At 38.3% G+C, this 288,358-nt stretch overlaps 3 protein-coding genes across 7 annotated transcripts; 1 reads left to right on the forward strand and 2 right to left on the reverse strand.

Moving 5' to 3' along the window:
* Positions 1-19,507: 19,507 nt before the first annotated feature.
* Positions 19,508-72,631, reverse strand: RBM41 (RNA binding motif protein 41). 5 transcript variants are annotated; one of them, XM_023553921.2, is made up of 8 exons: positions 72,553-72,631; positions 69,418-69,534; positions 68,261-68,453; positions 67,817-68,021; positions 65,524-65,595; positions 34,522-34,925; positions 28,034-28,109; positions 19,508-26,422 (listed from the first exon to the last, which is right to left on the reverse strand). In XM_023553921.2, the coding sequence occupies exons 1-8, from the start codon at positions 72,558-72,560 to the stop codon at positions 26,256-26,258; spliced, it is 1,242 nt and encodes a 413-aa protein (XP_023409689.1). In that variant the 5' UTR covers positions 72,561-72,631; the 3' UTR covers positions 19,508-26,255. The 5 variants fall into 5 exon arrangements, with proteins under 5 accessions (XP_023409689.1, XP_023409688.1, XP_064134729.1 ...); XM_023553920.2 differs by having other exon boundaries at positions 28,034-28,181; XM_064278659.1 differs by lacking the exon at positions 65,524-65,595.
* Positions 72,632-79,641: 7,010 nt separating this feature from the next.
* NUP62CL (nucleoporin 62 C-terminal like) lies at positions 79,642-188,177 on the reverse strand. The gene is made up of 12 exons (XM_010594735.3): positions 188,102-188,177; positions 187,282-187,426; positions 186,074-186,111; positions 152,379-152,483; positions 150,549-150,647; positions 142,838-142,988; positions 133,756-133,906; positions 133,458-133,507; positions 132,961-133,095; positions 127,673-127,784; positions 115,263-115,329; positions 79,642-81,183 (listed from the first exon to the last, which is right to left on the reverse strand). The coding sequence occupies exons 1-12, from the start codon at positions 188,175-188,177 to the stop codon at positions 81,089-81,091; spliced, it is 1,224 nt and encodes a 407-aa protein (XP_010593037.1). The 3' UTR covers positions 79,642-81,088.
* A 6,621-nt stretch (positions 188,178-194,798) lies between these two features.
* DNAAF6 (dynein axonemal assembly factor 6) lies at positions 194,799-237,511 on the forward strand. Its single transcript, XM_003414813.3, has 6 exons — positions 194,799-194,951; positions 199,020-199,092; positions 210,561-210,666; positions 213,489-213,585; positions 231,570-231,655; positions 237,379-237,511. Exons 1-6 carry the CDS (start codon positions 194,799-194,801, stop codon positions 237,506-237,508), a joined length of 645 nt encoding a protein of 214 aa, XP_003414861.1. The 3' UTR covers positions 237,509-237,511.
* The last annotated feature ends 50,847 nt before the right edge of the window (positions 237,512-288,358 follow it).

A 288,358-nucleotide genomic window follows, 5' to 3' on the forward strand; every position in this document is an offset into this window, starting at 1 on the left:
TTAAATGAAAAGCAAAGGAAGGATTAACTTCTATTATTTAGGATTTTCTTTCTAAAGGGTGAATCATCCCCTGTCCTAGTCCTTGTAACACTCCTGTCCTTCAAGTTAAAAAGCCACACAATCGAGGTTGGAGCTTTGAGTACTTATGTGGAGTTAACTGCATTGTCATTCCTAGATCCTCAATTGTCCCTAACCCACATTTGTTACTTTCCAATATTCCCCCTGAAATGACATGTTTCACTGCTTTGGATCTTTGTAGTGCTTTTTTCAGTATTCCTGTGGTCCTTGAAAGCCATTATTTGTTTGCTTTCACTTGAGGCAACCATCAGTTTACCTGGACTGTCATGCTGTAGGGATTCACAGGATCTCCCAAGTACTTTTGTCAGACTTTGCATGTGGACTGGCAACTTTTGCAATTTCCAGATGAATCTACCGTTACTATATATCGATGACTTACTCATCTGCTCCCCATCCCTGCAGGCTTGCTTGGAGGAAAACATAGTTTTGCTAAAACATTTAGCTAACGGAGGACATAAAATTTCTAGAGAAAATTTGCAATTAGCTCAGCCTTCTGTTAAATATTTAGGTCACTTGATTTCTGCAGAAGGCATGTCTATTGACTCCAAGAGAAAAGAAGGTATTGCACCTTTTCCTTTACCTAAAACAATTAAAGGGATTTTGGGGACTTTGTGGCTATTGTTGAGTATGGATTCATAACTTTTCTCTCATGGCTCAATCCTTATACAAATATTTGAAAACGTCTGAGCCTGATCTATTCTATCTTACCCCAGAAGATCAGGGGGGCAATAACTAAATCGAAAGACTTTGACTAACATACCCACTTTAGGGTTCCCTATCCTTTGAACTATTTTCTTTTTGTACATGAAGTTTCTGGTAATGCATTAGGCATTCTTACACAGAAACATGGAGGACGAAATAGGCCTGTAGGTTATTAGAACCTACAGCTGAACCCTATGGCCAGAGCCTAACCCCTTGCTTCAGGGCTGTAGCTGCTACTGCAAAGTTAGTAGAAACCACTGCAGATATAGTTTTGGGAGATCTTTTAGACATATATTTAGTGCATGCTGTGTCTGCATTACTTAATTCTGCTTTAACCCAGCATTTATCTACCAACAGACTCACTTCTTATGAAGTTCTTCTTCTGGCAGCTTGGAATATTAGACTACATATGGTGGCTTCTTTACGCCCAGCCATGCTTCTTCCTCTAACTGATGATTAGATTAGGATGATTGTTCCCCCCGTGATTGCCTAGATCTAACCGAGCAGCTTTTGACTCCCTGTAGTGATTTGAAGGAAACTCCTTTAACAAATCCTGGTATGATATTATTTGTAGATGGCTCTTATTTGAAACCATCTCCTGACTCTCATTATGAGGCTGGTGTCATGGATTGAATTGTGTCCCCCAAAATATGTGTCAACTTGGTTAGGCCGTGTTTCCCAGTATTGTGTGGCTGTCCTCCATTTTGTGATTGTAATTTTATGTTAAAGAGGATTAGGGTGAGATTGTAACACCACCCTTACCCAGGTCACATCCCTGATCCAATGTAAAGGGAATTTCCCTGGGGTGTGGCCTGTACCATGTTTTATCTCTCAAGAGATTAAAAGAAAGGAAAGTGAGCGGGGGGTCGGGGGGGAGGGTCATAACACCAAGAAAGCAGCAGTGGGAGAAGAGCACATCTTTTGGACCTAGGGTCCCTGCACCTGAGAAACTCCTTCACCAGGGGAAGATTGATGACAAAGACCTTCCTTCAGAAGCAACAGACAGAAAGCCTTACCCTGGAGCTGACACCCCAAATTTGGAATTTTAGCCTACTTTAGTGTGAAGAAATAAATTTCTCTTTGTTAAAGCCATCCACTTGTGGTATTTCTTTTATAGCAGCACTAAATAACTAAGACAGAATTTGGTACAAAGAGAGTAGGGTGCTGCTCTTACAGAGACCTAAAATGTGGAAGCAGTTTTGAAACTGCGAATGGATAGAAGACTCAGAAGGAAGTGCGAACTGTTAACACTGGAGAAGGTGCAGATGGTAAAAAACAGCAGGAGAGGATCAACAGCAGCAGTGAATTGGCAGCAGCAGAACCAGGAGACCAGCACCAGACAGTGCTGGAGCCAACCCTCGGAGAGAGAGAGCTGAGTACCTGTGTGCAGGAGGCTTCCTGGTAGAGTGGGGTGCCTTCAAACACTTATCGGTGAAACTGCAGAGCTTTGGAACACTTGCCTCAGCAGGGCAGATGTGTGTGTGAGGCCCGAGAGGCTGAGAGGCCAAGACACCAGGAAGCAAAAGCTGAAGAGACAAAAAACACAAGGAGCTGAGCTGCCTCAGGCTCAAAAGGTATGGCCATGGCCTCTGGTGTTTCTAAGGGTCGAGTCACCACTCAGATGGACTAGGAGAATGGTGCGCCTAAAGCCGAGGGAGCAGAGTTGTTGTCCCAGTGGGCCTGGAAGGTGGAGCTGAAGCCTGGGGCCAAGAAGCCTTCACTCAGAATCCAGAGAGTGTGGACAATACCTAGAGTTTGTAGGGCAGAGCCATTGTGTAAATTGTCTCAGAGAACAGAATATTATTTTCAAAGCCTTGAGAGCTAATGTAATGTGTTCTGCTGACTTACTTGGTGCCTGTTAACCCTTCTTTTCCTCCAGTTTCTTCCATTTGTAATGGAAATGTCTAGCTTTTGCCTGTTCTGCCACTGTACCTTTGGAAGCAGATAACTTGTATTCGAGATTTCACACATGAAGACGAATTTTTGGATTTGGACTTGGAGTTAAGATTTTTGCTATGATAGATTGGTGTGAATATATTTCGCATGTTTCAAGGATGTGATTTTGGGGGGGCCCAAGTGTTGAATGTCATGGATTGAATTGTGTCCCCCAAAATATGTGTCAACTTGGTTAGGCCATGATTCCCAGTACTGTGTGGCTGTCCTCCATTTTGTGATTGTAATTTTATGTTAAAGAGGATTAGGGTGAGATTGTAACACCACCCTTACCCAGGTCACATCCCTCATCCAAATGTAAAGGGGGTTTCCCTGGAGTGTGGCCTGCACAACCTTTTATCTCTCAAGAGATAAAAAGGAAAGGGAAGTGAGTAGAGGGGAGACCTCACACCACCAAGAAAGCAGTGCCAGGAGCAGAGTGCATTCTTTGCAGCCGGGGTCCCTGCACAGAGAAGCTCCTAGTCCGGGGAAGATCGATGAGAAGGCCAACAGAGAGAGAAAGCCTTCCCCTGGAGTTGATGCCCCTAATTTGGATTTTAGCCTACTTCACTGTGTAGAAATAAATTTCCTTTGTTAAAGTAATCCACTTGTGGTATTTCTGTTATAAAAAAAAACCCAACCGAACCCAGTGCCATCGAGTTGATTGTGACTTATAGCGACCCCATAGGACAGAGTAGAACTCCCCCATAGAGTTTGCAAGGAGCGCCTGGCAGATTTGAACTGCTGACCTTTTGGTTAGCAGCCATAGCACTTAACCATTATGCCACCAGGGTTTCCATTTCTGTTATGACAGCACAAAATAACTAAGACAGCCAGCTATGCTGTTACAACTTCTACCAAAGTCCTTGAAAGTCAGGCTCTCCCTAAAGCTACTTCAACATAACAGGCTGAACTTATTGCTCTTAGAAGAGCTTGCAAACTTCCTAGAGGGGAAGTCTGTGACTGTTCTTATGGATTCTAAATATGCTTTTGGAATAACTCATGTATTTGGTATATTATGGAAAAAAGGAGGGTTTTTAACCTCTCCTGGTATCACTATTAAAATATAGCTTTAGAAGCAGACCTCTCCCCAACGTGTCTGTCAGTTTGTTGTACTGTGGGGGCTTGCATGTTGCTGTGATGCTGGAAGCTATTCCACTGGTATTCAGATACCAGCAGGGTCACCCATGGAGGACAGGTTTCAGCTGAGCTTCTAGACTAAGACAGACTAGGAAGAAGGACCCAGCAGTCTACTACAGAAAAGAATTAGCCAGTGAAAACCTTATGAATAGCAGCAGAACACTGTCTGATATAGTGCCAGAAGACGAGCCCCCCAGGTTGGAAGGTGCTCAGAAGACAACTGGGAAAGAGCTGCTGCTTCAAAGTAGAGTCAACCTTAATGACGTGGATGGAGTAAAGATTTCGGGACCTTCATTTGCTAATGTGGCACGACTGAAAATAAGAAGAAATAGCTGCAAACATCCATTAATAATCTGAAAAAGGGATGCATGAAGTATGAATCTAGGAAAACTGGAAATTGTCAAAAATGAAATGGAACTCATAAACATTAATATCCTGGGCATTAGTGAGCTGGAATGGGCTGATATTGGCCATTTTGAATTGGACAATCATATAGTCTACTATGCCAGGAGTGACAACATGAAGAGGAATGGTGTTGCATTCATTGTCAAAAAGAATATTTCAAGATCTATTCTGAAGTACGATGCTGTCAGTGATAGGATAATATCCATATGCCTACAAGGAAGACCAGTGAATATGACTATTATTCAAATTTACGCACCAACCACTAAGACCAAAGATGAAGAAACTGAAGGTTTTTATCAGCTTCTGCACTCTGAAATTGATCGAACATGCAATCAGGATGCATTGATAATTACTGGTGATTGGAATGTGAGAGTTGGAAACAAAGAAGGATTGGTAGTTGGAAAATATAGCCTTGGTGATAGAAACAATGCCGGAGATCCCATGATAGAATTTTGCTAGACCAATGACTTCTTCATTGCAAATACCTTTTTTCACCAACATAAACGGCAACTATACACATGCACCTTGTCAGACGGAATACACAGGAATCAGATTGACTACATCTGTGGAAAGAGACGATGGAAAAGCTCAATATCATCAGTCAGAACAAGGCCGGGGCCGACTGTGGAACAAACCATCAATTGCTCATATGCAAGTTCAAGTTGAAACTGAAGAAAGTCAGAGGAAGTCCACGAGAGCCAAAACATGACCTTGAGTGTACCCCACCTAAATTTAGAGAGCATCTGAAGAATAGATTTGACGCATTGAACACTAATGACTGAAGACCAGACGAGTTGTGGAATGACATCAAGGACATCATAAATGAAGAAAGCAAGAGGTTATTGAAAAGACAAGAAAGAAAGAAAGGACCAAAATAGATGTTAGGAGACTGAAAATTGCTCTCTAACGTCGAGCCGCTAAAGCAAAAGGAAGAAATGATGAAGTAAAAGAACTGAACAGATTTCAAAGGGCAGCTTCAGAAGACAAAGTAAAGTATTATAATGATATGTGCAAAGAGCTGGAGATAGAAAACCAAAAGGGAAGAACACGCTCGGCGTTTCTCAAGCTGAAAAAACTGAAGAAAAATTCAAGCCTCGAGTTGGAACAGTGAAGGATTCTATGGGGAAAATATTAAATGATGCAGGAAGCATCAAAAGAAGATGGAAGGAATACATGGAGTCATTATACCAAAAAGAATTAGTTGACATTCAACCATTTCAAGAGGTTGCATATGATCAGGAACCGATGGTACTGAAGGAAGAAGTCCAAGCTGCACTGAAGGCACTGGCCAAAAACAAGGCTCCAGGAATTGACGGAATATCAATTGAGATGTTTCAAGAAATGGATGCAGTGCTGGAAGTGCTCACTTGTTTATGCCAAGAAATATGGAAGACAGCTTCCTGGCCAACTGATTGGAAGAGATCCATATTTATGCCTATTCCCAAGAAACGTGATCCAACTGAATGTGGAAATTATCAAACAATATCATTAATATCACATACAAGCCAAATTTTGCTGAAGATCATTCAAAAGAGGCTGCAGCAGTATATTGACAGGGAACTGCCAGAAATTCAGGCTGGATTCCTAAGAGGACATGGAACCAGGGATATCATTGCTGATGTCAGATGGATCCTGGCTGAAAGCAGAGAATACCAGAAGGATGTTTACCTGTATTTTATTGACTATGCAAAGGCATTCGACTGTGTGGATCATAACAAATTATGGATAACATTGCAAAGAATGGGAATTCCAGAACAGTTAATTGTGCTCATGAGGAACCTTTACATAGATCAAGAGGCAGTTGTTCGGACAGAACAAGGGGATACTGAATGGTTTAAAGTTAGGAAAGGTGTGCGTCGGCGTTGTATTGTTTCACCATACCTATTCAATCTGTATGCTGAGCAGATAATCCGAGAAGCTGGACTATATGAAGACTCATTAACTGAAAGAAGACTCATTAACAACCTGTGTTATGCAGATGACACAACCTTGCTTGCTGAAAGTGAAGAGGACTTGAAGCACTTACTGATGAAGATCAAAGACCACAGCCTTCAGTATGGATTACACCTCAACATAAAGAAAACAAAAATCCTCACCACTGAACCAATAAGCCACATCATGATAAATGGAGAAAAGATTGAAGTTGTCAAGGATTTCATTTTACTTGGATCCATAATCAACAGCCATGGAAGGAAGCAGCAGTCAAGAAATCAAGAGAAGCATTGCATTGGGCAAATCTGCTGCAAAGGACCTCTTTAAAGTGTTGAAAAGCAAAGATGTCACCTTGAAGACTAAGGTGTCCCTGGCCCAGGCCATGGTATTTTCAGTTGCATCATATGCATGTGAAAGCTGGGCAATGAATAAGGAAGATCGAAGAAGAATTGACAACTTTAAATTTTGGTGTTGGCAAAGAATATTGAATATACCATGGACTGCCAAAAGAACGAACAAATCTGTCTTAGAAGAAGTACAACCAGAATGCTCCTTAGACGCAAGGATAGCGAGACTGCATCTTACATACTTTGAACATGTTGTCAGGAGGGGTCAGTCCCTGGAGAAGGACATCATGCTCCGTAAAGTACGGGGTCAGCAGAAAAGAGGAAGACCCTCAACAAGATGGATTGACACAGTGGCTGCAACAATGGGCTCAAGCATAATGATTGTAGGGATGGCTCAGGACCGGGCAGTGTTTCGTTCTGTTGTGCATAGGGTCGCTATGAGTTGGAGCCAACTCGACAGCACCTAACAATAGCAGACCTCTTAGATGTTTTATTGCTCCTTTCTGAAATCGCTGTAATTAAAATACAGGTGCACCAGTTGAAAAGAGTTCCTCAAACTGAAAAAATTAGAGGAAAAAACCTCACCGATGCAGTTTATAAACAGACTGCTTTACAAATTATTGTTGTTCCTATTATAACAAAGTAGTGTCTAGAAGGGCCTCTGGAAGAACCTACAGAGAACTATTCTCATGAAATAACTAGTATTTTTGCACCCACCAAAGAGAAGCTTTTGAAACATCCTCAATTGGCTCAATCAGATGAAATTGATATATGGGAATAATCAAACTGTTGCCAAGACCCTAACGCTTAATTATGGTTAGGGCCTGATGCGAAAATTGTTCTCCCTATACTTTCGTATGTCCCTGTGACGAGGGCTCTACATGAGAACACTCATCTACAAAGAGATAAGATGATTGAAATTAAAAAAAAAACTGATGCAGAAAATCTTCCGAAGCAAATGAGCATGTGGCTGCTCATTGTTCTCTTGGCCCTTACTGTAACCCTGGGAAACATATTAAGACTTTACCTGAGGAAAACCCTTTGCCTTCTGGATCTATGCTTGAATGGCAATTAGATTTTATCCAGCTTCCACCTTCGAATAGTTATAAATATATCTTAGCGATGATTTGTAGATTTTCACATTGGGTGGAGGCTTTCCGCTGCTGATGTTCCACTGTCCCTGTTGTAGCAAAAAACTCCTCAAAGACATAATAGCCACCGGGAGAGCACCGAAAATTCTTTGTAGTGATCGGGGAACTCGTTTTACTGGACAAGTAATTCAAGAATTATCCCAAATCTTCCCCATATATCAGAGATTGCAGTGTCCTTATCATCCTCATCCTCTGGACTTGTAGAAAGAAATAATGGTGTAATGGAAACTCAGCTTGCTAAACTTTCTTGAATCCTTAGGCTTGTCTTGGACTGAAGTTCTCTCTTTGGTCCTTTTCTTAGTCATTGAGGGCTGCTATAACAGAAATACCACAAGTGGGTGGCTTTAACAAACAGAAATTTATTCTCTGGCAGTCTGGGAGGCTAAAAGTCCAAATTCAGGGCACCAGCTCCAGGGGAAGGCTTTCTCTGTCTGTCAGCTCTGGGAGAAGGTCCTTGCCATCAATCTTCCCCTGGTCTAGGAGTTTCTTCACACAGGAACTCCAGGTCCAAAGGACATGCTATGCTTCTGCTGCTTCTTTCTTGGTGGTATGAGGTCCCCATGTCTTTTTGCTCACTTCTCTCTTTTATATATCAAAAGAGGTTGATTTAAGACATAATCTAATCTCGTAGATTGAATTCTTCCTCATTAACATAACTGCCTGCCTCATTACTATCATAGAGGCAGGATTTACAACACATAGGAAAATCACATCAAATGACAAAATGGTGGACAATTACACAATATTGGGAATCACAGCCTTGCAAAGTTGACACACATTTTCGGGGGACACGATTTGATCCATAACAGTCCTTTTAAATTTAAGAACACTCCTCCCCAAAGCCAACTCTTCAGACAGGGATTAGACTGGACAATGGGTTGGAGAGGGATGCTGGTGAGGAGTGAGCTTCTTGGATCAGGTGGACACTTGAGACTATGTTGGCATCTCCTGCCTGGAGTGGAGATGAGAGGGTAGAGGGGGTTAGAAGCTGCCGAAATGGACACAAAAAGAGAGAGTGGAGGGAGGGAGTGGGCTGTCTCATTAGGGGGAGAGTACTTGGGAGTATGTAGCGAGGTGTATATAAGTTTTTGTGTGAGGGACTGACTGGATTTGTGAACTTTCACTTAAAGCACAATAAAAATTAAAAAAAAAAGAAGCACTCCTCTTGGATCTCATAGACTTACTCCCTATGAAATAGTTACTGGAAGGCCTATGACCCTTCCTTACATTGCCTCTACCGACCCTAACTTAGTGCAATCTGAATTACTAACTATTGTCAATCTCTAATGCAATATTCTAAGAAACACTTTTCACAGATTAAAGAAACATTTGAGGAGCAAAAACCTGATTCTCCTCCTTTACTTAATATTACCCCCAGGGGATTATGTTTATTGGAAAAGACACTGTCTTAGTTATCTAGTGCTGCTATAATAGAAATACCACAAGTGGATGGCTTTAACAAACAGAAATGTATTCTCTCACAGCCTAGGAGAGTAGAAGTCCAAATTAAGGGTGCCAGCTCCTGCGGAAGACTTTCTCTCTCTGTCGGCTCTGTCATCATCTTCCACCGTCGAGGAGCTTCTCAGCACAGGGATCCCAGATCCAAAGGATGCTCTATTCTCCTGGCTCTTGTTTCTTGGTGGTATGAGGTTCCCATGTCTCTCTGCTCGCTTCTCTCTTTTATATCTCAAAACGGTTTAAGACACAACTTAATCTTGTAGATTGAGTCCTGCCTCATTAACATAACTGTTTCTAATCCTTCCTCATTAACATCATAGAGATAGGATTTACAACACATAGGTAAATCACATCAGATGATAAAATGATGGACAATCACACAATGCTGGGAATCATGGCCTAACCAAATTGACACATATTTTTAGGAGACACAATTCAATCCATGTCAGAAACCAACTAAAGGATTCTTTAGAACCTCAGTGGAAGGGGCCTTATCTAGTTCTTTTAACTAACCTTTGTGTGGCAAAATTGGAAGGAATTAATCCTTGGATTAATTTATCACAGTTAAAGAAATCTAAAGCACCTATCTGGACTTGTCATCCAGCTAGAGATTTGAAGCTCAGACTGTAACGCCCCAGTGACCAGAAGCAAGCGACTTCAAAAGCAGGCAGCTAACTCCAAGATCATGGAAAGAGATTACATGCAAGCTGCTCAAATCTTTGGAATCTGTTTCTTAACTGTTTGTATTTTAATAGGTTTCACTATTTTTGCATTCTTGTGGAATTATTTCTTCGTGGCTTTGTTAATCATCGAGTATCTTTAACCCTAACCTAGTGAGTTAATTGAAATTGTTGCACGCTGTTTAATACTTATAGCCTTTGAAACATGTTTTATCAATTTAGGTTCATTTAGTATATTGCTTGAAAAGGAGCTTTTTTTGTCTTTACTAACCTCTTCTGTTATGCAGCTTTTAATAAGCATTCTGTATTTATTATAACCAGCAATGACACTTGGAACAAAAATGCTTTCATCAAATTAACTCAATCAGTAGCCAGCGCCAGTAATTTGACTGAATGTTGGGTATGTCACTCTCCCTCTCAGTGTATACAAGACCATACTGATCCTCTTGCTGTACCAGTCTTGGACTACAGGTTCACACCTAATTTTACTATTGATTTTTTTTTTTATTAACTTTTATTGAGCTTCAAGTGAACGTTTACAAATCAAGTCAGTCTGTCACATATAAGTTTATATACATCTTACTCCATACTCCCACTTGCTCTCCCCCTAATGAGTCAGCCCTTCTAGTCTCTCCTTTCGTGACAATTTTGCCAGCTTCCAACTCTATCCTCCCATCCCCCCTCCAGACAGGAGATGCCAACACAGTCTCAAGTGTCCACCTGATATAATTAGCTCACTCTTCATCAGCATCTCTCTCCTACCCACTCTCCAGTCCCTTTCATGTCTGATGAGTTGTCTTCGAGGATGGTTCCTGTCCTGTGCCAACAGAAGGTTTGGGGACCATGACCGCCGGGATTCCTCTAGTCAGAGTCAGACCATTAAGTATGGTCTTTTTATGAGAATTTGGGGTCTGCATCCCACTGATCTCCTGCTCCCTCAGGGGTTTATTGTGCTCCCTGTGAGGGCAGTCATCGATTGTGGCCGGGCACCAACTAGTTCTTCTGGTCTCAGGATGATGTAGGTCTCTGGTTCATGTGGCCCTTTCTGTCTCTTGGGCTCCTAGTTGTCGTGTGACCTTGGTGTTCTTCATTTTCCTTTGCTCCAGGTGGGTTGAGACCAATTGATGCATCTTAGATGGCCGCTTGTTTGCATTTAAGACCCCAGACGCCACATTTCAAAGTGGGATGCAGAATGTTTTCATAATAGAATTATTTTGCCAATTGACTTAGAAGTCCCCTTAAACCATGGTCCCCAAACCCCCGCCCTTGCTCCGCTGACCTTTGAAGCATTCATTTTATCCCGGAAACTTCTTTGCTTTTGGTCCAGTCCAATTGAGCTGACCTTCCATGTATTGAGTGTTGTCCTTCCCTTCACCTAAAGCAGTTCTTATCTACTAATTAATCAGTAAAAAACCCTCTTCCTCCCTCCCTCCCTCCCCCCCTCGAAACCACAAAAGTATGTGTTCTCCTCAGTTTATACTATTTCTCAAGATCTTATAATAGTGGTCTTATACAATATTTGTCCTTTTGCCTCTGACTGATTTCGCTCGGCATAATGCCTTCCAGGTTCCTCCATGTTATGAAATGTTTCACAGATTCGTCACTGTTCTTTATCGATGCGTAGTATTCCATTGTGTGAATATACAACAATTTATTTACCCATTCATCCGTTGATGGACACTTTGGTTGCTTCCAGCTTTTTGCTATTGTAAACAGAGCTGCAATAAACATGGGTGTGCATATATCTGTTTGTGTGAAGGCTCTTATCTCTCTAGGGTATATTCCGAGGAGTGGGATTTCTGGGTTGTATGGTAGTTCTATTTCTAACTGTTTAAGATAACGCCAGATAGATTTCCAAAGTGGTTGTACCATTTTACATTCCCACCAGCAGTGTATAAGAGTTCCAATCTCTCCGCAGCCTCTCCAATATTTATTATTTTGTGTTTTTTGGATTAATGCCAGCCTTGTTGGAGTGAGATGGAATCTCATTGTAGTTTTAATTTGCATTTCTCTAATGGCTAATGATCGAGAGCATTTTCTCATGTATCTGTTACCTGCCTGAATATCTTCTTTAGTGAAGTGTGTGTTCATATCCTTTGCCCACTTCTTGATTGGGTTGTTTGTCTTTTTGTGGTTGAGTTTTGACAGAATCATATAGATTTTAGAGATCAGGCGCTGGTCGGAGATGTCATAGCTGAAAATTCTTTCCCAGTCTGTAGGTGGTCTTTTTACGCTTTTGGTGGTCTTTAGATGACCATAGGTGTTTGATTTTTAGGAGCTCCCAGTTATCGGGTTTCTCTTTGTCATTTTTGGTAATGTTTTCTATTCTGTTTATGCCTTGTATTAGGGCTCCTAGGGTTGTCCCTATTTTTTCTTCCATGATCTTTATCGTTTTAGTCTTTATGTTTAGGTCTTTGATCCACTTGGAGTTAGTTTTTGTGCTTGGTGTGAGGTATGGGTCCTGTTTCATTTTTTTGCAAATGGATATCCAGTTATGCCAGCACCATTTGTTAAAAAGACTATCTTTTCCCCAATTAACTGACACTGGTCCTTTGTCAAATATCAGCTGCTCATATGTGGATGGATTCTCAGTTCTGTTCCACTGGTCTATGAGCCTGTTGTTGTACCAATACCAGGCTGTTTTGACTACTGTGGCTGTATAATAGGTTCTGAAATCAGGTAGAGTGAGGCCTCCCACTTTCTCCTTCTTTTTCAGTAATGCTTTGCTTATCCGAGGCTTCTTTCCCTTCCACATGAACTTGGTGATTTGTTTCTCTATCACCTTAAAAATTGACATTGGAATTTGGATCGGAAGTGCATTGTATGTATAGATGGCTTTTGGTAGAATAGACATTTTTACTATGTTAAGTCTTCCTATCCATGAGCAAGGTATGTTTTTCCACTTAAGTATGTCCTTTTGAATTTCTTGTAGTAGAGCTTTGTGGTTGTCTTTGTATAGGTCTTTTACATCCTTGGTAAGATATATTCCTAAGTATTTTATCTTCTTGGGGGCTACTGTGAATGGTATTGATTTGGTTATTTCCTCTTCGATGTTCTTTTTGTTGATGTAGAGGAATCCAAGTGATTTTTGAATGTTTATCTTATAACCTGAGACTCTGCCAAACTCTTCTATTAGTTTTAGTAGTTTTCTGGAGGATTCCTTAGGGTTTTCTGTGTATAAGATCATGTCATCTGCAAATAGAGATAATTTTACTTCCTCCTTGCCAATCCAGATGCCCTTTATTTCTTTGTCTAGCCTAATTGCCCTGGCTAGGACTTCTAGCACGATGTTGAATAAGAGTGGTGATAAAGGGCATCCTTGTCTGGTTCCTGTTCTCAAGGGAAATGCTTTCAGGTTCTCTCCATTTAGAGTGATGTTGGCTGTTGGCTTTGCATAGATGCCCTTTATTATGTTGAGGAATTTTCCTTCAATTCCTATTTTGGTGAGAGTTTTTATCATAAATGGGTGTTGGACTTTGTCAAATGCCTTTTCTGCATCAATTGATAAGATCATGTGGTTTTTGTCTTTTGTTTTATTTATGTGGTGGATTACATTAATGGTTTTTCTGATATTAAACCAGTCTTGCACACCTGGTATAAATCCCACTTGATCGTAATGAATTATTTTTTTGATATGTTGTTGAATTCTATTGGCTAGAATTTTGTTAAGGATTTTTGCATCTATGTTCATGAGGGATATAGGTCTGTAATTTTCTTTTTTTGTAATGTCTTTACCTGGTTTTGGTATCAGGGAGATGGTGGCTTCATAGAATGAGTTGGGGAGTATTCCGTCATTTTCTATGCTTTGAAATACCTTTAGTAGTAGTGGTGTTAACTCTTCTCTGAAAGTTTGGTAGAGCTCTGCAGTGAAGCCGTCCGGGCCAGGGCTTTTTTTTTGTTGGGAGTTTTTTGATTACCGTTTCAATCTCTTTTTTTGTTATGGGTCTATTTAGTTGTTCTACTTCTGAATGTGTTAGTTTAGGTAGGTAGTGTTTTTCCAGGAATTCATCCATTTCTTCTAGGTTTGCAAATTTGTTAGAGTACAATTTTTCGTAATAATCTGAAATGATTCTTTTAATTTCAGTTGGGTCTGTTGTGATGTGGCCCTTCTCGTTTCTTATTCGGGTTATTTGTTTCCTTTCCTGTATTTCCTTAGTCAGTCTAGCCAATGGTTTATCAATTTTGTTAATTTTTTCAAAGAACCAGCTGTTGGCTTTGTTAATTCTTTCAATTGTTTTTCTGTTCTCTAATTCATTTAGTTCAGCTCTAATTTTTATTATTTGTTTTCTTCTGGTGCCTGATGGATTCTTTTGTTGCTCACTTTCTATTTGTTCAAGTTGTAGGGACAGTTCTCTGATTTTGGCTCTTTCTTCTTTTTGTATGTGTGCATTTATCGATATAAATTGGTCTCTGAGCACTGCTTTTGCTGTGTCCCAGAGGTTTTGATAGGAAGTATTTTCATTCTCGTTGCATTCTATGAATTTCCTTATTCCCTCCTTGATGTCTTCTATAACCCAGTCTTTTTTCAGGAGGGTATTGTTCAGGTTCCAAGTATTTGATTTCTTTTCCCTAGTTTTTCTGTTATTGATTTCTACTTTTATTGCCTTGTGGTCTGAGAAGATGCTTTGAAATATTTCGATGTTTTGGATTCTGCAAAGGTTTGTTTTATGACCTAATATGTGGTCTATTCTAGCGAAAGTTCCATGTGCGCTAGAAAAAAAAGTATACTTTGCAGCAGTTGGGTGGAGAGTTCTGTATAAGTCAATGAGGTCAAGTTGGTTGATTGTTGTAGTTAGGTCTTCCGTGTCTCTATTGAGCTTCTTACTGGATGTCCTGTCCTTCTCCGACAGTGGTGTGTTGAAGTCTCTTACTATAATTGTGGAGGTGTCTATCTCACTTTTCAGTTCTGTTAAAATTTGATTTATGTATTTTGCAGCCCTGTCATTGGGTGCATAAATATTTAATATGGTTATGTCTTCCTGATCAATTGTCCCTTTTATCATTATGTAGTGTCCTTCTTTATCCTTTGTGGTGGATTTAAGTCTAAAGTCTATTTTGTCAGAAATTAATATTGCTACTCCTCTTCTTTTTTGCTTATTGTTTGCTTGATATACTTTTTTCCATCCTTTGAGTTTTAGTTTGTTTGTGTCTCTAAATCTAAGGTGTGTCTCTTGTAGGCAGCATATGGACGGATCGTGTTTCTTTATCCAGTCCGAGACTCTCTGTCTCTTTATGGGTGCATTTAGTCCATTTACATTCAGGGTAATTATAGATAAATAAGTGTTTAGTGTTGTCCTTTTGATGCCTTTTTATGTGTATTGTTGACAATTTCATTTTTCCACACACTTTTTTGTGCTGAGACGTTTTTCTTAGTAAATTGTGAGATCCTCATTTTAGTAGTGTTTGACTTTACGTTTGTTGAGTCGTTACGTTTTTCTTGGCTTTTATCTTGAGTTATGGAGTTGTTATACCTCTTTGTGGTTACCTTAATATTTACCCCTATTTTTCTAAGTAAAAACCTAACTTGTATTGTTCTATATTGCCTTGTATCACTCTCCATATGGCAGTTCTATGCCACCTGTATTTAGTCCCTCTTTTTGATTATTGTGGTCTTTTACATATTGACTTCAGTGATTCCCTGTTATGAGCATTTTTTTAAAATTAATCTTAATTTGTTTTTGTGATTTCCCTATTTGAGTTGATATCAGGATATTCTGTTTTGTGACCTTGTGTTGTGCTGGTATCTGATATTATTGGTTTTCTGACCAAACAATATCCTTTAGTATTTCTTGTAGCTTTGGTTTGGTTTTTGCAAATTCTCTAAACTTGTGTTTATCTGTAAATATCTTAATTTCGCCTTCATATTTGAGAGAGAGTTTTGCTGGATATATGATCCTTGGTTGGCAGTTTTTCTCCTTTAGTGCTCTGTATATGTCGTCCCATTCTCTTCTTGCCTGCATGGTTTCTGCTGAGTAGTCTGAACTTATTCTTATTGATTCTCCCTTGAAGTAGACCTTTCTTTTCTCCCTGGCTGCTTTTAAAATTTTCTCTTTATCTTTGGTTTTGGCAAGTTTGATGATAATATGTCTTGGTGTTTTTCTTTTTGGATCAATCTTAAATGGGGTTCGATGAGCATCTTGGATAGATATCCTTTCGTCTTTCATGATGTCAGGGAAGTTTTCTGTCAGGAGATCTTCAACTATTTTCTCTGTGTTTTCTGTCCTCCCTCCCTGTTCTGGGACTCCAATCATACACAAGTTATCCTTCTTGATAGCGTCCCACATGATTCTTAGGGTTTCTTCATTTTTTTTCATTCTTTTATCTGATTTTTTTTCAGCTATGTTGGTGTTGATTCCCTGGTACTCCAGATGTCCCAGTCTGCATTCTAATTGCTCGAGTCTGCTCCTCTGACTTCCTATTGCATTGTCTAATTCTGTAATTTTATTGTTAATCTTTTGGATTTCTACATGCTGTCTCTCTATGGATTCTTGCAACTTATTAATTTTTCCACTATGTTCTTGAATAATCTTTTTGAGTTCTTCAACTGTTTTATCAGTGTGTTCCTTGGCTTCTTCTGCAGTTTGCCTTATTTCGTTTCTGATGTCTTGAAGCATTCTGTAAATTAGTTTTTTATATTCTGTATCTGATAATTCCAGGATTGTATCTTCATTTGGGAAAGATTTTGATTCTTCTGTTTGGGGGGTTGTAGAAGCTGTCATGGTCTGCTTCTTTATGTGGTTTGATATGGACTGCTGTCTCCGAGCCATCACTGGGAAACTTGTTTTTCCAGAAAATCCACTGACTGGGACGCTGGCTCCAGGCTCCGAAAACAGCCGCTGCTTCCCCGTATTTGTTCGTTTTCCATCTCTAAATCTGTGTTTGTTGTTCAGGGTTCGTAGTGTTATGTATGTGATCGATTCACTTGTTTTTCCGAGTCTTTGTTGCAAGAGGGATCCGGGGTAGCGTCTACCTAGTCCGCCATCTTGGCCCTGCCTAATTTTACTATTGATTTTGAGAGACCATTTAAACGGGCTATTCGTGTCAAATTATGGCTACCTCTAGAATTATCCACTTATCCATTAGCTCCCTGCTTCAATCTTACTTGTGCCTGGTTAAGATGTTTTATTCTTTCCACACCATGCAATCTTCTTATTAATGACACTAGATATTATTTCACAGTAGCAGATAGCTGTTTTAAAAATGATCAAAATCTCCCAGTTTGTGCCCAACTCTGAGAGATATCCAGTTTATAAGGATTCATTAACTGCAGACTGGCTCAAAAGGGCCAATCAGTCCATTCATTTCCTAATATTCACACTGGGACAGGTATGTTATGTGCCCCATCTGGACATGTCTTTTTATGTGGAGGATTGGCTTATTTAAGAAAAAAGTCAGATGATTCACCCTATATTTATGCCTTGCCATGTTTAGATGGTTGGAATATATTGGGCCAACTCACCTTAGTACCCTTGGGGTTCCCATAAGTATCCATTCATACAATGCCAGCTTACAATGGAATAGTGACTTAAAATTAATATCCCTACAGAAGAGAGAACTTGTTCCCTCAGATAATCTCATCGCTGATAGGCCTGGATGGAGCTGATCATTTCTTCGAACACTTGTTCACACTTTTGGTATATTACAGTATGAAAAATCTATTCACAATCTCTCTGCCACTATGTCTCAAATTGCTGACAATGCTGTTGATGGAATGACAGCTCAGCAAGTCTTTAGTATCTCTTGCTAAAACTGCTAGAAAATAGTTCTTGATTTTCCCCTAGTTCAACAAGGAGAAGTTTGCGCTATTGCCAATACCTCTTGCTGTTCATAAATACCTCTGGAGAAGCAGAACAAGATGTTTCTAAAATATGCCAGTAGGCCTCCTGGTTACATACTATTCCTCCCATGACCATATCTTTCTTCTTTGATATTTATAACTAACTCCAAGTATTGGACCTGGGATATGCTCTTTTCTAGTAGCCTGGCTACTCCATTTAATCCTTGTAATTGTCATTATAGTGCTTGTTAAAAGGAATATGCACTATGTTTCTCATTGCCACAGTCAACCTTTGAGACATCTAGCCATGTGACAAATTATGTATTCAGATGAAACTAATTTTGCTAAGAATGACATTTAGTTTTGGGATCAGACACTTTTTAGGAATGCCAAGATGTTCCTTTAATGTGGCCTTGTTTGCAACACTTACCTTGACCGAAGACAAACTCACCCTGAAGTTGAGGCCCAAAGCAACAGTAAGGTAACATTGGATGGTGCCTGGCCACCTCAAACAACAGGGCTGGCGTCTGGGGTCTTGAAAGCTTAAACAGAGCAGCCATCCTTGAGATATTAAATCCTTGCAGAAGACAGGTAACTCCTTTGTGGGTGATCTGTGCTCCTAGTAGTGGTTTGATCAAAAGGGGGAATGTAAGAAAATCCAAGACTAAGATGGCTGCCCCAGAATTAAATTAAAACTCCATTTTGAATCAAAACTGCAGCTGGGTCTGAAATCTTTACTCCTGCTGCCCTGAAGAGACAATTCAGCTTCTTGTAAAAGTTTAACTGCTTGTAGCACAGTAAGAACAAGGGTCAAGACTTTAGCTTGTATGAGGAATTGTCAAAAAAGATGTTTGTCAAGGATATTTATGCAGTTTGATCCAAGAAGAATGCCTTGGTCAACATGTTCTAGGAGGCGAGAGAATAGAATTGATAATGTTTAGAAAGCTTGTACCTTAATGACACCCCTTGTAACTTTTGCCCTATACCCTCTTCATGCCTGTGAGCATGGAGCCCTTTGTTTACTCCATCCAGTAAAAGCCTCACTGTCCCCCTGCAATGTGAAACACTATGATACTTTGTATAGGTGTTATGGTATGTCCTGGTTTGCAAATCTCTCTCTCTCTACAATAAAACTTTTTGCTTTTGCTGCTAACAGAGTATAACACTGGTGCTTCTCTACAAAAGTACTATGATTACATAAGATGTTAACATTAGGGGAAAGGTATACTGGAATTCTTTGTGCTATTTTTTTTGTGACTTTTCTGTTAAATTAAAAAATTTTTTTTTGAAAGACAGCTGATTGTCCTAATTTGCATTACTTTTTTTTAGTAAGTCTGAACATTTTTCTTAGTTTATTGGCCACTTACATTCCCTTTTCTAGAATCCTTTTTTTTTACCCACTTTTTTATTGGATTGTTAACCTTTGTATATTACAAAAATTATATATGTTGTATGTTAAGGAAATTATCTCCTTCTGTATAAAAATATATTTTTCGGTCTTATTTTTGACCTTTTTAATGGTGGGTTTTTTGTGTGTATGGGAAGCCCTGGTGTAGTGGTTAAGTGCTACGGCTGCTAACCAAAGGGTCAGCAGTTCGAATCCATCAAGTGCTCCTTGGAAACTCTATGGGGCAGTTCTACTCTGTCCTCTAGGGTCGCTATGAGTTGGAATTGACTCGACGGCACTGGGTTTGGTATTTGGTTTTGTGTGTATGTGCATACAGATGTTTTTAACTGACATTTTTTCCTGATTTGTGGGCAAAAAAATTATAGTTGCAAAGTGGCTTTAAGTATTCAACAGTAATCGAAAGAATAGGAACGCAGCTTAATGGAAATGACTGTCTCTCCCAGTTTTTCTCTCCCTCCATTAAAACACTTAAATTTATTTAAAAATTTACACACAGAAAAATTTATCCTTTTTATTGTACAGTCCTACGAGTTTTGACAAATGCATAGTCATGTGAATACAATCAACATAAAGTTCCATGATTAAAAAAATTCCTTGAACTTCCACTTTGTAGATACGATCAAGATACAGAAAAGTTCCATGATTTAAAATCAATTCCTCATGCTACCCACTTTGTAATCAAACCTTCCACCACCTTTAACCCCTGGCATCCACTGATCTGCTTTCCGTCACTATAGTTTTGCCTTTTTCCAAAATATCATGTAAAGGGAGTCATACAGTAAGTAGCATTTTGAGTCTAGCTTCTTTTGCTTAGCATAATACATTCGAGATTCCTCTAAGTTGCTGAATGTAGTTCATCGTTTTTATTGCTGAGTAGGATTCCACTGTGTGGATATACCACAGTTTGTTTTTCTATGCACCAGTTGAGAGACATCTCCATTTTTATTTTCCTCTATTGTTAGTGGTCTGTATGTCTAGTAAAGGGCACAGGTGAGATTTCCCACCTAACAGGAAGGAGTTTCTTCTGAAAAGTCCAGCTTAGAGGTATGTCCCAGGGTAACACATTCAAGGTGCTGTTCCAGGATAATTTACATCTTGACTCTTAAACTGTATTTAAAATTGGAGAAATAACCCTAAATAAGCAGTATATCAAAGGAATAAGACTATGTCCTGAGTATTGTCAGATGATATCCTCACAGCAGGCCTGGCAAACATTCAGGAAGCCAAGTCACTGGCAAAGTATTTTGTTAATCTTTTTCTTTAAAAAATACTGAAGAAAGTAAAAACCAGTCAAGATCACACCACTTGAAAAATGTCATAAAGTAAAAGTCCCCTTTTAGCCTATCCAGTCGTATCTCCCAAATGTTTACAATTCAGTATATGTATTTCCTAGCTTTTTCCTAAATTTATTCAGATATACCTATATACACATATACCTTATGGATATACAAATAGTTCTGTTTAAAAAAAAGTATTCATGCTATACATATTTCTAGATCTTGATTTTCAACTTAATACAAAATTGTGGACACCAGTTCAGGTCAGAATATATGGACATATTCTACTTCTTTAGTGGTTGCATAATATTCCATTTTAAAGGATGTGCCATAATTTATTTACCCACTCTCCTACTGATGGACATTTGCATTGTATCCAAATTCTTTTTTGTGACAGCTTATTGATATATAATTCACATACTATTCAATTCATGCATTTGAAGTGTACAATTCAATGGTTTTTAGTATATTCACGTAGTGGTGCAACCATCACAATAAATTTTAGAACCTTTTCATCAACCCCTAAAGAAACCTTGTGCACTTCAGCTATCACTCCCAGCTCCCCTATCCCTCCCCATCCCTAAAAAAAAAAAAAAAAAATTTTTTTTTTCATCCCTAAGCAACCACTAAATAACTTTCAGGTCTACAGATTTGCCAATTCTTAACATTTCACATGAATGGGATCACATTATGTATGCTTTTGTGACTGGCTTCTTTCACTTAGCATATTGTTTTCAAGGTCTGTTCATCTTGTAGTATGCATCAGTACTTCACACCTTGTTATGACTGAAGAATATTCCATTATATGAATATACCACAATTGTTGATCGATTCAAGTTGATGGACATCTGGGTTGTTTCCAGGGCTTTAAACTGGTTCAAAATGGTTCAGCAAATGTCATAAGGGCTGCGTACATGTTGCATAGCAACCAAATCTGTTGCCCCTGGTATTTTGACCCGAGTAGGAAACAAACAGCTGCACCCCACTCTAAGATGGCAGCTGACCATACTGCTCTGAATGTGTTGCTCTCCACAGTCCTGCTAATAACCCAGTCTCCCGCATCAGGCTCCTGAAACTTTCAAGAGGAAGGACTGTGGCAAGACTTTTGGAGAGCAACATTATTGGCAGGGCTGTGGAGAGCAACACACATTCAAAGTAGCACGGTCAGCCACCACCTCTGAGCAGGGCACAGGTGTTTGTTTCCTACTCGGGTCAAAATACGACAGGCAACAAATTTGGTTGCTTTGCAATACTTAAAAAGCTCTTGTTTACAACGGCAATTATGGAACCATTTTGAAGTAGTTTGAAGCCGTTTGTTTCCAACTTTTGGCTCTTGTGAATAATGATGCCATAAACATTCATGTGCAAGTTTTTGTGTGGACATATGTTTTCATTTCTCTTGGGAATATGCGTAGGAATGGAATTTCTGGGTCAAATTGTAACTGTTGAACTTTCTAACTTTCAGACTGTTTCCCAAAGTGGCTGCACCCTTTTACATTCCCACTAGCAATATATGAGGGTTTCAATTTCTCAACATCCTTGTCAACGCTTTTGTCTTTTTTATTATACCCATTCTAGATGCCAAGTGGTATCTCATTGTGGTTTTGATTTGCACTTCCTTGATTTGACTAATGATGGTGATCATCTTTCCATGTGCTTAATAGGGATTAGTATATCTTCTTCAGAGAAGATATTCCTTTGCCCATTTTAAAATGGAATTATTTGTCTTTTTATTATCGAGCATAAGTTTATTTTTTTATATATATTCAGGATACAAGTCCCTCATCAGATATACAGTTTGCAAACATTTTCTTCCATTCTGTGTTTTCTTTCCACTTTCTTGATAGTGTCCTTTGAAGTACAATGGCTTTTTTTTTTTATGAAGTTCAATTTATCTGTTTTATTTTGGTTATGCTTTTGGTGTCATATGCAAGAATCCACTGCCAAATTCAAGGTAAAACAGATTTACTCCTGTTTTTTTCTAAGGGTTTTATGGCTTTAGTGCTTATATTTAGGACTTTGATCCATTTTGAGTTAATTTTTGTATATGTTATGAGGTAAGGGTCCAACTTCATTCTTTTGCCTATGGCTATACAATTATTACAGTACCATTTGTTGAAAAGACTATTCTTCTCACATTGAGTGGTCTTGGCACCCTTGTCAAAAATCAATTGATCATTGCTAACAGTTTATTTCTGAAATTTCAATTCTATTCCATTGATTTATATGTCTATCCTTATGCCAGTACCACATAGTTTTGATTACTGTAGCTTGTAATAAATTTTGAAATCAGGAAGCATGAGTCCTCCAACTTTTTTTTTTTTTCTTCCCAAGACTGTTTTGGCTTTTCTGGGTCCCTTTTGAGTTTCTATATGAATTCTAGAATCAGCTTGCCAATTTCTATAGAGTCCAGCTGGGATTCTGCCAGGGACTGCATTGAATTTGTAGATAAATTTTGGGGAATATTGTTACCTTAACAATATTAAGTTTTCCAATCAATGGACACAGGATGTCTTTTCATTTATTTCCATCTTCTTTAATTTCTTTCAACAATGCTTTGTAGTTTTGAGTATGCATCTTGAACATCTTTTGTTAAATTTATTCCTAAATATTTTATTATTTTAGATGCCATTGTAAATGAAATTGTTTTCCTAATTTAATTTTGGTTTGTGTTTTGCAAGTGTATAGAGATGCAACTGAGTTTTGTGTATTGATTTTGTATCCTAAAACGCTGATGAACTTGTTTCTTAGTTTAGTGGATTCCTTAGGATTTTCTACTCACAGGATCATGTCATCTGCAAATAGAAACAGTTTTACTTCTTCCTTTCAATCTGCTTTTTATTTCCTTTTTGTGGTTTAACTGACCTGGTTAGAAACTCCAGTACAAAGTTGAATAGCAATGGTGAAAGCAGAACTCCTTGTCTTGTCCCTTTTAGGGGGAAAGCATCCAGTCTTTCATTATTAAGTATGATATTAGCTGTGGATTTTTCATAGATGCCCTTTATTGGGTGAGGATGTTCCCTTCTGTTTCTAGTTTTTTTTTTTTTTTTTTAATGATGGAATACATTGAGGTTTTTCATATGGCCTAGCATATAGCTTATCCTGGAGAATGTCTTACGTAGACTTGAGAAGAATGTATATTCTGCTGTTGTTGGATGGAGTGTTCTATAGCTGTCTGTTCTGTTTAGCTGGCTTACGGTGTTTTCCAAGTCTTGTGTTTTCTTGTTGATCTTCTGCCCAGTTGTTCCATCCATTACTGAAACTGCTGTACTGAAGTCTCCAACTATTATCATTGACTTGCCTATTTCCTCCTTTATGTCCTTCAGTTTTTGCTTCTTGTATTTTGGTGCTCTGCTATTAAGTGCATGTATGTATATAAGTGTTATATTTTCCTGATGGATTGACCCTTTTATCATTATAAAAATCACTCTTTATCACTAGTAACTTTAAAAAAAAGTATATTTTGTCTGATATTAGTATTGCCACTCCAGCTTTCTTAATGTTATTTGCATGATATATTTTTGTCCATCCTTTTATATTCAATCTATCTGTATCTCTGACTCTAAAGTATGTTTCCAGTAGACAGCATAGAATTTAATCTTTCTTTTTTTCCCAGTGTGACAATCTCTCCCTTTTGATTGGAATGTCTGAGCTGTTCATATTTAGTGTAATTATTGATATCGGTGGCTTTATGCCTGCCATTTTACTGTTTGTTTTCTATACGTCTTGCATCTTTGTTGTTCCCTTATTCCTCCTTTACTCTTTCTTTTAAACTGAGTATTTTCTGATGTAACATTTTAATTTCTTGAACAATTTTTTGCTATACTTTTAAAGTTATTTTCTTAGTGGTTGCTTTAGGGCTTACCATATACATCTTGTCAGAATTTAATTCAGATTTACACTAACTTAATTCCAATGAGATAAAGAAATGTTCCTATATATTCTATTTTCCCTTTTTGTGGTATTACTGTTATACATATCATTTCTATATATGTTACAAATCTAGCAATACATTGTCATAATTATTACTGTATATAAAATTATGTCTTCTAAAGAATCTGAGAGAAGAAATAGAAAGTGTATACTCATATCTTTTGTTATATTAATCTTATTTCCTATATCTGGTTCTCTTAATTTGTTCCTGTAGATTACCATCTAGAATCATCACTTTAGTCCAATGCATCTTTGCTTCCACCCACCTCCTTCCTACTGTTATGTGCAAATATATTACATTTTTATATGTTATAAACCCAACATTACAATAATAAACATTTTGTTTGATGCAGTTGCTTTCAAATCAGTTAAGGAAAAGAAATACACATTTATACTATCTTTTATAGTCACATAATTACCTTTGCTTTTTCCTTTCCAATTACTGTCTGGTGTCATTTGCTTTCAGCCTGAAGAACTTCCTTTAGTCGTTCTTTTAAGTTGGGTGTTAGCAATGAATCCTCTCAGTTTTTGATTATCTAGGAATGTCCTTATTTCACCTTCATTAATGAAAAATAGCTTTGCTGGATATAGGAGTCTTGATGGACATTTTTTTTTCCTTTGAGCACTCTGAAAATGTTATTTTACTGCTGCCTCCATTGTCTCTGCTGAGAAGTCAGCTCTTAATCTCACTGGGATTCCCTTTTCTCGTGTTGCTCTCAAGATTTTGTCTTTGTCTTTCAGTATTTTTATAAGGCTGTGTCTGTAATGGATTTCTTTGTGTTATCCCACTTGGGGTTCACTGAGCTTCGTGGATGTGTAGATTGTTTTCCCATCAAATTGGGGAAGTTATTAGCCATCATGTATTTGAATGTTTTCTGCTTTTCTTTCCTGTCCTCTCTTCCTGGCACTTGCGTTACACTTATGTTGGTGTGCTTAATGGTGTCCCACAGGATTCTAGACTGTTGATTTTTCTTCATTCTTTTTTCTTTCTCTTCTTCAGCTTGCATAATACCATCTCATTTAATCCTCACAACCCAATGAGGTAAGTAGTATTATTATCCTCATTTAATAGATGAGAAAACTGAGGCTCAGATTAGGTGACCTGCCAATGTCACAGTGTGGTAAGTGTGGCTATGAGGTTCAAACACAGGTCTGACTCCAAAGTTTGTACTACTTCCTATATACTATATTGTCTTTCTAGTCTCCAGCAGCCATAAACAACCAATTGGGGGATTTGGGATAGGCTACCTCTCCTGTAGAGAATTCTTTCTTCTCACTCTCCTTTAGTATTCTTCACTAGTATGTTCCCCTTCTAAAATTCATATATCTAATACCTAACGTATTAGAGAATTAGTCAATGTTTATTGCTTTGAATTGAATGATTACTCAATGGTAGCTAGCTTAAATGGCCATAAGAACATCAATATTTTGATCTAAAAGATTCCTTTAGAAAAATATATAGCTTTTTGAAGACACTGATCACTTAGCGGGGAAGTATGGATTAAATATGTCAACTGACTTATGAAACTACTACTGCTACTGCTGACTGTTCTGACTTAATGGCATTTGTTGATCTTTAGGCCTGGGGTCCTGGTCTTTTGTTTACTAGGTGGATGAAATTAAGGACAGATGGGTTCTAGTAAATAAATATTTCAAAATTAAACTAGTTTTTTTGTTCCGTAAATAGGCAGTCTTGTAAAGAATGTAATCTCTAGTGACAAACATTGAAGATCCCAGAAAAAGTATAAGGATTAAACAAAAAGTCTTGGAAATAATACTTTCTAATTTATCCTGAGAAAAGGACATTTTTTTGTACCCCACCCTTCATTCTCAGTATATCATCTGTCCTATATAATCTTTGATTATCGAAAATGTTTTCTACCACCTCTCTCCATATACTGAAAGGATCGTCTTAATGACTTGTTCCCTAAGTTAGTTCTCTTTAACTCCAAACAAAGTGCTATGTATACACGAATCCTAGATCCAAGTTTCTGTTGCAAGAAAGACCACCCAGGACCCACAATCTTTTTATCTTCTAGCTGCCACTGATTTCTGTAGTGTTATTTGTAGCACAAGATATGGGAGAACCAGCCTGGAGATCTGACAGTTGTGTTTTGTTCTTTCCAAATTCTATCACCAATATTTTTCCATGTAGTTTATATCCATTTACTAGATGTAATGCTTGCCATGCTATCTCCTTATCTAAAAGAGAAAAAAAAAGTCATGAATTTAAATAAGTTAGTAACTCAATTCTATTCCAAGTCTAGTTTAGGCTCTTTGGCCTTGGAGTTAAATGTCATGTTATAAGGCCATATAGTCACTGGCAGTTCTCTTTTCCATAATCTCCAATTTATTTAACTCAGCAAGATTAAACTAACGGCTAAGAATAATGACAATAAATGCTTAAAATGGGTGTTTGAGGGTTTCTCCTAATTGAAATATACATGTAAAGAAACAAGGATATAGACAGTATGTTAAAGAATCTAATCTATAACTAACAATACATCTGGCTCTATCTTAGACTGTAGGTAATATGAGAACCTAATAATTTCCAAAATCAGTAACACAAATAAAGGAAGTTATCATGGTATTGAGGACATTTTGCTACTCTCTTTTGATGGGTGAATGGTTGTGGGAGCCCTCATACGGAATAAATAAGTTTAAGAACCCTTGTAGGCATGTAGGAACTTGAGGTGTGATCGTATATAGTGTATAGCAGGAGTATTCAACACGTGGATCTCCAAGTCTGGATGTGAGAAATAAGGAGTAGAATTACTGCCAGGAGTCTGTGAAATCATAAGCAGACAAACAGTATTTTTCAACTGAACCAATAATTTATGATATAAATTTTCAAATATGTATAGCTGCTGTTATGATTAATAAAACAGCTATCCATTTAAAATTAACACTGAATTTATAAAGCCTTTTTTCATTACACATTCTTCAATTAATAGATCATATTATGTGGGGGGGGGTCCACGAAACAATTTTTATGTTAAAGGGGTCTTCACACTTGAAAAGACTGAAAACCACTGATATAGAGTATACATAAACCTTTAATAAGAAAGGTGGTACAAGACTAGTTGAAAACAGTGGAGGGGAGTTTGGCAGTACTAATGTGCTTTTATGTATAGCACTTACCTATACATAAGTGAGTAGGCTGTTTATAAATGATGACAGTTTAGGAACAACGAAAAGTACAACTCCTACCTAACCTCCCCCCAAAAAGACATATTGGCTGGTCTATCATAGAAACTAAAATTCCTATATAATTCTTTCCTTTGAATTAAGACACTGAAGCCATGTATTAACATGCAAACAATATTTAGAAGAATATTTCATCATCCATTAATTAATCATAAATTATTAATGAATTAACATATTATAGTCACTGAGTCCTGAAGGAAAGTACATGTGTTCTGATCAGAATGAAAATCTATTAATTAATAAGAGATATAATTACTACTTGAACCAGAAATACTATTGTCAGCAAAGGGAAAGCAAAGTTTGGTACAGTTGGAAAGAAGTGCCGAGGTTGTGGAATTGAGATTGACCTTACCACAATAGGACACTGGGGTAAGGTGGTCCTGCACTGTCAATGAAGGAATGGAAGCACAAAAAAGGGGACAGAAGAACACTGAAAACATATTTTCCTTACTTCCTTTCCCTTCTTCCCATGTGCTTGTTCAAAAGACTGTTGATTCCTGGTCTATGGAAAAGTCAGAGGGCTATATCTAAATCAGAGAGGTTAGAGGTAGTCTCTATGGTGAACTGATGCTGCAACTGAGTAGTTATCTAGATGCATCCACTTACTGGGGAAGGTGACGAAAGCCTGACCCCTCATGCGTCCAGTCATCATTCGAAATTGAATCGGAGGTCCTTTTTTCTCCTGGAACCGGGCGAACAATGAGACAAGATCCTTTTCAGTCACCTGAGGGCTAAGGTTCTTCAGATATAACACCTAATACAAACCAGTGACAATAGAGATATCACATGAGGGAGGTAAGGCAACTCTTTCATTACAGTTAAATTAGTTTCAGATAAAGATGGTAGATTAAACACATGCATCTGATTTCACTGCTTCCAGAAACACCTCTAAAACTACTGGGATTTTTTTTTAAAAAAACACAAACCCACGAGGTCAGGAAGAAAAATGGAGGCAAGAACAAAAATATTTTGGAAACTAGAAAATAATTGGTTAAGTAGGAACTGACTCAGCACACTCAAGAAAGTTCAATCTTAAAAGGAGCAGTACAGAAGCCAAAACTAATCTAACCTACACTTGAGAAATCTCAAATAGTTCAGAAATGTATAACTTCAGGTACATCTGGAAATGAATGTGAACAGATGGGGTTAAAATAAGGTAAGTAGGTTGAAAGGTGTTTAAAACCCAATTAGATTTTTAAATCCCCTCTCCCACCATATGTTACTGGGTGAAGTCCCCTCCCCATTCCTGGGAGAATATTGGAGGTTCATTCTCTGAAGATGGGGAATGCCAGACATAGTTAAGAGTGTGAATACTGTTTCTGAAAGCAAGGAGATTAAGACAAAGAATGCTTACTGAATGGGGAAGACCCCCTAGACCTTTCCTCCTATTTGGCTCCTAGAATCCTGGTAGTACCCTCAATCAAGAGTTTGGAACAGTATTCTCCGATAAACTTCAAGAGTAAAGATCTATAGATACTGACTCGGGCTGGGGAATTCCTTCAACAAGTGGTCTAGCCAGAACACCTTAAAATGAAGCTCAAAGTCAACCAATGCCGCTTATGTACTCAGAGCTTCCAAAAATCTTTTTAGCCCCCTGCTATAAATATGAACATCTATTATCAGACACCTGAAGAAAACTTTTAATGTGAAAGAGAGGCAATGGAATAAACAAACAGAAAAGAAAGTAAATGGGAGAAAAGAGAGACCATGAAGGGAGAAAAAAACTTCATAAAAACATCATTAATACCCTCAGAAAAATAAGAGAAGATATTGTGTCTATTAGAAATGGGATGCTATAAAAAAAAGAACATTCAAGAGAACAAGAAAAAGCTCTAATTTATTAGCTACCATGAGTTACATACTTTATAGCTTTAAGAAACTTGGAACAATTCAGATGGAGCAGCAAAAGCAAAGAGCTAAAAAACAGAGCTGACTTGAATGACTTAATTATTGAAGTGTATGAATAAGTATAATAAACTTTGTAACAAACAGTAGAATCTTTATGTTTTAAAGTCTTAAAAAACTGGATGTTCTCACGTTTAGGATTTAAGTATAGTTGTATCTTAAAGGCAAGGGCATAGAATAACAGACTTGTGATTCATTCAAGTAATTTTCAGGTGATCTAGAGTCTTGGCTCTCAAATGCTCATCATGAAAGCATCGACACATTCAATAACCACAGAAAGGAGTATATGAAAGCAGATTCCAAGTTTCTCACCAGTTACTTATGGTCCATACTATTTCTTTTGATATAAGCATTTTTAAAAAATCAAGAGGACTTCTGGTTGAGGTGGCTCTCTCAGTTCTTGCTTAGATATGTCTTCTCTACTCCAAAAACATACATACACACAGATATACACATATATATATAATACATACACATATCTGTATATACATATACACAACTGTATATATGTATGTGTATGTATATATAAAATCTAACCCCACAAAAAACTACAGCATATATATTAATATATACATACATATATACACACAAAAAGTTAAAGATACAGTTAAGCTGAAAAACAAGATAAACATTTCTGTAAAAAAGAAAAACAGAAACTTTAAGAGATAAGAGAGGATGAAGCTCCTCCTGGTATCCCTGTGAAATACACAGTATTATTTTGCATGCTTTGAACTTTATATAAATGGCATTATACTGTATGCATTCTTATGCAGCTAACTTTTTACCCCTTTTTAAATAGACTTTAATTTTTAGAACAGTTTTAAATTTACAAAAATATTGAGAGATAGTACAGAGTTGCCATATACTCTGCACTCAGGTTCTCTATTATTAATATATTAGTATGATATACGTGTTACAATTAATAAACAAACACTGGAACATAATTATTACTCAATCCATAGTTTATTTAGATTTCCTTAGTTTTTCCCTAAAGTCCTTTTTCTGTTCCAGGATCCCATCCAGGATACATTACATTTAGTTGTCATGTGTGCTTAGGATTGTCTTGACTGGTAACTTCCGACTTTTTCGGCTTTTGATGACCTTGACAGTTTTTGAGGAGTACTGGTCATGTATTTTGTAGGATTCTCTACTACTGAAATTTGGTGAGTTTCTCATGGTTAGAACAAGGTTATGGGATATTAGGATGAAGACCACAGAGGTAAACTGCCATTTTCATTACATCATATCAAGTGTACATAATACTGACATGATTTATGACTGTTGAAGTTGGTCTTGATCACTTAAATGAGGTAGTAATTGTAAGGTTTCTCTACTGTAAAGTTACTATCCTCTCTCCCCCTTTCTGTGCTGTAATCTTTGAAAGGAAGTCAATATGAGCAGCCTACACCTAAAGAATGGGGAGTTATTCCTCCCGTTCCTTGAGGGTGGAATACCTACATGAATTCTTCCGCAAGGGACAGTTGTCTTTTTTCTCTCATTTATTTATTTATCCAATCATTTTTCTATATCCATATGGACTCATGGATATTTATTTTATATTTTGGGTTACAATCCTATACTAATTTAGTTTTTGCACAAGTCATTCCACCTGTGAACATTTAAAGCTCTTTCATTTGGCTCCTGTGCTCCTTTGACATACACCCATCAATTTGTTTGTGTTGAGCACTTCCTTACCCTCTGGTACTACCAAGATGCTCCAGGCTAATCTTGCATATTTTCTGCCCCAGTCCTCGAAACATCCATTTTTCCAAGAAGCCCTGGTTCCTTTTATTGGAGAATGGTGTTAGAAACTAAGATCTGGACGTTAGGATTATTAATACTACTGGACTGTCATTTCTTCTAGATTCTCTCAGCTGACAGATCAAAAAATATATATGCAACCTGTATATACACATACCTATAAATATTTCTATAAGTAACCATCTGTATCTATATTAAGTTAGACATGAGTTCATTCTGATGTCTCCAACTTTAATCCATTACCACACGGATCATACTAGGCTCCTCCCCTTGCTTGTATGTAAGTTCTCACTCTAACAGGGAGACCATTATCTGCCACCCATTCACCTAACTGTTCCATTCCAGTATACATGTATGGTAGTATCAGAATTGTTAACCCATACCACCATGGGAAAAAATTTTATCAACTAGAGTGTAGTGCTTATGTGCAGTTCATTTTGCTTTCAGTCTTCCAGATGCCATACATTTCCAAAGATTCTTAGGTCAACAATTTTTCTCCACATTCCCTTCAGTGAGGTTGTTTTATATAACTGTAATGCAGTTAGATTTTCTTGTAACAGTCTACCATCTTTCTTGGGATCCTCTAACTTCCTAAATGATTTTTAAATATTTATATGCACAGCATACAAGAAATGTGTTTTATCAACTCTGCAAAGGCATTCAGCCATGCAGATCATAACAAATTATGGATAACATTTGAAGAATGATAATTTCAGAACATTTAATTGTGCATGTGCATAACCTGTACATGGATCAAAGGTAGTAGTTTGAACAGAACATGGGGATACTGCACGGTTCAAAATTGGAAAAGGCATGTGGCAGGGTTGTGTTCTTTCAACTTACTTATTCAATCTGGATGCTGAACAAACAATCCAGGAAACTATATAAAAAAGAATGTGACATCACGATTGGAGGAAGGCTCTAACAACCTGCGTTATGCAGATGACACAACCTTGCTTGCTGAAAGTGAAAGACAACTGGAAGCACTTACTGATGAAGGTAAAAGACTACAGCCTTCAGTATGGATTACACCTGAACATGAAGAAAATGAAAATCCTCAGAACTGGACTGATAAACAATATCATAATAAATGGAGAAGAAATACAAGTTGTCAACAATTTCATTCTACTTGGATGAACAATCAATGTCCATGGAAGCAGTAGTCAAGAAATCAAATGACGTATTGTATTGGGCAAATCTGCTGCAAAAGAACTCTTCAAAGTTTTAAAACAGCAAAGATGTTACTTTGATGACTAAGGTGCATCTGACCCAAGCCATGGTCTTTTCAATTGCTTCATATGCATGTGAAATTTGGATAATGAAAAAGGATGACAGATGAAGAATTGATGCATTCGAACTGTTGTGATGGTGAAGAATACTGAATATACCATGGACTGCCAAAAGAATGAAAAAAATCAGGCTTAGAAGAAATACAACTAGAATGTTCCTTAGAAGCAAGGATGGCAAGACTTCAACTCGCTTACTTTAGACATGTCATCAGGAAAGACCAATCACTAGAAAAGTACGTCATGTTTGGTAGAGGGCCAATGAAAATAAGGGAAACCATCAATGATACTGACATGATAGCAGGCCACAACAATGGACTCAGACATACCAACAATCATGAAGATGATGCAGCACCAAGCAATGCTTCATTCTGTTTGTTATACAGAAGGTCACCATGAGTCGTAGGTGACTCAACAGCAACTAACAACAACAAGATTCATTCTATTTCCTCTAGTGTCCTTGTTGTTATCTCCCCTGTTGTTTCTGAGTTTCCATAAAAAATCCTTAAATAGAGTTTGAGTCTTGGAGCTTTTTCAGCTATAATCCACTGTTACTTACTATACTAGAACCCTGTTGATATGGTTATAAGGTTTGGGCAGGGGAAGCATTCAATCTTATGATTGAAACTCAGTTTTTCATTGGCCCTGCATACCTGGGCTATGGCCTTCAGAAGCACTTCTTAGCTTTTTTATCCTTTCTCTTACCTGAGACACCAAGGCTAGAGGGGGCTAGAGCTGGCCAATTACATCTACCCTAGGTCAGGTAAGGTTTTGGTAATGTATTTTCCCTTGCAGGACAAACCTGTGTTATGGAAAGTGCTCTGGGCCTATTTCAAAATATTTAACAGGAAAATGGATAAATGAATTATAGTACTTTTCTATAATGAAATACTACATAGCTCATTGTACACTGGAAATAAACTTCAAAAACATAAATATTGAGCCAAAAAATCAAGTTGTAGAAGAATATTCAGAGTATGTTATAGCTTATGTAGTTTTAAAATGTGTAAAACTATATATTGTTTAAGCACTCGACTGCTAGCTGAGGGGTTGGTGGTTCAAATCCACTCAGAGGCGTTTCGGAAGACAGGTCCGGCGATCTGTTTCCAAAAGGTCGCAGCCTTGAAAACCCTATGCAGCAGTTCTACTCTGAAACATGGAGTATAATATATAATGCTTTATCTTTTTTTAATTAAGCAAATATGGAAAATGCTAAGACTTGATAAAGATGGCTGGCTGAGTACAAAGTTGCTTGTTATATTATTCTCTATAACTTTTAATATACTAGTTATATTTCATAATAAAAAAATTATGAAGCTACTCTTGAACTAACAGCAACAGTATATTAGAAATGCAAACATGAAGGGAAACTGTTTTAATGGCCCTAATCTACAACGCCTTTTTTAAAAAAAACTCTGGGACAGTAAGAAACTAAGCTTATTTTTTGTTTTTGTTTTTTAAATTAGACATAACAAAGTAAGTATATGTTCCAGGAATTTGTGTTGCCTCTTTGGGTGGCATGATTAATGAAGAGTTTTCCATTCCACATGTAATGTATACCATGAATGTGAAATAATGATCTGATCAATAAAACAAGAATTAATTACAACTTTACGTAGTTACATGTTTGCCAATTTCTCAAGAATTTAGAAGACCTGTGCTTGTCATTGCTGCTTAGCTACCAGTAACATAAGTCATATTTCATACGAAAGCCATGTAGAGCATTCTGAAGAGAAAGCTCATGTGGTAAACTCTACTCACAACCAGGCAGTCAATTATCTATTGATTAATTCCAGAGGCACAACAGGTACTGGATATGGTGGTCCTATGAATATTACTTTATTATTAGAGGTTACTGTTCCTTCAATTCAGGGCTTCTTAGTGGGTATGAACTTGAGTCTCATAAAGATTTCTTTACAATTCCAAGGGTAGCTCAGGACATTAGAAAAGCAAAAAGTGCATTATAAGGATATGCTACTTCTGTGCTATGCAGAGAATGAACAGTCAAGGTCAAGGACAAATATAATCACTGTGCCTATCTTGTGATTCTTTGGTATAATCAAAGCTATTTCAAAAGTATTGCTTTAAGTAGAGGGAAATAAAAATGAAAATAACCCATTTTTTTTTTTATGTGGCCTATACCTTGTTTGGCTCCCCTGGATTATATGAAGAAAACATAGGAATTTTTCGGATCTCTTCCTCTGACAAACGATTTCTCTGGATCTCATCTTCTGGGACAAATTCTATTGGCTGCGTCAGCTTCTTAGGCCCAGTCCAACACTGCTGAGGTGAAAAATCAATGACTTTTGCCACATGGAGACTGGGACCTTTACCCTGTGCTGCCTGTTTTCCCTTGTCCTGGAGTAATGACGGGTTCTCAGCTGTGCCACTATCTCCCACTGATGTAGCTGACACCAGTGAGTGGGAAGCAAAGGGTTCACCTCTCATAAGTTGGAACTCTTCAAGACGTTTTTTCATTATCATCTCTTGGTAAAAATTTTCCAGGTTGTTCATGGGATCACCTTTGTTCTTCTTTTGGGGATCATCTGGATCAAGACAAAGAGATAGGGAAGTTCTACAAAGCCTACCAATACAACCTTTGATAAATTCATAAATTAAATCTTGGATCTCAGATATAGAAACTCTGCTGGGGCAGGTCTTTATAACCTGTGATAAATGACAACTGTATATAGCTATCTTATTACATTGTATCCCAAGCAAAGCTGGGACTATGGCGAGGCAAGTGAGGCATTCAGGGTGCAGAATGTAAGGAGGCACTCACTCTCAGGATCATGTAAGTGCATGCACCTCTAACTGATAAGGGCATTAAAAATATATAATCAGTATGGCATTATCACACTTAACAAAATTAATAATAAATAATTTCTTAGTATCATATAATAAAAAAAAAATTTTTTTATAATACCAAGTTCAAATTTAAACTGAAAGATATCTTTTTACAGTTGATTGTTCAATTCAGGATCTAAAAAAGCATTTGACTGTTACGTCTCTTAAAAATCTCTTTTATTCTAAAATAGTGCCCTTTCCTTACAATCCCCCAACCCATTTTTTCTCCATACCATTGATTTATTAGAGAAACCAGGTCGTTTACAGAACAAATGGATTTGGCTAATTGTTTCCTTGTGGTGTTGTTCAACTTATTCCTCTAACCACTGTATTTCCTGTGAATTGGTAGTTAAATATAGAGCTGTGCTATCTAATACAGTAGCCACTACTAGCCGCACGTAGCTATTTAAGTTCATTTTTAAAGTATCAGTTCCTCAGTCCCACTAGTCACATTTCAAGTGCTCAAAAGCCACATGCGGTGAGAGGATACCATATTGGACAGAGCAGATAAAGATCATTTACATCATTACAGAAAGTCAAATTCGACAGTGCTGATCTAGAGATTTGATTAGATTCAGGTTTAATTTCTCTCTCTCTTTTTTTTTTAGGCAAAAAATGGTGCTGTGTACTTCCAACCGCATTATATCATAAGGTATATAATGTTTGGTGGTTCCATTTTTAGTGACACTAAAATTGATCAGTGGATTCAGGTAGTGTTAGTCTAATCTCTCCATTACAAAATTCTCCTATTTACCCTTCACCTAATGGCTTTTGCACCCACTAATTTAATGACCCTGGCCTAGATCTATTAATTTAGCACCCACTAATTTAATGACCATGGCCTAGATCTATTAATTTATTAAGAGTTACAAAATTAGGACCTCCTAATTCTATTATGTCTCTTTCATTTACTAGCTGGGAATTGTATAATGAACTTACCATCATCAACTATTTCATTTCCCTAAATACAGTTCATAGAGGAAAGGCAGGATAAATGCTTGATTCTTTTCCATTATTTACCAATTATTAGAGTAATGAGTTGATAACCTAGAAATGTCCAATGGTAACCAACGATTATTGTTAGTGTCATTAGGAGATGACTTATTTTACACATATTTGATGTGTTTCAATTAAATGTAGTCATGATTTTTTTGAATGATCAAATTATCCCACCCAAACCTGGAATATTTCTCCAAGGATTCCTGGTTCCTTTTAGTGGGAAATGGTACTTAGAAACCACAGCGTGTTGCTAGGGGTGTTCACTGCTGTTGGATTATTGTTGCTGCTAAGCCTTTTTCAGTGGACAAAGCTAGGAAACATACTTTTAAGAAAAAATAAATCATGAGTTTTATTGGTATTTCCAGTTCAAATTTAAGATTACAAAGCTGTTACTTCTTGATTTTAGACTTGTATCTCTTTTCTCATATGCATCAAATCTTGGCTCCTCATAATATTAACAAAAGTATTTACTAGCTTTTTCCTACAATTTCCTTATAATATAGAATTACATATATATATATATATATACATATACTATAAAAAAACTATAGAATTTTAAAGTCAATAATAATACTAGTATATTACTAACTGATATGGATTGAATTTTGTCCCCCCAAAACAGTGTTGGAATCCTAACCCCGTAACTGTGGATGTCATCCCACTGAGAATAGGGTTTTCTTTGTTATGGTAATGAGGCTCTATCAGTATAGGGTGTGTCTTAAACCTAATTACTTCTGAGTTATAAAAAAAGCAGATTAGACATAGGAGCAAGCACAAATGGGGGCAGGGAAATGGATGTCACCTGAAGATGGCCAAAAATGCCGGGGCTACAGAAGCTGAGACAAGGATCTTCCCTCAGAGTCTACAGAGAGCCTTCCCCTGTAGCCAGTGCCCAGAATTAAGACTTCTAGACTCCTAAACTGTGAGAAACTGAATTTCTGTTCTTTAAAAGCCACTCACTGGTGGTATTTTGGTTACAGCAGCACTAGCAGACTAAGACACGAATAATAATAAAACCACTGAGTACAGTTTTATATTTCTTTGCAGTTACTTTTATCCTTGGAATATATCCCATTAGGAGTAGAAATATTATGTTTTAAAGTCACTATTTTTTTTTTTTATAGTAATTGTTTTCTTTGTGTGGTTATGCTACTAACTTTATTTATAGTTAGGTTCATTTGCTTCAATTTGTTTTTGAACTTTAGGGATTAATTTTTTTTTTCATTTTTGATTTATATTTGTTTTTAAATTATGCAACACATTTAAATGGGCCTAATGTAAAAACCGAGCCCTGGTGGTGCAGTGGTTAAGAACTCGGCTGCTAACCAAAAGGCCAGCAGTTTGAATCCACTGGCCTCTCCTTGGAACCCTATGGGGCAGTTCTACTCTGTCCTGTAGGGTCACTGTGAATCGGAATTGACAGCAATGCTTAATATAAAAACTGTGTAACACAGTGCCTTCACAGAAGTCTCATTTCCATCTCTATCCCCTTCATCCTGTTCCCTTCTTTCCCTATAAGTAATAGTTTTTATTAGGTTTCGGACTATGGTTCCATTGTTTCTTTTTTGAAAATAAAAGCAAATTAAAAAATCCGTTGCTGTAGAGTCAATTCCGACTCATAGCAACCCTATAAGACAGAGTAGAACGGCTCCACAGAGTTTCCAAGGAGCACCTGGTGGATTCGAACTGCTGACCCTTTGGTTAGCAGCCATAGCACTTAACCATTACACTACCAGGGTTTACCCAAAAAACCCAGTGCCATCGAGTCGATTCTGACTCATTGCGACCCTATACGACAGAGTAGAACTGCCCTATAGAGTTTCCAGGGAGTGCCTGGCGGACTGGTTTAGGCATATATATATTTAATTAATTGCTTACCCCCTTCTCCCATGTAAAAGAAAACTTACTATTAACACTTTCTGTAACTTTTTTTTTGTACTTAACAATATATCCTTGAGGTAGCTCCATATTAATGTGTAGAGCTCTTCCCCTTCCTTCTTATAGCTACACAGCACTCCACTGTATGAATAAGCCACAGTTTATTTGACTACACCCCTACTGATGCACACTGGTATTCTACCTACTCTTTGGCTATTACAAATGTGCTCATGAACAACCCTGTGCATACAGGATTTTGTATTTTTAAAGTATATTTCTCTAATAGATTCCAAGAAGTAGTATTGTTCAGACAAAGGGCAAGTGTATATGAAATTTTCTATATATTGATAAATTCCACTCTGTGGGAGTTACACTATTTTGCACTTCCATCAGCAAGGTATAAGTGTATTTATGGAAGGATTTATTAAGACAGAAAAAGCACTAACCATCAAGGAGAAGACTGATAAATTCAACTACATTAAAAATACCATAAATACCACAAAAAGATAGGGGGAAAAAGCCACAGAATGGGGAAAGATATTTGCTACACAAATAAAAGATAAAGAACTTGAATGCAGAATACATAAATAACTCCTACAAATCAATAAGAAAAAGGTGAACTACTATTAAGAACAGAGATAAATGACTGAAAAGGTTCTTCACAAAAGAGAAGATACACATAGATAATAAATAAAAAAGTGCTCAGTTGTCAATGACCTAAATATAAGAACTGAAACCATTGAACTCTTGGGAGAAAAATAGGGATATGGCATCAAGACTTAGTTTTTGACAATGGAATCTTAGATATGATAACCAAAAGCATGAGCAAAAAAAGAAAAAATAAATAAATTGGACTTAATCAAAATTAAAAACTTTTCACCAACAAATTACATAGCCTAGATGAAATGGAAACCCTGGTGGCGTAGTGGTTTGGTTGGGTACATGAAATGGACATATTTGTAGAAAGACAAAATCATCTAAATTAATTCAAGAAGAAATAGAAAAATTTAAAAGACCTGTAACAAGTAAAGAGATTGAATCAGTAATAAAAAAAAAAAGTCCAAGATAAGGTGGCTTCAATGGGGAACACTACCAAACATCTAAAAAAAAAAAAAGTTGAAATCAACCTTTCTCAAACTCTTTGTAAAATAGAAGAGGAAAAAATACTTCCTAACTCATTCAAAGAAGCCAGCATTACCCAGATACCAAAGGCAGATAAATATACCACCTGAAAAGAAAAATACAGACCAGTATCCCTTATAAATATAGCTGCAAAAATTAACAAAATAGTAGAAAACCAAATCTAATACTGTACTAACAGGATTATACACTATGACCAAGTGGGATTTGTCCCAGGAATGCAAGGATGGTTCAACATTAGAAAATCATCCAATGTAATACTTAATAGGACAAAGGAAAAAAAAAACCATAAGACCATCCCAACTGATGCAGAAACATCACCTTTTCATGATTAAAAACATTCAGCAAACTAGGAACAGAAGGGAAATTCCTCAACATGATAAAGGGCATTAATGAAAAACCTACAGCTAACATCGTACTCAATGGAGAAAGATTGAAAGCTTTCCCACTAAGATCAGAAACAAGAAAATGATTCATGCTTTCACCACTGCTATTGAACATTACACTGGAAGCTCTGGACAGAGCAATTAGGCAAGGAAAAGAAAGAGAAGGCATCCAAATCAGAAAGGAAAAAGTAAAATTATATTGGTAGATGACATTATCCTATATATAGAAAATCCCAAGGAGTCTACAAGAAAGCTACTAGAGCTAATAAATTAATTTGGCAAAATTGCAGGGTAAAAGATTGTTATGGATTGAACTGTGTACACCTAAAATATGTGTTGGGATACTAACTCCTATACCTTCAGATATAATCCTATTTAGAAATGGTTTTCTTCGTTATGTTAATGAGGCCATATCAACGTAGGGTGTGTCCTAAACCAAATCACTTTTGAGATATAAAAAGAGCAGATTAGGCACAGAAGCAAAGAAGCACAGATGGGGAAGACAGATGCCATGCCATATGAAGATCATCAAGGAGCCAAGGAACAGAAGCTGAAAAGAGACAAGCACCTTCCTCCAGAGCCGACAGAAAGAAAGCCTTCTGCTAGAGCCAGCGACCTGAATTTGGAATTTCAGCCTCCTAAGCCTTGAGAATATAATTTCTGTTCACTAAAGTCACTCACTTGTGGTATTTTGTTATAGCAGCACTAGATAACTAAGATAAAGATCAACACACAAAAATGAGTTGTTTTTATACATTCCAGCAATGAACAAGCTGAAAAGGAAATTTAAGAAGACAATTTCACTTACAATGGTATCTAAAAGAATAAATGCCTAGGAAAAACTCAATTACAGACCTGAAAGGATAGCACCTTAAAAACTATAAAACATTGCAGAAAGAAATTAAAGAAGACCTAAATAAATGGAATGACATCTGCATTCATAGACTGGAAGACTTAATGTTGTTAAGCTGTCAAAACTACTCAAAACGATCTACAGATTCAACACAATACCTGTTAAAACTTCAACAGCCTTTTTTTGTAGAAATAGAGATGTTGATCCTCAAATTTATACGGAATTGCAAGGGGACCTGAACAGCCAAAACAATCTTGAAAGAGTAGAACAAAGTAGGAGCACATACTTGAAAACATACTATAAATCTCCAGTAATCAAAACAGTCTGGTACTGGTATAAGGATAGAGACCAAACAAATAGAATTGAGTCCAAAAAACAAAGAAACATTTATGGCCAATTTGTTTTTGGCAAAGGTGCTTAGTCCATCGGGACAACTGGATCTTCACATGCAAAAGAATACAGTTGAATCCATACCTCATATCCTATACAAAAATTAACCCAAAATGGAGAAAACTCTTAGAAGAAAACTTAGGTGTAAAGCTTTTGGACTTTGTTTTTGGCAATGGATTCGTAGATATGACACACAAAATACAAGCAACAAAATAAAAAATAGAGAAACCGGACTTCATCAAAATTAAAAACTTTTATGCATCAAGGGACATTACCAAGAAAGTGAAAAGACAATCTATATAATGGGAGAAAATATTTGGAAACCATTTATCAGGTAAGGGTTTAATATTCTGAATATATAAAGAACTCCAACACAATAGCAAAAAGACAAACAGCCCAATAAAAAATGGGCAAAGGACTTAAATACATGTTTCTCCCTTGAAGATACAAAGGGCTATTACGCATTGAAAAGACATACTTAACATCATTAGTAATTATGGAAACCTCACTGCTAGTTATGGAAATTCAAATCAAAACCACAATGGGATACCACTTCACACCCACTATGACAGCTACAATTAAAAAAAAAGGAAAATAACAAGTGTTCGTGGGGATGTGAAGAAACTGCAACACATGTGCATTGCTGGTAGGAATGTAAAGTGGTGTAGCCATCATGGAAAATGATTCGGAGGTTCCTTGAAGTTAAACACAGAATTGCCATATGATTCAACGATTCCACTCCTAGGTATATACACCAAAGAACTGAAAGCAGGGACTCAAACATATACTTGTACACCTATGTTCACTGCAGCATTATTCACAATAGCCTAAAGGTGGAAGCAAACCAAGTATACATCAAGAGATGAATAAATAAAATGCTATATATCCACACAAGGGATATTATTCAGGGATTATTATTCAGCCATAAAGAGAAATGAAATTCTGATACCTACTACAACATGATGAACCTTGAATACATTATGCTGAGTGAAATAAGCCAGATAGAATAGGCAAATGCCTAAAGACCAAAGTAGATTAGTGGTTCCCATGGGCTGGGGGAACAGGGAATGGGGAGTCAATGCTAAAAATAAATAAAACAAAACATTTGTGCATCAAAGGACTTTATCAAGGAAGTGAAGAGACGACCTACAGAATGGGAGAAAATATTTGGTAACCATATATCAGAAAATGGTTTAGTAACCAGAATATATTTAAAAGAAAAAAAAAAAAACTCCAACAACTCAAAAAACAGGGGAACACCCCAATTAAAAAATGGGCAAAGGACTTGAATAGACATTTCTTCAAAGAACACATACAAATGGCCAAAAAACACATGAAAAGATGTTTAGCATGTTAAGTAGAAGACCTAAGGTGATATATACAGTATGATTCATTAATATAATGTTTAAAAAGAGGCAAAATTAAACAGTGCCTAGTGCTGCATATATGAGTGGTAGAAACATAAAGAAGTCAGGACAGTGGTTACATCTGCTAAGGAGGGGACTGCCATTTGTGAAGGGTATATGGGGCTTTTGTAGTACTGGCAATGTTCTATTTAATAATGTGACTGGACATATGTTTTAAGTGATCTTTAGCATAATCCTTCTCACTCTAAAAAATATGGCTTAAAAACAGTGAATGAGAGTGATGTCAGTAAGATGGTGGCATAAACAGCTCCACATTCCTGAACCCCCACAGAAACCACAAAAAACAAGCAGAAACTAAAAGGACCAACTTTGTCAGAATTCTGGAAACCAGTCAAAGGTTTATATCAACTATGTAAACGCTGAATCAAGAAGAAGGCAACTTCATTGATTCTTTGAAAGGATCAACAAACCACTGGCCAAACTGACAAAAGGAAAATAGCAGAGGACGCGAATAACCCAAATAAGAAATGAAATGGGGGATATTACAACAGACCCAACTGAAATAAAAAGGATCATAACAGAGTACTATGAAAAACTACTCCAACAAATTTGAAAACCTAGAGGAAAAGAATAAATTTCTAGAAAGACACTATCTACCCAAACTAACACAAACTAAAGTTGAAAATCTGAACAGACCCATAACAAGTGAAGAGACTGAAAAGGTAATAAAAAAACAAAAACAAAAAAAGTCCTGGCTGGCTCAGATGGCTTCACTGGAGAATTCTATCAGACGTTTTCAGAGAAGGGCTTATACCAGTACTACCCCAACTATCTCAATACACAGAAAAGGAAGGGATACTTCTGAATTCATTCTATGAAGCCAGCATATCTGATACGAAAACCAGGCAAAGACACCACAAAAATTGAAAATTACAGACCAGTATCTCTCATGAATATAGATGTAAAAATTATCAACAAAATTCTAGCCAAGAGAATTCAGCATCATATCAAAAAAATAATACACCACGACCAAGTGGGATTCATACCAGGTATGCACAGATGGTTCAACATTAGAAAATAAATCAACATAATCCACCACATAAATAAAATAATCACATGATCATCTCAAACAATGCAGACGAGGCATTGAACAAAATCCAACACCTATTCCTGACAAAAACTCTCAACAAAATAGGAACAGAAGGGAAATTCCTCAACATAATAAGGGCATCTATACAAAACCAGGAAACCCTGGTGGTGTAGTGAGTGGTTAAGAGCTGTGGCTGCTAACCAAAAGGTCAGCAGTTTGAATCCACCAGGCGCTCCTTGGAAACTCTATAGGGCAGTTATACTCTGTCCTATAAGGTCGCTAGGAGTCAGAATAGACTCAACAGCAATGGGCTTAGCTTGGTTTTTGGTATACAAAACCAAGGAAATCCTGGTGGTGTAGTGGTTAAGAGCTATGGCTGCTAACCAAAAGGTCGGCAGTTTGAATCCACCAAGCACTCCTTGGAAACCCTATGGGGCAGTTCTACTCTGTCTTACGGGGTCACTATGAGTCAGAATTGACTCGACAGCAGTGGATTTGGTTTGGTTTTCTGATATATAAAACCAACGGCCAACATCATTCTTAATGCAGAGAGGCTGAAAACATTTCCCTGGAGAACAGGAAAAAGACATTCCTATTTAACACTGTGCTGGAAGTCCTAGCTAGAGCACTAAGGCAGGAAAAAGGAATAAAAAGAAATAAAGGGCATCCAAACTGGTAAGGAAGAAGTAAAACTGTTGCTATTTGTGGATTATATGATACCATACATAGAAAACTCAGAAGACTCCACAAGAAAAATACTGAAACTAACAGAAAGATTCAGCAGAAACTAGCACGATGTAAGATAAACATACAAAAATCAGTTGGATTCCTATACATCAATAAAGTGAACAATGAAAAAGAAATCAGGAAAACAATTCCATTTATAATAGCCCCTAAAAAAAATAAGATACTTAGAAATAAATTTAACCAGGGATGTAAAAGACCTATACAAAGAAAACTATAAAACACTACTGCAAGAAACCAAAAGAGACCTACATGAATGGAAAAATATACCGTGCTCATGGATAGGTAGACTCAACATTGTGAAAATGCCAAATGTACCCAAAGCAATCTACAAATACAATGCAATCCTGATCCAAATACCAACAGCATCCTTCAAAGAGATGGAAAAATCATTAACTTTATATGGAAAGGGAAGAGGCCCTGGATAAGTAAAGCACTATTGAAGAAGAAGATTAAAGTAGGAGGACTCACACTACCTGACCTCAGAACCTACTATACAGCTCTGGTAGTCAAAACAGCCTGGTACTGGTACAATGACAGATACATAGACCAATGGAACAGAATTGAGAGCCCAGACATAAATCCATCCACAGATGGTCACCTGATCTTCAACAAGAGCCCTAAGGCCAGCAAATGGGGGAAAAGACAGTCTTTTTAACAAATGGTACTGGCAAAACTGGATGTCCATTTGCAAAAAAATGAAACAGGGCCCATACCTCACACCATACACAAAGACTGTTTCAAAATGCATCAAAGACCTAAATATAAATCCCAAAACTATAAAGATCATAGAAGAGAAAACAGGGTCAATGCTAGAGTCTCTAATACACGGCATTAACAGGATATAAACCATAACTAACAATACACAAACACCAGAAGATAAGCCAGATAACTGGGATCTTCTAAAAATTAGACACTTAATGCTCACCAAAAGAGTAAAAAGAGAACCTACTGACTGGGGAAAAAAAATTTGGCTATGACAAATTTGACAAAGGTGTAATCTCTAAAATCTACAAGAAAATCTAACACCTCTACAATAAAAAGACAAATAATCCAATTAAAAAATGGGCAAAGGTTATGAACAGACACTTCACCAAAGAAAACATTCAAGTGGCTAACAGGCACATGAGGAAATGCTTGTGATCACTAGCCATTAGAGAAATGCAAATCAAAACCAAAATGAGATACCATCTCACCCCAACGTTACTGGCATGAATGAAAAAAAAAAACCAGAAAATAACAAATGTTGCAGAGGCTGCAGGGAGATTGGAACTCTTATGCACTGCTGGCGGGAATGCAAATGGTACAACCATTTTGGAAAACAATATGGTGCTTCCTTAAAAAGCTAGAAATAGAAATACCATATGATCCAGCAATCCCAATCCTAGGAATATATACTAGAGAAATAAAAGCCACCACACAAATAGACATTGGCACACCCACGCTCACTGCAGCATTGTTCACAATAGCAAAAAGATAGAAACAACCCAGATGCCTATCAACAGATGAATGGATAAACAAACTATATCATATACACACAATGGAATACTACACAACAATAAAGAACAATGAATCTGTAAAGCATCTCACAACATGGATGAATCTGGAGGGCATTATGCTGAGTGAAATCAGTCAATCATGAAATGACAAATATTATATGAGACCACTACTATAAAAACTCATGAAAAGATATATACATAAAAAGAAACAATCTTTGAGGTTACGAGGGAGGGGAGTGGTGAGGAGGAAAAAACACTAAATAGACAATAGGTAAGTGGTAACTTTGGTGAAGGGTAAGACAGTATATAAAACTGGGGAAGCCAGCACAACCTGTCCAAGGCAAGGTCATGGAAGCTCCATAGACACATCCAAACTCTCCAAAGGACCAAATGACTGGGCTGAAGGCTGTGGGGACCATGGTCTTGGGGAGCATCTAGCTCAGCTGGCATAACATAGTTTTTATACTTTGGCAAGTAGATTCTGGGGTCTTAAAAGCTTATGAGTGGCCATCTAAGATACTCCACTGGTCTCACTTCATCTGGAGGAGCAGGGAATGAAGAAAACCAAAGACACAGGGAAAGATTAGTCCAAAGGACTAACAGACCACAAGTACCACAGTCTCCACCAGAGTGAGTTCAGCACAACTAGATGGTGCCTGGCTATCACCATCGACTGCTCTGATAGGGATCACAATAGAAGGTCCCAGACAGGCTGGGGAAAAATATAGACCAAAATTCTAACTCTCACACACAAACACACAGACCAGACTTACTAGTCTGACAGAAACTGGAGAAACCCCAAGAGCATGGCCCCCCAGACACCCTTTTAGCTCAGTAATGAAGTCAATCCTGAGGATCACCCTTCAGCCAAAGATTAGACAGGCCCATAAAACAAACAAGACTAAATGGCCACACCAGCCCAGGGGCAAGGATGAAAAAGCAGGTGGGGACAGGAAAGTTGGTAATGGGGACGAGAAAGGGAGAGTGTTGACATGTGGGGCTGGCAAGTAATGTCATAAAACAATATGTGTATTAATTGTTTAATGAGAAGCGAATTTGCTCTGTAAACCTTCATCTAAAGTACAATAAAAAAAAGAAGAAAAAAATCTGTATGGGATCAAATCGACAACAGCAACTCAAAAGATTAGATAGGAAACATAGGGGGCAGCGAGATTATGCTAATGCGGATGGAACAACTCAGAAAAGGAAGGTGAGAATGGTTGCACAATTCAAAGAATGTAATCAATGCCACTGAATTGTACATGTAGAAATTGTTCAACTGGTGTATGTTCTGCTGTGAACATTCTCAACAATAACACCAAAAGTAAAATAAATTATTTTTTAAAAAAAGAAGGCTGGGTCAAGATGATGGAGTAGCCAGACACTTCCGGTGAACCCTCTTACAACAAAGACCCCAAAAAACAAGTGAAATGATTATATTAACGACAAGCTAGGAGCCCTGAGGAAACCCTGGAGGTGTAGTGGTTCAGCGCTACAGCTGCTAACCAAAAGTTCAGCGGTTCAAATCAACCAGGCGCTCCTTAGAAACTCTATGGGGCAATTCTACTCTGTCCTATAGGGTTGTTATGAATCGGAATTGACTCGACGGCAATGGGTTTTTTTTTTTTTTATTAAGGAGCCCTGAACTTCAAAGGCAAAGTTAGAAAATGGACTGAGTGGCAGAAGGAGGAAGAAATGGTTCAGAAGCGGAGAGGAGTTACCAGACCTGAATTGCCGGGAACCCTCAGGCACCATTCCTGGGAGTGACTGCAGCGGGCTGGTGGTAGCGTTCGGCCACAGTTTCCTCAAGGGGAAGCAGGCAGCCGCACAGCCTACTCACACCTCCAGAACCAGAGAAGAATGGCACTCTCAGCAAAAGCTAAGTACTTGCGTATATTTGACCATGCCCCCAGCCCCCAAGCTGGCTTCACTGGCTATTGAATTCTCAGGGCCTGAGATGGGTCCTGCCGTGCACTCTGAGCCATTCTCCCACCCTTGAAGAAGGAATAAATTCACAACTGGGGGAAAAGATAATCTGCCAGCTCCACTGACCTGGGGAGCTCAGGACAGAAGCAGATCCTGTCCAGGCATAAATGGTCTGTGGACTTTGAATACCTTTTCCCCCTGCATGGACCTGGCATGGGCCTGTTCCAGGAGAATAGGCCTGTGTTGGCAGACTGAAACTGTTTCAGCTGTGTGGTAGAGAGGTGGGTGTTTGATGTTTGACACCGCTTTGCCTATTAAATAGGGTCCTCACCTACCCACTTCAGGGGCCTAAGGACTGGTGGCTCCACTCAGGTCACCCAGCCACCCGCGACAGAGGTCCAAGGATAATTTCTACTGCCCAGTCCTTACAACCAAAAGTATTGGGTGCCCATGGTCCATCTGCAGAACCCACCTACCTATGCACTCTAGGGAACAGGGACGTGCTTTCTTCACAGATACTTGGGGGATGGTTTTCACCCCGCCTTATTCAGAGTATGACCCCCTCCTGCAACCAGATACAGGTAACTACACTAATCACCCCTCTAAGACTGTAGGACAGAGCCTGTACCACATACTTGATGACCAACTACCTGAACACCTGAGCCGAATCCATACAAGAAAAGTGAATGGCCTCCTAGGCTCGTATACCTGATAACAGCTCTAGCCATCTGGTGACAGGACGTTAGAGCTTCAAAGGCAAAAATAATCAAGCTAGCTAGCTCAGTCAAGCAACCTATTTGGGCAGATCAAAATAAAAACAAAAACAAAGCAAGAAGCTGGGATACAGTAAACAAACTTAAAACAAACGAATACAATAACTTACAGATGGCTCGGAGACAACGGTCAATATCAAATCATATAAAGAAACTGACCATGATCACTTCAACAAGCTCTCAAAACAAAGAATCAAGGGATCCTCTGGATGAAGGTACCTTTTTGGAATTATGGGATGCACAATACAAAAGATTAATATACAGAACTCTTCAGGATATCAGGAACGAGATCAGGAAGGAAATCAGGCAATACACAGAACAAGCCAAGAAACACACAGACAAAGCAGTTGAAGAAATTAAAAAGGTATTTCAAGAACATAAGGAAAAATTTAATAAGCTGCAAGAATCCATGGGGAGATAGCAATCAGAAATTCAGAAGATAAACAGTAAAATTAAAGAATTAGACAACTCAACAGAAAGTCAGAGGAGCAAAATTGAACAAGTAGAAGGCAAAATTGGTGAGATTAAAGATAAAGCACTTGGCACCAATACACTTGAAGAAAAATCCGATGAGAGAATTAAAAAAAAATGAAGAAACCCTAAGAATCATGTGGGACTCTATCAAGAGAAATAACCTACGAGTGGTTGGAGTACCAGAGGAGGGAAGGATAACAGAAAATACAGAGAGAATTGTTGAAGATTTGTTGACAGAAAGCTTTCCTGATATCATGAAAGATGAGAAGATATCTATCCAAGATGCTCATCGAACTCCACATAGGGTAGATTTTAAAAGAGAGTCACCAAGACATATTATAATCAAACTTGTCAAAACCAAAGATAAAGAGAATTTTCAGAGCAGCCAGGGATAAATGAAAAATCACCTACGAAGGACAGTCAATAAGAATAAACTCAGACTACTCGGCAGAAACCATGCAAGCAAGAAGGCAATGGGGTGACTTATATAAAGCATTGATGGAAAAAAAATTGCCAGCCAAGAATCATATAACCAGCAAAACTGTCTCTCAAAAATGAAGGTGAAACTAGGACATTCCCAGAGATACAGAAGTTTAGAAAATTCGTAAAAACCAAACTAAAACTACAAGAAATACTAAAGGAAGTTCGCTGGTTAGAAACTCAATAATATCAGATATCCCTCTGTATGCTGCCTACAAGAGACACGCCTTAGACTTAGAGACACAAACAAACTAAAACTCAAAGGATGGAAAAAAATATATCAAGCAAACAACAATCAAAAAAGAGCAGGAGTGGCCATATTAATTTCTGACAAAATAGACTTTAAAGTTAAATCCACCACAAAGGATAAGGAAGGACACTATATAATGATTAAAGGGACAATACACCAGGAGGATATAACCATATTAAATATTTATGTACCCAAAGACAGGGTTGCAAGATACATAAGACAAACTCTGTCAGCACTGAAAAGTGAGATAGACAGCTCCACAATTATAGTAGGAGACTTCAACACACCACTTTCGGTGAAGGACAGAACATCCAGAAAGAATCTCAGTAAAGACATGGAAGATCTAAATGCCACAATCAACCAACTTGACCTCATAGACATATACAGAACACTCCACTGAACAGCAGCCAAGTATACTTTCTTTTCTAGTGCACATGGAACATTCTCTAGAATAGACCACATATTAGGTCATAAAGTAAGCCTTAGCAGAATCCAAAACATTGAAATATTACAAAGCATCTTCTCTGACCATATGGCCATAAAAGTGGAAATCAATAACAGGAAAAGCAGGGAAAAGAAATCAAACACTTGGAAACTGAACATTACCCTGCTCAAAAAAGACTGGATTATAGAAGACATTAAGGATGGAATAAAGAAATTCAGAGAATCCAATGAGAATGAAAACACTTCCTAACATAACCTTTGGGACACAGCAAAAGCGGTGCTCAGAGGCCAATTTATATTAATAAATGCACACATCCAAAAAGAAGGGCCAAAATCAAAGAACTATCCCTACAACTTGAACAAATAGAAAGAGAGCAACAAAAGAAACCCACAGGCACCAGAAGAAAACAAATAATAAAAATCAGAGCTGAACTAAATGAAATAGAAAACAGAAAAACAATTGAAAGAATTAACAAGACCAAAAGCTTGTTTTTTGAAAAAACTCAACAAAATTCATAAACCACTGGCTAAACTGACAAAAGAAAAACAGGAGAGGAAGCAAATAACCTGAATAAGAAATGAGATGGGCAATATTACAACAGACCCAACTGAAATTAAAAGAATCTCATCAGTTTACTATGAAAAACTATACTTAAATTTGAAAACCTAGAAGAAATGGATGAATTCCTAGAAACACACTACCTACCTAAACTAACACAAACAGAGGTAGAACAACTAAATAGACCCATAACAAGAGACTGAAAAGGTAATCAAAAAACTCCCAACAAAAAAAAGCCCTGGTCTGGACGGCTTCACTACAGAGTTCTACCAAACTTTCAGAGAAGAGTTAACACTACTACTACTAAAGGTATTTCAGAGCATAGAAAAGGACAGGATACTCCCAAGCTCATTCTATGAAGCCAGCATATCCCTGATACCAAAACTAGGTAAAGACACCACAGAAAAGAAAATTACAGACCTATATCCCTCATGAACATAGATACAAAAATTCGCAACAAAATTCTAGCCAACAGATTTCAACAATATATCAAAAAAATAATTCACCATGACCAAGTGGGATTCATACCAGGTATGTAGGAATGGTTCAACATTAGAAAAACAATCAATGTAATCCATCATATAAATAAAACAAAAGATAAGAACCATATAATCTTATCAATTGATGCAGAAAAGGCATTAGAGGAAGTTCAACACCCATTCATGACAAAAAAAAAAAAACTCTCCGCAAAATAGGAATAGAAGGAAAATCACTCAGCATAATAAAGGGCATTTATACAAAGCCAACAGCCAACATCATTCTAAATGGAGAGAGCCTGAAAGCATTGCCCTTGAGATCAGGAACCAGACAAGGATGCCCTTTATCGCCACTTTTATACAACATTGTGCTGGAGGTCCTAGCCAGAGCAATTAGGCTAGATAAAGAAATAAAGGACAACCAGATTGGTAAGGAAAAAGTAAAAGTATCTCTATTTGCAGATGACATGATCTTATACACAGAAAACCCTAAAGAATCCTCACGAAAACTACTGAAACTAATACAAGAGTTCAGCAGAGTATCAGGATACAAGATAAACGTACAAATATCAGTTGGATTCCTGTACACCAACAAAAAGAACATCGAAGAGGAAATCATAAATCAATACCATTTACAGTAGCCCCAAGAAGATAAAATACTTAGGAATAAATCTTACCAGAGACGTAAAAGATCTATTAAAAAAAAAAAAAAAAAAACTACAAGACACTACTGCAAGAAACCAAAAGAGACCTACGTAAGTGGAAAAACGTACCTTGCTCATGGATAAATGGATAGGAAGACTTAATATTGTAAAAATGCCTATTCTACCAAAAACAATCTATAGATACAATGCAATTCCAATCCAAATACCAATGACACTTTTTAATAAAATGGAGAAACAAATCACCAATTTCATACAGAAGGGAAAGAGGCCCCGGATAAGTAAAGCATTACTGAAAAAGAACAAAGTGGGAGGCCTCACTCTACCTGAGTTTAGAACCTACTTTTTTATACAGCCACAGTAGTCAAAGCAGCCTGGTGCTGGTACAACAGATACATAGACCAACGGAACAGAATTGAGAATCCAGACATAAATCCATCCACATACGACCAGCTGATATTTGACAAAGGCCCAAAGTCAGTTAAAAGGGAAAAAGGCAGCGTCTTTAAGAAATGGTGCTGGCATAACTGGGTATCTATCTGCAAAAAATGAAGCAAGACCCATACCTCGCACCATGCACAAAAATGAACTCGAAATGGATCAAAGACCTAAATATATAATCTAAAACGATAAAGATCATGGAAGAAAAAATACAGACAACGCTAGGAGCCCTAAAACATGGCATAAACAGTATACAAAATATTACTAACAATGCAGAAGCGAAACTAGATAACTGGGAGCTCCTGAAAATCAAACACCTATGCTCATCCAAAGACTTCACCAAAAGAGTAAAAAGATTACCTACAGACTGGGAAAAAATTTAAGTTATGACATTTCCGATCAGCATCTGATCTCTAAAATCTACATGATACTGCAAAAACTCAACTACAAAAAGACAAATAACCCAATTAAAAATGGGCAAAGGATATGAACAGGCACTTCACTAAAGAAGACAATCAGGTAGCTAACAGATACATGACGAAATGCTCACGATCATTAGCCATTAGAGAAATGCAAATCAAAACTACAATGAGATTCCATCTCACTCCAACAAGGCTGGCATTAATCCAAAAAAAAAAAAAAAAACACAAAATTAAAAGCTAGAAATAGAGCTACCATACGATCTGGCAATCCCCCTCCTTGGAATATATCCTAGAGAAATATGAGCATTTACACAAATAGATATACGCACACCCATGTTCATTGCAGCACTGTTTACAATACCAAAAAAGATGGAGGCAACCAAGGTGCCCATCAACGGACGAATGGATTAATAAATTATGGTATATTCACACAATGGAATACTACACATTGATAAAGAACAACGACTAATCTGTGAAACATTTCATAACATGGAGGAATCTGGAAGGCATTATGCTGAGTGAAATTAGTCAGTTGCAAAAGGACAAATATTGTATGAGACCACTATTATAAGAACTTGAAAAACAGTTTAAACTGAGAAGAAAACATTCTTTTGTGGTTACGAGAGTGGCAAGGGAGGGAGGGAAAGGGGTTTTCAATAATTCAATAATAGATAAGAACTATTTTTGGTGAAGGGAATGACAACACACAATACAGGGGAGGTCAGCACATCGATAAAGAACAGTCAGCAATCTGTGAAACATTTCATAACATGGAGGAACCTGGAAGGCATTACGCTGAGTGAAATTAGTCAGTTGCAAAAGGACAAATATTGTATAAGACCACTATTATAAGAACTTGAGAAATAGTTTAAACTGAGAAGAAAACATTCTTTTGTGGTTACGAGAGGGGGGAGGGAGGGAGGGTGGGAGAGGGGCATTCACTAATTAGATAGTAGATAAGAACTACTTTAGGTGAAGGGAAAGACAGCACACAATACAGGGGAGGTCAGCACAACTGGACTAAACCAAAAGCAAAGAAGTTTCCTGAATAAACTGAATGCTTCAAAGACGAGCGTAGCAGGGGCAGGGGTCTGGGGACCATGGTTTCAGGGGACATCTAAGCCAACTGGCGTAATAAAATCTATTAAGAAAACATTCTGCATCCCACTTTGAAGAGTGGCATCTGGGGTCTTAAACGCTAGCAAGCAACCATCTAAGATGCATCAATTGGTCTCAACCCACCTGGAGCAAAGGAGAATGAAGAACACCAAAGACACAAGGTAATTATGAGCCTAAAAGATAGAAAGGCCCACATAAATCAGAGACTATGCCAGCCCGAGACCAGAAGAACTAGATTGTGCCCAGCTACAACTGACAACAGAGAATCCCTGAGGCAGCTGAAGAGCATTGGGATGCAGACCTCAAATTCTCGTAAAGAGACCAGACTTGATGGTCTTACTGAGACTAGAAGGACCCCAGAGGTCATGATCCCCAGGCCTTCTGTTAGGCCAAGACAGGAGCCATTCCCAAAGCCAACTCTTCAGACAGGGATTGGACTGGACTATGGGATAGAAAGTGAGCTTCTTGGATCAAGTAGTCAGATGAGACTATGTGGGCAGCTCCTGTATGGAGGGGAGATGGGAGGGCAGAGGGGGTCAGAAACTGGCCAAATGGACATGAAAATAGACAGTGGAGGGAAGGAGTGTGCTGTCTCATTAGGAAGAGAGCAACTAGGAATATATAGCAAGGAGTATATAAATTTTTGTATGAGAGACTGACTTGATTTGTAAACTTTCACTTAAAGCACAACGAAAACTAAAAAAACATAGGCAACTTCAAAACAGCAGAATAGCTTTATTTTTCTGTTGATATCTGCCCCGCCTCCTTCTGGTTCAGTAGCAGTTTTAGAGCTTTGAAAGTGCACATTCTCATAGAAGGACTCTGGTCCTTGGCTCCAGAGAGAACAAAGCAAACCTTATTTGCAAATTATTGTGTGTGTTTGTTCCAACCTATATGAGAACTACCTGAAGGACTGATGGAAGGCACTTGTTGCTGGCCTATCTCAGAACTCATATGGGGTAGAAAAGTAGCAGGCATTGAACAAAAACTGTATCCACCTGTAGCTAAACAGTATGACCAAGCCACTCAATAGCTGTCTAACAACTGAGAAGAGAAGACAGGGAGACGGTTTCTTTGTGAAATTAAAGGGATTAAAAAGCAGCCATATATACACTGGAATTTAGAAAGCCCAGGGCAAGATGTACGCTCAGAAAACAACTGGAAAAACACTATATTTTCACCTCAAGATGAACTGTGTCTCCAAAAATTATGTGTTGTAATCCTAAGCTCCATACCTGTGGTTATAACTACATCAGGGAATGAACTGTCTTTGCTATGTTAATGAGGTAGGATAAGTGTAGGGTATGTCTTGAGTCAATTTCTTTGGAGATATAAAAGAGATTAAACAAGTATGTGAGACAAGGACCTTTCTCCAGAGCAGACAGAGAAAGAAAGCCTTTGCCTAAGGCTCGCACCTGGAGTTTGGACTTTCAGCCTCGTAGACTGTGATAAAATAAATTTCTGTTTATTAAGCCACCCGTTTGTGGTATTTCTGTTACAGCAGCACTAGATAACTGTGACACCTATGCTCAATGCAAGCCTGGCTAAGTGTTGAAGGAACACACAGAGCAAATCTACAAAGACTAGGGAAGGTGTTTTATTTATTGTCCTGCCATTCAAGCAAATCTCTGTCAAAAATAGTAGCAGAACACAAGCTAAAGAAAAGAACCTTCAGTGACTACACACAAACAGAAAGGCCGTCTTTGCAAAAAATAATTAGGGTAATTCACTAAGGAAATGGCTACTATAGCCTTCAACAACAACAATAATAAAAAGTTCTACAGGAAATCCTTGTGAAGGGGAGAATCTGATTTCCGGAGCTACCACATCATAATACAAGCAGACCCCGAAGTATGACGTATTTGAGTTATGACGAACTGCACTAATGACCACCTGGTTTTTTTTTTTTTTTGGATATCGTATTGCTAGTAATATGTACTATACACATTGTTGCAGCGTGTACTTTGCTGATGTTATCATTCTCAGATGTCCAACGTTATGATTTATAAAGATACTGATAATAAAGGGCAATAATAATGAAAACTGAAAAAAAAAGAGGTATTTGACTTATGTCAGAATCGATTTACGACGAATTCGTTGGAACAGAACCCCATCATAAGTTGGGGACTACCTGTATTCAAATGCCCTCTTTTCAACAAAAATCAAAAGGCATATAAAAGAAACAGGGAAGGATAACCCAATCAAAAGAACAAAATAAGGCAACAGAAACAGTCCTTAAGGAAGGTTAGGTGATAGACTGACTAGACAAAGACTTTAAAACAAAGGTATTAGGTAGGTTCAAGTTAAAACAAAACAAAATTAAAAAAAAACAACAGGAAAGTGATGCAGAACGAAATGAGACCATCAATAGAAAAAGGAATCGGACAGAAATATTGGAGGTGAAAAGTACAATAACTCAAATGGAAAGCTCACTGAAGGGGTTAAACAAAAGATTTGAGCAGACAGAAGAATCAACAAACCTGAAGATAGAATAATTGAAATTACTGAGTCTGAGGGGCAAAAAAAGAAAAAAAAAGTAAACAGAGCCTAAGAGATTTGTGGGACACCAGCAAGTGAACCAACATATGCATCGTGGGACTCACAAAAGGAGGAGGGGGGAGAGAGAGAGAGAGTAGTTGTGGAATTTGACAAAAGATACGAACGTACACATTCAAGAAGCTAAACAAACTCCAAGTAGGATAAACTCGAAGAGATCCATACTGGAACGTATTACATTAAACTCTCAAATAACAAAGATAAAGAATCTTGAAAGCAGCAAGAGAAGTGAAACATCATACACAAGGGATCCTCAATAAGATTAAGCATTGATTTTCTCTTCAGAAACCACGGATGCCAAAAGGCTGTGGGATGACATGTTTAAAGTGATGAACGAAGGAAAAAAAAAACCAAGAATTCTACAGCTGTCAAAACTGTCCTTCAAAAATGAGGGAGAAATTAAGACACTCAGAAAACGAGGACTAGAAGGGAAATTCCTCAACATGATAATAGGCATTTATAAAAAATACAGAACTAACATCATACTGAATGATGAAAGACTGGAAGATTTTTCCATTAAGATCAGGAATAAGACAAGCATTCCTCCTTTCAACACCACTGTTCAACATTGTACTGGAAGCTCTAACCACAGCAATCAAGCAAGAAAAAGAAATAAAAATGTATCCAAATAAAAAAAGAAGTAAAGCTATTTGCAGTGATATGATTCTATTACAGAAAAAAACACAAAGATTTCATAAGAACGCTACTAGAGCTAATAAACACATTCAGCAAAATGCAGGGTACAAGATTTCCAAAGGAGAAAGTGCTAGACAATATTAGAGATGAGGAATTTGTAGAGGCACTAATCAACAAAGTTACATGATTTTTCTCTAGTATTGCTCAGTAGTCGTGGTGCAGAAATAGAGAAGACAATTAGCTGGATTGACTCTGGGCTGAGGTTTTGCTGGGCGGGTATAATACATGGATAAGGCAGCAAAGGGAATGATTTATTGGAAAGAATATGGTTAAATGATGAATGATGGAATCTGGGTGAGATGTGGAAGGAAGAAGAGATAGGAAAGGGCTGACAAATTAGAAGGAAATAAAAAATTCAGGGAATTGGAGATCTCAACAGTGTTGAATAGCTGGTATAATGTGTTTAAGAGGAGATTCAGAAAGATAAGAAAACATTGTAGTCAGAGTAATATACTGGAGTTTAAGATTTCAGAGGAAGTACGTTTCTAGAGATAATATATGCTATTATCCCACTGATTTAAGGTTAGAAAATGGGATATGTATTTTTCCCAAAAAAGTGTGTCTCAAGATACAGTGAAATCACAAAAAATTAATAGATCTTTTCACAACATATATACAAGGTAGAATGTATACACAGTACAGTGCCATGGTCAAGAGGACAGATTTCTGTATATGCACAGATCTGGATTTAAGTCCTAGCGTAACCACTTAATAACTGTGACTTTGTGAAAATCTCTTAACCCCTCCGAAGCTCAATTTCGTTACCTATAAAATGGGTATAGTACTCTCATCTATCTCACAGGGCTGTTGTAAGGTTTAAATGACTTAATGTGCAACAATGCTTAGCAAAGGACAGAAACAAATTAAACCTTCAAAAACTATTAGCTATTAGAAGCTCCAGTTCCAGGTAAAATGAAGTGAGCATACTGTATGTACCTTATGTCTCTCACTAAATACAGCTCCAAAACCTGGAGAGAATGCATGGACATTTGAATACTGTGGAAAGTAAATGCTAGCTGGTAGAATGAGTAAGAAGCCCAGAATTCAAAATAATAAAGAACCCACGCCCAGACACAGCAGGAGATTATCCAATAAGCAAGGTAAGCATGGGTTTACTTGTGCTTACTTATTAATCCGTAGTGAACAATTTCACATGGGTTTCACCACAGAAACCCATCTTTGATCAAAAGATGTGGTGAAACCTACGTGAAACTATTCACTACGTATTAGTAAGTAAGTAAGCCTGTGCTTACCTTGCTTATTGGGTCATCCACCTATGTCAGGGATTGTAAATTTGAAAAGAGGCTTTGATTCTGTAGGAAGGTGCTATGGAGTTGGGAGAGAGACAGAGGCCAGCCATACCTAGAAGCAGAATCTTTGATGTGGTGAAAAAACATGAAATTCTTCACTACAGATCAGTAGGTAAGCAAAAGTAAGCCCGTGCTTACCTTGTTTATTGGATAATCCACCCCTGCCCCAGACACAACATAATCAAATTTTTGAAAATAGAAAGAAAGAAAAATTTTAAGCCTTACATTCATGGTTAGTTGATTTTCCACAAAGGTACCAGGACAATTCAATGGGGAAGTATAGTCTTTTCAATAAAAAGGGGTTGGAACAATTGGATATCCATATGCAAAAAGATTCATTTAAACCTGACTTTTAAACCATACACAAAAATTAATTCAAAATTGTTCACAGATCTAAGTGTACACTCTAAAACTATAAATCCTCTAGAGGAACACATATGAGAAAATCTTTGTGATCGTGGCTTAGGCAAAGAAATCTTGGTTACAACGCCATAAGCAGGAGTGATAAAAGAAAAAAAATGTTAGACTTTAACAAAATTACAAACTTTTGAGCTTCAAAAGATACCACTAAGAGAGATGACATCAGTGAAAATGGTGGAGCAAAGACCTCCGAAAATTCTCTCCTCTGTAAAAGCAGTATGAACGCTGGCAAAAACTGTCAAAATTAACTTTCTCAGAATTCTGGAAATTAACCAAAGGTTTGCAGGAATCTGTAGAGAATTTATTCATGGAAAACAGCTGAATCTCAGTAAGAACAATGACCTTTGTGGCATTTTAACTTGCCATATTCCCGTCCTTTTCTCCCAGTTCTATGTTATCCTTGAAAACCAACAACCCAGAATCACAGTGAAAGCCAGCAGCATGGCAGGCACTGGAGGGGAAAGAACAGGGTTGGTGTTCCTTGAGAGCACCATTCCCAAAGAATTGTCATTACCTGACCCATCCAGTGGGTGCCTGGGAGACCACACACACAACACTGTCTTTACGTGATCAGACGCAAAGCTCACACAGTGCTAAAACCCTTTTTCCTAGAGCTTTTGTCAAAAACAATCAGAGGCATAGCTGAATACTGTGGCTGCCTGAGGCAGTGAATAATAGTTGGGGCAAACAGGTTAACCAAAAAAGCTCAGAAGGAAAAGCTGGGAAAAAAAGATGTCCAAAGAAAGCTTTGAAAAGCTCCAACATATTTCTGGGGATCTAAAAGTCCACACACATATGCAGGGCTGTGTGCATGCCCAGGGATATGTGCACGATAAGGAAAGATCTGAGAAATCCCTAAGCTGTCATGTCTGCCTAACCTTGAGGCTCTGAGAAATCAGAAAATGAAGGCTAAGATGGAGCTGTGAACTGCGAGGCTGAGTGCTGAAGATGTGCCCTACACATATATGGAACCCCTTGGTAAAGACTGGGAAATGTACTGGTTCCAGGTATAAGAAAAACATTATGCTAGTTAAAGAGACCACACACAAAAGGTCACATATTATATGATTCCATTTATATGAAATGTATAGAATAGGCAAATCTATACAGACAGACAGTATATTAATGGTTGCTTGGGCTGGGAGTGGGACTGGGGATTAAGAGTTCTCTTTGGGGAGATGGCAATGTTCTAAAATTGGATGGTGGTGATGGTTGACCAACTCTGTAATTCACTACAAATCATTGAAGTGTACACTTAAAATGAATAAATTTTATGGTATTTAAATTATAACTCAAAAACGCAGTGGAAAAAAATGACCCAAGTACACGTTATTTATACGAAACTCATTTTCAAGTATAATAATATAGATACGATAAAAGTAAAATGATGGAGACAGAACAACCAGAATGGAAATAATGAGCATGTTCAGCATTGTGAAGAATGTAACCAACGTCACTGAACAACTCGTATAGAAATTGTTGAATGATAATCTAAATGCCTGTCTAAACCTTTACCGAAAATATATTATTTTTTAAGAAAAGGTAAAATGATGGAGAGAAAGTACTTCCAAAATGTTGGAGTAAGAACTTCTAAATATCTTCTCCTCCATAAAAGCAAAAAGAACACTGGTGAAATGGTCAAAATCAACTTTCTCAGGACTTTGGAAATCAACCAAAGTCTTGGAAAATTTTGAGGATGATTTTACTCAAGAAAAATGAGATGTACTCAAGTAAATCTCAGTAACAACAGAGAGCTTTCCAACATTTTAACTTGTCCTATCCACCATGCCCCTTTCTCCAGCTTCTCAGTAGCCTTGAACACTAACAGTCTTGCAACTATGGTAGCTGTAAAAACCAGCTGCTTAGCCAACACTGGAGGGGCAAAACAGGTCTGGAGCTCCTCAAAAGACCCATCCCACAGGGAATTTTCACTTTTTGATCTGTCCCTCTGAAAAGTTACATTCTGAGACTTATCTTTGACCTGGTTCATATCTCATCCTGTGGCAACAGCCCTATCTCCAGGGCATTTGTCAAAAACAATCAATGAGGATTGTTGAACACCACAGCTGCCTGAGAGAGTGTTACAAATTGGGCTATCAAGGGGCTGATGAAAAAACTTAAGAGGAAAAGTAAGGGATGAGATGTCTATATGGGGTTTTGAAAAGTTCAGATATATTCCTGGGAATCTAGAAGGTACTGTGCATGTGCATGCCTGAGAAAGACCTGAAAAGACCCTAATCTTTTGCTCTTACTGACCTTAAGGCTCTGTGAAACCAGGAAGTAAAGTCTAAAGCAGCCTTGTAAACTGGCTGCCTGAACACTGAAGGAGTTCTCCAACACATACACACACACCCCCACACCTACCCACCCACCCACCCTCTCAGCAAAGACTGGGAGATATCCACTTAATAGGCTTCAGCAGAGCTTCCAGACTAAGACAAACTAGGAAGAAAGGCCTGGTGATGTACTTCCAAAAATTGGCCAATGAAAATCCTATAGATCACAATGGTCTGACCTGCAGCTGATCATGGGGATGGCACAGGACTGAGCAGTGTTTTGTTCCAGTGCGTGTGGGGTCTCCATGAGTCAGGGTCAATTCAACAGCAGGTAACAACAACAACATGCTAACCGAGCAGAAACTTCAGTGGCCACACACACAGGAAGAAAACAGAACTTACATAATTAGTCTAAAAAAGTCACTAAACAAACAGCAACAACAACAAATCCTGGGAGGTGGGGGGAGAGGATCAATTTCTAGAGTTGTCACATTATACTATTTAAAATGGCCAATTTTCAACAAAAAAAATGACACATGCAAAAAACACAGGAAAGTACAGCACATACACAGGAAAAAAGCTATCAACAGAAGCTGTACTGAGAAAGCACAGACCTTGTACTTACTAGACAAAAACTTAGTTCTTTTAAGTTTTTCAAACAACTAAAGGGAACCATGTCTAAAGGACTAAAGACAAGTGTGATAATGAACTTAGCGAATAGAGAATAACAATAAAGTGTTAGGAATTATAAAAAATAACAAAGAAAAACAGAAATTCTGGAGTTGAAAAGTACAACTGAAATGAAAAATTTACTAGAAGACTCAAAAGAAGATCTGATCTGACAGGAGAAAGAACCAGTGAACTTGAAGATAAGTCAATTGAAATCACCCAGTCTAAGGAGCAGAAAGAAAAAGGAATGAAGAAAATTAACAAAGCTTTATTGTCCTGTGGGAGGCCATGAAGAATAACAACTTATGCATAATGGGAATCCCAGAAGAAAGGGGTAGAAAGAATATTTGAAGAGTTAATGGCTGAAAGATTCCAAAATTTGATGGAAAAAATTAGTCTACACATTAAAGAAGCTAAATCAACTACCACGTAGAACAAACTCAAAGCAATCCAAACCTAGACATATTGCAGCCATACTGTCATAAGCAAAAGTCAAAGAGAAAATCTTGACAACAGCAAAAGGGAAGAGACTTATCACAGACAAGGGATCCTCAATAAGATCAACAGTTGACTTTTCATCAGAAACTATGGAGGCCAGAAGACAGTGTAATGACATATTTCAAGTAAAGAAAGAAAAAATTTGCCAAATAAAATTTCTACATCCAGCAAAAAAGTTCTTCAAAAATGAAGGAGTGAACTGATAGAGAATCTGGAGCAGGATGGCAACATGAGCATCTCCACATTCCTGTCTGCACACACACACACACACACACACACACACATACACAGTAGAAACTGGCAGAAGCAACTTTGTCAGAGTCAGGGCTTTGAACTAGTTCTTCCTGGTTCAGTTATGGCTATGGAAGTGAAACCGGAACAGACCCAAATTTTTAAAATTTGGGTGAACTGAAACAGTAATTGGAACGGGAAAAATTATAGGTCAAAGCCCTGCCTGAAACCTAATCTCCCTCTTAGAAAACAAGGGCAGTGTATGTGTTGCATAGTGACCAATCTCTTGCCTGTCAGATGTTGAGCAGAATTGGAAAACAGCACTGCCCGGATCAAAGATGGTGACCGACCATGCCACTTTGAATGTGTGTCACTCTCCACAGTCCTGCCAATAATCCAATCTCATGCATCAGGCTCCGGCAAGGGCTCACCATGCCTCTTCCAAGTCCCAATCTAGGTACTGTTCCAAAGTACCCAAATTGTAAAAATTTGGGTCTGTTCCAGTTTCATTTCATTGGCCATGACCGAACTGGTTCAAACCAGTTCAAAGCCCTAGTCAGAACTCTGGAAACTAGTCAAAGGGTTACAGCAACTAAGCAAATGCTGAATTAAGAAAAAGACAATGTCAGAACAGTAGGAAGGCTTTGGCTTTCTATGTACCATGCCCTGACCCTTCCCTGGCTCGCTGCTGTCCTAAGGCTGTAGCAGCCCACATACCCAGACAAGGAGAATGGTCTCTGGCTCCACAGACACATAGAAAACATATAGCAAAATGGCAGACATAAATCCTACCTTATCGGTAATTACATTAAACAATAATTAAATACAGTAAATGTAAATAAATTAAGCACTCTACTCAGAAAGCAAAGGTTGGAAGAATGGACTAAAAAAAATAAATAGGAACCAGAGTAGAGCTGGGTTTTTATAATTTAAGTCTTCCTTTTTTTTTTTCTTAGATTGTGAATTTTGTTGATCTTTTCAGAGAACCAACTTTTTGTTTCATTGGCTTTTTTTCCATTCTTTATTTCACTTATTTCCAGGCTAATCTTTATTTCCTTTCTTCAGCTTCATTTGGGTTTGATTTGCTTTCCTTTTTGTAGCTTCTTAAGGTAGAAGGTTCAGTTATTGATTTGAGATCTTTCTTCTTTGTTAATATGGGAGTTTATAGCTATAAATTTTTCACTAAGGAGCCCTGGTGGCACAGTGGTTAAGAGCTTAGATGCTAACCAAAGGGTCGGCAGTTCGAATCTACCAGCTGCTCCTTGCAAACCCTATGGGGCAGTTCTACTCTGTCCTATAGGGTCGCTGTGAGTTGGAATTGACTTGATGGCAACCGGTTTTTGGTTAAGCACTGCTTCCACTGTCTCTCATAAGTTTTGGTATGTTGTGTTTTTGTTTTAATTCATCTCAATGTATTTTTTTCGTTTTCCCTATGATTTCTTTTTGATTCATTGATTATTCAGTGGTATACTCTTTAATTTCCACATATTTGTAAATTTCCTAAATATCCTTTTGCTATTGCTTTCTAACTTCATTCCATTGTGAATAGATGTGGTGGACAATCTTATCTTTTTCCTGATCTTAGAAGGAAAGATTTCAATCTTTCACCATTAATTATGACGTTGAGTATTAACACAAATGTGCCTAATTGATTTCTGACAAAATGCAAAGGCAAGTAAATGGTGAAAGAATAGTCTTTTCAGTAACTGGTGGTGCTGGAACAATTGGGTATTCATACACAAAAAAGTGAACCTTAACCTAAACTTCACATCTTATATAAATGTCAAGTCAAAATGGATCACAGATCTCAAAGTAAAATGTATAACTCTTAAACTTTTAAAGGGAAACAGGGAAAAATATTTTTCATGACCTGGTGTGAGGCAGAGTTCTCAGGCAAAACAACAAAGCACAATCCATAAAAGAAAAAAATCGATAATCTATATTTATCAAAATTGAATACATTTGCTCTGTGAAAAATGCTGTTCATGAAAGTGGAAAGATAAGCTACAGATTGAGAGAAATCACATATTCAACAAAGAGTTTTGTTTAGAATATATAAAGAAAACTCAAAACTCAACAGGAAGAAAATAAACAACCCAATTAAAAAGCATCAAAAGATTTGAATATCCACTTCAGCAAAGAGGATATAGGGATGACAAGTAAGCACATGCAAAGATGTTCAACATCATTAGCCATTAAAGAAAAGCAAATTAACACTACAATGAGATGCCACTACACACCTATTAGAGTAACTAAAATAAATACCAACAATACCAAGTGATAACAAAGATGCAGAGCAACTGGGACTCTTATACACTGCTGATGGGAATGCAAAATGGTACAGCCACGTTGGAAAATGATTTGGCAGTTTCTTCTAACCATATACTTACCATATGACCCAGTAATCCTACTCCTAGGTATTTACCTTAGAGAAATAAAAACTTATGTCCACACAAAAACCTGTACAAGAATATTTATAGCAGTATTATTCATAATCACCAAAACCTAGACCCAACCCAAATGCATTTCAACAGGTCAATGGATAAACAAACTTTGGTACATCCATACAATAGAAGGCTACTTGGTAAAATAAATGAACTATTGATACACATAACAACTTGGATGAATCTCAAAGGCATTATGCTGAGTTAAAGAAGCCAGTCTCAACCCCATTTATATGACATTCTCTGAAAGACAAAACTACAGTGATGGAGAACAGATCAGTGGTTCCCAGGGATTATGGGCGGAAGCTGAAGGTAATATGAGGAAGTTTTTTAAGATGATGGAACTACTCTCTGATTGTGGTGGTGGTTACATGGATCTATATGTGATTTACAATTCACAGAACTTTACGACAAAAAATAAAAAAAGAACCAGTGAATTTTATTGTAACAATTTCAAAAACGAAATAAAATAGTAAATATATTATTATCATAATCATTATCATCAATAGCTATACTTTTCTGAATAATAAAAATATTCAGAATTAGTTGTGAAATAGGATTTAGAATCATTAAGGTCAATTTAGATCTGGTACAATAATTTAAAGGTATAGAGAAAAAAATTAACAACACTAAATATAAAACCTTTACAACTTCTACTAACTCCTCTCTTTAATATTCTATATCAGGATAATATGCTTCCTCTGGATCATTTCCTATAAACATTGTCAGCTACTGAATATGGAAATTAGTAAGTGCTTAGCTTAGAAGTCTGGGATCCTAGGCTATTTTCCTAAATCTAACACTATAAGAAAACTCTCAACTTGCCTTTTGTGCCTAATTTTATCTTCCTCTTCATTGAGGTCATGTACTTGTCTGCACTTGTCTTTTTGTGGTATGCTGTGAAGGTTTAAAGCAAGGAGTTTCAAAGACAGGAAACAGAACAGATTCATACACCTCCCCCCAAACACCAGGTACTGTTCTAAGTGATTTACATGTATTACCTGATTTATTCCTCCTAACAGACCTATAATATAGTACTATGAATATTCTCATTTTACAGATGAAGAAACTGAAACAGAGAGAAGTAACTTGTCCAACATCTCAGAGATAGTATGTGAGGGAGCCAGGATTTTCCCAGGCAGTCAGCCTCCAGAGCCTGTGCTCTTAATCAGTATGCTATCCTGTCTCTCCACAAAAGTCTATTCATTTGTTTATTCCTTCCTTTCTTCCTTCATTCATTACTGCTCTTCCATGTTTATGGTCCCTCTGTCTCAAAGGCTTCATTCATCCTCATGGCTTTAACTATAATCTAAGCATAGATGATTCCCAATTCTACATATCTAATTCTGACATCTCTCCTACACTTCACTGCTGCATTTCCAACTGTCTCCTCAATATCTGCATTTGATGATCCTGCCATTGCCACAAATTCAACATGTTCAAAATAAAACTCATCATCTTTCCTCAAAATTTCCCCATAAAGGCTTTCTTAATTTTGTCAGCTAATAAGTCCCACGGCCTTGAAACATCTGAGTTATGTTTGACACGTTCCTTTCCACTGACCCTCTTCCTTCATTCTCAATCAAAAAGTTTAATCAATTCTTCCTTTGCAATGTCTCTTACAACCATAACTTTCTTTCCAATCCTACTGCCACCATTCTAGTCTAGGTCTTCATGCCTAAATGCCTGTAACACCTCCTGACCATTCTCTCTGCCTCCAGTTCTTCCTCTCTCTAATCCTATTTATTGGTCACCAAATTAATCATTTTCAAGTACTGCTTTTATCATATAACTCCTGGCTCAAAAACCTTCAACCATATTCAAACAACTGACTAACTCAGTATAGGCCTATCTTACCCACAAATAAAATTCACATTTTTTTTGCTCATTATAAGATACTCCAATATTTGAATCTAACCCACCTTTCTAACCTTGTTTCCCACAACTCTCCTGAACACTCCATAGTGCTCACACCATCCCTTGTAACTGAAGTCTTCCCTTCCCTTTCAAAGGCATGTGTAGTATTAAAAGACCACTTCAATCTTACCTCCTCTGAGACTTCTTCAGCCACCATATACACAGTAGCATTCCCCTCTTTAACAAATATATCTAGCAGTGTTACTAAATATTATGGTTACCTCTCTAACCAGCCTCTAATTGGCAAAAGGTCAGGAACCATTTCTTAAACTTCTGTGAACCTTCCACAGTGCCTAGCAAAACTTATCTGTTAAACTAATACTTTCTGGTTAAGACACATAGCATTAATCTATATATTTTGTGCTAATTTATAGCTTAGCCTAAAGACCTTTCAGAATCTAGCCTGACTTACCTTTCCAGTGTCATCTCTTGTCATTTCCTGTCATGCCCTATATTCCTGCCATGCTGAACTTTTCATTGTTCCCTAAACACACCAGATCTTTTCACCATGCTATTTTTTTTATTCCTATTCACCACTATCTGTAATGACCTTTTGCCCTATTTACTTGACAAATGCCTGTTGATCCTCCAAGACTCAGTACAAATGTCAACCCCTGACTTCCGCAACTACAATCATGCGCTGCATAACGTCCGTTTGGGCAATGTCTGACTGCATATACGTCTATGGTCCCATAAGGTTATAACAGATTCAGAAATCCTGATTAGAGAATGGAAAGTAGTGGATGTAACAGGACATAGCGAACTCAACAGCTTCTCGCACTCAACATGTGTACCTCATGCCTCTTGTATACAGAGATTGCATTGCCAGGCGTATTTAACTCAAATTTTTAATATAATAGGCTTTATAGCAGTCCATTCTTAAGTACAAGTTGTCTGTAAGTCAGACATTCCTAACTCGGGACTGCCTGCAATATGGTGTGAACGTTAAATCACGCATGACTGTATACTAATATGTTCTATGTTTTGTGCTCCCTCAGCATTTTAAGTAAATCTCTATAACAGCAATTTCCATGTTGTACTGCAACTATCTGTATACATGTTTCTCTCTCCCATGGGACTATAATTTCCTTAAGAGTAGAGATAGTTTCTTATTTGTCTTTCCCTATTCCCTTTACCAACTCCTGATGTTCAGTCTTTCTCTCAGTGAAAGAACATATCAAAGTCAGTGGGGATCACATACCTTGGTAATAAAGAGCCTTAAGGAAGGAGTGACGATCAGCTCCCTGGAATAAAGACTTTTCTATTTCCATTTCTCGCCGGGTCAGCTGTTTGCTCTTTGCAAATCTCTGTGGCAGGCAAAGGATGCGCTGACGCTCCGTGATCCTTTTTTCAATATCTTGAAGACGGCTCTGTATTGCTTCAGGGGTTGCCCTTAGTCTTGTCCTCTGAAACCAGAGAAATGAGATGGCATATATCATAAAGGACAGACCCCTCAAAGTGATTATCTAATACCTCAAATGAGAAATAAGTTGAATATCAGGGCCCAGAAATGAACATTTAGAGAAGTGTCAGCTAAAAGGTCAAGAACACCTTCTCTTTTACCAAGGTCCCTATCCTAGAAACCAAAGAAGAGGTAGACGCAGAGCTCAGTTTCGTGAGAACTAAAAAATGCAAAGGTTCTCACCTTTTCACCTGAAACATGGCTTTTCCAGATTAAGATTTCTGTTTCATTGAGCCCTAGTTCCCTGAGAGAAGCAGTTTCCTGGTCCTTCTCATGCAGTGTCTGGAACTGGGACAAAGTCATAGTCCCAGCTGCTTCTTTCCCAAAGGGCTTGTACATAGTACCAGGAGCAAAGCTCTCTTTCTTAGACACACATCTGCAAAACAAGCAGGAAGAGAGTAAGAACATCTTGAGCTTACCAAAATTCACAGAAATGGGGGATCACCATTTAAAAGGCGTAAGAAATTCATCAGCAATTTCTCTCTTATAGGGATTCGCAGCTGTTAGGTCCTGACCTATCACTGGGAGATCTCAAATTCTCAGTTGGTCCAAATCATAACATTGCCCCCTTCCATGTATCGATTGCTTAGTAGGCACTGTACTAAGAGCATTGTATATATTGTCAATGGTCTTACCAAAAACCAAACCCACTGCTGCTGAGTCGATTCCAACTCACAGCAGCCCTACAGGACAGAGTAGAACTGCCCCATAGGGTTTCCAAGGAGTGGCTGATGGATTCAAACTGCTGACCCTTTGGTGAGTAGCTGAGCTCTTAACCACTCTTAACCAGGGCTCCATAAATGACTGAATCAACAAATATTTATTAAGTACCTACTATGTATCAGACACTAAGTACTGAGGATTTCATAATAAAACAGTAAAAGATTGTTTCTACTTTCGTAGAGGAGAGACAAGTAAACAGGCAATGATGATACTGGGTTGTAAGTACTATGATAGGGAAAATAAAGGGTGCTGTAGGACATAGGAGAGACCTAGTAGCGCAGTGGTTTAGAGCTCGGCTGCTAACCAAAAGGTTGGCAGTTTGAATCTATCAGCTGTTCCTTGGAAACCGTGTGGGGCAGTTCTACTCTATCTTAGAGGGTTGCTATGAGTCAGAATCGACTTGACAGCAATGAGTTTGGTAGGACATAGGAAAGGTACTTAGCCCAGGCTGAGTGGGATATGGAAGGCCTCCTAGAGGAAGAGACACAGAATCAAAATCCTGCCTAATAAGTGGAAGTTTGCCAAGCAAACAGGGTGGGAGAGGAGTGTAAGAGGAGTCTGTCACCTGGTGGTGGGCATCTGTGATACTATGCCTTGTTTGAAAAATCAATACCTACTCCTGAATAGAGACAGAGGTATCAAGTTGATGCTGAAGGAGGCTTTTGAGCTGCCTCTCCCCTTCCGTTTCCAGTTCCTCCAGGACATGCTCATCACTCTTCACACAGCTATTTACCCTGGAATAAATATAAGAACACAATACAGAAAGTAGAAGAAACAGTGAATCTGAAAATACATTCTTATCTATATTCTCAATCATTAGTGACCATATTTGTTCAGAGATACTTCTCCAACAATTTGTTGGCCTTTATCATTCATTCCATAAACATTTAGTAAATCCTTAATACAAAATAGAAGAACATGAATAAAAACAATATTCTAAGTGAAAGAAGCCAGTATATGAATTGTATCTCAATAAAGCTGTTTTGAAAAAGAAACAAAACAAACCCAGAAGGCACTGTGCTATAGCTTCTCATGGAAGTCAAGGATGTTTAGACATAGTCCCTACCCTCAAGAAGCTTACATGCACACACACACACACACATATGCAGTCAGAGAGAGAGAGAGACAGAGTAAGAATAACATTATAGAGAAGCAAAGAAGCTTATGCCAAATTAGTAAGAGTTTACAGAAGAAAGATAATTGGGAGCTAGAGTGGTATAGACTTCAGAAAGGTAATTCTTAAACTGACATTTGAAGAATTAGGAGTGATAAGGGAAAGGAGAACAGGGAGAGCAAGTGTGAAGAGACAGAAATATGTACTGGAGGATAATGAGCAGTTCAGTTTAGCTGGCACTCATGTATGGGGGCAGTGGGAGATAATCTAGGAGGGATAAATGAGACTGAGATAGTGAATGCCCTTACATACACCAACTAAGGGGTCTGGACCTTGACCTACAGATATTACAAAGCAATTTATTTGGCAGTTAGGTGACATGGTGCAAGTGATAGTTTAGGAAGATGAACGTGGTTGTAACATGCTATATGGATTAGAAGGGAAGAAACGGAAAGAACTAGGTAGGAAACTATTGAAGTTTATGAGGTATAGAGTGATGAAAGTCCAGAATAGAGTGGCAATAGTAGAAATGAAAAGGCAGGGTTAGATGACAGAAGCCTTCTGAAGGCAGGGGTAAAGAAGAAGTCAAGGATAACTCCAAAATTACATGCTGTGTAAATGCAAGAACAATGCTCCAATGACGGAAAGAGGAAGCTCCAGATGGAATAGATAGTTTGGGAAAGGAAAAGTCAGTATTGTTTTAGCCACGTTGAGTCAACTATTACATTTAAAATACTGGCATGAAGTATCAGGGATATTGCAAAGACCTACTGAATATGAAGTGACAGTACAAGTGGTATTGGCTAAAAGGAAGCTGAGAGATGGGGAAACTGCTGCTTAGGTGAGAGTCTGAGGCTGAACATGGAAATCTAAAGGTCATCTGTGTTGACAGGATCTGGAGTTGTGAGATTGGATGAGATCTCTGAAGGAGACAGTATAGAAAGAAATGTGAAGAGGGTCATAAAATGTTATAGCCTAGGCACTAAACTACTGTGTGGAAATGTAGGTAATGCTAATATGAGCTAACTTACCCTAAATAAGTGAAAACTCTTATTAAGGTATAAAGAAATAGCAGGAACATTTAAGTATGCAGCAACAAATAATGAAAAACAAAAATGGATTAACTCCATAGGGAAAATAAATATTAAATATCTTCCTTATAAAATAGCCCTTTATTACCCGGGTTATAATGAAGCCTAGAAAAAGTATCCCCATAACTATAAGCAAGATTCCCATGTTCTAAAAGACTTGGACCTATTTTGGGAAATTTTTAAATATCCTTAGGCCCAGGGTTTTAAAAATTCCTTTTTAGTATCCTAGTTTTCATTTACTATTTAGCAGGTTCTTGCTAAATTTCAAGTGGCTTTCATGTAAATAAACCATAGTTAATACAGCAATCTCAAAGTCAAAAAGAAATGTTGAATGAGAAATGCGAGTCATAGAAAATTTCATACAATATGAGTCCATTTATATAAAGCTGAAAATGGACAAAACTAATAACATTTTGGTTAGGGACAGTTTAACATATTAAAATGATTTTTTTTTTTTACAAAGCAAGGGAATGAAGAACGCAGAATTCCGGACAGTGGTTACCTCAGGGGGAAGGGAGGGAGGAGAAGCAATCAGGTAGGGGCTTATAAGGTACCGGTAATGTAATGCTCTATTTCTTAAGCTTATAGTGGATATGAGTGTTTATTATTCTTCTTTGAACTGTACATACACATTATGTACATTATTTTGCATGTATGAGATGTTATAAAATTTTTAATAAATAAATAATTTTTAAAAGAAGGTTATTTTCAGGCAGAGAAAATCAGGAACAGATTTTCTTTTTAAGATGCAAGGAACTGACAGAGCAGAAAAGCATATCGTTATTTTAAACGCACTGCACTATTGCAGCGTAATTATTTTACTTGCAGAATGAATACAAAACTAATTTAATGAGGACCCTTTAAAAAGGCTGTGTGTGCACTGTCAACAATTGTGAGGCTCAGGCTCTCAACCCTGACCATCTCCGTTAAATCGGCCATTTACTGCAGGACCAGTAGGGGGAACTGCTCGCAACAATGCTTTTGTTTTTCTATAATACATCAAACGAGTTTTAGGTTTGCCTTCTAAATTTGTAGACACAAAGTATCACTTTCTTACTTTACAATGTAAAAGCACTCCATGCTTTCGGGGCTCGAGCAAGTTTCCTTGAACACACAAACATTCCAAATAAACGCGTCCACACCGACCCCCTTCACGGGACGAGGCGGAGGTAGGGTGGGACAGGGAGGGGCTGGCCTGGCTATCTCCGGCGTAGGGTTTGGTCAGCCAAGACCCTTTTCCTGAGAGGGTCCGTCAGAAACAGGAAGAAGCCAAAGCATTCATTCAGCTCCCAAGGCCAGTGACTTGGCCTGAACGCCGGAGCCGAGAGGGCATTCCTACGTAAACCCTTATCGGCCCTTCCTGAACTTCGCCCCGCAGGCCTGTCTCGCCCATCTCCCCTCCTCCGTTCTCCTTGGCCTAACCGCTTACATGAAACCGCACCCCGACAGCGTGACACAGTCAAAATAGAAAAGAATAAAACCCATTTTTAAAGTAAAAGGGTAGAACAGAGCTCCCCTCGCCGCCTGCTCCTCAGACAACCCCTTACCTCTTCATGTTTCCACAGGCCCCTATTTCTAACTAGGGTAAATAGGCCGCGGACTACTAGTCCCAGAACTCTGCGCGGCCGACTCTAAGGGGATTGTGGTGGAGCATGGGACTTTGGGACTTGTAGTATCGCCGAGCTAAAAAAACAGAAAGAGAAATAGGCTTTGAGTAACTGGCGTGTTGTAATCGTTCAAATATTTCTCTTGAATTTCTCCTATGGGTTAAATGTAAAACCTAGGATCTCTAGCTCACAAACCTGGGAGTCACCTTTGACATCTTGTCCCTCTTATCCAATCTCACTAAATCCTGGCTCCTCTCTACGTTGAATTTGCTCCTATTTGTCTGGCCTTTTTTTTTTTTTTCCAGTCTTGCCTCTAGTCCATCCTCTGCAGTACAGCTTAAGGGATCAGACACAAATCTGACCACATCACTTCCATTAATGCTTGTCCTCTACCTCTAACAGAGGCTTCTCAGTTCTTTCAATTCAGGATCAGAAATCCGTATGAATTCAGGCCCATGTATTGATACTTAAGGAGGATCAAGAGAGAGGTATAGCGTTAGTAGTTAAAAGCATGAGCTCTTAGTTTCCAGAAATGGAAATACAAATGTCCTTGTGTATCTGAAAAGATATTCAATCTCACTTATGAGATGAAAATTAAAAAATACACTGACTACAAAATACCTGACAAGTACTCAGAACAGTCAAGATTATCAAAAACAAAGAAAGTCAGAACTATCAAAACCAAGAGGAGCCTGAGGAGACATGATGACTAAATAAAATGTGGTATCCTGGATAGGATCCAGGAATAGAAAAAGGATATTAGGGAAAAAATGAAGAAATCTGAATAAAATATGACTTCAGTTAATAATAACGTACTAATATAAAAAAAAATTTTTTTAATATTGGTTGGAAACCCTGGTGGCGTAGTGGTTAAGAGCTATGGCTGCTAACCAAAATGTCGGCAGTTCAAATCCACCAAGCGCTCCTTGAAAACCCTATGGGACAGTTCTTCTCTGTCCTATAGGGTCACTATGAGTTGGAATTGATTTGATGGCAATGGTTTTATTTTTTTAAATATTGGTTAGGTTGTGTCATCTGCATATCACAGGTTGTTAATGAGTCTTCCTCCAATCCTGATGTCACGTTCTTCTTCATATAATCCAGCTTTTCGGATTATTTGTTCAGATAGACTGAATAAAACCAAAAAACTTATTGCTGTCGAGTCGATTCTGACTCGGAGCGACCCTATAGGACAGAGTAGAACTACCCCATAGGGTTTCCAAGGAGCAGCTGGTGGATTCGAAACAGACTGAATAAGTGTGGTGAAAGGATACGACCCTGACACACACCTTTCCTGATTTTAAACCACAAAGTATCCCCTTGTTCTATTTGAATGGCTGCCTTTTGGTGTATGTACAGGTTCCTCATGAGCACAATTACGTGTTCTGGAATTCCCATTCTTCACAATGTTATCCATAATTTGTTATGATTTACACAGTCGAATGCCTTTGCTTAGTCTATAAAACACAGGTAAACATCTTTCTGGTATTCTCTGGTTTCAGCCAAGATCCATCTGACATCAACAATGATATTCCTTGTTCCACGTCCTCTTCTGAATCCAGCTTGGATTTCTGGCAGTTCCCTGTCGATGTACTGCTGCAAACAATTTTGAATGATCTTCAGCAAAATTTTACTTACATGTGATATTAATGATATTGTTTGAGAATTTCCACATTCGGTTGGATCACTTTTCTTTGGAATGGGCACAAATATGGACCTCTTCTAGTTGGTTAGCTAGTTAGTTGTCTTCCAAATTTCTTGGCAAAGACGAATGAGCACCTGTAGCGCTGCATCCGTTTGTTGAAACATCTCAATTGGTATTCAATTCCTGGAGCCTCGTTTTTTGCCAATGCCTTTGGTGCAGCTTGGACTTCCTCCTTCAGTACCATCTTCACTTGCTAAAAGCAAAGTGGACTTGAAGCTCTTATTGATGAAGATCTAAGATTACAGCCTTTAATATGGATTACACCTCAACACAAACAAAAATCCTCACAACGGGACCAATAAGCAACATCATGATAAACGGTGAAAATATTGAAGTTGTCAAGGATTTCATTTTACTTGGATGCAGGATCAATCCCCACGGAAGCAGCAGTCAAGAAATCAAACGATATATTGCATTGGGCAAATCTGCTGCAAAAGTCCTCTTTAAAGTGTTAAAAAGCAAAGATATCACTTTGAGGGCTAAAATGCACCCAACCCAGGACATGGTATTTTCATTCACCTCATATGCATGTGAAAGCTGGGCAATGACTAAGGAAGACCTAAAAAGGATTGACGCCTTCGAATTATGGTGTTGGCGAAGAATATTGATTATGCCATGGACTGCTAGAAGAATGAATAAATCTGTCTTGGTAGAAGTACATCTAGAATGCTCCTTAGAACTGACAATGGCGAGACTTCATCTCACACACTTTGGACATGTTATCAGGAAGGACGAGTCCCTGAAGGATATTATGCTTGGTAGAGGGTCAGCAGAAAAAGGAAGACCATCAACAAGATGGACTGACACAATGGGTACAACAATGGGCTCCAGCATAACAGTGATTGTGAGGATGGTAGAGGACCTGGCAGTGCTTCCTTCTGTTGTACATAGGGTCGCTATGGGTCAGAACTGACTCGACGACACCTAACAAAAACAACTGGTTAATTAAATGCTATGGACCACAGTTCTACTCTGACACACATGGGGTCACCATGAGCCAGAGTCCACTTGATGACAAGTTTTTTTTTTTTTTAAATATTGGCTCATTAGCTGTGATAAAGGAGCCCTGGTGGTGGAATGGTTAAGCGCTCGGCTGCTAATTGAAAGGTTGGCAGTTTGAACCTACCAGCCACTCAGGAAAAAAGACCTGGTGATCTACTCCCAAAAGATTAAAAAATATATATATATATATTTTTAAAAGATTACAGCCTAGGAAATCTGTGAGGCTGTTCTACTCTGTCGCATAGGGTTACTATGAGTTGGAATCAATTTGACAGCACACAACAGCAGCTGTGATTAATGTACCAGTTATGTTGTTAACAATAGGAAAAACTGAGTGGAGGCACACTGAATTCTATGTACTGTGCTTGGAACTTTTCTTCTGTAAATCTAAAACTTAAAAAAAAATAAAGTTTTTTTTTAAGCACACGAAAATAACATTTGTGACCTATCACATTGATAAAAAAGACCCCCAATTTTTTTGAGATTATGGGGAAATAGGCTCTTTCAGAGCATTGCTGGTAGGAATATAAATTGGTACAGCCTCTATGGAAGGCAGCTTGAGGATGCTATTAAAATTTTAAATGCATTCTCTCTAAAACAGCAATTCAGCTTCTAGGAATCTATTCTACAACGTGAAAAATTACATATATACGTATATGCATAGTGTCTATATTATATGTATGCATACAGTGTGTATATATTATACAGCTATTCACTGTAACAGTGTTTGTAATAACAAAGTATTGGAAACAAGTTAAATATCCACCAATATGGCACATCCATTCAATGAAAAACTATGCAGCAGTTAAAAAGATGGCTAAATTCTCAGTGGACTGCTACTGAACAATCTCCAAAATATACGTAGTGCAAAAAAATTTTTTTTTTCTAATAGCAAAGTGCAGGACAATGTTAGAGTATGCTACCATTTGTGTAAAAAAAAGGATATGTGTGTATGCATTTGCTTGTGTATGCATAAAATATCCGTGGAAGAAAATATAAACAAGTGGCGATTCTCTCCATGTAGGGGAACTGGGAGCCCTGGCGGCACAGCAGTAAAGAGCTCAGCTGCTAATCAAAAGGTTGGCAGTTTTACTCTACCAGCCACTCCTTGGAAACCCTATAGGGCAGTTCTACTGTGTCCTATAGAGTCGCTAAGAGTCAGAATTGACTCGACGGCAACGGGTTTGGTTTGATTTAGGGGAACTGGATGGCTGAGGGACAAGAGTGGGAGAAAGATGCCTTCACTCTACTCTTTAAATTTTGAACCACATGACTATATTACTTCACCGATAAATAATTAAAGGGAATCTTTTTAATATCGCAAAGCAAAAAAAAAATTACAAAAAAAAATCATAGGTTTGAGAGTCACATGCTTGGACTTGAATCTCAGCTCCCACTTAATGGCAATATAGCAGAGGAAGGCTTTGGAGCCCCTGGGTGCTGCAAATGGTTAATTTGCTGCATGAAGCTCTAATCCACCCAGAGGCATCTCAGAAGAAAGGACTGGCGATCTACTTCTGAAAACTCAGCCACTGAAAAATCCTATGGAGCACAGTGACACACATGGGGTCACCATGAGTCAACGTCAACTGGATGGCAACTGTTTAGGATTTTAGAGACAATTTGAACTTCATCTTTGCTTTGGTAAATTACTAAACTATGTGAGTTTCAATAAGATTATTTGACTGGTCTAGGCTAGTTTCTTCATCTATAAAATGGGGGTATAAGGTGACTGGGAAGCATCATACACAAATACAATGTTAAAGCCACTCCATGCATGACACGGTGGTCATCTATGAGTGAATATTCCAAGGTTATACCGTAGGTTCAGACTTACTTAAACTGGTCTATATTGCTATGCTCAAGTCACAGCATATGACCAAGGAGCAACTACTGGGAGACACTGTACTTCCAATCCTGAGCACTTCTAGCAGATTCAAAATATCGTGGTATTAGAGTTATCCAAAACGTGCCATATGCACATAACTGTGCTCTTGCAGCACACAGTACAGACATAACACGTACTACTTTGTGGATTTGGCACAGAACATGGACTGACTGTGAGACTAAAAATGTTGATCATATCTTAGCCTGCACCAGGTAAATCATATATGGTGGTAGGACTAAATTTTGCTACTCAACCACACTGTCCAATAGACATGTTGATCAATAAGGAAATTGAAAAATACATCAAGGTATATCAAGGATGCTAGTGTGCCTGTCCCCTGGGAAGTTGGCAAAGGGTGAAAGAGATATTACACCAGCCATCATCCCAGAGGACATACAACTTCTAATAAAACATATAACCTATTGGTACTGAAGTGATATTACGTTACACAGTGCTCTACAAATCCACTAGATGGGATGAGTGGAGAATGAATGTCTCAAGAGACATTCACATAGCCACAGAAGTGCAACTGGAAAGGAAGGTCATAGGAATTACTCTACATATATATGGATAACTGTAGCCAGCCCAAGTGGTAGGTAACCAAAACCAAACCAAACCTCTTGCCATCGAGTTGATTCCAACTCATAGCGATGCTATAGGACAAAGTAGAACTGCCTCATATGGTTTCCAAGGAGCGCCTGGTGGATTTCAACTGCCAACCTTTTGGTTAGCAGCCGTAGCTCTTAACCACTCTGCTACCAGGGTTTCCAAGTGGTAGGTACTAAGGAGTAATACATTGAGAAAATTGTACTGAAAGGAAAATCATGCCATTTCTAGCTCTGCCAAACTTAACTGTGTAATAATAGCTATTCTGTTTCCCACAGCATGCCTCTCCTGGCCTAAAAAGGGTATCAGTCAGTGTATATATAAAAAAGCTTATACATGGGCACAGACATCTTACCATGAGGTAATTTCACCCCTAGAAGAATTTATGACAAACTGACAAATATGCCTCATTTGTCTTTCTGACAATTTAACAAGGTTAGTTTAATTAAGCCAGAAGCTCCTCCTTAGCATAGACACATTTTCAGGGTTTGTCTTTTTTAGGTGTTTTGTTCCCAGCACACTTCTGATGAATACGTTATGAAGCAATTATAATTCACAGATATGGAAGATGCTAAAATCAAAAATCTTCTCTTGAAGAGGCACATCATCACACATCTAATATTGAGTAAACTGTGCATGTCTTTCAAATTCCCCAAATTTGACAGCACAAATGCTGTTATAGAGAGAATATAGCATCTTTTCCAAAGCAGACAAAAAATTTTTTTTAGATGAGCATTGAAAAAGTGTTAGCACTACAAATATGAGAATTCTTCATCAGCTAGTATCTCAGCTGGTCTTTAACAACGATTAGGAGGGGCTCAAGACTCTACAGCAAAACAAATATTGCTTTAAAATTACTGAGGTTGGTTATTTTAACCTTTTAGTTAATATTCGTTCAACAACGTCATCATGTCTTTTAAACACTCTTATAACCAGAGTCAGAAAGAGCCAAAGAGTCCAAGGCTCTAGATTCTAGACAGTACACTGAACTATACCAGTAAATCTTCATGTTATTGGATGATCTGGAAGCCAGTTGTCATTCGCCGGTCTTTCCTATGTATTGGAAGAAGCACTATAACTCCCAGTGAGAATAGGGCAATAGTCAACAGCAATACTATAACTTCCTTTTCCTTTATTTTACTTAGAGACTCTACTAGTAGTGGAAAGACATAAAGGAATCTCCAAACTTTAGAGAAGTGAAAACTCGTTTCTTCTCACAAAACAGTTGGGAAAAACCTAATATAGTCTGGCTCTTATCTTGTAGGCAAAAGATGATGCCCAAGATGAACTTATTTTCCCATCTAATGAGGCAGGGATATGACTAGAACCAGTGTCTCCTCCAATACACTATATTCTCTTTACTGAATGTGAAACTTAACTTATGCACAGGCTACTTTACAAGAGTTAAATCTCCAAAAGCAACTTGGAGAAAATGTCTTTGTGGTAGAATAGTAATAATGAGACTCAAAACTAGAGACTACTCAAGATTATACTCAAAAGCTGTGTTTACCTACAGAAATCATCCACAACAGTCAACTGTCTATGGATTATTTTCACATTCTATGATTTTGAGTGCTGACAACAACTTACCTGATGAGAAGCTGCTTCTTTGAAAAGTTTGGGTAGGAAAAAAGAGGTCAGGACATTCTCTCTTCTCCTAAAACCAAAAAAAAAAAAAAACAAAAAAAAAAACCCCAAACCTGTTGCCGTTGAGTCGATTCTGATTCACAGTAACCCTATAGGACAGAGTAGAACTGCTCCATAGGGTTTCCAAGGAACGCCTGGTGGATGTCTTCTTCTAAGGTCATGAAAATCACTAATACATTTTCTTCCTGCAATGTGCACTCTTCAGGATGGTCAAGTGCAGTCAGCACAACAGAAATTCAGCTCAAGAATTATAGGCAACTAAGCTCTAGTCACTCGAAAACCTTTAAGTAGTTTATTTTGGCTTTATACTTTTATTTTTTCAGACTATCATCTTTATTTATGACTTAGGTAAAACATGAAACACAAGAGACCAGGCTGTTCGAAAGCTAAGAACAAGGCTTTTTCTTTAAAAACAAATAAATACACAAAACCCAACAACTATAAATCATGTGCTAAAACCAAGTAAAACATCAGGGTAGCCATACATTAAAAATAATTGAATTGCCTGAACCACACCCTTTTTAAAAATTCATGGTGGAAATGTACGTAACAATACACATACCCACTCAACATTCTTACATGTACAGCTCAGTGACATTGGTCACATTCTTTGCATTGTGTTGTCATTCTTGCTATCTCTACTCATATTGTTTCACCACCAGTAACTTAAACTCTGTCCCCTAAACTTCTTCTGTGTTTTAGATTTACTGTTGTCGATTTGTTCTCATATAGATAATTCTTTAGAAGACTGCACTGCTCAACACAAACATTCTTCACTATTTGAGCTAAACTGTAGTTTAAAGATGAATTCATGGAATAGTTTCGGTTCAAGGCTTAAAGATTATCTCGGGGCAATAGATTCAGGGGTCCCCCCAGTCTCAATGGTTCCAATGAGTCTGGTTTTTTATAAAAATTTGAAACTCTGTTCCACATTTCTCCTCCTTTTGATCAGGATCTAGCTACAGGGTCCTTGATCAAAACCGAACTGTACCTTTTTAAAACTAAGTCAAGTCCCCAAACTACCATAACTCTTTTCCCTTCTCTAAATTTCTACAGCACACTATCTTTAATTCATAACACACTCTTTTGTATGTCTATATTGTTTTTATATATACTAGCATTAATTATATCTGAAACTAGAGAGTAAGTTCCTTTCAGGAGAGAGAATTTACCGTATCTAGCACTATACACTGAACGTAATAGGCACCCAGTAAAAATTGGTTGGCATTTACTTTTAGATAAACATTTCCCTATGGTTTGGTTAGAGTGAGAAGGATCATGTGTGTTGGTGGTAGTACGTGGAATCTAGGAGAGTAAGATTCAAACTGCACACATGGAGTCAACACCTGATAGTTTGCTGCCCAGATAAAGGGGCTAATATAGGGTCGCTATGAGTCAGAATCAACTCAGTGGCACTGGGTTTGCTTTTTGGTTTTTATAGTTTAGATTTCTAACTTTAAAAGTCAAATTCTCAACAACACAATATTTGAATGGGAGAAAATCACACACACACACACACACATTTATTACAACCAAAAATTAGACAATAACTGCAAACACTACCCTAGACTCCTCAGAACTTATAGGTAATGAATAATTCAAAAACAACATGCTGAAGATATGGTCATTCAGTCAAAAGCAATCCTGACATTGCGTTCTTGCTCCTTGCGACGACAATCCTCGAAAACCTGTGTCACCTCTTCTACCTTCCTTTCCAGAAAACCTACAGAGGAAAAAGTCATGCAATCATTAATCTGAGGTCAAGATATCCCAGGAACACAGTAACTTACATTCTCCCATCAACACATGACTTTACATATCAATTTTAATAGCTTTAAGTTTGAGAAAAATACAGAACAGGAAAAATACCCATTTGTTTGGAAACTTTGAAAACAGTGGACAAGATTGTTCTTTATCTGCTCTCCTTAGCTTTCATGTAAATAACTGTCTACTTGACATTTATGTCTGGTTGGAGAGAAGTGTTAACTGCTTTTTACTCATCATAGCTTAACAGTGCCATCCATACAGGGTGGTCACTGAATTTGGAGTGTAGATTTTGGTGGGTCATAGCTACCTACGGAGCCCTGGTGGGCATAGTGGTTAAGAGCTATGGCTGCTAACCAAAAGATTGGCAGTTTGAATCTACCATCTGCTCCTTGGAAACCCTATGAGACAGTTCTACTCTATCCTACATGGTCATTAGGAGTTGGAAGCGACTTGATGGCAACGGATTTTTTAGCTACCCATGAGCAAATTAGTACACTATATTTGCATTTAGGTTCCCTTCTAATGATTTATTTAATTCATTGTTTCTTAAATTTTCACAGGGACAGAGCACTACAAAACATCATTAACTTTATTATGTAAAATAGTAACTTCTGGCTAGTAAAAACAAGCTGCTGAAGTGAGCATGATAATCTGAGTTTTTCTGTTACCATGCACAAATACACTTGATCATTTGTATTGCTGTCCATTAATGCTTATTAGTGGCTAAACAATAACTGGTATCCAAGATTTAAGAAAAACTTTATGAGATAAAAACTTAAAATGTAAAACAATGTATTTTAATCTTCTCCAAAGCCCCAATGTATTCCATTTTTGAAGTATAACACCTTATCCTACGTTATAACCTACAGGCATTCTGTAAGGTCATGATGTAACAACAAGTGATTTAAATAATGGCTGCTGTCTACTAAAGGGCTAGCAAACCCATGTATGTTGAACTTGAGAAAACAAATCTTTTTGTTGTAATAACTAACTGTGGGATGCAATTTTGTCCCCCTAAATAACATTTTTTTTAATGTGACAGAAGCACAAATGAGCACTACAGCAAACCATTAACTTGAGGCCAGAAGTGTCAACATAAGCACAATCTACTAACTTGCTGATTGATATTTGTTTATATATTAAATGCAAAGGAGTACATTTATAAAAATAACAAAAATCGATAAAATGCCGAGAAACACAAGTCAGCATTATTAATTGAGCCTTACTATAAACATTTTGTCATGTCTTTGAATTGAATTTCCAGGACTATTTCTGTGTTAATATACTTTACATTTTTTAGGGCTTTCATTCTAAAAGGGCAAAAATTACACCTAAGCACTTCATGCCAAGAGTTCTTTTCCTATGTTAAGTGTCAGTGATTGATTCCTGCAGGCCTAATACATTATATATGATCCTAGAAGTAAAATAACAGTAACGGCCAAAACTTGGAAAAACATACATTTTGTCATTTAAAAATAACTGCACTGTAACAATCTGAAAATGAAATTAAGAAAACAATTCTATTCACAATAGCATCAAAAAGAACGAAAAAACTTAGGAATAATCTTAACAAATTAAGCTTATCTATCTCTCTCTCTGTATATACATGTAAGTTTCACTGGTTTTGCTCCTCTAGAGAACCCAGCCTAAGACATCTGGTGCCAGGAGTAGGGTGGAAATGGGAATGGCACCACTCACTGTTACCCCTAGTGACCCACTTGCAAATTTTTTGCTTCCTGTCCCCACAGCCCTATGCTCTGTGGGTCTAGAGGTCTTAGTTCCAAAGGGAGGAATGCTCCCACCAGGAGACACATCACTGATTCCACTGAACTGGAAGTTAAGAATGCCACCCAGTCACTTTGGGCTCCTCATGCCTCTGGATCAACAGGCAAAGAAGGGAGTTACCATATTGGCTGGTGTGCTTGATCCCGATTACCCAAGGGAAATCAGATTGGTATTACATAAAGAAGATAATGAAGAACATGTCTGGAATACAGGAGATCCCATAGGGTGTCTCTTAGTACTACCATACCCTGTGATTGGTCAATGGAAAACTAGAGCAACTCAATTCTGACATGAATACTAATGGCCCATATCCTTCAGGTATGAAGGTAAGTCACTCCACCAGGCAAAGAACCATGACCAGCTAAGGGCAAAGGGAATACTCAATGGGTGGTGGAAGAAGGTAGTTCTAAATACCAGTTACGACCATGTGATCAGTTGTAGAAATGAGAACTGTAATTGTTATGACCATTTCTTCCTTGTTTTATTATACATGCGTGTGTATATACACACATGTATACATATACACACATATATATATCAAATATTTTCATTTTTTCACTCCCTTATCCCATTATTATAAAATATAAAATGTAAACGGGGCTAGTGCATTTTCAGATGTACTTGTTAGTTGTATCACGTTAGGCACAAGTATGACTTTATAACTGTCATTATTTAGAGATTATGTATGGTTTAAGGAGATGTGTACAGGTACCAAGTTGACATGGGGTGGACTGTGATGGTTAATGTTATGTGTTAACTTGGCTATGATTCTCAGTGGTTTGGCAAACATTGGACTGATTGCTCTTCCATTATGTAATCATCTCCATGATGAGATCTGATGTAATGCGATCATTTCCATGATGAGATCTGCTTTTTAAGCATCCAATCAGTTGAAAGGGGGAGTCTCCTTGGGCGGTGTAGCCTGCACCCAGTATATAAATGGATGTTCCAGCAAGGCTTACTATTGCTCTGGATCTTGTATCTGATTCATCATCATCTGACCTCCAGTTCTTGGAATGTGAGCCAACAGCCTGCCACCTAACCTTCAAATTTTGGGATCTGTCAGCTCCTGCAACCCTGCGAGCCAGCAGCCTGACATCTGACCTGCTGATTTCGAGTTTGTCAGCCCCTGCAGCCATGTGAGTCAGCCCCTGCAACCATGTGAGTCAGAAGAAGCCTGATGTCTGACACACAGATTTGGGACTTTCCAGGCTCCTCAACTGTGTGAGCCATTTCCCTGAATTAAATTGTTCTCTCTCTATATATTTATGAATCGACTTGATGGCAATCAGTTTGGTTTGGTTTATATATATATATATATATATATGTTTCACTGTTTTGTTCCTCTAGAGAACCCAGCCCAAGACAACTGTACACTGAAAACTAGACAATACTGTTAAGAGAAACTAAAGCAGATCTAAATAAAGGAGCGACCTTACATGTTCATGAACTGGAAGACTCACTGTTGTTTAGATAGCAAATCTCCACAAATTGATCTACAGATTCAGTGGAATCCCTATCAAGATTCCAGTATACTATTTTTGTAGAAATAGACAAGATACATAAAATTACAAAGGAATTACTGATAACTATGACAACATGGATGAAACTCGAAAACGTTACAAGTGAAAGAAGCCGGACATAAAAGGTTACATATGCTTCCATTTATATGAAATCTCTAGGAAAGGCAATTCAATTAAGACAGAAAGTAGATAATGGCTGCTGGGGCTTGGGGTAAGAAATCAGCCACAAATGAGCAAGAAGGAATGTTTCTGGGTGACAGAAACGTTCTAAAAAGTGGATAGTGTGGTGGTTACACAACTCTAATCAAACAAACAAAAACCCATTGCTGCTGTGTCAATTCCGACTCATAGTGACCCTGTAGGACACAGTAGAACTGCCCCATAGGATTTCCAAGGCTGTAATCTACTCTGTCCTTCTACAGGGTCGCTAGGAGTTGTCATTGACTCAACAGAAATGTGTGCGTGTGTGTGTGTTTTTTTGTTTTGTTTTGTTTATGTACAGTACAAGGAGCGCTGGTGGCACAATTGTTAAGCACTGGGCTATTAACTGAAAGGTTGGCAGTTCAAACCCACCAGCTTTTTCTCGGGAAAAAAGACCTAGCAATCTGCTCTCATAAAGATTTGTTGTTGTTAGGTGCTGCTGAGTCAGTTTCGACTCACAGCAATCCTACATACAGCAGAATGAAAACACTACCCAGTTCTGAGCCATCCTCACAATCGTTGGTATATTTTGGCCCATTATTGCAGCCACTCTGTCAATCCGTCTCATTGAGGGGCTCACTTTTTTTCACTGACCCTGTACTTTACCAAGCATGATGTCCTTCTCCAGGGACATACGTGAGATGAATTCTCGCCATATTCACTTCTAAGGAGCATTCTAGATGTATTTCCTCCAAGAGAGATTTGTTTTTTTTTTTTTCTGGCAGCCCATGGTATATTCAATAATCTTGGCCAATACCATAACTAAAAGGCATCAATTCTTCTTCGATCAACCTTATTTATTGTTCAGCTTTCGTATACATATGAGGTGACTGAAAATACCATGGCCTGGGTCAGGCCCACCTTAGTCCTCAAAGAAACATTTTGCTTTTGAACACTTTAAAGAGGTCTTTTGCAACAGATCTGCCCAGTGCCATACATCATTTGATTTCTTGATTGCTGCTTCCATGGGTGTTGATTGTGGACCCAAGTAAAATGAAATCCTTGACAACTTCGCTCTTTTCTCCATTTATCATGTTGCTTATGGGTACAGTTGTGAGATTTTTTGTATAATCCGTATTGAATGCTGTAGTCTTTGATCTTCATCAATAAGTGTTTCAAGTCCTCTTGGCTTTCTGCAAGCAAGGTTGTGTCATCTGTGTATCACAGGTTGTTAGCGAGTCTTCCTCTACTCCTGATGCCACATTCTTCTTCCTATAGTCCAGTTTCTTGGATTATTTGCTCAGCGTATAGATGCACTGCTGGAACTGCTCACTCGTCTATGCCAAAAAATTCGGAAGACAGCTACTTGGCTAACTGGCTGGAATGATCCATATTTATTCCTATTCCCAAGAAAGGTGATCCAACAGAATGCAGAAATTATCAAACAATATCATTAATATCAGACACAAGTAAAATTTTGTTGAAGATCATTCAAAAGCAGCTGCAGCACTATATCGGCAGGGAACTGCCAGAAATTCAAGCTGGATTCCGAAGAGGACATGGGATCAGGGATATCATTGCTGATGTCAGATAGAGCCTGGCTGAAAGCAGAGAATACCAAAAAGATTTTTACCTGTGTTTTATTGACTATGCAAAGGCATTGGACTGCGTGGATCACAACAAATTATGAATGACATTGTGAAGAAGGGGGATTCTAGAACACTCAATTGTGCTCATGACGAACCTGTACTTATACTAAGAGGCAGTCATTCATACAGAACAACGGGATACAGCATGGTTTAAAGTCAGGAAAGGTGTGCATCAGGGTTGTAGCCTTTCACCATAGCTATTCAATCTGTATGCTGAACAAATAATCCAAGAAGCTGGACTCTATGAAGAATGGGACATCAAGATTGGCGGAAGACTCAGTAACAACCTGTGTTATGCAGATGACATAACCTTGCTTGCTGAAAGTAAAGAGGACTTGAAGCACTTACTGATGAAGACCAAAGACCACAGACTTCAGTATGGATTATACCTCGACATAAAGAAAACAAAAGTCCTCACTACAGGACCAATAAGCAATATCATTATAAGCAGAGAAAAGATTGAAGTTGTCAAGGATTTCACTTTACTTGGATCCACAATCAACACCCATGGAAGCAGCAGTCAAGAAATAAAAAGGCGCATTGCATTGGGCAAATCTACTGCAAAAGACCTCTTTAAAATGTTGAAAAGCAAGGATGTCACCTTGAAGACTGTCATGGATTGAATTGTGTCCCCCCAAAATATGTGTATTGATTGGGCTAGGCCATGATTTCCAGTATGGTGTGATTGTCTACCATTCTGAAATCTGACGTGATTTTCCTATGTGCTGTAAATCCTACCTTTATGATGTTGATGAGGTGGAATAGGCAGCAGTTGTGTTGGTGAGGCAGGACTCAAGCTACAAGATAGGATTGTGTCTTGAGGCAATCTCTTTTGAGATATGAAAGAGAGAGGCAAGCAGAGAGATAGGGGGACCTCATACCACCAAGAATGCAGAGCTGGGAGCAGAGCACGTTCTTTGGATCAGAGGTTCCTGTGCTGAGAAGCTCCTAATCCAGGGGAATATTGCTGACAAGGACCTTCCTCTAGAGCCCACAGAGAAAGACTTCCCCTGGAGCTGATGCTCTAAGTTTGTACTTGTAGCCTACTAGACTGTGAGAAAATAAATTTCTCTTTGTTAAAGCCATCCATTTGTGGTATTTCTGTTACAGCGGCACTAGATGACTAAGAAAAAGACTAAGGCACACCTCACCCAAGCCATGGTGTTTTCAATTACGTCATATGCATGTGAAAGCTGGACTATGAATAAGAAAGACCAAAGGAGAATTGATGCCTTTGAATTCTGGTGTTGATGAAGAATACTAAACATACCGTGGACTGCCAGGAGAAGGAGCAAATCTCTCTTGGAAGAAGTACAACCAGAATGCTCCTTAGAAGCAAGGATAGTGAGACCATGTCTCACATATTTTGGATATGTTATCAGGAGGGATTAGTCCCTGGAGAGGGACATCATGCTTGATAAAGTAGAGGGTCGGCGAAAAAGAGGAAGACCCTCGATGAGATGGATTGACACAGGGGCTGCAACAATGGGCTCAAGTGCAACAAGGATTGTGAGGAAGGCAAAGGACTGGGCAGTGTTTTGCTCTGTTGTACATAGGGTCGCTATGAGTTGGAACCAACTTGAAGGCACCTGACGACAACATCTAGATTGAATAAAAAAAATGGTGAAATAATACACCCCAAACACATACCTTCCCTGATTTTAAACCACACAATATCCCCTTGTTTGTTCTCTTTGAACAACTGCCTATTGGGGTATGTGCAGGTTCCTCATGAGCACGATTAAGTGTCTGTGCATTCCCATTCTTCACAATGTTATCCATAATTTGCTATGATCCACACAGTCCAACGTGTTCACATCATCAGTAAAACACAGGTAAATGTGTTTCTAGTATTTTCTGCTTTCAGCCATGGTCCATCTGACATCAGCAATGATATCCCTGGTTCCACGACTTTTTCTAAATCAGGCATGAATTTCTGGCAGTTCTCTGTCGATGTACTACTACAGCCATTTTTGAATTCAACAAAATTTTACTTGCGTCTGATATTAATAATTGTTTGATGATTTCTGAATTCTGTTGGATCACCATTCTTTGGAATGGGCACAAATATACATCTCTTCCAGGTGGTTGGCCAGGTAGCTGTTTTCTAAATTTCTTGGCATAGCCAAGCACACGCTTCCGGTGTTGCATTCATTTGTTGAAATATCTCAATTGGTATTACCCTCTATTCCCGAAGCCTTGTTTTTTGCCTATGCCCTCAGTGCAGCTTGGACTTCTTCCTTCAATACCATTGGTTCTTGATCATATGCTGCCTCCTGAAATAGTTGAACGTCAACCAATTCTTTTTGGTAAAGTTACTTTGTATTCCTTTCATCTTCTGTTAATGCTTCCTGTGTCATTCAATATTTTCCCCATAGGATCCTTCAATATTGCAACTCGAGGCTTGAATTTTTCTTCAGTTCTTTCAGCTTGTGAAACACTAAGGGTATTCTTCCCTTTTGGTTTTCTAACTCCAAGTCTTTGCACATGTCATTATAATACTTTACTTTGTCTTCTTCAGCCGCCTTTTAAAATCTCCCGTTCAGCTCTTTTATTTCATCATTTCTTGCATTTGCTTTTACTACTCTACGTTCAAGAGCAAGTTTCAGAGTCTCTTCTAACATTCATTTTGATCTTTCTTTCCTATCTCTTTAATGACCTTTTGCTTTCTTCATGTATGTCCTGGATGTCATCCCACAACTCACCTGGCCTTCTGTCATTAGTGTTTAATGCATCGAAACTATTCTTGAGATGGTCTCTAAGTTCAGGTGGGATATACTCGAGGATGTACTTTGGCTCTTGTGGACTTGTTCTAACTTTCTTCAGCTTCAACTTGAACATGCATACAAGCAACTGATGGTCTATTCCACAGTGGGCCCTGGCCTTGTTCTGACTGATGATACTGAGCTTCTCCATTGTCTCTTCCCACAGATGTAGTCGATTTGATTCCTGCGTATTCCATCCGGTAAGGTCCATGTGTATAGTTGCAGTTTATGTTCTTAGAAAAAGGTAGTTTTTTTGAATAGGCTGTTGGTCTTGCAAAATTTATCATGCATTCTCCTGCGTTGTTTCTATCACAAAGTCCATATTTTCCAACTACTGGCCTTTCTTCCTTGTTTCCAACTTTCACATTCCAATCACCAGTAATTATCAACTCATATTGATTGCCTGTTTGATCAATTTCAGACTGAAGTTGGTAAAAATGTTCAATTTCTTCATCTTTGGCATTAGTGGCTGATGCATGAATTTGAATAACAGTCATATTAACTGGTCTTCCCTGTAGGCATATGGATATTATTCTATGAGTGTCAGCACTGTACTTCAGGATAGATCTGGAAATGGTGTTTTTGATGATGAATGTGATGCCATTTCTCTTCAATTTGTCATTCACAGCATAATAGGCCATATGGTTTTTCAATTCAAAATGGCCATTACCAGTCCATTTCAGCTCACTAATACCTAGGATATCAACGTTTATGCATTCCATTTCATTTTTGACGACTTCTAATTTTCTTAGATTCATACTTCGTACATTCCACATTTCAATTATTAACAAATGTTTATAGCTATTTCTTCTCATTTTGAGTCATGCCACATCAGCCAATGCAGGTCCTGAAAGCTTTACTCCAACCACATCATTAAGATCAACTCTATTTTGAGGAGGCAGCTCTTCCCTTGGCATATTTTGAATGCCTTCCAACCTGAGGGCCTCATCTTCCAGCACCATAGCAGACAATGTTCTGCTGATATTCATAAGGTTTTCACTGGCCAATTTTCTAGAAGTAGATCACCAGGTCCTTCTTCCCAGTCTGTTTTAGTCAGGAAGCTTCGCTGAAACCTGTCCACGATGTGTGGATCTGCCGGTATTTGAAATACCAGTGGTGTAGCTTCCAGCATCACAGCAACATGCAGGCCATCATAGTACAACAAACTATGAGATGAGTTATGGCCCCTCTCGTAAAGATTACATCCTAGGAAATCCTATGGGCAGTTCTATTCTGTCCTATAGGGTTGCTATGAGCCAGAATTGACTTGATGACACACAAGAACAACAAGTGTTCACTACAACACCATTTAAAATAGCAAAAGGTAGGAATATTAACAAACACCTAACAATGAGGCATTCATTAAATAAACTATGGTCTATCCACATAATGAAATATTTAAAAGACATTAAAATGTAAAATATTTCATAATATAGAAGAGAGGGCATGTACACATGTCTGTTAATTTTGTACCTCTTCTCCATCAAAAGTACAGTGTGCTGTATATACAGCAAGGGACGAATACATTAAAAACACACACTGGACTACAAGTTCATGCCAGGTATTGCTAAATTCTGAAGATACAGAGATAATAAATTAAGATATAATCTCTATCATCAAATCCATTGCCATCTAGTCGATTCCAACTCATAGTGTCCCTATAGACAGAGTAGAACTGCCCCATAGGTTTTCCAAGGAGTAGCTGGTAGATTCGAACTGCCAACCTTTTCATTAGCAGCTGTAGCTCTTTACCACTATGCCACTAGGCCTCTCTCTATTATCAGGGTGCTCAAATTCTAGTAGGGAGACAAACATGAAATAAGTAACTGCAATTTCAGTGCAATGAATTACTTAATATGGCCCTTCTAGCCATGGTCTTTGTGACTCACACACAATGATTGAGTGGGACTATGTAAATAAAGTATATGGAACCTGTGATGGTTGGGGTTATATGTCATCTTGGCTAGGCCATGATTCCCAGTATTATGTGGTTGTCCTTCATTTTATGTGTTGTAGATCCAGACTTCTACGTGTTGATGAGACAGGAGTGGTGTAAGGTGTGCCTTGGGTTGAAGCCTTATAGGAGGGTGTGACTGAAGCCCTGCCCTTACTAAAGTTATGCCCTTCCCTGGGGTGTGGTCTGTACCTAAGATATATGTGTGTGTCCTGGTGAGGCTCTCTCTGCATCTAGATCCCACGTCCGGTTTGTGATCAATTGGCCTCCTCAGAGACCTGCTGTCTGACCTGCCGATTCTGGGATTTGCCAGTCTTCACAGCCCCTTGGGCTGGTGGTCTATCATGTGACCTGATTCGCCAGCTTCTGCAGGCTTGTGAGCCAGCAGCCTGTGGTCTGAACTGCAGGTTTGAGTTCAGCTCCTGCAGCCAAGTAGATCAGGAGAAGCCTATCCTGACCCACAAATTTGGAACTTGCCAGCCTCCACAAATGCGTGAGCCATTTCCTTTATATGGTTCATGAGTTCTGTGAGACTTTGCAGCAAATTAGGGAACCCAAAGACAGGAGGGAGAGTACTAGGAGAGAGGGAGTAGTTCATGTAGAGATGACGGAGTGGTACAACAGCTTGGAAGAGCTGGACATTTGGACATCTTTAACCTCCACCTCATAGGAACCAACTTTGTGCTGATCCTTATAAATTATTCATCGAGCAATATTGTATGATAAATGCTAACAATATAGCATATGGAACATAGAATGGATATAAAGAAGGGGATAATCAACTCTGTTTGCATGGTGAGTCAAGGAAGGCTTCTTAGAAGAGAGGGCTATTAAACTAGATCTTGACATGGAGCAGCTAGCAGCAGACAATGATGGAGTGGGTTTCTCTAGGCATTAGAAACCAAACAGCCAAAAACATAGAGGAAAATGTAAGAGTGGATGCTTTTAAAATCATACATACTTTTAAAAAGTAGTGCTGTAAATAAAAGATGATGCTGGAGAACAGGTAGGTGGTTAGATTATACAGGGTGCTTTGTATATTATGCAAAGAAAGACTTTATCTTTGGGCAATAGGAACTACTGAAGGGTTTTAATAGAGACAATTAGAACAAAGTATCATTTTATCAAGATCACTCTGGCAGCAGAGAAGATGAATTAGACTGGGGTAAGGCTGGGGAAAGGAGGCCAGTAAGGTCTCCAGTTAAAAATTAAACACATGCATTTACCTCTATTCCACAGCAAACACCAGTAAAATAGGAGTAAAGAGATTTTTTTAAAAGAAGCATAAACCCACGAGAACAAAGGCGACAAGAAAGGAGAAAAAAAACGAACTATGGAAATTGAAACTAGACTTGTACAGCAGAAACCTAAAAAGGATTTGGGATTAGTAAAACCAGGTAATTCAAAGTGATGGTGAAAGTGGAGCTGAAAACTGGAGGATTAGTAGAATGTTTAGGAAGTAGACCTCCTCTCCCACATATCCTACAGCTGGCTGACTCTCCCTACCCAAGCCTGGCAGAAGACTTTTCTTTAGAGAGGATAAACTAGATGAGCTCTGGGTCAGGGACATCAGCCACATCTGAGAGTAAGTATTCTGGATCAAAAACAGAGATTAAGTGAAAGTTTACAAGGCATTAAGTGAAAGTCTACAAACTGAGCACTGAGACTCCAGCTCCTTCCCCAACAGCTCTCAAAAACACTGGCTTGTAACACTAGGCTTATTAACCTCTAGCCAGGAGTTGGAAGATGCTTCTCTGGAGAATATGACCAACCAAAGAGAAAAATCCGAAAGATAACAGCTGGAGTTCCCCAATGAAAAGGTTTAGCCACAATTACCCTATACTAAGTGTGATGGTTAATTTTACGTGTCAACTTGGTTAGGCCACGGTACCAAGCTGCTGGCTCAAACACTAGTCTAGTTGCTGTTATGAAGCAGTTGTATGTGATTACATTAGTTGGCCTTAGGATTGCCTTCCATAATGTGGGTGGGCTTCAGTCAATCAGCTGAAGACTTAAAAAGCAAAAAGGAAGCTTTCCCTATGGTGTATTCTGCCTCCTGACTATAAACAAACTTACTGCCAGAATTCTTCCTGTCACCTGATCTACAAATTTTGGGACACAAGACTACAGGAATCTCCATCCTGTTACTTGACTGGCCAAAGCAAAACAAACCCATTGCCACTGAGTCAATTCCAATTCACAGCAACCTTACAGGACAGAGTAGAACTGCCCCACAGGGTCTTCAAGGCTGTAAAGCTTTATGGAAGCAGACTGCCACATCTTTCTCCTGTGGAGCAGCTAGTGATTTTGAACTGCTGACCTTTCCGTTGGCAGCTGAGCACTTTAGCCACTGCACCACCGGGGCTCTTTTGGACTTGCCAGTCCCCCATAATCTCTCTATATATCTATCTTACTAGTTCTGTTTCTCTTGTTGTTAGGTGCCGTCGAGTCGACTCCAACTCATAGCAACCCTATGTACAACAGAATGAAATACTGCCCGGTCCTGCACCATCCTCACAGTTGTTACTGTGTTTGAGCCCATTGTTGTAGCCACTGTGTCAATCCATTCTGTTGAGGGTCTTCCTTTTTTTCGCGGACCCTCTATTTTATTAAGCATGATGTCCTTCTCCAGGGTCTGGTCTCTCCTGATAACATGTCTCAAGTATGTGAGATGAAGTCTCACCATCCTTGCTTCTAATGAGCATTCTGGCTGTACTTCTTCCGAGACAGATTTGTTCCTTCTTCTGGCAGTCCATGGTATATTCAATATTCTTCGCCAACACTATAATTCAAAGGCATCAACTCTTCAGTCTTCCTTATTGTCCAGCTTGCACATGCATATGAGGCAACTGAAAATATCAAGGCTTGGGACAGGTGCACCTTAGTCCTTAAAGGGACATCTTTGCTTTTTAACACTTTAAAGAGAACTCTTGCAGCAGATTTGCCCAATGCAATGAGTCAGCTGATTTCTTGACTGCTGCTTCCATGGACATTGATTGTGGATCCAGGCAAAATGAAATCCTTGACAACTTCAATCTTTTCTCTGTTTATATGACATTGCTTATTGGTCCAGTTGTGAGGATTTTTGTTATCTTTATGTTGAGGTGTAATCCATACTGTAGGCTGTGGTCTCTGATCTTCACCAGTAAGTGCTTCAAGTCCTCCTCACTTTCAGCAAGTAAGGTTGTGTCATCTGCATAACATAGGTTGTTAATGAGTTTTCCTCCAATCCTGATGCCCCATTCTTCTTCATATAGTCCAGCTTCTCGGATTATTTGCTCAGCATACAGACTGAATAGCTATGGTAAAAGGATACAACCCTGATGCACACCTTTCCTGACGTTAAACCAATCAGTATCCCCTTGTTCTGTGCAAACAACTGCCTCTTGATCTATGTAAAGGTTCCTCATGAGCACAATTTAAGTGTTCTGGAATTCCCATTCTTCTCTATGTTATCTATAATTTGTTATGATCCACACAGTCAAATGCTTTTGCATAGTCAATAGAACAAAGGTAAACATCTGTCTGGTATTCTCTGCTTTCAGCCAGGCTCCATCTGACATCAGCAATGATATCCCTAGTATCCAGCTTGAATTTCTGGCAGTTCCCTGTCAATGTACTGTTGTAACTGTTTTTGAATGATCTTCAGCAAAATTTTACTCGCGTGTGATATTAATGATATTGTTTGGCAATTTCCACATTCTGTTGGAGCTCCTTTCTTTGGAATGGGTACAAATATGGATCTTTTCTAGTCAGTTGGCCAGGTAGCTGTTTTCCAAATTTCTTGGCATAGATGAATGAGCACTTCCGTTGCTGTATCCGTTTGTTAAAACATCTAAATTGGTATTCTGTCAATTCCGAAGGCCTTGTTTTTTGCCAGTGCCATCAGTGCAGCTTGGACCTCTTCTTTCAGTACATTCTTGATCATATGCTACCCTCTTGACATGGTTGAACATGGACCAATTCTTTTTGATACAGTGACTCTGTGAATTCCTTCCATCTTCTTTTGATGCTTCCTGTGTTGTTTAATATTTTCCCTGTAGAATCCTTCAATATTGCAGCTCAAGGCTTGAATTTTTTTTTTTCAGTTCTTCCAGCTTAAGAAATGCCAAGCGTGTTCTTCTGTTTTGGTTTTCTATCTCCAGGTCTTTGCACATTTTATTATAATACTTTACTTTGTCTTCTTGATCTGCCCTTTGAAATCTTCTGTTCAACTCTATTCATCATTTCTGTTTCTCTAGAGAACCCTAAGACAGTAAGTTAAGAAGCCCCACCCGCAAAGCTTTTTACTATCTCACTCTTGAAGATGAATGGACAGCCAAGGATCACCAGACTATTGAGGAAAGCCTTTAACACGAGAAAGACCAAAAAAGAAAAAAACCAGAAAGAAAGAGAAAGCTAAAAGAAGCAATGCAAGAAGATGAAAACGTTTTTTAAAAATCCTTAATATCCTGAGAGAGAAGATACTGAATCCATGAAACAAGAACAGGATACTATTTAAAACACACACACAATCATTAAACAACAAAGCAAGCTCTTAGAAATAAAAATTAAAGCAGAAAGGAAAGATCAATAGGAGGATTCAAAGAACTGAGTATACATCCCACAAAAATTTAACAAAAATATAAAGAGAAAATAGGAGAGGAAAAAAAACAAAAACAAATGAGAAGATCAGTCCAGGACTTCAAAAATTAGAATAGGATTTCTAGAAAGAACAGAGAAAACACAGGGGAGGAAATTAGCAGAAACCTAATGTAAGAAAATTTCCCAGAACTGAAAGACAAGAGTTTATAGATCAAAGGGCTCACCAAATACTCGGCTCAATGGACAAAACAGACCTGCAATCAAGGCACATCATCTGAAATGTCAGTATCCTGGGTAAGAAGATTTTAAAAATGCTCATAGAGAAAAAACAAACAAACAAACAAAAATAAATAAAGATGTCACACAAAGGTTCAGGAATCAGAATGGCCCACAAAGCTAAAAGACAACGAAGCAACGTCTTGAAAATTTTAAAGGAAAATTTCCAAGCTAAAACTCAATACTTAACATTACTGATTAAGTGTAAGGACAAAATAAGGCCTTTTTAGACATGCAGTCTCTCAGGAAGCTACTGCAACATGTCCTATATCAAAACAATGGAATAAACCAAGAAATAGGAAGTGTAAGTAAGAGCCACAACACAGGAAAGTCAACACAGAAAGAGGGAATACGAGAATGCTGTAGGTTGAGGAAGCTAAGATGACAACTGAGTAGCTGTCAAGAAGAGTAACTATTCTAGATCGTAGATTAAAGATTAGAGGGCTCCAGAAGAGATTAAGAATAAAACATGGAACTGATAGATTTAAATTCAAAGCAGAAAGTTGGAGAATTACTGAAAGTACATGGAAAACCAGACAAATGAAAATATAAAACTCAAAGGAAAACAAAAACATATAAAAGAAAGAAATCATAGTTTACTACCTAGCCAGTCTGTGAATAACATTTATGTGATCATAATTGAAATACTAAATACTGATTTATGCAAAATTTACAATATAACTATATCGACAGAATGAGGGGAAAGCGTGCTTGCATGCATGGATATCTATAATGATGACAACAGTACACAACCCAAAAACTAAACCCAATGCTGTTGAGTCAATTCCAACTCATAGTGACCCTACAGGACAGAGTAGAACTGCCCCACTGAGTTTCCAAGGAGTGCCTGGTGGATTTGAACTGTCGACCTTTTTGGTTAGCAGCCATAGCACTTAACCACTACACCACCAGGGTTTCTGATGACAGTATAAAAGAATTAAATTCTCACCTCCAATTTGGGAAGTAAGTAGAGGATGTCTAAAATGATTAAAAAAAACTGAGAGGTAACAGTATAAATGATATTTCTTGTTGCTAGTTGCCATCGAGTTGACTCCTAGGCAACCTTATGTAAATAGAACAAAACGTTGCCTGATCCTGGGTCATCCTCACAATCACGAGCACATCTCGAGTCCGTTATTGTAGCTACTGTGCCAAGGATCTCACATACCCTCACTGGTCCTCTACCTCACCAAACATGATGTCCTCATCTAGCAATTGATCCAAAGCAAGCAAGTTGGATAATGTTCTTTTGTGATTTATAAGATTTTTACTGGCCAGTTTTTGGAAGTAGATTGCCAGCCCTTTCTTTCTAGTCTGCCTTAGTCTGGAAGCTCTGCTGAAACCTTTCCACTATGGGTGACCCTGCTGGTATTTGAAATACTGGTGGCAAAGCTTTCAGCATCACAGCAACACGCAAGCCACCTCAGTACGACAAACTGACAGATGAGGGGTGGTAAATGGCATTTAGAGATATGGAAAAAAAAAAATCTAAAATAATTGAAAGTGATTGTATCTGGGGAGTAGGAAATAGTGTGTGGGCAGGGGCTAGACCTTTTCATGTTTTTAATAACCTAATAAAACCACTTTCAAGGTGAGAGATGAAGAAGGTTTGAAATAATGCAGTGGTAGTGGGAATGGACTGAAAAAATATTCAAGAGCTATTTAAGAAGTATAATCACCATTACTTACGAAAGAAAAAGAAATAGCCTACCTTAGGGACTCATAGCGACCCTATAGGACAGAGTAGAACTGCCTCATAGAGGTTCCTAGTAAATAGTAGTAATTGTTAGTCGAGAAAAAGAAAAGAAGGAGTTACACATCTGGGAGGCTCAGGAAAGAGTCAAGATGAATTTAGTTTTAGACAAGTTGAATTTGAGGTATCTTTGGGGTATTTATGTGGAAATATTTGTTAAAGGATAGATAGCAAAAGAAACATTGGTGGAAATGATAGTTAGAAATGACAACTGAGATAAAAAAAATTGATGATGATCAGAAAAGTCTTAATTAAAGAATAGTATTAGAAAGAAGGGGAGGTCTCAAACCAATATCTAATTTCCTACTAGGGAAAAAAAGAGAAAAATGAACCCAAAGCAAGCAGAAGGGAAGGAAACAAAGATAAAGGAAGATATCAATGAGACTGAAAACAGGAACACAATAAAGAAAAATCAATGAAACAAAAAGCTGCTTCTTTGAAAAAAACCAATGAAGTTGATAAACCTCTAGCAAGAAAGACAAAAATAAAAAGAGAAGACATAAATCACCAACATCAGGACTGTAACAGGGTATATCATTAAACATTCTGTAGCTGTTAAAAGGATAAAAAGGGTATACTATGAACAACTTCATACTTACAAATTTAACAACTTTAGAAGAAATGCACCAATTTCTAGAAAATCACAAACTATGAACACTCAACCAAGATGAAATAAATATGATAAATAGTCCTAGAATCATTTTAAAAAATGAATCTGTAATTAAAAATCTCCCCCCAAAACGGAATCTCCAAGCCCAGGTGGTTTCACTGGAGAATTCATTCAGCACAAGTTGCAGGGTACAAGATCAACATACAAAAATCAGTTGTGTTTCTATATACCAGCAATGAACAATCTGAAAAGGAAAATAAGAAAACAATTCCATTTACAATAGCATCTCAAAGAATAAAATACCTAGGAATAAATTTAACCAAGGAGGTGAAAGCCTTGTACATTGAAAACTACAAAACACTGCTGAAAGAAAAAACAAAAAACCAAACCTGTTGCCGTCAAGTCGGTTACAACTCATAGCAACTATATAACCCAGTGCCGTCGAGTCTGTACAGAGATCCAAATAAATAGAAAGAAATCCCAAGTTCATGGAATAAAAAACTTAATAGTCTTAAGATGTCAATACTACTCAAAGGTATCTATACATTCAATGCAATCCCTATCAAAATTCTAACAGAAGCTTTTTTTTTTTGCACAAATGGAAACGCCAATCCTCAAAAACATATGAAATTGCAAGGGGCCACAGACAGTCAAAATAATCTTAAAGAAAAACAAAGCTGAAGGATTCATACTTCCTGCTCTCAAAATTCACTAGAAAGTGACAGTAATCAAAACAACATGGTACTGGCATAAGAACAGACACATAGACCAATGGAATAGAATTGAGTGTCAAGAAATAAACCCATACATCTATATACAATTGATTTTTGACAAAGGTGTCAAATCCATTCAATGGGGGAGAAAAAGTCTCTTCAACAAATGGTGTTGGGACAATTGGATTTCTACATGCAAAAGAGTAAAGTTGGACCCAAACTCCACACTATATACAAAAACTCAAGATGGATCGACCTAAATATAAGAGCTAAAACCCTAACAGTCTTAGAAGAAAACATAGGGGTAAATATTCAGGACCTTGCATTTGACAATGGATTCTCATATATGACACAAAAACCATGAACAACTAAAGAAAAAAATATATATATATTGGACTTCATCAATATTACAAACTTTTTTTGCAACAAGGGACATTATCAAGAAAGTGAGAAGACAGCCCCTTGGACACCCTTTTAACTCTGTACTGAAGTCACTCCCGAGGTTCACTCTTCAGCCAAAGATTAGACAGGCCCATAAAACAAACAATAATACATGTAGCTCAACCACGTATATGAGACTAAACGGGCACACCAGCCCAGGGTCAAGGATGAAAAGGCAGGAGGGGACAGGAAAGCTGGATGAATGGAACTGGGGAACCCAAGGTCGAGAAGTGGACAGCGTTGACATGTCGCAGGGTTGGCAAACAATGTCACAAAATAATGTGTATTAATAGTTTAATGAGAAACTAATTTGCTTTGTAAACCTTCATCTACAGCACAATAAAAAACATATATAAAAAACAAACAAAAGAAAGTGAGAAGACAACCTATAGAATGGGAGAAAATATTTGGAAATCATGTATCTGTTAAGGGTTTAATATCCTGAATACATAAAAAAAAACTCCTACAACTCAACAACAAAAAGGCAACTCCAAAGAAGATACACAAATAGCCAGTAAGTACATGAAAAGATGCTTGACATCATCAGTCATAATGAAAATGCAAATCAAAACCACGATGAGATGCTATAGTATCAAAGAAACGGAAAACAGCAAGTGTTGGTGAGAAATTGGGATCCTCGTGCATTGCTGGTGGGAATGTAAAATAGTGCAGCTGCTGTGGAAAAGTTTGGTGGCACCTCAAAAGATTAAACATAGAATTAATATATGACCCAGCAATTCCACTCAAAAGAAATTCAGAGACTCGGATATCTATACACTGATGTTCACTGCAGCATTATTTGCAATAGTTAAAATATGGAAATAACCCAAGTGCGTATTACCTGATGAACAGACAAGCAAAATGTGATATATATATATATATACACACACACAGAATATTATTCAGCCATAAAAAGGAATGAAGTTCTAGTACGTACCACTACATGAACTGTGAGAATATTATGCTAAGTGAAATAATCCAAACACAAATGGACAATTATTATGATTCTACTTATATGGAATATCTACAATAGACAAATTCATGAAGACAGAAAGTAGATTAGAGGTTAGCAGGGGTTGGATGGAGGGAGAGGAGTAATTTTTTAATAGGTAAAGAGTTTCTGTTTGGGGTGATAAAAAAAAGTTTGGAAACAATGTGATGGTTGCACAACATTGTAAATATAATGTCACTGAATTGTATACTTAAAAATAGCTAAAATGCCAGATTTTATGTTGTACATATTTTACTACAATAAAATTTAAAAATAAAAACTCTAACTGTGGTGAACAGACCACTGACTTCAAACACCAAAACTGAGCTGACTCTAACCAATTCCCAGAGTTGAGCCAGTTCACACACACAGGGCCCTTAAATAAAAGTGAAGTCAGGTCCACTTGACAAAGGACCCTGCTATACTACCAAAAATTTATACTCTAAAGATTATCTTTAAACCCTGTTGCTGTCGAGTCGGCTCTGACTCATAGTGACCCTACAGGACAGAGTAAACTGCCCCGTAAGGTTTCCAAAGAGCGGCTGCTGGAATCGAACTGCTGACCTTTTGGTCAGCAGCTGAACCCTTAACCACTATGCCACCAGGGCTCCAATCTTTAGTCTTCCCTAAAAGGACATGTGACCATTTACCAGTTGACTGCACTGGAAAAAGGAAAATAGATTTTCAGGGATTACAGGACACTGGTTCTGAACTAACACCAATTATAAGAAAAACAAAATTCTACTGTGCCTCGCAAGTCAGAGCAGGGTCTTATGGATGTCAGGTTCCATGGTAGGCAGAATTCTAAGATGCCTCACCCCCTAAGATTCCCAGCCTCTGGTTATTCAATCAAAGTGCTAATCTAAGTACTGCTTCAATGAGATTTTGCAGACATAATTAACGGTCCAATACCAACTGACCTTAAAATATGTAGATTTATCCAGGTAGGCCTGACTTAATCACATGAGCCCTTTAGAGGCAGTTTTCTCTGGCTGGTCAAAGAGGAAGTCAGAGAGATTTGAAGCAGGAGAGGGACTAAGATGTGAGGGAGATTCTCCACTACCAAGAAGGAAAGGACCATGGGACAAGGACCTCAGAGTGGTCACTAGGTGCTGAAAGTGGCCCACAGCCAATGAGAAAGGGGACTTCAGTCCTACAATGGCAAGGAAATAAATTCTGTGAACAACCTGAGGGAGCTTAGAAATGAGTGGATCTTTTCCAGTCCCACTTGCAGATGAGTACACAGCTGGCCAATATCCTGATTTCAGTGTTATAAGACCCTGAGTAAAGAGCCTTGCTAAAACCTGTCAGACTCCTGACCGTGGAAACTGTAAAATAAATTTTTGTTACTTACAAAATCAAAAGACCAACATGCACAGATTAGGTCTTGATTCCAAACCTCCTCATCCCCTATAACTGTCAGCTCAGTAGACATATAATATGACCCCTAATTTATGTCAGACAACAGATTTGTCAAATCTGTTCTCACTGTTTAACATGGTTGGCCATCTTTTCAGCCTCTAACATATGTTTCCCTATTGCCTGCCTGTCAAACCAATGCCATATGTTAAGGTTTTAGTTACTGTAGTTCCTACTTCTATATTAGTTAAGTTACAAACAAACAAAAAAACCAGTTGCTGTCAAGTCAACGCCCCATGAGTTGCAGAGTAGAGCTGTGCTCCACAGGGTTTTCAAGGCTGTGATCTTTTGGAAGCAGATCACCAGGCCTTTCTTCTGAGAAGCCTATGGGTTGGTTCAAACCACCAACTTTTCAGTGAGCAGTTGAGCGCTTAACTGTTTGCATCACTTTAGTTAAAGCCAGACTGTTGTTAAAAATGAACAACCTTGAACTTTCAGGAGCTTAATATAATAAAGGTTTACTTCTCACTCATAAAAGAGACACAGGCACAGAGAAAGAACACAGTACACCTTCCTACCAATCATTAGCAACTTTTAAGAAGATGCCAGTTTATTAAAATTAAAGTAGCACTCAGAATAAATGATGGAAAGAAAAATGTTTATACAGATGCACAAAGTTCTCATCTCTGTCATGAGAATTTGTATCTTGGTCTTGTCATGGATACCTAGGGTGGTGACAAGACACTCTGCTTTTGTATAGCACTATCCTTCACAAAAAATCAATAAAAAATACATATCAAGGATGAGCATAAAAAGAACAGATGGTGAAAGTGTCTTGAATTCTTGGAGGGGGACACAACCTAGTAGAATTACTGCATCTTAAGTGGTCCTCAGATAGTCATCCTGTTGGAATATTACTTATAATTCAAGGCCCATTTCAAATTTTATCTCTTCCAGGAAGCCAACTAAAGATTATGTTTCTCTTCCTTTACATCCCCACCCCAGTTACTTTGTACCTCTTCAAGGCAGAGGTGCTGTTCATGTTTACACCTCCCTACACTGAGTAACCCCCATGTGTCTGTCAGTTTGTCGTACTGTGGGGGCTTGTGTGTTGCTGTGATGCTGGAAGCTATGCCACCGGTATTCAGATACCAGCAGGGTCACCCATGGAGGACAGGTTTCAGATGAGCTTCCAGACTAAGACAGGCTAGGAAGAAGGACCCGGCAGTCTACTTCTGAAAAGCATTAGCCAGTGAAAACCTTATGAATAGCAGCAGAACACTGTCTGATGTAGTGCCGGAAGATGAGTCCCCAGGTTGGAAGGCGCTCAGAAGACAACTGGGAAAGAGCTGCTGCCTCAAAGTAGAGTCAACCTTAATGACGTGGATGGAGTAAAGCTTTCGGGACCTTCATTTGCTGATGTGGCACAACTCAAAATGAGAAGAAACAGCTGCAAACATCCATTAATAATTGGAACCTGGAATGTACGAAGTATGAATCTAGGAAAATTGGAAATCAACAAAAATGAAATGGAACGCATAAACATCAATATCCTAGGCATTAGGGAGCTGAAATGGACTGATATTGGCCATTTTGAATCAGACAATCGTATAGTCTACTACACCGGGAATGACAACTTGAAGAGGAATGGTGTTGCATTCATCGTCAAAAAGAACATTTCAAGATCTATCCTGAAGTACAATGCTGTCAGCGATAGGATAATATCCATAAGCCTACAAGGAAGACCGGTTAATTCGACTATTATTCAAATATACACATCAACCACTAGGGCCAAAGATGAAGAAATAGAAGATTTTCATCAGCTGCTGCAGTCTGAAATTGATAGAACATGCAATCAAGATGCATTGATAATTACTGGCGATTGGAATGCAAAATTTGGAAATGAAGAAGGATCAGTAGTTGGAAAATATGGCCATGGTGATAGAAACAATGCTGGAGATTGAATGATTGAATTTTGCAAGAACAATGACTTCTTCATTGCAAAGAACTTCTTTCACCAACATAAATGGCGACTATACACATGGACCTTGCTAGAGGGAACACACAGAAATCAAACTGACTTACATCTGTGGAAAGAGACGATAGAAAAGCTCAATATCATCAGTCAGAACAAGGCCAGGGGCCGAATGTGGAACAGACCATGCAAGTTCAAGCTGAAACTGAAGAAAATCAGAGCAAGTTCACGAGAGCCAAAATATGACCTTGAGTATATCCCACCTGAATTTAGAGACAATCTGAAGAACAGATTTGATGCATTGAACACTAGTGACCGAAGACTGGATGAGTTGTGGAATGACATCAAGGACATCATACATGAAAAAGCAAGAGATCATTGAAAAGAAAGGAAAGAAAGAAAAGACCAAGATAGATGTCAGAGGAGACTCTGAAACCTGCTCTTGAACGTCGAGCCCCTAAAGCAAAAGGAAGAATTGATGAAGTAAAAGAACTGAAGATTTCAAAGGGCATCTCGAGAAGACAAAGTATTATAATGACATGTGCAAAGAGCTGCAGATGGAAAACCAAAAGGGAAGAACACGCTCAGCATTTCTTAAGCTGAAAAAAACTGAAGAAAAATTCAAGCCTCGAGTTGGAATAGTGAAGGATTCTATGGGGAATATATTAAACAACGCAGGAAGCATCAAAAGAAGATGGGAGGAATACACAGAGTCATTATACCAAAAAGAACTAGTCGATATTCAACCATTTCAAGAGGTGGCATATGATGAGGAACTGATGGTACTGAAAGAAGAAGCCCAAGCTGCTCTGAAGGCATTGGCAAAAAACAAGGATCCAGGAATTGCTGGAATATCAATCTAGATTTTTCAACAAACGGATATAGCGCTGGAGGTGCTCACTCACCTATGCCAAGAAATATGGAAGACAGCTTCCTGCCCAACTGACTAGAAGAGATCCAAATTTATGCCTATTCCCAAGAAAGGTGATCCAGCCGAATGTGGAAATCATAGAACAATATCATTAATATCACACGCAAGCAAAATTTTGCTGAAGATCATTCAAAAACGGCTGCAGCAGTATATCGACAGGGAACTGCCAGAAATTCAGGTCGCTTTTCAGAAGGGGATGTGGAACCAGGGATATCATTGCTATCTCAGATGGATTCTGGCTGAAAGCAGAGAATACCGGAAGGATGTTTACCTGTCTTTTATTGACGATGCAAAGGCATTCGACTGTCTGGATCATAACAAATTATGGGTAACATTGTGAAGAATGGGAATTCCAGAACACTTAATTGTGCTCATCAGGAACCTTTACATAAATCAAGAGGCAGTTGTTTGCACAGAACAAGGGGATACTGATTGGTTTAATGTCAGGAAAGGTGTGCGTCAGGGTTGTGGTGTCTCATCATACCTATTCAATCTGTATGCTGAGCAAATAATCTGAGAAGCTGGACTATATGAAGAAGAATGGGGCATCAGGACTGGAGGAAGACTCATTAACAACCTGTGTTATGCAGATGACACAACCTTGCTTGTTGAAAGTGAAAAGGGGTTGAAGCACTTACTAATGAAGATCAAAGACCATGGCCTTCAGTATGGATTGCACCTCAACATAAAGAAAACAAAAATCCTCACAACTCGACCAATGAGCAACATCATGATAAACAGAGAAAAGATTGATGTTGTCAAGGATTTCATTTTACTTGGATCCACAATCAACAACCATGGAAGCAGCAGTCAAGAAATCAAAAGACGCATTGCATTGGGCAAATCTGCTGCAAAGGACCTCTTCAAAGTGTTGAAGAGCAAAGATCTCACCTTGAAGACTAAGGTGCCCCTGACCCAAGCCATGGTATTTTCAATCGCATCATATTCATGTGAAAGCTGGACAATGAATAAGGAAGACCGAAGAAGAATTGACACCTTTGAATTGTAGTACTGGCGAAGAATATTGAATATACCATGGACTGCCAAAAGAACGAACAAATCTGTCATAGAAGAAGTACAACCGGAATGCTCCTTAGAAGCAAGGATGGAGTCTTACATACTTTGGACATGTTGTCAGGAGGGATCAATCTCTGGAGTAAGACATCATGCTTGGCAAAGTACGGGGTCAGCGGAAAAGAGGAAGACCCTCAACGAGGTGGATTGACACAGTGGCTGCAACAATGAGCTCAAGCATAACAACGACTGTAAGGATGGCGCAGGACCGGGCAGTGTTTCGTTCTGTTGTACACAGGGTCACTAGGAGTCGGAACCGACTTGACGGCACCTAACAACAATAACAACAACACTGAGTAACATGCCCTCTTCTGAATCCAGCTCGAATTTCTGGCAGTTCCCTATCGTCGTACTGCTGCAACTGTTTTTGAATTATCTTCAGCAAAAATTTACTTGTGTGTGATATTAATGATATTGTTTGATAATTTCCACATTCTGTTGGATCACACTTTTTTGGAATAGGCACAAATATGGATCTCTTCCAGTCAGTTGGCAAGTTGCTGTCTTCCAAATTTCTTGGCATAGATGAGTAAGCACCTTATTTTTTGCCAATGCCTTCAGTGCAGCTTGGACTTCTTCCTTCAGTAACATCAATTCTTGATCATATGCTACCCCCTGAAATGGCTGACTATCAGCCAATTCCTTTTGGTTAAGTGACTGTGTATTCCTTCCATTTTCTTTTTATGCTTCCTGCTTCGTTTGGTATTTTGCCATGTAATCCTTCAATATCACAACTTGAGGCTTGAATTTTTTCTTCAGTTCTTTCAGCTTGAGAAATGCTGAGCGTGTTTTTCTGTTTTGGTTTTCTAACTCCAGGTCTTTGCACATGTAATTATAATATTAAAGTATTATAATACTTTGTCTTCTCAAGCTACCCTTTGACATCTTCTGTTCATCTCTTTTACGTCATCATTTCTTGCATTCACTTTAGCTACCCTGTGTTCAAGAGCAGGTTTCAGAGTCTCTTCTGACACCCATTTTGGTCTTTTCTTTCTTTCCTGTCTTGTTAATTCCCTTTCGCTTTCTTCACGTATGATGTACTTGATGTCATCCCACAATTCGCCTGGTCTTTGGTCATTAACGTTCCACGCATTAATGCTCAATGCACATGTCACTGCTGATGTCAGATGGATCTTCACTGAAAGCAAAGGATATCAGAAAGATGTTTACCTTTGTTTTATTGACTACACAAAGGCATTCGACTGTGTGGATCATTAGAAATTATGGGTAACATTGTGAAGAACAGGTGTTCCAGAACACTTAATTGTGTGCATGAGGAACTGGTACACAGAAAAAGAGGCAGTCGTTGGAACAGAACAAGGGGATACTGTGCAGTTTAAAATAAGGAAAGGTGTACTTCAGGGTTGTATCCCTTCACCATACTTATTCAATCTGTATGCTGAGCAAATAATCCAAGAAGCTGGACTATATGAAGAAGAACGGGGCATCGGGATTGAAGGAAGACTCATCAACAACCTGCGATAAGCAGATGACACAACCTTGCTTGTGGAAACCAAAGAGGACTTGAAGCACTTACTGATGAAGATCAAAGACTACAGCCTTCAGTACGGATTACACCCTCAACATAAAGAAGACAAAAATCCTCACAACTGGACCAATAAGCAACTTCATGATAAACAGAGAAAAGACTGAAGTTGCCAAGGATTTCATTTTACTTGGATCCACAATCAACGCCCACGGAAACAGTAGTCAAAAAATCAAACCACATATTGCACTGGGAAAATCTGCCGTAAAAGACCCCTTTAAAAAGTGTTAAAAAGCAAAGATGTCACTTTGAGGACTAAGGTGCACCTGACCCAAGCCGCCGTAGTTTCAATTGCCTCATATGCATGTGAAAGCTGGACAATGAATAGCGAAGACCAGAGAATTGATGCCTTTGAAATTATGGTGTTGGCGAAGAATACTGACTGTACCATGAACTGCGAAAAGAACAAACAAATCTGTCTTGGAAGAAGTACAGCCAGAATGCTCTTTAGAAGTGAGGATGGTGAAGACTTCGTTTCACATACTTTGGACATGTTATCAGGAGGAACCAGCCCCTGGAGAAGGACGCCATGCTTGGTGGAGGGTCAGCCAAAGAGAGAAAGACCCTCAGTGAGATGGACTGACACAGTGGCTGCAACGATGGACTCAAGCATAGCAAAGATTCTGAAAATGGCAAGGGACCGGGCAGTGTTTTGTTTTGTTGTGCCCAGGGCCGCTATGAGTTGGAACCGACTCAACGGCACCTAACAAGTGTAAGACGCTAAGTAACACAGTGGCTTGGCGCATAGTAAGTGTTTTGTATTTAGATTCACAACTACTGTCTGGTTTGACTTTTTATCTAAAAGAACACTTTCCAATTATCTAACATTTCAGTTTTCCAAACGCCTATGTATATTACTGAAGGTCCCCAGGTGGCACAAATGGTTTGCTCTGGACTACTAACTGAAAGGTCCAAGGTTCGAATCCACTCAGCAGTGTTGTGGAAGAAAGCCTTTGTGATCTGGTTCCGTAAAGATTACAGACAAGAAAACTCCATGAAGCTCAGTTCTACTCTAACACATGGGGTCACCATGAGTCAGAATCAACTCGACAGCAACAGGTTTAGTTTTGGTTTACATATATTAGCTAGTTTGAATCCCAAAATACCCTGGCATGGAGTGAATAATTAAAAGCTTAAGAAGGTTAAGTAACTTCTCAAAGACCAAAGCTAATGAGAATATTAGAATCCAGTATCTTCGGAATCCCATCTAACACAGTGCTTTTTCTATTATAGTACACCTATTGGCCAAATGCTCTGAATTTTTAAAATAAAAAAGTACTAAGCTGAGCTAATAATTGGTACCAAAGCATATCACTATTTATTATTCCTTCAGACACTGAAGTGCTCAGAAAAAGGCTGGCCTATCTGAATCTTATCCAAGGAGTTTTAATTGGTAAAATACCATCAGGCTATTTCATCTACGAGGTGGGCACAGAGTGTGGGCCCAAAAGCAGCATTATAGCAAGGCTCCAGTATATTTATGATTTCTAGTCACTAAAACACCAAAACCAAGCCTTCTGCCATTGAATAAATTCCAACTCACAGAGACCCTATAGAACAGATTAGAACCACCCCATAGGGTTTCTCTGGCTGCAAACTTTTACAGAAGCAGACTGTCACATCTTTCTCTTGCAGAGTAGCTAGTGGGTTCAAACCACTGACCTTTTTGGTTAGCAGATGAGTGCTTTATCCACTGCATCACCAGGGCTCCTTCTTTTAGTCACTAAGAGGAAGAAAACTGCTTTGGAGAAAAATCTGTCTTTCTCACAAAAAATATAAATTCTGCTATTTGGGAGTGATTTAAGTCGTTTTACATATAATTCATCTGGGAAGGCTCTCCAGCTTGAAAAAATTTGCTGGGGCACAAAATGTACATAAGTAGGATTAGTGAGAAATCTAATTTTGCAGATATACTGAGTGCATTTCAAATCTGGATTTACATATAGAAAAGGAAGTTTTGGAGTGGAGTTCTGAAAATGTTAACCATCACATACTCTTTCTTAACAGGAGCTGAAAACTTGCTCAATTCCAATCTTACCATCCTAATCTAACCTACAAGAAGTTCTTTAGAATTAAGGGACAAAGGTGTGAAAATGAATCTATTTTGTCTGTAAAGGGGAGCAGAGATGAGCATGTGGCTCAATCAACAAAGACATAAAATATCTTTCAATTAACTGCAATGGGATGAGGCAAGTGGGCTCCTGTCTCTGATAAGCTTAAGAGACCCTTAAAGTGACCCTCACAAACAGAGACATCTTTGTGTTGTTGCTACATCTCTGGCAGATAAGAATATATACTTCTCAAGTATCTGAAGTGGAATATTACACTCTAGAACACAAGAGATGACCTCACCAATCAACCAACATCACCAAGATTTCCCAAAGAATTTAAGAAAAAGAGGAGGTAAAAGAAACAGCCTTGATCAGTAAATCCGATTCTATTCTATAAGATGAAAAGAGGAACAAGGACACTTTAATTGGAACTCAAAAGCATCTTTTGGAATCTCAGCATTTGATATCTTCAGATATGAAAAAGCTGAAAATAATAAAAATGTAAAAAAAACCAAACTCTTAACTGGATCAAAACTTTTTAAAAAAATATGCAACACAAAAAAATCTAATTAAAAAATCCCCTCAAACAATAAATATTAACATTGAGTAGAAATAGAGTATGATTATGAAATATCACACAACATTGGAAGTTAGTTATAGTACACTAGATTTCTGAGAATGTTTTATGTAAAACAAAAAAGCACTCATGGACATTCAGCCCAGCACTAATGGGGTTATATTTTGAAAAAAAAAATAAAACCCCTACAGTATTTTTAGTTACTCTAAGGATCCTTTCTGCCCTAAACAGCAATCTGAATGTTATAAGCAGCTATCATACAATATGGGATTCTAACCCATAATAGAAGTCTTTAAGTGGTACAATCAGTTAAGCGCTAGCATACTAACTGAATGTTTGGTGGTTCAAACCCACCCTGAGGCATCTCTGAAAAAAGGCCTGGTGATCTGCTTCCAAAAGGTCAGCCTTGAAAACTCTATGAAGTGCAGTTCTACACTGTACGCAAGGTCACCATGAGTTGGAATTGACTTGATGGCAACTGATTTGGTTTTAACCCATAAGAGACTGCAATATTACGGATACAATATATTTTTAGACTTGAAACCTTGGGACACTTCATGAAAGAAGTAAAAGGCTATGAAAATACTCACTGTACATTAAAACAATGAAAAGTGTAAGATTTTCCACTGTCTGTTCCTCTTTTGTGGTGTTTGATAAATATTAACAGACATAACAATGGCTTGATCTATGAAGAAACAAAAATCACTTCTTCACCTGCACATACTCCCCTAAAGAAAAGTAGCTCCGTATATCTAAAACAAATAACAAATTGGCTGAGACGGACTGCCAACTCTGTCATAAGTGGTCCCAGAAGAGCTGGAATTGCTGCAGTTTCAGTGACTGCCAACTCAGAAGACAGGTGTGTGGCTGCAGCATTGCCACCAAGCCAACCTTGAAGCAATGCTGTAAATTCTTACAAAGAGAAAGACAAGAGAGGTAACTGGTATTTGACTATAAAATAGTTACTATTAATTCTCAATTATCTATACTTATCAGGAGAAAAATAGCCATAGATAATGTTATAAAAACTGCATATAAAAACTTTAAACTGGTGAAACTAGCACATGTTCAGACACTCTTGTACTTATCTTTGATCCCTACCTTCAGTTCCATCACTGCTCTACATAAGTTACAGGAAGAAAGGGACCTGGCTCCCCATACCTTACTCATGGATACTGAAAAGTTTATTGGACAGTGTAATATTTTAACATATTTAAAGTGTAATGTTTAACTTCCAAATCACTTTTTAAGAGCTGAATTTTTAGTTACATGATTAATCCTATTAGCCTAACAACTGCTAGGTTTTATAATAGAAAAAAAAATCTGTACTGACATTAAAGACATTAAATCATAAAAATGTTTCCCAGAGCCCTTTTAAAATTCAGATTTTTACTTTAAAATCACAAAAAAACTATATAAGATTTCTCTTTAGTAAAGAAAACAATTATAATTTTTTTGTTAAAATAACACATGAATTAGATTTTCTATACCTTCATTCAGATGTGAATTAAAAGATTCATTGAGAAGTTGAACTCTACCTTTTCAGACCACAGTCATTTCAGCAGACATGATCTCATTTACTATTAAAAAGCAAAATTTAAAAAATCGCCCTTAGATAGCATAACTACCTTGTCCACTGTCCGCTACTTGTCCATGTCATTTCCCGATGTGAAAAGGAAAGTCTCCTGGAGTAGGAATGGCAAAAGAAGCCCATATTATCATCAAGAATTACCAGGTGTCTTCCCATTCCGCATCATGGCCTTCGTTGTCTCAACTGAGAACTTACATAAGATCTCATTGCCTCACCATCTCAACTAAATGTTTAGCAGTAAAGCACCTCCCAGTAATCACTAAGCTCTATCACCTTACTCTTTTTATCCAGTGTTGACTAAGAACTTCACCCAGATACCTGGAATTAACATTCCACACAAAGTACTACCATTATCATTGTTGGAAAACCCTTTCCCTCTACTGTTAAGTACATGATTAATAGCTGTTTTTATATCCAGTGATATGTAACATTAGAATTATTTTAAGAGCATGCCAGTAGAAAGAATGCCGTTCTGGTAATTGGGAGAGATGGATTCTGGTCCCAGCTCTGCCACCTGTGTGTTCTTAAAGAAGTCATTTAACCTCTCTGGGCTACAGTTTCTTCATTTATATAATGTCAGTCCCTTCCAGAAGTAACAACCTTAATTTTGTTAGTATGAAAACACTGGCCCCCAGATTTCCTTTACAACAAAGATGATCCCAGTCAAGAGAAAAATCACTATAATCTTTCTTTATAATCTTAATTACATTTTGACACCACAGAACAGGAAATCTACCCAGGACGCACTGCTCACTGTGAAAAAAAAAAATCTAACAGACAGGAAGACAATTAATTCGAACTTTGTATAGTCTCATTCATCAGTATTTTCCAGCCACTGACATTCTCCTTCAGCTCAGTTGTTCTTACAACTTCTCTAGGTAAGTGGTTTTCAATGATAATCTACCTGGAATTGCCTTCTCTAGATCCAACTTAATAGCTACCTTCTGAACCACATGACCCTTCTTGTCTGTCTGTCTCTCTTATACATAGTAAACTCTGATAACCAGTTCTTCTACTACCATTTATTGACCATCACCATGGGTCAGGCATTGTTCAATGAAAGTTATATGCTGCATCTTTTAATCCTCACAAACACCCTACAAAGCAAGTATTATCCCTCATTTTAAAAATGAGGATACAGACTCAGAGAGATTAAGCAGTTATTAAGGTCACACAACTACTAAGTGGTAGTGCTTCAACTTGAACCCATATCTGGCTCAGAAACCTCTCCCCTGTCAGGTAATTAAAAAATTAATACTATGGCAATACAGAACGGGATAGGACACTTCTTCCTTTAACACAGGAGAGAAGGAAGTAAAGATGCATGATGATACCAGTATGTATGAAGGGAAAGCTGAAGAAGTTTATGTTTGATGATCTCTATTAGTGCAGAGAATGTGGGATCCAAAATGCCAGATAAGAAAATCTATTGTACTTTAATACCACATCTTTAAAAAACAGTAACTGATTGGCTAACCAATCACTGAGGTCTAATTGTACTACATATTTAGGCAAATTCTATAAAATATATTTGCCCCCAATTTTTATTTTGACTCTACAAAAAAGTTTAGAGAATAATAAAAACCGAACACTTGTATACCTTTTACCTAGATTCTCACCCACTGTCAACATTTTGCCACAAGTTGCTCCATCTCTTTCTCTTTGCTAATGTTTTTGGCTGAAGCAATTAGAAGTAAACTACAGATGTGACACTTCTTTAAATAATCTAGTGTGCATCTTTGAAGAATATTTTTCTACATCACCACGCTAACTATCAAACCTAAGAAAATTAACAATATTTCCTTAATATCATTTAATATATAGTGCATGTTCAATTTTCCCAATTGTCCTAAATAGTATTATTTTGGTTTTGATCCAGTATCTAATCAAGGTTAACACTGGGGGCTTGACTGTTACATTTCTTTTAATCTAGGACAATCCTCTTATTGTTTTTGTGTTTTGTTTTGTTTTCCATGACTGACATTTTAAAGAGTCCAAGTCAATTAACTACCTTATATAATGTCTCATATGTGGAATGTCTATTTTCTCATGATTAGAGTCAGGTTAAACATTTTTGGTAGCAACACTATATAAGTGATGTTGTATACTTCTTATCACATCAGATCAGGAGCCTATAATGTCAAGCTCTCTCACTATTGGTGATGCTAAGTTTGATCACTTGATTAAAGTGGTACTTTTCTCCTTTGTAATTAGTGAATAATCTGTGGGGTGATACTTTTGAGACAAGTAAATATCCTGTCCCCCGACAATCTTTAACTCAATGGTTTTAGCATTCATTGATAACCCTCATCTGAATCAGTTACTAAGTTGGGGCTGCAAAATGGTAATTTTTCTCATTCAATTGTACACATAAAATGAGTGGATTTTATGGCATATAAATTATACCTCAACAAAACTTTTTTAAAAAATTAATTCAATCTGTATTTAGTCCCATTTTATGCTAGCTTATTTTTTTCTGCCAAGAAATGACTGACAGTTGAAATATTTTACAAATGAGATAGAGTTTTCAAGGTCAGGGTAAGCTTTAGTAAGTGTTCTGTTGAAATTTTTTTTTTAATGATGTTTTTCTAATTCTATCACTTCTACAATTATTAGCTGGCATGCTTCTGTAAAGACTTTTCCATGTACCTCCCATTTCTCTCTCTATATTTGGAATTTCACTGTGGACTCAGGTTTTTTTCACTCAGTGTATTATAATCCTTTACTGTCATTTTTTTGATGCTCAAGTCATCCTAATTTGGCCAGTGTGAGCTCCTTCAGGCACAGTCTTGTGTCCTGATATGACTTCAGTACTTTTTGAAAAATCCTTGCTTTCTGGCACAAAAAGTCTCAAGCTTACTCTGTACTTTCCCTGCCTAAGATCTGGGATCAAACCTTTCTCCAAGAAGCCTTGGTTCTTTTTAGTGTTATGGTATTTACAAAGCAAGATCTGGGTGCTGGATGTGCTCATTGCTACTGGGGTGACTGTCATTACTTCAGAACGAGGAAATAGGAATTTGTACTAATATTTGCTATTCAAATTTATAATACAAATATAAAAGAAGGAAAGGAAAAATAACTAGTATCTCTTATTTTTCAATGACTATTGGTTTCTATATAAGTATTAATATATTTGTTCATTTTCTTTATCCTATAATATATATAAAATAATAGTAATACTGGCATTATAATTCTGAAACTAACAATAAATCGATTAAGAAAGCTTAAGATTTCTTTGCAGCTTTTACCCTTAGACCACATTTTAGTAAGGATGCACTGTCAAGAGCACAGTGTTCAAAAGTTATCTGAACTGCATGATTATGTTATAAATTTGTTACACAGATTTGTCTGATTTCATTTTGTATTCAATTTCAGGATTTGTCTTTTTTCCCCATCCTTTTTTGGCCTTAATTCTAACTTTGAGTATATAAAACATTTATAAGGTTCAAAAGTCAAAAGTATACAAAAACGTATACTCAGAGAAGTCCGGCTTCTATCCCCATCCCCTGCACCCCATCCCTATGCACACTCTATTTTCATTAGGTTCCAGTTTATTCTTCCTGTGTTTCATTTTACAAAAACAAGGAATTACAGTTCTTCAGAACTAATGTGGACATACCATGAGTTAAGCAACACCTCTACAACTGAGCTCTTATTTATGAGTGCAGTCATGGAGCACACAACCTGACTTGTAGCATATTTTCTACTTGCAATACATATAGATTGGTATACAAATAAACACCCACCTGAATTTTGATCAGTTCCTTGCAGAAAGTCCATATGAGCATTCAGAATTTTGCAGATCTGCTGGAGCTAAAAACACATGCAAGATTTTTAGATTCTAATTATTTGATGTGCAAAAAAAAAAAAGAAATTCAAATTGAAATTCTGGTTAAGAAATAGACTGAGAATGTACTAAATACCAATGGATTTTTAACTTTCGCTATTTCTTATCCGCAATGTTCATTACATCTATATATTTTTTTTAATAAAAGTTCGATCTAATTATTCTCAAACTGTTAAGAATTAAATTTCTACAATTCAATAAAAAACTAACTACTATAGTACAAAAATAAGTATAGAACATTAAGAGACACTTCACAAGAAATTCATATAAAAATTTTAAATACTACCTTTTGTCACCCAAATCAGCAATTTTTAAAAATGCTTAATACCTGTTTTTTTTTTTTTAATACCCAGTTGTCAAATGTGTGGGGAAAACAAGTACATCCTTATACAGTCAATGGTCATATAAATTTATCCAACCATTCAAAATATAAATTTTAATAATATATACCAAAAGCTTTAAAAGTACTCGTAACTCTTGACTCAGTATATTCTACTTCTAGGAACCTATAGAGGAAATAATCAAATCTAGACATAACTGGTCATTACAGTGCTATTTTATAATATTGGGAACAATATTGGGAACAATATTCTCACCAATAAGAAGTGACAAACATATTATGATAAAGTTGTTTCTAATGAAATATTACAGAGTCATTAAAACCCATGTTTTCAGAGAATGGTTAAAATTTTAGGAAAAGACCATGCAAGAATATTTAATGAAAACAGGAAACAGAACTCTATACAAGTATGTTCCCAATGCTGTTTAAAGCAAAGTAAGCAAATTTACCAGCACAGCAAAAATACTAGAAAGAAACATACCAATGTATTAGCAGGGTAGTGGTAATACAGGTGATTTAATTTTCTTTACAGATGTCTATATCTTCCAGGTTCTCTATACTGAATATGCACTATCTTTATAATAAATAAAATACTAAGCATTTAAAACTTTTTATAACTTTTTTGACAGATATTCTAGCAAAGTCCAGGATAATACTGAAAAAAGGAGGGAATGAAAGTGTTACCACACTTAAAAAAAACAGTGCATATGGAACACAATAAATTTAGTGTATTAACATAACAAAGAAAAACATAATTTGTAGTAGGAACAAGGAGTTTCTCTAAGAAAATGTGACTGAATATCATAATAGCATAACATGCACTTGCTTAATAAAAATTTTAAATATTAGGCATCTTCCCCCTCCCCTACTCTGAAAAAAAAAGAAAGAAAACAGGTAAATCCCATTACAATGAATACTGGTACAAACAGCTGCTATTTTTCTGCTCTGACATATGGTTTATAGCAAGGGACGTTTGTTGATCTGGTTACAATAAATTATCTACACGAATATTATTGTTCAGCAAATGCTTTCTCTGCTTTCCTTCCAATGATTTATGCTGAGAACAGAGCTGAGTTGCAGCTGATTTCTTCGGGCTTCTTTTGTTCTGCCATCAAGCAGCAATTACCCTTTAATTAACTCATCTCAAACATCCCAATCACCCCTGCCAGGGAAAATTGAAAAAAAAAAAAAGATTCTAACTATTCACTATCTACTACTGAAAGAAAATAAAACAATACAGAGTTAAACTGAGAAAAAGGGTAAGAGTAGGACTACAGTCTACTTTTACTATGTTGAAAATATTTCTTATGTAAATCTGCATATATCTATGTATGAAAATTCTATTACAGACTTCCAGCCAACATAGCGCTACTGACAGAAGCACCATGCCGTCCCTCCACAGCAAAGAACCAAAAAACTAAGTAAAACAGAGACAAACGTCATTCCTGGAACCCGAAGTGTCAAATGAAGAGATAAAGAACTCAGCCAAACACTGAATGGAAGAAGAAACTGACAGAGAACTGAGAGCAAGGAGAGATACTTGCTGAGATTCCTTATCAGCTAAGGCAGCACAGATTTGCCAACGTGGACTCCTGTCGGAAATTGGCTGACAGGGAGCACAGGAAAGCAGCTTCACGGAGCCCACAGCAGGAGAAAGAGCACCCGGTAACTAGTGATACGGGATTTCCCACCCCTCCCATCCTCTTCCTGCTGCTCTACCTCCGAGTTTCCTGGCTGCGGTGGCTCAGCCGGCCGGGAAGTGCAGCATCCATGCCGCTTGGATTCACCCCACCCACATTGCAGATTGGTGGACGGGGAGTACAGGAAATCAGCTTCACGAAGTTCCCAGCAGGAGACAGAGCACCTGGTAACAAGCAATAAACACTTCCCTAACCCCCATCCTTCTTCCCCTCCCCCTTCGGGCTCCTCTGCTTCCCACCAGCCACAGTCTCTTTGCCAGGAGGCAACCGCTTCCGCCCTAGGCCGCTTGGATTCACTCTGTCCACACTGGCCGGGTCCCTGAGCTGGTGTAGCTTCTTTCCATCTCTTTTGGTTTCTTCTGTGCCTCCCGCCACCTCCCTCTCCTTTTTCTAGAACACCTGGCTCGGTGTGCCATCTTTGCTTCTTCTTGAAAGGCTGTGGAGCCCCATTTGACTGGGGATCCGCTCCTCCAGCCCACAACACCAAGCTGCTGGGATCCCTGGGGCTTTTTTCCGCCTTGTTTTGCTTTGTTCTGTTTTGTTTGTTTTTCTTTTCCCAGCTTGGGAGCCCCTTCTAGCCAGGCTGCATTGCACGGCTTAGGAGCCACTCCTCTAATCTGTGCAGATGTGTAGGTGGGATCCCTGGGGGGATTTCTTTTCTTCTTTTTCCTTCTCTCTTTTTCCCTTTCTGTCTTTCTTCATTTTTCGTCTGTCTGTACTTACCCTCTTTTCCAGTTTCCTGAATACCTGGTGTTGTGTGACATCTATACCCCCTCTAGCCAGGCTATACTGCACAGCTTGGGAGACTTCCCTGGTCTTCTCAGCTCCACTGGTGGGACCCATGGGGGCTTTTCTTTTCTACTATTTTTTTCCAAATTTTTATCTAGTTTTTTTTCTTTTTCCCTTTTTCTTTTCTCCTTTTTGCTTCTCTCCATTTCTCAGGTTTTCATCTCTCCACTCCAAGGGCAAGCTCCCTTTGCACTCTTTTTTTTGGGTGTGTGGTTTTTTTTCCTTTGTTTGTTTTTGGCTCCTGTTTCACTCGCCTCTTTCCCATACCTATACTAGCTCCATACATCACAACCTCCCCCCTCTTTCCTGCCTACCTGCACTGTGTGCTGAACATCACACCCCTGAGCAGCATAGGAATGGCCTACCAGAACCAGTGCAGCACTGATTCCTGGTCCTCCCTGTCAGCCCTAGTACATGCCACAAAAAAAAACATCCCAGCCCCTCCCCTTCAGCTGGACCTGCCCTGATGCACCATAACTGAATGACTGGCCCTCCCCATTGGACAAGGAGGTGAAAAGTACAATGACTACAGATGAGCAAACAACAAAGAACACACAGCCCACCTGCTCAGACGTAACCAAATAAAACAAAAAAGCAGAACGAAACAAACAAATCTACAATCAAGAAACAAAGAAAATAACTACTGAATGTCCCAAAGACGGCAGACAATATCAGAACATATTAATAAACAGGAGAGGATGGCTCCAGTAGGCATCCAAAATAAAACACCAGATGACTTTCCAGTAGAAGAAAAGGCACTAGAACTATCTGACAGAGAATTTGAATCTCTAATATTTAGAGCTATCCAAGAGTTGAAGCAAAAAGCCAACAAAAAAATGAGGAAAAAATAGACAAATTTATGGAAAAGGCAGACAAATTCATGGAGAATACAGACAAAAAATGGAAGAATTCAGAAAAATACAGGAATAAAATGCCAAAATAAATTCACAACTAGAAATCATACAAAAACAACAGTTAGAAATCTGAAAGATAAACAACACAATTTCAGAATTGGATAGTGTCATAGAAGGACTGAGGAACAGGTGTGAAATGATAGAAGACAGGATCAGTGAAATTGAAGACAAACACTTCTATAAAACTCTGAGGAAAAATCAGACAAAAGAATGAAGAAAAATGAGGAAGCCCTGAGATTTATATGGGATACAATCAAAAGCAAAACATTCCAAGTGAGAGGAGTTCCAAGACAGGGACAGAAAACAGAAAATTCAGAGGCTCATTGAAGAACTGCTGACAGAAAACTTCGCTAATATTATGGATGATGAAAAGCTGACCATCCAAGAAGCTCAACGAACCCCATATAGGACAGATCCCAAAAGGTAAACACCAAGGAATATCATAATCACACTCGCTAAAACCAAAGACGAAGAAGAAATCCTGCAAGGAGCTCGAGAAAAACGAAAAGTCACATACAGAGGAGAAACAAGACTAAGCTCTGATTATTCGGCAGAAACCCTGCAGGCAAGAAGGCAATGGGATGACATATATAAAACCCTGAAAGAAAAAAATTGCCAACCACAAATAATATATTCTGCAAAACTTTTTTTCAAATACGATGGTGAAATTAGGACATTTCCAGATAAACAGAAATTAACAAAATATGTAAAAACCAAACCTACAAGAATTATTAAAGGGAGTCCTTCGGTCCGAGAACAGACAACATCAGACCACAGCCTGAAGCTAGGACACAAGATTGTACCAGCCAGATACCAACACAGAAAATGAACTCTCAAGAACTACCCAAAACCAAAAGAATTGCAACAGGGAACCAGAGAGGTTAATCTGTAAATGACAACAATGTCAGAACAATAAAAGAGGGAAAAAACAGTGTAGGCATAGAACTTTCTAATGGAGAGGAAGGCAAGGTGATAACAAGTAATAATTGACTGTTTCAAACCTAGGAAGATAAGGATACATTTCAAGGTAACCACAAAGAAAGTTAACAAACCTATGCATCAAAACAAAGAAGAAAAACATAAAGTCTCAACAAAACAAAAGAAATGAAAAAGAAATCCACAACCAAAAGGAACTCAGCAGAAGAGAGTAAGAGGAACAAAGAAAATATTAGCACCACAAAAAAGCATTACAAAATGACAGCAATAAACTCACACCTATCAATAATTACACTGAATGTAAGTGGCCTGAATGCACCCATGAAGAGACAGAGTGACAGAATGGATAAAAAATCAGGATCCACCAATATGCTGTCTACAAGATACACACCTCAGAAACAAAGATGCAAATTTATTAAAAATCAAAGGGTGGAAAAAAATGTATCAAGCAAACAACTACCAAAAAAAGAGCAGAAGTGGCAATACTAATTTCAGATAAAATAGACTTTAGAACAAAACCTACCATAAAAGACAAAGAAGGGCACTATATAATGAATTAAAGGGACAATCCATCATGAAGACAACCATAATAATCACCCAATGACTGGGCTCCAAAATACATAAAACAAACCCTAACAGTGCTGAAAAGTGAAACTGACGTTTCCACAATAATAATAGGAGACTTCAACACAGCACTCTCGGTAAAGGACAGAACATCTAGAAAGAAACTAAACAAAGATGCAAAAGAGCTAAAGAAAACAATCAGCCAACTTGACCTCATAGACATATATAGAACAGTCCACCCAACAGCTGTAAGTACAGATTCTCTTCCAACGCACATGAAATGTTCTCCAGAATAGACCACATCTTAGGCCACAGAGCAACCCTCAACAAAACCCAAAATACTGAGATAATACAAAGTATCTTTGCTGACCACAACACCATCAAAGAAGAAATTAACAACAGGAAGAATAAGGGAAAAAAATCAATTATAAGGAAACTGTACAACACCCTGCTTAAAAACCACTGGGTAATAGAAGAAATCAGGGATGGAATCAAAATATTCCTAGAATCAAACAAGAATGAAAACACATCATACCAAAATCTTTGGGACACAGCAAAGGCAGCCCTCAGAAGTCAACTTATAGCACTAGATGCACACATCAAAAAAAGAAGAAAGGGACAAAATCACATTAGCTACACAACTTGAACAAATAGAAAGAGAATAGCAAAAGAGGCCCACAGCCACCAGGAGAAAGGAAATAATAAAGACCAGAGCAGAAATAAATGAAATAGAGAATAGAAAAACAATAGAAAGAATCAACAAAACCAAAAGTTGGTTCTTTGAAAGGATCAACAAAATCGATAAACCACTGGCCAAATTGACAAATGAAAAACAGGAGAGGATGCAAATAACTCAAATAAGAAATGAAATGGGGGACATTACAACAGACCCAACTGAAATAAAAAGGATCATAAAAAAGTAGTATGAAAAACAATACTCCAACAAATTTGAAAACCTAGAGGATATGCACAAATTTCTAGAAAAACACTACCTACCCAAAGCAACACAAAATGATGTTGAAAATCTGAACAGACCCATAACAAGAGAAGAGATAGAAAAGGTAAAAAAAAAAACAAAACAAAAAAAACCAACCAAAAAAAGCCCTGGCCCAGATGGCTTTACTGGAGAATTCTAGCAAACATCCAGAGAAGAGCTTACTACTCAAACTATTGCAGAACATAGAAAAGGAAGCGATACTTCTGTATTCATTTTATAAAGCCAGCATATCCCTGATACCAAAACCAGGCAAAAAGACAACGCAAAAAAAGAAAATTACAGAGAGTATCTCTCATGAATATAGATGTAAAAATTCTCAACAAAATTCTAGCCAATAAAATTCAGCAGCATATCAAAAAAAATAATACACCACGACCAAGTAGGATTCATACCAGGTACGCAAGGATGGTTCAACATTAGAAAATCGAATGAACATAATCCACCACATAAATAAAAAGAAAGAAAATCACACGATCATCTCAGTCGATACAGAAAAGGCATGTGACAAAGTCCAACACCCATTCCTGATAAAAGCTCTCAATAAAATACGTACAGAAGGAAAATTTCTTAACATACCAAAGGGCATCTACGCAAAACCAACGGCCAAATCATTCTTAATGGAAAGAGGCTGAAAACATTCCCCTTGAGAACAGGAACAAGACAAAGATGTCCTTTATCACTACTCCTATTTAACATTGTGTTGGAAGGCCTAGCTAGAGCAATAAGGCAAGAAAAAGAAATAAAGGGCATCCAAATTGGTAATGAAGAAGTTAAACTGTCCCTATTTGCAGATGATGTGATACTATACATAGAAAACCCACGAGAAAACTACTGGAACTAATAGAAAGATTAAGCAGAGAAGCCGGATATAAGATAAATATACAAAAAATCAGCTGGATTCCTATACACCAATAAAGACAACGATGAAAAGGAAATCAGGAAAGCAATACCATTTATAATAGGCCCTAAAAAAATAAAATACTTAGAAATAAATCTAACAGGGGATGTAAAAGACCTATACAAAGAAAACTACAAAACACTACTGCAAGAAACCAAGAGATCTACAGAAATGGAAAAACATACCATGTTCATGGATAGATACACTCAATATTGTGAAAATGACTATTCTACCCAAAGCAATTTACAAATACAATGCGATCCCGATCCAAATACCAACAACATTCTTTAAAGAAATGGAAAACTTATCACTGACTTTATATGGAAAGGGAAGAAGGCTCAGATATGTAAAGCATAAAAAATAAAGAATAAAGTAGGAGGACTTGTACTACCTGACCTCAGAACCTACTATATAGCTATGGTAGTCAAAACAGCCTGGTACTGGTATAATGACAGATACACTGACCAGTGGAACAGAATTGAGAACCCAGATGTAAATCCATTCACCTATGGACACCTGATCTTCAACAAAGGCCCAAAGTTCATCAAATGGAGAAAAGACAGTCTTTTTAACAAATGGTGGTGGCAAAAGTGGAAGTCCATCCACAAAAAAGTAAAGAGGACCCATACCTCACACCATATACAAAAAGTAACTCAAAATGGATCAAAGACCTAAATATAAAGCCAAAAACCATGAAGTTCACAGAAGAAAAAATAGAATCAACACTAGAGGCCCTCATACATGGCATTAACAGGATACAAACCACAACCAACAACACAGAAGTTTCAGAGGATAAGCTAGATAACTTGGATCTTCTAAAAATTAAACACTACGCTCATCAAAAGACTAAACCAAAAGAGTAAAGAGAACGTACAGACTGGGAAAAAAAAATTTGACTATTACAAATCTGACAAAGGTCTAGTCTCTAAAATCTACAGGGAAATCCAACACCTCTACAACAAAAATACAAATAATCCAATTAAAAAATGTGCAAAGGAAATGAACAGACACTTCACCAAAGAAGACATTCAAGTGGCCAACAGACTCATGAGGAAATGCTCATGATCTCTAGCCATTAGAGAAATGCAAATCAAAAAGAAAATGAGATGCCATCTCACCCCGGCATTATTGGCATGAATCAATAAAACAGGAAATAACAAATGCTGGAGAGGCTGCGGGGAGATCAGAACTCTCATACATTGCTGGTGGGAATGCAAAAAGATACAACCATTTTGGAAAACGATATGGTGCTTCCTTAGAAAGCTAGAAATAGAAATACCATATGATCCAGTAATTCCACTCCTAGAAATACATCCTAGGGTAATAAGAGTCATCACACAGACAGACATATGTACACTCATGTTCACTGCAGCATTGTTCACAATAGCAAAAAGATGGAAACAACCTAGATGCCCATCAACAGATGAATGGATAAACTGTGGTACATACACACAATGGAGTATTACACAAGGATAAAGAACAACAATGAATCTGTGAAGCATCTCTTAACATGGATGAATCTAGAAAGCCTTATGCTGAGTGAAATAAGTGAATCACAAAAGGACAAATATTGTATGAGACCACTACTGTAAATATTCATGAAATGGTTTATATAGAAAAAGAAACAATCTTTGATGGTTATGAGGGAGGGGAGGGGTGTGGATGGAAAAACACTTAATAGACAATAGATAACTGGAAACTTTGGTGAAGGGTAAGACAGTACACAATACTGGGGAAGCCAGCACAACTTGTACAAGGCAAGGTCACGGAAGCTGCATAGACACATCCAAACTCCCTGAAGGACCGAATTACCAGGCTGAGGGCTGTGGGCACCATGATCTTGGGAAATATCTAGCTCAACTGGCGTAACATAGTTTATAAAGAAAATGTTCTACATTCTACTTTGGTGAATAGTGTCTGGGGTCTTAAAAGCCTGTGAGTAGCCATCAAGGATACTCCACTGGTCTCACCTCTTCAGGAGCAAGAAATAATGAAGAAAACTAAGGACAAAAGGGAAAGATTAGTCCAAAGGACTAATAGACCACATCTACCATGGCCTCCACCAGACTGAGTCCAGCCCAACTAGATGGTGCCCAGCTACCACCACTGACTGCTCTGACAGGGATCACTATAGAGGGTCCCAAACAGAGCTGGAGAAAAATGTAGAACAAAATTCTAACTCAAAAAGAAAGACCAGACTTGCTGGCCTGACAGAGACTGGAGAATCCCTGAGAGTATGGCCCCGGACACCCCTTCAGCTCAGTAATGAAGTCACTCCTGAGGCTCACCATTTAGCCAAAGATTGAACAGCCCCATGGAACAAAATAAGACTGAAGGGGCGCACCAGCCCTGGGGCAGGGACTGGAAGGTAGGAGGGAACAGGAAAGCTGGTAATAGGGAACCCAGGGTTGAGAAGGGAGAGTGTTGACATGTCGTGGGGTTGTTAACCAGTGTGTGTACTGTTTGATGAGAAACTACTTTGTTCTGTAAACCTTCATCTAAAGTACAATAAAAAAAAATTCTATCACAACAAAACAATTTTGAATTTTGAAATCACAATGTTGTTGCTGTTGGGTGCCCTGGAGTCAATTCTGACTCATAGCGACCCCACGTGACAGAGTAGAACCGCCCCATAAGGTTTTCTTGGCTGTAATCTTTATGAAAGCAGATCACCTGGTCTTTCTACCTTGGAGATGCTGGGCAGTTTCAAACTGACAACCTTTCAGTTAGCAGCCGAGCACTTAACCACTCCACCACCAGGGCTCCTTTGGAATTCCAACAGTGATCTAATATTTCATTAAAAAGAAAATCTATATTCTATGAATTCTTGATCATCTGTGGAAACACAGGAAGATGGTAGTATGCATAATCCCAGACTAATTTACATTTGGCTTTGTTCAACTTTAGTTTCACCCCAAGTAGAAAATGGCATAATTTTTTTATTGTTGTAAAAATATAGATAATACAACATTTGAGAATGGTACAATTTTCATAGATGGATGGAACTTAAAGATCATTCAGTCCATTGGTTACATTATGCAAAAGAAGGAGCCAAGACCCAGAGAGATTAACTGACTTAAACAAAATTCTACTGCTTTCTCAACTATACCATGCTGCTTTTTTTAAATAATTATAAAAGCTGATAATATGTATATAGATAAAGAACTGTCTATATATAACTGAACAAGTAGTTTACTAGAGAACAATCACTATATATATATGTAGTACCCCACAGAGTTTCGGAGGAGCTCCTGGTGAATTCTAACTGCTGACCTTTTGGTTAGCAGACATAGCTCTTAATCACTATGCCACCAGGATTTCATATATACCTAGTTCATATATTCTTCATCCTTACCTATCCAGACCCTGGGCCTCACTCCTAATTATCATCAACTAATAGAAAGCACAAACTCAAGTACAAATGAAGGCAGTTCCTAAGAAATGAGCACTCAGGAGCATTTCTTAAGATACTTGGCTGCCGCAATGGGAGATTCTTCTTACCATTGCTGCCATGGAGGAGTGGGGAAAAGGAGGACTCCATTTAGCTGCTAAGATAATAGGGAAAGGTGTGGCAAAACTGCTCTTTAGAGTATAGAAACAGACAAAAAAAAAACACAAAGGTTTCTTACTGCCAAATTAATTTACAGCATCTTACTCTTTAATTGGAGCATCTGCTGTATTTTTCCATTATACAATATGTTTACATTATTTAAGTAAGATTCTGTAGGTCAGATGAAAACCTAACGACCATGTTTAACAACGTTTCTATGGAAAAATATATTTTAAGTCTCAAATAGTTGGCTTATCAAACTTTTAAGATATAGCCTATTTATAAAATAAGAACTGCCTGGATATGCCTAATGAACTCATATACATACATTCACATTTATATGAGATGTAGATAAATATGTAAAGGGAAGAATGAACTTTATTTGCGTGTGGCTATCCAGTTGTCACAGGTCCTTGGGTGGCACAAACCATTTGCACTTGACTACTAACCTAAACCTTGGCAGTTCGAAGCCACCCAACAGTGCCACAGAAGACAGGCCTGGCGATCTGCTACTGTATAGATTATGGACAAGAAAACCCTATGGAGCAGTTCCAGTCTGTAATACATGGGGCTGCCATGAGTTGGAATTGACTCGACAGCTACAGGTTTAGTTCTGGTCTACTAACCTGAAGGTTGGTGGTTCAAACCCACCCAGTAGCACTGCAGAAGAAAGGCCTGCTGATCTGCTTTCATAAAGATAACAGCCAAGAAAACCCTATGGAGCAGCTCTACTCTGTAACATATGGGGTCGCTATTAGTCAGAATCAACTTGACAGCAACAGGTTTGGTTTTGGTTAATGAGGATGTGAACAGAAGAAATAAATACAGGGACATATCTAGGTATATGAAAAACGCGAACGTCAAAGGAAAATTTTGGGAGGCAGGAGTCATTTTTTACCCGTGTTTTAGTCATCTAGTGCTGCTATAATAGAAATACTACAAGTGGATGGCTTTAACAAAGAGAAATTTATTTCCTCACAGTGTAGTAGGCTATAAGTTGAAATTCAGGGCGTCAGCTCCAGGGGAAGTCTTTTTCTCTCTGTCGCCTCTGGACAAAGGTCCTTTTCATCAATCTTCCCCTGGACTAGGAGGTTCTCCAGGCAGGAACCCTGGGTCCAAAGGATGAGCTCTGCTCCTGGCACCACTTTCTTGGTGGTATGAGGTCCCCAATCTCTGCTTGCTTCCCTTTCCTTTTTATCTCTTGAGAGATAAAAGGCGGTGAAGGCCACACCCCAGGGAAACTCCTTTTACATGGGATCAGTTTGTGACCTGGGTAAGGGTGTTACAATCCCACCCTAATCCTCTTTAACATAAAATTACAATCACAAAATGGAGGACAACCACACAATACTGGGAATCATGGCCTAACCAAGTTGACACATATTTTGGGGGGACACAATTGAATCCATAATACCCTACTATAAGGAATAACCACAAAAAACTCACAAGCTCTTCTGCCTCTAAATATTTCCTGCCCCACTAAATCCAATCAAGAGCTTCACATCTCTAGCGGCGTGTAAGGAGCAGTACAGAAGACAGGAGGTGACTGGCTAAATGAACCGCAGAGCACCAGTTTCATACTACATCTTGGCTGGCTAAATACAGAAAGCAGTAAACTCACCAGGTCAATAGTGTCAGCAGGAATTCCAAATGCATTCATGTGCTCAAGAATGTCCTTAAGATCTTGGGCCACACGTTTCAGCTGAGCATCTATATTTTCTGCTAAACCGTAACTGAAAGGGCAGGGAAAATGAAGGGATTAACAAGAAATATTTTCTCTACCATGTATTGTTACTGACTTACAAGGATGATACTGCCAACTGGATTTGTCCCAATTTCCCTAGCTTCTCCATAGGTCTCAGTTAAGGCCAATGGACATTTTTTATGGATATAGCATTTGTGAACTTATTATTACCATATTCTAAAAAGACTCCATAGGTGTAGGTTTTTTATCCATCTTGCCATTTTTACAGTCACCTATTTAACTACTGGTTAATGTTCTGAGGAATTCTGAAGCAAAGAAACTCTTTTTAAGGGTCAAAATTAGCCCATAGAAAGTTTAGATATATATGAAAAGTTATTTAATGTTTAGCAGTACTTTTTTAGTACTCAGTAAGTATTGAGAGATCTTCAAAGATATTGAATACATACATTTTCAAAGTAAAATCTTATATAAACATACTCTACCATCCAACAAAAGATATTCTGGAAAACGAGCTTCACAATAACCAAAGGCAGATTAAATTTGCTAAGTTCACGTGGTAGGTGCAGTCGAGTCGATTCAGGCTCATAGTGACCCTAGAAACGAAACACCACCTGCTCCTGCACTTATCCTCACAATCGTTGTTATGCTTGAGCCCACTGTTGCAGCCACTATGTCAATCCATCTCACTGAGGGTCTTCCCCCTTTTCACTGACCCTCTCTCTACTTTAACTAGCATGATGTTCTTCTCCAGGGACTGATCCCTCCTCATAACATGTCCAAAGTACATGAGGCAAAGTCTCGCCATCCTTGCGAATGAACATCCTGGCTGTACTTTTTCCAAGACAGATTTGTTTGTTCGTTCTTCTGGCAGTCCATGGTATGTTCAATATTCTTCGCCAACACCACAATTCAAAGGCATCAATTCTTCTTCAGTCTTCTTTATTCATTACCCAGCTTTCCTGTGCACATGAGGCAACTGAAAACACCATGGCTTGGTTCAGGCGCACCGTAGGCTTCAAAGTGACATCTTTACTTTTTTAACACTTTAAAGAGGTCTTTTGTAGCACATATGCCCAACGCAATGCGTTCTTTGATTTCTTTACTGCTGCCTTCTATGAGTGTTGACTATGGATTCAGTAAAATGAAATCCTTGACAACTTAAATTTTTTCCCCAATTACTATGATGTTGCTTATTGGTCCAGTTGTGAGAATTTTTGTTTTCTTTATGTTGAGGCATAATCCATACTGAAGGCTGTGGTCTTTGATCTTCTTCAGTAAGTTCTTCAAGTCCTGTTTACTTTCAGCAAGCAAGGTTGTGTCATCTGCATAGCGGAGGTTGTTAATGAGTCTTCCTCCAATCCTGATGTCGTGTTCTTCTTCAGAGTCCAGCTCACCTATTATTTGCTCACCTACAGATTGAATAAGTATAGTGAGAGGATACAACCCTGACTTTAAACCACGTAGTATCCCCTTGTTCTGTTTCAACGACTGCCTCTTGGTTTAAGTACAGGTTCCTCATGAGCACAATTAAGTGTTCCAGAATTCCCATTCTTCGCAATTTTCTTCATAATTTGTTATGATCCACACAGTCGAACGCCTTAACATAGTCAATTAACCACAGGTAAACATCTTTCTGGTAGTCTCTGCTTTCAGCCAGGATCCATCTGACATCAACAGTGATATCTCTGGTTCCATGCCCTCCTGTGAATCCAGCTTGAATTGCTGGCACTTCCCTGTCAATATACTGCTGCAGCTGCTTTTGAATAATCTGCAAAATTTTACTTGCATGTGATATTAATGATATTCTTTGATGATTTCTGCATTTGGTTGGATCACCTTTCTTTGGGAATAGACATAAATATGTATCTCTTCCGGTTGGTTGGCCAGGTAGCTGCCTTCCAAATTTCTTGGCATAGATGAGTGAGCACTTTCAGTGCTGCATTCATTTGTTGAAACATCTCAATTGCTATTCTGTCAATTCCTGGAGTCTTGTTTTTCACCAATGTCTTCAGTGCAGCTTGGGCTTCTTCCTTTAGTACCATTGTTCTTGATTACATGCTACTTTATGAAATGGTTGAACGTTGACCAATTCTTTTTGGTATAATGACTCTGTATATTCCTTCCAACTTCTTTTGATGCTTCCTGTTTCATTCAGTATTTTGCCAATAGAATCCTTCACTACTGGAACCTGAGGCTTGAATTTTTTCTTCAGTTCTTTCATCTTGAAAAATGACTAGCGTGTTCTTTCCTTTTGATTTTCTAACTCCAGGTCTTTGCAAATGTCATTATAATACTTTGTTTTCTTGAGCTGACCTTTGAAATCTTCTGTTCAGCCCTTTTACTTCATTATTTCTTCCATTCACTTTAGCTAGTCGGCTTTTAAGAGCAAGTTTCAGAGTCTCTTCTGACATCCATTTTGTTCTTTTCTTTCTTTCCTGTCTTTTTAATGACCTCTTGCTTTCTTCATGTATGATGTCCTCAATGCCATCCCATAACTCATCTGGTCTTTGGTCATTAGTTTTCAAGGCATCAACTCTATTCTTGAGATGGTCTCTAAATTCAGGTGGGATATACTCAAGGTCGTATTTTGGCTCTCGTGGACTTGTTTCAATTTTCTTCAGCTTCAACTCGAACTTGTGTATAAGCAATTGATGGTCTGTTCTGCAGTTATCCCCTGGCTTTGTTTTGACTGATGATATTGAGCATTTCCATCATCTGTTTCCACAGATATAGGCGGTTTGATTCCCGTGTATTCCATCCAGTGAAGTCCAGATGTACAGTCACCATTTGTGTTGCTGAAAAAAGGTATTTGCAATGAAGAAGTCGTTGGTCTTACAAAATTCTATCATGCCCTCTCCATCGTTGTTTCTTTCATCAAGACCATATTTTCCAACGACCAGTCCTTCTTCTTTGCTTCCAACTTTCACATTCCAATCACCAGTAATTATCAATGCATCCTGATTGCATGTTTGATCAATTTCAGACTTCAGAAGTTGGTGAATATCTTCATCTTTGGCCTTAGTGGTTAGTGCATAAATTTGAATAATAGACATATTAACTGGTTTTCCTTGTAAGCATATGGATTTTATCCTATCACTGACAGAGTTGCACTTCACGGTAGATCTTGAAATGTTCTCTTTGACAACGAATGTAATGTCATTCCTCTTCAATTTGTCATTCCCAGCAAAGTAGACCATATGATTGTCCAATTAAAAATGGCCAATACTAGTCCATTTCAGCTCACCTTAATGCCTAGAATATTGATGTTTGTGTGTTCCATTTCATTTTTGTTGATTTCCAAATTTCCTAGATTCATACTTCGTACAATCCAGGTTCCGATTATTAATGGATGTTTGCAGCTGTTTCTTCTCATTTTGAGTCATGACACATCAGCAAGCGAAGGTCCCAAAAGCATTACTCCATCCATATCATTAAGGTCAACTCTACTTGAAGGAGGCAGCTTTTCCCCAGTCGTATTTTGAGTGCCTTCCAACCTGAGTGGCTCATCTTCCAGCACTGTATCAGACAATCTTCTGCTGCTATTCATAAGGTTTTCACTGGCTAGTATTTTTTAGAAGTGGACTGCTAGGTCCTTCTTCCTAGTCTGTGTTGGTCTGGAATTCAGCTAAAACCTGTCCACCATGGGTAACCCTGCTGGGATGTGAAATACTGGTGGCATGGCATAGCTTCCTGTATCACAGCAACATGCAAACCCCTATAGAACAACAAACTGACAGATGTATGAGGGACAAATTAATTAGTTGCCTAAAATCCTCAAGATTTCCACCCAAATTTGCATTCTATCATTTTTTTTACTATTTTTACACACACACACACACACACAGAAACACATACAATATCAATTTTAATGTTTGTGAAAATTAATGTTATTGGCGACTATTTGAACAGTAATACCTATTAAGATTACAGGACTCAATTAGATTTACTATTAACTATCTACTGCCTTTCTATCCCATAGTACTTATAGATCATCCGTTGCCTAGCTTGTCAAAGATTCTGGTCAAGATTCCATTACAGCATAAATGTGACTACAAAAGAGCGAATGGAAAGGAACTAATGTTTCAAAGATTTCTTCAAACTCCTGCTAAGATCTCATAGCCAACATTTAACTCCATATGCTTCAGAAAAAAAAAAGATAGAATGCATTGAAAGCAACTGGAAGAAAAAAGATTCAGAAAGGCTGAAATACAAAAGCAGAAACAGATCTAGGGTCACTAGAGATCAGCTATACTTACCCCATTTGACACCTCAACAAAAAAAGTTAATTTGTAAGCCTTTCAAAAATATACTCAGTTTTAATTCACTAATAAGCCATTGATAAAATGAGTCTGATTCAGTCTCGGTCTTGTTTATGTAGCACATTCATACAAGTTCCTCTAATACTATAATTTGGCCTGATTACCAAATCTCAATTCTAGAGAGATAAAGTTACTGTAGGAACATTGGCAGTGTATCAACTGATGGTAAAAACCAAATAATACACAAATGAAATACAACTAGTCCAAGACATTGCTGACATCATTTGATTTTTTAAAGCTATGCAGTTTGCCCCCAGATTAACAAACTGCCTTCCAAATAGCAACTGATTTATTACTAAAGCAATTACATGAACATTAGGTCTGTAAGAGTCAATATAAATAGAACATAAATATTCCACAACACCATGACATTATATACATAAAATTTGTATTTCTAATTTAAGACCAAATTTGACAAATATAAAAACTTTGCAGTGGTCGTGTACCACATTTTTAAGCAAATGCCTTTTATGTTTCTTTGCCAACTGCGCCCTCCCCTGTGAGGTATTTTCATAAGCATGCTATGCTATGTAAAAAAAAAATTGCCATAGCAGTACTTATGAGAATATCTTACGGGGGAGAGCACCACTGGCAAACAAACGCAGAAGGCTCACGTTATTTGTGCAAAAATATGGTATAAGCTTGAGATTAATAGCATTGCACAAATTGCTGTAAAACAAAATTGCCAGAATAATTTCATTTTCAAGCATCTAGAAAAGACAAACAGAACACAGTCAAACAGGTTGATAAATATCACTATAAGACCTTGTTCTTTTCTACCAATTTTTATTCCATGGCTTCCAATTCAGTTTTTCCCTCTTTCTTGGAATGGTGTTATTGTAGCTCAGTTTTATCCCATTCTTCCATCTTTATTCAGTTACTCACGTTCTCTCATGTTCCTCATCTGCACGTTGCAGATAGACAGACCCCCTCTGATCCTTCACAGACTCCTCTAATGGGATTAACAGATCTTCTAGTTCTTTCTGCTCGAACAGGATAAAATCCAATTCTTGTTCCAACCTGAATAAATGAAGTCACCAGAAGAGCTGATGAGAGAAACTTGGAGTGACAAAGTGTCAGTAAACTACCAAAACCAAAACCAAACCTCTTGCCATCAAGTTGATTCCGACTCATAGCGACCCTATAGGACAGAGTATAACTGCCCCCATGGAGTTTCCATGGCCATAAATCTTGACAGAATCAGACTGCCACATCTTTCTCCCACAGAATGGCTGATGGGTTTGAACTGCTGACCTTTCAGTTAGCAGTCGAGCACTTAACCACTGTGTCACCAAGGTTCCTTCAACAAACCACAGCAAAGAAAAAAAAACTGGACAAAGAGATCTTTAATCTTTCAACCTGGAAAATCAAAGAGCTTCTACCTTTCCTGATTCAGTATCACTTTTTCCACTTCTCCATGTAAAGTAATAATCTATAAAGAAAAATAACAATACAGTAATGTAAATATTTAAATGCATATTATAATTTTAGAGCAATATAAATTTTCTCAAACATACTTAAAATATGAAATATTTTCTAATTCAGGACACATAATACCTAAGGAAAACATTTTTTTAAGTTAATGTCCAGGACTAGAATAGAAAAATTACCATTCAACACAGGTCTAGTTTCTTGTATTCATATAAAAATACTTGTGCAATAGTGAGACTATCTTCTCACCTTCTCACCATTCTCAATCAATGTATGGTCCCAAGCATTGACCTGGGTGGCCTGGTGAAGAAAGTGTTTCTCATGATCCTCTAGCTCAAGGCTCCACTTGTCTACCAGACCCTCCAGCTTACGGTATGTCATCACAGGAGTTACAATTGAACTAAAAAGAAAAGGATACAGAGAACTGTGTATAGTATGATCATATTTTTACTTAAAAAACAACAACACAGTGGGACTTTGAGAAGAAAATGGCACGTGAGGAGTACTTCAGACCCTCTCCCCAGCAAAACAACCATAACTGGTGAAAATTATACATATATATATATATATATATATATATATATATATATAAAACAACAGCAATAACAAAAAAACATTCAAAGGCTCTAGAAATTACCCTAAGGTAAACATTTATTCAAGAAAGCGTATGAAATTCCAGTAAGAACAACGAAAGTCTGTGTCATTTGAGCCACAACCTGTTCCCTCCCTTACCCACACCACCCTTCTCAACTCAGCATGATGGAAGCTCCATTCCAGGTGGGTGTGGCCAAAAAGGACTAATTCTACCCAAAGCTCCCAGATAAGGGCTAAGGTATCTCTCCAAGAGGGGAAAGTCACCAGGAGTTCTCATCCTCCCAGCTTCATATCACAAAGGCAATGAAGCCAAGAACTGGGGGCCCCCTCCCTCCAATCAGTCTCCACTCTTAATAGGAAGCTTTACCCAAGGTTCAGCAGACTGAGAATACTGGAGTCCACATCTACCTTGTCCTATCACACTCTTACTGTAGAGTGCTTACCTGAAGAGGCAAGCTGAGAAGACCAGAGACTACCAAGCCCACCCAGCTCATAAAGCAGGAATGTTATTTGGAGATTAGTGGGCAATTGTCTTGACCTCAGCTCCTAAGCATGGACTCAAAGATTTTGCCCAGGAAGAGAGGGAGACCATAAGAACAGAGAGCTCCCAAGCCATCCCTAAAGGAACTGACTTCAGTTGGAACAGAGTGTAGGGAAGTCAAAGCTGACAGACACTCTCAAAGACAATGGAGATTTTAAGGGTAAGTAATTAAGAGGAAGGTGGTAGCTCCATGAGAACAACAAGCTAAACCATAGCCAAGATAGTTTACTAGAAAGAACCAGAGAAAGAAAATGCTAAAAAAGAGCATCCCTCCAGGGTCAGAACAAACCTCAAACCTTGACCTCAAAAATTACCCCTGCAAAGGGGCCCCAATTTAATTGGATCAGAATGTGGAGTAATTTACACCTCAGGACATTGTTAAAAAAACATAAAGAAATCAACTAGCAATTAGATTTTCTCTTTGTCTTTGACTTTGAGCATTTTCATTATGATACACCTGGGATGGATTTCTTTGCATTTATCTTAGTTTTAGTTCATTGAGCTTCTTGGACGTGGCAATTAATTTTTTAAGAAGATTTGGGAAGTTTTCAGGCATTATATCTTTTCTCTGTTCCTTTTTCTCTCTCTTCTCCTTGTAAACCAGTTGCTGTCAAGTCACTTCTGACTCTTAGCAACCTCATGTGTGTCAGAGTAGAACTGTGCTCCGTAGCATTTTCAGTGGCTGGTTTTTCAAAGTAGATTGCCAGGTCTTCTGAGGCACCTCCGGGTAGACTCAAACCTCCATTCTTTTGATTGGAAGCCAAGCACATTAACCATTTGCACTTCCCAAGCACTCTCTCTTTGCAGTACTCCTATTATGTGTATATTGGTGTGCTTAATGGTGCCCCACATTTCTCTGAGGCTCTGTTCATTTTTCTTCATTTTCTTGTGTTTTTTTTTAATTGCATCATCTCTATTGATATATATTTAAGTTTGCTGATTTTTTTCTTCTGCCAGTTCAGATCTACTGTTGAGTCCCCCTAGTGAGTTTTTTATTCACTTACTTTTCAACTCCATAATTTCATTTGATTCTATTGTATTATTTCTATTCATTTATATTCTCCATTTGATAAGACGGAAACCCTGGTGGCGCAGTGGTTAACTGCTACAGCTGCTAACCAAGAGGTCGGCAGTTTGAATCCACCAGGCTCTCCTTGGAAACTGTATCGGGCAATTCTACTCTGTCCTGTAGGGTTGCTATGACTCGGAATCGACTCGACGGCAATGGGATTTTTTTTTTTTTTTAGATATTTGATAAGACACTGTCGTTATGTCTTTCTTTACTTCTTAAGTATGGCTTCTTTTAGTTATTTGAACATATTTACAATGGCTGCTTTTAGGTCTTTCAGCCCTCTTACGGGCAGTTTCTGTCACCTAATTTTTTTCTTTTGTATGGGTAACAATTTTATGTTTCTTTGCATGTTTCATAATATTTTCTTGAAAACTGGACATTTTAGGTAATATATTGTAGTTACTCTGGATATTGATCCCCCTTCCATGGCTTGTTGTTGTTGTTTTCTTGTTCGTTTGTTATTGATGTGACTGGACTATTTACTGAAGTGTCTCTCCCTCAGAGTGTGAAGCTTCTGATTTTGCTGCTAAGATAGTGTAGCATTGGGCATGTACACAGTCACCCTGGAGTGAAAGTGTTTTTAGCTGGACTGTCTTTGACTATCTTATTCCCTGATCTCTCTGTTGTCTGCTTTGTTTGGCATTACGCTTAACTGTTAAAAAATTAATTGCCATGTCCAAGAAGCTCAAGGAACTAAAACTAAGATAAAAGCAAAGAAATCCATCCCAGGTGTATCATAATGAAAATGCTCAAAGTCAAAGACAAAGAGAAAATCTTGAAAGCAACAGGGGAAAAACAATTCATAACCTACAAGGAAATCCCAATAAGATTAACAGCTGACTTCTCATCAGAAATTATGGAGGCCAGAAGGCAGTAGGATGACATATCTAAAGTGCTGAAAGAAAAAGACTGTCAACCAAGAATCTTATATCCAGTAAAAATATCTTTCAAAAATAAAGACATTCCCAGATAAACAATAACTTACAGGACTTATCGCTAGCAAACTTCTTTAGAAGAACACCAAAGACACAAGGAAAATATGAGCCCAGGAGACAGAAAGGGCCACATAAACCAGAGGCTCCATCAGCCTGAGACTGGAAGAACTAGATGGTGCCTGGCTCCCACCAATTTCTGCCCTGACAGGGAACAGAACAGAGAATCCCTGATGGAGCAAGACAGCAGACCTCAAATTCTCATAAAAAGACCAGACTTAATGGTCTGACTGAGACTGGAGGGACCCCAGAGGTCATGGCTCCCAGACTCTCTGTTAACCCAGAACTAAAACCATTCCTGAAGCCAACTCTTCAGACAAAGATTAGACTGGACTATAAGACATAAAATGATACTGGTGAGGAATGTGCTTCTGAGCTCAAGTAGACACATGAGAATATGTGGGCAGTTCCTGTCTAGAGGCGAGATGAGAAGGCAGAGAGGACAGGAGCTGGCTGAATAGACAGGAAATACAGGATGGAGAGAAGGAGCATGCTGTCACATAGTAGGGAGAGCAACTAGGGTCACATAACAATATGTGTATAAATTTTTGTATGAGAAACTGACTTGAATTGTAAACTTTCACTTAAAGCACAATAAAAAAAGCAAGGAAAAAAAAAAGAAATACTTAAAGGAATTCTTCAGGCTAAAAGCAAGTGACACCAGACAGTGATCTGAACCTATATTAAAAAAAAAAAAAAACCTATGTAATTATATAACAGTAGATGCATATTTCTCCTTTCTTCTCTTATTTGATTTAAAAAAGCAATTGTATAAAACAAAATGTATGTAATTATACTGTCATGCAGAAATTTAATACACTTGACAATAACAGTATGAAGGAGTTGGGAGGGAGCAAAGCTGTATTAAAGAGATGACACCAGATGGAACTCAAATCCACAGAAACAAAGGAAAAGAACTCTGTTTCCTAGGACTGCCATAACAAATTTACCAAAAACTTAGGATAGCGTAAGCACCAGAAATTTATCCTCAAATAGTCCTAGAGGCTAGAAGTCCATAATTAAGGTGTTGGTCAGGCCATACTGTCTGAAGCCTCTAGGAAAGGATCCTTCCTTGCCTCTTTCAGCTTCTGGTAGCCCTAGGCATTCCTTAACTTGTGGCAGCATAACTCTAATCTCTGCCTTCATCTTCACATGGCCATCTTCATTATGTGACTCTGTGTCTCTTCTCCCCTTCTTATAAGGATCCAGTCATATTAGCTTTAGGGCCTACCCTATTCCAGTATGACGTCATCTCAATTTGATTACGTCTGCAAAAGACTATTTCCAAATAAGGTCATATTCATAGGTACCAGGGATAAGGGCTTCAAAATATCTTTTTGAGGGACACAATTCAACTCACAGCAGGAACCAAAAATAATAATTAAAAACTTAACATAACAAATTCTATAAATACATACTTGTTTTCCTTTCTCTCTTGGCTTCTTTAGAAGCCATAAAATTATATAAATTAATAATTTTAACAATTTATTGTTGGGTTTGTAACACATAGAGATGTAATATATATAACAATATTATTACATAATAGTAACAGCACAAAAAGAGGGAAAAAGGAATAGAGCTAGACAGAAGTAATCTTTCTATACCTCAGTGGGATCAGTCTAAATCTGAAGTAGACCGTAAGTTAAAGCTATACAGTAAGCCCTAGAACAACCACTAAAAAAACACTAAAAAAATATGGTGAAAAAATCACTAATGTAATTAAACTGTCACAACAGAAAAATATTCACTTAATGCAAAACAAAGCAGTAATGGAGTAACAGAGGAACAAAACATATAGAGGACATATAAAAAACAAATAGCAAAATGGAAAAAGTAAGTCCTTCCGTATCAGTAATTACATTAAATGCAACTGGATTAAACAATTCAATTAAAAGACAAAGATTGGCAGAATGGATTAAAAAAACATGATCCAACTATAATACCTACAACAACCAATAAGAAAACTGTACAAAGCAATATACTAAAAAATACTACAAATAGAACAAAATGGCACCCTGAAAAAAGTTAAAATACTGCATGGGAAAGTAAGAAAAGAGAAACAGAAGTAAAAAAAAACAGAGGTATTAAATGAAAACAAATAATAAAATGCCAGAATTAAGCCACAACATATTAATAATTACCTTAAATGTAAATGAGCTAAATAAAACAATTAAAAGACAGATCATGGTAAAGTGGATAAAAAAAATGATCCAACAATATTCTGTCTATAAGAAACTTATCTCAAATACAAGGAAACAGGCTGAAAGTAAAAGGATGGAAAAAGATATAAACCTTGCCATATCATTTTTAAAAAACAAGTGCTATGTCAATATCAAATAACACAGACTTCAGAGCAAAGAAAATTACCAGAGACAAAGAGAGACTTTACATAATGATAAAGGAATCAACATACCAGGAAGGCTAACAAATCCTAAATCTATAGACATTCAAACAACAGAACCTCCAAATACATGAAGAAAAAACCGGTAGAGTTGAAGGATGAAACAAGACAAATCCACAATTACAGTTGGGGCCTTCAGTAACTAATAGAACTACTAAACAGAAAAGCAGCAAGGATATAGAATCTGAAAACACAATGAAACAGCAGGATCTAATTAACATACAGGCAGTCCCTGGATTACAAATGAGCTCTGTTCCTAAATCTGTCTTTCAGTTGAATTTGTATGTAAGTCAGAACAGTTAGGTATGGTTTGTATCTAACGTCAGTCAGTCAAATGTTTGTCTTATATAGTATATAGTGTACCTTTCTATGCATAAGAAACATTAAAGAAACACTTCAAGATTCACTAAAACATCTTTAACATAATAATATGATAATAATGTTTTGATGAATGTCACAAAGTGCCGGTTTATTATTACAAACGACTGTATGTACCTTGAATTTTTAATATAATAGACTTTATGCGAGTTGGTTCGTAACTAAGGGTTGTACGTAAGTCAGACATTCATAACCTGGGGACTAGCTGTATATAGAACATTCTACCCAACAGCAGAATACACAATTTCCAAGTGCCATTGAGTGGATTCTGACTCCTGGTGACCCCATGTGTTACAGACTACAACTGCTCCATAGGATTTTCTTGGCTGTAATCCTTACTGAAGCAGATCACCAGGCCTTTCTTCTGTGGTGCTGCTGGGTGGGTTCAAACCACCAACTTTTAAGTTAGTAGCTGAGCACAAGCCATTTGCACCATCCAAAGAACATAAGAGGATATGACCAAGGAAAAAAACCTGTTGCCGTTGAGTAGATTCCAACTCATAGCTAACCTATGGGACAGAATAGAACCGCCCCATAGGGTTTCCAAGGAGCAGCTGGGTGGATTCGAACTGTTGACCTTTTGGTTAGCTGCTGAATTCTTAACCGCTGAGCCACCAGGGCTCCTTAAGAGGGTACACTGATGGCAAATAAGCACATGAAAAGATGTTCAACATCATTAGCCACAAGGAAAATGTAAATTAAAACTGCAATAAGGTATCACTACGCGCATCAGGATTGGTGAAGAACTCATTAACAACCTGCAACATGTAGATGACAATCTTGCTTGCTGAAAGTGAAAAGGACTTGAAACACTTACTGATGAAGGTCAAAGACCACAGCCTTCAGTATGGATTACACCTCAACAGAAAGAAAACAAAAATCCTCACGACTGGACCAATGAGCAACATCATGATAAACAGAGAAAAGATTGAGGTTGTCAAGGATTTCATTTTACTTGGATCTACAGTCAATGCCTATGGAAGCAGCAGTTACAAAATCGAAAGACGTATTACATTGAGAAAATCTTCTACAAAACACCTCTTTAAGGTGTTAAAAAGCAAAGACGTCACTTTAAGGACTAAGGTGCACCTGACCCAAACCATGATATTTTCAATCACCTTATATGCATGCAAAAGCTGGACAATGAATAAGGAAGACCAAAGAAGAATTGATGCCCTTGAATTATGGTGTGGGTGAAGAATACTGAATGTACATGGCCTGCCAGAAGAAGCAACAAATCTGTCTTGGAAGAAGTACTGCCAGAATGCTCCATAGAAGCGAGGATGGCTAGACTTGGTCTCATGTACTTTGGACACATTATCAGGAGGAATTAGTCCCTGGAGAAAGACATCATGCTTGATAAAGTAGAGGGTCAGCAAAAAAGAGGAAGGACCTCAATGAGACGGACTGACACAGTGGCTGCAACAATGGGTTCAAACATAGCAACAATTATGAGGATAGCTGAGGACCAGGCAGTCTTTCATTCTGTTGTACATTGGGTTGCTATGAGTCAGAACTGACTCCAGTGCAACTAACAACCACACATCTATCAGAATAGTTAAAATAAAAAATAGCAAAAACACCAAATCCTGGTGAGCACATGAGCAAAGTGGATCACATTGCTGGTAAAATGATACAGCCACTCTGGAAAACAGCTTAGAAGTTTATCAATAAACTAAACATGCAACAATCATACCATCCAGCAGCTGAACTCCTGGGCATTTATCTCGGAGAAATGAGACTAAAGTTCACAAAAAGCCTGTATACAAATGTTCATAGCAGCTTTATTCATAATAGCAAAAAAAAAAAAAATGGAAACAACGCAGATGTCCTTCAACAGGTGAATGGTTAACAGTAGTATATACATAATATGATGGAATACTACTCATAAATAAACAAGAACAAATTATTGATGCGTAAGACAACTTGGATGGACCTCGAAGTATTATGCTGAATAAAAAAAGCCAATTCTAAAAGGTCAAATACTGTATGATTCCATTTATACAACATTTTGGAAATGTCAAAATTATAGAAATGGACAACAGATTAGCTGTTGCCTGGGGTCAGGGAAAGGGGTGAGAGGGTGGATGGGAGAGGAAAAGTGTGGCTACATAAGGGAAACAGGAAGGATTCTTGTGGTGATGGAAATTGTTCTGTATCTTGGCAGTATCAATGTCAATATCTTGGCTGTGATATTGTATTATAGTATTCTACTATCATTGGGGAAAACTTGGTAAAGGATATGCAGGATGTTTTTATATTATTTACTATAACTACACATGAATGTACAATTATCTCAAATTAAGAAGTTTAATTAAAAAACAAAAATACATAAACAAAATTCTAACTCACAGTAAAAGACCAGACTTAACTGGTCTGACAGAGACTGGACACCCTTTTATGACCCCTGGACACCCCTTTAAGTCAATAGTGAAGTCACTCCTGAGGTTCACCCTTCAGCCAAAGATAGATAGGCCCATAAAACAAAAAGAGACTAAACGGGCACACCAGCTCAGGGGCAAGGACAGAAGGGGACAGGAAAGTCAGTAATTGAGAACCCAAGGTTGAGAAGTGGAGTGTTGACACATCATGGGTATTGGCAGCCAATATCACAAAACAATATGTGTATTAATTGTTTAACGAGAAACTAACTTGCTCCGTAAGCCTTCATCTAAAGCACAATAAAAAAAGAAAACAAATATTAAGTACGAACATAATATAATGTGTAAGAATATAGGCTCTGGAGCTCTTCTGCCTAAATTTTAATCCTGGCCCACCTATTATAAAGTGTGACCATGAGCAAGTTATAAAACTTCTATGTGCTCCAGTTTTCTCTCTATAAAATGGGGACATAAATAGCTCCTACTTCATGAGGTTATTGTGAGGATTAAGTGATATAAAGTTTGTAAAGCATTTGTAATATTGCTAAGCATATAGTAATTGCACAATAAATGTTAGCTATTGTTAGTAATGGAAACCCTGGTAGCGTAGTGGTTAAGTGCTACGGCTGCTAACCAAAAGGTCAGCAGTTCCAATCTGTCAGGCGTTCCTTGGAAACTCTACGGGGTCCTATAGGGTCGCTATGAGTCGGAATCGACTCGACAGCAGCGGGTTTGGTTTTTTTGGTTATTGTTAGTAATAGTAATAATTGCAATACAATGGTATTCAGAAGGTAAAAAAGTGCTGTTGGTCGTTCAACTTCCTCGGTGACAAATTCTTTTTCCAACTGTTCTGTTGTCTCTAAGTCATTTATCTGACTTTGAAATACTATTATAAAGCTATACGAGTAAACCATGCCTTGTACATGATAAATCAAATGAAACTCAAGTGAACTGTCAAATAAATAGGCTTACTTAACAGTCGAAGTAGAAGATGCAGAACTGACTGGACCAGCATTATCAATCCCAGCTGATGTCAGTGGTTTTAGATTGAAGACAAAGCCACTGGTGGTTGTAGTAGTGGTGGTAGTGGTGAGAGTGGTGGCAGTAGTGGTTGAAGTCGTAGCTGAAAAATAAAATGCATAATGTTTGTAAGAAATGAGAAGCTGATTTCATTTAGTCCTTTATCATTCAGGTTAAAAACTCTAGAGGCACTTCTAAAATGTCAATTTGAATTCAAAGTTGTGAATTTGAACTCAATGTTATTGTAATATGAAGCGATATATGGCCGGCCAGGTATCTGGGTTAACCCTCCTGCTGAAAACTAAAAATCCTGGATAAATCCATAGAAAAATAAAACTTACAACCTAACCCGCTCTATAACCATTAAAGAAACTGAATCAATCCTCAAAAATCTTCCCATAAAGAAAACCCCAGGCCCTGATGATTCCACTGGTAAGTCCTAAACTTTCAAGGAAAGACAAATAGCTATCTTACAAAAACCTTTGTACATCTATATCTTTGCATACTTACATGAATACATCTGTGCAATTAATTCCTAGAAATGAAATTGCTGGATCAAAGGGTCAGCATGCTTTAAATTTTAATATATCTTGCCAAATTGTCCCTATCAAAAAGATTTTGCCAATTTACATTCCTATCATTAGGGGAAAGTGCCTGTTTCTCTTCATTCTAGCCAATATTAGGCATACATCTTTGCCAATGTAACAAGCAAAAGCCTCTCAAAGTTTTATCTATAACTCAGATTTCTCTCCTATGTGTCTTTTTCTGTTGTGTCCCTGATAGAATACCTTACCTTCTATAAATAAAATCCTAAGTATACTTTATGGCCTAGTTCAAATTCTTCCTTCCCCATGTTTACAGTCTACTTCTCTCAGTCATATTCATCTCTCACTTCTCTGAACTTCTATAGCACTTTTGCTTTCTTACTATACACTGAACACTTAAAGAACAATGCACAGAAAATTGTGGTGCATCTTATAATTAATAAATACTGCTTCTGTAACAATATATTTTTATGAAAGTATATTACCACACATATAAAACTGCTTCCTCAATTAGGAATATTTTCAAATTAATGGCTGCACTAAATAAGTACATAAATCAGGGTGCCTGACATATGTACTGCCTATTCTAAGGGAAACTGGTGTACCTCACTGCTGCTGAGGGAACGAGCTCAGGTACCTTTTCTTTGTTCCAGATAACCTTATCCTTTGCTCCTTATTCCCGGCTGACTGGTGGTTTATCTGAAGTAAGGGAAGCCATTCCATAGGCTAATAGCAGCCTACAATATTCTGGCTCAATAAGCTCTACCCAAATATGAATAAGATGGGTAAGAATCTCATTTTCAAAAATTCAGAAATAGGAAAAAATCAGGCTGGAGTTGAAAATATGGAGATATTTCCAGAAACATGGAAAGATTAAAATTATAGGAAGAAATATGGAAATATTTCCAGAAGCGTAGAAAGACTCAGACAAACAGAGAAAGCTGAAAGGACTGACAGAAGAAAGGCATGAAGTGGCATCAAGAGGCCATGAACAAGTCAAAGTTAAGAATAAGTTAAAATGGTAAGGTAGAAAAAGAGGTAAGGTTGTGGGAAGGGAAAAAAAAAGAAGTACACAAAGGGAGAGTAACTGAATTATGTTTATGCAATATTAGATTTAGGAGGTCCTTAAAGCTGTCCTTATAACAACTCTTAACTTTCGATTTCCATAAGTAAAAAAAAAAAAAAATTAAAATGCCTATACTTCCATAAGATTCCATTTTCCTTTTGGCCATAAGGATCCTTACAATAAATCCCCAATCTGTGCGTTAGCCTTTGTAAAGGTTAATTAAGTACACAGAGGAAAATCATATTAAAAAAAAAAAAAGATCCCTGGGGTACCTATCATTCAGAACACTGGAGAGATTCCAGGTTTGATCCAGTTTGGAATTCTTTAGAGTCATGTCATCATGATCTTCATCTAAGAAAAATTTTATCTAAAAGGAAATACTTCCCCTGAACTGCTGAGAATTAATGATACTACCAATGGATCCTCTCTTTATTGATTGATTCATTCAAACACTAGGCAACTACTGTATTTGAGACAGAAAATTGAAAAAAAAATTTTTTTCAAAGAGTCCTTCCTGTAAAGTAGCTTACTTTCACCAGGAGATGATATATTTTAAAAAGGAATCTATAATTCCTGACATGGACAGATGACCAAAGATGTACACGTAAGAGAAAACAGCAAATTCTAAGACTGTATATATATATGTCTGTATATATAGAATGATCCCATTTTGTGAAACAAATTTAAGGTGCTTGTATATGTTTACAAGAAAGGCTGGAAAGATAAATACCAAACCATTCCCTCTAGAGTGATATACATATCTGTAAAAAAAAAAATTTTTTTTTATATACACACACATACCTACATATGTATATACACATGTTGTTGTTAGGTGCTGTTGAGTCGTTTCCGACTCATAGCGACCCTATGCGAAACAGAATGGAACCCTGCCCGATCCCGCACCATCCTCACAATTGTTGTTATGCTTGTGCCCATTGATGCAGCCACTGTGTCAATCCATCTTGTTGAGGGTCTTCCTCTTTTTCGGTTATAATTCTTCCAAGACAGATTTGTTCGTTCTTTTGGCAAAAAAAAAAAAAAAAAAAATTTTTTTTTGGCAGTCCATGTTATATTCAATATTCCTCACCAACACCACAATTCAAAGGTGTCAATCCTTCTTCAATCTTCCTTATTCATTGTCCAGCTTTCACCTGCATATGAGGTGATTGAAAATACCATGGCTTGGGTCAGGCGCATCTTAGTCCTCAAGGTGACATCTTTGCTTTTCAAAACTTTAAAGCGGTCTTTTGCAGCCGATTTGCTCAATACAACGTGTCTTTTGATTTCCTGACTGCTGCTTCCATGGGTGTTGATTGCAGATCCAAGTAAAATGAAATCCTTGACAACCTCAATCTTTTCTCCATTTATCACAATGCTGCTTAGTGGTCAAGTTATGAGGATTTTTGTTTTCTTTAGGTTGAGGTGTAATCCATACTGAAGGCTGTGGTCTTTGATCTTCATCAGTAAGTGCTTCAGGTCCTCTTCGCTTTCAGCAAGCAAGACTGTGTCATCTGCATAATGCAGGTTGTTAATGAGTCTACCTCCAATACTGATGCCCTATTTTTCCTCATATAGTCCAGTTTCTCAGATTATTTACTGAGGATACAGATTGAATAGGTATGGTGAGAGGATACAACCCTGATGCACACCTTTCCTGACTTTAAACCGTGCAGTATCCCCTTGTTCTGCTCAAATGACTGCCTCTTGATCCATGTACAAATTCCTCATGAGCATAATTAAGTGTTCCAGAATTCCCTTTCTCTGAAGTGTTATCCATAATTTGTTATGATCCACACAGTCAAATGCCTTAGCATAGTCAATAAAATGCAGGTAAACACCTTTCTGGTATTCTCTGCGTTCTGCCAGAATCCACCCAACATCAGCAATGATCCCTGGTTCCAGGTCCTCTTCTAAATCTGGCTTGAATTTTTGACAGTTCCCTGTCGATATACTGCTGCAGCCACTTTTCACAGATCTTAAGCAAAATGTTGCTTGCATGTGATATTAATGATATTGTTCTATAATTTCTGCAACCAGTTGGATCAGCTTTCTTGGGAATAAGCATAAATACGGATTTCTTCCAGTCGACTGACAGGCAGCTGTCTTCTAAACTTCTTGGCATAGATGAGTGAACACTTCCAGGACTGCATTTGTTTGTTCAAACATCTCAATTGGTGTTCTGTCAGTTCCTGAAGCCTAGTTTTTTGCCAATGCCTTCAGTGCACCTTGGACTTTTTCCTTCAACACCATAGGTTCTTGATCATATGCTATCTCCTGATATGGTTGAACACCAACCAATTCTTTTTGGTACAGTGACTCTATATATTCCTCCCATCTTCTTTTGATGCTTCCAGCATCGGTTCAACATTTTCTCCATAAAAAAAAAAAAAAAAATTTTCTCCATAGAATCCTTCAATATTGCAACTCGAGGCTTGAATTTTTCCTTCTTTTTTTGGCTTGAAAATTACGAGTGTGTTCTTCCTTTTTGGTATTCTAACTTCAGGTGTTTGCAGATTTCATTATAATACTTTGTCTTCTCAAGTCACTCTTTGAAATCTTATGTTTAGCTCTTTTACTTCATCATTTCTTCCTTTCGCTTTAGCCACTCTTCGTTCAAGAGCAAGTTTCAGAGTCTCTTCTGACATACATTTTGATCTTTTCTTTCTTTCCTGTCTTTTTAACGACCTTTTGCTTTATTCATGTATGATGTCCTTGATGTCATCCCATAACTCGCCTAGTCTTTTGTTTTTAGTGTTCAATGAGTCAAATGTATTTTTGAGAAGTTCTGTAAATTCAGATGGGATATACTCAAGGTCGTACTGTGGCTCTCACGGACTTGTTTTAATTTCCTTCAGCTTCAACTTGAACTTGCATATGAGCAATTGATGGTCTATTCCACAGTTGGCTCCTGGTCTTGTTCTGGTTGATAATATTGAGCTTCTTAATAGTCTCTTTCACAGATGTAGTCGATTTGATTCCTATGTATCCCATATGGTGAGGTCCACGTGTAATGTCACCATTTATGTTGTTGCAAAAAGGTATTTGAAATTAATAAGTCATTGGTCTACAAAATTGTCATGTGATCTCTGGCATCACGTCTATCACCAAGGCCATATTTTCCAACTACCAATCCTTCTTTGTTTCCAACTTTCCCATTCCAATCATCAGGAATTATCAATGCATCTTGACTGCCTGTTCGATCAATTTCAGACTGCACAAGTTGGTAAAAATATTCAATTTCTTCATCTTTGGCATTAGTGGTTGATGCATAAATTTGAATAATAGTCATCCTAACGTCTTCTTTGTAGGCATGTAGATATCATCCTATTACTGACAGTGTTGTACTTCAGGATAGATCTTGAAATGTTCTTTTTGACAATGAATGCGATGACATTTTTCTTCAATTTGTCATTCCTGGCATAGTAGAGCATATGACTCTCTGATTCAAAATGGCTAATACCAATCCATGTTGGCTCACTAATGCCTAGTGTGATCATTAACGTGTGTCAACTTGGCTGGGCCACGATTCTCAGTGAGTTAGCTGTTACGATGTAGTTTGGCAGTCCTATAATGATGTAATCACCTCCATGATGATAACTTACATAATGTGATCACCTACATGATGGGATCTGCTGTGAGTAGCCAATCATTTGAAAGGAAGCTTCCTTGAGGGTGTGGCCTGCATCCAATATAGGTGGACTTTCTGGCAAAGGTCACTGGCATTTGCTCTGCTCTGGATCCTGCAGCTGGCTCCTATTCATCTGACCTCCGGTTCTTGGGACTTGAGGTAGCAGCTTACCTGTGAACTTGGGATTTGTCAGCCTCCAGAGTTTGAGAACCAGAGGCCTGCTAGCTTACCTGCTGATCTTGGGATTCGTCAGACTCTGCAGTCTGTGAGCCAGCAGCCTGCCAGCTTACCTGCTTATCTTGGGATTTGCTGGCCTCTGCAGCCTGTGAGCCAGAGGCCTGTTGTCTGACCTGCCAATCTTGGGGTCACCAGTTCTTGCACCTATGTGAGTCAGGAGAAGCCTCCAGCCTGACCCACGGACTTGGGACTTTCCAGCCTCTACAATTGCATGAGCCATTTCCTTGATATAAATTTCTCTCTCTCTCACTCTTTATATGCGTGTGTGTACATGTATATATACACACACACATACATATAGACATTTCACTGGTTTTACTTTTCTAGAGACTCAGCCTAAGACATCTAGGATATGTACCTTCAAGTGTTCCATTTCATTTTTGACAACTTCACATTTCGTAGAGTTGTACTTCATACATTCCACATTGCAGCTTTTCTTCTCATTTTGAGTTGTGCCACATCAGCAAATGAAGGACCCAAAAGCTTTACTCTAACCATATCATTAAAGTTGATTTTACTTTGAGGAGGCAGCTCTTCCCCAGTCATATTTTGAGTGCCTTGCAACCTGAGCGGCTCATCTTCCAGCACTATATCAGACAATGTTCCACTGCTATTCATAACGTTTTCACCGGCCATTTTTTTCAAAGTAGATTGCCAGGTCCTTCTTCCTAGTCTGTCTTAGTCTGGAAGCTCCACTGAAACCTGTCTACCATGGATGGCCCTGCTAGTATTTAAAATATCAGTGGTATAAGCTTCTAGCATCACAGCAACATACAAGCCACTACAGTACGACAAACTGATAGGTGAGTGGTGGCAGCTCACAATAGCTATCAAAACCAAACCAAACCCAGTGCTGTCGAGTTGGTTCCAACTCATAGCGACCCCATAGCATAGAGTAGAACTGCCCCATAGAGTTTCCAAGGAGCGCCTGGTGGATTCGAACTGCCAACCCTTTGGTTAGTAGCTGTAGCACTTAACCAGTACGCCACCAGAGTTTCCACAATAGCTATAGGTAATGGGTAACCAAGTTTTCTTCAACCTTCAACCTAAGTAGCTCCTGTTTGGCAGAAACAAATTTACAATAGGTCCAGAGACATTCTTGTAAGCAGCTTTACAAAAGGGTCAACTTTAAACAGGAAATACAGGTCCAAACCTATATTAACTTTTAAAGAAAAAAAACTTTTATCAATATACAGGTAGTCCCCAACTTATAACTAGGTTCCATTCCGACGACTATGTCATAAGTCAGTTCTAAAGTTAAATCGAATACCTCATTTTTTTCATTATTATTGCCTTTTATTATCAGTATCTTTACAAATTGGATCTTTACGCCTTTACGGGTTAGAAACATTACATATAAACTCACAGATATATTTTAATACATACATACATAAAAAAGACACAAATCATAAAAATTTACTCCAATGAAGAAGAGGTGGGCAATCCTGGCAATTTGTCCATTATAGTAATAACTCCACTTGTGGAAGGTTCTGGATCATCTGGATTATCCCTGGGAAAGGGGATGCTGTTTCTAGTCAGAAAATTAGTGAGAGTTGCCTGTTTTGTCCTTTTCTTTTTTTCTTCATATATTTCTTGGTAACATCTCACTTCTTCCCAAATCTGCCTATTGACTTTAGCAAAGTGATCAGCATTTGGGTCCATGTTTTCAAGAAACTGAAGCCTCTGATTTAGTTTAGGAAACTAAATCTGTATGGCAGTGTTTTGGACAGTAAATCATAGAATTGAACATCTGCAGGTGAATACTTGAAAATAATATCAGCAAATTACATGCTGCAACACTATGTAGTACATATTACTAATGATAAGATATACAAAAAAAGACAATCATTAGTGTGGTTCATCATAATTCAAATATGTCATAAGTCGTGGACTATCTGTACATATTAAGTCAATGTAAACATTATGATCAATAATAAAAAAAATTCCAAAGTTTAAAAGTTGGTAAGAATGTGATAGCTTTGACTGCAGTTATCTAAGGGAAGTAGCATCATCAATATTAACTGCCTCATTCTTACTCTTTGGCAGTCATCTATACTCATATACCTTTTAGCTACCCTGATGAGATGGTCAAAACCTACTTAGTACTAGAAACTATGAAACTACCACCTATTCGCTGCTTGTGAGGTAGTACATTTCACACACACTCCAATAATTCCAAAATCTTACTAGATGCATTAGAAGCTGCTCCACCTGCTCCAGGAAATTTTAATCCAAATCCCAAAGTTATACCACCAAGTGTTCCGGCTGAAGATGTTGGGGCACCAACTGCAGAGAACAAGATAGTATTACTCATTGCCTTTTTAATAATAATAAAAAAAACAGTGAGGAGTTTATAGGGAACCATTTTCATCTGATCCCCCCTTTGAAACTTTTGGTTAAACTTCAAAAAACTATGGTCAATCCATTTATATGAGATGTCGAGAAAAGGTAAATGTATGGAGGCAGATTACTAGTTGTTTGAGACTGAAGGATCTTATTGGGATGATGAAAATGTTCTAAAACTGGATATGGTAATGGTTACATAATTCAGTAATTTTATTAAAAATCTTTGAATTCTACACTTACAATAAGTGAATTTTATGACATGTAATTTATTCCTCATTAAAGATAATTTTAAAAAATACCATGGCTGAAATTTCTTTTCATTTTGTAGGCAAGGACATCAAAGACAGGAAGGGAAAAAAAATGCCTGTCAAAGGTTGGAGAGCAAGTCTTTGATAGAACTTGAATTCAAAAATTTTACTCCAAAGCTCAAACACTGTCATATTCATGAAATTTATCATCGTTCAGAAGATATTGCTTACATATATCAAAGTTTCCAGAATTATACTCATGTCTAAAAACTGAAGTCTACTTGGTAGAAAATGCAACTTGTATAGTAACCAGCAATTTTAACTAATGTTTACCTAGGCTAACTGCACAAAAGGATGGGACGATATGGCACTATTCTTTACAATAGAGTAACTATCAACAAGTTTTGTTTTCTGGTAAGTTTTATTCACTGGAATGGTGCCAACATTGCTATAATAGGGTTTTTAGGGGTCCATATTACAGTTAGGATAAAATACAACAAAGTTTAACGATGAACATCATGGCAATGTGAAGAAGATACCCTGCTGAAAGCAGTCAGCTCATATAGATCTGTTAGAAAAAATTGCCTAAGGCATATACAGAATTTAATATTTTTAACATTTGTTATTACTCTTCCAGAGGAAGATGTGTAGCAAAGGAGTTGGGATTATAAGACAGTTACTGTCCACTTCTCAGCTCAAAGCATCCAAATGTTCCCCCTCAAGGGGCGAGGTCATGAGACATCACACAGTATATACATATATGGAAACCCTGGTGGCGTAGCGGTTAAGTGCTACGGCTGCTAACCAAGAAGTCGGCAGTTTGAATCCACCAGGCACTCCTTGGAAACTCCATTGGGCAGTTCTGCTCTGTCCTGTAGGGTCGCTATGAGTCGGAATCGACTTGACAGCAGTGGGTTTACCGCACTGAGTTAGTTTATACACACATATATATATATACACACACACACATACATGTGTGTATATGTATACACACATGTATGTGTGTGTGTGTGTATGGATGCACTGGGTTTTATATATATATATATATATATGTATATATATATATGGTAAAGCTCCAACATTTGTTTCCCATTTTACCTTATTTACATGGATAATAAGACTTCTTCCCTTCAGAAATATTTGGAAAAACTCCCACTCTTTCTATTTCTATTAGCTTCAAGAAGTTGTTTCAAAACAATGCTCAAGGATGATATGCCTAAAGTTACCACTTTAAGCTGTAATAACCACATTAATATGAAATTTATTACTAAAGCCATAACAATTAGATCTTTAGTAAAGCTACTATTGATATCAGCAGTTATAAGTGAGTTCAAATGATAATTAAGAGATATTGGAAATCCATAGCTTCAGTTATGTGGCCTAATGGTAAATAATAATATTTTCTCTGAAATGAGTAACTTACATGAGAACCCAGAGGCAGCAGTAGAGGTAGAAGCATTTGATATTGAGGTAAACAGCATAGTGTTTGAACTAGTGGTGGTGGCAGCAGTAGATGCTGGAGTCAAACCTAAAGGTCAATGTAACAAAAAGAAAAAAAATGTCATTAAAAATAATTTTTGAAAGTAAAACACCATTTTAAAAATGTTTATTATTATGGAGAAACAAAAACAAAGCGAGGAAGATCAAGTATGCTGAAACCTAATAAATATCACGTAGTAAAAGCCTGATTAAAAAAAAATAGCTTATTGGTACAGCTTAGTATGGCCTGCCTTCTAGGACAATCATAACAAAACAATTCTACTTTACTAAAAAAATAAAGAGAACAGGGGAATCTACTTCCAGAATGATGCCAATAAGAAGCCCACAAACCTGTTACCCCAATGAAACTGCCATAACTGGTAAAAATTATAAAAAACAAAACAACCATTTGAAATCTCTGGAAATTCTCCTTAGGGCACAGAGCAAATGAAGAAACATTTATTTGAAAAAAATCTACTAAAGCTCAGAACAGTGATGAGTCTGTAGCATTTAAGTCACAACCCACTTCCTTCCTCTCCCTGTCCCCTTGCTCAGCTTGAAAGAAGCTATACTCAAGGCAGGAGTGACCAAGAGGACTAAACTCTCTCCCCGCAGTTCTTAGTCAAGGGATACAGTATGTCAATGGGAAGGACAGGCAGCCATCATTTCTCATAACCTCCAACACTGAGCCCTCAATCACAGGACAAAGGCTCTACTGTAGTTGGTGGCAGGCTAAGAATACTGGAGCCCTGATAACCCTTGTCATGATCACCTCACCCAAGCTCATTCATAGGACAGAGGTTTCACACCTGAAGAGGGAAAGAAGACCAAAGGCTACTGTCCCTGCCCAGTGCCCAAAGTAGTGGCTCAAATATTTTTGCCAGGGATAGAGGTAGTCCATAAGAACAGAGGGCTCTCAATCTATCCCTAAAGAAACTGATGTTATTTGAAACAGAGTATGAAGAAGTTCAAGCTGAAGGATATTCTCAAAAACAAAGTTGATTTTGGTGGGAAGCAATCAACAGGCGGCATAGCTTCATGAGAGCAACAAGCTAAGCTGTAGGCCACCTAGTTTACCAAAGAGAACCAGGGAAAGAAAGAGGTAAGAAGAACCTTCCAGGGGTTCAAAACAAACCTCAAAGACTGGCCTCAAAAACTATTCCTGCAAAGAGAGCCCAAATTTATTTGGATCAGACTGGAATTTATGCTGGAGGGCACTGACAAAAACAATAGAGCCTTCAGCCAGCAATCAGGGGAGCCTAACAGCTGAGTGTGATACTGACAGAGGCAGACAGCTTAACATGGAGATCAGGAAAAGTGATAAACACAACCTTGATAAGACCATTTTATCCCAGAAGACTGATTGTGCACATGGTAAAAGCTGCACCCTTTGAAAAGCAACATCAGAGGCTTCATACTGCAGAGGAAACAGATTTCACGAAAAAAGTACAGTCAAGTCACAAAACAAATAGGCAAACGAGAAACAAGCCACAGAAGGGGGTGATGATCAACAACCGTAGTTACTACAAAACACACACACACACACACACACAAAAGTTGCTGTCGAGTCGATTCCGACTCATAGCGACCATATAGGACAGAGCAGAACTGCCCCATGGGGTTTCCAAGGAGCGGCTGGTGGATTCAAACTGCTGACCTTTTGGTTAGCAGACCAGCTCTTAACCACTGCGCCACCAGGGCTCCTACTACAATATGGTACCTAAAATGTAGTTTTCAACAAAATATTACAAGATATGCAAAGAAACAGGAAAATGTCACCCATACAAAGGGAGAAAAAACAGCAACAGAAACTACCTATAAGAGGGCAGCAATATAAGATTTAGCAAAGACTTCAAAGCAGACATTTTAAATATATTCAAAGAACTAAAGGAAACAATAAAACAAGTCTCAATAAATGTAACAGGTATGTTCTCTGACCACAATGGAATGAAGGCAGAAATCAAATATAGAAATTTGGGAAATTTACAAATATGTGAAAATTAAATAACACACTCCTAGGCAGCCAATGGGTCACAGAAGAAATTACAAGGGAAATCAGAAAATACTCTGAGACGATGAAAATAAAAATTCAACATACCAAAATTCATAGGATGCACCTAAAGCAGTGGTTAGAGGGATTAAGCACCTGTATGAGAGGAGAAGAACTCAAAAAAATACACTAACTTTCCATACTGGAAAAAGAAGAGCAAACTTAAACCCAAATCAAGCAGAAGAAAGGATATAATAAAGATTAGACTAGGTATTAATGAAATGGAGAACAGAAAAACAACAGAGAAAACCAATAAAATCAAAAGGTGGTTCTTCTGGAAAGATCAACAAAATTGACCAATCATTATCTAGACTGATCAAGTAAAAAAAGAGAAGATTCAAATTATAAAAATTAGTATTAAACAGAAGATATCTCCACTGACCTTGCAGAAACAAGGATTATAAAGGAATACTAGGAACAATTTCATGCTAACAAATTAAATAACTTAGATAAAATGGACAAAAAACATAGGAATAAATCTTCATGACCTTGGATAAGGCAAAAAGATGGACAATAACAAGTGTTGGGGAGGATATCTAAAAATTGGAACCCTGATACACTGCTGTAGGAATTTAAACTTGGTACAGTCACTTTTTTTTGTTATGTATTTTATTTTTTAGGGTGTGTCATAAACCAATTTTTTTTAGATGAAGGTTTACATAAACCAGTTTCTCACTAAACAGTACACATATTGTTTTATGACACTGGTTAACAACCCCATGACATGTCAACACTCTCCCTTCTCACCCTTGGGTTCCCAATTACCAGCTTTCATGCCCCCTCCTGCCTTCTAGTCCTTGCCCTTGGGCTGCTGTGCCCCTTTAGTCTCATTTTGTTTCATGGGCCTGTCCAATCTTTGGCTGAAGGGTAAACCTCAGGAGTGACTTCATCACTGAGCTGAAAGGGTGCCTGGGGGACATACTCTCAGGGTTTTTCCATTCTCTGTCAGGCCAGCAAGTCTGCTCTTTCTTTTTTTATTTATTGTTCTTTAAGTGAAAGTTTACAGACCAAGTCAGTCTCTTATACAAAAACTTATACACACCTTGCTGTGTACTCCTAGCTGCTCTCCCCCTAATGAAACAGCACACTCCTCCGCTCCACCCTGTATTCCCCGTGTCCACTCAACCAGCTCCTGTCCCCCTCTGCCTTCTCATCTTACCTCCAGACAGGAGCTGCCCACATAGTCTCATGTGTCTACTTCAGCCAAGAAGCTCACTCCTCTGCAGTATCATTTTCTGTCTTGTAGTCCTGTCCAATCCCTGTCTAAAGAGTTGGCTTTGGGAATGGTTCGAGTCTTGGGCTAACAGAAGGTCTGGGGAGCGTGACCTCCCAGGTCCTTCTAGTCTCAGTCAGACCATAAAGTCTGGTCGTTTTACAAGAATTTGAGGTTTGCATTCCACTGCTCTCCTGCTCCATCAGGGATTCTCTGTTGTGTTCCCTGTCAGGACAGACATCAGTTGTAGCCGGGCACCATCTAGTTCTTCTGGTCTCAGGCTGATGTATTCTCTGATTTTATGTGGCCCTCTCTGTTTCTTGGGCTCATATTTACCTTGTGTCTTTGGTGTTCTTCAGTCTCCTTTGCTCCAGGTGGGTTGAGACCAAGTGATACATCTTAGATGGCCACTTGCTAGTGTTTAAGACCCGAGACGCCACTCTCCAAAGTGGGATGCAGAAAGTTTTCTTAATAGATTTTTAGTATGCCAATTGACTTAGATGTTCCCTGAAACCATAATCCCCAAACCCCCACCCCTGCAACGCTGGCCTTTGAAGCATTCAGTTTATTCACAGATTACATGGCTATATATATAAAAATCTGATGAAATCCCACAAAAAACTATTAGACCTCATAAAGGAGTTCAGCAAGGTTTCAGGATACAAAATCAATATTCAAAAAATTAACTGCATTTCAATATACTAGTAATGAATAATCCAAAAATGAAAATAAGACAATAACACCATTTACAATCACATCAAAAAGAATAAAATACTGAAGAATAAATTTAACAAAAGAAATGTAAGACTTTTACACCGAAAAATGCAAAACATCACTGATAGAAATTACAGAAGTCCTAAATAAATGGAAAGATCCTATGTTTATGGATCAGAAGACTTAATATTGTTAAGATGGTGTGGTAGACAGAAAAATGGCCCCCAAAGATGTCCACATCCAAATACATGGAACCTGCTACCTAAACAGTCTGGCAGTTCCTCAAAAGGTTAAACATAGAATTACCATAAAAAAAAAAAACAGTGCTATCGAGTCTATTCCGAATTACCATATAACCAAGCAATTCCACTACTAGGTATTACTCCTGATTAAAAACATGACATATTACATTAAAATCTATGTACGCAAATGTTCACAGCAGCATTATTTATACGAGCTAAAAAGTAGAAACGACCCAAATGTCCATCAACTAATGAATGGATAAATAAAATGTGGTATATATCCATACAATGGAATTTTATTTCGCCATAAAAAGGAATGAAGTACTGATTCATGCTATGACAAAGATGAATCCCTGGGTGGTGCAAACAGTTAATGTGCTCAGCTGCTAACTTATAAAGGTTGGAGGCTCGAGTTCACCTAGCGGCACCTTGGAAGAAAGACCTGCCAATCTACTTCTGAAAAATTAGTCATTGAAAATCCTACAGAGCACAGTTCTGTTCTGACACACATGGGGTCACCATGTGTGAGAATCAACTAGACAGCAACTGTTTTTCGTTTCCTTTAAAAAAAAAATTGTGGTGAAAATATATACACCAAAACATTTGGCAATACAATTTCCACATCTACAACTCAATCACATCGATTACATTTTTCATGTTGTGCTACCATTATTGCTATCCGTTTTCAAAATATTTCACCACCATTGACATAAACTCAGTGTCCCCTAAAGAAAAATTCCCCCTTCCCCCTCCACCCCGTAACCATTAGTAATCTTTGGCTTCTATATATTTGCTTATTTCATATAAGTGAGATCATACAGTATTTGTCCTTTTGTGAATGACTTATTTCACTCGCATAATGTTTTCAAGGGTAAATATCAGAACTTCATTTTTTTATAGCTGTGTAATATTACATTGTATGTATACACCCCATTTTGCTTATCCATTCATTTGTTGATGGACATTTCAGTTGTTTCCATGGCAACTGGTTTTTACAGAGCGTAGTACATGGCACACGGTAGTAAGTATTCACCAAATGTTTCTGCTGAAATGAATTTTTTCCAGACTTCAAAATTTAATTACAGATATTCTATTTCCTCTTTAAAAGGAAAAAGTGCTTAATAAGTAACTGCACTTGAATCTATTGCTGCCTGTCTCCAACTGTTGCACAAATCACAGCAATATATGATGTAAGACTCTGCTATCCAAAACAACTAGGTCCACAGCACAAGGAAGGAAAGGAGTGGGGAAAGGGGAGATGCTAGGAAGAAACTGGGCACATTACCACATACCTCCAGCTACTTAAAATGTGTACAGCGGCATATCACTTAGGAGAAGCACTGCATACATACTATTAAGGAAATAACCAATTTTATAGTAAAGGCGTTTAATCTTTACACTTCATTGCCTACCAGTAAGACTGAATCTTTAATGTAGGTTTAATGGCTACTTTAATTTTTTCATTTGAAATTGTCTATTCATGTCATCTGTTCATTATCGCATTGGCTTATTGTCTTCTTATTCCTGATTTTTAAAAGGAGTCTGTATCAAAGCTGTTTTGTCAAATTGCAAATATTTCCCTCCCCCATTTTGTCATTTATTTTTCATTTTGTTTTTACTGTTTTTGTTGTGGTAAATACATGTTAACAAAATATTTGTCATTTCAACAGTCTTCACATGTAAAATTCAGGGACATTAGTTATGTTTATCATGTCCAACCATCACCATTATCCATTTTCAAATTTTCCCATCACCCTTAACAGAAGCTCAGTGTCACCTAAGCAGTGAGTCCCCTTTTCCATCTCCTATCCCGCTTTTTTTTTTTTTCTTATCCCTGATAGCCACTAATAAACTTTGGTCTCTATACATTTGCCTAGTCTAGATATTTCATATAAGTGGGATCATACAGTATTTGTCCTTTTGTGACTGACTTATTTCACGCAACATAATTTCAAGGTTCATCCATGTTATAGCATATATCGGGACTTCATTTCTCTTTATGGTTGAGTAACATTCCATCATATATATGTACCCTATTTTATCCATCCATTCATCTGCTGATGGATATTTAGGCTGTTTCTACCTTTTGGTTATTGTGACCAGTGTTGTAATGAACACTGATGTAAAAGCATCTGCGTTCCTGCTTTTAAATCTTCCACCCTCATGAGGTGGTAACACCTGTGCCAGAATGGTGTCAGAGAAGGTCAAGTAGGGAGCCAGGTCCTTCATTGCTGCCAGATGCTAATAAACTCCCCCTTCACAGTATCAGTAGAGACCACGTCAGGGGCAGAAGCTCCTATCCCCTCACCAGCAGTAACTAGAAGCTCCCAGTCTCTGTTGTCAACGGAGACTGGGGAAATTGAAGCTCTATTCCCCTACCTGGCAGTAATGAGGCGACACTTTTTCTTCCCCTGCCAAGCGATGCTAAATAAAGAAGCTAAAACAAAAGGTTAAAGCAGATCTAGAGTCTCATAACAATATAAAAATGTCCAGGTTTCAATTGAAAATCACTCATTCAACCAAGAACCAGGAAGATTTCAAACTGAATGTAAGAAGGCAATCAATAGGTGCCAACACCAAACTGACAGAGATGTTAGCAGAATGAAGGGGACCTAGAAAAGAATCAGTGAACTAGATAGTAGAATAATAGAAATTACCCAATCTGAAAAACAGAGAGAAAATAGACTGAAAAAAGCATAAACAGAGCACCAGGTCCTGTGGGACTATAAGATCTAACATTCATGTCATTGGAAACAAGAGGAGGAGGAGGGCAGGGCTGAAAAAGTGCTCAAACAAATTATAGCTGAAAACTTCCCAAACTGGGCAAGAGACATAAGCCTAAAGATTCAAGAAGCTGAGGAAATCCTAAAGAGGATAAACCCAAAAACATCCACACCAAGATGCATAATGATTAAGCTTCTGGAAACTAAAGACAAAACGTCTTGAAAGCAGCAAGAGAAACGACCATCTAACCTACAGAAGAAAAATTACTCAGATGACAGTGGATTTCTCATTGGAAACAACGAAGGATTGCAGGAAGTAGCACAATATTTTTCTGCTGCTAAAAGAAAAAAAAACTGTCAACTGTGAATCCTATATCCAGCAAAAATATCCTTCAGGAATGAAGGAGAAAGCAAGGCATTGAGAAATGAAGGAAGATTCAGAGAATCTGTTACCAGGAGACCACTAAAACAAGTTCTCTAAACAGCAAGGAAACACTAAAAGGAATCTTGGAGCCTCAGGAAGCAAGAAAGAACAATCAAAGGGAAAAAATGGGTAAGTATAATAGGCTTTCCTTTTCATCTTGAGTTTTCTAAATTATATTTGGTGGTTGAAGCAAAAATTGTAACACTGTCTGATGTGGTTCGAAATGAATGTAGAGTGAATATTTTTAAAACAATTATATTATAAATGGGGAGGGGTTAAATGGTGAAAAGGGAGGAAAGCTTCCTATACTTCAGACTGGTAAAATGATGATACTAGTAGACTGTGAGAATTTATAACACATACGGCTAAAGTAAAAAATAGTGATAACAGCAAATGACAGTGAGGGTGCAAAGAAGCTGGATTACACATACATTGCTGGTGGGAATTTAAAATGGTAAGCCACTCTGGAAAAGTTTAGATGTTTCTTATAAATCTAAACCCATGTATGGCATGTAAAATGTCTCCCTCCACTAGCCAAAGTATTTTAGCAGGAATATACCATTGCCCTACCAAGCCATATAATTTATTTTGTTATTACATTACTATTTTAATATTCTCTAAAATCTTATACCCCAAAAAACCCAGTACCCTCGAATCGATTCTGACTCATAGCGACCCTATAGGACGGAGTAGAACTGCCCCGTAGAGTTTCCAAGGAGCGCCTGGCGGATTCAAACTGCCAACCCTTTGGTTAGCAGCTGTAGCACTTAACCACTACGCCACCAGGGTTTCACTACTCTTTATTCTTTTTTGATCTATTGTACCTCCTGATAAATTTCATTTCAGAAGTTTTATTTTAGAAAGGTAAAAAAGAACATATCAACAGATGTGAATAAGAATGTATTTGCTAAACACCATAATTAAATAATTGAATAAAACACTTCAGTAGAGCTGTGTTATTAGTAAATGCCAATTTAACTAGACAAGTGGTTCTCAGAAGGTTGTAACATTTTCCAAAACAAACATTTCTAGGTTCTAACCTAAAGCTGCAAAACCAGAAGGAGCAGTTTGTATTTAACGTTTACCACATTCAGCAATACTATTAACCATCAACAAGAGAAGTGACCACATTTGGATTTGACTCAATCAAATAAGAATCTCAAAATCAACCCTGAAGCCTGTGCTTCTTCATTAGAGAGAGTTTACACTTTACCCATGGACTATACACCAAGGCTGAAGGGAGCGACTGATTTGGTAGCAATTGTTCCAGTAGACGCCTAAGTAGCAGGAGTGAGGGGTAATCCTGCACATGCTGAGCAGCGTTTCCCATCGAGACAATATTGAAACTGGTGCTCCCGGTCTGATGAGCGTCCACAGATGAAAGGGAACTCTGTGGTTGTTGCAGACTGAGTACCAGAGGTGGTAGCAGAGCCAAAAGCAAAAGGAGTGGTGCTGTCATTTGGTTTGATGGGGGTACTGCTTGTTAACAACATTAGTAAGGATGCTGACATAGTAAATGGCAGTCAGGTAACATAGCTCCTGTTAAAGTTTTTTTTTTTATTAACTTTTATTGAGCTTCAAGTGAACGTTTACAAATCAAGTCAGTCTGTCACATATAAGTTAATATACATCTTACTCCTTACTCCCACTTGCTCTCCCCCTAATGAGTCAGCCCTTCCAGTCTCTCCTTTCGTGAAGACTTTGCCAGCCTCCAACTCTCTCTATCCTCCCATCCCCCTTCCAGACAGGAGATGCCAACACAGTCTCAAGTGTCCACCTGGTATAATTAGCTCACTCTTCATCAGCATCTCTCTCCCACCCACTGTCCAGTCCCTTTCATGTCTGATGAATTGTCTTCGGGGATGGTTCCTGTCCTGTGCCAACAGAAGGTTTGGGGACCATGACCGCCGGGATTCCTCTAGTCACAGTCAGACCATTAAGTATGGTCTTTTTATGAGAATTTGGGGTCTGCATCCCACTGATCTCCTGCTCCCTCAGGGGTTCTCTATTGTGCTCCCTGTGAGGGCAGTCAGTCTCTTGGGCTCTTAGTTGTCATGTGACCTTGGTGTTCTTCATTCTCCTTTGCTCCAGGTGGGTTGAGACCAATTGATGCATCTTAGATGGCCGCTTGTTAGCTTTTAAGGCCCCAGATGCCACATTTCAAAGTGGGATGCAGAATGTTTTCATAATAGAATTATTTTGCCAATTGACTTAGAAGTCCCCTTAAACCATGGTTCCCAAACCCCCGCCCTTGCTCCCCTGACCTTTGAAGTATTCATTTTATCCCGGAAACTTCTTTGCTTTTGGTCCAGTCCAGTCCAGTTGAGCTGACCTTCCATGTATTAAAGTAAGTTTTAAACATGAACCGTTTCTCAATATGGGAGGAAAGATAACCAGATGTTAAAATATGAATACACGTACTGAGGTGTCTATTTGTTCATCCACAAATAACGGTTACCTAATTTGACCCAAACCAAGCCCACTGCTCTGGAGTTGATTCTGACACATGGTGACTCTACAGGACAGAGTAGAACTGCCCCATAGAGTTTCCAAGGCTGAAATCTTTACAGAAGCAGACTGCCAAATCTTTCTCCCGCAGAGTGGCTGGTGGGTTCAAAACGCCAACAGTTTGGTTAGCAGCTGAGTGCTTTAACCATTGTACCACCAGGGCTCCTAATGTGATCCAAGTCCATGAGAGCCAAAGTATAACCTTGAGTATATCCCACCTGAATTTAGAGACCATCTCAAGAATAGATTTGATGTGTTGAACACTAACGACCAGAAAAGTTATGGAATGACATCAAGGGCATCATACATGAAGAAAGCAAGAGGTCGTTAAAAAGATAGGAGAGAAAGAAAAGACCTAAATGGTTGTCAGAAGAGACTCTGAAACTTACTCTTGAACATCGAGTAGCTAAAGCAAAAGGAAAAAATGATGAAGTAAAAGAGAGGAATAGAAGATTTCAAAGGGTGGCTCGAGAAGACAAAGTATTATGATGACATGTGCAAAGACCTGGAGATTCAAAACCAAAAGGGAAGGACGCACTCAGCATTTCTCAAGCTGAAAGAACTGAAGAAAAAATTCAGTCCTCAAGTAGCAATACTGAAGGATTCTACAGGGAAAATATTAAGCGACACAAAAAGCATCAAAAGAAGATGGAAGGAATACACAGAGTCACTAAACCAAAAGGAATTGGTCAATGTTCAACTATTTCAGGGGGTACCATGTGATCGAGAACTGATAGTACCAAAGGAAGAAGTCCAAACTGCACTGAAGGCTTTGGCGAAAACAAGGCTCCAGGAATTGACAGAATACCAATTGAAATGTTTCAACAAATGGATGCAGTGCTGGAAGTGCTCGCTCATCTGTGCCAAGAAATCTGGAAGACAGCTACCTGGCCAACTGACTGGAAAAGATCCACCTTTATGCCTATTCCCAAGAAAGGTGATCCAATGGAATGCAGACATTATCAAACAATATCATTAATACCACATGCAAGCAAAACTTTGCTGGAGATCATTCAAAAGTGGCTGCAGCACTATATTGACAGGGAACTGCCAGGAATTCAAGATGGATTTAGAAGAGCATATGGAACCAGGGATACTGGCTGAAAGCAGAGAATACCAGAAAGATGTTTCCCTGTTTTATTGACTATGCAAAGACATTGAACTGTGTGGATCATAAAAAATTATGGATAACATTGTGAAGAATGGGAATTCCAGAACACTTAATTGTGCTCAGGAGGAATCTGTACATAGATCAAGAGGCAGTTGTTCGTACAGAACGAGGGGATACTGCATGTGTTTAAAGTCAGGAAAGGTGCACATCAGGGTTATAGCCTTTCACCACACCTACTCAATCCACATGCTGAGCAAATAATCTGAGAAGCTGGACTATACAAAGAAGAACGGGGCATTGGGATTGGAGGAAGCCTCATTAACAACCTGCATTATGCAGAAGACACAACCTTGCTTGCTGAAAGTGAAGAGGACTTTAGCACTTACTGATGAAGATCAAAGACCACAGCCTGGATTACACTTCATCATAAAACAAAAATCCTCACAACTGGACCAATAAGTAACATCATGATAAATGGAGAAAAGATTGAGGTTGTCGAGGATTTCATTTTACCCTGGTGGTCAAAACTCATGGAAACAGCAGTCAAAAGATGCATTGCATTGGGTGAATCAGCTGAAAAAAGATCTCTTGAAAGTGTTGAAAAACAAAGATGTCACCTTGAAGACTAAGATGCACCTGACTCAAGCCATGGTATTTTCAATCACCTCATACCCATGGATAAGCTGGACAATGAATAAGGAAGACCAAAGAAGAACTGACACCTTTGAATTGTGATGTTGGCAAAGAATATTGAATACACCATGGACTGCCAAAACAATGAACAAATCTGTCTCAGAAGAAGTACAACCAGAATGCTCCTTGGAAGCAAGGATGGCGAGACTACGTCTCACATACTTTGGACATGTTATCAGGAGGGATCAGTTCCTGAAGAAGGACATTACACTTGGTAAAGCAGAGGGTCAGTGAAAAAGAGGAAGACCCTCAATGAGATGGATTGACACAGTGGCTGCAACAATGGGCTCAAGCATAGCAACAAATGTGAGGATGGTGCAGGACTGGGCAGTGTTTCATTCTGTTGTGCATAGGGTTGCTATGAGTCAGAAGTGACTTGACGGCACCTAACAACAAGTTAAAAATGCTTCAGTAGGGAAAGAGTAGTTCGGAAAATTCTGTTTTCAATAGACTCAACAGGACATACATTTCCTCTTTCTACCAGTGTGGCAGACTTTATTAAACAAGGTAAGCTTTTGTTAGACACTGAATTACAAAGTCAAACAAGAGGCATCCCTTTATTAGAATTTCTAGAAATTTTTAAATGTATTTCATGACTCACAAAAACATGCTTCAATATTTAAGTTACTCTTCCTAAGAAAGATTATTTAGCACTCAATCACAAGTTATTAGTTTGCTATAATAGAAGAGGTGAGAATTCCAGAAGGAAATACCCCAGCTTTCATGAGGCGATCACGTGCTACTGTAAGAAATGGCTAGACCCAAGTGGGTTTACAAAGAAAGGCATTAAAACAGCACCTTCTTTAAAAATTCTAAGATGCAGGAGGGAAGAATGTATATTCAAGGTCATTACAAAGATCAATAGATAAATATCTCTCTAGAGAGAGACACTTAATAAGCAAGGAGCCTAATTTCAAGATGATGTATTTCCAAAACTCAGTAAATATTCCTCCTATGGCTCACATAAAATGGAGACCACAGATCAGAATTCAACGTGCCTCAATTCTGTGATGGCCTCGATTTATAAGACTACCTTGGGAATGAGTGGCATAATTTCAAACGGTTGACTATGAAATGTCATAATATCTCTTTACCCTTTCTATATTCTAAACTGAAAGTTTGTCTTTGAGAAATGATTGATGACCTTTGCAGTCACTGAAAGAATCAGAAACTGTATCGCTCTTACCCTAAGGAAAGTACAGCTTGAGCTGGGTTACTGAGTAATAATAGGCCGGTAGAAGATGTACTTGCAGCTAGCCGGGGAAGAGTACCAGAATTAAATCCTCCTTTACCTATTTTTTTTTACCTATGGGGTCGCTACAAGTTGGAATCAACTCAACGGCAATGTGTTCTTCTTTACCAGGTGTAGAGAAAGTAAACCCTGTAGTTGAAATGGTGGGAGTTGCCTTTGCAGAGTTAGAAGTGAACCTACCTACTGAGGTACCAGTTCCTCCAAAATTAAACCTGCTCACTGTGTCCTGATGGCACAGTGGTTAAGAGCTACGACTGCTAACCAAAAGGTCAGCAGTTCAAATCCACCAGCTGCTCCTTGGAAACTCTGTGGGGCAGTTCTACTCCGTCCTATAGGGTTGCTATGAGTCAGAATAGACTCGACAGCGATTTTTTTTTTTTTCATGACTCCAAACCCTATAAGGATATAAGAGAGGAATGGAAGAAAAAAAAAATTTTTAGATTATCTCATTGAGACCTCCAAGTCAAGATGGTGGATGGAACTCATACTGGAATCACTCCTTCTTAAATGCCAGTTGAAATTCATATAATAAAAATATTGTTTAGAAACACCAAGTACAGTTTTTCAAGAAGGAAAGATGTATTTCCAGGTGCCAGATGGAGAGGGAATTCATGAGCAGAAGCTGAAGCTGCTTAGCCCAAAGGGGTAACTTGAATTAGTTGTATGCCTTAACAGCTGGAAATGTAATGCTGTATTGTGGGTACAATTTGAGCCACAGGCTCCACAAGTAGCAGAGACCAAGGTAAAGCTTAAATCTGGGAAACATCTACATAAGGATGAAAAAGACAATGAAGAGACATGGGAACCCTAAGCTTGCAGAGATGATATCCATAGATGACTCAAATTCAATTTCCTATTGTGGTGTGGAAATGTCAAGCTAACATGGTAGCAAAAAAACTGATTAGGAGCTGATGCAACCCTTAGGGCCCAGCAGAGGCAACCATGACAGCACTCAAGAGGTAAGCCTCTACTTCCTTAGGTCACAAATGGTCCAAAAAAGCCCCCAGAAGATTAACTCATAGAAAAGAATTATAAAACATCTAAGTAAGTTCAACCTCTTAAAACAGTGTATAGACTCAAAAAATAAGAGAATTCTCATCTAATAAATTAATAATAGACCAATCTGAATGATACTTTAAAATACGTTTAAAGAGCTCAAGAAAGAAATGACATACATAAAAAACAAGTGAAGGTAAAAAAAAAAAAAGAAATCCAAGAAACATATCATTAGAAATAAAAAGGCTCAAGAGATAGATTTAAATAGCAGACAAGAAGGATTGAATAGAAAACAAAAATCAGTGAATTAGAAGATAAAACAGAGGAAATCTCCTGAATACAGGGCAGATAAACTGATGGAAAACAAAAATTAAGAGACAAGGAGAAAGCAAGAAAAGCACCAATATACATCCAAAAGGAATGCCATAATGAAAAAAAGCAAATGGCAGAGACAATACTCAGAGTTAATGAGTTTTCTAGAGCTGAAGAAAAAATGAGTCTTCAGATTAAAAAGGTCACCAAGTGCAAGCAGACAACCTCTCCCCACCACCATTCATACACACATACCCTTTATATACAATACACTAAAACCCTAGAATATTAAGTATAAAGATAAAATTCTGAAAGTTACCAGAGCAAAGAAACAGGTTTACCTACTGAGGAGTAACAATCAGATTGACAGCAGGCTTTCCAGCATTAATAAAAAATAGGTAGAAGAAAATAAAATATCTACAGTGCTAAAGGAAAATAATTGTGAACTTATAATTCTATCTCAAATACGATTAACAGATGAAATGTGATGAAAAATTAGTTTTTATATGCTAGCTCTGAAAGGCAATATAAGAAATCAGCTCAAAAAAATATTACATTGAATCTAAGAGCAATATCATTAATATCACATGCAAGCAAAATTTTGCTGAAGAGCATTCGAAAATGACTGCAGAAGTATATCGACAGGGAACTGCCAGAAATTCAGGCCAGCTTCAGAAGAGGATGTGGAACCAGGGCTATCATTGCTGATGTCAGATAGATCCTGGCTGAAAGCAGAGAATAACAGAAAAATGTTTACCTGTGTTTTATTGACTATGCTAAGGCATTTGACTGTGTGGATCACAACAAATTATGGATAACACTGCTAAGAATGGGAAGAACACTTAATTGTGCTCATGAGGAACTTGTACATAAATGAAGAGGCAGTCATTTGGACAGAACAAGGGGACACTGCGTGGTTTAAAGTCAGGAAAGCTGTGCGTCAGGGTTGTAGCCTTTCACCATACCTATTCAAACTGTATGCTGAGCAAATAATCCAAGAAGCTGGACTATATGAAGAACGGGGCATCGGGATTGGAGGAAGCCTCATTAACAACCTGCGTTATGCAGATGACACAACCTTGCTTGCTGAAAGTGAAGAGGACTTGAAGCACTTACTAATGAAGACCAAAGACCACAGCTTTCAGTATGGATTACACCTCAACATAAAGAAAACAAAAATCCTCACAACTGGACCAATAAGCAACATCATGATAAATGGAGAAAAGATTGAGGTTGTCAAGGATATCATTTTATTTGGATCCACAATCAACAACCATGGAAGCAGAAGTCAAGAAATCAAAAGATGGGCGGGGCCAAGATGGCAGAGTAGTTAGATGCTTCCGATGATCCCTCTTACAACAAAGACCTGAAAAAACAAGGGAAATGATTATATTTATGACAAGCTAGGAGCCCTGAACATCAAAGGCAATGTTAGAAAACAGACTGAGCGGCAGAGGGAAGGAGAGATGGTTCAGAAGCAGAGAGGAGTTGCTGGACCTGAATTGCCAGGAACGCTCAGGCACCATTCCTGGAAGCAACTGTGGTGGCCCGGTGGTAGCATCCTGGCCGCAGTTTCCTCACAGAAAGACAGCCAGCTGCACAACCTACTCACACCTCTGGAACCAGAGAAGACTGGTGTTCATGGCAAAAGCTAAGTACTTGTGTATGTTTTACCATGCCCCCAGCCCCCAAGCCAGCATCAGTGGCTGTCAATTTCCCCGGGCCTGAGATAGGCTCTGCTGAGCATCCTGAGTCATTTTTCCAGCCTTGGAGAAGGAATAAATTCACAATTGGGGGAAAATATAATCTGTCAGCTCCACTACCCTGGGGAGCTTAGGACAGAAGCAGCTCCTGTCCAGGCATAAACGGTACATGGACATTGAATACCTTTCACCCCTGTATGGACCTGTGTGGGCCTATTTCAGGAGAATAGGCCCTTGTCGGCAGACGGCAACTGTTTTAGCTGTGCAGTAGAGAGGTGGGTGGTTGCTGTTTGACACCACTTTACCTATTAAACAGGGTCCTCACTTACCACATCAAGGGCCTAAGGACTGGTGGCTCCACTCACATCACCCAGCGACCTGTGACAGGGGTCCAAGGATAACTGGTACCTCCTGGTCCTTACAAACAAAAGCATTGGGTGCCCATGGGTCTGTCTGCAGAACCTGCCCACCTGTGCACTCTAGGGAACAGGGATGCGCTTTTCTCACAGACACTTGGGGGATGGATGTCAGCCCCCTGCCGCAAATAGGTACCTGTACCTACACCAATCACCCTTGCCCCTCTAAGACTGTAGGACAGAGCCTGTACTACACACCTGATGGCCAACTACCTGGACACCTGAGCTGAATCCATACAAGAGAAATGAATGGACTCCCAGGCTCGTATACCTGATAACAACTCTAGCCATCTGGTGACAGGACGTTAGAGCTTCAAAGGAGAAAATAATCAAGCTAGCTCACTCAAGTGGCCTATTTTGGTATATCAAAACAAAACAAAGCAAGAAACTAGGATACAGTAAGCAAACATAAAATAACCTAATACAATAACTTATAGATGGCTCGGAAACAACAGTCAGTATCAAATCACATAAAGAAGCAGACCATGACTACTTCAACAAGCTCTCAAAACAAAGAATCAAGGAATTTTCTAGATGAAGGTGCCTTCATGGAACTACCGATGCAAAATAAAAAAGATTAATATACACGACTTGTCAAGACATCACAATTGAGATCAAGGAGATCGGGCAATACGCAGAACAAGCCAAAGAACACAGTTAAAGCAGTTGAAGAAATTAAAAAGGTTATTCAAGAACATAATGAAAAATAAGCTGCAAGAATCCATAGAGACAGCAATCAGAAATTCAGAAGATTAACAATAAAATTACAGAGGTAGACAACTCAATACAAAATCAGAGGAGCAGAATTGAGGAAATGGAAGGCAGAATTACCGAGATTGAAGATAAAACACTTGGCACCAATACAGTTGAAGAAAAATCAGATAAAAGAAATTAAAAAAATGAAGGAACCCTAAGAATCATGTGGGACTCTATCAAGAGAAATAACCCGTGAGTGATTGACGTACCAGAGGAGGGAGGGATAACAGAAAATACAGAGAGAATTGTTGAAGATTTATTGGCAGAAAACTTCCCCGATATCGTGAAAGATGAGAAGATATCTATCCAAGATGTTCATCAAACTCCACATAAGGTACATCTCAAAATAAAGTCAACAAGACATATGATAATCAAACTTGTGAAAACCAAAGATAAAGAGAGAATTTTAAGAGCAGCTAGGGATAAATGAAAAGTCACCTACAAAGGAGAGTCAATAAGAATAAGCTCAGACTACTCAGCAGAAACCATGCAGGCAAGAAGGCAATAGAACTACCATACGATCCAGCAATCCCACTCCTTGGAATATATCCTAGGGAAATAAGAGCCTTTACACGAACAGATATATGCACACGCATGTTCATTGCAGCACTGTTTACAATAGCAAAAAGATGGAAGCAACCAAGGTGCCCATCAACGGAAGAATAGATAAATAAATTATGGTATATTCACACAATGGAATACTACGCATCAATAAAGAACAATGATGGATCAGTGAAACATTTCATAACATGGAGAAATCTGGAAGGCATTATGCTGAGTGAAATTAGTTGCAAAAGGACAAATACTGTATGAGACCACTATTATAAGAACTCGAGAAATAGTTTAAACAGAGATGAAAATATTCGTTGATGGTTACAAGAGTGGGGAGGGAGGCAGGGAGAGGGGTATTCACTAATTAGTAGACAAAAACTATTTTAGGTAAAGGGAAAGACAATACACAACTGAGAGCTGAGTACAACTGGAATAAACCAAAGACAAAAAAGTTTCCTGAATAAACTAAACACTTCGAAGACCAGCGTAGCAGGGTCGGGGGTTTGGGGTCCGTGGTTTCAGGGAACGTCTAAGTCAATTGGCACAGTAAAAATCTATTAAGAAAACATTCTGCATCCCACTTTGGAGAGTGGTGTCTGGGTTAAATGCTAGCAAGTGGCCATCTAAGATGCATCAATTGGTTTCAACCCACCTGGAGCAAAGAAGAATGAAGAACACCAAAGACACAAGGCAATTATGAGCCCAGGAGACAGAGAGGGCCACATAAACCAGAGACGACGTCAGCCTGAGACCAGAAGAACTAGATGGTGCCCAGCTACAACCAATGACTACCCTGACAGGGAACACATTAGAGAATGCCTGAGGGAGCAGGAAAGCAGTGGAATGTAGACCTCAAATTCTCATAAAACAAGCAGACTCAAGGGTCTGACTGAGAGTAGAAGGACCCTGGAGGTCATGGTCCTCTCCAGACCTTCTGACAGAACCAAGATAGGAACCATTCCCAAAGGCAATTCATCAGAAAGGGATTGGACTGGACTATGGGATAGAAAATGACACTGGTGAGGAGTGAGCTTCTTGGATCAAGTAGACATGTGAGACTACGTGGGCAGTTCCTGTTTGGATGGGAGGTGAGAGGGCAAAGGGGGTCAGAAGCTGGCTGAAGGGACACGAAAATAGAGTGGAGAGAAGGAGTGTGCTCTATTAGGGGGAGAGCAACTAGGAGTATATATATAGCAAGGTGTATATAAATTTTTGTATGAGAGACTTACTTGATTCGTAAACTTTCACTTAAAGCACAATAAAAATTAAAAAAAAAATCAAAAGACATATTGCATTGGGCAAATCTGCGGCAAAGGGCCTCTTTAAAGTGTTGAAAAGCAAAGATGTCTCCTTGTAGACTAAGGTGCACCTGATCCAAGCCATGGTATTTTCAATCGCATGATATGCATGTGAAAGCTCAACAATGAATAAGGAAACGGAACAAGAGCTGATGCCTTTGAGTTTTGGTGTTGGCGAAGAATATTGAATATACCATGGACTGCCAAAAGAACAAACAAATCTGTCTTGGAAGAAGTACAACCACAATGCTCCTTAGAAGCAAGGATGGCAAGACTTATCCATACTTTGGACATGCTGTCAGGAGGGATCAGTCCCTGGAGGAAGACATCATGCTTGGTTAAGTACGGGGGTCAGCGGAAAAGAGGAAGACCCTCAACGAGATGGGCTGACACAGTGGCTGCAATAGTGGGCTCAAATATAACAAGGATTGTGAACATTGCACAGGACCAGGCAATGTTTTGTTCTATGGCACACAGGGTTGCTATGTGTCGGAACTGACTCAACAGCACCTAACAACAAAAAAGAGCACCATTACTTTTTGCACCACTAAGAAAAGCAAAACAAACAAAACCCCCAATTAAAAATCATCATAAATTCCTCTTATGACTAAAAATTTTACACTACCACCACCATGGAAGGAGAGACCAGCAGGAGAAACCTGGAAGCAGGAGACAGCACAGTGGGTTTCCCAGCTCAAGGAGAGAGAAAGCTGAGTGTTTTTGGGCAGAGATTTAGGTGCAGCGAGAGGCATGCCTGAGAGCGTGGCTGGGGAGAGGCTATCCTGATCGAAGAACTGTATCCTGAGGGTTCTTGAGCCTGAATTGTAACTGCTACTTCCTAATAAACCCCATAATTGTGAGTATGGTTTGTGAGTTCTGTGTGGCCATTGCAATGAATTACTGAACCCAGTAGAGAGTGCTGTGGGAGGGACAGTTGGTGTTAGAACTGACAGAGATGGCAGAGAGAGGAGGCTTGTCTGGCCTCTCCACCTCAAGGGAGTCAGCCTTGGACTGTTTATCTTGGTTCTCCTTCCCTGTTTGGGGGTTGGAGGAGGTCAGAACCTGCCCCCACGCCGTTTTTACAATAAGAGGACTAAAAGACATGTTTGTTATGCTTGAGCCAGCTTTGCAAATATACACAGCTAGCCCCTGTTGACTCCTCCTTCAGGAATATTAATATTCAACACCTCCTCCATTCCCTCCCCACAACCATTGGTTTCTAAAAGTTCATTGTGATCCCCTGTTGTCTCGGGGATTTTCCCCCGAGTCATGGCCACCCATGAAGTAAGTTCTGATATTAACTGCCCATGCAGAACAACTATTATGTCACAGATTCCACATCTTGGGGAATTTTTTTTTCCTAATAATTACCTTGAGCCCTGTCCTCACCCACCTTGGTACCAAAGTGATGGTAAACTGCCATCAACTTTTAAGACTCATCCCAATTTCAGAAATCTTAAAATATGAAAATGTGTTTCTTAAAACTGACAAGATATATTATCTTGAGTAGTGTATTATAAGTTAACCTCCCCAAGAGTAACTCTGATGGACATATGCACTTGAATGTGTAAGTTATCATGTGCTTCTTTTTTTAAGTCATATACACATTATAAAACTTTCTAAATGTGAGCTCCAAATGGTGATTTCAGGTGTAATAACTCAGTCCTAGAGAGCACTGAAAGGGAAATATTCTGAGCAGAATAAGAATACTTGCTCTATTTAATTTTATATTCTCAAGAATACCGCTTTCCTGGGATTATAATGGTTGATTCAAACAAACAAACAAACAAAAAAACACCTCTGAGCATTGTTGTCAAACCATGGTTTTGATATTGAATAGAAATTGAGAAATACTTTCAGATTCAGGTATTGTCATCAATATCGTACTACAGGCCAAACAAAAGTCTCTGGGAGCCATCAAAAGTTGAAATTTTTTCCTGAGCTCTTGCACGTTTGTGAACTTTCTATACTTTTGGAAGTGATGTAAGGATCTGCCTATTAAATGTAGTGTGAACCTGTAAATTTTTTCTACTTTAGAAATTTAGGAAATAAAACCAAAAGAAATAACTTTTTGGACTAAAAATTTGGACTGAGTATTTAGAATTAAAGATTCCCTCCCTTCTATCTCATTTAAATCTTTTATATCCTCATACTATTTTTAAAAATAATTTTGCTTAACCAGTTTCTGACAAAGGTGTCAAAAACTCTCCAATTATTATTATGGGTTGTTAATTTCTCTTCATAATCCAATTGTTTTTTGCTTTATGTATTTCAAGACTATGTTGTTAGAAGAATAGAGTTCATTACTGATACTCTCTTGGTAGATTTTTTATCCTTTCATCAGTGCGAAGTGTCTGTCTACTGCTTTTAAAGCCAAATTGCCATTGCCTTAAATTATATTTTGTCTGATATTAATACTGCCTCACCAGTTTTCTTTTGGTTGGTATGTGTCTAGTGTATCTTCTTCCATCCCTGTTTTCAACTTTTCTGTGTCACTTCAAATGTGGGTTTTGTATGTAGCATTGCTGAAAAAATTTAAATCCAGTCTGAGACTCTCTTAAATGAGTGAGTTTAACCTAATTACATTTATTGTAACTATTGATACAACTGTACTTATTTCTTTCCATCTTATTGTGTGTTTTTTATTTGCCCTGTTGTATCTTTTTTATCTTGTTCTACATATTTTAGACCAATGAATTCTTTTATTACCTTTATTTTTCCCATGCTTGGAAGTTACATGTTCTATTTGTACTACTTTACGTGAGTTTCCTTTAAATTCTTTCTTTTAACATACAGACTTAAATTTACATTTTTCTAACAAAGCTCGAAGTTAATCAGTATTCTCTATCCTTTTTAACAAACAGGACCTTAGCATACTTTTGCTTCTCTCTGGTTATCTACACACCCAGATATATATATATATGTACACAATCCCTCATTATTTTTGTTTAGTCTAGTTTTGTTTTGTTTAGTCTAACTGTGGATCACTACTCATTAGTGAATAAGCCAAAAACAAAACCAAACTCACTGCCGTCAAGTCAATTCCGACTCATAACGACCCTATTGGACAGAGCAGAACTATCACATAGGGTTTCCAAGGAGCGCCTGGTGGATTCAAACTCCTGACCTTTTGGTTAGCAGCTGTAGCTCTTAACCACTACACCACCAGAGTTTCTCATTAGTGTATACTTTATTTGAAAATGGAAAACAGGCCTGTATTCCCTATACATGGCTATGAGTAGGAATATTTGTCTGTCATTGTTGAGTTCCTCCAGTCAACCTCTATCCCTCTTCTAGTGATCTCCCCTTATCCATAATACCTACCTATAGGAACTCAAGTTAACAAATCTATAGCTTTTTATGTTGAGTCCAGTTTACACTTCTATCTTGGGTGTCTTAATGAGGGCACACATATTCAAAGAAAGAAATACTAGACAGTAAAGGATTTCTGCAGAAAACCCATTAGGTCCAAAGGAATCATCTGAGCTCACTGGAAAGGCTCCTGGGAATGGACAGAGGTTCCCTGCCTAACAATCCAATCTAAATGGGGCTTACTGAATTAACTAAACAACAGGACAAGAGGAAAAAAAATTCATGAGTTCTGACGCCTAATGTACTGCTATTCCTTTAAATGAGTTAGAGCCTCAGTTTCCTCACCTCTAAAATTCTGGCAGTTCCATTAAATGAGTAATCAAAATATTATAAAAATTAAGTTGCATTTCTACAGCACTTTACAGTTTACAAAGGACTCTCCACATTTACTACCTCATCTAATTTAATTTATTGTAAAGTGCTATGTGAAAGCTTTCCAAAATATAATGCTGGGGTGCTCCTTGCTGTCAGTGAAAGATCAGCAAATCAAGGATACTTATGGAGTACATTCTCTCAGCTGGCCCAGACAGTGAATATAAATTGGATTTCAAATTACAATTCAAAAAAAAAAAAGTTACTAAGCATTATCTCATTTATAAGCATGCTAACTACCTGCTCTGTGTATTACCTACCATCATTTATTGATCCTAGGAGTGTTGTAGGAGTGTTCTGGGTAGTAGAAAATCTGACCTAGGATCAATAAATGATGGTAGGTCATTTCAGGATATACCACTTTACCACTCAAGTTCTTGAATATCCTATGTAATATAAAAGGGAAAAGATAAAATAAAGCATTTATTGAATCTGAAATCCCTTATCTTCTTTAATTACCCACAGCAAATCAAAAAGGTATTTTGATCTCCATTCTACAGCTGAGGAAACTGAGGCTCTGAAACACTAAATAATTTTTCTAAGGTCAAGTAACTAGTAAGTGAAGGAGTTGAAACACAATACTTATTTTTATATTAGCTTAAGCAATGCATCATCAGCAAGATAAATCTACTGCATCTCAAAAGCCACAAATAAGAGGAGTTCAAGGTTAGCCACTGTTATAAACCATTTCAGCATAAATGTTTAGGGACTTCTGTCTCACAAAGTACAAATGATATTTTGGATCATTCATGCTACTATTCCCCTGTATTACACTTTGAGAAATGACTGTTAAGAGGTAGCTAACATAAAAGCTCAGTCATATAGTTTACTAAAAATTCCCTACCTTCTTGGAAGCAAATAAATTAGGGACTAATCTTCTTTGGAAGCGACATGCCCCCTAAATTGCCCAGTTACAAGAGAACCATCAAGTTCCACGAATGCACTCCACCTTTTCAAGAACATCATGACTGAAATACCTGGCTTAAAAATTTACACAGTGTGATTAGTCATGTTATAAATTCCTGTAAATAGCAACCTCTGACAATACATATGGTTCTTTAACATGTCATTAATTACCAAACGAAGGAGGCAGAGAAACAAATAATTCATTGAAGAAACCCCTTGCACCACAAGATATAAAGCCTTCCAGAAAAAGTACTGCAGAAAAAAGTAGAAAAATCTAAGCCCCAAAGCATAGCAGGGACCTTATTAAACCAAAAACTAAAACCATTGCCGTCAAGTCAATTCCAACTCATCGCAACGAAACCGTACAGGACAGGGTAGATCTGCCCCATAGGGTTTCCAAGGAGCTGCTGGTGGATTCAAACTGCATCACCAGGGCTCCAGGGACCTTCAGCCACTGATAATTGTGGCTGCCAACTCTGGAAGTAGAAACTAAGTTACTAATGTTTTAGTTCTAAGTGTTTGAGTCCCCAGAGAGGAATGAATAAGGACAGGTGAAATTAGCACAGCCATTTTGAAGGAAATAGGGAGAGATCAAACCTCTAATGATGATCATTTTATTTTAAGCCAAAACAAAACATTAGACTACTGCAGATGGCATGCTGGTTTTGAGTTCATATTAAACATCCTAAGCAGTATAACTTACTGATTATATCTCCCATTAGTCCTTTTTTTTTTTCTTTCATACTGTAACTTCTTCAAGCCACAAGGTTAGAACCTTATTTTAAGGGCTTGAAAAGAAAAAGTTTTTTTAAAGAAATCCCCAAATTAAGACCAACTCCCCAAATACTAAAAGTGTGACAATGCAGAAGACTCAAAATTGCCATCTCTACTTTAAGAAACAGGTCTTTTTCTCAGTGAATGACTTTTGTTGTTGTTGTTGTTGTGTGCCATTTAGCAGTTACAAAGTTGGAAAAGGAGAGGTGGGCAGTGAGATTAAAGGGGGTGGTTGCAGAAGGACTCAAGAGACTAGAATCTTGGAGGGGATGGAAAGGATGAAAGAGAGGGAGGGTGGCAACTGGGGGAAGGAAGAACGGGAAAGGAAAAAGGAGAGAGCAAAACAGTTGAGAGAACTAGTGGAGGAAACAAAGGACAAAGAATTTAAATGCTAAAGATAACCTCCAAGGCATACTTGTATTTAGACGTTGTCGTCGCTGTTGTTGTTGGGTGCTATCCAGTCTATCTGACTCAGTGACCCCATGTGACAGAGCAGAACTGCCCCATAGGGCTTTCTTGGCTATGATCTTTGAGGAAGTAGATCCCCCAGGTCTTTCTCCCACAGAGCTGCTGAGTGGGTTTGAACCATCAACTTTTTGGTTAGCAGCCGAGCACTTAACCATTTGTACCACCAGGGCTCCTTGCATTTAGAAGAATCCCCCGCCCAAATTTTGGAGAAACAGAGCAAACAAAACTGAAGACTTCTGAAGTATGGTATTCATGAAAATCTGTTATAAGCATGCTAGTAATAAAATCAGCCATTTAAAGATCTCAAAAACTATCACTGTACAAGGAAAAATGTTCTTAGGTGCTATCGAGGAGGTTCTGACTCTATAGCGACCTGACAGGACAGAGTAGAACTGCCCCATAGGGTTTGTAAGGACCGACTGGTAGATTTGAGCTGCCAACCTTTTGGTTAGCAGCTAAGCTCTTAACCTCTATGCCACCCCAGGGCTAGATCTGGCTAATACAATTAAATTTTATTTTTTTTAATTAAGTCTTCAGACTTAACAAGAAATAAGGCAATCAATTTTATGTTTTTGAAAAATAAGCATAATTCTTATTTTTGTAATTTTCTTGTTATAAATTACACATGAAATTTACAAGTTTAACACATTAATTTGAAAAGTACTACTGGAAATTGTATCATTACTATCTGCTATTAGTTTTATATTTTTATACTTGTAAAGAAAAAAAATTAGTTTTATATTTAAAAAAAAATTAGTTTTATATTTTTATACTTGTAAATGCTGTATAGCCCCATTGCACAGAAATATCTGTATCATTCTCAATTATGTGCAATGTAGCTGTAACTTCACTACTCATATTTTCTATATCTACCCTTGAATGTTATTTAAAAACTATTCTCGGAATCAACTCGACGGCACTGGGTTGGGTTCATGAATAAAACTAAAAAGAAAATGAGCAATATCTCAAAGACAATCCAAATGTCAATAGGGAATCCCATATAACAAAATACTATGTATACGTTTTAAAAATGAGGTAGATCTATAAGTACAGTCATAAAAAAGATGCTTATGATATACAGGCACTTATACTTGCCTTCTAATGTGATGTAAATTTGGCCTTACTTCGAAACAATTGAACCAACCGCTACCAAACCCACTGCTATCAACTCCATTCCCATTCAGACCCTATAGGACAGAGTAAAACTGCCCCATAGTTTCCAAAGCTGTAAATATTTACTGAAGCAGACTGTCACATCTTTCTCCCGCGGAGTGGCTGCTGGGTTCGAACCGCAGACCCTTCTGTTGGCAGTTCAGCACTTTAACCACTGTGCTACCAGATTCTTCATCACAATCATCTTCACTGGCTGCACAAGCAGCTTTAAATCATTTAAAAGGCTTCTAGCCTTTTCTTGCACTAAAAACCAAAAAAAAAAAAAAAACACCCAAACCCGTTGCTGTAGAGTTGATCCCAACTCACAGCAACCGTACAGGACATAGTAGAACTGCCCCATAGGGTTTCAAACAAGCAGCTGGTGGATTCTAGCTGCTGACCTTTCTGTTACCAACCAAGCTCTTAACCACTATGCGACCAGGGCTCCAAATAAGAACTGTATGCACCTGTTCCAACTTACCTACAAATTCTTAAAGACACACTCAGGAATGGATCTCATTCCTAACCCGGGACTGCCTGTGATAAGTGGAGGAAGGAAGCTACAGATATTCACAGCATCAACTCATTTGTTAAAAACATAGACATACACACAGTGAGAAGTCAGAAGGTCTATACTATTAACAGCGTTACCTCTGGGGATTAGGTCTGGGGAATAAGAAATGAACTTTACTATATTTTTATTAAAATAAATTTAAAAAATATAATTCATACTTATAGTAACAAGTTCAACAACAAAGAACAAATTAAACAGTCATGTCAACAATCCTCTCTCAGCCACTCCAGCTCCCCAGAAGTGACCACTGGTAAAAGTCTGCCTGTTTGTACCTTTCCCAAGCTTTCCCCATCTCTATAAAATACAAGTGCACAAATGCCATATTTAAAAAATTGGTTCACACAGTATCATTCTGCAGCTACAATAAACATTATTATACATACCTATGTTTGAAAATGGTGCTAGAATGTCTGCAAGACAGAGTTCTTGAAGTGGAGGCTGCTCATCATAGGGTATGAGGATTTCAGTTTTTGATAGATAATGTCAAACTGAACTCCAACAAGGACTGTTGTAACCTACCTTATCATCAAGCATGAATGCCCAGTTTCCCACAATTTTAGCAATGTTATCAATCTTTCATTTTTGCCAACTTGCCAGGTGAAAATTATATTTGCAGTTATTAGTGAGGTGGAGCATCTTTTCACGTTATCAGCCACTGTGCTGGTTCCTTTAAAATAAATGCCTTGTTCATGGCCTTTGTCTGTTTTTATTTAGTAGGAATTCTTTGCATATCACGAACATTAACCATCTGCTAATATATGCTGCAAACATTTTCTTCTGCTCTGGGATCTTAATCAATATTCTTCTCCATACAGAAGTTTGACATTTTTAACATAATCAATTTTGTTAACATTTTCCTTTATGGCTTTTCATTTTCCTGTCATAAAAGTATTTACTTAGATTTTCCTCCATACTTTCATAGTTGGAAGTTATATATTTGATTCATCTGAAATTTGTGTTTGCGTATATGTAGGGTTCTAACTTTATTTCTAAAAGGACAGTGGTTGTCCCAATACTACTTACTGAATAATCTATTCCACTTCCACTGAAATGCCAACTTCATCACATTTTAAAATTCCATAAATACACCTTGATCTGTTTCTGAACTTCTATTCTCCACTTATCTTCTAGGCTTTTCCTGTACCAGTTCCTCCCTGTTTCAATTAAGAGATGTATCGTACACGTTAATATCTGTTTTGGTAAGTCATAAGAGAGGAAGGAGGCCTGAAAGATAATGTGTTAATAATTTCACTTTCTAATTTATATACTTTTGTATTGTTTAGCTTATTTTTTATACTGATTATGCATTACTTTTACAATAAAAGTAATTTTTAAAGTGAAGTAATCATAGATCAAAATTTACAAGTTCTTAACTTGCAATTGCCACAACTATTAAGAAACATCAGTATAAATGGCTTAGTAGGACTACAATGGAAGTTCCCTGGGTGGTGCAAATGGTTAAGCATGACTACTAGCTAAAAGGTTGGTGATTTGAACCCGCCCAGAAGAGCCGTGGAAGAGAGTCCTGGCAATCTGCTTCCAATAGGTCACAGCCTTAGAAACCCTATGGAGCAGTTCTACTCTGCACACATGGGGTCTCCATGAGTTGGAATCGACTCTACGGCAAAAAACAACAGGACTACAATATCAACAGGCTACAGGTATGCTGAGCTGTCACTCTACCCTCTCTCTCTTCCACTCAAGAATGATAACAGCTAACAATTACATAAAACTTATTTGCCAGGTATTATTCTAGGTGCTTTATTCATTAACTCATTTAACTTTCACCCTAACTTTCACACTAACAACCCTATGAAGGTAGGTACTATCGTTATCTCCACTTGACAGAAGGGAAACTCAAGAAAGGTTAAGTAACCTGCTCAAAGTCTTATACCTTGTAAAGGGTGGAGCTGGGATTTGAACCCAGATAGTCAGAATCGACTCAATAACAGCTAACGACAAGTCTGTCTCCACATTTAATGCTCTTAATTGCCTCACTAGGCTGACAAATACAAAGTTTTAGTGAGAATGAAGACAAACTGAAATTCTCATATACCAGTGAAAGTATATATTGGTATAAACATTCTGGAAAGCAGTATTTTGAAAAGTTGAAGAAGTACATATGTACTTTAATCCAGCAATTCTACTTAATGGTATATACTCCAGAGAAATTCGCACATGTGTACAAGATGTTCAGTGTGGCATGGCATGGCACTTGAAACAACCTAAATGTCCAACAACAACAGGAGAATACAGATTCTTAAAAGTGATATAGTCATGCAGTAAAATACTATACAGAAATTTAAAATAAACTTTATCTACATTCATGAACGTGGATAAATCTCAAAAACAACGTTGACCAAAAAGTTACAGAAGAGTAAGTACAGTATACCGCTTATGTAAATGTTAAAGATGTAAAATATTACAAATCATTTATGGCCATTGTTACATTTGAGTGTGCACATAAACATACATTGGAAAAACATACCAACTTCAGAGAGTGATTATCTCTATGACGGGAAGGATTGGAGACTGGGAAGGGATACAAAGAGATACCTGTAATGCTTTAGTTTTTGTTAAATAAATATCTCTTTTAAGAAAATACAGCAAAATGTTAACAATTATTAAATCTTTGGTGGGTACATGGACAGTGGTGTATAATATCCTCTGCACTTTTCTGTCTGAAGTATTTAATAATTTAAAAAAGAGGGACCGTTTAATGTTTTAGAATAAAAGAAAATAAGAATACGTGCACTTTGAAAAAACAGACACGCTACTATAGACCAACTACAGCTTTTAGTCTTCCTGTCCACTTAATTGGTTCCTTTATAAAAAATTTTTAATTACAAATTAACATACACTCATACAAACTTTGGAAAAGAAAGCGAATCAGTGTGTTAGTACAGCACTTGAATCTACTATGATTCATATATTTTAAAGTATATCATTTTGAAAACATCCATACTTATTAATAAAAAAAACAGAATCAAAACAACTCATACGTATAAAGACACCACAGTAGGTCACTGCTGCTCTAACACAAAAAAAACCTAGATGGTCAAATCCATATACCCTGGTGGTACAAAAACTCACAGCTTGGGTCCAGATCCCTGGCCTTCCTGTTAGGTTCCCTCTTGAGCCAAACACCATGGAAGGCAAAAATTATGTAAATAATTTTAAATAACCAGGATTTTACAGTATTATTTATAACATGGAATAAATGGAAATAAATCATCTGTTCTTCCTTAATTAGGCTGCTTATGGCCAACTCACTCAATGGCATATTAGGCTGCTATTAACAATGAAAATATGAAGGTATTGCAACACCAAAAAATTCCCAGAGTGGTATTAAATAAAAAAAATTGTATAAACAAGGATTACACAATTAGGGAAAAATATGGATACAGATATGAAGAAACCAGTAATATCAGTTATATTACGGTAGTAAAATTGAGTGAATTTTTCATTTTTAATTCCTCTAATGCTGTTTTAATAAATTTAAAGTTGCTAGTATTTTTTATATTATAAAATAGTTAGCTAAACTATATCCCTTTTGTGTAGCTATAATCCACAGAAACTTTTGGGTTTATTTTTTATTTCAGATCTCTCAATCGTATTGCTTTAAAATCAAACTGGCAGTCAAAAACCAGAAATTCAGCTTTTTGTTCTGAACCCCTGCTGAGAACTTGCGTTTCCACCCCAGATATGCTGAATCACAATCTACGTTTTAACAAGATAGCCAGGTGATTCTTTAAAAAAAAAAAATTTTTTTTTCTTAGATATAATTAATTTTGAGAAGCACTGCTCTACTAGTGGCTCTCAGAATTGGTCCCTAACCAGCAGCATTAGCATCACCTGGGAACTTGTTAGAAATGCAAATTCTCAGCAGGGATTCAAACCGGAATAAAACTGTTTAAAGCCCTGCCTTTGCTTCAGGGAGAGGCAAGTCTAGGAATCTCTCTTCCTGTTTCTAGATCTGAATTTCTAAGAAAAACAGCCCACCACTCCTCTGTCAGTTTGTCGTACTGTGGTGGCTTGTGTGTTGCTGTGACGCTGGAAGCTATGCCACTGGTATTTCAAATACCAGCAGGGTCACCCCATGGTAGACAGGTTTCACCAGAGCTTCCAGACTAAAACAGGAAGAAGGATCTGGAAGCCTACTTCCAAAATAATCTGCCAGTAAAAACCGTATGAGTAACAGTGGAATGTTGTCTGATACAATGCCGAAAGACAAGCCCCTCGGGTTGGGAGGCACTGAAAATATGACTGAAGAAGAGCTGCCTGCTCAAACTACAATTGACCTTAATGATGTGGATGGGGTAAAGCTTTAGGAACCTTCATTTGCTGATATGGCACAACTCAAAATGAGAAGAAACAGCTACAAAAATCCTTTAATATTCAGAATGTGGAATGTTAAGTATGAATCTAGAAAAACGGGAAGTCATCAAAAATGAAATGGAACGCATACACATCAATATCCTAGGTATTAGTGCGCTGAAATGGACCAATATTGGCCATTCTGAATCAGAGAATCATATGGTCTACTATGCTGGAAATGACAAATTGAAGAGGAATGGTGTTGCCTTCATCATCAAAAGAACATTTTAAGATCTATCCTGAAGTACAATGCTGTCAGTGATAGGATAATATCCATATATCTATAAGAAAGACCAGTCAATGCGACTATTATTCAAATTTATGCACTGACCACTAATGCCAATGATGAAGAAATTGAAGATTTTTACCAATTTCTGCAGTCTGAAATTGATCAAACATGCAATCAGGATGCATTGATAATTATTGGTAACTGGAATGTGAAAGTTGGAAACAAAGAAAGATCAGTAGTTGGAAAATATGGCCTTGGTGATAGAAACGACACTGAAGATCACATGATAGAATTTTGCAAGACCAATGACTTCTTCATTGCTAAAGCAAACCGATGAAATGATGAAATAAAAGAGCTGAACAGAAGATTTTAAAGGGTGGTTTGAGAAGACAATTATAATGAAATGTGCAAAGCCCGGAGTTATTAGAAAACCAAAAGAGAAAAACACGCTTGGCATTCTTCAAGCTGAAAGAACTGAAGAAAAATTCAAGCCTTAAGTTGCAATACTGAAGGATTCTAAAGGGAAAATATTGAACAACACAGGAAACATCAGAAGAAGATGGAAGGAACACAGAGTCATTCTACCAAAAAAAAAAAAAAGGTTGACATTCAATCATTTCAGGAGGTAGAATATGATCAAGAATCGTTGGCGAAGAATATTGAATATACTATGGATTGCCAAACCAACGAATAAATCTGTCTTGGAAGTACAGCCAGAATGCTCCTTGGGAGCAAGGATGGTGAGACTACATCTCACATACTCTGGGCATGTTATCAGGAGGGCTCAGTCCCTGGAAAAGGACATCATGCTTGGTAAAGTATAGGGTCAGCAAAACAGAGGAAGACCCTCAGTGAGATGGACTGACACGGTAGCTGCAATAATGGGCTCAATAATTGTGAGGATGGCAAGGACCAAGTGGTATTTCATTCTTTTGTGCACAGGGTCACTGAGATGGAACCAACTCGACGGCACCTAACAACAAGAGATACAGCATAGGTACTAAAGCAAAATGGACTACAATATTAGTCTTAATCAAGTGAGTTCTATTCTCCTCTGCTACACACTAGCAGCATGACCCTGGGCAAGTCACTGAATCTCTTTAAGCCTCATATTCCTCAGCCCCTGATATTATGTATTCATGCAATTCTCCGTGAAAGGCAAGTGCCTGAATATTCACCTCAGATCCTAGCCCCTCCCCTACCTCCTTACCTCCTCAACCTTGTGGAAAACAGTGCTTAGCATTGGTCTCTACCTTGCTTAGTTATCTAGTGCTGCTACAACAAAAATACCACAAGTGGATAGTTTTAACAGAAATTTATTTTCTCATGGTTTAGGAGGCTTACTAGCCTTACTAGCCTCCTAAACCGTGAGAAAATAAATTTCTGTTAAAGCTATCCACTTGTGGTATTTTTGCCGGCTCTAAAAAAAAAATTTTTTTTTTTCATAGGGGAAGGCTTTCCCTCTCTGTCAGCTCTGAAAGAAGGTACGTGTCTCTTCAGCTTCTACTTTCTGGTTCCTTGGAGATCTCCATGTGTCTTGGCATCCATCTCTTACCCTATCTCTCCTCTGCTCATTTGTTCAATCTCTTTGATATTTCAAGTGAAATTGACTCAAGATACACCTTACATTAATCCTGCCTCATTAACATAACAAAGATAACTCATTTCCAAATGAAATTATAACCACAGGCATAGAGGTTAGGATTTATAACACATATTTTGTGGGGACATAATTCAATCCCTAACACTTGCCAAGGGCAGACCAAACACTGAAGAGGTGAGTCTATCCATAAGGACAAAAAATAAGTGTACTCCAAGAAGAGAACTACTATTTGTTGAACCACCTGTATATCTAGGACTGTACCAAGCACTTCATATATGCTACACTGTACACCTTCCTGAGTCCCACCACAGACACACAGTAATCAATTCCTGGAATAAGCTGGGGAAATCTGCATTTTTAATAAACTCCCCATGTGATTCCTAAGCACATTCACGTTTGAAAACCAAAGGTCTAAGGTCAGTGTTTTTCAGACTGAGAATGACAATTCACTAGCGGGTTGTGATTTTCATTTTTAAAAACATAATAGTAACTATCTGAGCTCACAGCATACAGTGGGTATTCTTTGTCATTTACTCTGTGTACTGAGTAAATTTACAGTGAATCACACCCAAAACGTCTGAAAAACACTTGCTAGGCCTTATAGACTTAGAACAATGCACAATAAGGCAAAAAAAAAAAAAAAAAAAAAACCTCCAAAAGTATCTAGAAAAATAACAAATGCAAGAAACTTAATCTCTAATAATCTATAGTAATAAAGGGCATTATGGTATAGGTAATTTGTTTAATTTGGCCAAAAAAAAACCATGACACTATTTTAACCAATAACTTAAATATTCTACTCCCGTTTTGTTTAACCGTGAATAAAAACAGGTAGAATGGACAACATACCAAGCTCCACTATTGCCTTTGCCAGACGGGGGTCAAAGCTAAAAAGAGAAAGAAAAACATGATAGCAGAAAGAAGATAAGTAGTTAATTCTTAACTGAACTCCAATCCCTGGATAACTGAGAGTAACCATCCATTAAAACAAGGGCTTGGAACTGGTTTGTTCAGGTCTGAATGCCTGCTGAGAATTTGCCTTTCCATCCCAGATATACTGACTCAGAATCGACATTTTAACAAGATCCCCCAGTGATTCTTATGCATAATAAATTTTGAGAACCACTGCTCTACCAGCAGTTCTCAGAATTGGTCCCTAACCAGGATCATTAGCTCGCCTGGAAACTTGTTAGAAATGCCAATTTTCAGCAGGGATTCATCCTATCACTCCTTCATTACAACACCCAACTACTGTATGTGGGGCCCCATTATCAACCACGGCTCATCAGTCCCGACTACCCAAAATCTTTATTACACCATCTCTTCCCCCACTCTCCTTTTGTTTAAAACCAAACCACAGAGTTATGAGTAACTAGGGTCACAACTCTACCTCTCCGCGAAGGGTAACAAGAACAAAAACAAAAACCCAACCCACTGCTGTCCAGTCAATTCCAACTCATAGCGACCCTATCGGACAGATTAGAACTGCCCCAGAGAGTTTTCAATGTTGTAAATCTTTACGGAAGCAGACTACCACATATTTCTCCCGCGGAGCAGATGGTGGGTTCAAACCGCCCAGCGCTTCACCACTGCACCAGCAGAGCTTGTCCTGTGAGGTGAAGACACCCTGATTCCCAAGCGGTGCCAAGAGGACGGTGCGCCGGTGTTTCTCTACTCCAAGGCGGGAAAAGCAGGGTACCCGGCCCTGCAATTTTCCCCGGAGTGGAAGTGGAGCTCCAGCCCGTGCTCGTATTGGCGGCCGATGGGCGCGCGCCCTGGGGCTCTAGCCCGAGAAGCTTGCCCGCAGCAGCGAATAATAAGCCCGATCCACCCTCACCTCACGCTGAGCCGGGATGGAGCCCCAACAAGTGCCTCTTTCGAGAGGAAGGGGGTGCACGTCGAGGGGTAGTAAAACAGCTGCCCTAACCCTGGGTCACTGACCCGAATTTTCTGCGCCGCCCGGCCGGGGCCCAAATCTGGAGCTCACACGCGGGAAGAGCGTAGTGGAGGGCAAAGCCCGCAGACAGCCGGGCCAAACGCAAGCCCTACAAACTTACCTCAGTGACAGCCGCCGCCGCTCGCTCTCCCGCCCCAAAGTAAACCGGTAGGCCTCGGAGACCCGCAGGGGCCGACGCGAGCAGGAAAGAATCAGCCTCGTCAACGGGCAAGTTCCCACTGTGGCCGCGCGAACCCAGACCGAGGCTTAAATGGGGTCGGCCTAGTTAACTAGAAAGGGCGGCCATTGACCTGGACTGGGACACGCTCGGATTGGTTGATTCTGGTCTGGCTTCCAAGGGGACTTTCCTTTGATTGGTCAGGAAAGTCAAGCGGGAACCCGGAGGTGGGGGTAGGGGGAAACAAAGTTGTTGCCAAGGCAACAGAGACGCAGAGCTCTCCGCAATCCATTTTCCTGAGCCTAGCAAGGGACCGGAAAACTGATCAAGGTGAGGAAACCCAAACCTCAGGAGGGGGAAAGACGGGGTCCTCAGATGCCGTGGCTATCAAAGAAACTAGGGAGAACTCTGAATACTTACGACTCTGAGAGATACCGCCCCCAAAGTCACAGGTTGCAGGTTGAAGAGACTGTTCCCTACCCACCACCCCCACCACCCCCGTCCTAGACACTAGAAGCTGTTTTAACAAAACTCCGTCTACCAGAATATGAGTGAGAGATGGGCCTGTTTTACCATACAGGGCATGGGTGTTGACCGAGTCAGAGGGCCGAAATGAGCATCTGAAGTCCTATTGACGCCTCTTTTCTCGGCTCACACACACTTGTTGGTTCTCCACTCCCATCCAAAATCGCGAATTGGACAGTGAAGACCGTGTTGCCTTACAGGTAGATCTGGGTGCTCTAAGTTTGAGCAGCCGCTGTACCTTCTGTTTTACATGTACAGGCATGTTTTCTCCTGAACCAGCATGCCTTGGTTGGGATATATTTTTCAGGGGCCATAACCTCGTCCAAAATGAAAAAATTGGCCCGTAACACTTGCTACGTGAACAATGTCCTGTGTGAGAGTGTGTGAACGCTGAGACGTTGAGGGTTCCCAACAGACGTTGATCGGATTGGTTAAGGAGGGGGTTGCAGTCAGACCCTTGCTTAGTGGTAGTGTGGAGCTACCTACGAAGACTTGCGACTGAGAGTAAGTATTATATGTGAGGAACTGTGTCAAAAGGAAATCTGTGGGGAGAGAACAGAGTTTGACCGGAGAGGTAAGGGCGGGGGGCATTTTTTCTAAAAAGTTTCCTGTTGTGATAAGGATTCAGAACAGAAGCTATCTCTTACAGACTTGGGGAGAAAATTTCAAAGTACTGAAAGAAAATTTGCTGCCTCAGCTCCTTTTTAAGATAGTGGTGGAATGTGAGGCTGAAGCAGAGAAACAGGGAGGGAGAAAAATTGTTAACAAATGTATTCACTTTGCCTAAAATGATACACACACACACATACACACACAACCAAACCCGTTGCGGTCACAGCGACCCTGTAGGACAGAGTAGAGCTGCCCCATAGGGTTTCGAAGGAGCGGTTGGTGGATTCAAACTGCCGACCTTTTCGTTAGCAGCCTAGCCCTTAACCATTGCACCACCAGGCTCCAGCACTTGATAACTCAGGATGATTTCTCTGGAAACTATGGATTTGCCTCTCCATGTAAAAAACTCAGTTTTCAAAAGAGAGTGGGATGGTAGAGACCCCCTTATGAATAAGTTGGTTAAGATAAATAATAATGGACAGAGGAAATAAATCAAAAGTGGTTCATTTCTTGACCTGAATTTAGGTTTATGCAAGATTTCAGATATTTTCAAAAACCATCTTGAATTAAATATATTTTAAATTTGTAACAAAAACTCTCAGCCCCCATAGTTACTCATGACTTGGTACATTTGATGGCAGTGAAAATTAGAGACCTAAAAAAGGAAACCATTCTTGGTGTTGTAAAGCACAGTCAAATTGAATTATAATGGGCAGGCAATCATTGATGAGTATTGTCTAAAAATGTAAAAAACCAATTAGCCAATGTATTATAATTTAACTCAGACGTAGGCAGAGATGATGTTTACTTCTGTGTTTTCAGAAGAATTTTAATGCAGGAATTGCTAAGTAAATTGTAAATAAAGATGCAGAAGAAATGCTATATTTAAGAGAATAAATGGATTTTGAATACTTTGAAATTATTCAGTTATAAACAGTACTTTACCTAGGAATATGTTTTTACCTATTTAAGTTCCCAAAGGATACTACTTATCAATTCTTTATTACCCTGATTTCAATAAGCATCATTTCTTTTAAAATAGTCTATAATTCAGAGTTTTCACTAATTTAAACTAGGCTTTCCTCCAATAAGTCAAAATCAAATAGCCATCATTATTGACACTGTGGATGGAGGCAAATAAAATAGAAAACATGATCCCAGTCCTCACAAAACCAGAGTCTGACTTGATTCCACGTTTACTGGTATTACTTCAGTGCCATGGGCCTGGAGCTGTCCTGGTTGAATATTTTTAGTCCCTAACTGGTTTCCAGTGTTTCAGTAATGGGCTTAAGCTCACCTCTATCTATGAAGGTCCCAAGGACTCAGGCTGATGTGAGAAAATCAAAGACTGTCTGGAAAATGCTGCCATTGGCATTAACCTAGCAAAGAAGAGTGAGAGAAGGAAAAACAAAGGGCCTAGAAAATTTATTTTCTAAATAACCATATCTCAAATAAAATACTTAGCAATATATTTTATTTTTAATTAAACTCTTATTTGAATTTTTTTTAAGTTTATTCTTGGCCTATGTTTCCGTCTGGGGCTTGGACCAACAAACCAGTGCTGGGAAGTGCTGTTTTTATTTTTCATTTTACAGCTGAGGAAACTGAGGCACAGATATATTAAATGACTTGGCCAATGTCACACGCTAATAAGTGGTGGTGCCAGATTCAAATCTAGACAGTGTGACTCCAAGATCATCCTTTTTTTTCTTTTAAATCATTACACTATACTATCTGAGTACTCTAGGCAAAAGGAAAAAAAGCATTCCAAGGCACAAAGACAGGAAAGTATGGGGTATGCTTAGGAAGCAGTTTGTTTTTTAACAGAATGCTGAATACATATAGGAGAATATTAGGAGGAAGGGCAGAAAATTAGGTTGATGCTGTATCCTTAAGGGCTTTGATTGTCAGACTTAAGATGTACTTAATGTATATAAAATTTAAAAATAAAATATTGCCCTACAAACTAAACTGCATAGTTCATAAAAAGATACCTTGCTTTAATTTGTTTTTCAAATACGATCTGTTTGTATCTAATGAACTTTAAAAAATGCTTTTAGTAAACTTTAATGAATTATTCTTAATTTGTTAGACTCCTTAAAAAAACTAGTAGAATCTTCATTTCCATTGAATTTAGGATATTTTTTTCCAAAAATTTATATGCTTTTCTCTTTTGATACTTCGAGCTATTTAATTATTCATAAAATATTACAGATTCTTTTATTTCTCAAAATATATCAGCAGACTAGTTATGACTTATTTTATGTTTACAGATTATTATTACATTTGATACAATAAAAAGTATTTTTGCTAAAATGCTAATTTTATTACCTCACATTTTCACTCCTATTTAGCTATAGTATGAATCTGTGCCCTTTTATATCAGAATAATTTGGAATTTACAAGTCTAATTCTAATATGCTTCACATCATAAAGTTTTACTATAAATTATTGTGAATGATTTGTTTAGCAAACGTACTCAAACATATACATCGTAAGGAGTGGCATCCCCTTCAAAGTAGTCACTTTGAGAGGCTGTCTATTCTCATGATCTTACTATTGCTCAAATTACTTTTGGAACAATTCTTTTAGAATTTCTTGAGGCCTGTGGCACATTCTTTTGAATATCCTCAAAGTTGCAAATCTTCATATTTTGAAAATAGCTGTGATATCTAGATGTATTTAGAAATCGCTTGGAGACAAAATCTGATGCGTAATCAACCTGAGTAATATCAGTGATACTGATTTTCTTGGTGATACGTATGAAGGCAATTCAAAAGAAAACTTCCAAAATATTTTGAGCAATGATAGCATAATTTAAATCAGTGTATAACCTTCCAAGGTGACTAGTTTGAAGTACAACATTCATATGAATTTAATCATGCTTCATTCAGTATTCATCAACTACTATGTGGCAACTTCATTTATTAAAGACATTCAGCCTACAGGCATAGCTTCCCACTGTCTGCACTGCTCTGGCTCTCACCTAATGAGAAACAGGCAAGAGTTCCTTCCCAGTTAATGGGTTGTTGTAGGTGCTGTTGAGTCACTTCTGACTCATAGCGAGCCTGTGCAGAACAGAACAAAACACTATCCGGTCCTGCGCCATCCTCACAATTATTGCTATGTTTGAGTCCATTGTTGCAGCTGCCGTTTGTCAGTCCATCTCACTGAAGGTCTTCCTTTTTTTCACTGACCCTGTACTTTACCAAACATGATGTCCTTCTCCAGGGACTGATCCCTCCCGATAACAATTCCAAAGTACATGAGACCAAGTCTCACCATCCTCACTTCTAAGGAGCATCCTGGCTGTACTTCTTCCAAGACAGATTTATTCATTCTTCTGGCAGTCCATGGTGCATTCAATATTCTTCACGGACACCATCATTCAAAGGCATCGACTCTTCTCTGGTCTTCCTTGTTCATTGTCCAGCTTTCACGTGCATGTGAGGCACAGCTTAGTCCTCAAAGTACCATCTTTGCTTTTTAACACTTTAAAGAGGTATTTTGCAGTAGATTTTGCCCAATATAATACGTCATTTGATTTCTTGACTGCTGCTTCCATGGGTCTTGATTGCTGACCCAAGTAAAATGAAAACTGGTGGGTAGAATTTAGAATTAATATGCTTTCCCTAAATCCAATATCCAGTGACTCACTGAACCATAACCTTCCTTTATAACCTCCAACTGTGGGCGCCAAGGTCACATGAGTAAGCTTCTGATGTGGTGCCTGGTTTGGTCTCTCTTTTCCAGCTGAGACTTTGAGCCCTACCCTATTCTGAACCTCCATCTATTTGCTAACTCTCCAACAATCCCCAAGAACTGGACCCTGCTTCCTATGCCCCCATCCATGGACCCTGAATAGGCATCTCTGTGATCAGGACTATTCAACCTTTCTGCCCTGAAACACTGCTCACGTCCAGAAAAGCCTTGCTGCCATGTCCTTGCCAAAAAGATGAGACCCCATTAATAGAAATTCTTATTGCTACCTCAGACATTATATCTGGGGCTTCTGAACATCCTTCTTATGGTTTAGCTTTATAAAAAAAAAAAATATAGGTCCCAGTTTATTCCACTCTCACCAGCCAGTCATTGAAGCCTTATGATCAAGTATCTGTGGGTACTGGCACTATGGGATAATAATTTTTTTTTATATAGCTTTTCACATTTTAACAAACTCTTTCAACCGCATTGCATAATGTAACCATCACAACAATTTTGTAAGGTAGGTAGTACTGAAATAATAAAACAATTTCTCCTATATTTGTTTTTTAAAAGTCTTGTTGCTTTTACAATCTCAAGTGAAAATACTAATTATATTATTGCATTTGATATCTGGATGCGTTTTTCCCTTTCACTGTCAAAGGCAGAAAATGTTTCAATAAAATCTTTGCTTTTACTGTTGAGTAAATATTTAATGAACACATTATCAACTAGGAATTTGAAAATATAAACAGGCGCCTCTTTGTTTAATATGTGTCAATTATTCATTTCCATAGCAGGCTACTAGACCATACTGTGAGAGAAGATTGTTTTATCACCTTTTACTTCACCTTTTCCAATTTAATGAGTTTCCAGTGTAATGAGTTTTAACATTAGCTTATTCTACATCATTATTAGAAGTGATATTCATGCCCAGAAAAATCAAACTTTTAAAGGACTAATAATAGCTGACATATGTTGAGTGCTTACTGTGTGCCAGGCAGCGTTCCAAACGTTTTTACATGTATTAAGCTCTTTACGCTTGTAACAATCCTATGAGATAAAAAATAGCCACTATTATTATCCCCATTTTGAAGATAAGGAAAATGAGGTACAGAGAATTTAAATAATATGTCTGAAGTCACAGCGCTAGGAAGTAAAGGATGGTTACAAATCCAGGTAATGTGACTCCAAAGGCCTTACTCTTAACCACTGTGATATACTGCCTTGATGACAGATGTACAGGACAATTTAATTTGTATTTAGTACCCTCAACATCTTTAATAGGCATTAAGATCAGTTTACTATTTCAAGAAAAATAGTCAAAATAATAGAAAAACACTATAAAACAGAAGATTTGTAATGCATGCAGATAGATTTTGACATGTAACTGTACCATACAAATTTACTGCTCTAGGCACAACTGAAAAGTTTTTAGTGGTTCATTTAATAATAAGAAATGTATTCCTGTGAGTAAATTTTATAAAATAATGTTTAAAAAATATCAGCAGAAGGCTAGAAAAGTTTCCTACTATAATTATGCCCAAATCACTAATAGGCCTAATTCTACAGTCTTATTCAGACAATTCATTAAAGTCTAACACCTCCAAGATTTTTAGAGATCTTGAATTTCTACTCCAAACTTAACTGTAGAGATTTTTTTTTTCTTTTTGTAGAGATTATTTACAACACTGATATCTGGATGGTAGAGTTATAGGTAGTTGTGATTTTCTTATTTATGCTTTTAATGTATTAGTTCCTAAAATTTTCACGATAGAGATACATAGTATTCCTGTTATACTCAGGAAAACAATTATTTTATTTTGTATGAACTTTCAGAAAAGCCAATGAACCAACCCATTAGAGTTCTAAGTATTGAAATAAAGCAGAAGGTACAGGCATACCTGAGGCAAAATTGAAACGAGTAAAGCTTATTGGAGGATAGACCCCAAAAGACATCCTCTTCCGTTCACTAAATAAAATATACAGCCTAGAATACATACGGGGCCCTGGTGGCACAGTGGTTAAGAGGTCAGGTTGCTAACCAAAAGGTCAGCAGTTCAAATCCATTAGCTGCTCCTTGGAAACCCTGTGGGATGGTTCTACTCCGTCTTATAGGGTTGCTATAGGGTCATATGAGTTGGACTTGATGGTAGTGGGTTTTGTTTTGTTTTGTTCAGACAGCATACATGAAACAGATAAAAAAAAAAAAAAAGGTAACGTGAAAAAGTAGGTTCCCAAATAATGATGTCCAATCTATATGACACTGACATGTACTGTCTCTAGAGATAGGGCTCAAGAGTCCACATGTTTAACCGACTTCCCAGGTGATTCTTAAATACACTAAAACCTGAAAACCAGTGTAGTAGGTGCTCAATAAATGCTTGTTAGATTAAATATGAACATTTAAGAAAACAGGATGAATGCTTCAGTTTACTTGCTGCCCCAGATATATGAGTCAGCAAAATACATGCATCTGAAGGAGTTTACAAGGATTTTCAAAGAAGAGACAATGAAATGACCCAGGGAAGGTCAGGAGATGTGACACTTAAAAATTCTTGATGTCTTAAATAAAACAGAAAAGTAAAATACCTCTTTCTGATTACCTTCTTCCTCAGAATATGGAATCTGAAAATACAGAAACTGAAAATATGGAAACTGAAAATGTGGAATCCGAACATATGGAAATTGACACTGTTACTTCAGCTCCTGCTCTGCAAGCCCTCTCTAAACTACTGTACCCTGAAGACGAGGCTGATTTGGAATTTGAGCAGGTGGTCATATACTTAAAGATAAATTAGTTCTATTCACATTAAGTTATAAAACTGTGTTTGAACAACTTGTTCCAACCTTGCAGTGAGAGCAGGGCTATGTCATTCAATATATACGCAGGAGGTTTCAAGGCTGATTATGCATGAGAGTATAACCTCTAGTACATTTCTAGCTAACATAATTGCATTTTTTCTAAACCACCTGAACGCTGAATAGGAAAATAGTTCTGTAACTATGGTAGCAATAGCCACATTTCAAAATGTTTGTCATTTATATTTATGGCCAAAGAATGCTTGACAACCAAAGCAAGAATGGTAGCTAGGACTATTTAAGCCTAGATGGTATTTCTATAAAACAAATATTTTCAATTATATAATACTGATTGGACCCCAAGTGCCAGTCCCCTTAATGCTTTTTGTCTACCCATGAAAACAAAAGAAATATTTTGAGACAAATAATGGGACAAACTAGCTTCAGCCTAGTAAAATTGGTTTCTGCATACATACTCAGCTACAGCTGTGGAGTCTAATTAGTTAAGCAGCATTTGGGATCGGAACAGGTAACCCCAAGTGGACTTGAAGCAGCAAAATGGGTTTCATTTTTGCTAGGAGAGTTCCCTGACCTGATTTTTGGCCACTCCAAGGTCACTGCCAGTATTCCCAGAATGACAAACACTTTCATGTAACCCCTGCTCTCCGCTCTCCTACTCCTTAAATATCAGTGAACTTTGGCTATCTTGGAAACCCTGGTGGCGTAGTAAAGTGCCACAGCTGCTAACCAAGAAGTCAGCAGTTTGAATCCACCAGATGCTCCTTGGAAACTCTATGGGGCAGTTCTACTCTGTCCTATAGGTTCGCTATAAGTTAGAATTGACTCAACTCGATGGCTGTGGGTTTGGTGGTTTTTTTTTTTTTTTTTGGCTATCTTATTACCTATGTGAAGGCAAACAAAATTTGGGGCAGAAATTTCATTATCCTACTGCAATAGATCCATTTGCTTAGTATAATTTTAATGATGTTTTTCATTGTTATGAGCAGTTTACCATGAATAAACAATCTTCATGACCATACATATCAATTTACTCTTCTCCCCAAATTTTTTTTTTGCCATAATGTGGAAAACCAGGTATAATATGAAAACATAGCAAGTTTAGTGGCTTGGAATGAACACTGGATTGGGCTTCCTCCTTCCAGAAAGAGCTTTGATGGAAACAGCAGAGTCAAATAAGACATGAAATGGAAATAAAATTTATAAAAGACGGGAGCTGAGCTTGGAATTAGGATCAGGAACCAAGAAATTTTAGTCAGGAAAAAGTCTTAGGAGAGGCTGAGCAAATATAAATCAGGAGGATAATAACGGCATATACAACAAATAGGACACAAGAGAAAAAATTAGAAGCAATGTAACAACGAAGTTAGGAACACAAACTCATTTTTTGCTACCTTAGCTGAAATAACAAAACAATCATTTCTGGAGGTCACATCCTGGGAATGATAGGGCTATGTGATATAGAAAAAGTAATTAAATTAAGTATTTGAGAAGCAGTGATCTTGAAGAAAGGGAAGTGGCAACTTGTAACTGGAACAGATTCAGAGAAAGGATTTAACCTGTTGCAAAGCCTGTTCCCTTAGGCATTTGTGTGTGGAGAGGTTTATTTGCATCTAGTGATGTTTCTAGAGGAAAAGATGAGTGCTTACGAGAACAGAAAGACTAGGATCATTTTAGTGTGTTGTACAATTTATAGAGGAAAATTACTATAATAATGTATGATTCTGTATATCTGGGTTATAAGCAATTTTGAGAAAATTGGTCATTCAGATACTGCAGTACAGTTATCATTAGAGGGTATAGAATTAGAGTATCAGAACAGTGGGAGAATAATTAATGTTTCTAATGAACTATTAAATTTTCCAGGAGAGAAACTGCTTTTCATTTTTCAACATGTATTAATCTCAGGAGCTGTGGAATGATTACAAGAGTAATGTGTTTTTGAGAATACAGTCTCTGAAAACAGCAAGAGAAGTGCTGCATACACATCGGTTCATTTACACTATCCCCACCATGAGTTGGAAAAGAGCATGCCTGTTGTTTTTTAAACTTATGAGAGGATCTTAAGGCCTCTGGGAAATAAGGTTCACCACTCTTCGCAGACATTGTAACAAAGATGTTCTCTCTTCCATGTTGTAAAGTGGCAGGAATTGCGATAATAAATTGCTCAGATAATTGGATATGAATTCATGGTAAAGGCTCAAATGATATTCTTATAGAAAATAATTGCCAGATGGTTTTTATTGTCTTGTTCTATCTTTTCACGTGAAATTTTCATTTTTAATCATTTATTTTTGTTAAGTTAATACATTGGAATTCCCCTCTGTTCTGATATATGGATCCAATCATCATTGTTCATGGAGAACATACCAATTTTTTTCAGGAATGTTCAAGATCTTATTTCTACTATTTTTAATTCTCTGTGACATGAGGCACTTGACAAAATAGGAGGTCCTCATGTTCCAAGAAAATGCTTTACCCTGATTGATTATTGGCATTCTGGTGATTGGTAATTTAAGAAAAGTACTACAAGTTTATATGACCTTGGTGATTTAAAAAAAAAATGTCCAGAATACTGCCTTGGGATTTTCACATAAAAATGCCTTAGCTGCAGACATAGCACTTTTGAAGCACCTTTTTGGAAAAGAATAGTTACTGTCTCAGACACTGTTGAGATGTTATAGATTAATTTCTGATTTATAGCTGTTGGAATAGTTTAGCATAATAAAGACCCAGGTGAGCTTTTCCACCAGCTTTCAAGGACAGACACTATTCCCTTTGTCCAAATAGGGCATTATAACTTTTGTACATTTGAAGCCTTGGGACTTGAGGGTAGGGGCCTGAGAAAGGGAAAGCTAGAGGCACTAGTTTGCCGGGATCCAAGGAGGAAAGAATTTTTTGACTGCCAGCAGTGGAATGAATTGGAGCTGCAGAGTCTGACATCACAAGAAAAACTAGTAAAAAATTAAAATTTTCTTGAAACATCAAATGAGGTGGTTTTCTGCTATACTGATGGTGTAACACGTGTTGTACTTAGTTGAAAAGACAAAGACTGTTCTTATACTGTGAGTCAGAGGCAGTCCTGTGGGATGTTCATGCTTGGGCAGAAGATGGCAAAATAAATTTGCATTGTATGAAGACTGAAGTTGGGGTTACTGTTCAAATCTACTAATTCAGTGTCAAGAGATGGTGGGATGGGGACCTATTTCATACCCACAGTGGACAGAAGTAAAAGCAGTTATTGGGGCATTTGAATGGGTCATTTGGAGTCTAAATACTTAGACTTCATTTAGTGGTTAAGTTTTATTTCTATAAAATTTTCCCATACATCTAACCTCTACCTAACTAAGACCAGACACTACTAATATCCCATGGATATCAATGATCTTATACTAACAATTCTAACCTTCATAGAGATGAAAGTGGCTCATATTCTTATCCCTGTCCTTCATTACCCCATTGCCATCGAGTCTATTCCGACTCATGGTGACCCTATAGGACAGAGTAGAACTGCCCCATAGGGTTTCCAGGGCTGTAATCTTTCTGGGAACGGATTGCCACATCTTTCTCCCACAGAGCGGCTGGTGGGTTTGAACTGCCAACCTTTTGGTTAGCAGCCGAGTGCTTAACCACTGCACTGCCTGGGCTCCTTCCTTTATCCTCGAGGATACATAATTCACTGAGGTGGAACTGGTGGATCTAGCCTGATGGAAGATCAAATCTACCCTAAAAAAACCAAAAACCAAACCCACTGCCGTCTAGTCGATTCCGACACATAGTGACCCTATGGTCTATTGAACAGAACACTTTTTGAAAGGACAAGGAAAACACATTCAAAATAACACTTGGCATCTGTCTTTTGTATAGTAATGATGAGTAATTGAACCAGAAAACTCTACATGAATATTTTAGATGGAAAGCTTATTAAATTTAAATTATTAAAAAATGTAAATTATTACTAGTCATTTATGTTATACAAGTAGTAATTACAGAATGTTGGACTTTTTTTTCTTCTACTCCAGTCAAATTGTTCATCCACTATTGGAGCCATGGGTCCTGGGAATATTGGACCACCAAAATCAGAAGAGGTCAAAAGTAAGCTATTTAATAAAGCAGTATATATTGATATAATCTTTTTCTTTGTAGAAAAATTACAGGGGAGTAATACTAACCAACATTAAAAAAAAAGTTGCTGTCTTGTCGACTAACTCATGGCAACTCATGACAACCCATGTGTGTTAGAGTAGAACTGTGCTCCATAGGGCTTTTGATGGCTGATTTTTTCAGAAGTAGATCACCAGGTTTTTCTTCCAAGGCACCTCAGGGTGAATTAGAACCTCCAACCTTTAGGTTAGCAGCCAAGCACATTAACCTTTGCACCACCCAGAGACTCCAGTACACACTAGCATTTATTAAAGAGGATCTAAAATAATTGTGAAAATGATGAATAGCCATTTATATATAAAGATGCCGTTGTTACCCTACTGTTGCAGGTAAGTTGTTTTTCTAGTAATAGAAATAAATTTGCTTTGAGTCATCCACATTCTTTGGCATATATTCTTGAGATAGAAAACCAAGAAAGTAGCGTGTGGTTAGACAACTTTTTATTATTTAGGGTCTAGTTACCAAGATCCTTAAATTATTCACCTTCTACCCTCCTAGATTCTGACAACTTCACAGAATTCATTCATTTTTCAATATTTATTGAGTGCCTGTTATATACCAGGCAGTATGATTGTCTCAGACTACAATCGAGATCAAATTAGAAAGGGTTTCTGCCCTCATGTAGCTAATAGTGTTTTAAAAAAGACAATAAAATAAATAACCACAATTTTATCTTACATTGAAATGCTTATGAATTAATGGCCATGGGGTTACATATAAAAGCACAGGTCCAATACACTAGAATAAATAATTTGAGTGTTTTTCTAGCATTTTGGTCTATACTTTTTCACAGAGTTGAGCATTTCACACATCTTTAAAAAATAAAAGGCTCTAGTTCTATTGGTTATTATCACAGTTACGGGAGGATGAGCAGAGGGAGGAAGTGAAATTCATTAATTAATTTAGCTAATTGTAAAATACTTTATCTGGAAAAAATGTTTAATGTAATGGCTAAAATGAGGTCTAGGGATGATTTTAAATCTCCTGTTGCTATAATCAAGAGTCTGTTTGCCTTATTCGAATGATATTCACTCCATGGAGAACTAGTTCAAATTTGGATTATTTCTGTGCTACCTATATTCCTGAAAATGTGGGTCAAATAATCTCTGAATTTGGAGGGCAATGAGTCATATGCAAAAAATTATATATAAATCTACAGTTAGACTTTACAAAGCCCATGCTAGATTAAAAAAAAAAACATGCTAGATAGAAGCAGACAATTTCAAAAGTATGAGCAGAATTAAAAAACTAACAATCAGATGCATTTCTGGGAATGCTTAAAAGGACCTAAAGTAATGTTCTGCACCTGATATGGGTCTCAATTTACTGCCTCAATAGTTGGAACAGACGTAAACCGGGCTTTTGTATGACTACTACAGCCTGTCTACTTGAAACATTGAAAGATGACACGTAGACACTCAGGCACATGCTCAGTTCTGCATGAAGGACAAAGAGATTTTCTTGAAAGTTCATGTCTACATGAGGAAAACACTGAGTTAAAAAAAAAAGATCATTGTTGCCACTGTTTTCAGTTTCTTTAATATTTTTAAGAATTGTATCATGTTTTCATGGAGAAGGCCTCTAAGGATTTTTATATAGTACACAATGCAGTACTGCTAAATGAAAGTAGCCAGTCCGGAAAAGCTACATACTGTTATGATACCAACTATATGACTTTCTGGAAAAAGCAAAATTATACAGACAGTAAAAAGATCAGTGGTTTCCAGGGGTTTAAGAAGAGAGGAGAGGAATGAATAGGGCACAGGGCATTTTTAGGGCAGTGAAGCTATTCTGTATGATGTTGTAATGGTGGGCACATGACATTAAGCATTTGTCAAAACTCTTAGGACCGCACACACACAGAGTGAAGCCTAATGTGAACTATAGACTTTAGTTAATAATGTTGTCAATATTGGTTCATAAATTATAACAAATATATTACAGGAATGCAAGATGTTAATAAAAAACAATGTGTAGTGGTAGGGAATAAATACGAACTCTGCAAAAAATTTTTTTATTTACTGTACTTTCTACACAGGTTTTTTTTGTGGGGGGGAACTTAATACTGCTCTAAAAAAGAAAGTCTATTTAAAAAAAAACATACACAAAAAGCAAAATAATACATTTCTACCTAAATCAGATTATTGTATGTTCAATATGTAGTTTCTTTTTTTTTTAAAACAGTCAGTACACATATTGTTCTATGACACTGGTTAACAACCCCCGACATGTCAACACTCTCCCTTCTCAACCGTGGGTTCCCCTTTTACCAGCTTTCCTGTTCCCTCCTGCCTCCTAGTCCCTGTCCCTGGACTGGTGTGCTCCTTTAGTCTCATTTTGTTTTATGGGCCTGTTCAATCTTTGGCTGAAGGGTGAACCTCAGGAGTGACTTCATTATAGAGCTGAAAGGGTATTATCCAGGGGTCATACTCTCAGGATTCCTCCAGTCTCTGTCAGGCCAGCAAGTCTGGTCTTTCTTTTTGAGTTGGAATTTTGTTCCACATTTTTCTCCAGTTCTGTCCAGGACCCACTATTTTGATCCTTGTCAGAGCAGTCAGTGGTGGTAGCCAGGAACCATCTAGTTTTACTGGACTCAGTGTGGTGGAGGCCATGGTAGATGTGGTCCATTAGTCCCTTGGACTAATCTGTCTCTTGTATCTTTAGTTTTCTTCATTCTTCCTTGCTCCCGAAGGGTTGAGATCAATGGAGTATCCAAGATTGCCACTCACAGGCTTTTTTTTTTTAAGAATTTTTATCGTGCTTTAAGTGAAAGTTTACAAATCAAGTCAGTCTCTCACACAAAAACCCATATATACCTTGCTACACACTCCCAATTACTCCCCCTAATGAGACAGCCTGCTCTCTCCCTCCACTCTCTCTTTTCGTGTCAATTTTGCCAGCTTCTAACCCCCTCCACCCTCTCATCTCCCCTCCGGGCAGGAGATGCCAACATAGTCTCAAGTGTCCACCTGATCCAAGAAACTTACTCCTCATCACCATCCCTCTCCAACCCATTGTCCAGTCCAATCCATGTCTGAGGAGTTGGCTTCGGGAATGGTTCCTGTCCTGGGCCAGCAAAAAGTTGCAGGGCCATGACCCACCGGGTCCTTCCAGTCTCAGTCAGACCATTAAGTCTGGCCTTTTTATGAGAATTTGTGGTCTGCATCCCACTGCTCTCCTGCTCCTTCAGGGGTTTTCTGTTGTGTTCCCTGTCAGGGCAGTCATCGGTTGTAGCCTGGCACTATCTAGTTCTTCTGGTCTCAGGATGATGTAGTCTCTGGTTCATGTGGCCCTTTTTGTCTCTTGGGCTCGTAATTACCTTGTGTCCTTGGTGTTCTTCATTCTCCTTTGATCCAGGTGGGTTGAGACCAATTGATGCATCTTAGATGGCTGCTTGCTAGCGTTTAAGACCCCAGATGCCACTCTTCAAAATGGGATGCAGAATGTTTTCTTAATAGATTTTATTATGCCAATTGGCTTAGATGTCCCCTGAAACCATGGTCCCCAGACCCCTGCCCCTGCTACACTGGCCTTCGAAGCATTCAGTTTATTCAGGAAACTTCTTTGCTTTTGGTTTAGTCCAGTTGTGCTGACCACCCTTGTATTGTGTGCTATCTTTCCCTTCACCTAAAGTAGTTCTTATCTACCATCTAATTAGTGGATGCCCCTCTCCCACCCTCCCTCCCTCCCACCTCCCATAACCACAAAAGAATGTTTTCTTCTCAGTTTAAACTATTTCTCAAGTTCTTATAATAGTGGTCTTATACAATATTTGTCCTTTTGCAACTGACTAATTTCACTCAGCATAATGCCTTCCAGGTTCCTCCATGTTATGAAATGTTTCACAGATTCCTCACTGTTCTTTATCGATGCGTAGTATTCCATTGTGTGAATATACCATAATTTATTTATCCATTATTCCGATGATGGGCATCTTGGGTGCTTCCATCTTTTTGCTATTGTAAACAGTGCTGCAATAAACATGGGTGTGCATATATCTGCTTGTGTAAAGGCTCTTATTTCTCTAGGATATATTCCAAGGAGTGGGATTGCTGGATCCTATGGTAGTTCTATTTCTAGCTTTTTAAGGAAGCGCCAAATCGATTTCCAAAGTAGTTGTACCAGTTTACATTCCCACCAGCAGTGTAGAAGTGTTCCAATCTCTCCACAGCCTCTCCAACATTTATTTTGTGTTTTTTGGATTAATGCCAGCCATTTTGGAGTGAGATGAAATCTCATTGTACTTTCGATCTGCATTTCTCTAATGGCTAATGATCGTGAACAGTTCCTCATATATCTGTTAGCTACCTGAATGTCTTCTTTAGTGAAGTGTCTATTCATATCTTTTGCCCATTTTTTAATTGGGTTATTTGTCCTTTTGCAGTTGAGTTTTTGCAGTATCATATAGATTTTAGAGATCAGGCACTGATCAGAAATGTCATAGCTAAAAACTTTTTCCCAGTCTGTAGGTAGTCTTTTTACTCTTTTGGTGAAGTCTTTGGATGAGCATAGGTGTTTGATTTTTAGGAGCTCCCAGTTCTCTAGTTTTTCTTCTATGTTCTTTATAATGTTTTCTATACTGTTTATGCCATGTATTAGGGCTCCTAATGTTGTCCCTATTTTTTATTCCATGATCTTTATCGTTTTAGATTTTATATTTAGCTCTTTGATCCATTTTTGAGTTAGTTTTTGTGCATGGAGTGAGGTATGGGTCTTGTTTCATTTTTTTGCAGGTGGATATCGAGCTATGCCAGCACCATTTGTCAAAAAGACTGTCTTTTCCCCATTTAACTGTTTTGGGGCCTTTGTCAAATATCAACTGCTCATATGTAGATGGATTTATGTCTGGATTCTCAATTCTGTTCCATTGGTCCATGTATCTGTTGTTGTACCAGTACAGGCTGTTTTGACTACTGTGGTGGTATAATAGGTTCTAAAATCAGGTAAAGTAAGGCCTCCCACTTTGTTCTTCTTTTTCAGTAATGCCTTATTTACCCGGGGCCACTTTCCCTTCCATATGAAGTTGGTGATTTCTTTCTCCATTTTATTAAAGAATGTCTTTGGGATTTGGATTGGAATGGCATTAAATGTATAGATCGCTTTCGGTAGAATACACATTTTTATTATGTTAAGTCTTCCCATCCATGAGCAAGGTATGTTCTTCCACTTATGTAAGTCTCTTTTGGTTTCTTGCCGAAGCGTACTGTAGTTTTCTTTGTATAAGTCTTTTACATCTCTGCTAAGATTTATTCCTAAGTATTTAATCTTCTTGGGGGCTACTGTAAATGACATTGACTTGGTGATTTCCTCTTCTATGTTGTTTTTGTTGATGTAGAGGAATCCAACTGATTTTTGTATGTTTATCTTGTATCCCGATACTCTGCTGAACTCTCCTATTAGTTTCAGTAGTTTTCTGGAGGATTCCTTAGGGTTTTCTGTGTATAAGATCACATCATCTGCAAATAGAGATACTTTGACTTCTTCCTTGCCAATCTGGATGCCCTTTATTTCTTTATCTAGCCTAATTGCTCTGGCTAGGACTTCCAGCACAATGTTGAATAAGAGTGGTGATAAAGGACATCCTTGTCTGGTTCCCGATCTCAATGGGAATGTTTTCAGGCTCTCTCCATTTAGGGTGATGATGGCTGTTGGCTTTGTATAAATGCTCTTTATTATGCTGAGAGATTTTCCTTCTATTCCTATTTTGCTGAGAGTTTTTATCATGAATGCGTGTTGAACTTTGTCAAATGCCTTTTCTGCATCAATTGATAAAATCATGTGATTCTTGTCTTTTGTTTTATTTATGTGGTGGATTACATTAATTGTTTTTCTAATGTTGAACCATCCCTACATACCTGGTATGAATCCCACTTGGTCATGGTGAATTATTTTTTTGATATGCTTTTGAATTCTATTGGCTAGAATTTTGTTGAGGATTTTTGCATCTACATTCATGAGGGATATAGGTCTATAATTATCTTTACCCGGTTTTGGTATCAGGGATATGGTGGCTTCATAGAATGAGTTTGGGAGTATTCCATCCTTTTCTATGCTCTGAAATACCTTTAGTAGTAGTGGTGTTAACTCTTCTCTGAAAGTTTGGTAGAACTCTGCAGTGAAGCCATCCAGACCAGGGCTTTTTTTTTCTTGGGAGTTTTTTGGTTACCTTTTCAATCTCTTCTTTTGTTATGGGTCTATTTAGTTGTTCTACCTCTGTTTGTGTTAGTTTAGGTAGGTTGTGTGTTTCTAGGAATTCATTCTTCTAGGTTTTCAAATTTGTTTAAGTATAGTTTTTCATAATAATCTGATATGATTCTTTTAATTTCAGTTGGGTCTGTTGTAATATCGCCCATCTCATTTCTTATTCGGGTTATTTGCTTCCTCTCCTGTTTTTCTTTTGTCAGTTTGGCCAGTGGTTTATCAATTTTGTTGATTTTTTTCAAAAAACCAGCTTTTGGGCTTGTTAACTCTTTCAGTTGTTTTTCTGTTTTGTATTTCATTTAGTTCAGCTCTGATTTTTATTATTTGTTTTCTTCTGGTGCCTGTGGGTTTCTTTTGTTGCTCTCTTTCTATTTGTTCAAGTTGTAGGGATAGTTCTTTGATTTTGGCCCTTTCTTCTTTTTGGATGTATGCATTTACTGATATAAATTGGCCTCTGAGCACCGCTTGTGCTGTGTCCCAAAGGTTCTGATAGGAAGTGTTTTCATTCTCATTGGATTCTCTGAATTTCTTTATTCCGTCCTTAATGTCTTTTATAATCCAGTCTTTTTTGAGCAGGGTAATGTTCAGTTTCCAAGTGTTTGATTTCTTTTCCCTGCTTTTCCTATTATTGATTTCCACTTTTATGGCCTTATGGTCAGAGAAGATGCTTTGTAATATTTCAATGTTTTGGATTCTGCTAAGGCTTGCTTTATGACCTAATATGTGGTCTATTTTAGAGAATGTTCCATGTGCACTGGAAAAGAAAGTATACTTGGTTGCTGTTGGGTGGAATGTTCTGTATATGTCTACGAGGTCAAGTTCGTTGATTGTGGCATTTAGATCTTCCGTGTCTTTATTGAGCTTCTTTCTGGATGTCCTGTCCTTCACCGAAAGTGGTGTGTTGAAGTCTCCTACTATTATTGTGGAGCTGTCTATCTCACTTTCCAATGCTGATAGAGTTTGTTTTATGTATCTTGCAGCCCTGTCATTGGGTGCATAAATATTTAATATGGTTATATCTTCTTGGTGTATTGTCCCTTTAATTAATATATAATGTCCTTCCTTATCCTTTCTGTTGGATTTAACTTTAAAGTCTATTTTGTCAGAAATTAATATTGCCACTCCTGCTCTTTTTTGATTGTTGTTTGCTTGATATATTTTTTTCCATCCTTTGAGTTTTAGTTTGTTTGTGTCTCTAAGTCTAAGGTGTGTCTCTTGTAGGCAGCATATAGACGGATCTTGTTTTTGAATCCATTCTGCACTTTCTGCCTTTTTATTGGTGCATTTAGTCCATTTACATTCAGGGTAATTATGGATAGGTATGAACTTAGTGCTATCATTTTGATGTCTTTTTTGTGTGTGTGTTGTTGACAGTTTCTTTTTCCCACTTGATTTTATGTGCTGAGTAGATTTTCTTTATACATTGTCCTTTCCTCATATTTGTTGTTGTTGATTTTTTTTCTGCTGAGTCTGTATTTTTCCGTTGTATTTTATTTTGATGAGTAAAAAAGATGGGGCCCACGCCTCCCGCCGGCCTCGGACCCTCGGGCCCCACGGCCGCGGAACCGGGGATGAGCGGGCGCGGCGGTGACTGGGTGGTGTTGGATTTTTTTTTGTTTGTTTTTTCTCCCCCCCACCCCCACTCCTTCTTTTTCTCTCTGTAGGATAGTTTATCTCCTTTGTGGTTACCTTATTATTTACTCCTATTTTTCTGAATTTAAAACTTTTATTTCTTTGTATCACCGTATCTTCCTCTCCCTATGGAATGCGTATGATTACATTTCTTAGTCCCTTTTTGTTATTTTAATGTCGTCTTCTTTTACATAATAACATCGCTGTTACCCTGTTTTGAGCTTTTTTTTTTTTTCTTGCTTTGTGTTTTTGGATTTCCCTGTCTGGGTTGAGTTCTGGTTACTCTGCCTAGTGTTCTAGACTTGGGTTGATACCTGATATTATTGATTTTCTAACCAAAGATCTCCCTTTAATATTTCTTGTAGTTTGGGTCTGGTTTTTACGAATTCCCTTAACTTGTGTTTATCTGGAAATGTCTTAATTTCATCTTCATATTTAAGAGACAGTTTTGCTGGATATATGATTCTTGGCAGGCAGTTTTTTTCCTTTAATTTTTTAAATATGTCATCCCATAGCCTTCTTGCCTGCATGGTTTCTGCCGAGTGGTCTGAGCTTATTCTTATTGGCTCTTTTTTGTAGCTGACTTTTCGTTTATCCCTCGCTGCTCTTATAATTCTCTCTTTTATCTTTGGTTTTGGCAAGTTTGATTATAATATGTCTTGGTGACTTTCTTTTAACATCTACCTTATGTGGAGTTCGATGAGCATCTTGGATAGATATCGTCTCATCTTTCACAATATCAGGGAAGTTTTCTGCCAACAAATCTTCAACAATTTTCTCTGTATTTTCTGTTATCCCTCCCTGTTCTGGTACTCAGTCTCTCGTAGGTTATTTCTCTTGATAGAGTCCCACATGATTCCTAAGGTTTCTTCATTTTTTTTTAATTCTTTTATCTGATTTTTCTTCAAATATATTAGTGCCAAGTGATTTATCTTCGAGTTCAGAAATTCTAGCTTCTACTTACTCAATTCTCCTCCTCTGACTTTCTATTGAGTTGTCTACTTCTGTAATTTTATTGTTAATCTTCTGAATTTCTGATTGCTCTCTGTCTATGGATTTTTTCAGCTTATTAAACTTTTCATTATGTTCCTGAATAATCTAATTTCTTCAGTTGCTTTATCTCTGTGTTCCTTGGCTTGTTCTGTGTATTGACTCATTTTCTTCCTGATGTCTTGAAGGGTTCTGTATATTAATCTTCTGTATTCTGCCTCTGGTAATTCCAAGAATGCACTTTCATCTAGAAGATCCCTGGATTCTTTGTTTTGAGAGCCTGTTGAGGTGATCATGGTCTGTTTCTTTATGTGACTTGATATTGACTGTTTTCTCTGAGCCATCTATAAGTTATTGTATTAGTTTATGCTTGCTTACTGTGTCGTAGCTGCTTGCTTTGTTTTGTTTTGGTATACCCCTATGGGTTGCTTGAGTGAGCGAGCTTATTTCGCCTTTGGAGCTGTGGTGTCCTGTCCCCAGCTGGCTAGAGCTGTTATCAGGTATATTAGTCTAGGAGTCCATTCAGTTTTCTTGTATGAATGCAGCTTAGGTTTCCAGGTAGCTGATCATCAAGTGTGTGGTACAGGCTCTGTCCTACAGTTTTAGAGGGGCAGGAGTGATTGGTGTATATACCAGTATCTGATTGCAGCAGAGGGTCACACTCTGAACAAGGCAGGGGGCTGAGAACCAATCCCTGAGTGTCTCTGAAGAAAACGCGTCTCTGTTTCCTAGAGCGTGTTGGTGGGTGGGTTCAGCAGAGGGACCATGGGCACCCACAGTTTTTGGTTGTAAGGACTGGGAGGTACCAGTTATCTTTGGACCACTGTTGCAGGTGGCTGGGTGACCTGAGTGGAGCTACCAGTCCTTAGGTCCCTGATGTGAGTAGGTGAGGACCTTGTTTAATAGGCAAAGCAACCTCAAATGTCAAACACCCACCTCTCCACTGCACAGGTGAAATAGTTGGAGTTTGCCAACAAGGGCCTATTCTCCTGAAATAAGCCCACACAGGTCCATGCAGAAGGGAAAGGTGCTCAACGTCCATGGACACTTTATGCCTGGATAGGAGCCACTTCTGTCCTGGGCTCCCCTGGTTAATGGAGCTAGCAAATTATCTTTTTCCCCCAGTTGCAAATTTTTTCCTTCCCCAAGGCCGGGAGGATGGCTCCAGGTGCTCACCAGGGTCTATCTCAGGCCTAGGGATTCAGCCACTGAAGCTGGCTTGGGGGTGGGTGGGGGCGCTGTAAAATATACACAAGTACTTAGCTTTTGCTGAGAGCACCCTTCTCCTCAGGTTCCGGAGGTGTGAGTGGGCTGTGTGGCTGGCTGCTTCTCCCTGAGGAAACTGTGGCCAAACACTAGGACCAGCCCGTTGCCACTGCTGCTCTGGGAATGGTGCCTGAGGGCCCCCCACGATTCAAGTCCAGCAACTCCTCTCTGCTTCTGAATGGTCTCTTCCTTCCCTTGCCCCTCAGTTCATTGTCTAAGCTTGCCTTTGATGCTCAGGGCTCCCAGCTTGTCACAAATATACTCGTTTCACTTGTTTTTTTGGGTCTTTGTTGTAAAGAGGGCTTGCCTGAAGCGTCCGTCTATCCTGCCATCTTGGCTTCACCTCTGATATGTAGTTTTATGTAAAATGGGAATATTTCTGTCTTAGTCTGGGTTCTATGGAGGGGCAAAACCAGTGAAGCATATATAAATATATAGAGAGAGGGAAATTTACTTCAAGGAAATGGCTCACACAATTGTGAGGAAATGGCTCATGCAATTGTGCCATTTGGCAAGTTCCAAATCTGTGCATCAGGTAACAGGCTGAAGACCTCTGCTGGTTCATGTGGTTGCAGTGGATAATGAACTCAAAAATTTGTGGGTCAGCAGGCCAGAGGCCTCTGCTGGTTCACAGGGTTGCTGGGGGTTGGCGAATCCAAAATTTGCACGTGAGGCGGCAGGCTGAAGACTTCTGCAGGTGAATGTCCCAAGGACCAGAGGTTAGGTGACAAGAAGTGTGCAAGGTCCAGAAAGAGAGAGCTTTGCCAAAACATCCACTTATATACTGGAGGCAGTCCATACCCAAAAGGAAACTCCCCTTTCAACTGCTTGGCTACTCATATCATATCACAAAATAGAAGGTGATTGCATAGCGTCTGCCAAACCACTGAGAATCATAGTCTAGTCAAGTTGACACATAAAGTTAATCATCACAATTTCTTTGCTTATATATGTATAGAGAAAAAGACTAGAAAGCTATATGCCAGAATGCTAACAGTGATTATCTCTGTGAGTTGGAGTATAGCTTTTTAAACTTTCTTCTTTTTGCTCTTATGTCTTGTCTAAATATTCTACAATTAATATGTATTAGTTTTGTACTGACAAAAAAATTAAAGTCAGTTGTTACTAATTTAGGTTAGGTTTGGAAAAAACAAGCTAGTGATTACAAATAGAAAATGTTTTATTTGAATTGTCCCAAACTGAGTGTGAAGAAGAATGCGAGCAATTTTAACCCCCCCCCCCCCGTAAGGGAGCAATTTAGAGGGGAGAAATGGGCAACAGTTTCAGTTTTATCTTCCGTTTCTTTACAGTCATTCCTCAAACCAGTGTTGAAATTAGCGAGGACATTTGGAATTCAGAAGAGGTTCCGGAAGGAGCAGAGCATGATGATATGTGGGATGTTAGAGAGATACCCGAGTAAGTCAAATGAAGCCTGGAATGTGTTTAAGAGTTTAAGTTAGATATGTCCTCTGATACCATTCTATTTTTTGACAAGATTCATAAAGTAACTTACACCACAGAAAAGATAAAACTGTAGTGACACACAGAAGACATGTGTAATTGATGATTTTTTCCTTTATAGAGAAACAAATAATAAAACATAAAACCTTCCTTTCAGTTACTATCTAACAAAAGAATGAAAAATAGAGTCATTTCCACTATAAATTTACATTTAATGCCAATTGTGCAATGTAGAACTAACAGTGGGAGAAGCCCAGCCCCTTAAATTACAAGCATTCATACAAACTAAATTACAAACCATGTTAATGTATCAAAGACCTACTTTTAATTATTCAATGCTCCACAATTTCTATAAAAGGCTATGTTCTCCCTCTAATTATCAATTTACCTGTACTTATTTATTAGATATTTTTAGAAGTATATAAAAAAAGAAGTGTAGTTAGTATTTAGTATATTTTACCTTGCATTGTACCTTTTTCAATATCATCAAATTATAAACATGAAATTTAGAATAATGATCCTAAAAAGCTTTCACTCTGATTAAAAAAAAAAAAAAAAACGCTTATACTTTTAAGGAACTTAAAGTGTGTTTACATACATAGTTGAAATTAATGCTTAAAGAGACTAAGCTTAAAAATAACCTGGAATGAATATTTAGAATAACTTGTAAACAAAGGTAATAATTACTAAATTATAATGTGCTTTATACATTCTTGAAGATTTCTATGACAAGTGATCTGGCAACTTTTCTAATTCTGACTACAAAACTGTGCCACGTCCTTTAAGAAAACACCTATTCTTCTATCTTCTATGTCAGTTCTGAAAACAGAAGCAGGGGGAGACTGCAGATAATTAACTAGAAAAAAAAGCATTCAGCTTTAGAATAAATAATGTCAAAAAATGTAAACCTCATAAAAATAAAAAACAAAAGGAGATTTTTAAAACAGCATTTCTGTCTGCATCCTAAGAATATAGAAGAGTTTTTTTTTATGTTTATGTAATGCCCACACAGCCATATGAAAGGTAAGATTTAAGCCACTCATTTGTCATGTTGTCTAATGAATGCCAAACATCTGTATGTGGCAAGCTCCAAATTTGCGTAAATTTTCACTTTTCATCCTGATATTTGATGTTCTATAGATAGAACATCCATGAAAGTGTTAAGTGAATAATAATGCCAATCAAGATGTGGAGAAAATTGCTGTATAATATTTTTTTAATCTTTATTTTCTACCTCATGCAAATACATTTCAAAATATCCCAAAGCCTAATAGGAAAATGGGTGAAGGATATGAATAGGCAGCTCACAAAAGAAGAATCACAAGTGGCCAAACGAAAAATAATAAGGATCTTTAAGGAGATGACCTTAGAGGGGAGTATGAGGGTCTTTATTTGGGAGGTTTTTTTTTTTTTTAATTTGAGACATTTTTGAAGGAAGATTTGGTATGTGAGTAGACATAATGGATGAGAAGAAAGCATTAAAGATAATGCTATGGTTACTAGTTTGGGTGACTGGATGAATATCAATGGTATTAACTGTAATAGGGAATACGTGGAAGAGAAGCAGTGAGTTTGATTTTGGATATGTGCATCTGAGATGCCTTTGTGGCATCCAGGCAAACCAATATACAAGGCAGTTGGAAAATTGAGTCTGGAGCTCAGGATAAGAGCAGGATCCATTTGGGAATCACCGGCATATGGATCAATACCTTTCTGTTCTGTTTTAACCTGGCTTCACCTTTGCAAATATTTGGTAGATGTTATAGCCTATTAAGAGAAAAGTGCTCCATTTCAAATAGCTACTTATTGTTAGTCCTGTTCAAACTCAGAGAAATCCCTTTTGTTGTTCTTGGGCATTCCTATTTGCAAATGGTCAGAAGTTCAATCTAGTCCTTTAGTCTTCCTGCCCAGAGATTTACCATTTGTTCATTAGGGTACAATCAAAGGGAAAAAACAATTTTTGCTTATTTCATTCCATCTGAAGAGATAAGGGTAAGTTATGGCTGGGTGCTTCTAAAAACTATTGTATCCCTAAGGGCCCAAATTTGGGAGGAAGAAAAGATTTGTGAATTGATATGTATGTACTAAAATACCAGAAAATTTTTTCATTGAACTAAGAATTCTATAGGACTAGAGTCTAAATTCTGTAGTGTAGCTGTGCTGGCTGCATTACCAGTCTTCTACTGTAGAATTTTAGAGGACGAAAAGAGCATAGAGATCATTTAGTTCAAACGCCTCTTCCCTCATAAATTGTATAAATATGGAAGCTGAGACCCTATGAGTTTGTGATTTGCCCACGGTCGCACAGTTAATGACAGAAACACTAGTAAAACTCAATTTCCTGACTCTGCTCTGTGGCTTAAATTTAGCAGAGGAGGGTTTCTATCCATCAAACTCTGGACTATGAGTCCAGTATTTTTCTGAGCCATCGTTTTCCAGGAAAGGACCTTTCTTTTTACTTCTACTTTTAATCTTTATTAGAATTTCCCTTGATCCAGTTTATTTGTGTAGTTCTAAAACAGCTAAGCTTTATTTGAGGCAACTAGTATATATGAAATAAATAAAACCCTACTTTTCAAGTGTTTGGTATTTTTTTTTACTAAATTTCTAGACTTCTTTTATGTTTTGCTATGTACCTGAAAACAACAAACGCTTTATGTAGTACTTTTGTTTTTTTTGTAATAGCAATAATAGCATGTCCTCATAAGTTCTAGTCTTTTCTGTGACAGAAAATTGCTCTTCCATTTCAATCTCTATTATTATTGACTTTTCTTCAGATATGAGATTATATTCAAACAGCAGGTGGGAACTGAGGATATTTTCCTAGGATTGACCAGAAAGGATTCTTCTACAGCATGTTGTGAGGATCTTGTGGTAAGCCTGTCTCCTCCCCCGCATTTTCTGTGAGACCATTATAGCTAAATTGAATGAATGTTGTGTACATAATGCTGTAGGCAAGGCTGTAGACTCTTTAAAAATAATGATTGCTATATTTCAGGTACTAGGGGAGTAATGAGCAAGACCATTTAAAACTGGTAAACATTTACAGACATGTGATAAACTAAGTTTACATGTGTGGATGAGATTTACAAATAAACACAATAGAATTATATGACACAATACAGGATTTCTAGTCCTATTAAAACTGCCCAATCCACTCAGGCTGAATCTTTTTCATCCTAGTCCCGTACATGCCATACGATTGGTTTTTAACTGATGAGTTGACAGGCAGTCAGAATGAAATATTTTCTTTCCTGAACCTGTCTTATTTCTGTATCTCTTTTAATGGCTCAACTTGCATTGGGGGACTTAAAAAGGGATTTTCTTCTTAATTTTTGGCCCTGAATTTGTGATTTAAAATACGAAGAAGACATCTAAAAAGTTACTTGACTCCTTTATCTGAATGACACTACAGAATGTTGGACAGTATCCTTGCCAAGACAGTGTTTCATATGATAATCGTAGCAATACCTATAATGTCAATTATACTACCTTACTTTTTCTCGTTTGATCCTCATAGTGATCTTGTGGGAAAGTCTGGGGTTACCTAGCCTAGACAGTGGAATGAGACTCATTTTGGCAGCATACGCAAGTACTTCTGGTATTGGAAATTCCTTTTTTGAGATCAGGGGCTATACTTCCACCATTGTCCCCCCTCTTACAATACTCTACATTATAGAGTAGTAAAGTATTTATAAAACCACCACTTGCCATCAGTTCCAACTCATGGCGACCCCATATGTGTCAGAGTAGAACTGTGCTCTATGGGGTTTTCAGTGGCTGATTTTTCAGAAGTAGATTGTCAGGTCTTTCTTCTGAGGCATCTCTGGGTCAACTGGAACCTCCAACCTTTAGGTTAACAATCGAGCAAGTTAACCATTTGTACCTCCCAGTGACTTCAAGGTGTTCATAGGAGATATTTAATATATTTTCCTTAAGCAAATAGTAATGGAATCTTTCTTTTGCATGAACTTCAGGATTTCTTTTATTAGCAAAATCTAAGATAGTCAATTGAATCAAGTAACATAATGGGAATAGTGACCTTAAGTACCTCAGGAGACTTTTCTAACTCTAATGAGTTAAGGTTTCAAGTGGTCTTGAAGTAATCAGCTCCCAGGGTTTTATCAGTAATATCAATTGATCAAATTCCTCTCTCTTAACCTACCATAAAATTATGTTTCTGATATTGTTGAAAATTGCTCTAAACTCTAGAGAAATTCTAGACCCTAAATAAATAAAACTGTTGTGGGCCTTTCCATTTCTCTCCTGCAAATTGCTACTAGTTTTATTAATAAAGGTATCCTGAATGAAGAATCTTGGAAACTAAATCACACCTCAGGATAGAAATATACAGTTTACCTAAAACTCAACAAGTATATGCGGCAGAAGAGTTAATCCCTCCCTCTAATGAATTTATAATTGATTGAGGAGACAAAACTGACATAAATGAACTCATTTTATTGTTAACAGTTCTAAGTACACTAGGAGTTCAGAAGGCTTGGATAAGTGCCAGATGAATGAAATGAAATAAAATTTGCTGGTCCTGTGGCACTTTACCACACAATTAATTTGTACATTTAAGGTAGTAGTGTGCCTTTTTTTTTTTTGGCATACTTTTCTTTTTCTCTTTCTTTCCATTTCTTCATTTGTTCATTCATTAAATACTTGGTGACTACTACTACATATCAGGTACTGCCCTAACTACTAAAAAAAAAAAAGAAGCAGTTAATCGCCCTCAAGGAATTTAAGAAGATGGACCCCTAACAAATCATTGCAATTTGGCATGGTAAGCACATATTTAGAGGCATATAGCAAGTACACGGTGACATAAGGCAGAAAGGGATGAACTCCGATTGGGTGGATAGGATTTCTACAGTGAGCAACAGGGGAAGGGAGGGCATTCCACGCAGAGGCAAGAAGATAAGGAAATGTATCCAGGCATGATATAGCGTGGTATATTGAGTAAGGGGTGAGTATAACGAGAATAAAGAATAAGTATGGATAGTGGTGTGCTATTAAACTAGCTCTGAAAAAATAAAAAAAGAAAGCTTTTTATCTTGATTTTATCCTGAAGGCATATTAATGTTGATATCTGCTGCCATTGCTTAACCCCATTGTTAAGACTCAGGCTAAAGAGGTTGTTGACCCATATCAAGTATTTCTTGCTCAAATTTATAAGCTTATTATTCCTGTTTATTATGTGGCATTTTCTTAAATCTAAGACACAATCAAATTGTAAATGTGCCATTTATTTAATAACAACTTTTGGGGGAAAATTAGGCACTCTACTATGTTAAATGTATACATTAATTGTGTAGTGCATCCCAGTATCAGAAACATTAAAATATGGGGGAAATTAAACCTTTGAATTGGCGAAATATGATATTGGGTCTTGGACCTGGTCCATATCTAACAATCCAATCCAGAGACTTTAAGGAAATCCCTACTTAAGCTATGGAAGGTAATAGGAGTACAGAGATCAATTTGTTTAATTGCAAGGAGGGATTTGGGGTTTAAATATGCACAAGGGATAAACTTTGACTGAAAACACAATAAAATAGTATTTAAAAACAAAGTGCACAAGGAATCATCCTTTCCCCTACCCTCCTCAGACTCCAAATACAAAAGCAAGATTTGTGAGTCCTAAATCAAAGTGAAAGTGCCCTGGTGGCACAACAGTTAAGCACTTGGCTCCTAACTGAGAGGTTAACAGTTTGAACCCACCCAGCGGCTCCTCCGGAGAAAGACCTGGTGATCTGCTCCTGTAAAGATTACAGCCAAGAAAACCCTGTGGGGCGGTTCTACTCTGTCATATAGGGTTGCTATGAATTGAAATCAACTCAACGGCACCCAACAACAACAAAAAATCAAAGCTGTGTTCCGAAACAGAATTCTGAGTTAGAAACATGTATGAGCAAACCTTCCATTCTTTCCCTCTAACCCCAAACAAAAAAGCCCCATTACCCAAATTCTGCCTGCTTTATTATCCTTTGCTGTTCTGCCTTTGACTTTGTAGCTGCCAAGCTTGTTGTTGTTGAGTGTTGTCGAGCTGATTCCAACTCATAGTGACTCCATGTGACAGAGCAGAACTACCCCATAGGGATTTCTTGGCTGTAATCTTTTATGGAAGCAGATCACCGGATTTTTCTCCTGCAGAGCTGCCAAGCTACCCTTGCCTTAATCTCACTATTAAGATAGAGTGTATTTAGAGATAGAGCCAGGCCAGTAGTTTATAATTTGTTTTTAAGCAGAAAAACCTTTTTTTTAAAAAAAATTCTATGAGAAAGCCCAATATATAAAACCTTTAAAAGTACCACTGTCTTCATTGAAAGGGTATTGCCACCCATGAGGCAGCTCCTAAGAGAACAACTTGGGCTGCTGGGAACATGATTTGATAGATGCTGATCTAGCGTCCCCTCCTTAACTACAGTTGAGAAACTAAGGTCAAGCTTACAAGGCTTCAAATATTTATATAAATTAACAGAAGAATAATAAGAGAGCCAAAGGACTTCTTCTTCCTAGGTCACACACACACACACACACAAGCACACACACACACACACATATACATACATATATATATACTGTTTTTTAAAACCTCCTGGGTAGGAGACCGCTATCTTGTTTTATTTCATTTTATTTTTCCTTTCTTCCTCTCTATACTCTCCATCCCTCCCTACAAGGCTCCTGCTCTAATGGGTTTGATATAGATCCTTAAATACATATGTATTGATGTTTGCAATGATTTTTAAAAATTCAACAAGTGTTTTCTGAACACTTAACTATGTGCCAGATACTAGATCTATAGTGTTGAACAAAGTAGGCAAGGTTCTTCTTCTCTCAAGGAGCTTACTGCCAAGAAATCAAGGAGTCTCTAAGAAAATAGTACAGTGGCAGCTGTTAGGTGGGCTTACTGTACTTTCATAGATTTATCCAATAAGGAAACAATGAGCCCAAATGGATACAGTTTATTACTTACACAGACGGCATAAGCAAGATCAGCATGGTGTCAGCTCCCTGTGTCCCTTTGCCCACAGGACAAACAAACAAAAAACCTATTACATTGAACGAAGGGGCTAGGTGACAGGCAATGTGCACAGTAGGCAACTCTGTCAAAGAACCAGCTCTAAGACTGCACCTGTATCTGTACCCAAGGGGAGCAAAGTGGAAAGTCCTATACTTTACTGCAACCAGGGAGTTGGATGAGAAACTGCCTTGTGGCAGCCTCCCACTAGACAGAGAGCCTTTCACAAAGTAGAGAGGAAGATAAGAAATGGCCTTGAGGCAGCTCCTCACAAGACTGCCTATCTTCCCATGTTCTGGGAGAATTACAGGACCTTCTGCTAAGAGCTAGGTCAGACTGCGGCTGAGCCTTGCCTACATGAATATGTGCAAGGTCACCAGAATGCCATAGTGGAGCAAGTTCCCTACATATACACTCTATGAATAAAAGCTTTTATCCCAATTGTTTTCACTTAATATCATATCATGATTATAACAAACATGTACGTAGTGCTTACTATGTGTCAAGCATTTCTCTAAGAACTTTATCCGTAGTAACTCAGTAATCCCCACCCCAGCCCTATGAAACAGGTGCTATTATTATTATTATTTTACAAATGAGATTGCTGAAGTATAGAGAGATTACACACCGCTTAAATTTACACAGTTAGAATGTGGCAGATCTGCAATTTGAACCCAGGCTATTTGAATTTGATAGAAAGTATATGCAAAATGATTTGAGCTCAAAGAAGAGAAAGTCCCAGCAGACTTCACAACAGAGATGGCATTTGACTGGGATATTTGAAGGACAGATAATAGCTTGCCCAGCTGAAAAGAGCAAAAAAGCTGTCCAAGCAGAGTGAATAGCATAAGTAAAGGCATAGTGCTGTGAAATCATATGGTGTGTTTTGAGAACTATTTGTGATGTTCTTAGAGCCCCAGAATGTACTAGAGTGAAGTAATAGAAGATAAAACAGAATAGGTGGCTTAGAGCTAGTTGTGAAAGCCCTTTAATGTTATACCATGAAATTTGGACTTTATTTTGTAGGAATTAGAGTTACTAAAATTTTAAAGCAGGTGAGTTAAATGACTAGATGCATATGTCAGAACAGCAACTCTAGCGGCAGTGTGAAGATTGCATTTGATTGTAGTTATGGTGAGTGATATGTATGAGTTTGGGAGACTGATGGTAGAAGAACCAGTTGGTAGACATTGCACTAGTCCTGGAGAGAGAAGTAAGAGCCTGGACTGTGGCAGTGGGGCTAACCAAAAAACCAAAAGCCAAACCCAGTGCCGTCGAATCAATTCCAAATCATAGCGACCCTATAGGACAGAGTAGAACTGCCCCATAGAGTTTCCAGGGAGCACCTGGTGGATTCGAACTGCCGACCCTTTGGTTAGCAGCCGTAGCCCTTAACCACTAAGCCACCAGGGTGGGCTAGAGAGAAGAAAATGACTTTAATAGTCATTTTGGAGGTAGCATCACTAGGACTTAGAAACTGGTAAAATGAATGGGTGACTAGGTGAATGGTGATGACATTAATCAAGCTATGGGAATATAAAGTGGTTTATCTTTGGATGGCAGACTTAGTGATGGTTTTTATTTTTGCTCATCTGAATTTTCCATATTTTTTACAATTACCGTTTTTGGAATGAGAGTAAGCAACCAAAGGGTGGTTTTGTTTGTGTGTTTGAAGGGGGTGAGAGGCGTGGAATGCAAAAAGAAGACAACAAAGTTATAGGAAAAATATGTTAAGTTTTGGTTATTTTGAGTTTGAAATGCCTGTTGGAAATCTTGTTGGAAGTGTCCAGTCGACTGTTAGAAATACAAACCTCTGTGTAACTCAAGAAGAAGAACAAGACTGGAGATTATTTTCAGAGTTGATGGTGTTTGCTGTCTTCAGGAGTTAGAATATACCACCACAGAGTGCTGGCTTTGCATTAGACTTGAAATGAAATGAAACTGATTTTCAGTGGTGTGGTGGGGAGGGGGTGTTAGAGGAATGTTAGGAAACTTTCAGGAGTGGTACTCACTTGGGATAGAGTAGGTGGCCCTTGGGATGGGGCCAATAATCAGAGACAGAGTTCAAACAGAAGCATTGTAAATCCCCAATCCAGTTCCAGACTGGGTATTAAAAACCAAAAGGAGCTGGATCGGTGAAGTAAGGTTGAGATTGTGGCATGGCTTTAGAGATACAAATAAAGATGATGTGGAAGTCGAGAATCTGTCACAGAAATAGGGTAGGAGGGAAATGGAGACCAGCCTACCTCTAAAAAACAGGACCGATTGAGGTACTAGACCTCTTGGGTACCAACTGGAGAAGGTGGAAAATGAACTCCAGGTATCGCGGATATGTCGGAAGACAGCCTGGATTCCCCATAAGACTCTTTGTGGCAGGAAGTGGGATGGGTGCAGTGGGAAAGCAGGTCAGATTCCTATGTTCCTCCATAGGTGTTGAACAGCAAACCATCTCTCAAATCTAGAAATGAATGGACTATTGATATATTGCCAAATGGCTCATCATTTGTTCTAGGAGAGGGGAAGAGCAGCCTGCAGATAGCTTGATAGATCTGTTGAGCTAGAATGGATACATAATATTTTGATGCTCCTGCTTTGATGGATCTGTATTGATAAGGAAACTTTCTGAAGTGACCTAAAAAACAAGCCATTAAACCTGATTTTTTTTATCATCACCTCACCCCTGAAACTTACCCATTCTTTTTTTCCCCCCTTGTGCACTTTATGTACTTTTTTCTTTTTCTTAAATTTGTGGTAAATATATAGGTAACAAAACATCTGGCATTTCTACAATCTTCACAGGTATAGTTCAGTGACATTAATTATATTCACCGTGTTGTTCAACCATCACCCTCAACCACTCCTGAATTTTTCTATTACCCTTAACAGAAGCTTGGTGCTCCCTAAGCATTGTATCTTTCTTCCTCCTCCCTCTCACCTGCCCTTGGTAACCATTAATAAACCTTGATCTCTATACACTTGCCTATTCTAGATATTTCATATAAGTGGGATCATACAATATTTGACTTATGTCACTCAGCATAATGTTTTCAAGGTTCATCCATGTTGTAGTGTGTATCAGAACTTCATTTCTCTATGACTCCTTACCTCATTCTTAAATCTCACTGAGAATGGGGTAAGAGTCAAGGATGGGATAGGGTCAGTCACCATCTGGCAGACACAACCAGGGGTCACATTTTATCATAGGTATGAATCTCAACTGGTTTGTTTTTTTTCTGTACATCTCAGAAAGGGCTATCAATCATTCAGAGCGAAGTGTCTGCTCGTCCTCTGGGAATTCACTTGTTTCTTGAACGGTCTGATTCTCAAATCCTGATTTCTCCCTTAGGTTACAGCAGTCATATTTATTCACTTTTAATGAATAAATAGATTTGACTGCGTGATAATAGAATGGATTCTCTGTTCCATTTAAAATTCTAGAGGATGTATACCTAGTTTTTTTGGTAGTATTTCCGATTATGCTAACTGTATTCGATCAGTTATATATCAGACTGTGTGGCAGGGAGAAGGATATTTGAGCTGTAGTGTGATTCCTCATTATCAGCTCCAGGCAGCATAGTAAACCTTCCATTAAATGTCTAGTAGTTCTCTCGGTAATACGCATACATTTATAGGGAATATCATAACACACTCACAATGATGGTGGTGGTAGGGAATGGATACCCCCTTAAAAGCTAATCTAATTGTGTAGACTTTTTTCTGACTAAAAGTAATATACATTTAAAATTGTAAACAATACCAAAATTAATAGAGTTGAAAATAAAAGTTCCCCCCAATATAAAAGAGAGAGAGAGTTAGTTAGAATTAGTTTGAGATAGGCTAAGAGTTAGAGATGGAATAAAGGTAAATGTCTCTTATATATATAACTTGGTAATAAAAATCAGTAATTTTGTATTTTGATGATATCATTTTGAGAAGGTTTCATCAAAGTATCTGAATCACAAGGTCTGGCATCCTTAAGGGAGCTGGCAGGAACTTCTGAATCCATGTAAGCAGATTCACAGATTGACCCTGGTAAGCACCCATATTTGAGGGATCTCCAAAGGAAGACAAGCTTGAGTAGGATATTCAGAGACAGGGGGAAACCATAAAAGTATCTACTGCTGTAAAGAGGTAAAGCAGGATTAGGATGCCAAAGGAAGATTTGTCAATTAAGAAGTCTTTGGTGACCTCTGGAAGAGAGCAGCTTCAGTGGTGTGGTGGAATTTAATGCCAAATTGAAGAAAACTGAGAAATGAATAGAAAGTGAGGAGGAGAAGGCAGAAAATATAGATTATTCTCTGAGGCAGTTTGACAGTGAAGGAGAAGAGAGAGGGGAGATGGTTGTTGGGAAGAGGCAGGGCTTAGGGGAGTTAGAGGAGTTTGTTTTGTTTTGTTTTAGGATCAGGGATTTAAGTATGCTTTCAGCTGATGACAAAAACCTATTCAGCTGATGACAAAGGCTTATTCATTTATTCATGTAATATTTATCGAGTGCTTACTGGGTGTCACCAAGTAATGATGAACAAACAATAAGAAAGGTCCCTAAGGGACTTTTAGAAATGGGTGGAGGCATTTTCGGTTGTCGCAGTGATTGCAGGATGTTATTGGCATTTCGTACTCTTAGTACTCAAGAACTAGGGGTACTTTAAATCCTGCAATAAAAAGATCAGTCCTGAACAATGAAGGATTGTCTTCCACAAAATGCCAGAAGTTCTCCTTCCTAGTTTAGAAACACTAATTAGTGTGTGACCACTTAGCAGCAGTCCATCCAGTTGGACTACTCTTTCCTTCTTTTTTATCTTTAATAACCCCACTCTGTACTGGTTTTCTTCCAAAATCACTGGCCACTCCTCATCTCCTTTGCTCCAAAATCACTGGCTTTTCCTCGTCTGCCTAGAATTCCCTAGGAATTACCTGTGTCTTTTTTTAAATCTATTTTCTTTCTATCTAGTCCCATGGCTTTAAATACCATTTATCTCTCTAGTCCTGACCTCTCCCATGAGCTTCAGATTTGTTACTGCTTACTTGGCATCTCCCACTTGTTTAATAGACACCTCAAACCTAACATGCCTGTCTGAAACCAAACTCTTAGTTGTCTTCTGCAAACCTCTTTCTCATCCATCTTCCTCATCTCAGTAAATGGTAACAAAATTGCCATTTTGCTCAAGCTAAAAACCTAAATCATCCTTCATTCCTCTCCATTCTATGTGACATTCAATCCGTCAGCAAGTCTTATTAGTGCTATCCTCAAAATATATTCTAAATCCATCTAATTTTCATTAACATCACAACCACTGTCCTGGCCAATCCACCATCAACTCTCACCTGGACCATTAGGATTCCCTCCTGATGCATCTCTATCCTTTGAAATCTTGCTTCCCAATAGCCTTTTCCATACAGTGGCCAGAGAGATTCATATTAAAAGTAAAAGAAAATCATGACACTTCTTTGTTCAGAACCCTTAACTGACTTCCTATTGCATTAGAATAAAATCCAAACTCTTTGTCTTGACCTACTAGGGCCTATATGATCTGGCCTCTACCTACTCTTTCAGTTTCTTCTGATATCACATTTTCTTCCTTGTTCACTATGTTCTAGCCACCCTGGCCTTCCTTCTGATCCTTCAATATACTAAGTTATTTTCTGACTCCTTTCTATTCATTCTACCTAGAATATTCTTCCCTCAGATAATGGTGATTTTACCTCCTCCTTTCTAGTAATGTCACCTCTTATTTCTTTCTTGTCTTGACTGCATCACTTAGTACCTCCAGAACTGTGTTAGGTAATAGTGGTGAATACTGGGCATTATTTATCACTTTAATTAGAGTTCTTCTAGTGTTTTCTCATTGAGCCTGATATTGGCTTTTGGGTTATTAAGGAAGTATTCACCTATTCTAATTTTATTAAGAACTCTAAGTAAGAACGGATGATGAATTTGATCAAATGCCTATTTAACATTTGTGGAGATCACATGATTTTTTAAATTTGATATATAAACTTGGTAAATTATATTAACAGATTTCTTAATACTGAACCATCTTTACACTTATTCATTCATTCGACCAATATTTATTGAGTGCTACGATGTGCTATGCACTGCTGTAAGCACTGAGGATACTGTAGTAAACAAAGCAGACAAAAATCACTGCCATCACTGAGCATACATTTTAGTGGAAGAGACAGACAATAAACAAAATAAGTACATAAATTTTATTGTATATTAAAAAACAAAACCAAACCTGTTGCCATCAAGTTGATTCCGACTCATAGTGACCCAATAGGACAGAGTAGAACTGCCCCATAGGATTTCCAAGGAGCAGCTGGTGCATTCAAACTGCTGACCTTTTGGTTAGCAGCCAAGTTCTTAATCACTGTGCCACTACGGCTCCTATTGTATACTAACCAAAAACCAAACCCAGTGCTGTCGAGTCGATTCCGACTCATAGTGACCCTGTAAGACAGAGTAGAACTGCCCCGTAGAGTTTCCAAGGAACGCCTGGCATATTTGAACTGCCAACCCTTTGGTTAGCAGCCGTAGCACTTAACCACTACACAACCAGGGTTTCCTATTGTATACTAGAAAGTGAAAAATTCTATGAAGGAAAAAAGAGCAGGGAAAAGTGATAGAAAGTACTAGGGTTGGTGGCAGCTGCAATTTTAAATGGTGTGGTCAGGGAAGGCCTCACTGGGAAGTAATATTTGATCAAAGACTAGAAGGAGATGAGGAAGTGAGGCTAAGATGTTGGAAAGACTATCTAAGTATATATTTAAATCACTAAGATTTAAGACAGGAGTTAATGTTAGAAAGATCAATAGTGAACGAGGAACTAGTCATAGAGAAATTGGAGGGAGTGACCCAGGAATTGGTCAATGATTGCAACAAGGAGGTTAATTGGGTGGCATCGTGTGAGGACATGAGATTAAAAAAAAAAAAAAGTTGGAGGGAAAGGGCAGGCCCAGTAATATGAGGGCGATAAGAGAAAAAAAGACACAAATTTGAGAAGATTGTAAGGGAAGCAGTGTCATCAGGCGAGATCCAGGTTTCAGTTAGACTAATTAGTTGAAGAGAATCTTCAGAGAAGAGGCTTAGGATATAAGGAATGATATTTGATGAGTATCAAAGGGCCTAATAGAAAGGTTTCATTTCAGGAACTGGTGAGGGGTGGAAAATTGGCACATAATAGGAGATATGAAGATCCATTTGGGAATTAGTGGGTGATATGGGATAACTTCTTGTAGTTATTGACTAAAAGAATAAGGAATATTGATAAAAAGAATAATGAATTTAGTTTAGTGGCCTCAAGACAGATAGTGATCGTGAGACTGTGAATTTTTTGGAGTAGAGTGCTTATCAGTGGAGGTATGAAGGCCAGTGGATGAATACTCTTAAAACTCCAGAGTGAGCTGGGCTTACTCTTGATGTTTGTGGGGGAAGAGAGTCACATTTCTTTAATCTTGTAAGACAGGCATAACAATATAGTAATGGAATGTTTTGAAATGATAACATTATAGAAAATTTATCCATTAATTTTAAAAGATTATCTCTTAGATTTGTGCCCTAGTTTTGGAGAATGTATACCTCTACATTTTTATTCTTCAGAGGTAAATATTTATATAATTTCAAAGTAGGTTTCCATCACCTTTAATTTTGTTCAGTTTCCTACAGATTATCATTGCTCATAAAAGTTTCTATAAAATGCTTAGTATGGCTGCAATGGAAAAAAAATCTCACAAAGTTACATAATAAGAAATCAAATCATTGAGGCAATTCGGAATGAGACTTACCTAAACTTTCTCTGTTAATCAAAATTTCCCAATGTTGTTAAGTTTTAAATGGAAATTCAAGTAGTCTCAACTTCTTTCCTAAGAATCAGATGTATTGGAGGTGGTTGCTATATTCCTGTCAAATACATTTTTTACAATATCTAGAACTCATGAATTAAACAAGAATATCTCCCAAAGTGTCAGCCCAAACCCTTCTGTATATCTCAAGCTTCACTGCAATTTCAGTAAATAGTGAAAACTGGCCAAGTTACATGTAATATCTGTTTCACTTATGCTCCTGTTCTGGTAGTCACGAAGTGACAGTTCAAGAGGAAACCTAGAATGGATAGCCTACATGGAACACTGCTATTTGGACTTCTCATATCAACTTTTAAACATCTTGTAATACGATCATGGACACTATCTGAAGAGCTGGGGAGCCTGTATTAATCACTTATAGATTATAAGAATGTGATCTCTTCAGGAACCATCTTGTCATATAAACCTATCACAAGAACACGAAAGGAAAGAGGAGATTTAAAACTCAAAATGACAATCCCACAATAATGATCCCCCTCAAAGGCTTTGGTATATTAAGCCAATTCCATTACAACACACAAAGGAGAATAAACAAAGGACCCTGGAAACAATTTGGAAGCAATTTACCCTACCTTTATTTCTCTCCAGGAAAGCCCCAGACTGAATACCCAGAGACTAACCAAGTAGTTTTAGCTACTTGCCTGAAGACAAGCTGAAAGTGAAAAAGAAGAGATCTCATAAACCTTAAATTAGTGACTTTTTCCTGTTACTTTTTATTTACAAGGCCAAAAGGCAGAGGTTTAAACTAAAGTTAGTGACGGGTATTGTGGTAGCCGGCCTCTCAAGATGGCCTCCAATGATCCTCACATCCTGATATCCTTACCTTTGTGTAGTCCCCTTCCACACTGAATAGCACTCACCTGTGTAACCAATAGGATACCACAGAAATGAAAGAGTGTAATTTCTGAAGCTAGGTTAAAAAAAAGACATTGTTGTTTCTGCCTTGCCCTTCTGGATCATTCATTCTGGGGAGAAGACAACTGCTGTGTCATGAGAATACTCAAGCAATCCTATGGAAAAGTTCATGTGGTGAAGGACTGAGGCCTCTTGCCTGTAGCCATGTCAATGAGCCATCTTGGATGCAGATCCTGAGGCCCTAGTCAAGCCTTCAGATGTCTGTAGCCCCAGTCAATATCTTGACTAAAATGATAGATAGTAAGCTAGAACCATCTAGCTAAGCTGCTCCCAAATTTTTGGCCCATGGAAACTGTATAATATAAATGTTTGTTGTTGTTTTGAGCCATAAATTTAGGGGGTAATTCTTTACGCAGCAATAGATAAATAATAAGCAATAGATTACTAATATGTGACACAACTAGAGTTCAAACCCAATTTTGATTCCAAAGGTGGAGCTCCCAAAAAGTTGAAAGTTTTCCATGAAAAATTTGGCAGTTTTTCTTAGTTTACCTATTAAAAGAATTCATTCTTTGAAATGAATTCAGTTTGCATCTCATATAAAGAGAGGGGCATCAATTCATTTAATTGGTCAGTGACATCCTGTCTTTACTACTGTTGGACAAGTTAGGTCTTTAGTACAATCAGACATTTAATAGCCATGTCTATTTTCCAGATATTCTTTGAAAGTATTTCTGAAGAAACCTGATTCATGTTTTAGGAGGTATTTTTCTATTAAGATTCCTCATTGACTCTTTTATTTTGTGAGATATTAATGTGTACCAATCCACTTAATTTGTCTCTTCTCCTGTTCTTCCTCCCAAACTATTTTAGTATATAATTTTAATTTCCTCAAGGGGAAAAATTACTGAGTTGTTTCTGAATTACTCTTAGCTAGAATTGCAAATGATTTTAATAACCACTTCAAAGTTCTACCCAAAAGTTGTATCTAAATCTCACATAAGTTGTAATTCTTTTTTCCTTCCTCAAATGTCATTTCAATTCTTGGGAAATTCTTTTTCTTTTAGTTTTAAGACTAAAGAAACAAATATTTGTATCACATGATCTAGGTGACCTAAGTCATCCTGTGACTAAAGAACATCTCAACTCAACTATCAGGCCTGAATGTTATTACAGTAAAAATTGGACTTTTTCCAATTTAAAGAAAAAAAACAACTCCATTGCCATCGAGTCAATTCTGACTTATAGTGACCCTGTAGGACAGAGTAGAACTGCCCCATAGGGTTTCTAAGGAGCAGCTAGTGGATTCAAACTGCTGACCTTTTGGTTGGCAGCCGAATGCTTAATCATTGCACCACTGAGGCCCCTTAGAATGCTCATTTACTTTGAGGTAGAGCATCTACCTCTTTGAGAAATGTTCTAATTTCTCTCACTTAAAGCATCTTCAATTATGAAGATATGAATTTTCAAAACATAAATTAAGAAGTAATTTTTTGTTTAATGAAATATTTGCCATAGGGCAAATAAAATAAAGAGTAGCACCTTTGGAGCTTTATTTACAAATATTTGTTTATATATACACACACACACACAATTTAATCCCCCATGTGTCTATCAGTTTGTCCTACTGTGGGGGCTTGCATGTTGCTGTGATGCTGGAAGCTATGCCACCGGTATTCAGATACTAGCAGGGCCACCCATGGAGGACAGGTTTCAGCTGAGCTTCCAGACTAAGACAGACTAGGAAGAAGGACCCCACAGTCTACTTCTGAAAAGCATTAGCCAGTGAAAATCTTATGAATAGCAGCGGAACATTGTCTGATATAGTGCCGGAAGATGAGCCCCCCAGGTTGGAAGACACTCAAAAGACGACTGGGGAAGAGCTGCCTCCTCAAAATAGAGTTGGCCTTAATGACATGGATGGAGTAAAGCTTTCGGGACCTTCATTTGCTGATGTGGCACGACTCAAAATGAGAAGAAACAGCTGCAAACATCCATTAATAATCAGAGCCTGGAATATACAAAGTATGAATATAGGAAAGTTAGAAATCGTCAAAAATGAAATGGAATGCATACATGTTGTCAGGAGAGATCAGTCCCTGGAGAAGGACATCATGCTTGGTAAAGTGCAGGGTCAGTGGAAAAGAGGAAGACACTTAAGGAGATGGATTGACACAATGGCTGCAACGATGGGCTCAAGCATAACAATGATTGTGAGCGTGGCGCAGGACCAGGCAGTGTTTTGTTATGTGGTACATAGGGTTGCTATGAGTTGGAACCAACTCGACGGGACCTAACAACACAACAACAACATACAATTTAATAAAGTAAAATATAACTCACAGACATGTATTGGTGTACATACTTAATCTTACAAAAATGCTATTGCCTATTTTAAGATTCTTACAAGGAATTCCAATTTCTCCTAGTACTTATATGATATGTATTTCCCAAATAACCTATGCTTTTCATTTTGGCCATTCCAGCTATGAAATCACCAGGTGTCCAATATGTCAAGGCTTCTAGCTCCTTACAGAGAAGGCTTGTTAATTTACCTTAACCTGAAGTTTTTTGTTTGTTTTTGGAAAGTACTCATCCATGCCACCTCATATATATTTTATTTTTGGAAAGTGTATACCCATGCCATCTCATATATATTTTATCAACTCCCATCAAAGAGAGAATGGATTAAATTACAGCAGAGACCTTTTTTTTAATTGAAGTAAAATACACATAACATAGAGTTTACCATTAGTGGCATTTAGTGTGTTCAAAATGTTGTGCAACTATCACCACTATCTAATTCAAGAACATTTTTATCACCCCAAAAGGAAACTCCTCCCCCCAAAAAACCAAACCCATTGCCATCAACTCAATTCCTACCCATAGCAACCCTAGAGGACACAGTAGAACTGCCCAATAGGGTTTCCAAGAAGCAGCTGATGGATTTGAACTACCGACCTTTTGGTTAACAGCCATATCACTTAACGACTGTACCATCAGGGCTCCAAAGGAAATCCTGTACCCATTAAATAATCATTACTTATTTCCCCTTTCCCCCAGCCCCTGGCAATGACTAATCTGTTTTCTGTCTCTATGGATTTGCCTTTCTGGATAATTCATATAAATGGAATCCTACGATATGTGGGCCTTTTTGTGTCTTTTCTATTAGCATAATGTTTTCAAAGTTCATCCAGGTTGTAGTGTGTATCAGTGCCTGATTTCTTTTTAATGGCTGATATTCCATTGTACGGTATATGACAGTTTGTTTATCCATTCATCTGTTGATGCACATTGGGGTCATTTCCCCCTTTTGCCTACTGTAAATAGTGCTGCTATGAACAAAAACATTATGTACTAGTTTTTGTTTGAATACCTGTTTTCAATTATTTTGGGTATATTTACTCAGGAGTGGAATTTCTGGGTCATATTTTTTATGGTAAGGGAGATGAGACATTTTTAAATGAAATCTTACTAATCCAATAAATAGTCCTTCTGGAGAAGGTCATATTGTTATTTCTCTTTTGTTATGTTAACAACTTTGCTGGACTTCTCCACCATCCTATGATGGTGAGACAAAAGGACAAATATTGTATGAGGCACTATTATAAAAACTCATGAAAAGGTTTACATACAAAAAGAAACAATCTTTGATGGTTACTTTATATATATATATATATATATATTTTTTTTTTTTTTATGGACAGGAGGAGTGGGGAGGGAAAAACACTAAATAGACAACACATAAGTGGTAACTTTGGTGAAGGGTAAGACAGTACACAATACTGGTGAAGCCAGAACAACTTGACCAAGGCAAGCTCATGGGAGCTTCATAGACACATCCAAACTCCCCGAGGGACCGAATTACTGGGCTGAGGGATGTGGGGACCATGGTCTCGGGGAACATCTAGCTCAATTGGCATAACATAGTTTATAAGGAAAATGTTCTACATCCTACTTTGGTGAGTAGTGTCTGGGGTCTTAAAAGCTTGTGAGAAATCATCTAAAATATTCCACTGGTCTCACTCTGTCTGGCACAAGGGGGAATGAAGAAAACCAAAGACAAAAGGGAAAGATTAGTCCAAAGGACTAACGGACCACAACTACCACAGCCTCCGCCAGACTAAGTCCAGCATAACTAGATGGTGCCTGGCTACCACCACCAACTGCTCTGACAGGGATCACAACAGAGGGTCCCAAACAGAGCTGGAGAAAAATGCAGAACAAAATTATAATTCACACAAAAAGACCAGACTTACTGGTTTGACAGAGATGGGAGAAACCCCGAGAGTATGGCCCCCAGGACACCCTTTTAACTCAGTAATGAAGTCACTTCCGAAGTTCACCCTTCAGCCAAAGATTAGACAGGCCCATAAAACAAAAAGAGACTAAATGGGCACACTAGCCCAGGGGCAAGGACAAGAAGGCAGGAGGGAACAGGAAAGCTGGTAATGGGGAACCCAAGGTCGAGAAAGAGAGAGTGTTGACATGTCGTGGGGTTGTTAACCAATATTACAAAACAATATGTGTATTAATTGTTTAATGAGAAACTAATTTGCTCTGTAAACCTTCATCTAAAGCACAAGAAAAAAATAAAAAAGTGGATTAGTCATTAACTAATCTACTGGGGCCCTGGTGGCACTACAGTCAAGCGTTTGGAAAAAAAAATGTGGTGTGGGAGTTTACACCAGGAGACTACAAGATGGCATCACCTACCCACACCCAATATGAAAATTAACCACTTTTTGTACAATTGCCCACTTATATAAAGGTGGTTGAAAGTACACAACTCTAGCAAGCGCACTGGCATGCACCTTCAGCGAATAAAGATTACAAACAAGTAACCAAAGTGTTTCTATATAGCTTTGGAGTCAGACCTCAGTTAAATCGCAGATAATTGCCCTAGGGCCACTTACCAAACTTCTCTGTACCTCAGTTTCTCCATATGTAAAATGGGATAAGAATCCCTACTCAGGATTGTTATGAGAAAAGGGCATAGTGTGGCACATAGTTGGCACTTAATGAATATTAGTTCTCCTTTCCTCATATGTTCTTACAGTCTTCAAATTAACTCCATTCTCCATGACATTATTTTTCTTCTCGTTTTCTCCTTCAGGTTAAAATTAAACTACCAAATACAAACCCTTCTGACATTGAAATCGATATCCAGGAAATGATTGTTGACCTTCGTACTCCTAATAAGTGAGTAGCACTTAGGATTGGAATAGTGTATTGTAATATTGAATCTGTAGTCAACACCCAGTGCCGTCTAGTCGATTCCGACTCATAGAGACCCTATAGGACAGAGTAGAGCTGCCCCATAGAGTTTCCAAGGAGCGCCTGGGGGATTTGAACTGCTGACCCTTTGGTTAGCAGCAGTAGCACTTAACCACTATGCCACCAGCGTTTCCATTAAAAATATATAGTTATTGTGCATTACTCACTAATGTCTGCCTCTTTATGTTTGAAAAACACAGAAGAAAAGTAAAAAAGTCAGTTAATCATTCAGATTTCTGATCTACATAATATAAACATCAATATATTTGGAAACGTCTAGATTATTTTTGTACATTGCACCCAGATGTTTGGAGTGGGTTGATCCCATCAAAACAATCCTTGACATTCACATGCAGTTTATCTGTCAGGAATAATGGCTAGAGGTGAAAACCAGTATTACATGTAGTTTTTTATACAATGATGTCATCTTTAGATTTTGTGAATACTAGAAGCAATATCTTTAAATTTGTTCCATATTGTGGGGCTCTAAGGTTAAATTTGATTATGTTCATCTCAAAGATCAACAAAAGGTCTCGTCATCAACTGCTTAAAATGAAAATTCTAACAGCTAATTTATCACCAGACCCTTAGGTTGCGAAATAATACAGATGACTGTGGAGCAATTCAGTTAAATATTTTGATATTTTCAAATATAGTTTTGTTATTACCCCGGTTCAAATTATGTTCCTAAAGCATAATTTATATAGTAAAATTCTGAGAAAAAATGTTTACCCTGAAACATGGATAAATCAGTCCTGTCTTTCAAAACTAACTCTATAAAGAGGAAATTGATGGAACATGGTGTGTATTAGATAAAATATCTAAATACCTGATTGCTTTTTTCACTTTTCATTTAGATGTGTGGCAGTGAGCACACATTGGTTGACTGCAGTGGTCCTTTCTCTGTCACTCATGAACATTTCATGCTGTTTCCATTATCAGTAACTATAATTCTGCTTTGTTGATCTTAGGGCTTCAAGAAAATAAAAAGTAAATCCCTCCTACAAAAAATCCCTATGTGCAATGTATGTAGCTAAATCTTGAATTCTACAGTAGATGCATTTAACCCAAAATGATCTACAGATGAATATTTATATATCAAATATTTTCTCACTTGCTTATATAATTTCAAAAATGTGTTATCACAAAAATTTGCCTGTTATAAAAATTATATTCACTCTATTCCTACCATTCACTTGAAGGAATATTTTACCTTTTTCATTGCATATTATACCTGCATATAATTCTTCCACAAAACCTTTGCAAAGTTAGTTAAATGAACAGTCAATCTTTTATATTTGCACACTTGTTAAAAGCATACACATATCTACACACCATGGAGTTAATTTCCGTTTCTCTAGCAGTTCTCACTGTCTCCATCAATCTTCAGGCAGCTACTCTCGCTATGCTGTCAGTCCAGATATCTATCATAGCCCACTAAATGAAAGACTCACAGAGAGATACTTTTCCACATAGAACACTGGCTGTACTAGGACATTTGGTTCATACTCTACTTATTTATTAAATATTCAGTGCAGAGAGATACTGTCTCTTAAGAGAATTTCATTAATTAAGATAGAAGACAGAAAACAGAAGACAGAATTAATGTTTTTATCACTTTTCTTAAACACTTGAGTATCCTTTGGAGCCATGCTATTACCTGAAAGTGTATTATCAGAAATGTGGGGGTTTTTTCTTCATTATTTTGTTGATATTCATACCTACTTTCTTTAGTTTCAGAGGAGCCATGATGGTGCAGTGGTTAAGTGCTCAGCTGCTAAACAAAAAGTTGGCAGTTCAAACCCACCAGCTGCTCTTCTTGCTTGGTGATAATGAGGTCTCCATGTCTCTCTGTTTGCTTCCCTCTTTTATATCTCAAAAGAGATTGACTCAAGATACAACCTAACCTTGTAGATTGAGTCCTGACTCATTAACAAAACTGTCTCTAATCCTGCCTCATTAACATCATAGAGGCAGGATTTACAACACAGAGGAAAATCACATCAGATGACAAAATGGTGGACAATCACACAATACTGGGAATCATGGCCTAGCCAAGTTGATACACATTTTTTGGGGACGCAATTCAGTCCATAACATTCTACCCTTTGGCCCCCTCAAAATTCATGTCCTTGCCACATGTAAAACATATTTACCCTATCATATCATAGCAAAAGTCTTAATTTAACTCAAAGTCTAAAATCCAAAAATTTCTCTTCATCTGTGAAATCCAGAATACAAGTTATCTGCTTCCAAAGTACAATGGTGGAAGAGCCAGAAGCTAGACATTTCCATTACAAATGGGAGAAATTGGAGGGAAAGAAGGGATAACAGGCACCAAGCAAGTCAGCAGAACACATTACATTAGCCCTCCAGGCTTGGAAATAATCCTCTCCACTCTGAGACCATTTTGGCAATGGCTCTGCCCTCCAGACTCTGCATCTTGGCCACATTCTCTGATTCTAGGCAGAGGCTTCTCAGCCCTGGGCTTCAGCTCCACCTTCCAGGCCCACCAGAATGGCAACTCTGCTCCCTCGCATCTGGGTGACCACATTCTCCTAGTCCAGCTGAGAGGCATCCCTACTCCCTTGGGCAGGCCCTGTTCTTATACCCCTTGGGCATGGCAGCCCTGCCTCCTAAACTTTGGGCAGTAGATTCAAGCCCCATCCCACTGACACTTGTGAACAGCAGTCGCACACCCCAGAGCCAACTTGGTGAAGATCTGACTCTTTGAAACCTAGGAAGCAGTGACCCCACTCATTGGAGCCCCAGAGGCCATTGCTCCATCCTTTGGTACTCCTGAGGTTATGGCCCTACCGTTTGAGACTGAGGCAGCACTGCTTCCTGTGTTCCTTGTCTCTTCAGCTTCTGCTTCCTTGCTCCTTGGCTTCTCTACCCCTCGGGCCTCTCCACCCACATCTGCCCTCCTGGGGCAAATTTTCCAAAGCTCTTTAGCCCTGATGATAAGTGCCTGGAAGCACCCCACTCTGCCAGTAAACTTCAGCAGGAAGGCACTCAGCAGTGGATGGACTCCAGCACTGTCTCACGCTGGTCTCCTGATTCTGCTGCTGCTGCCATTTTTCTGCTGCTACTTCTAATCGTCTAACAGTGTAACAATTCTTCTCACTTCCTTCTGAATCCTCATTAAAATTGTCTTTGACATCCATAATTCCACCAACAGTCTCTTGAAGGCAATCTAGGCTTTTACTATTAGGCACTTTAAAACTCTTCCAGCTTCTATCTGTTCACAGTTTTAAAACTGCTTCCACATTTTAGGTATCTGTTAGAGCAGCACCCCACTCCCAGTATGAAATTCTGTCTTAGTTATCTAGTGCTACTGTAACAGAAATACCACAAATGGATGGTTTTAACAAAGAGAAATTTATTCTCTCTCAGTCTAGTAGGCTAGAAGTCCAAATTCAGGGTGCCAGCTCCAGGGGAAGGCTTTCTCTCTCTGCTGGCTGTAGGGGAAGGTCCTTGTCATCAATTATCCCCTGGTCTAGGGGTTTTTCTAACCGAAAGGCTGGCGGTTTGAGCCTACCAGCCACTCTGAAGGAGAAAAGAGCTGGTGATCTGCTTCCGTAAAGCTTATAGCCTAGGAAACCCTATGAGACAGTTCTACTCTGTCATATAAGGTTGCTATGAGTCAGAACTGACTGAACAGCACACAACAGCAACAAAGACAGAGGGATTAGGTTTAAATGTTTATTCATATCCCACAATAGTAGTCTATAGTAATTATTCAAATGTCATTTTGTGATGACTTGAATATTTACTTTCCATGTATTTATTTATTTACTCAACAAAGTCTTCTGCTAGACACTGGGGGAACACCAAGATAAGATACAGTCCTGTCCTTCAGTGAATTGGGTCCCTTTGAGTTGGAATCGACTCAACAGCAACAGATTTGGTTTGGGCTTTTGGTTAAGTATTTGTAGAATTTTATTTTGTTTAAATATAAATCTCAGTTCAGAAATCAGACAGTAAAGCAGACTAGACAAAAACACTTCCCATCTCCTAAGAGCCTAATAGGTTTCACAGTTTCTATTGTTCAAAATTTTAGTATGTGAAGCCATACTACTAAGAACTAGACAGAAATGCAGGGATAGATGGATCATTGCAATGGCCACTAACTGCCTCTTTTGAATTTATTTCTTTCTGGACAGAGAAGTGCACATTATCATTGGAACTCCTTCTTCAGCTGATTTATAGTTGTCTTTCAGTGCAATGAAGCTACCACCACTAAGCTTTGCTTTCTTCTTAAAGTGAATATATTATCATTTATAGAATAAGGAATAAAGCAAATCTAACTCCTAGCATAACCTATACTGTAAGCAGCTTTTAAAAAGATGGACTCTGAACATTTTTTTGTGCCCACTTCTTTTTGAGATGCCAAATGTCATAGGCTACATTAAGAATAATTGCTATTTCATTACTTCAGGTGGAGGGAGCTGTTTCTCCTACCCCAAATATCTGAAATGGAACAAGGGTCATGGATAAATTCTCCTTTAGGTTCCAGAGATTTGTAATAAATACTTTTAATGAGCTCAGTCTTTTGAACTTAGGTCTTTGAAAATGAATAAAGAAGGAATTGATTTTTAAGGATTTTGTTCTTAAATACTAGTTCTCTATTCATGTACTCAGTAAGTATTCCTTAAAAATACTATATTCCTGTAATGATTTGAATCTCATACCTCCTAAAAGAGCTTTTGAATCCACTTTTATAGAGATCTTCAGGCCTTCTCTACCAAGTATGCAAGGTAACAAATGTACCAGGCATTTAATTTTCTTCAGATTCCAGCATGTACTGACCCTATGCATAATTCAAATTCATGCCACTGTGTCAGAATTATGGATGTCTCAACCTCAGCAATGCATCTAAAGCATACAATTTTCCAGCAACTGAGTCATAAACTTCAAATAAACCCATAGAGAATTTTTGTTAATGTACAGTAGAAAGAACCAGAACCAAGCAGAGAGGAGCACTTTCATTTATCTGCTACTGAAATCATTCCAGGCCTGAGTTTCAATAACTACACCTGTGATAGAGGCTCAGCCTAAAGTTGTGCTAGCAGAAGTATTATACAACCATTTCAGTTTTCAGGTATTAGTTAGCCATTTTCCATCTATGGAAACCCTGGTGCTGTAGTGGTTAAGAGCTACAGCTGCTAACCAAAAGGTCAGCAGTTCGAATCCACCAGGTGCTCCTTGAAAACTGTATGGGGCATCTCTACTCGGAATAGACTCGACAACAATAAACAATGGGTTTGGTTTTTTTGGTTTATTCCGTCTACACATAATGTATGACTGGCAAAACATCTGTCCAACTAACTTATGGTTTCAATGGTTCTATTTCTATGCCTGTAAACATAGCTTGAGACTATGTTTATACAATGCAAAACGAGGTCAGTGTAGAGAAAAAGGAGGGGGAGTCAATACAAATGCTTGAATTTTGAAGGCCAAAAAACTAGTATACTATTTGCGTTATTTAGCATATTTTTGATGCTGTACTTACGTCTAAATACTGGGTTTTTTGTTGTTTGTTTCTAGCATTATTCTAATGGTATGTGTTGCTTTCTGTTCAAAAGTAATATCTTCTTGATTTGACTTTAGGAAGCTGATTCTAGGTTCTTATTTTGTTTTTTTAGGAAACTGTTGCTAACCCTTCCCCATCCTGTTGAATGCAACAGTGCCAAAGCTGTCTATCTCCTAGAGTCTGAGACTCTCGAAGTCACTATGCCTATGAAAAGAGAGTTGGATTTTGTTAATTTCTTCTGAAACTACATGAATAAAGAGGAAAAGCGATCAAACGGCACTGGTAAAAATTTAAAAAATAAAAAAAACTAATTAATGTTTTCTGTATTCTCTTTATTGTTTTGACATATTTTGGACAGGGCCTAAATTAAATTTTAGTGATATTCTGATCATTTATAGTCCTTTCTATTACTCTGTTAATAAATATTGTTTTCTCATACTAATGAGCTATTAAGTGATAGCTGGATAGAATATTTACAGGTTAACCAATTGCTACATGGTCAATTAAATAACTGAAATAGGACCATGAAATGGTTGGTCCACTAATTTCAGCAGCCTGGAGAACTAAAACTGATCAATTACACTATGATGCAATCAGTTGCATAGCGATTGGACATTATCATCAGGAAAGTTTATTTGATTGCCTTTTCATTGATTTGATCAAATGATATAGTATTCTCTGTTTAGGCTCTTACTATTGTTCTGGAATATACAGGTAACAAAGGATTATACATAGTTTGATGCATCATACTAACCACTTGAATACAAAATACTCTTGAACACACAGTATTATTTGCCTTCCTCTGTCTTGCTGTCAGTGCTTGGATCTAGTTAGGTTGAAAATAATTTTCCTTATGTGTACTAATAATTATTAACAATGTCTTTTGAGGGTACTGTTTATAGTCAATTGAAATCCTTGACATTTAAAAGTATAAAGAAAAGTGGCACATTTACAAATCCTGTTCTCTGTCATTGCCTATCTGTCTTCTTAATTGGACATACCTATTTTCGTGAATTGTGCCAATGCCCCCTGCCTCTTTTGTACTGTATTGCATAAATTTTCTTTCAGAATTATTTATAAGTAAACTACCTTATAAAGCTTGTGGACTTGGTCTCTCACATCATTGCAGAGCTGTGGAATTACCTCGGTATAAATTTTGAAAAGAGATAAATGACTAAAAGATGTTCATCACTTCTATGTAAAATATCAAGGGAATAAATACTCAAACGAGTATTTTGTAGGGTTAATGGTGTAGATAACTACCGGGCTTCTAGTTTGTGACTAGATCAAATAGAAGGAAAGAACTGAGATCTTGGAAAAAGTACCTGTGTTAAAGCACTAAGCTGTTATAGAGTATTTAAAATGTAAATTACCACCATGGCTTTCTTTTGTGGGGAGAAATGTTGAGGGTGGGATTAACTGAAAGGAAGCTAATGAATTTAAGTCCATGATGTTATAGGATCAAAAGAGAGCCTTACTTGGCTTTCTCTGTGGGTTTAGCATCTTTTTTTTAAGGCTGTACTTTAAGAATTTGAGATTACACCCAAATATAAACTCTGTGGCAAGCCTGAACAGTAACCAATATTTTTCTTCTCTAGAGAATAGCAGTGAGTCAGTGGAAAATGTATCTCTTTTTCCTATGTAGTGGCCCCAATTACAAACACCATTATTACTCAAGCTGACTGAATGTGTACAAGTTGTCCCTGGAAGAGAAGATAGAGCATATCCAGGCCAACTTGAACTGGGCTTTTAGTTATGTGATGCTGTATCAATTATATAATGAAACAGAGCTTCAAGAACAATGAAATGTGATACAGTAATTTATACCCATCTAAAAATCATCCTACTTCACTGTCCTTGGCCTCAGAAGTAGCAACTACAGCAGTTGTTTTGTTTTTAAGCTAATTCACAGGATTTTCTTTCTTTAAAGAGAATAGTCCACTAACGTGAATACAGAAGTGAGAACCCAAAGGGAAGTTTTTCTTGTCTGCATTTTGCAGTGAATCTTAGCCATTACAAGGAAGGCTGGGAGTTAAAACCACAATTGTGGTATATCATCACCCTACATAAGCTTCAGAAACCCTAGTGGCGTAGTGGTTAAGTGCTACAGCTGCTAACTAAAGGGTCGGCAGTTCAAATCTGCCAGGCGCTCCTTGGAAACTCTATGGGACAGCTCTACTCTATCCTATAGGGTCACTATGAGTTAGAATCGACTCGATGGCACTGGGTTTGGTTTTGGTTTTTGGACATAAGCTTCTCCCTCATAAACTTCTTTGCCTCATTCTTTTGCTCCATAATCTCTAGCAGTTTGGGGGGGGGGGTTAAATAATTAATTCATTTACTCACTCATTTATACATTCTTTCAACAAATATCCACAGGCCTGGCACTGTTTTAGGTGCTGGGGATATAGCAATGAGCAAAGCACATAGATTCTTGCCCTCATGGAGCAATTATTAAAAACATAAATATATATTTTCAAGTTATTGTTAGTGCTATGAAATAAAGTAATGGGTGCTTTGAGAATATCAGAGAAACCAAGCCTAGTCTGGGGGGCAGAAAAGGCTTCCCTAAGGAGTTAACATTTCAGCTGAAACATGAAGGATGCCCAAGACTTAACCAGGCAAAGAGGATATTGGTGGAGAAGGGAACAGTAAGACTTCTAGGTTAAAAAAGGGGCAGCAAATGTGAAGACTCAGGATGGGAAGAGCTTGGAGCAGTCAAGGAAAATGAAAGCCAGTGTGGCTGGAGTAGAGTAAGCCTCCGGGAATGTGCCTGAAAAACCCAGTGCCGTCAAGTCAATTCCGACTCATAGCGACCTTATAGGACAGGGTAGAACTGCCCCATAGAGTTTCCAAGGAGCGCCTGGTGGATTCGAACTGAAGGTAGGTTGGAAATGTAGGTTGGGGTAATGTCATAATAGATCCTTGGAGGCTAAGGTAAGGAATTTGTACTTTATTCTAAGTGCTTTGTGGAAGAGAATGTATTAGGAGGCAACAATGGAAGTGGAGAGACCAGGTAGGAGGCTACTGCCATAGCTCAGTCATCATTCTTCCAAAAAAACCCAAACCTGTTGCTGTCTAGTCGATTCTGACTCGTGGTGACCCCATGTGATAGAAAGTAAAACTGCACCCCATAGGGTTTTTGTGGCTTTGACCTTTTGTCAGCAGATTGCCAGTCCTTTATTCTGGGGTACTTCTGGGTGGTTTTGAACCGCCAGCCTTTCCATTAGTAGCCAAGTTATTGTTCGTGCCACGCAGGAGCCTTTATTATTCTACATGTCATCCTAAATAAACTTGTTGGTTTTTTTCTAGTTAGAAAAAAACACATTCTCTAAGCAGGAAACTTCCAACAATTTAGAAAAGCTCTTTTAAAATAAAGCAAAACTAAAAATCACCTATAAGCCTACTAATCATGAATAACCACTCTTAACATTTTAGTGCCTCTTTCCAGCTTTTTTTTTTCCCCCAAAGCATAACACAGATTTTTTTTTTTCCTAAATGGGATGATATTGCATAAACTGGTTCTAGAACCTACCTTCTTTTAATTCCAAAATGTATTATTTTTAATATATATCTTATTGTTTCTGAATTCTAATTTTATTGTATTGTGGTAGGAGAGTGTGATAAATGATCCACCTGTATTTTAAAAGAATGATTATCCCATAATTGTTGGGTACAGAATTCTATATATATATTAACTCAAAATTTTTAATCATATTGTTCAAAACTCCTCCATCCTTCTTAATTTTTGGTCTGCTTTATTTATCAACACTAAGAGGTATTAAAATTTACCATTGGTTATAGATTTGTCAGTGTCTCCTTATAATCCTGTCAATTTTTGCTTTATATACTTTGAGGCTAAATTTTTAGTTGCAGACAGATTTAGAATGTTATATCTTTTATCAGTATGTTGTGATTCTTTTAATCTCTAATAGTATTTCTTGATTTGAAGTATGTTTTGCTTAACATTAACCTAGCTACATCAACTTTGGTTAGTATTTGCCTGGCATATGTTTTTCCATCACTTTTTATAACCTCATGTTTCAGGTATGATTTTAATGAACAGTAGATACATTTTGAATTTTTTAATCCAATCAAGATTGTGTCTTTAAATCCACAAGTTATAGTCCAGTTATGTTTATTGTGAATGATAATACATTCAGATTTATTTATATAATCTTGTTATGGGATATGTCTTTTATTCTTTTTCTATACTTTTTTTTTCTCCTTTCATGCCTTTTTTTCCCCCCATTGATCAATTTTTTTTAATTCTTTTTTTTTCCCCTACTGGTTTGGAAGTTGGAAACTCTGGTAGTGTATTGGTTAAGAGTTTGGCTGCTAACCAAAAGGTTGGCAGTTCAAATCCACCAGGTGCTCCTTGGAAACTCTATGGGGCAGTTCTACTCTGTCCTATAGGGTGGCTATGAGTCGGAATCGACTTGACGGCAATGGGTTTCTTGGTTGGGTGCAAGCTCTTGTCTGAATGTTTGGTAGAATTCTCCAGTGAAACCATCTTGGCCAGAGCTTTTTTTTTGTTGGGAGTTTTTAATCTTTTTTTTATTACCTTTCAATCTCTTCTCTTGTTATGGGTCTTTTCAGAGTTTCAGCCTCAGTTTGTGTTAGTTTAGGTAGGTAGTGTGTTTCTAGAAATTTGTTCATTTCCTTTAGGTTTTCAAATTTGTCAGTGTATATTTTTTCATAGTCCTCTTATGATCCTTTTTGTTTTAGTTGAGTCTATTGTAATGCACCCCATTTCTTTTCTTATTTGGGTTGTGAGCATTCTTTCTTGTTTTTCTTTTGTCAGTTTGGCCAATGGTTTGTCAATTTTGTTGATCCTTTCAAAGAACCAACTTTTGGTTTTTGATGACTATTGTCATTTGTTTCTGCTCTGATATTTATTATTTCCTTTCTTCAGGTGGCTGTGGGCTTCTTTTACTGTTATCTATTTGTTTGACTTGGATAACTAATGTTTTGATTTTTGTCGCTTTCTTCTTTTTTGATGTGTGTGTCTATTGCTATAAATTGACCTTTGAGCACTGCCTTTGCTTTGTCCCAGAGATTTTGGTATGATGTGTTTTCATTCTCTCTCTTTTTTTTTTATTAACTTTTATTGAGCTTCAAGTGAACGTTTACAAATCAAGTCAGTCTGTCACATATAAGTTAATATACATCTTACTCCTTACTCCCACTTGCTCTCCCCCTAATGAGTCAGCCCTTCCAGTCTCTCCTTTTGTGAAAACTTTGGCAGCCTCCAACTCTCTCTATCCTCCCATCCCCCCTCCAGACAGGAGATGCCAACACAGTCTCAAGTGTCCACCTGATATAATTAGCTCACTCTTCTTCAGCATCTCTCTCCCACCCACTGTCCAGTCCCTTTCATGTCTGATGAATTGTCTTTGGGGATGGTTCCCGTCCTGTGCCAACAGAAGGTTTGGGGACCATGACCGCCGGGATTCCTCTAGTCACAGTCAGACCATTAAGTATGGTCTTTTTTATGAGAATTTGGGGTCTGCATCCCACTGATGTCCTGCTCCCTCAGGGGTTCTCTATTGTGCTCCCTGTGAGGGCAGTCATCGATTGTGGCCGGGCACCAACTAGTTCTTCTGGTGTCAGGATGATGTAGGTCTCTGGTTCATGTGGCCCTCTCTGTCTCTTGGGCTCTTAGTTGTCGTGTGACCTTGGTGTTCTTCACTCTCCTTTGCTCCAGGTGGGTTGAGACCAATTGATGCATCTTAGATGGCCGCTTGTTAGCTTTTAAGGCCCCAGACGCCACATTTCAAAGAGGGATGCAGAATGTTTTCATAATAGAATTATTTTGCCAATTGACTTAGAAGTCCCCTTAAACCATGATTCCCAAACCCCCGCCCTTGCTCCGCTGACCTTTGAGTATTCATTTTATCCCGGAAACTTCTTTGCTTTTGGTCCAGTCCAGTCCAGTTGAGCTGACCTTCCATGTATTGAGTGTTGTCCTTCCCTTCAACTAAAGCAGTTCATTTCAGCTAATCAATCAGTAAAAAACCCTCTCCCTCCCTCCCTCCCTTCCCCCCTCGCAACCACAAAAGTATGTGTTCTTCTCAGTTTATACTATTTCTCAAGATCTTATAATAGTGGTCTTATACAATATTTGTCCTTTTGCCTCTGACTAATTTCCCTCAGCATAATGCCTTCCAGATTCCTCCATGTTATGAAATGTTTGACAGATTCGTCACTGTTCTTTATCGATGCGTAGTATTCCATTGTGTGAATATACCGCAATTTATTTACCCATTCATCCGTAGATGGACACCTTGGTTGCTTCCAGCTTTTTGCTATTGTAAACAGAGCTGCAATAAACATGGGTGTGCATATATCTGTTTGTGTGAAGGCTCTTGTTTCTCTAGGGTATATTCCGAGGAGTGGGATTTCTGGGTTGTATGGTAGTTCTATTTCTAACTGTTTAAGATAACGCCAGATAGATTTCCAAAGTGGTTGTACCATTTTACATTCCCACCAGCAGTGTATAAGAGTTCCAATCTCTCCGCAGCCTCTCCAACATTTATTATTTTGTGTTTTTTGGATTAATGCCAGCCTTGTTGGAGTGAGATGGAATCTCATTGTAGTTTTAATCTGCATTTCTCTAATGGCTAATCGAGAGCATTTTCTCATGTATCTGTTAGCTGCCTGAATATCTTCTTTAGTGAAGTGTGTGTTCATATCCTTTGCCCACTTCTTGATTGGGTTGTTTGTCTTTGTGTGGTTGAGTTTTGACAGAATCATATAGATTTTAGAGATCAGGCGCTGGTCGGAGATGTCATAGCTGAAAATTCTTTCCCAATCTGTAGGTGGTCTTTTTACGCTTTTGGTGAAGTCTTTAGATGAGCATAGGTGTTTGATTTTTAGGAACTCCCAGTTATCTGGTTTCTCTTCGTCATTTTTGGTAATGTTTTGTATTCTGTTCATGCCTCGTATTAGGGCTTTTGGCTTTGTTAATTCTTTCAATTGTTTTTCTGTTCTCTAATTCATTTAGTTCAGCTCTAATTTTATTATTCGTTTTCTTCTGGTGCCTGATGGATTCTTTTGTTGCTCACTTTCTATTTGTTCAAGTTGTAGGGGCAGTTCTCTGATTTTGGCTCTTTCTTCTTTTTGTATGTGTGCATTTATCGATATAAATTGGCCACTGAGCACTGCTTTTGCTGTGTCCCAGAGGTTTTGATAGGAAGTATTTTCATTCTCGTTGCATTCTATGAATTTCCTTATTCCCTCCTTGATGTCTTCTATAACCCAGTCTTTTTTCAGGAGGGTATTGTTCAGTTTCCAAGTATTTGATTTCTTTTCCCTAGTTTTTCTGTTATTGATTTCTAGTTTTATTGCCTTGTGGTCTGAGAAGATGCTTTGTAATATTTCAATGTTTTGGATTCTGCAAAGGTTTGTTTTATGACCTAATATGTGGTCTATTCTAGAGAAAGTTCCATGTGCGCTAGAAAAAAAAGTATACTTTGCAGCAGTTGGGTGGAGAGTTCTGTATAAGTCAATGAGGTCAAGTTGGTTGATTGTTGTAATTAGGTCTTCCGTGTCTCTATTGAGCTTCTTACTGGATGTCCTGTCCTTCTCCGAAAGTGGTGTGTTGAAGTCTCCTACTATAATTGTGGAGGTGTCTATCTCACTTTTCAGTTCTGTTAAAATTTGATTTATGTATCTTGCAGCCCTGTCTTTGGGTGCATAAATATTTAATATGGTTGTGTCTTCCTGATCAATTGTCCCTTTTATCATGATGTAGTGTCCTTCTTTATCCTTTGTGGTGGATTTAAGTCTAAAGTCTATTTTGTCAGGAATTAATATTGCTACTCCTCTTCTTTTTTGCTTATTGTTTGCTTGATATACTTTTTTCCATCCTTTGAGTTTTAGTTTGTTTGTGTCTCTAAGTCTAAGGTGTGTCTCTTGTAGGCAGCATATACACGGATCGTGTTTCTTTATCCAGTCCGAGACTCTCTGTCTCTTTATTGGTGGATTTAGTCCATTTACATTCAGCGTAATTATAGATAAATAAGTGTTCAGTGTTGTCCTTTTGATGCCTTTTTATGTGTGTTGTTGACACTTTCGTTTTTCCACATACTTTTTTGTGCTGAGACGTTTTTCTTAGTAAATTGTGAGATCCTCATTTTCGTAGTGTTTGACTTTATGTTTGTTGAGTCGTTACGTTTTTCTTGGCTTTTATCTTGAGTTATGGAGTTGTTATACCTCTTTGTGGTTACCGTATTATTTACCCCTATTTTTCTAAGTAAAAACCTAACTTGTATTGTTCTATATCGCTTTGTATCACTCTCCATATGGCAGTTATATGCCTCCTGTATTTAGTCCCTCTTTTTGATTATTGTGATCTTTTACATATTGACTTCCGTGATTCCCTGTTATGAGCATTTTTTTTAAATTAATCTTAATTTGTTTTTGTGATTTCCCTATTTGAGTTGATATCAGGATGTTCTGTTTTGTGACCTTGTGTTGTGCTGGTATCTGATATTATTGGTTTTCTGACCAAACAATATCCTTTAGTATTTCTTGTAGCTTTGGTTTGGTTTTTGCAAATTCTCTAAACTTGTGTTTATCTGTAAATATCTTAATTTCGCCTTCATATTTCAGAGAGAGTTTTGCTGGATATATGATCCTTGGCTGGCAGTTTTTCTCCTTCAGTGCTCTGTATATGTTGTCCCATTCCCTTCTTGCCTGCATGGTTTCTGCTGAGTAGTCTGAACTTATTCTTATTGATTCTCCCTTGAAGGAAACCTTTCTTTTCTCCCTGGCTGCTTTTAAAATTTTCTCTTTATCTTTGGTTTTGGCGAGTGTGATGATAATATGTCTTGGTGTTTTTCTTTTTAGATCAATCTTAAATGGGGTTCAATGAGCATCTTGGATAGATATCCTTTCATCTTTCATGATGTCAGGGAAATTTTCTGTCAGGAGATCTTCAACTATTTTCTCTGTGTTTTCTGTCCTCCCTCCCTGTTCTGGGACTCCAATCACACGCAAGTTATCCTTCTTGATAGAGTCCCACATGATTCTTAGGGTTTCTTCATTTTTTTTAATTCTTTTATCTGATTTTTTTTCAGCTATGTTGGTGTTAATTCCCTGGTCCTCCAGATGTCCCAGTCTGCATTCTAATTGCTCGAGTCTGCTCCTCTGACTTCCTATTGCATTGTCTAATTCTGTAATTTTATTGTTAATCTTTTGGATTTCTACATGCTGTCTCTCTATGGATTCTTGCAACTTATTAATTTTTCCACTATGTTCTTGAATAATCTTTTTGAGTTCTTCAACTGTTTTATCAGTGTGTTCCTTGGCTTCTTCTGCAGTTTGCCTTATTTCGTTTCTGATGTCTTGAAGCATTCTGTAAATTAGTTTTTTATATTCTGTATCTGATAATTCCAGGATTGTATCTTCATTTGGGAAAGATTTTGATTCTTTTGTTTGGGGGGTTGTAGAAGCTGTCATGGTCTGCTTCTTTATGTTGTTTGATATGGACTGCTGTCTCCGAGCCATCACTGGGAAACTAGTTTTTCCAGAAAATCCGCTGACTGGGACGCTGGCTCCAGGCTCCGAAAACAATCGCTGGTTCCCTGTATTTGTTCGTTTTCCATCTCTAAATCTGTGTTTGTTGTTCAGGGTTCGTAGATTGTTATGTATGTGATCGATTCACTTGTTTTTCCGAGTCTTTGTTGCAAGAGGGATCCGAGGTAGCGTCTACCTAGTCCGCCATCTTGGCCCCGCCCTTCATTCTCTTTTGATTCTAGGAATTTTTTTAATTCCATCTTTGATTTCTTCTATTACCCAGTTGTTTTTAAGAAAGTTTTTATTCAGTTTCCATGTATTTGATTTTTTTCCTTGCTTTTCTCGTTACTAATTTCTGCTTTGATGGCATTCTGATCAGAGAAGATGCTTTGTATTATCTCAGTGTTTTGGATTTTGTTGAGGGTTGCTTTGTGGCCTAAGTTGCAGTCTATTCTGGAGAACATTCCATGTGCGTTGGAAAAGAATGTGTACTTTACTGCTGTTGTGTGGAGTATTCTATATACATCTGTGAAGTCAAGTTAGTTGATCACGGCCTTTAAATCTTCTGTATCTTTGAGTTTCTTTCTAGATGTTCTGTCCCTTACCGAGAGTAGTGTGTTGAAGTCTCCTACTATTACTGTGGAATTGTCAATTTCTCTTTTTCAGTGCTTGTAGAGTTTGTTTTATGTATTTTGGTGCCGTGTCATTGGGTGCATGGGTATTTATTATGGTTATGTCCTCATGGTGGATTGTCCCTTTAGTCATTATATAATGTCTTTCCTTGTCTTTTATGGTGGATTTTGTTTTAAAGCTTGTTTTATCTGAGATTATGATTGCCACTCCTGTTCTTTTTTTGGTAGCTGTTTGCTTGATATATTTTTTCCATCCTTTGCTTTTTAATATATTTATGTCTTTGTTCTAAGGTGTGTCTTTTGTAGACAGCATATTGATAGGTCCTTTTTTTTAATCCATTCTGTCACACTCTGTCTCTTTATGGGTGCTTTTAAACCACTTACATTCAGTGTGTTATTGATAAGTGTGAGTTTATTGCTGTCATTTTGTAGTGCTTTTTTGTGGTGCTGATGTTTTATTTGTTCTTCTTACTCTTCTATGCTGAATTCCCTTTGAGGAGTTTTTTTTATTTCTTTTGTTTTTGTATATTTTGTGTTTAGTGCAACTTTATGTTTTTCTTCTTTATTTTGATAAATAGGTTTGTTAACTTTCTTTGTGGTTACCTTGAAATTTACCCTTATCTTCCTAAGTTTGAACCAGTCTTTTATTACTTGGTATTGCCTTGCCTTCCTCTGCATTGAAAGTTCTACAGCAATGTGTCTCGTTTTTTGGTTTCCTCTATGGGGTTCATTGATCCTCTTGGATAGCTGGCTCTTCATCTTTCATGATACTAGGGAAGTTTTCTGTCAGCAAATCTTCAGTGATCCACTCTGTGTTTTCCATTTTCTCCCCTTGTTCTGGAACTCTGATCACATGCAAATATTTGCTTTTGATTGTATCACATATCATTCTCAGGGTTTTATTTATTTATTTATTGTACTTTAAGTAAAAGTTTACAATTAAGTCAGTTTGTCATATAAAAACTTATACACACTTTGCTATGTACTCCGACCTGCTCTCCGCCTAATGAGACAGCACACTCCTCCTCTCCACCCTGTATTCCCAGTGACCATTCAACCAGCTCCTGTCCCCCTCTGCCTTCTCATCTTGCCTCCAGACAGGAGCTGCCCACATAGTCTCATGTGTTTCTTGTCTACTTGAGCCAAGAAGCTCACTCCTCACCAGTATCATTTTCTGTCTTATACTCCAGTGCAATCCCTGTTTGAAGAGTTGGCTTTGGGAAGCCCAGTCTTGGGCTAACAGAGGGCCAAGGAACCATGACCTCCGTGGTCCCTCCAGTCTCAGTCAGACCATTAAGTCTGGTCTTTTTACAAGAATTTGAGGTCTGCAGCCTACTATTCTCCTGCTCCATCAGGGATTCTCTGTTGTGTTCCCTGTCAGGGCAGTCATTGGTGGTAGCTGGGCACCATCCAGCTCTCCTGGTGTCAGGCTGATATGGTCTCTGGTTTACGTGGCCCTTTCTGTCTCCTAAGCTCATATTTACCTTGTGTTTTTGGTGTTCTTCATTCTCCTTTGCTCCAGGTGGGTTGAGACCAATTGATGCATCTTAGATGGCTGCTTGCTAGCATTTAAGACCCCAGACGCCATTCACCAAAGCGGGATGCAGAATGTTTCCTTAATACATTTTGTTATGCCAGTTGACCTACACATCCACTGAGTGTCCTTTTTTTTAAAAAAAAAATATGTTTTGATGTTGTCTGCTCTCTGGGACATTCAGAAATTATTTTCTTCATTTATCGATTGTGGATTTTTTTTATCCAACTTTTTTTTTGTTTATGTCTAGGAAGGCAGGCTGAGCTTGTTTTGTTGCTCACTTGTCAATGGGCATGGTACTTCTCACCACCTTGCCCAGGTGGGCAGGGCCAGTCACTCAGCTATGAAGTAGCAGGGCAGGTCCAGTGAGGATAGAGGGGTAGGTACAGGTAGTTTGTGGCACAAACTGGGGCCAAGGGGGGAGGGCCAGGTGGCAGCACAGGGTGGGGTCTGGGGGACTGCGTCAGTGCAGCTCGGGGACACGGTGCTCGGCACATGGTGCAGATCGGCAGGGGCTAGGAAGAGGATGTGATGTGTGGAGCTAAGCGGGTGAGTGAAAGAAGAGAAACGAAAGCAAAAAAAAAAAGAAAAAATGAAGGAAATAAGTAAACAAAATGGTGACGTGGTAGGATTTGGCATGTAAGGGTGGGGCAGAGTTGGTGAGGCCATGTGCCAGTGGCTCTCTAGCTGAGTGGTGAGGCTCAGCCTGTCGAGAAGGGGTGTGGATGGTACACAGGGCTAGGTGGGCAGGAGAAAGGAAAGGAAAGATGGGAAAAAGAGAGAAGAAACCAACAGAGTAAATAAAAACAAACAAAAAAATATGGTGGTGGGGGAGCCAGCCATTGGGGGTGGGACAGAATTGGGGTGGCAGTGAGCTGATGTCTCTCTCGCCAGTCAGCATAGCATGGCCCATCAGGAAAGCAGCGGAGGCAGCACAGGGCCTAGATGCGAGGGAGAAGGAAAAGGGATAAGGGTGAAGACAAAGAAAAATAGAAAATATGGTCTTGAGGGATCCAGCCTGTGGTGGAGGCGCAAACCTGGGGAGGCCATGTGTCAGGGGCTCTTCAGCCAAGCAGTACAGCACAACTCACCAAGGGGGGGGTAGCGTACATGGGGTCAGGTGGGTGGGAAAAAGGAAAGGAAGAGAGAGAAGAAACATCAACAAAGCAAACAAACAAACAATAAATAAGTAAAATGGTGCTGAGGGAGCTGGTTGGTGATGGCAGCACAGACCCAGGAAGGCCAAGCACAGTGACTCTCCAGCTGAGCAGTGCAGCATGACCCTTCAAAAAGGGATGGGGGCAGTGCATAGTGCTGGGTGGGTGGGAGAAAGGAAAGGAAGGAAAAGACAGAGAGAGAAGAAATAGAAAAAAAAAGAACAAAGCAAACAAACAAAAAAATCACAGCCCATCAAGAAGGGGAGGGGATGGCACATGGGGTTAGTTGAGTGGGAGAAAGGAAAGGAAGGCAGGGTGAGAGAGAAGCAACAAAATAAGCCAAAACTAAATAAATAAATAGCAAAACAAACAAACAAAAACAAATGGTGTTAAGGGGCCAGCCAGTGGGTGTGGGGCAGACCCAGGAGACAGTGAGCTGGTGTTCACTCTGGCTGAGCAACTGTGGCCCGTTGGAAAGTGGCAGAGGCCGAGTAGAGGGAAGAAGGGTGGGGGTGGGAAAGCATGTATCCATGGTTATTGGGTGCTCTGTCTCCTCTTGGTGAAGCTCCTTGAAATTGCTTTCCCATACTCCCTGTCCATGGTCCTTAGTGGCTGAGATCCGAGGTGGTGAATCCGAGTGGCACTGCACTGGTGTCTTTCTGGCCAAGCAACAATGGCCTGTTGGAAAGCAGCAGAGGCCTTGTACAGGCAAGAAGGGTAAGGGGTGGGAAAGCGTGTATCCCTGGTTACTGGGTGCTACCTGTCTGTCTTCCCATACCCCCTGTCTGTGTTTCTTGGTGGCTATAGTTGAAGATGGCGAATCCATACTGTGTTAGCTGGTAGGAGACCTCCACTCTGTAGCTCTCCTCGTTCTCTGTTCTCTGTCAATTTCTTATTCCATTCGGTGCTTGATCGAGCTCTTTATTCCTTCATTTGATGCTTAGGGTTCCGGGATTGATGTTTGCACCTGTTTTACTTTGTTTATCAGGTCTTTGCTGCAGAGGGACGGCATAGTGCTTCTGTCTACAGTGCCATGTTGGCTCCACCTCTGCCTTTATTGTCTTTAATAAGCAATTTTTATTTTTATGTAGTGTATTCTTAGAAAGGTTATTCACTTATTTGTTTATTTATTTCAATTCTGGTGGTATTTCAGTTATCTAGTGCTGCTATAACATAAATACCATAAATAGGTGGCTTTAACAAACAGAAATTCGTATTCTCAAAGTCTAGGAGTCAAGATGTCTGAATTCAGGGTGCCCATTCTAGGAGAAGCCTTTCTCTCTTTGTCGGTTCTGGAGGAAGGTCCTTGTCTCTTTAAGCTTTTGCTGCTGGGTGACCTTCATGTGGCTTGGCATCTCTCTTCCACTTGCTTGTTTAATCTCTTTTATATTTCAAAAGAGATTGACTCAAGATACACCCTACACTAATCCTGTCTCATTAACATAACAAGGACAACCCATTCCCAAATGAGATTAAAACCACAGGCATGGAGGTTAGGATTTACAATACACAATTTTGGGGGACATAATTCAATCCATAACATTCCATCTTTTGGGCCCCCAAAATTCATGCCCTTGTCACCTGCAAAACATATTCACCCTGTCACATCATCTCAAACATCTCAAATCAACTTCAAGTCCAAAATCTCATCTTTTGAATCATGTAATCAAATATAGGTAAGACTTTTAGTGTATTTTATCTGATGGCAAAATTCCTCTTCATCTTGAACCTGTGAAATTGAGACTACAAATTTTCTGTTTCTAAACTACAATGGTCAAACAGGTACAAGGTAGACACTTCTATTACAAATAGGAGAAATTGGAGGGAAAGAAGGGATAACAGGTATCTAGTGCTGCTATAACAGAAATACCACAAGTGGATGGCTCCAACAAACAAAAGTTTATTCTCTCACAGCCAAGTAGGCTAGAAGTCCAACTTCAGGACGTCAGCTCCAGGGGAAGGCTTTCTCTCTCTGTCAGCTCTGGAGGAAGGTCCTTGTCATCCATCTTTCCATGGACTAGGAGCTTCTCAGTGCAGGAACCCCAGGTCCAAATGATGTGCTCTTCTTCTGGCACTACTTTCTTGGTGGTATGAGATGCCCCCAAAACATCTGTCAACCTGGCTAGGTCATGATCCCCAATGTTGTATGATTGTCCATCATTTTGTCATCTGATGTGATTTTCCTGTGTGTTGTAAATCCTATCAGTATGATATTAATGAGATGGATTAGCACATTTATGTTGATGAGATATACAAGATTAGATTGTGTCTTAAACCTATCTCTTCTGAGATATAAAAGAGAGAAGTGAGCAGGGAGACGGAGGACCTCATACCACCAAGAAAGAAGCACCAGAAGCAGAGTGCATCCTTTGGACCCAGGGTCCCTGTGCCTGAGAAGCTCCTTGGCCAGGGGAGGATTGATGACAAGAACCTTCCTCCAGAGCTGACAGAGAAAGCCTTCTCCTGGAGCTGATGCCCTGAACTTGGATTTGTAGCCTAATAGACTGTGAGAGAATAAATTTCTCTTTGTTAAAGCCATCCACTTGTGGTATTTCTGTTATAGCAGCACTGGATGACTAAGACAACAGGCACCTAGCAAGTCCAAAACCCAGCAGAACAAATTACATTAGCTCTCGAGGCTTGAAAATAATCCTCTCTTCTCTGAGACCATTTGGGCAATGACACCACCCTCCAGACTCTGGGTGTTGTCCACACCCTCTGGATTCTGGGTGGAGGCCCCTCAGCTCTGGGTTTCACTCCACCTTCCAGGCCCCCTGGGATGACAACTCTGCTTCTTTGACTTTAGGCGGCCCCATTCTCCTAGTCCACTTGAGTGATGGCTCCACCTCCTTGGCCCCAGCAGGCCCCATTCTCCTGCCCCTTGGGCATGGCAGCCCTGCCCCTTCAGCATTGGTGGAGGCCCCATCCCCCTGGCACACCTTAAGGGCAGCCCCACACTCTGGAACCATGTTGGTGAAGATCAGACTCTTTGAAACCTAGGAGGCTGTGGCCCCACCCTTCAAGATCCAGGAGACCGTGTCCCCACCCTTTGAAAATGAGAAGGCCCTGCTTCTTGTGCTCCTTCCAACAGTTCTGTTGATCTCTAAGCTTTTCCAGGGGTGCTCCTGTTCTTTTCTTGAAGGACAACAGATTTGGCTCCTTTGCCTGGTTCCTGCCTGTAGAATTCTAAGAGGCAGACAGCATTCTTTCGATCTTTCTCTGTCCCCTTCAGCCTTAGGTGATGGGTTTTCTGCTGTGGTAGTTGGTTAGATCCATCAGTCACAGGCTTCATCGCTTTAATGAAAGATTGTGTAGCCACATCCTTGATGAACACTCTAGGACATCGGCCCTTAGTTTTTACAACAGAATTTTCCAAATCTTTAAGTTCTGTTTTCATTTTGCACAATTTTTAAGTCCATCCCTTTCCTCTCACATTTTACTATGAGTGACAAGGAGAAACCATGCACAAATGTGTAACTAAGGTATGGCAGGTAGGGCATGTGGCCTGGGTGCTGCTTGAGGAGGGGCTCTAATGTGCAGTTTTTATTAGCCATTGTAGTTTCCATCACCAGCTGTGAGACAACATTCAGCAGTTTAAAATTAATAGCCATAGGTGCTCTTTTCTGTAGGTAGGCTCCTGACCACATGGTCCCCTTAGGATCTTGTTTAGAAACCTCGTCAACCAGTTATCCAAGATCATCACTTAAAAGTCCTACCTTCCACAAACATTTGAATATAATTCAGACAAGTTCTTTGCCACTGCACGAAAAACATCACCCTTCCTTCATTATCCAATCACTTGTTCATCATTTTCTTTTACAGTATCACCAAAAGAACATTTAACATCCACATTTCTAGTAACATTCTGTTGCTGGCATCATATTCTCTAAGACAATAGAGGCTTTCTCCATAGCTCTCCTCGCTTCCTTCTGAGCCCTCACCAGAATTGCCTTTGATGTCCGTAATTCTACCAACAGTCTCTTCAAGGCAATCTAGGATTTTACTATGAAGCACCTTAAAACTCTTCCAGTCTCTCTCTACCCATTACCCAATTCCAAAGCCACTTCCACATTTTATCATGCAGTATCCCCTTGTTCTGTTCGGACGACTGCCTCTTGGTCTATGTACAGGTTCTGCATGAGCACAATCAAGTGTTCTGGAATTCCTATTCTTTGCAATGTTATCCATAATTTGTTATGACCCATACAGTCAAATGCCTCTGCATAGCCAATAAAACACAGGTAAACATCTTTCTTGTATTCTCTGCTTTCAGCCAAGCTCCATCTGACATCAGTAATGATATACCTCGTTCCACATCCTTTTCTGAATCTGGCTTGAATTTCTGGAATTTTCCTGTTGATGTACTGCTACAGCCATTTTTAAATTAACTTCAGCAAAATTTTGTTAATTTTTAAATTAATTTGTTAATTATATTGTTGATAATTTCCACATTCTGTTGGATCGCCCTTCTTTGGAATGGGCACAAATATGGATCTCTTCCAGTCGGTTGGCCAGGTAGCTGTCTTCCAAATTTCTTGGCTTAGATGAGCTAGCACTTACAGGGTTGCATCCGTTTGTTGAAACATCTCAATTAGTATTCCGTCAATTCCTGGATCCTTGTTTTTCACCAATGCCTTCAGTGCAGCTTGGACTTCTTCCTTCAATACAATCAATTCTTGATCATATACTACCTCCTCAAATGGTTGAACATGACCAGTTCTTTTTGGTACAGTGACTCTGTGTATTCTTTCCATCTTCTTTTGATGCTTCCTATAAAATATTAATATATAAATAAAATATAATACCTGTACCCATTGCTGTTGAGTCAATTCCGACTCATATCAATGCTCTAGTGTAGAGTAAAACTGCCTCATTGGGCTTCCAAGGAGTGACTGGTGGATTTAAACTGCTGACCTATTGGTTAGCAGCCATAGCTCTTAACCACTGCACCACCAGGGCTCCATAAAATATTATGTATATATAAAACAATATTTTTGTTCCCTCCCTTATCTCATTACATATAAAATATGATTTAAATGGGGTTAGTGCGTTTTAAGTTGTATGCATATTAGTCTTGTCATATTAAGCACAAGTATGACTTTATAATTGTCTTTAGTTAGAGATTAAATATGGATTAAGGACATGTGTAGAGGTGTCAAGTTGAAAAGGGGTGGACTGTGATTATTAATGTTATATGTCAACTTAGCTAGGCTATGATTCTCAGTCTTATGTAATTTTCCTCCATTTTGTGACCTGATGTAAGGGGAGTTTCCTAGGGGGCGTGGCCTGCATCTGACACATATGGATGTTCTGGCAATGCTGACTCTCTCTCAATCCTGCATTTGACTCATCATCCTCTGATCTCTGGTTCTTGGAATGTGAGCCAGCAGTCTGCTCTCTGACCTGCAGATTTTGGGATTCACCAGCTCCTGCAGCCCAGGAGCCAGCAGCCTGCCATGTGACCTGTGGATTTTGGGTTCGTCTGCCCCGCAACCACGTATGTCAGGAGAAGCCTCCAGCTTGATGCCTGACCTATGGATTTGGGACTTGTCAGCCCCAGCCTCCACAACTATGTGAGCCATTTCCTTTAAATAAATAAATCTCTATCTCTCTCCATATACATACACATACACATACACATACACATACACATACACATACACATACACATACACATACACATACACATACACATACACATACACATATGTATATATGCTTAACTGGTTTTCCTCTAGAGAACACAGCCTAAGGCAAGTAGTAATTCAGCAAAGTGGAAGGGTACAAGGTCAACAAATGAAAATCAGTTGGGTTCCCATTCCCAAAGCCAACTCTTCAAACAGGGATTGGACTGGATTATAAGACTTAAAATGATACTGGTGAGGAGCAAGCTTCTTGGATCAAGTAGACACATGAGACTATGTGGGCAGCTCCTGTTTGGAGGGGAGATGAGAAGGCAGAGGGGGACAGAAGCTGGCTGAATGAATGGACGTGGGGAATACAGGGTGGAGAGAAGGAGTGTGCTGTCGCATTAGGGGGACAGCAACTAGAAGTACATAGCAAGGTGTATATAAATTTTTGTATGAGAGACTGACTTGATTTGTAAACTTTCACTTAAAGCACAATAAAAAAAATCAGTTGGCTTCCTTTACACTAACAGGGAGAACACTGAAAAGGAAAACAAGAAAACAATAATTAAAAAAAAAACCAAACCCACTGCCGTCGAGTTGATTCTGACTCATAGCGACCCTATAGGATAGAGTAGAACTGCCCCATGGAGTTTCCAAGGAGCGCCTGGTGGATTTGAACTGCCAACCTTTTGGTTAGCAGCCATAGCACTCAGCCACTGCGCCACCAGGGTTTCCAAGAAAACAATACCACTTATAACAGCCCCTCAAAGGATAAAATACCTAGGAATAAACCTAACAAGGGATGTAAAAGACCTGTACAATGAAAACTACAAAACTGCTGTAAGAAACTAAAAGAGACCTACACGAATGGAAGAACATCCACGCTCATGAATTGGAAGACTTAACATTGTCAAAGTGTCAATAATACTCAAGACAGTCTATGTGTACAATGCAATCTCAATTCAAATTCCATCAACTTTCTTTACTGAAATGGAAAAACTAATCACCAACTTTATATGGAGAGGAACCAACCAAGCCCAGCCCATTGCCGTAGGGTTGATTCTGACTCATCAGGACCCTATGGGTCAGAGTAGAACTGCCCCATAGTGTTTCCAATGAATGGCTGGTGGATTCAACCTACCAACCATTTGTTTAGCAGCCAACTCTTAACCACTGTGTCACCAGGTTTCCATGGAAAGGAAAGAAGCCCTGAATAACCAAAGCAATATTGAAGAAGACTAAAAAAGTAGGAGGCTTCACCCTTCCCAATCTCATAACATACTATATAGCCACAGTAATCAAAACAACCTTATACTGGTTCAATGACAGGCATGTAGACCAATGGAATAGAATTAAGAACCCAGAAATAGATTCATGCATCTGTGAGCAGCTGATTTTCAAAAAGGAGTCGAAGTCCATTCAATGAGGAAGAAACTGTCTTTTTAACAAACAGTGCTGGCAAAACTGGATATCCAGTTGTAGAAAAATGAAACAGGATCCATGCCTCACACCATACACAAAAATTTGACCAAAATTGATCAAAGACCTAAACGTTAAGGCTAAAACTATAAAATTCTTGTAACATAACCCAGGGACAAAACCACAGGACCTAATTATTTTTCAGAAATAGGTTATCAAATAGGTTGTACAACTACAAATGTACAAACAGCAGAAAATAAATTAGATAAGTAAGATTTCCTAAAAATTAAATACTTAAGCTCATCAAAAGACTATCAAAAGAGTAAAAAGACAAACTACAGATTGGGAAAAAATCTTTGGGAACCACATATCTAAGAGTCTAATCTCTAAAATATATAGAAAACTTCAACAACTCAATCACAAAAAGACAAACAATCCAATTGAAAAATGGGCAAAGGACATGAACAGAGAACAGATACTTCACCAAAGAGGACATTCAAGTTGCCAACGAACACATGAAAAGATGGTCGCAATCATTAGCCATTAGAGAGGTGCAAATCAAAACTACAATAAGGTATCATTTCACCTCTGCAAAAATGGCACTGATACAAAAAAAAACCCAGAAAAGAACAAATGCTGGTGAGGTTGTGGGGAGATTGGAACACTTATCCACTGCTGGTGGGATTGTAAAATAGTACAACCACTTTGGAAAACAGTATGGTGCTTCCTCAAAAAGCTAGACATAGAAATACCTTATGATCCAGCAATCCCACTCCTTAGTATATACCCTAGAGATCTAATAGCAGTGACACAAATAGACATATGCACACCTATGTTCACTGCAGCATTATTCACAATAGCAAAAAGATGGAAACAATCTAAGTGCCCATCAACAGATGAATGGATAAACAAAATGTGGTACATATACACAATGGGATAGTACTCAACCATAAAGAATTATGATGAGTTCTTGAAACATAGCATGGATGAATCTGAAGGACATTATGCTGAGTGAAATAAGTCAATCACAAAAGGGCAAATATTGTATGATCCCACTTTAATAAGAAGAAAAGAATAAATGTATATACAGAGACCAATGCTTATTGGTGGTTACCAGGGAAGGGTGTGGGGGGTGGAAGCGCTATTGAGATAACCCTCTATTGAGATAGTAGACACTTATTATTTTTGTTGGTAGGAAAGGTAGCATTGAATGTGGGTTAAGAGCACACAGCTTGATCAAGGTAAACAATGTCACTAAGAAGTGCACAAGAGAAAAGGATGTCTTGGGTAAAGAATATGACAAATATAATTTTGCAACAACAAAAACAAAAAAAACCAAACCCGTTGCCGTGGAGTCGATTCCTACTCGTAGTGACCCTATAGGACAGAGTAGAACTGCCCCATACGGTTTCCAAGGAGCACCTGGTGGATTCAAACTGCTGACCTTTTTGGTTAGCAGCCATAGCTCTTAACCACTCTGTTAACAGGGTTTCCTTGCAACAACAACAACAACCAAAAAATATATGCGTGGTTATACAAATATGTATGTAGGCATATAAATGTGTGAGTATGAATATGTGGGCACATATGTGTGCACAGATAGAAGTATCTATAGGCTTATGTACATACAGGTATGTGTGTGTATGCATGTATACGGATATATATAATAAATGACATAGGGAACACAGGCACAGATACTTCTTAGATATAACCAAACACCTTGTAAGATTGGTTCTCTGGGCTTGAAGACTTATGACCACAGTCTCGTTGAGCAACTCAAGTAATTGGCATAATATAGTTCGTAAAGTGTAGGTTCTACATCCCAATGTGGCGAGTTGTGTCTGGGGTCTTAAAAGTTTGCAAGCAGCCATCTAAGATACAACTATCGGTCTCTATTCATCTGGAACAAAAGAGAAAGAGGAAACAAAAGACTCAGAGAAGAAAGTAGTCTACAGGACTAATAGTCAACATGAACCACGGCCTCATCTACCCTGAGACCAGAAGAACTAGATGGTGCCTAGCTACAACTACTGCCCTTTCTGGTCAGGGCCACAATGGATGGATCCTTATAGAACAGGAGAGAAATGTGGAACAGAATTCAAATTCTTACAAAGTCCAGACTTGCTGGGCTGGTTTAGACTAGAGGACTCCCTGAGGCTATTGCCCTGAGATATGCTTTAATCCTTAAACTAAAATTATTGCTTGAGGTCACCTTTTAGCTAAAAAACAGATTGACTCATATAAAATAAAGAGTATCACCCATGAGTAATGAGCTTCCTTAAGAAAAATCATCTATAGGAGACCAAATGCTCAAAAATTACTCTAAAGCAAAGATGAGAAGATAAGAGGGCAGAGAAACTAGAGTACTAAAAATGGTACAATCATAAAGGAATGAATGAGAATAATTACACATCGTGAAAAATGTAACTAATATCACTGAATAACTTGTATAGAAGCTGTTAAGTGGAAATTCGCTGTGTAAACTTTTGCCTTAAACACATAAAATATTAATTTAAAAAAGAAAGCAGTATTCGATTATAGCCCAAATTATAAAATAAATATCCCTGAAGTCATACTGATGTAAAAAAAAAAGATTCAGTAAACAAACGAATGAATAAAGAAGAGACAAATCTCCCATGCAGAAGAATTCCAAATAATTTATGTAGATACTTCACCCTCAAGAAGGCGGACCATAACTCCCCACTCCTTAAATGTGAATTGCACGTAGAGACTTCCTTCAAAGAGTAAAGTATGAAGAAGGGGAAAAAAGAGTCACTTTACAGTGGAGAAACTTGGCAAACACTATCTCAGCCAGGTAACCAAGGTCAACATCAAAAGTGAGAAGTGATGTTGATAATAGGTTCCTGTTATGGATTGAATTGTGTCCCCTAAAAAATATCTGTTGAAATTCTAACCCCTGTACCTGTAAATATGACCCTGTTTGGGAATAAGGGTTTTCTTTTGTTATGTTAATGAGGTCATACCAGTGTAGGGTAGGTCCTAAACATAATCACTTCTGAATTATAAAAGGACCAGAATAGACACACACAGGGGGAAGACAGACAACATGTGAGGATCGCTCTACAAGCAAAGAAACTCCAAGAATCACCAGCAGACAACAGAAGCAAGGAAAGAGGCTCACAGAAGGAATTGAAATGGCCAAAACCCTGTTTTGGACTTTTAGCCTCCAGAACGTGAAAAAATACATTTGTGTTCTCTAAAGCCACCCATTTGTGGTATTTGTGTTACAGCAGCACTAGATAACTAAGACAGCACCTTTACTCTAGTCTAATCATGAGAAATCAGACAAATTTCAATAGAGGGACATTCTACAAAATACCTGGCCAACCAAAAAAAAAAAAAAAACTAAACCCATTGCTGTCGAGTAGACTCCAACTCATAGAGACCCTATAAGACAGAATAGAACTGCCACATGGGGTTTCCAAGGAGCGGCTGATGGATTTCAACGGCCAAACTTTTGGTTGGCAGCCGTCTTAGTCATCTAGTGCTACTATAACAGAAATACCACTAGTGGATGGTTTCAACAAACAGAAGTTTATTCTCTCACAGCCTAGTAAGCTAGAAGTCCAAATTCAGGGAGTCGGCTCCAGGGGAAGGCTTTCTCTCTGCCGGCTCTGGAGGAAGGTCCTTGTCAGCAATCTTCCCTTGGTCTAGGAGTTTATCCACACAGAAACCTCGAGTTCAAAGGGTCCTGACACTGCTTTCTTGGTGGTATGAGATCCCCCTGTCTCTCTGCTTGCTTCTTTCTTTTATATCTCAAAGGAGATTGGCTGAAGACACAATCTAATCTTGTAGATCTCATCAACGTAACTGCTACTAATTCAACTCATCAACGTCATAGAGATAAGATTTACAACACATAGGGAAATTTCATCAGATGACAAAGTGATGGACAATCATACAATACTGGGAATCATGACCTAGCCAAGTTGATACACATATTTTTGAGGGACACAATTCAATCCATGATAGCAGCCAAGCTCTTAACCACTACACCACCAGGGCTCCAAATATCTGGCCAGTATGCCTCAAAACTGTCAAAATCATCAAAAACAAGGAAAATATGAGAAAATGTCATAGCCAAGAGGAGGCTAAAGAGACATAACAATTAAATGTAATGTGGTATCCTGAATGGGATCCTGGAAGAGCAAAAAGATGTTAGGTAAAAACTAAGGACATTTCAAAAAAGTATTTTTAATTAATAAACTGTTTAGTAACTTAATAAAGTCACTTTAATTAATAATAATGTATCAATATTGGTTCATTAATTATAACAGATGTATTATTAACAGATGTTAATAATAGCTAGATTTGGGGTATATGGAAACTGCACTATCTTCACAAATTTTCTGTAAATCTAAAACTGCTCTAAAAATAAAGTTTATGTCTTACAAGTGGACAAATTATTTTAATAGACATTTCTTCAAAGAAAATACACAAATGACCAATAAGTATATGAGAAGATTCTCAACATCAACAGTCATCAGGGAAATGCAAATTAAAACCACAGTGAGGTACCTCTTCACACCCAGCATAATGGTAACAATCAAAAAGACAGAAAATAATTGTTGGCAAGCATGCAATGAACTTGGAATCCTCATACGGTGCTGGCAGGAAAGTATAATGGTGCAGATGCTTTGGAAAATAGTCTGGCAATTCCTCAAATGGTTAAAATGTAGAGTTACCGTATGACCGAGTAATTCCATGCTTAGGTATATACTCAAGAGAACTGAAAACATATGTCCACACAAAAATTTATACACTAATATTCAGAGCAGTGTTATTCATAATAGCCAGAAGAGTGGAATGGATAAACAAAATATGGCATATCCATACAAATGAATATTACTCAGCCATAAAAAGAATGAAGTACTGAGACATGTTGTGACATGGATTTACCTTGAAAATGTTAAGGTAAATGAAAGAAGCCAGGCATAAAGGCTATATATTGTATGACCCCATTTATATGAAGTGTCCGGAATAGGCAAATCTGGAAAGCAGATTAGTTGTTGCCTAGATCTGGGGAAAGAGGGGAATATGGAGTGACTGCGAATGAGTATGGCGTTTCTTTTCAGGGGTGATGAAAATGTTCTGGAATTAGATAGCAGTGATGGTTGCATAACGTTGTGAATATACTAAAAACCACTGAATTGTACACTTCAGAAGGGTGAATTTTGTGATATGTAAATTATATCTTGATTTAGAAATCATTAAAAAAAACAGTAAAAAAATCGTGTGCTACAGATGATAAATTCTGTGGGTGTTCAGAGGAATGGGAGATCAGGGAAAACTTCATACAGGAGATGGATCTTGATCTGGCTTTTGAAGGATGGCTAAGATTTGGGCACTCCAGGCAAGTGAAGGCCCAGAATTTAGTAATGAACATGCCAGATTTGAGCATGGTATGAAAACTGATCTGACTAAATTGTATAATTGCATGGGGGATTAGCAGGGAGTAAGACTGGCTAGGTAGGTGGAGGAAAATTAGGCAGGACATTGAAAACTAGCAGAAGAGTTTAGTCTTGATCCAGTACATAGAGATTTTTATCAGAGAATTGACATGATACGGAGACAGGAAAGGCAGGATATAGCCTACTACTTAAAGAGCATAGGCTTTAGAGTCGGACAGACCTAGGACTGAATCATGGCTGAGACTATTTCCATCACGACTATTGTATCTTTACTATTTCACAGTTTTAAAGTTAGTACGTTTGAATCTTGATATGGTAAGGCATCATTGTCACTTTCTCTCAGTAACTGTGCTAGCATTCTCCCACTTACGGCTTGTTCTAAATATTCTTTTTTTTTATAAGCCTAGAATGATTGAGCAACAAAGCTTCAGGTCCCCAGTTATGTTGTATTAGAAGAGATAGGGTTAAATGCATGCAAGTGATGGGGTTACCCTTGGTGTGGAGGAGAGACACTTATCTCTAAGACATAGAATAGGAATGATGATAGGTAACACTTACTGAAGTTGCTGCTCTAAGAGCTGTACATGGATTATTTTTTTTAATTCCCACACCTGCCTTGTGAGAATGAGAAAACTGAGCAAAGAGAGAATAAATAACTTGCTGGATGTCACACAGCTAGTAAGCAGCAACACAGAAATTGAACAGAGGCAGTTTCACCTCAGAGCCTCTACCACTGAGAGATACACATAAGATGCAAATAGATTTTGAACTGTGGAATTTATGAGGACAAAAGGAGATAGGCAGGAATGATATTGAAGTCTTGAGGAAAGTGGAGGGGATTTAGAACAGCTAATTATAGTCAAATCGGGGAGGAATAGGAAGACTGCAGGGCCATGTTGAGGGCCTAACTGAGGCAGAGAGCAAAAATTCATAGTGGACCCCAACTACACATTTTTGCAATTTTCTCTAGCAGTGCTGCAACAGCAAAAGTAGAATTTGATGATGGGGGTTGGGGAAGGCAAGTAACTGTTACCAAGTGTATTATTAAAATCGACAGAGTGACAGTAGCAAAAATGGCAGAGTAAAGAAGTCCTAAATTCCAGCTGTTCATAAGAATAATGGAAAACTGGAAAAAAAAACTGCCAGAATCAACTTTTTCAGAGCTTGGGAAATTAACTAAAGACTTATAGCAATGGGGGCAGTACTTATTCAAGAAAAATGGCTGAATCTTGGTAAGAACAGCAAACCTTATGGTGTTTTAACTTACTCTATTCCCATCCCCCCAGCCCAGGTCAAAGCCTCAAAAATAACAGCCCCATTCCCAGTACCGAAAGGACCAGAACAGAACTCATTCCCAAAGTACTGTCATTATTTTTCCTGTCTGGAAACTTCTTGGAAAACTGGTTCAAACGGCTTGTCTTTATTAATCACACAGTGCTAAAAGCCTCTTTCCCCAGGGCGGAGGGCATTTCTTGAAAATATTTAAGGGCAAGTGTGTTAGTATCAGGGCTCTCTCAGGCAACCGATAACAGTTGGGGCAAACAATAGACCAACTGAAAAGCTTAAAAGGAAAAGCTGAGGAATGAGAGATTCGTAGGGGTTTAGAAAAACTTTGACATCTTCCCAGGACTAAAAAATATCATGCACACGCACGTGCACATGCTCAGGAAAGACCTGAAAAGGCCCTAAGCTCTCACCTCTGTCTGACCGAAGACTCTGTCAAAGCAGGAAGAACAGGTTAAGGCAGAGTATTACACTGTCTCAGAGTTGAAGGCATGCCCAACATGAACACAGAGACTCTCAGAAGAAGAGACTGGGAGATATTTGGTTCTAGCCATTTAAGTAAATCTCAACCACTTGAACACTAAGCAAACTTACCACCACCCGTCTGTCATTTTGTTGTACTGTGGTGGCTTGTGTGTTGCTGTGATGCTGGAAGCTATGCCACTAGTATTTCAAATACCAGCAACATCACCCATGGTAGGCAGGCTCCAGCAGTTTCCAGACTAAGAAAGACTAGGATTCTATGAGCAAAAAATTGAATGACGCTGAAAGCATCGAAAGAAGATGGAAGGAATACACAGTCACTGTACCAAAAGAATTGGTTGATATTCAACCATTTCAGGAGGTAGCATATAATCGAGAACCACTGGTGACAAAGGAAGAAGTTCAAACTGCACTGAAGGCACTGGTGAAAAAAAAGACTCCAAGAATTAATGGAATACCAACTGAGATGTTTCAATCAATGGGTGCAATGCTGGAAGCGCTTCCTGATCAATGTCAAGAATTTGAAAGATGGCTACTTGGCTAACCAACTGTAAGAGATCCATATCCGTACCCATTCCAAAGAAAGGAGATCAAATGGAAAGCAGATTTTAGCAAACAACATCATTAATATCACATGCTAGTCAAATTTTGCTCAAGATAATTAAAAAATGGCTGCAGTCATATATCAACAGGGAACTGCCAGAGCTCAAGCCAGATTCAGAAGATGTAGAATGAGGGATGTCATTGCTAATGTCAGATCCATCTTGGCTAAAAGCAGAGAATACCAGAAAGATGTTTACCTGTGTTTTATTGAACTATGCAAAGGCATTCATTCAACTGTGTGAATCATAATAAATTATCGATAACATTACGAAGAATGGGAATTCCAGAAGACTTAACTGTACTCATGCAGAACCTGTACACGGATCAAGAGGGATCAAAAGGCAGTCATCTGAACAGAAAAGGTGTTCCGCAGATTTTCCTTTCCCTTATTCAATCTGTATGTTGAACAAAAAATCTGAGAAGCCAGACTATATGAAGAAGAACATGGCATCAGGATTGGAGGAAGACTCATTAACAACCTGTGATATACAGATGACCCAATCTTGCTTGTGATAAGTGAAGCTGACTTGAAGCACTTACTAATGAAAGCTTAAGACTACAGCTTTCAATATGGATTACACCTGAACATAAAGAAAATAAAAATCCTCACAATTGGACCAATAAAACATTATGATAAGTGGCAAAGAAATTAAAGTTGTCAAGGATTTTATTCTACTTGGATTTAACAATCAATGCCCATGGAAGCAGCAGACAAGAAATCAAACTGTGTACTGCATTGGTCAAATCTGCTGCAAAAGACCTCTTTAAAGTGCTAAAAAACAAAGATGTCACTTTGAGGACTAAGGTGTGCCTGAAGCAAGCCATGGTCTTTTCAATTGCCTCGATATGCATGTGAAAGCCGGACAGTGAAAAAAGAAGACTGAAAAGGCAAGTTGACACATGTGAATCATGGTGTTGGTAAAGAACCAGGGCTGCCAGAAGAATGAACAAATCAGTCTTGGAGGAAGTACAGCCAGAATGCTCCTTCATCTTAATTACTCTCAACACATCATCAGAAAAGACCAATAGCTAGAAAAGAACATCATGTTTGGTAAAGTGGAGGGTCAGTGAAAACAAAGGAAACCCTCAACAAGATGGATTGATACGGTGACTGCAACAATGGGTTAAAACATACCGACTGCGAGAATGGCAAAGGACTGGGCAATGTTTTGTCCTATTATACATAAGCTAGCCATTTTTTTAGCCATGGTGAATTTTATCTTATGTGACTTATATCTCAATAGGAAAAAATTTAATTGTCAACCATGGGGTCTAAGTAGTTGCATGCCCATAAGAGGCACACAAGGAGAGACAGAATGAGTGAAATTTGAGGAGCTTCATTTCATGATGATGAGAATGAAAAAGGTTTTCTGAAACAGTGAGTGGTAAAAATGGAAGGACATGATATTATGATTGGAAAGGGGAATTTTGGAGCTCAAGTTACTAAAAAGTTTCTAAAATGAGCAGTATAGATTATGCCTGAATGTAAAAAAATGAAAAATCCTCACAACTAGACTGATAAACAGCATCATGATAAATGGAGAAAAATTGAAGTTGTCAATGATTTTGTCCTACTTGGACCACTGGGTTCAGAATCTGTTAACCTTTGTATCACGTCTCTTCTTAGGTGTTACTTGCCAACTTCCTGCTCTCACCCCTCTTATCCTGCCTCACTGGCTTATCTCTTACTCTTACCACCAGAGGCCTGGGTTAGTTATTTTGTTATTTATAACAATGCAAGTGAACAAATTCAGGTATAAAACCTTAATACAAAACTTAAATCCTTCCTTCCAGCACTGTCACATCTATCTCATGCCAGCACCCCCAACAATGCTCTACACTCCAGATCTGGTGCTCCCATATCCCATTTTTATTGCAATAGAGGGGGGCCCATCTTCCTGTTGGGAATGGGAGACATGAAATGAGAGAAGGCTTCATAGAAGAGGCTTCAATATGAGCTGGGCCTTGAACAATGGGGCAAGATTTCCACAGGCAAAGATGATAAAGAAAGAACATTCTAGAAAGAGGCAAGGATATTAACAAAAGGCAAAGAGGGAGGTTGATACATAGTTTGAATTTGTCACAGGTACCAATCAGGGGACTAGGCCTAGGTTTCTTTGTCATTGGTTTACTGGTTTCCCTCTAACTTATAGTTTGAATCTATTTTTCTGGCCAATCAGGTGACCTCGGCCTTATTTACTTTGTTGTTGGTTGACCCTCAGCTTTCCACCCTTGTAGCAACTCTAACTTCAGTGCACAAACTCCAAGTGAAAATCTTTGATCCTTCCTAACATTTTCAGCCCAGCTGTCCCTTCCCAGTAACCCCAACACTCCCTTGAACCCTAAAACTGATGACTCTCCATAATCCACCATAGTCACAGGAGAAGTCACTGAACACTTAACCACCATGCCACCAGGGCTCCTCTATTTGGGGTAGAAAATGTGAAATTAGGGAAGGCTTCGCAGAGATGGCTGTATTTGTGCCAGGCCTTAAGAGATGGGGCAGGATTTCCCCAGAGATGGAGGGAAACGGCATTTCAAAAAGAGGCAACAGTATGAATTTATTTATTCCAAAATATTTATTGAGCACTCCATCTCACATCAATCAACAATGCAACACAGCTTTTTTGGAGCACCTACTAGGTGCTATGATAGGCTCCCAGATACTTGTTTTACTTACTCAAATTCCTACTTGCCAAGACTGTGCATATCTCTTACCCATCCATGTACTCTCTAGCTTAGGGACGTGTGGTCCAAGGACCACCTGCATAACTCACCTGAGGGGCTTGTTAAACATGCAGGTGGAGATGTACCACTTTCTGTATCTTTGTTGCATGCTGTGCTCCAGGCACTAGATAAGGCTCCTCATTCTCTCCCCCTACCTACTGCCACTCCCAACTTACTAGTTCCTACTTACTATGGTATCTTTTAAAAAATCTTCCTGTAAATCACCAAGCCCTCACAAATGCAGATGCTCTGGTGATTTAAAAGCTGTGAGTGTATGAGGATTGATAGTCCTCTTCTTATTGTCATTGTTGTTAACCTGATTAAAACCATAAATAGCATCTACATTGAAAATATACTTTTACTTAGTCAGCCCTCTTCACCCTGGCTTATTTGAAAGTAAAGGTTACATCCTTAATTGTACACACTTTAGCTATGAAATCTAAGGTGAAGAAACTGGAATGGATTTCAAGCCACACTGACAACTGAGCAGAAAATCTTTGAAAGAATTGGAGATGATTGAGGAAAGAGAGGTTGGTGTCCTTTGACACCCTTTCATCGACTGAATTCAAATTTATTCTGGTGACAGAACCTACAGCCTTGATAGAAAAGTTAACATTTCATAGATCACTTAACAACTCTGCCCATAGCCACCGAAGTGAAGAGGTCAGCAGACTGGGAAGAAATGACACTATGCCACTCACATTCTAAGTGGTTCCTTTTAGTTGATTATTTTAGAACTTTTTGGGTGATACAATTTGGCCATTTCCCCCTATTTTTAAAGTACTCAGGCAATTTAGGCATTTAAATGTTCTTCCATCTGTAAGAGATTTAATCACTTAGTCCTGCATTTTCAATCTTCTTGAATCAATTGAAATCTTACAAAGTGTTCCTTTTAGCTAAGGTTGGAAGGAGAACAGCAGCAGCTGAGCCAACCCTATTATTTGGAATCAGAGTGGGGATCAGAGTTAGTGAGGTAAGTTGGGCTGCCACCAAGCCTTCTACCCATGTTGCAATATGTCTGAAAGTGTGGCCTAGGACCACCTGCATCACAATAACCTGGGGTGGTTGTTTTAAAATAACTCATCCCAGAATGAGGGTGACCAATCATCTGGGCTTCCCTAGGACTGAGGGGTTTCCCAGGATGTGGAAATTTCAGTCCTAAAGCCAGGAAAGCCCAGGAGAAACATGAATGGTTGGTCGCCCTATCCCAGACCTACTGAATCAGAATCTCTGCTTTCTTATAAATACTGAAGTTTGAAAACCAGCGCAATGGCCCAAGCACTCCATCTCCTCTACTCTGCACTGACCTCTTCCCCCTCCAGCCGGAAGCAGGCTCACTCTGGCAGTGCCTTTTTTAACCATTACTTTCTTCCATTATTACATGCAAGCAGTCTTCATCCTTCATTTGGAGGTCAGTGCTTTCATGACACTATAACAGCTAAGCAAATAACAGAATCATCACTGGTGCTTACATATGCTAGGAGTGACAGAAAGGAGGTATGTAGAAGTTCATTCCTTCATTTATACATTCCATGAACAGTTATTGAGCACCTTTCTATATGCCATAAGTTGCTGCGGGCAAAAAGAGCCTAAGGTTAGGTATGAGTATAGGCATACATGTAGGAACATACATCTGTATATGTCAGCTTGTAGACAGAGAGATACCCATTTTGTAGGAGATATAACTATTTGAGGGGGGACATTGGTGGTTCAGTGGTAGAATTCTCACCAACCGTGGGAGATCCAGATGCAATTCCCAGTCAATGTACCTCATGCACAGCCACCACCCATCTGTCAGTAGAAGCTTGCGTGTTGCTATGATGCTGAACAGGTTTCAGTGGAGCTTCCAGACTAATATGGACTATGAAGAAAGGCCTGGCAATCTACTTTTGAGAATTTGCAATGAAACCCTATAGATCACAACAGTTCAACCTGCAACTCTTCATGGGGATGGTGCAGGACTGGGCAGCATTAGCATTCAGTTCCATTGTGCATGGGGTCACTATGAGTGGGAGGCCAACTCGACAGCACCTAACAACAACATCACTATTTGAGAATATTTATTAACTCAACAAATATTTACTGAAGATTCGTTATGTGCCAGCACAGTGCTAGGCACTGGGATACAACAGTGAGCAAGACAAATTAGTTTCCTGCTTCGAATGGAGCTTATATTTTAGTGCAGAAAGGCAGATAATAAACACACAAACAAATATATAATGACAGGTGCTTTGATACCCATCACCCCCAAGTGAATTCTGACTCACAGCAACCCTATAGGGCAGAGTAGAACTGCCCCATAGGGTTTCTGAGGCTGATATCTTTACGGAAGCAGACCGCCACATCTTTCTTCCATAGAGCAGCTGGTGGGTTCAAACTGCTGGACCTTTCGGTTAGCAGCCGAGTGCTTTAAGCGCTGTGCCACCAGGGCTCCTTGGTGCTTTGATAAGTGCTATGAAAAAAATAAAAACAGGATGATGTGATTGAAATGAAGGCTCTACTTTTGATTGGTTGATAAAGGAATGGCTCTCTGAGGAGGTACATTTGATCCAAGATCTGAATGATCAAGAGCCAGCCATATGCAGACTTGGGGGGAGAAATGTTCTAGGGGAAGGAAATAGCTAATGCATGAGCCCTAAGGCACGAGGGAGCTTGGCATGTTGGAGAAATACAGAGAAGGTTGTTGTGGCAGGAGTATCATGAGTATCATGAGAGGAGGTTGGAGAAGCAGACAGAGTTTAGATCATGGAGGCCTTGTAGGCCTGAGTCAGGGACTCAGATTTTATTCTGAATGTTCAGCAAAGCTATTGGAAGGTCTTAAACAGAGGAGTGAGATGATAAGAGTTACATTTTTAAATATTCCCCTGATGCTTTTGGAGAACAGATCATAATAGAGTGAGAATGGAAACAGAGGAACCAATTAGGGGACTATTGCAACTAGACAATGTGAGAGATTGTGGTGGCTTGAAGTAAGGTAGTAGGGAGTGGAGGAACAACAAGGACAATTCTGTATATATTTTTAGTTAGGGCCCACAGGTGATGGACTGCATGTGGGGTAAAAAAAGAGAAGACCCAAGGCTATCTTCAGGTTTCTTGGCTTGGGTAAATTGTGGGATCACTTACTAAAATAGGAAAGGCTTAGGGGCTGATGGGAGGTGGTCAGATGCCAAGAGTTCTGTTTTAGACATGCTGAGGTTGAGATGCCTAATAAACATCCAAATTGAGGTGTCAAATAGATATACTTGTCTCAAGTTCTGGGATGATGTCAGAGTTGGAGATACTAATTAATTTTGAAGTCAACAGCACATAGATGATATTTAAAACCTTGAAATTGGGTGGCATTATCTAGAGAGAGAATGGAACAGAAAAGAAGGGATGCATTGACTGAGCTCTGGAGCCCTCCAACATTTAGAGGTCAAGCAGAGAACAGGCAACCAGCAAAAGAGGCTGAGGGGCCAGTGAGATATAAGGTAAACCAGAAAAGTGTGGTGTCACTGCTACCAAGGGAAAAAAAAAAGTGGGAGTTTCAGGCAAAGGGTACTATTATTCCCATTTACAGATAAGAAAACTGCAGCACAGGAATGTAAGATGTTTGCTCAAGGTCACATAGCTTGTAAGTAGAAGATCAGGGAGTTAAATCCAAGCAATCTGGCTCCAGAATCTATGCTCCTAACCACTACACCCCCAAAACCCACTGCCATCGAGTTGATGCTGACCAATAGCAACCCCATAGGGTTTCCGAGGCTGTAAATCTCCATGGAAGCAGACTGACACATCTTTCTCTCACAGAGCCGCTGGTGGTTTCAAGCCACCAGCCTTTTGGTTAGCAGTCGATTGCTTTAACCACTGCACCACTGGGGCTCCTTAACCTCTACAGCAGTGGCTCTCAAACTCTAGTGTTCATCAGGATGACATGGAAGGCTTGGTAACACACAACTTGCTAGACCCCACCTCCAGAGTTCCTGATTCAGGTCTGGGGTAGAGCCCAAGATTTTGCATGTCTAACAAACTCCTAGGTGATGCTGATGCTGCTGGTCTAGAGACCACACTTTGAGAACTACTGTCCTACCCTATATTACCTCTCATGTGGAAAGAATGCCATTCTGATACTTGTGCAATGATATCAACCTTTTATTTTTAAAAGAGGCAAACTAGAGAGGAGAAACTGTTTTGACACTCCTTGGAGACAAGATCTCCTATTGTTTCAGTTTTGGCTTCTCCTGACTAGTTTTGCCTGAAAGCCATTTTCAACTTTTGCAATAAAAACTAGTCTCCAGTCATCAGGAAGCCAGTTACCAAAAACCAGGAAGCAATTGTTTACCTTATCCTAGGCCCAAGCAAAAGCCAAGATAGCTACAGGAGATTCATCTGAGGTAATTCAAAGAGCCAGGCAAAGAAGGAATACAGTGAGAAAATTTTTGGAGCGAAATGTGCAAATAACAACTTTCCCATTTTGTTCTATATTCCCCTTGGAAGGAGGCAGCAGTCTGGCTCAAATGTCTGTGGAGAGGACTGAGTTGTAAAGGTGGTATGATGAGAGCTGATTCTCCACGTCTATTCCCAACTCTGTGTTCAGGACCTTATGTTAGTATCTTGAAATCTGCTGTGGTGGGAGTATTTATACCACAGAAACAGGCAAACACTATAAATCAGGGCACATTTTATCTAGAGAATTGGTTGGTAAACATTTACCACCACATTGCTGTGCATTCTTTCCAAAGTGTGCTTTCTACCATTAAGAGGATCATTAGAGAATACTATGAACAATTATAAGCCAATAAATTCGATAACTTAGATGTAATGGACACGTTCCTAGAAACACACAAACTTCCTACACTAACTCAAGAAGAAATAGATTATCTCAACAGACCCATAACAAGTGAAGAGATTAAAGAAATAATCAAAAAACTCTCAACAAAGAAAAATCCAGGACCGAATGGCTTCACCAGGGAATTCTACCAAACATTTACAGAAGTGATGCCAATTCTTCGTAAAGTTTTCCAAAAAATAGAAGAGAAGGAAAGTCTCCCTAACTCATTCTATGAGGCTAGCACTACCCTGATACCAAAACCAGACAAAGACACCACACATTCAAAAAATTGAAGATCGATATCCCTGACAAATATAGATACAAAAATCCTCAACAAAATATTGGAAAACCAAACACAGAAGCGTATTAAAAAGTATTATACACCATAATCAAGTGGGATTTATCTCAGGAATGCAAGGGTGGTTCAACATTAGAAAATCAATGAACTTAATACACTGTATGAATAGAAGAAAGGAAAAGGACCACATGATCATCTCAATCAGTATAAAGAAAGCTTTTAACAAAATCCAACAACTTTCATGATAAAAGCACTCAACAAGATAGGAGTAGAAAGGAAATTTCTCACTATGATAAAGGGCATTTACAAAAAACCTACAACTAGCACCATACTCAATGGAGAAAGACTGAAAGCATTCCCCTTAAGATCAGGAATAAGACAAGAGTGCCTGCTCTCACCACTGCTATTCAATATTATGCTGCAAGTTCTAGCCAGAGAAATTGAGCAATAAAAAGAAATAAAAGGCATCCAAACTGGGAAGAAAAAAGTAAAACTACCCCTCTTTGCAGATGACATCTGCTATATATAGAAGACCTCAAAGAATCCACAAGAAAGCTACTGGAGTTAATAAATGAATTCAGCAAAGTGATAGAATATAAAGTCAACACACAAAAATCACTTGAGTTTTTATACATCGGCAAGGAATCGGAAGACTCAATATTGTCAAGATGTCAATACTACCGAAAGCAATCTATAAATTCAATGCAACCCCCTTCAAAATTCCAACAACCTTCTTTGCAGAAATGGAAAAGCCAATCTTCATGTTTATATGGAACTGCAAAGGCCCCAAATAGCCAAAGCAATCTTGAAAAAGAAGAACAGAGTAGGAGGACTCTCACTTCCCAATCTCAAAACACAATAAAGCTATAGTAATCAAAACAGTCTGGTACTGGTATAGTGATAGACATTGGCCAATGGAATAGAATCACGAGCCCAGAGTTAAGCACATACATACATCTGCGGTCAGTGAATCTTCAGCAAGGGTAGTAAATCCATCAAATGGGGGAAAAAACATTTCTATAATAAATGCTATTGGGACAACTGAATTTCTACATGCAAAAGAATGAAGACAGACCCGCAACTAACACCGCATACAAAAACTAACTCAAAATGAATCAAAGACCTAAATGTTATGACGTAAAGCCATAAAACTCTTAGAAGAAAACATAGGGGTACTGCTACAGGACCTAGTCTTCAACAACAGATTCTTAGATGTGAAGCCAAAGGCACAGGCAACAAAAGACAAAATAGATAAGTGTGATCTCATCAAAATTAAAGGCTTTTGTACTTCAAAAGACTTTGTCAACAAAGTGAAGAGACAACCTACAGACTGGGAGAAAATTTGGGGGAACTATATATTGAACAAAGCACTCTTACAATGTAACAAGAAAAAGACAAGCAACTCAATAGAAAAATGGGCAAAGGATCTGAATAGACATTTCACCAAAGACGATACACAAATGGCCAACAAGCACATGAAAAGATGCTCAATGTTATTATCCATTAGAGAGATGCAAATCAAAACCACAATGAGATACCACTTCACTCCGCTAGGATGGCTAAGATTGAAAAGGAAAATAACAAATGTTGGTGAAGATGTGAAGAAATCAGAACCCTCATCCATTGCTCGTGGGAATGCAAAATGGTACAGCTGCTGTGGAAAACGTTTTGGCGTTTCCTCAAAAAGTTAAAAATAGAACTACCATACAACCCACCAATCCCACTCTTAGGTATATACCCAAGAGACTTGAAAGCATCAGTGCTAACAGACACGTGTATACCAATATTCATTGCAGCAAAATTCACAATAGCCAAAAGGTGGAAATAACTCAAATGCCCATTAGCAGGTGAATGGATAAACAAAATGTGGTATATACACACAATGGAGTATTACTCTGATATAAAGATAAATGCAGTCCTGATACATGCCACAACATGGATGAACCTTGAAAACATTATGCTGAGTGAAACAAATCAATCACAATTAGATAAATATTGTATGGCCTCACTAATACGAAACACTTAGGATAGTCGAATATATAGAGATCAGAGTTTAACAGTAGTTGTCAGGGGCAGAAGGGAAGGGGGAAGAAGAGAATCTTTGTTTACCTAGCACTGAGATTCTGTTTATGGAGATGGAAAATATGGCAATGGATGGTGGTGGTGGTGGTGGTTGCACAACTTGATTGATGTAATTGATTTCATAGAATTATACAAGTGAAAAATGTTGACTTGGCAAATGTTGTGTTACCCATATTTTTATAATTAAAAAAAAGAGGAAGGAAAGGAGGAAAATGAATTGAGCACCTACCTACTGAATGCATTAGTTCATGTAATTCTCATAACATTATGAAGTAGATATTCTACCCCACTACACATCTGTCAGTTTGTTGTACTGTGGTGACTTATATGTCGCTATAATGCTAGAAGCTATGCCACTGGTATTTCAAATAGCCAATAGGGTCATAAATGTTGGACAGGTTTCAGTGGAGCTTCCGGACTAAGACCTACTAGGAAGAAAGGCCTGACAACCTACTTCCAAAAACTGTCCAATGAAAACCTTATGGATCACAACAGGACATCCGACTCTCTTGCTTTGGACATGCCATCAGGAAGGATGAATCTCTGGAGAAGGACATGTGTGGTGAAGCAAAGGGTCAAAGAAGGGTGTGGCAGACCCTCAGTGTGATGGATTGGTACAATAACCACAACAGTGGACTCAAACATGCTGGAGATTGTGAGAATGATACAGGACTGAGCAATGTTTTATTCTTTTGTACATAGGTAGCCATGAGTTGGAGTCAACTCAATGGCAGCTAACAACATTATTCTGCCTGTATTGCCGACGAGGAAACTGAAAATCAAAGATGTTAAGTATTTTATCAGTGTTGCACATCAAGTAAACGGCAGAGCCCAAGTTCAGTCTCAGGTCTAGTCTAAACACAAACCTCGTCCTTCCATTATACCATGCTGTTCTCTAGGGGAGAAGAAACTGCATTCCAGAGAGAAGCAGCCAGGCAAAACTTTTTAAAAAGTCTTTCCTTGACTTTAATGAAAAGAAAAGAAAGTTAATTAAAAGGGAAAGAAAAACTGTTCTTGGCATTGTATAGCACATTAGCTTGTCTAAATTTTGTTTATATTCTTGTGTAAATTGTATTTTTGTATAGTCCTGCTGTAATAGACTATAGTAACTATAGTTTTTGTCTTCTGTGTACTCTTTCCTACTTCTTCTGGATCCATTGGGGAATACTTCCTCCTTTCGATGTGACCCTAGTTAAGCTAGCAATCACAATGCTCTAGCCTCCCTAACCACAGGTGTGGCTCGGCCAATCAGGGCCCTCCTTGGGACTTTTGTATTGAAGCTAGAGGAAGAGACTCTTTTTTTCCTGCTTGGTTGTTTATCTAGAACCAGGGCTTTGAACCAGTTCATTCTGGTTCAAACCCCTGCTGAGAATTTGCATTTTGAACAAGTTCCCTTCTGAGAATTTGCATTTCCACCCTAGACATACTGAATCAGAATCCACAGTTTAATGAGATCCTTAGGTGATTCTTATGTATAACTTCCTGAGACTGTGTTAGAAATTCAAATTCTCTGCAAGGAACTTGTTAAAAAAATTTTTTTTTCTCTTTTTTTAGAAATGCAAAATTCTTCGCAGGGGTTCAAATGGGAACGAATCAGTTTGAAGCCCTGCCTAGAACATTGAGAGGCTGGGACTCACACAGCATCATCAGAACTCTGCCAGTCTCAAGTCTGTTCTTTTCATTTGATGGACAAAATGACCCCCTGCAGTCTTAAGTCTACTTTGTAGACTTGACGGTTGAGTCAACAAAGTCCTCCTGCCCCATATTTTTTTTTCTGTTTAAATTTTTTTTTATTGTGCTTTAGGTGAAAGTTTACAGCTCAAGTTAGTTTCTCATACAAAAATTTATACACACATTGTTATGTGACCCTAGTTACTACCCCTATACTGTAACAGCACACTCCCCCTTTCCACCCCGATTTCCTGTGTCTATTCTGCCCCATATTTTTGTTTGTGTATTTATTTTTTTTACCTAAGCTAGTCTGAGTTAGGTTTTCATCATTTGTAACCAAGAGTTTCAATTTCAATCCCATCTCTTCTGGGACTACTCCAGCTCATTAGCCTTTTCTTTCTGTGAATTCTTACATTCATTATCTACACCAGCTCTGTTCAATAAAAAGATAATGTTAGCCACATAACCCCTAACCCTTTGCCATCGAGTCAATTCTGACTCATAGCAACCCTAAAGGACAGAGTAGAACTACCCTATAAGGTTCCCAAGAAACGGCTGGTGGATTCAGACTGCCAACCTTTTGGTGAGCAGCCATACCTCGCCGTAGCTCTTAACCATTGCACCACCAGGGCTCTATGAGCCACATAGATAATTTAAAATTTTGTAGTAGCCATATTCTAAAAAGTAAAAAGGAACAGGTGAGATAAATTTATATTTATTAAATGTTTTATTTAAAGCAATAAGTCAAAAATATTATCACTTTCACATATAGCCAGTATAAGAATTCTTAATGAGATATTTTACATTCTTTTCTTCATATTAAGTCTTTGAAATCTGGTTTACAGAACCATCATTTACAGAACATCTCAAGCCTGATTAGCCACATTTCACATGCTCAATAGCCACATGTGGCTAGTGGCTATAGTACTGGACAACACAGATTTATACTGCACAAATTGGCTCCTAATTATACATCATCATGTATTGCTACTTGAATGTTTCATGTGTAAATGTCTAATCTTCTCACCTAACATATTCCTTGAGAATAGAAATTTCGCCTTAAACTTCTGTGGCCCTTGAGCTTTAGCATTGTGCTATGCACATAGTAGGTAATGCCATGAATAAGTGATTTCAGTTACATCATTCAATGAGCAGAGGGCTGTAATTCACACCTTAATAAAGAAATATGATTGATCAGCAGAAATGTACTGTAAGTCCACAGGAAATATACCAGTATCTGCATTATGACTGTGTAAATGTTTCTCTGATGGCAAACTGTCAGGACCTAGGCAACGGAGATAAGAACCAAAGTGATGAGAATGCCTGGTGATTCTCAAATGAAAAGTGCTAAATTCAAAGTGTAAAACTAGTATCCTTTCCCAGTACCACTCCGTCTTACAGATGAGAATACTAAAGCACAAGATGAGTGCTTTCCGCCTCTGGAAACACATAACCAGCAAATTATTAGCAGCTGAGCACAGAGAGAGGCTTTTTTTTTTTGCCCTCATATAGCCGCTGCTTTTTTTTTCAAGGGGGTGGGGGGAATAGGGAATGGAGGGGTAAGGAAGAGGTTGGGGAGATATAGGAATCAACTCACAAACTTTTCCCCTAGTACACATCCCCCCTCCTTTACACACACACACACATACTCTTTCACCAACATAATACTAGTGGCTCATCAGAGCCCTAGGGGAGTCTAGGATGTCTATTATCTCTTAATCTTACTGGATCTCCCCCCAAACTCAAATACTCCTCAGCTACAAACAGCCCCTCGAACCAGTTGTCATTCATTCTCATATTCATTAATTTATTGGGTGCATATTACATGCCAGGCACTATGAGGGATATAAAGACAAAAAAGAAACAACAATGACAAAAAAAAAATAATCTCTTCCCTCATGGAGCTCAAATTATTTTGAGTGTGTATGTGTGGGTGCACGTGCGAACATGCGGAGAGGGTGACAATGATGGCACAGAGGATTGCTAACTTTGATTAAAAAAAAAAAACTTTGATACCACAGGATAAACACTATAGAAGCATGCTACTATGGAACGCTATGCAGCAGCTATAAGAATAAAGTATAAAGGCAGTCCCTGACATACGACATATTCAAGTTATGATGAACTGCACTTACGATCTTTTTTTTTTACATCTAAAAAAAAAATACATGCTACATACAATGTTTCAGTGCATAATTTCTTTATTTGGTACTTTAGACGAGGTTTACAGAACAAGCTAGTTTCTCATTAAACACTATACATTAAAAAAATTTTTTTATATTGTTTTATGACATTGGTTAACAACCCCACGACATGTCAACACACGCCCTTCTCAACCTTGGGTTCCCTAATACCAGATTTCCTGTTCCCCTCCCCGCCCCCGCCCCCGCCCCCGTCTTCTAGTCTTTGCCCCTGGGATGGTAAGCCCTTTTAGTCTCACTTTGTTTTATGGGCCTGTTGAATATTTGGCTGAACGGTGAACCTTAGGAGTGACTTCATTACTGAGCTGGAAGGGTGTGCAGGGGCCATACTCTCAGGGTTTCTCCAGTCTCTGTCAGGACAGCAAGTCTGGTCTTTCTTTTTGAGTTAGAATTTTGTTCTACATATTTTCTCCAGCTCTGTCTGGGATGCTCTATCGTGATCCCGGTCAGAGCAGTCAGTGGTGGTACCTGGGCACCATCTAGTTGTACTAGACTCAGTTCGATGGAGGCTGTGGTAGATGTGGTCCATTAGTCCTCTGGAGTAATCTTTCCCTTGTGTCTTTAGTTTTCTTCATTCCTCCTTGTACAGCGCATGATTTGCTGATGTTATCAATCTCAGGTGTTCACTCACAGATGTTCAAAGATTGGATTTATAAAGATATTGATAATAAAAGGCAATAATAATAAAAACTAAAAACAAAAGAGGTGTTCTACTTACATCAGAACCAACTTATGATGGAGTTGTTGGAATGAAACCTGGTTGCAAGTTGGGACTACCTATATATCTATATCTACATATATGTATATGTCAGTGTGTGTATGTATATATATATATATATACACACACACATATACATATCAAGTCAAACCCATTGCCGTCGAGTCAATTCCAACTCATAGCAACCCTATAGGACACAGTAGAACTGCCCGATAAGGTTTCCAAGGAGTGGCTGGTGGATTCGAACCACTGACTTTTTGGTTAGCAGGCATGCTCTTAACCACTGCACCACCAGGGCTCACACACACACACATATATTTATACATTTAAAAAAAAAACACATATTCATGGAAAGATCCCTGGACCAACAGCTTCAGTGTCACCTGAGAAAGTTTTAGAAATGCGAATTCTCAGACTCCACCTGAGATCTACTAAATCTTGGGCAGGGGTCAGAAATCTGTGTTTTAACAAGCCTTCCTGGTATTTCTGATGTGCACTAATTTCTGAGAACCACTGGTTTAGGAGAAAAACAAGTTACAGAATGAAATGTACAGCTTAATACTATTTACGTTAAAAAATACTATATGTTTTTAATGTATATGCATGTTTCCATGTACATAGAAAATGTCTGGAAGGATATAAACCAAGCTGATAATAGTGATTACCTCTAGAGAAGGGATTAGGATTACAGGGTAAGGGGGGTAGGCAAGTGGGTATTTATGTTTGCGCTGTTTGGATCCTTTAAAATAAAAATGTATTGATATATTAGTTGGACAATTAAAAATAAAGAAATAATATTTTAAAGTGCTCTGGAGGAGGCAGAGCCAACATGGTGTTATAGACAGAAGCCCCACACAGTCCCTCCACAGCAAAGAACCAACAAACTAAGTAAAACAGAGACAAATGTCAATCCTGGAACCCTAAGTTTCAAATGAAGAGATAAAGAACTCAACCAGGCACGAAATGGAATAAGACACTGACAGAGAGCAGAGAGTGAGGAGAGATACAGAGTGGAGTTCGCCTATCAGCTAACACGGCATGGATTCACCATCTTGGACTCCTCAGCCACCGAGATTGGAGGACAGGCAGCTTCACAGAGCATCCAGCAGGAGACAGAGCACCCGGTAACCAGCAATACATGCTTTCCCACCCTCCAACCCTCCTCCCCTCTGCTCGGCCTCTGTCACTTCCTAGCGGGTTGCGGTTGCTTGGCTCCATGCTTCTTGGATTTGCCCCGCCCACCCAGCCGCCTCCTTTAGTGCCGCTTTCTTGCTGTTGTTACTTTTTTTTTTTTTTTGCTTCTTTTGGTTTCTTCTCTCTCTCTCTCTCTCTCTCACCTCCTTCCCTTTCTTTCTCTCAAACACTGGGCTCCGTGTACCATCTCTGCTTCTTCTTGACAGGCTGTGAAGCATCGCTTGCCTGGGGAACCACTTCCCCGGTCCACATTGCCATATTGGTGAGATCCCTGGGAGTATTTCTCTTTTTTTAATTAATTTATTTGTATTATTATTATTTTCTAATTTTCTCCTCTTTGTTTTTCTTCAATTCTCGGTTCCTTGTTTCTTTCTACACTCCTTTTCCTGTCTCCTGAATACCTGACACTATGTGCCATCTCTGCCCCTTTTAGATAGGCTGTGCAGTGCCTAGCAGCTTGGGAGCCACCTCCCCAGTCCGTGCTGGCGAGCCAGTGGACTCCCTTGGGATTTTTTCCCCCCTTCTCAATTTCTTGTCTCTCTCTATCATCTTTCTCTTCTTTTTTCCTGAATACCTGGTGCTGTGTGCCATCTCTGCTCCTTCTAGATGGGCTGTGCAGGGACGTACCACTGGGGAGCCACTTCCCTGGCCCTCTCCACCACACCAGTGGACTCCCTCAGGGTACCTTTTCTTTCCTTTTTTTCCTTTATCTCTTCATTTCTTTTCTCAGTTTCTCATCTCCCTCTACCTTCCTTCCTTCCACTTCCCTGAACACTAGCTACCATGTGCCATCTCTGCTCCTTCTGGATGGGTTGTGCAGTGCTACTCAGCTGGGGACTTGCTTCTGGTGGGCTCCCTTGAGGATTTTTTTTTTTTTTAGCTTTTGCTTTCCTCTTATTTCTTCGTTTCTTGTCTTCCTCTACCTCCCTTCATTTCCTTCCTCCCAATCACCTGGCAACTTGTCTTTTTTTTCTCAGTTTCTTGACTCTCTCTACATTCCTTCCATTCCTTTCTCCAGACCACCTATCCCTGTTTGCCTTTCTCTCTCCTTTTTTTTCCTAGTTTCTTATTTCTCTCTCCCGCCCATCTTGCTGTGTGTGCCATATCTGTCCCTTCTTGAAGGGCTGGGCCTCAGCACCTGGCTAGAAATCCACGGGCACATGGCTTGCCCAGCTCTGCACCATTCCAATGGTAGGCTCCCTCAGCACTTTTTTTTTTGTTTTGGTTCCTCTTTCTCTTCTTTCCCACACCCACTTAGCTCACACATCACAACCTCCCCCATCCCTCCTGCTATCTGCACTGTACACTGAATATCTCACCCCCAAGCAGCACAGGCACAGTCTACTGGAACCTGCCCTGCACTGACCGCCCCCCCGGTCCCATTCTGTTGGACCCAGGACGTGCCACAAACAACCCATCCCAGCTCCTCGCCTTCCACTAGACCCACTCTGCTGCGCCATAGCTGAGTGAATGGCCCTGCCTATTGGACAAGATGGTGAGAAGTATCGTGCCCACAAACAAGCAAACAACAAAGAAGGCCCAGACCACCTGCTCAGATATAATCAAATACAATAAAAAATCGGGATGAAACAAACATATCTACAATCAATGAATGAACAAAATAACTACTGAATGTCCCAAAGAAAGCAGACAATATCAAAACATTAAAAAAAAAAAAGACAGGATGGTTCTAGTAAGCGTCCAAAATAAAACATCAGATGACCTTCTAGCAGAAGAAAAGGCACTGGAACTATCTGATAGGGAATTCACATCTCTAATATTCAGAGCTATCCAAGAGTTGAAGGAAAAAAGCAGACAAAAACGAGAAAAAAATAGACAAAATAATGGAAAACACAGAAAAAACAACGGAAGAGCTCAGGAAAATAATACAGGAACAAAATGTCAAAATAAATTCACAACTAAAAATCATACAAAAACAGCAATTAGAAATCCAAAAGATAAACAACAATATTTCAGAAACTGACAGTGTCATACAAGGGCTGAGGAGCAGGTTTGAAACAATGGAAGACATGGTCAGCAAAATTGAAGACAAATACTTGGATACCACTTTGAGAAAAATCAGAGAAAAGAATGAAGAAGAATGAAGAAACCCTGAGAACAATGTGGGATACAACCAAAAGCAAAAATTTGCAAGTAATCAGAGTTTCAGAACAAGGGGACAAAACAGAAAACACAGAGAGGATCACTGAAGAATTGGTGACAGAAAACTTCTTTAATATCATGAAAGATAAAAAGCTGACCACTCAAGAAGCTCAACAAACCCCATATAGGATAGACCCCAAAAGAAAATCACCAAGGCATATTATAATCACACTTGCTAGAACCAAAGATGAAGAAAGAATCCGCAGAGTAGCTTGAGAAAAACCAAAGGTCACATACAGAGGGGAAACAATAAGACTAAGCTCTGACTATGTGGCAGAAACCATGCAGGCAAGAAGACAATGGGATGACATATATAAAACCTTGAAAGAAAAAATGGCCAACCAAGAATAATACTCTGCAAAACTCTCACTCAAATATGATACTGAAATTAGGACATTTCCAGATAAACAGAAATTAAGGGAATATGTAAAAACCAAACCAAATTTACAAGAATTATTAAAGGGGGTCCTTCAATTTAAGAACAAACATCATCAGACAACAGACTGAATCTAGGATGCAAGATTACATCAGCCAGATACCAACCTAGGTAATAAACTCCCAAGGACTAATCAAAACTAAAAGGTTTACACAGGGAACCAGAGGTTAATCTGTAAATGACAACAACGTCAGAACAATAAAAGAGAGAATAAACAGTGTAGGTATAGAACTTTTAAATGGAGAGGAAGACAAGGCAATATCAAGTAATGAAAGACTGGTTCAAACTTAAGAAGATTATGGTAAATTTCAAGATAACCACAAAGAAAGTCAGCAAATCTACTCATCAAAATAAAGAAGAAAAACATAGTCTCAATAAAAACAAAATCTACAAAAACAAAAGAAATGAAAATCCACAAACAAAAGGAATTCGGCACAAGAGAGTAACAAGAACAAAGAAAATGTTAGCACCACAAAAAAAGCACTACAAAATGACAGCAATAACTCACACCTATCAATAATTTTTTATCAATAATTACACTGAATGTAAATGGCCCAAGTGCACCCATAAAGAGACAGAGAGTGACAGAATGGATTAAAAGAACAGGATCCATCAATATGCTGTCTACAAGAAACACACCTTAGAAACAAAGACATAAATATATTAAAAATCAAAGAATGGGAAAAATATATATATCAAATAAACAGCTACCAAAAAAGAGCAGGAGTGGTAATACTAATCTCAGATAAAACAGACTTTAAAACAAAATCCACCATAAAAGAAAAAGAAGGGCCCTATATAATGATTAAAGGGATGATCCATCATGAAGACTTACCCATAATAAACATCTATGCACCCAATGACAGGGCTCCAAAATACATTAAAAAAAAAAAAAAAAAGCTCTAGCAGCACTTAAAAGAGAAATTGACAGTTCCACAATATTAGTAGGAGACTTCAACACACCACTCTCAGTAAAGGATAGAACATCTAGAAAGAAACTCGACAAAGATACAGAAGAGCTAAGGGACACAATCAGCCAACTTGACCTCATAGACATATATAGAACACTCCATCCAACAGCTGCAAATTACACATTCTTTTCCAATGCACATGGACCATTCTCCAGAATAGAGCACATCTTAGACCACAGGGTAACCCTCAACAAAATCCAAAACACTGAGATAATACAAAGTATCTTCTCTGACCACAACAACATCAAAGTAGAAATTAACAACAGGAAAAGCAAGGAAAAAAAAAATCAATTACCTGGAAACTGAACAACACCCTGCTTAAAAACCACTGGGTAATAGAAGAAATCAAAGATGGAATCAAAATATTCCTAGAATCAAACGAGAATGAAAACACATCATACTGAAACCTCTGGGACACAGCAAAGGCAGTCCTCAGAGGTCAGTTTATAGCAATAGATGCACACATCAAAAAAGAAGAAAGGGACAAAATCAAAACATTAGCTACACAACTTGAGCAAATAGAAAGGGAACAGCAAAAGAAGCACACAGCCACTAAAAGAAAGGAAATAATAAAAATCAGAGCAGAAATAAATGAAATAGAGAATAGAAAAACAATAGAAAGAATCAACAAAACCAAAAGTTGGTTCTTTGAAATGATCAACAAAATCAACAAGCCACTGGCCAAATTGACAAAAGAAAAACATGAGAGGACGTAAATAAACCAAATAAGAAATGAAATGGGAGACATTACAACAGACCCAGTAAAAATATAAAGGATCATCACAGAGTACTATGAAAAACTATACTCCAACAAATTTGAAAACCTAGAGGAAATGGACAAACTTCTAGAAATACACTGCCTACCCAAACTAACACAAAATGGTGTCGTAAATCTGAACAGACCCGTAACAAGAGAAGAGATTGAAAAGGTAATGAAAAAATTCCCACCAAAAAAAGCACTGACTCAGATGATGTCATTGGAGAATTCTACCAAATATTCAGAGAGGAGCTTGCACCAGTACTACTCAAACTATTTCAGAACATAGAAAAGGAAGTGATACTTCTGAATTCATTCTATGAAGCCAGCATAACCGTGATACCAAAACCAGGCAAAGACACCACAAAAAAAGAAAATTACAGACCGGTATCTCTCATGAATATGTTGTTGTCATTGTTGTGTGCCGCCGAGTCAGTGCTGACTCATAGCGACACTGTGTATGTACCACAGAATGAAACACTGCCCAGTCCTGCGCCATCATTGCAACCACTGTGTCAATCCATCTCATTGAGGGTCTTCCTCTTTTTCCACTGACCCTCTACTTTGCCAAGAATGATGTCCTTCTCCAGGGACTGATCTCTCCTGACAACATGTCCAAAGTACGTGAAACGCAGTCTCTCTATCCTTGCTTCTAAGGAGGGTTCGGGTTGTACTACTTCCAAGACAGATTTGTTCGTTCTTTTGGCAGTCTGTGGTATATTCAATATTCTTAGCCAACACCACAATTCAAAGGCATCAATTTTTCTTCGGTCTTCCGTATTCATTGTCCACCTTTCACATGCATGTGATGCGGCTTGGGTCAGGCGCACTTTAGCCTTCAAGGTGACATCTTTGCCTTTCAACACTTTAAAGAGGTCCTTATAAGCAGATTTACCCAGTGCAATGTGTCATTTGATTTCTTGACTGCTGATTCCATTGCTGTTGATTGTGGATCCAAGTGAAATGAAATCCTTGAAAACCCATTAATATAGATGCAAAAATTCTCAACAAAATTCTAGCCAATAAAATTCAGCATCATATCAAAAAAGATAATACACCATGACCAAGTAGGATCCATACCAGGTATGCAAGGATGGTTCAACTTTAGAAAATCAGTCAATGTAATCCACCACATAAATAAAAGAACCACATAATCATCTCAATTGATGCAGAAAAGGCATTCAAAAAATGCAACACCCATTCCTGATAAAAACTCTCAATAAAATAGGTATAGAAGGGAAATTCCTCAACATAATAAACTGTATCTATACAAAACCAACAGCCAACATCATTCTTAATGGAGAGAGGCAGAAAACATTCCCCCTGAGAACAGGAACAAGACAAGGATGCCCTTTATCATAGCTCCTATTTAACATTGTGCTGGAAGTCCTAGCTAGAGCAATAAGTCAAGAAAAGGAAATATAGGGCATTCAAATTGGTAGTGAAGAAAAAAAAACCTGTCCCTATTTGCAGATGATATGATACTATATGTAGAAAACCCAAAAGACTCCATGAGAAAACTACTGGAACTAGTAGAGTCAGCAGACTAGCAAGATACAATATAAACATACAAAAATCAGTTGGGTTCCTATATACCAATAAAGAGAACAATGGAAAGGAAATCAGGAAAACAATACCATTTATCAGGCCCCTAAAAAAAGAAAAAAATAATAAAATAAAATACTTAGTAATAAATCTAGCCAGGGATATTTAAAAAACCTATACAATGAAAACTACAAAACACTACTGCAAGAAACCAAAAGAGACCTACATAAACGGAAAAACATACCATGCTTATGGATAAGTAGACTCAACATTGTGAAAATGTCAATTCTACCCAAGGCAATCTACAAATACAATGAAATCCTGATCCAAAAAGCAACAGCATTCTTAAAAGAGATGGAAAAACTAATCATTACGTTTATATGGAAAGGGAAGAGGCCCCGGATAAGTAACGCCATACTGAAAAAGAAGAATAATGTGGGAGAACTCACACTACCTGACCTCAGAATCTACTATACAGCTACGGTAGTCAAAACAGCCTGGTAATGGTACGACAACAGATACATTGACCAATGGAACAGAATTGAGATCGCAGATGTAAATCCATCCACCTACAATCTTCAACAAGGGTCCAAAGTCCATCAAATGGGGAAAAGACAGTCTTTTTAACAAATGGTACTGGCAAAATTGGATGTCCATCTGCAAAAAAATGAAACAGGACTCATACCTCACACCATACACAAGAACTATTTCTAACTGGATCAAAGACCTAAATATAAAAGCAAAAACTATACAGATCATAGAAGAAAAAAATAGGACAATGTTAGAGGCCCTGATACACACCATTAACAGGATACAAACCATAAATAACAATACACAAACACCAGAAGATAAGCTAGATAACTGGGGTCTTCTAAAAATTAAACACTTATGCTCATCAAAAGAACACACATTTCACCAAAGAAGACATTCAAGAGGCTAACAGACACATGAGGAAATGCTCGTGATCACTATCCATCAGAGAAATGCAAATCAAACATACAACGAGATACAGTCTCACCCTGGCATTACTGACATGAATAAAAAAACAGAAAATAACAAATATTGGAGAGGCTGTGGGGAGACTGAAACTCCCATGCACTGCTGGCTGGTGGGAATGCAAAATGGTACAACCATTTTGGAAAATGATATGGCGCTTCCTTAGAAAGCTAGAAATAGAAATACCATATGATCCAGCAATCCCACTCCTAGGAATATATCCTAGAGAAATAAGAGCCATCACACGAATAGACATATACACACTCATGTTCATTGCAGCATTTTTCACAATAGCAAAAAGATGGGAACAACCTAGATGCCCATCAACAGATGAATGGATAAGCAAACTATGGTACATACACACAATGGAGTCCTATGCAACCATAAAGAACAATGATGAATCTGCAAAGCATTTCACAACATGGATGAATCTGGAAGGCATTATGCTGAATGAAATAAGTCAATCAGAAAAGGATAAAAATTGTATGAGACCATTACTGTAAAAACTCACGAAAAGGTTTACACGCAAAAAGAAACAATCTTTGATGGTTATGAGGGAGGGGAGAGGTGGGGATGGAAAAACACCAAACAGAAAAAAGGTAAGTGGTAACTTTGGTGAAGGGTAAGACAGTACAAAATACTGGGGAAACCAGCACAACTTGTGCAAGGCAAGGTCATGAAAGCTCCATAGACACATCCAAACTCCCTGAGGGACCGAATTACTAGGCTGAGGGCTGTGGGGGCCATGGTCGTGGGGAACATCTAGCTCAATTGGCATAACATAGGTTATAAAGAAAATGTTCTACATTCTACTTTTGTGAGTAGCA

This window comes from Loxodonta africana, chromosome X, assembly GCF_030014295.1.
Source record: "Loxodonta africana isolate mLoxAfr1 chromosome X, mLoxAfr1.hap2, whole genome shotgun sequence".
NCBI classification, from domain to species: Eukaryota; Metazoa; Chordata; class Mammalia; order Proboscidea; family Elephantidae; genus Loxodonta; species Loxodonta africana.

What these genes read in the sequence shown, in the direction of transcription:
- RBM41 (XM_023553920.2), bottom strand. An exon ending in ATCCAGGGGAGCCAAACAAG is followed by an intron (nt 28,182 to 34,521) that starts GTATAGGCCACA and finishes GGTTTGTATTAG; the next exon opens with GTGTTATATCTGAAGAACCT. An exon ending in GGCTTTCGTCACCTTCCCCA is followed by an intron (nt 26,423 to 28,033) that starts GTAAGTGGATGC and finishes TTTCTCTTTTAG; the next exon opens with ATAAGGAGATAGCATGGCAA.
- NUP62CL (XM_010594735.3), bottom strand. Translation starts at nt 188,177, where the DNA reads ATGGCCCCTGAAAAATATATCCCAACCAAGGCATGCTGGTTCAGGAGA. An exon ending in TGCTGCCTCTGGGTTCTCAT is followed by an intron (nt 150,648 to 152,378) that starts GTAAGTTACTCA and finishes TGTTCTCTGCAG; the next exon opens with TTGGTGCCCCAACATCTTCA. An exon ending in CTGCTGACACTATTGACCTG is followed by an intron (nt 115,330 to 127,672) that starts GTGAGTTTACTG and finishes ATGTGTTTTTAG; the next exon opens with CTCCAGCAGATCTGCAAAAT.
- DNAAF6 (XM_003414813.3), top strand. Translation starts at nt 194,799, where the DNA reads ATGGAATCTGAAAATACAGAAACTGAAAATATGGAAACTGAAAATGTG. An exon ending in CTGATTTGGAATTTGAGCAG is followed by an intron (nt 194,952 to 199,019) that starts GTGGTCATATAC and finishes CTTCTACTCCAG; the next exon opens with TCAAATTGTTCATCCACTAT. An exon ending in AAAATCAGAAGAGGTCAAAA is followed by an intron (nt 199,093 to 210,560) that starts GTAAGCTATTTA and finishes GTTTCTTTACAG; the next exon opens with TCATTCCTCAAACCAGTGTT.